The sequence below is a fragment of the Rhinolophus sinicus genome, linkage group LG09 (assembly GCF_036562045.2).
Source record: "Rhinolophus sinicus isolate RSC01 linkage group LG09, ASM3656204v1, whole genome shotgun sequence".
In the NCBI taxonomy this organism is placed as follows: Eukaryota; Metazoa; Chordata; class Mammalia; order Chiroptera; family Rhinolophidae; genus Rhinolophus; species Rhinolophus sinicus.
The window spans coordinates 17,939,170-18,227,527 of NC_133758.1; the positions used below are offsets into that span (position 1 = coordinate 17,939,170).

At 38.5% G+C, this 288,358-nt stretch overlaps 1 long non-coding RNA gene across 2 annotated transcripts; it reads right to left on the reverse strand.

Moving 5' to 3' along the window:
* Positions 1–62,759: 62,759 nt before the first annotated feature.
* LOC109440954 (uncharacterized) lies at positions 62,760–182,852 on the reverse strand. Of its 2 annotated transcripts, none has more exons than XR_012498628.1 (3): positions 182,752–182,852; positions 71,718–71,819; positions 62,760–63,294 (listed from the first exon to the last, which is right to left on the reverse strand). It is a non-coding gene; the product is annotated as an uncharacterized LOC109440954 (long non-coding RNA). The 2 variants fall into 2 exon arrangements; XR_012498629.1 differs by lacking the exon at positions 182,752–182,852 and adding an exon at positions 102,179–102,318.
* Between the last annotated feature and the right edge of the window lie 105,506 nt (positions 182,853–288,358).

Genomic DNA, 288,358 nt, shown 5'->3' on the forward strand with positions numbered 1-288,358 from the left:
ATATGATAACTTCAGAGTGTCTATAGCAATTAAAGTGTAGATAATAAACAAAGTGAACTTGAGACATTTAACCCAATAAAATCCATATAAATTCATGAATGTCACTGGGACTTGGAAAATTGTCAAATAAAACATATCCTGCTTAAAGAAGAGAAACACAACTCAGAGCGGGCAGGGGCAGCTCTACATTTCAAGAATGTCTACACCTAAAAGGAAGCCCAGGAAGCTGGGATGGAATCATACTGTCAAGCATGTGGGTGAAGACGCAGGAAAACTAAATAGACATGGTACTGTAATAGTGACAGCCAGAGATAGAAGCCAGGCATGCCATCGTGGAAAGAAGGCCACCAAGAGGTTGAGAAGATACAACTCTCGACTAACTAGCAACTTATTCTTTCAAAGGTTGAACATGTCACAAGGAGATTTTCCAATCAGGATGAACAGAGGCATGAAGAGAGAGATAAACCTATGATATAAAAGTTTGTAAACTCCTACTTTCAGAGCCTTTATTCACTAACACTTTGACTACATGTAAATCATGTATCAGGGACCAGTCAGAGGGGAGATAAAAGTATCTGCCCTACTTCTCTATTTTGCCTGGGATTAGCCCACAATATCACACAAAAGCAACTTAACCTGATTTTGGCCCCCAACTTGGGAGTAAAATTACCAACAACTCCTCGTGTACCAGGACAAAAAGGAGGGGTAAAGTGCTATGGGCTTTAAAATGACTGTTGTTTCCACTTCCTTATGGTAGGTATGTACATGGAGGTGGGTGGTTGCAGGTGTTGGGGAGACAGAAAGCTGCACCTGTGAAGGACGACTGCCTTTTTCAGAGAGAAGTCACCACAGTAAGCCTGATCCAGGTAGACCAGTAAGCCAACTTTGTTTTCTGGTTCAGGTTGACTACTGAGCAAAGTTTGAGAGCTGGAGACAGGAAGAGGAGAATTTCAACTGTTGAATTTAGGAGTCACTGCTTTCCTTCCTTTGTATGGATTTAGACTGCACAGTCCCTCAGAATTATTATTTGGGGTGTTGTTGGTGTGTGTGTTGTGCTATCCAAAGCCTTCTCTCAGAAGATTAGGACTTGAGTCTGGAAGATGGCAGGAAGCAGAAGCCATATATTGAACTCACACTGGGAGAAGTAGTTACCCAAAAGGGACTGACCCTCGAACTCCAAAACCACTCCCATTACAAGTATCATTGAATGTCTCCCAGCTATGTGATTATATTAGAGCCTAGAAAATGTTCTGCAGTGGATTGCTATACCCAAGGAACGGTGGAAGGAATGACTGAGCAAAGGACCAATCCAAAGTACAAAAGGGCTTTCCTGAAGGGAATGAGATCAATACCGGAAAGCTTAAAGAAGGGGCTCACACTTCAAGGAGAAATGACACTAAGAACTGAGGAAAAATCAATAAGTAAGATTTGTTAGATTTAGAAAAAAACAAAAACAAAAAACCACAGGATACTCAGCCATATTTGAATTTCAGATAAACAATGACTTTTTGTAGTATGAATATATTCCATGCAAATTTGGCACATACTTATACTAAAAATTGTTATTTATCTGAAATTCAAGTGTAACTGGGCATTTTGCATTTTACCTGGCAACCCTACCATGAGGAAACTCCTATTTTTCTTTTATGTTTGACTTTGAAAACAGTCCTACGTGTCACCTATCCTCAATTGCCCACTACCATCTTTAATTTGCTCAAGGTATGGCTACTCTATTGGTGAAGTGCAATGCACACATAGTAGTTTGTTGGTGTTGCTGAGGGTAAGTTAAGGATTAAAGTATGGGGAGAGGAGACCCTCGGGCTGAGGCAGGAGAGGGATGGGGAGCATTTACTGCACCTATCTCTGCGGAAGCCTTTGACTCTTCAACAATAGTAATGACCATGTTCCAGGTAGAGGCCCACAGAAAAGCAATCTGACCTCTAAGATCTCAAGCCACAGCTGGGGACCAGGTGCTATCAGATAAGCAAAAGAAAGCCTCAAAAGGGAGTAAATTCTAGCCTCTGCTATTATGTGGCTGAATTCAGTAGGCTGAAAATAGTCACAGTCATTGTTTAAAGTAATAATTTAGCTCCTTTTCTAATTACACCATGAAAAAAAGTTTCCATTTGTTGTACATTTGTTAAGAAAGTTTTTTTCCATCTAATGGAAGACTTCTAGCTGAATACTATAAACCTGTGTTGTGTAATACAGTAGCTATTGATTGAGTTTATTATGATAATCGAGCACTTGAAAAGTCGCTAGTCAGAACTGAGATATGCTATAAGTGTAAAATATTGGATTTCTAAGATGAGTATGATTAAAAGATTGTGAAATAACTCAATAATTTTAGGTTAGTGAATGTTTAAATAACATTTTGGATATAATAAGTAATGTACATATTATTAAATTCAATTTTACCTGTTTCTCCTTACTCTTTTTACATGCCTACTGAAGAATGTAAAATTATAACTGTGGCTCACAAAATGTCTTTCTGTCACAGACTCTAACCCTCGGTTGTCAGAGTTAGACGGTGACCTAGTTTAGTTCTATGATTTAGCTGGCGAGAAAGTGAGGTCCAGAAGGGTGAAATCCTTAGCATCTCAACTTATTAAAATTATGATAAAATTTCAAAAAAGAATCTAAAGCTTGGAAAGATCTTTCAAAATCAAGGCAATTGTCCTGTGTGTCTAGAAGGCTTCATCTAATAAGAATTCCATTGTGTCCTAGACAAATCAGGACACAATGAAAAGAAGTATCAGTGATAGATATCTTTTATTTTAAAAATCTGTGCTTAAAAATGCATTTATGATACTCATCATTTCATTGTGAATAAAACTACTTTATAACAAAATATAGAAACGCCATCACACGCAGTACTTGAACTATGTGCTAGAATAACTTCTAAATTCGACCTCATATTAAAGGTAAATAGGGCTGGCCCCGCAAAAAACAAAACAAAACAAAACAAAACAAAACAAAACAAAACAAAACAAAACAAAAAACACACACACAAAATCTAGTAAAGTCTTACAGCATCTCTCCTTAACTCATACCCCACACCATGTAATGATGCCCATTTAAAAAGTCCAAAGCTCTCTCACTCTCTCTTGGTTCCTCTCCCCTACCCTTGCTGTACTATAAAAACAAGAAATTATCTGATATCAGTTACTCATACTTGTTGTCAGGTCAATGAAAGCTCATTCATATGTATACATGTCCTAAATCTTTTGTCACCAATTGAGGACTTTTGTGGAATGACCCAGGTAGAAATCAAGCAACAGTGCCCTTTAAGACAGAGTCTGAGCAGTGGAAAAACTAAAGATAATTGTGGAAGTCAAAATAAATAAATAAATGAATAGCCACTTTAAATTACTTATTGTCTATTACTCACTTGGACCCTGCTATGGCCTAAATGTGTTCCCCCAAAATACATATGTTGAACCTAATCCCCAGGGGGATGGTGTTAGGAATTAGGGCCTTTGGGAAGTGATTAGCTCATGACGGCAGAGCCCCTATGAATGGAATTAGTGCCTTATAAAAGGGGACTGAGAGCTCCCTTGCTCCTTCCACCATGTGAGGCTAGAGCAAGAGTTGGCAGTCTGTAATCCGGAAGAGGCCCTTCACCATAGCCTAACGGTGCCAGCACCTGGATCTTGGACTTCTAGCCTCCAGACCTGTGAGAAATACATTTCTGTTGTTTATCAGCCACCCGATCTGGGCTATTTTATCAGAGCAGCCCAAATGGACTAAGACACTCCCCCTACCACTCCCCGTGCCCTGTTTCTTCAATGGGCCCACATCCATACTGCATTAACACATATTTTTGAGGGTTTCAAATGCACAGAGCACTGTTCTAGGTGCCGCGAACAGTAAGCTGAACAAGTCAGGGACAGTCTGTCCCTTCAGGAGCTAACCTTCTATGGCTGCTCCCATGATTCCCTTATTTCCTCAATCAACAATCCTCTAGCTTCCGTCTTTTCTTGTTTTGGCCTCACGCACAGAGACTCATTCCTTCACTGGCCCTGCTGTCTAGGTCTTGCACATGTGCCTTCCAAGTGAATGGATCCTGCTCCACCTGGCCCTTAGGCCCTTCACCATCCTAGGACCTCCTGCGGTCCTTGGCACTCACGAATTATAGCAGGATGAAAGTTTGTCTCCCAAATTCCACAGTAGAAGACCTCTAAGATCTAGGCCTAGCCCTCTCCTTGCGGTTGGGTCACAGGAGCCTCTGTCCATTTTACAAACTAAGCTTTCCAAGACTTCCAGCACAGGATCCAGACACCCCTTCCCAGTACCTCTTCAGCATCCCCTTCCTCCTCCTCTGCATGACCACCCAGACTTCTCTCAACCTTTCTGCCTTTGTCTTAGTGCATTCCTGTCTGTCTTGAGACCACCACACGTATTTCATGCACACTGCTACAGTTGGCATTATTTCATCTAGCACTTAATGATTTCTTCACCCCACATCGTCTTCTTCCTCCGCTGACATGTAAGCACAGATCCCCTGCTGCCTGTGCCAGGGAGTGAGATTTCTGAGAAATCCAAATAGAATCAGAATGCATCATCTCTGATAACAAAGGCAGTACCCAACTACAAACTTACGGCTTTAGGGGTTTCATTTCAGACCAGGATCTGCTCCTTAATTAAAATGATCCCATGAGCATTTTCCCATTTTAAAGAGTACCATGAAATATTAATTACTTGTATTGAAAGTAAACAACTGAAAACTAATAAATTTACAAATTCAATTACCAAAAAAACTATCTAATGTCTTTTTGTTTAATTGCTATGGATTCCCCTTTAGACATCAAAATGGAATTAATAGAGCATTCTGGTAATCAATTGAAATTGATTAATTGATCAATCAGAAGAACATGGTTAGATTCTTTAACCTCCAGACATTATTATTTATGCCTCAGCAGTGCCAGAGCCAGCATCTAGCAAACAGATGAGAGAAAGGCACACAACCAGGAGAGAGGGAGGACATCTGGACATTATCCAAAGTTCAGCGTGGGGTGACGTGGCTTTTGCATATATATGCAGCACGTCACCCTTGAAGGGTACGCATTATGCTACTCGTTAATATATTATCAAGGTCTCTTCATAAGTGAAAGAAACACAGTCATCCTTCATGGATGAGCTATTGCATTTATTCCTGAGGATTTATTAAAAATTAACACTCCATCTCTTTACATTTTTTGTAACTGCCAGCACCTAAAAACACAGAGTGATAAATTTTGGCAAAAAATTTTAAAACAACGCTCTGAATATGTAAACATCTTTAAAATAAATATGACCCTCCCACTCTCCCACCTTAAAGCCTCCCCTTTACTCCCTCCTCCTGGGTTTCCTGCTGTTCTCTGCTTACCAACAGATCATTTTTGTATCACAGGTGGGACTCACAACCCTTAGAAAGCAAGGTCTCCTTTGGAGGCAGGAAAGTATTACTGTCATCATCCCAAACAGTCTACGTTATAAGTTTAAAAATAATGGGGCTGCTCTGTCCTGACACTAAGTCACATCCTCCCATAGACCGGGGATGTGAAGCTGGATCCGATGTTTCAGAACAAGGCCAGAAATCCAGACAAGGAGGGGCAGTGGGTCTCTAGGTCTCTGTCTGACCCGCTGTCCATCTGGCACAGGACCATGGCTCTGGCAGTGGCCCTGAACATGTCTAGTTTAAGACGACATGTGTTTCAAAGGGTAGCAATGCTCCCTGCAGACAGTCTCTCTTTCTTAATAATCTACAATAAATGGTACATTCATTAATCAACGAACCCTCTTAGAAGCAATTTTCAGTTTTATCCTGTAATTCTTAGCAAAGCAAAACCCACAATTCCTATCACACTGTATTAGCTACTATTAACCCACACAAGGTGCCCGTTACTTCACAGGCCCTTTGCATTCGTCTGTGACGTACACTGCTCCTTGCTCACGCTACTCCCGCGGGCTGACTCTCTTCCTCCTTCAATCTTTAGGGACTCCATGCACCCACTGACTCTACCTGGAATGCCCTAGTGCTTTCAGAGCCAATATTTTCCTCTTCTTCAGATCCTAGATTAGCAATCAAATCTGCAGGGAAATCTTCCCAGACAAGTACACTAAATTGGTTGTTAATGCCTATACTCTTGTATCGGTCCTTCTACTCTTCTTTCAAAGCACTTATTATTGAGAAGAAATAATTATGTGAATAATGAATTGTTTAATACAGTCTATTCCCTGGGATAAGCTTCAGGAGGGCAGGGGAACTTATTTACCGGTGTAGCTCCACTGCCCAGTAATGAGCACGTAGGTGCCCAATCAACAGTTATTGTAAGAATATGTCGTTCAGCAAATTCTCTCTAGAACCCTTTGAGGCAGGTAAAGCAGAGGCTCTAACAACCAATCTTCACTTAACCAACTGCATCAGTCATGCTTTCAACTTCAAGTCATAGAAAATCCCAAATCAAAGCAGAGTCAACAATACAAAAACCACTTTTCCCACACATCCAGCAGTTCAAAGGTGTGGTAATCTTCCCGGGCTGACTGACTGCAGTACAGAGATGTCATCCAGCACTCGCATTCTTCAGAACGTCACTCACACTGTCATGCTGTGTGTGTCAGCTTTGCATTGCGCTGGCACCAATCAAGGTCACACAATGCCATCCCACTGGGGAGTAGGGCTTCAACATATACATTGTGAAAGGACATAAACATGCAGTTCATAGCACGACCGAAAGCAGGCCACCTGACATCATGAGAATTCGCAAGACTCAACCCGTTTTGCTACTTCCTATGTTAATAACATAAGGCTTCGGAAACTCAACAGCAGCACTTCACCAGCAAAGGTTGACATACCCCCGATGGAGGAGGGGAATGCAAACTGACTACAGGGCTGTGCCAACCTTGTGACCACGAAGCCCAGGAAGGGCAATAGCACTTCCAGTGAAATCAACAGTGAAAGTGGGCTGATGATTAGAATGGACTGGCAGGAGCCACAATTGCATATTTGCTGGACAAGGAGGGAAAGAGAGAGCGGAAAAGACAGTCTGTACATCAAGTGCGGTGCTTGTCACAGGTCTTTCAAAGCCCTGTGCAAATTAGCAGGGCTCTCAGACATACTTGCATCTTCTCCACTCTCCTCACTGTGCTGGAGAAGTGAATACTGGTCAGCGGAGGAAAGCAGCTGTTAGATATATTGATTCTGTGGAAGAGCCAAAATTATTGGATCTTGCAGAGTTGCTTATATTCCCCTTAAAACTAGGCAAAGCTAGTAAAGTCAGTGGAAGTACAATGTTTCATGGAGTCAAAAGTGACAGTTATGCTCTATTTAAAACAACCGTGAAAATGCTGTGGGTCAAAAGGACAACACCTCTGGTCGAGCCAGAGAAAGCACATTTCTTTTCTGAATGGCAAGAAATTAACATTTTGTGTATCACTGCTATCTGTACTTCTGCCAATGTTGGGAAATGGACAAGCATTTTTCTTCAGGGAACAAATAATGTAAGTATTTATTGGGCACCCATTGACTGCTTTCGCTACAATATGGGCTACAGGAGACACAAAACAGTGACTAGCATACCTCCAGGATCAAGGAAAACAGTTTAAGTTATTAAAAACAATTTTACAATAGCCACTATAAAACAATATAACGCAGTATTAAATTGCAAGGTACTGATCATTAGTATTGTGTCGTTCCAATATAAGCTGGTGTGATCGGGAAAGGCTTCATGTAAGGGGTGGGACTTAAAGAGTGACGGGTTAGAATCAGAGAGGCAGCCAATGTTTTGGCTACTTCTCACAATTGTTCTCTCTCCTTACCCAATGGGAGCCTTCGTGAGCTCAGAGCTGTGTACATTTCTGAAGCAGGAAATACATTTGCCTCTTTCTTCCCTCCCAATCAGAATGTATGAAAATTCCCCAAACAGAAGTACTCTTTTGATGGAAAAGTAAAACAAACAGCAAGTGTTGAAGTAATGGAAACAAGCTTATCTCTAGCTCAAGCCTTTGGAGGAATGAGATGGGCAAGAGGGCAGAAGAGAAACGATGCTCTAAACTTCCTTCAGTTTGCAAAGGCTCAGCAGACTTTGTTGCAAGTTATTTGTTGTGTTTAATAAGTGGACCAAGTACAAATGTGCTAAACACATAAATATAGCAATGTCAGGCACCATATAAATCCACTGATCAAATCAATTTGACGACAGCAAATCTTTTTTTATTAGAAACATTGTCTGAAGGAGAAAACAAAACTTAGGGGACAACTGTACTTTTACTTTTCCCATGTAGGAAATGAAATCTATTATTTCTATTAAGTCCATTAATGGTTTAACTACTTTTCATACAAGGGCCCTTTTAACATCAGAATGCAAGTTATTAGCAGTCAAATAAGAACAAAAAAATCAAAGTGAGGTGGAGAAGCCATGGAAAACTGTTTGGAAGAGATAAAACTTGATCTGAACCTTAAGCAATAAGTAGGATTTTGATAGAGAAGAGACTAAAGCACAGAATAGAAAAAAATGAAAGTCAGATTTGTTTTTGTTGTTGTGATATGGGAACAGATATGGGTACATAATACACGCTCTGTATTATGTCTCTGTTCCTCTTCTCCCACTGTCAGCAGGTCTGTGTTCACATAATCATTTATTGAATGATGTGATTAAAAGTATTTATGAAGAACCTGTTATCTTCCAGGTTCTAGGTAGGCACTATAAGGTTGGCAACACAGGCAAAGTCCATGCCTATTGGAAATTTAGAATACAGCTGACCTTATTCTCTAATAGAATCTCATTTCTACACCTGGATGTTTGGTTCTTACCTTGAAGCACTGTCACTGTAATTACTTTTTTTTAGAAAATAGCTTTCATTGTGTTGTATTTTCTTTTTATAAGGGCAATAAAGACATAGCTTAATGCCGCATGATGAACTTCCCTGATCACCTCTACTATAAACACATAGAAATGCTAATAAAATGTATTTAAAAATTTTCTTCCAGTAAAAGTCATTGCTTCGGATGTGCAGTACTAATAGCTTTACCACATTCATGTAACAACTATCACAGAAAGGATACAGAACACTTCCACCACTCCCAAAATCGCACGTGTGCTATTCCTTTGGAGTCAAACACATCCCCACTCCAACCCCTGGCATCCACTGATCTGTCCCTGTAAGTTTGTCTTTTCAAAAATATTACATAAACAGAATCATACAACAGACAACCTTTTGAGACTAGCTTGTTTCACTCGGCATAATGTATTTGAGACAATCCATGCCATGGTGTCTATCAACACTCCACCCTTCTTTACTGCCGAGGAATATTCCATTAGCGATGAGCCACCATTTCTTTATCCATTCAGTCACTGAAGGACATCCGGTTGTTGCCAGTTTTGGGTGATTTTGAATAAGGCTGCACAAAGCTTTTGTGTGTGTTTCCTGCTTAAACATAGATTTTCATTTCTTGAGGGTAAATACCAAGAATGGGATGGCAGAATCCCAGGGTAAGTACATGTTTAATGATAATAAGACATTGCCAAAACATTTTTCAGAAGAACTATACAATTTTGCATTCCTACCCTCAGCAATGTATGAAAGCTGCAGTTGCTCCACATTTTCGTAAGCACTTGATATTGTCTTTTCTAAGAAAATCCATTCTTATAGATGTATATTGTGGTTTTCATGCCTTTCCCTGATGATTAATGAGGCAAAGCATGCTTTCTTGTATTTGCCATTTGAATATCTTCTTTGGTGAAATGTCTGTTCAGATATTGTCCCAACGTTTTGTTGAGTTGTATGATTTCTTATCACTGAGATTTCAGAGTTCTTTGTATATGATAGATATGCGTTCTTTGTCAGATATGTGATAGCAAATACTTCTCCCACTCGGTAGTTTATTGTTTCATTCTCTTCACATTATCTTCTGCAGAGAAAATTTTGATAAATCCAATTTATTATTATTTTTATCTTATGTATCATATTTTTGATGTTATTCGTAAGAACTATTTGCTTAACTAAAGGTTATGAAGATTTTTTTCCGGTTTTACTCAGAGTTTCAGTTAATTTTACATTTCAGTCTTTGAGTCAATTTTTGTAAAGGTGTGAGTCAATATTTACTTTTTTGCAAATGGCTGTCCAATAGTTTCATCACTACTTTCTAGAAGATGATTTTTATCCACTGAATTAATTTATAACTTTATCAAAAATTGTGATTTCTATTACATTCCATTGACTTATTTTTAATTACTCTCACCATTGCCACATTCTCTTGATTACTGAAACTTTGTAATAAATCTTAAAATCTGGGAATATGTATCTTGCAACTTCATTAGTTTTAAAAATTATTTTGTCTATTCTAGTTTGATTTTGCAAATAAGTTTTATAACCAGCTTTCCATGTCTAAAAAAATAACACAAAATCTGTTGGATTTTGATTTCAATTATGTTATACTTCTATACCAAGTTGGGAAAATTGACATATTTACTATATTAAGACTACCAATGCATAAAAACAGACTATCTCTCCATTTATTTGATTTTTATCAGTATTTACTTGTTTGTATATAAGTCTTGCACATATTTTATTAAATTAATGCTAAAGATTTCACCTTTTTTGAAGCTATTGTAAGTGGTACAACTGTTTTCAGTTTCTAGTTCCTTGTTGCTAAAATATATAAATACAGTTGATTTTTGTATATTGATCTTATGTCTTAAAACATTGCTAAAATCACTTTTTCCATAGCATTTTTCTGGATTCCACAGTATTTTCTTTATATAGGCAATCATGTTGTATGTGATTAAAGACAGTTTTACTTCTTTAATTTCTAACTGTGTGCTTTTTATTTCTTTTCCTTGCTTTATTGCATTGACTAGGACTTCAAATATGATGTTTAATAGGAGTGGGGAGAGCAGACAGCCTTGCCTTGTTTGCAACCTTAAGGGGAAGGCATTCAGTCTTTTTAACATTAAGTGTATTAGCGATAAATTTTTACAAACACTCGTTTTTGGATATTTTTAAGGAAAATTATTATAAACAGAAAAGTAAGGCACAAAGGAATAAAATATTTAAAATGTATATTACCAACAAAGAATCATTATCTGGAATATACGAGGAATTCCTACAATTGTTGGTTAAGTTGCAATAAAAAATTTCACATAGACGATATTCAATATTTGAAAAGATGTCAATCTCATTTGTTTCAAAGGTAAGCAAGTTGTATATGATGGTTAAATTTTGATACTGTTGAAAGTACTTCTTTATTATAATTAAATTTATGTAAAAGAGGTTTTTAAGGCAGTCCTCTCAAAATACAGGGGACACTGTGATGTTTCATCGTTTTGAAAGAAAATATGGTTGAGGTTTGTAATTTTAGTTATATATAAATTATTTAAATAAGCTACAGTCATGAAACATTATTGTATTTCACACCAGTTATGCTTTATGACCTTTCATCATTTTCAGCACATTTCGTGATTCAAACATGGTTTCACAGCATACAGGAGGAATAAAATAACTGAACAATAAGAGAGTCTTTATCTCTTTACACTGGTTGAAAGGAAAAATCACACACAAATAATCTGCCAACTGTAATTGTGCACAGCCGAGTTTTCAGTCTTCGTTTCAATCTTATTAGTTATCAGGCATATTCTTTGTTTACTTCTCTGAGTCACAAATATTCCGTAACCTTGGGTTTTCTTATCAAGAAAAAGAAACAATTTAAAACAGGGCTTTCACCAAAAAAATGTAGGTCTAAACTATTTCAGATTTCACTTTTAATTAAAACTGATTCCCTGCTTAAACAGAGATATATTTTTCTTACTTCACTTAGTGCTTGAAGCAAAAGGGGGCCTAATTTTGTTTTCACATTAGTTATTGAAATTATGTGAACTATAGCAATAAAGTATAACTTTGTTCCTGAAGATGAACAAACAACAAAATTTAAATCTGATACTGTTACATAGTGGCAAGTCCATGGGGAAATGAGTACTTTTACACTCTTCTGTATAAAACTACTAATACATGTGTTAATAATTCCCTATTTATCAACCTGCTTTTATGATCCCAGATAATTTTAGGCAGATAGAACAGAACATGAGCAAGAGCATTAGATGAGCAGACTGGAATTCCTGCTCTAACTCTGTTTCTTGGGATTTTCACGATCGTAGACAAGAAATTAAATGGGACTGAACCTCAGATAACTCACCTCCCAAATAGGATCTCAAGGGTGGGCTGACATGCACAAGCTCACAAGAGCCAATTGCTAATATTCAGAACTATTGTGAGGTTGTTAAAATGCCAGTAGTTTAAAGAGAGCTATAGCGGAAATTTTTACACCATAGAAACTGGTAAATGATCCAAGTCAGGATTCTTTTTGTTTTTCTAGAGAACAAGTTTAACAACATACAATTTGGGGATATCATAAAGAAAGGTGAAAAAGGTGTCCTGCATGTTCTGAAAATGTCATTTAGCCTACCAGAAAAGCCCAATTCAAAATTAAGAAGGTAAATAAAAATACCAATAATTGCACATTATTTACTGTTTAAATTATTTTTATCACTGCTTCTGTGTTAAAAATAATACACATTACTTTTGTAGAGAGTTTACCAAGTGCTAGTCATTGTTCTCCATGTTTTTAATGCTTTTTGAAAAGGTAATTCTCCCCAATATTTTTGAAATCAGTATTATGTTACCCATGTTAATGCTGGGAATTGAGACTCACATAAGAACTACGTCACAGCCACATGTGACAGAGCAAGGACTGCACCTGGGGCAGTCCAATCCCAAAGCCTTTGCTCTCTTCACCCTGTTCCTGTCACTATGACAGCTGAGGTTTACCCTACCCATCCACCAAAGATTCAGTGGCGCTAACGTTTCCTAGTGCAGCAAGGGTGCACACTATAATAGCAAAACAACGTACCAATCTTTCCCTTCCATTTTCTCTTTCACATCTAAGCTGTCATTAGCAACAACAGGTTGTGAAATAAATAAGGTGGAAAAAACTCTCGACTAGCGCCTTCCTTTTCCCCACTTCTTGAAGACTAGACTAACTCCAGCTATGGGAAGCGACTTCTTTGCAGCTTCAGAGATTGGTAATTACGCCTTGACCTCCCACTTCATTTCCACAAGAAAAGCTCCAATCATTTCACTCATGTTTGCAAATGTAATCATCCTTTGCTTAATATACATTCACATTACCCTTTTTCAGGATTATAGCCTTAGAGAAATTTGTAACATTTTCCCAAACAAGAACAAACATTAACATTCAACATACACCACACAACAGCGGCTGCCGCTCTTGACCTGTGTGGAGGCTTTTGAGGCGTTTGGGACCCCAGGGCTGAGAATGATGGCAGCAGATCCTGTGTGGCTCTCCTTAGCCCTCAGCCCAGAGACTAGCCACAGAAAAATCACCGGTTATGGCACAGAAATGCACTTTGGTCAACGCCTGTTTGTTCTCACATGAATTCAAGAGTCAACCCTAAAAACTGAAAATAGCCCCTGGTGGGTTAGGCAGTGAAACAGGGAAGACGCTTTTGCTGCATTTCAGTGTCCAGGTAGATGTGATGTCCAGGGGGCTTAGCACCAATGGCAGCAGGATCTTTTCTTAGGAGATCAATCAGGATTACTAACCTGTGTCGACAGATCTGCCTTAGCTGCCGTAGGCCATTCTGTTGCAGGCAAAAAAAACCCCTTTTATGTAAGATTTTAGGTGTTAATCACAGCCTTAGTGGGAAGTTATAATCAGAGGTCACAGAAGACACCAGGGCTTTTATCTCTCTAAAATACAAGGAATACTTTTGTACTTTAGCTACTTTGAAAATTAAATCATCCTTCAAACAGCAAAATTAAGTCTATGTTAGATGGGTGGGTGGAGGGGGTAAGGAGTAAGGTGTAGTTCTTACAACATTTAAAAAGAACACATACTTAATAGCCAATTGACCTCAACACACTTGACATTTCTAACCCTTCCAGAAATACCATACTTTAAAATAATTCACACTGTGTGGACCTGCTGTGGGCTACCCAAATCCTCACTGGAGGACGAGCAGTCCCCAAAACGACCTTTGGACAAAAGTGTAGTTTCTTCTCTTTTGTCTTTAGGCTTATGAATGCCAGAAAGCCTTCTCTTTGGGAGAGAGGTATTTGTGCCTTACGCACATAAACTTCTTATCATGTGCCATAGTGTTTGTTTGTCATGGAATGTCACACTGGTATAAGTGGCATAAATGGACACCCAGAAAAGAATCAGGTGTCTCTTCCTCCCAATCCCTAGCCCTCATCCTAACACCACCCTAAGGCTGGGGACTGGTTAAAAGACCAAGTGCATAGGCCACAGTGGGCCTTCAATAAATAGTAAATGAATGATAAAATGACAGAATGGCAGAGCTTCTGAATAATTGTTTAAATTCAGAAGAATGGAACTTTTCTTTAAGATATGAATCTATCTTTTCTAGGCATATAACTAGATATTATTTCTCTTGAAAGAGGGGGAACATGTGCTCATTTAGCTTATTGTTAGCAAAATTCTATTTTCAATTATTGATATTTATCAGAACTATGTAATATATTTAATTGATAGTCAATAAGTGTGTGAATGAATGAAGCCCTCACAAAACCTTAAGGAAAGCTATATGAGACAGCTACATCACAGCTACCACCCTCACAGGAATGCACGGAACAAGACATAATTTATACATCTACCAGGTTTAATGTCTCACTCATTATTAAATCAACAAATATCTATTGAGGTCTACTGTTTGCCAGATAATGTTCTAGATGCTTGGGCAGAGTGAATAAAACAGTCCGTGATATCTACTAGCCTGGAGCTTGCATTTTAGCAATGAGGAAATAGATAATAAATGATAACCACAAATAAATAAATTATAAAGCATATTGGACAGTGATATTTGCTATGGAAAAAACACATAGCGCACAATAAAGAGGAATTGGGTAGTTGGAGGGGCGACTGCAATTTTAAAAGGAGTGGTCTAATAGGCTAGATTGAAAGGCAACATTTGAAAAATGACTTAAGTAGATATGGGAGAGATCCAGGCAGTGGGAATAGTCAGTGCAGAGGCCAAAGATGAAAGTGCTCTTGGCATCTTCAAGGAACAGCAAAGAGGCCAAGGTGAATGCAGCAGAGGAAAAGGGGGAGATTTGAGGTCAGGGAGGTAATGGGGAGGGGGTGATACAGGCAGATGCTATAGGGCTTATAAGCCACTGTGAAGACACTGGTTTTTTTGTTTTGTTTTGTTTTGTTGGGTTTTTGTTTTTGTTTTGTTTTGTTTTGTTTCCGATTGGAAAACGAAGTCACTGCAATGGTTTGCACAGAGGGTGATATAATTTAAATTTGTTTTAGAAAGATCACACTTCCATATTGGGAATAGACTACAAGCAAGTGTAGATCACTTAGGTAGCTACAGCAGTAATCCAGATGAGACACGAGGTGTTGAAACCTGAGCAGTCTCAAAGAAGGTGCTGAGAAACGGTCAGATTGTGGATGTTTTGAAGATAGAGCAAACAGTATTTCCTGATAGATTTGATACAGAGAGTGGGAAAGGGGAGAATAAAGGATGAGACAGATGAGTTCTGAGCGGGGCTGGGAGAAGAGTGACGATTGTTGGAACAGGGATCTCTGGTGGCCGCGAGAAGGCACCTCTCACATCTCCAAGTACAGAGAGTGTAACTACCCAATGCACTGAGGCCAACCTTCCCGAGGTCAGCAGCCACCCAATGACTGAGGACAGCAGGGAAAGTAAAGACCCAATTCCTGGAAGATGCAGGCAACTTCGGCTCACAGACTCCCAATCAGCTCTCGGCCAAAACATTCTTTAGAACTGTGTAATCGAAGACTTGTCCTACTCAACCTTCCTACCGTCTCTCCTCCACCGGGGCCTGCATTTCAATCCCTACATCCTTCAGCTTCCTCTTTTTTTTTTTTCTTTACGTTGTTTTTTTGTTTTGTTTTTTTTTTGTTTTTTTTACAAAAGTTTATTGGGGTGACAACTGTTAGTAGAGTTACATAGGTTTCAGGTGTACAATTCTGTAATACATCATCTGTATATCACATTCTGTGTTTACCACTCAGAGTCAGTCTTTTTTTCTTTAGTATTTTTTCCCCAAAGCCTCCCACACTTCTAATCCCATCTTGCTGTAAGCTTCTCAGAAGTAACTCAGGATATTAGAGTGTACGGATCAGAATGATAGGAGGTGGTGATTGGAGAGAACAGGATTCATGAACTTGAGTTCATGGAGGAGCTGCGGGTATTGGTAATTATAATGTCTAGGATATATCCATGGAGAGAGAGGCTGAGGTAGCGTGAAGGCCAAGGTCATCATTGGAGAAGAAATTGAGAAGGGACAGGGTATTGGAAGAGTCATGTTTATGTATTCTGATGTTGCATATAATTACTACAGATAGCCAACAGCTAAAGTAATGAGGAAATGAGGGAAGAATGATGTAAGATCAGTAAATGAAACCACAATGAGGGGTAGAATGTGATGTAATCTAATGACATGACATTTCCACAATAAAATGTTAGGAAGGTGGGGTAACAATGAAGAATGGTCTGACGTGACAACAGGTGACAAAAAGGTTACCTATTCCATCTCAGTCCCCATTACAGGGGTCTAAGGGGGGAAAACAACAAGAACAGCCATACCTTGAGAGGGTTTCAAGGGAAGCAGTGTCTGGGAATGCACCAGTTCCACTAGTGAGAGGTTCTCAATGGGGAATTATTTTATACCTTCAGCAACCCCCCCCTCCCCCCCGTGACATGTGGCAGTCTGGAAACTGGGGCAGAAGTGCTACCTACATCTCCTGGATAAAGGCCATAGATACTGTGAAATGTCCCACAATGCACAGGACAGCCTCTTACAACAAAGAATTATGTGACCCAAAGTGTCAATAGTGTTGATGTTAAGACACACTTCATTAGAAAAGTAAGGTAAAAGAAGTTCAGAGAAGGGGTTGAGAAGACAGAGTGTTTGTCAGTCCCAGATCGTGAATTCCTGAGAGCACAGCGGGAGGGGTTTGAGTTGGGGGAAGATGGAACAAGGAGACAAAACAGGCTACGTGCAGACCCTTACGGGAATTACAATGTGGAGACGAAGGATGACCAGGAGGCCTGGTTTCTTCTGATAACTGATATAAAATGAGGTAACACATGGGTATTGCAGGGAGCTGCAGCGGTGAGTTTCTGTGGCTACTTCTTCACTGCTAATGGTGACAGTAAAAGGCAGGAGAGGTGTGAACTGTGGTTTCAGCTCCAGTGCACTGAATGAATCTGGATTCCTGCCTGGAGAGGACACGCATACACCTAATTATGTGTGGTGTCCTGGCTCATACTGACCCTTCATCTTTTCCCTCCTTTCTGGGTCTTTCTGTAGTAATCTCTACTAGTCACCTCAAGTCCTTATATTTGCTCAGAAGCCCTACCAGAATCTAGCAGCATCCCTGATAAAGACTCACTACGTTTTGTCCTGACTAAACCCCCTTCCCCACCGACCACAACACATACACACACTCATATCCCTACCAAAACATGCCTGCTAGACATTTAATGACCTCAGGGTTCTGATAAATTAAATTCGTGGTTGTGTTAACTACTACTCCTAGATTAATATGTTAAATCTACTAGAAAACAATAACTCTGAACAAAGGATTTCTATATTTTAAGGAACCACTACCACTGGGATGTCAGACACGGAGCCAGAACTACTGTTAGAGACATTTTTTAAATCATACTCCCCCAGCAGCCAAGCCTGTTCAGAAAGAGCTCTTAAAGAAGGCACAAACTGTTATTAACACAATCACCTCTTTGTGGTTAAATGACTCTGCAAAGACAAATCCTAGAAGACATTATTCAGATGCCCAGTGAAAAGAGTTGTATGTCCTACATTACACTCAAGGCGTTTGTTCCTATTTAGCTATTTACCCATTAAAGGCTATTGCTCCTATGACTTGGTTTGAGTGTCCCCTTTACCATCCTCGTCCTAATGTAGTACATGATCTGTTTCCTTACCTGAAAAGACACTCTCCTACCAGTTTCCTGGGCTCCTTCCCTTCCTGCTTCTCCACCAGCTACGATACAGGTCTCTGCTCTGCTCCCAAAGCACCCGGTGCATTTATCACACCACATGCTTCTTCTCGTTGCCATTTCCCCAACTGTATTGTAATTCTTGATTTACTCGGTTCTTCCCTCGAAAAGATTTTGAGCATCACAGAAGAAGGGACCATGGCTTACCCACCTTCATAGGAGCAGACCTGAAACAGTGCTTGGCACATAAATGCTTGTTGAGTTAGTGAATGGATGGATGGATGAGTGGGTGAACAACTAGCTCCTGTAGGCAGCTCATAGGAGTCTAACAGTGTAAATGGCTTGGAACTCCTGGAGTTTTTAATTATCTTTGTATCACGTTTACCTCATATCTTCTACTGTCATGTTATCAATTCTTGCCACTGGCCACCTTGACTCTTTCTATCGGTGCTTCATACAATCTCACTATCCTGTTTATTTCTATTCTGCTATAAGATGGGAAACCTAAGGATGTCAAGACTGTGATAAAGTTAGTAAAGCTAAGTGCAAATAGGTGAGTTTTGAGTTAGGACTTGAAAAACACTTTATGAGAAAAGTATGTGATCTTCAGGGCATGTAATTTTTATGCTATTCTCGTCTCTCAGAAATCCAATTGCTTTTGTGTGATGCGTGATGCTCATCGGTTCTCTTGATGGTTGAGGTCATGAGATAAAGGAAACATTATCAAAATCACATGTGTGTTGGTTATAGACTGAAATGTTATTGTCCCATTCTAGTGATGTGATCTCAAAAGAATGCTGTCTAAACTTCGCTAAATACTCGTAAGTGCCTCATTCATTCCTTTTGCATTCTTTAACAGTTCTACAAAACCCCTTGTCTGTATTTTACAACACAGCTTCTACTTAGTCACAACTTAATGCATAGTAAAAATTCCTGGATGTCCTGTATCTTATTTTTCTTTCTCTTTCTTGTCTTTGTTTTTATTTTATTTTCACCAAAAAGCAAGACAAACGGTTAAGGCACAACTTTTAAGGGAAAGAATCTACTTCCACTGCCAGTTTCACCACTTAAATAGGTGAACAGACATCGGGGGGGAAGAAAATCTCTTAACTTTTGAGATTCAGCTTCCACCTCTACAAAAACAGAGAAAATTTGAATACCCAATTCTCAGGATTTAGATGAGAACCAAATGACCTACTATATTAGAATGCTGTAAGCTATGAATAGCTCTACCCGTTTCTGTTAGAACTGAGGGAGAGGACATAGGGAGTAGGGAGTCACCTGAGTGCAGAGAGAGAAAGAAAAAGCTTAGTGGAGAATACGAAGAAGCAGAAGACGTGTTTCCTAACCTCAAGGACTATACAATCTATTTACGGAAACAAGATTCCTATATAACTATTGCAGGACTTTACAGAAAGGAGACATATGTGAACTGAATAAATTAAGAAGGGCATCTTAGTATTACACTCTTCATTTTTTTTTTTTTTTTTTTTTTTAGTCTTAAAAATATCCTAAGCAATCTCCAGTTCCAACTCCATCATTTCAGAGATGAAGAACCCAAGAGTCCAGTCTCTTCAAGAAGAATACAATTCTCACAAGTTAAATGATTTGGTCTCCAGAAAATAGCTTATACCCTCATTTGGTGTCCCTAACTTACGTGGCTGCTGCCAGGGGACACCTCTGCATCACATGGCTCTGCAGGCCAGCAGGGTTTGTGCTGGCTGGTGCCACAGGACTATAACCAATGGTGAAAGAGTTGTGAAAGATCTATTACCCCCAAGACACAGCAAGAGGTAACAGACCCAGAAACTCAGTCTTTCTGTCAAAGAGGCCTACTAGCTTATCATCATAGCTACAGCCTGAGAGGCAAACTTCTAATTAGGCACACTTCTAAGAGCTGACTGTAAACCTTTCCTGAGCTATCGGAGGGCAGGTACTGTCTTCATGCTCTCCCTCTGGCACACTTCAGAGTGCCAGCATCTATTGGAGATTTTATAAGTGTCTCATGCCCCAGTTTTTACATCTGCCGATGTGATTTTTATGGCTGCTGCTCAGAGGATATCCCTTGATTGCTTGGCTTTGGTGGCTGAGGAGGCTTGGGTTCCTGGGCCCAGAAGACTGTAACCATTGAAAAGAAAGTTCTCAGCAGGCTACCAGCCCAATGGCACTGCACAGAGAGAAGACTAAAATGCACCCCCAGCCTCCCTGTGAAAGAGACCTATTTGCTTGTCCTGGAGCTTAAACCCTAGGGCCAGACTTCAGGTTGAGCACATGTCTAGAAGCTATAAAGGTGCTCTCAGTAAACAAAGGCCAGGAGACACCATCTTTGCACACTCCTTCTGCCTCATTATAGCTTACTTGTATCTCCCAGGAAGGTGGAGCCTCAATCTTTGCAACTGCTTCCCAGGGGAGTCCTCCAGGTCACCTGGCTCTGGTGACAAGTGGGGCTTATGCCTGTGGTCCCACACGACTGTATATATTTGCATTCTTTGAAAGCTGCGGCTGAGGGTCTAGCTTCTCCTCAGCCTAAATCTAGGTGCTGACTGAGATCCTCCTATTTGAGACACTTATTGGCCTTGGCACATCTTCAGCTACTGAGAAATAGCAAAGATAAAATTGGCTGCTTGGATAATCAAAAAGGTTTAAGAGACAACCACGGGCTAGGGCAAGGTTGAACAATTAGGTTCATCTCCAATACAAATCCAGCTCTTCAACACCTGGTGGGGGTTGGAGGGAGGCTGATTCATCTAATGCATACAAACTAACAGATAGAGTCAAGTAAAATGAAGAAACAAAAAAACATATGTTCCAAATCAAAGAATAAGATAAAACTCAGGAATAAAACAGCCTTAATGAAATAGAGATAAATAATTTACCTGGTGAAGAGTTCAAAATAATGGTCATAAATATGCACACCAAGCTATGGAGAATGGATGGACACAGTGAGAACTTCAACAAGGAGACACAACAACAGTCACAGAGCTGAAGACTACAATAATTGAACTGAAAAAAATAGTAGGGGGAGTTCAACAACAGATTAGATAAAGCAGCAGATTCAGAGAACTCAAAGGCAGAGCAGAAGACCTCACCCCATCAGAGACCAAAAGTGAAGACTGTTTAAGAGACTTAGGGAACAACATCAAACTGACTAACATTCTCCTATATTATAGAAGTCCCAGAAAGAGAAAAGGGCAGAACACTTATCTGAAGAAATAATGGCTGAAAACTTCCCTAACCTAAGGAAAGGAACAGACATACAGATCCAGGAAGCTCAAATAAGAGGAAGCCAAAGAGACCCACACGAAGACTTACCATAATTAAAATGTCAAAAGTTAGATACAAGGAGAGAATTTTAAAAGCAGCAACAGATAAACAACTTGTTATGCAAAAGGAAACCTCCATAAGACTATAAGCAGATTTTTCAGTAGAAATTTAATGGACAAAAAGCAAGTGGCACAATATAGTCAAAGAACTGAAAGAAAGAAACATCCAACCAAGAATACTCTACCAGGCAGTTGTCATTCATAACTGAAGGAGAAAGACTTTTCCAAACAATAGAAGCTAAAGTAATTCATCACCACTAAACTAGCCTTACAAGAAATGTTAAAGAAACTTCTTTAAGCTGAAATAAAAGGGCATTAAATAGTAACAAAACACAAAAACATATAAATCTCACTGGTAAAGGAAAATATACAGTAGTGAATCAATCATTTATAAAGCTAGTATAAAAGTTAAAAGACAAAAGTAAGTAAAAATGCCCGTAACTAAAATAATTCATTAAGGGATACATTAGATAAAAAGATCTAAAATGTGACATCAAAACATAAGCTGTGGGGGGATGTAAAAATGTACAGCTTTAAAATGTGTTCAAGCTTATCAAATTAAAAGACTGTTATAAATACAAGTTGTTATATTTAAGCGTCATGGTAACCACAAGCAAAAACCTATAGCAAGATACACACAAAAAAATTACAAATTCGAAAGTACAGAGATGGAAAAAATATTCCATGCAAATGAAAACCAAAAAAAAAAAAGTTGAGATACATGATAGACACACACACACACACACACACACGGATGCCAAAAAAATGTATACACATGACTTGTATTCATCTTTTGTCATTTGTATATATTGAGTATTACAATTTTAATACAGTTTTTTCCTTTCTTAAAATGAGTATACATTTTTTGGGGCACCGTGAGTGTGCATGTGTGTGTATAAAATCAGACACAAAACAGACTTTAAAACAAAGACTGTAATAAGAGACAAAGAATTACAAAATGATAAAGAGGGCAATCCAACAAAAGAACATAACATTTGTAAATATTTATGCACCCAAGATAGGAGCTCTTATATATAAAGCAAATATTAACGCACATAAAGGGAGAAACAGACAGCAACACAATAACAGTAAGGAACTTTAATACGCCACTTACATCAATTAATAGATCACCCAGACAGAATACCAACAACAACAACAAAAAAGAGGCTTTAAATGATGTGTTAGATGAGATGTTGTTAACAAATATATACAGAACATTCCATCAAAAAGCAACAAAACACATTCTTCTCAAGTGAACATGGAACATTCTCTAGAACAAATCATGTTAGCCCACAAAACAAGTCTTAATATTTAAGAAGATTGAAATAATGTCAAGTATCTTCACCAACCACAATAGTATGAAACAAGAAATCAATTACATGATGAAAACTGGAAAATGCATAAATATATGGAGATTAAACAACATGCTACTGAAAAACCGATGGATCAAGGAAGAAATCAAAAGAGAAATAAAAAAACCTTGAGACGAATGAGAAATGGAAATAAAGAACATATAAAAATGTATGATATGCAGTAAAAGCATTTCTAAGAGGGAAGTCCATTGCAATAAATGCCTACATAAAGAAATAAGAATAGCCTCAAACAACCCAACTTTCCACCCCGCAAAAATAGAAAAAGAATAGCAAGCAAAGCCAAAAGTTAGTAGAAAGAATAAAATAACAAACATCAGAGAAGAAATAAATAAAACTAGAGACAAAAAGGACAATAAAATAGATGAATGAACCTAAGAGCAGTTTGGGTGTGTTTTTTTTTAAAAGATAAACAAACCTTTAGCTAGACTCACCTAGAAAAAGACAGAGGACTCAAATAAATAATACCAGAAATGAAAGAAGAGAGATGTTAAAACTGATACCACAGGGAAAAAAAAAAAAGATCAAAAGAGACTACCATGACAACCATACACCAACAAATTCAAGTTCTAGAAAAAAATGGATAAATTTGTAGAAATGAACAACTTTCCAACTGAATCATGAATTGAAAATCTGAACAGACTGATTACTAATAAGATTGAATCAGTAATCAAAAACCTCCCAACAAATAAAAGTCCAGAAAATACAGCTTCACTAGTGAAGTCTATCAAATTATTCCAAGAAGAATGAATACAAACCTTTCTCAAACTCTTTCAAAAATTAGAAGAGGAGGGAACACTTCCTAACTCATTTTACAGGCCATTTTATACTCTCATACCGAACCTGAGGCAATAGAGTGTCATCTCAATCTTCTCTCCTACACAAGGGAAAGACAAGAGACAAAATCTCCTACAGTTCCTTGGTATGTTGAGGACACACCATATGTAGGAGCCCTTCCTCATAAGCAACAGGGAATATCAATCATGAAATCCAGATATTATGTCAAATATTTGAGATACTCACTCAGATGTTAGATAAGCTCTAGGGGCAACTGATTCCAATTCAGAAAACTCTCTCTGATGGCCAAGCACCTGAAAGGTGTGTGAGGAGCTGAGAATACAAATATTAGAAACTTGTCTCTGTCCATAAGGGACTCACTATCTAGCACTGGTTATAAAGAGAAAAAGTAAACGGTTGGTTTTAATACAATGTACTAAGCGCTACAAGAGAGTAAATCACTAGAAGCAAAGGGAATGTCAGATTCAGTTCAACTTTTTAACTCAATCTAGGTTTTAGCCCCGTACCTCAACCTCGTGAGGGATGGGATCCAGAAAACGCTTCATGGGAACGTTATTCCTGAACTATGAAACAAGAGGATGATCTATAAAAATGAACTGTGAGGCGCATAGCAATGTGAGGGGGACACTATATTGATTATCGTTACTTTTTCCCCGTCCTCAGTATTGAGAATTTAGTATACCATTTTTCCCCTCCCAAGTTTGAAATTAATGGAGAAACAAGACACAGGAGACAGGCAGATGAAGCTCAAAATGATATCTACTATCCATACAGCTGATTTTGTATCCGTGGCTTTGTATCTGTGGCTAAACTTGGCTTGCTACTGGAAAAGCCTAGTCTCTTCCTATGGGAAGAATGAACCGAGGTGTGGAAGGAAGGTAGGCGTGCTCCCTTCATTTCTGCCTCCGGAGCAGGTAGGCACAAAGCGTTCTTCGAAAGTGTTTGTTGAGTGAAAGGAATATGTGTCAACATTTTGTCTACTGAGCTTTCTGAGAAGGAAGGATGGCCATATTTTCTAGTGAAAAGCTGCTCAAATGGTGCATGTATTACTGCCATTCCTTGCTGCGATGAATCAAAGGCAAGATGTTGTTCCACAGGAGCTGCCATGGGCCAAAGAAAAATAACTGAATTTTTGCCTACGAGTGGTCATTTTCTGAAGGACCAGGTGTCTGGTTCTTGTTTCCACTTGGCAGTGCCAGCACTTTTTGGCTCAGAATCTAGTTCTCGGTTCCTTTGGTGCTGTAACTTTAAAGGCAGTGGGTCTCTCTCCCTCGCTCCCACCTTCCTTTCTCTCTTCCTTCCTTTCTTTCTAGGTATCTTTCAGGCCACTGTTTTCTTAGCCTGCTCAACACGCCAGACAAGACCTGGCATTCATATAACCATAGGTTTGACATGCCCTTACCCATAAGTTCTACATAACATATAAGTTGAAAGGAAATTATAATGTATTTGAATGCAGAACCAATGCCACTGTCTTACCTAATGAGATATTCCTTTGCACACAATCCCTCAGGCCTCCGGAAAAGGTGATCGTTCTTCATCTCCCTCCACCTAAGTATTCGAGTGCATAATGCTCTACATGGGGCAAGACATTTTTTCCCTGACTTCACGGCAATCACTCTGTGCTCTGAAGCATGAGATTCAATTACCCATATCATTGTCTTGGCCTGCATAGTTACAACCATTATTAATGATCATAAAATTACCTACTTCTTCGATATAAATTCAGTCACAGTTACTCAGTTCCAATCACACATCAACCGGTACATTAAAATATATTTTTTTCAAACTTCTAGGGAATAAATGTCCCCTAACAAAATTTGCATTCTCTTTAAGTTTAAAAAAAAGGGGGAGGGGGAATTTAAGTGACTCTGAATAGTCTAGCAATTACCCAAATTAGAAAAATGCTTCATAGAGGAAATAAGGGGACTTAAAATAATAAGTTTATTTTCTCTATTGTGTATTTGATCTGTGTCTCTATTAGGCGTGCTATGGGTGTATTATTTTTAAAACATTTTTCTGAACTCGCAGTGGATCTTTCCATTAACAGGTGGGAACAGTACCTTGAGACAGAGATCACAGGATGCATCAAAATTGAGCCAGCACAGCTAGAATTGCATTTCACCTACTGGTGTGATAGTTAAATCGCGGGCTAAACCTGAGGAACCCTGTGAAGTCTTTCCTTAAATCCCAGAAAAGAAACACCCCTACTGAAATTTCTTAAAAGTCAATGCCACTTTGCACCCACTCTCCATGACATTCTGGGTCTGCAAAACACGGTTGTAAGGTACATATTTTAAATTTAAAAATCAAACTTTTCATTTTCATTTCATTTTTCAGTATGCGTCTCTAAAAGATAAAGGTTCTTCTTCTTTTTTCTTTTTTTAACATGTCCATAATATCATTGCCACCCAGAACACAATTAAGAATAATTTGTTAACATCAACTATCTTGTAAATGTTCAAATTTCTAATTCAGTCTTAAATATCAATTCTTGGTTAATGTTTGATTGAATCAGGATCTAAATGAGGTCTAATCATGGATTAATATAGTCTCTTTTTTCAAACCAACTTTACAGAGGTATAATTTACATACTACAATATTTACTCATTGTAAATATAGACAAGTTGATGATTTTAGCAACTTTTGTCTAGTAACTATTGTCTCTTTCAATCTACAAGTTTCCCCTCCACCTCTCTGTACTTTTAGTTTATTTGTTGAAGAAACTGGGTTATTTGTTCCATAGTTTCCCAGATTTTTTATTTTACTGAGTTCTTCCCTAATGTATAGTTTTACATGTTTCTCTATTTTTATTATTTGTTTTTATAAATTTCGTTGAGATGTGTGGTCAACAAAATAATGTCCTCCCAAAGATATCCACTTCCTAATCCCCCAAACCTGTGAATATGTTACATTATACGTAACAAAAGGACTTTGCAAATGCTGTTCAGGATCTTGAGATGGGGAGAGCAGCCTGTATTATCCAGGTGGATCCAATCTAATCACAAGGGTTCTTATAAGAGGGAGACAGAGGATTCAAGTGAGAGAAGATGTGATAATGAAAACAAAGATGAGAGAGAGAGAGAGAGAGAGAGAGAGAGAGAGAGAGAGAGAGAGAGAGAGAGACTACATGCAGTGGGCTTTGAAGATGGAGGAGTGGTCCACGAGGCAATGACTGCAGTCAATCTCTTGAAACCGGAAGAGGCTAAAGAAGAGATTCTCCCCCTAGACTCTTCAAAAGGAACAAAGCACAGACAACACCCTGGTTGTAGAACTTCTAACTTCCAGAACATTAATAAACTTGTTTCGAGCCAGTAAGTTTGTGGTAATTTGTTACATCAGCAATGGGAAGCTACTATTAGGTGAAAATTGAATTTTGGGGGGATTTATTTTCTACCCTCTACCTAAATCAGATAACTAGAGAATTATACTTCTTGCTCATCCGATCTACTTATCATGATATAATCAATGTAAGGGAAGGCTCTGATACCCTGGGGACTGGAGAGGAGAGGCCAGTCCTTGTGGACTAGATTATGACAAAGGAGTAGAGAGTGGACACAGCCCTCAGTTAAAACAGTAAAGGTATATTCCTAACCCCTTCCAGCTTAAAGAAAATTATTTCTGGTGGTCTTTATTAATAGTTATGCGGGGGGGGGGAGCATTTTACGTATAAATAGCTGCGTACCAGATGCCGTGAGATGTGTCAATTTGCCATAGCAATGAAACCACATCTGGACCAACAGGTGCAATTGGAGTCATCGTCTAATTAAATTTAAAATATTCTACAGTCATTCTTCAAGAACCATCTGTTTCTTACAGGCCAAAAAGGTTAAAGTGAATGGGGTGGTGTTAGGAATCACCATTCCTGCAACTTTCCAGTCCTTGATGGTGACAATAATTTGCAATTCCCTTAAGAACCTTTTATTATTATTAAACTATTTTTGGTAGGAAAAGGGAATATTGGTGGCCTCCACTTGGCTTTTTCTGCCTGCATTACTTTTCTATTGCTGCATAACCAATTACCACAAACTTACTGGCTTAACACAACACCCATTTATTAGCTTGCAGTTCTGTAAGTCTGGCACAAGGTGGCTGGCTCCTCTGCTCAGGCTGAAACCAAGGTGTTGACCAGCTGCATTCTCACTTTGCGTTCAAGGTCCTCTTCCAAGGTTATTCCTGTTACTGGCAGGAATCCAGAAAAAGCCATTAAAGAACTCTTTTTTTAATGTTTACTTCTTGTTTTTTATTTCTTTTTTTATTTAAATATAGTTGGCATACAATATTAAAGAACTCAAAGACACTCTTCTCACAAATGTGTTATCACAGCCTTGGTGAAGGAATTGTTTTCTGGACCCTCTTAGAGAACATAGATAAGGGTAGATAAGCAGATCTTACTTGAGAAGAGTATTCTAGCATTCAGCTCTCCCTAGGTTTTAGGATATCTTCCACTTCAATATACCAAGGAAGTTTTGGCATCTCTACTTAATTTGGTTTTCATTTTGGCATGTCAACTTCACAGGAGACTTTTGGGTACAGTTTTCAGTCAAACAACCAAGCAGACTTTTAGAGAGCCCCTTCGTTGGTTAAGGTAACATATTGAGTCCAGAATTACTATTTAGTAAGCCACATCAACAAATTCATCCAAACTCAACGTTTTAGTCCTTCCACTCTCCTTCAGCACACTTAGAATCCCTGCCTATACTTTCCCCCAGGTCACTTTCACATAAATTGGCAAAACCTTGCAATTCTTCTATATTGCAGCTCTTCATAGGTCATGCTTTGTGCCTTATCCTCTCAGGCACTGTTTGGACTTGAGTTTGGTTTATGTATTGGGTCTGAGGAGGACAATACCTTTGGGGGCCCATTTCAGGTTCTTCAGACAAGGGTATACTAACCTCTGCAGACAGGAAGTGAAGACAGGCTGCTGCGATGGGCAAAAGAGGCTCAGTAAAATTTGGGGGTCCAACATCCCAGATCCATTGGTATCTGCACATATGAACCCACTTTTCAGGATACCACTCCTTCCAAACAAATGTCTTACCTCTGTGAGATTTGCAATTCAATCATCTTGTAAATTAGCCACAGGCAGATTTAGATTTTGGATTTAATATTGAGAAATCTCAGCCATGAGGCTACAGGAGATAAGGGTTTCCTTCAAAGCAGTTTTAGAGCTTCCTGGTTTCTTCCCAGACATTAAGCTGGGATTTTAAAGGCTTGAACCCATGTTTTTCTTTCTATGTGTGCTCCATCACACTTAAAAGCAACCAACTAACCCCATTGCACCCATTCCTTTCACTTAAATTATTGCATGCTACATGCTTAGTCACTCAAAGCCTTGCTTTTCTAGGCACCTGATTATCATGTGCTGCCCAATGCCAACAAGATGAGCCAGCAGATCAGCAATAATGTGTGCTGTTGTCACAGTTCATGCTTAAAAATGGCTGCTGCTTCCCTACTAGCTTCCAAATTTCACGCAAATGTCTCTGATTCCTCCCCTGGAAAATACAGAGAAGAAAATGCATGGGAACCCAGTTCCCTCTTAGCAAAGCTGACAAAGCTACTTCTTAAAGCACCTTACTGTACCAGCCAGCTCCGGCCAGTGAGCTGCATCTTGAAGATGAAAAGCTGAATGCCCAATTGGCGCTGGAGGAGATGAGCCTGGGTCACATGTGGTTGACAGACATAAAAGATACTTTCTAACATGATGTGTTCTGTGGGAGGACAAAGAAATGTTGGCACTTTCTCCCTCACCCAATCTAACACAAAATGAATCAATGAGAGTATTCATTGATTCCCTGAACCCAAAGAATTCTATGCCGCATTCTAAGTTTTGGAAAATCACTGTGTTCTGGACATTCTCCTCTTGTAATGTATCTTCCACCTGTTTCTCTTGGATTCACATCGCTGCCACTTTAGAAGTACCATCTATTACTTTATTTATGGGCAGCAATAAGGTGTCCACCTGACTGGCTTGCTGTCTTCAGTATCCCATTGTGATCTATCCAACATACCCCAGCAGATCCGTTTGACTTTCATCTTGTCATTTTTCTGCTCAAAATCCATTAATAACCTACTCTCCAACCCCCATTCCCCATTGACAGGAAAATGTCCTTACTCCACTCGGCCCTTTTCAACTTTCATCCCATAACTTCACTATATTAAAAAGTCATCACTTTGATAGGCCGTCGAGAGCCAGATCTAGCTAAGAGTAGCTAGGACTATACAGAAGATAGAATTCTGCTTCTGCAGGAAGAGTCTGACAAGTTCCACTAAGTCTGTGTAGGTCAGATTCTGTAGTTGTTGACATATCCCATATGATCAAGTGGACGGCCTAAGTTCACAGGTCAGAATTTGTGTTCACAGAAGTTCATTAACACCAGAAGAGTGAAAGAAGAAAAACAGCTCTAAGAAGCAAAGTCCAAAAGTCCAGGAGGTCAGATGGTAAAAGATAATTGCACTGAAGTGCAGACGTTGAGCCAAACCCCGAGAAAAGGGCTAAAGCTCATTTTTTTTTCCTTCTATTAGGTTGGTGCAAAAGTAATTGCGATGTTTGCAATTATTTTTAACCTTTTAAACTGCAATTACTTTTGCACCAACCTAATATATCTTGCACAGCCTGACATGGGGGAGTCAGCCCTGATCACGCAATTACCTTAGTCAGAACCAACTCAAAACTATGAGGGTCCCTCTACTGACAGAGTGAGGGGCACAGTCAGGATGAGCATGGTCTCAGTTTGCATGGGGCAATCACAGTTCGTGCCTGTTTATCCATGTATCGCATACAACTAGCCACCCTTTTCCCCTTCCAAAATGGACCCATTTGGAAATTAAATTGTATGTTCATTGTACACTTAGATAAATATACTTAGGCAATATCTCAGCTCCTGCCAGACTGAATTCGTCATGCACATCTTACTTTCAAACTGACTCACGTGGACTTGAACTTCTCTTCCCAATTTTCTTTATCTTTCTGGTGATTAACATCTTTTATGTTCCAGATCACATTATTGCCCCCTCGGTGGTGTGCTATAATGTTGCTAATCCGGGTGCTATTCCAGGTTTCATTGCCATTGTGTGACCTTATGTCAATTACTTACCTGCGTATCAGTTTCCTCGTCTTTTAAATAGAACAGGGACCTACAACATGGGTTTACTGTGAAACTTAAATTGGTTAATACATGTGAAGTGTTCAGAATAGTGTCTGAACATAATATATGCTATAGAAATGTCTGCTAATTTTATTAATAGCAGTATCATTGATGACCTCCCTTTACCTGAACTCACACAGCTTTTCATTTGGGTCTTGAATTGTTATTAGGGGGGTGCAAAAGTAATTACGGTTTTTGCAATTATTCTTAATCTTTTAAACCGCAATTATTTTTGCACCAAGCTAATAGTTAAACCTTTGTGACTATTTTGTTTGTCAATTATATTCTAATCCTAGTGATAAAAACTGTGTCTTATTTTTGTATTCCCCTAGTGCCTACTACAATACCTTGTAAAGAGCAAGAGCTCAGTAAATAAAGATGATTTACGTAAAGATAACCTTCCAAAAATAATTGGCCATACTTACGTAAAGTCCATGGGCAAAATAAGAACTCTATTTCGTGTGTGGGACTGCCTCTCTCTTGAGAATACATTCCTTCTAGACTGGGACGGGGTGCAGATGGGAAGGAGATGGTTGGGCCATGAACTAACTCCTAGAAAACCAAGTGAAAGCAGGTGGTTTTGTTTTTTGAAAAGGAAATGTTTAAAGAAAAGTTGTTTTCTTGATTTTTGTCTATTTCTCTTAAATGTAGTTTCTCTCTTTGGATAATTAAATGTTGTATCTGGTCTCTATGTAGGTTCCATGTAATAAAAATTTAGCCATAAATTTATTAAATGTACAGGAATTGGCACTACTCTTAGTACCGTGCTGGGATGGGGATAGAATAATGCTTAAAAACACAACAATAAATATCACTCTCTTTGAGGGATGCACCATCTAAAGGAAGTCATTTTAAAATACAGCTTATATACATCTAAACTTAAGTAATAAAACCATGGAAACATGGGCATAAAAAAAACTGAGTGGAGGTATATACAATCTTCGTTCCAGAGAGATTACAGATAAATGAAAATATATTACTATTTTCTGCACTATCTAATTTATTCACATATATATTCCACAATTATTTTTACCTTTTCAATTAGAATACCAACCGATCAAGGACAAAAATTGGATATTCTCCTTCCTTCTTTTTCATCTAACACAGAACAAACTGTAATCAAACTGTAACACTGATGCACAGGAGGTTAGTTAAGAAATGACGACATTGGGGATGAAGTCAAAATTCTTCATGGTGATGTAAAATGTTGCTGTTAAGATCAATACTTAGAGTAACTTTCACTGTACTTAAAGGGGGAGAACAAGTGGTGGTTCCTCAGTTCATGAGAATCGGTTTTTGTGGGGTTTTTTTTGTTAAGTTAATAAAAAGTGAAGTTAAAATCACTGATTAAAAATTACGTGTTCGATGTAAACTCAAATTTGATTTCCTATACACACACACAAGTAAACATATTTCCTACAATAGAAAAACAAGCCACCACAATCTCAAAATTAAAGATTATGTAACCATATATCACTGTAGCTAAAAGAATCTAGGGAACTACTGAGAGAAGGAAGCTGCCACAGGATGTTTACTTTCTGAAGAGGATAAAAAGAGGGACTCTGGACAGGGACAGGCTAGGCCCAGGTAAGGGACTGTAATGAAAATGGGGGAGAATAGGGGTAGGTATTTAAGCACATGTATGTATACCTGAATTTCAAAAACTGCATTTAGAATGGGAATCAACATGGATTTTGAAGAAAATGGTATATATTTCAGAATGTTTCCTCCTAAGATTCTGAAAACTGTGCATAAAATTAGCCACCCAGCATCACTGTTAAAAGGCAGACATTAGAGGGTAATTTTCTAAAACTGCAAGTTCAGATATGTGTAACTTCAATGGTAGCAAAAGACTCAATTGCAGCTCTCTTCTGCTGTCTCCAGCAAACTTCTCTGTTCAACAGATACCTACACACACACTTGAATATCAAAGGTGAAAAAGATAGAAACAAGAAAGAGGTGAAAACAAGAAAGTCACTATGATGAAAGAAAAAAAAAATCAATGAATGAAAAAAGTATGCATGAGATGGACAAATGCAGAAATTGCCCAAAATTTAATGAGGTTATAGTTTTCTTAATAGCACAGACTTTGATACTTCTCTTCAGAAAATCTAAATACATAGTTTGGAAGAATATCTCTATACAATTCTTCAAATTACCTTTGTTTAGCATTAAACTTAAAATATGTTCTCAATAAGGAATCTGTTCAAGTTATATAAGAAGGTAGTACCCTTTATTTTGTACTGTTTGGGCCAAAGTGAGTCACTGAAGAGATACTAAAAAGCAGAGGACTTTACTATACAGTCATGGAAATGTACATCTATTCTACAAATTGGGGTTTATTTCATCTGCATGCTTATCACTGATTACTTGGGAAAAGATGGAAGACTCTTTTCCCCAGATTCTACCTTGTCTTTTCAAATACTGAGGTACACGGCAAGTTTTTTGAGAGTGGTAACTATATATTATACTGAATATCTAAACAGCTGGAAGAAAACTTAAAGGTCAACTACTCTGGTTACCCACATAATACTTAATATATAATATATAATAACTACACAGCATTCCTGAAACGCAGCCATAATTTCTGCTTAAAATAATTTGTGTACAGGAAACTTACTACCTCAAAAAGCCATTTAGTCCCTGTTTGGGCATTCCAGTAGCTAGAACAGTCTTTCTGGACTTTCTCAGCATAATATCAAAGGCAATACTTCTAAGAAAAAGGTAGCTAAATGTGACTACCTTAAAAAATAATAAGCCAAACAAAACTATCCTTGCATTGATAGGGATAGGCTCGATTATGCTGCAGTAATAAACAACCCTCAAATCTTAGTAATTCAACACAACAAAGGTCTATTTTGTTTACATGTTTTGTAGATAGGGGGGTGCCACTCATTTTAGTCACTTGGGGGTGTAAAATGACATAGTCTCCATCTCTACATATGCTCCCAGGATTAGCACAGAAAAGGAAATTATGCACTTGCTGTAGAAGCATTTGCCCAAGTGATATAATCACTACTGTTCATGCTATTGGCCGAAGCAAGTCACATGACTGTGTTTAACTTCAAAAGGGGCAGGAAAGTGAAGAGCTGAAAATTTGGGTGAGCAAAACTGACTACTGCTTTTCTATAAAAGTAACATATTATAGATAACATTAAAAGACAGAGGACAAATTAAGTAAAAATACTCAAAATATGTCTCAAAGACTTACTATCTTTTATATATGGTACACTTTTAAAACTCAGAGACAAAAAGGGAACATTACCTCCAATGTATATGAATGAATGAAAGGCGTGGAAAGATAATATTCAAAAGCAGAGATATAATTTTTAATACATAGTCAAATGCTCAACCTCACTGGTAATGAGAGACTAGTACTTGTAAAAATAAAAGCTAATACTTATTGAACAATTACGTTGTGTCAGCCATTGTACTTACAATTTATACGCATTATCTGAATGTTTCCCCTATCTTGCTACAAGATAAGTACTATGTGTTAATCCCACTTCAAAGATGAGGTTTAGTGATATTAAACTTCCTGGGGTCACGCAGTTTACCAATCCAGGTGTGTGATTCCAACACACACACTAACCTCTAGGCCATATTACTTAAATATGAATGAAAACTTTATTATAATTTTCACCCACTTTTTTTTTTTAAGTTATAATGCCAGACATTATAAAAGAATAAAATCTAGTAGAGGTATAAATCCTTAAAATCTTTTTAGAGGATATTTAAATTTTGTCTAACTACAAAAAAAAAAAAATCCAATGTGCATCATCTTTGACTCATCAGTTTTACTTGTAGTAATCTAGGCATTTTAAGGAAATAATAAAAGTTGGGAGCAATGACACATTGTTTGAGGGCCAGTCCTGTAAGCAGGAGTTCCCATTCTCATAGCACTTGCAACCTTGCAATCATCACAATATGGATGTCACTCTCCACATTTAGAAAGGCCCAGGCATGGGAAGCATCCAGTAAACCACATCTGTTATTATCTACTGAATTCAAACTGGATTCCCTCTACTGAAAAATGAATATACTCATTTACTTTTCTTGCATGATCTCCCACTTTTCTGACAACTACAGTATACTATATAAACCTCTCACCATTGCCTTGATTTCATTCACATGTACTGAGTACACTGTGTGAAGTACTGGGGTGGGTGTGGAGGGATGGATAAACTATAGCTCCCCTTTTGAAGGTACTTAGCCTAGTAGAGATAATTTCCACACAAAATGGTAAAATGCTCTGGTATATATATAAGCCAAGGTAAGAGAGAAAGAGAAGGCACCTACCCCATCCTTGAGCCATCCAAGGAAGACTTCTTGTAGGAAGAGGTGAACAATTAATTTGAGATAATTTAATCGAGATAAGGATAAATTAGCCAGGTAAGAAAGGACAATAGTAATCCAGCCCAGGAAGCAACATAAAGCCACAGAGGCATGAAATGGCACCACAGGGGTTCACTGTGCCAAACGTTTTTGGACTTATTTGTGGGCCTGACTTTGAGCCTCTTGGTATAAACTTTAGAGGAGAAGGAAAATAGGAAAACATGTACTTTTTTTTATCTCTAGCCTTCTAGTGAGATTGTCATTCAGTGAAAAATTATAAAATTGTGTCTCATGACAACTTTTCTCTTTTTGCCACTTGCTTCAAATTCAGTACACCACCACGCATACTGATTTGGGATTTGATCTTGCTACATATTTAAAGAAAAGGGAAGGCCAAAAATGCAAGGTGATAAATCAAAAGCTACCAGAACCTCGTGTGTGCACTTAATGGGCAAAAAACATGAGGTCCCTTTTAAATGTGAATGTTGTTTACTAATATGATGAATGGGCTTTAAGTTCCATTCCTCTGAGCTTTCTTTTTATTATTTCTATTAAATGATGGCTTCAAATGAACCTCATTACTTCCCACTGGGATGCACTCCCATGGCATGAAGGTGAAAGATTGCCCAGCCTGTGAGAACTCTGATGGCATTTTCTGTAATATGTGGTATCCCAGGAAAGCATTGGCACACTCATCAAGAGCAAGAAAGATAATATTGACCTTAAGGAACCAGGAGAAACATGAATTTTAAAAATTTACTTAAGACAACTGCAAACTGGGATCCTGAAGAAATTCTATACCTGGAGACTAATGACATAGTGAAAATCCTGCAGTTGCACAGGTGTCTTTGTGGAATCATCTAGTAGCTTACGTAAGAATTGTAAGAGGATACAGCCAGAGAGTTATAATTATTTGTACTTTTAGTTTTGAGATAACTGTATATTCCTATGCAGTTGGAAAAGAACAGTATAGTGAGATCCCATGTCCCCTTTACCCTCATGCTCCCAATGATAACATCTTCCAAACTATAGCACAGCATCAGAACCATGATATTGACAGTGAGGTAGTCAAGACACAGAACATTTCCATCATAGATTCCACATCTTGCCCTTTCATCGCTACAAGCACTTCCCTCACGTCCCCTCTGCATTCTACTCACCTCCACCCTGTCTTTAATCCCAGGCACCCACTGATCTGACCTGTATTTCAATAATTTAGTCATTTCAAGAAACTTATATGCAGGGAATCAAACCTTGTGGGATTGATTTTTTGCTTAAGCATGATTCTCTGGTGATTCATCAAAGTTGCTGTATCAACAGTGTGTTGCTTGTTGTTGCTGAATGGTATTTCATGGTTTGGATGTACCACAGTTTGTATGACAGTTCGCCCACTGAAAGACAACACGTAAGCTTTTCTTTTATCTGGAATTAATGTACAAAAGTGCTATAGGTGGGTCATACATTAACAACATGTTTAGGTTTTTTAAAACTTTCAAATTGTTCTCTGGAGTGGCTGTACCATTTGACATTCCACTCAGAAATGTATGAGTGATACAATTTCTCTATGTCTTTGTTACCATTTAGTGTTATCACTATTTTTTTTATTATAATCATTCTGATAGGTAGGTAGTGGTATCTTAGTATGCTTTTAATTTGCATTTCCTTGATGGACAAAGTATTGTATACATTTCCTGGTGCTTATTTGTCACGTCTACAACCTCTTTAGAGAAATCTCTCTTCAAGTCTATTGCCCATTTTTTAGTTGAATTACTTGGTTTTTTACTATTGAGGTTTTAGAATTCTTTATATAGTCTAGATAGTAATTCTTTATTGGATGGTTGTTTGCAAATACTTTCTCCCAATCTGCAGCATATTTTCATCATCTAATGACATCTTTTACAGAGCAAAAGTTGTTAATTTGATGAAGTCTAATACATCATTTTTTTTTCTTTTTATGGGTGATGCCTTTGATGTAAAGTCTAAAGACTCTTTGCTTCACCCTAAAGTCTGAAGATTTTCTCCTGTTTTTGAAAAAAAAAAACTTTCCTAGTTTTACACTTTTTATTTAAATTAGTGATACATTTTGAGTTAAGTTTTTATAAGGTGTGATGCTTAGGCTTTAATTTTTTTCTTGCTTATGGATATGGATGCCCAACTGCTCTAGTGCCATTTGTCAGAAAGGCTACCCTTCCTCCAATAAATTGCTTTTGCCACTTTGTCATAAATCAGTTGGGCATATTTGTCTGGGTCTGTTTCTGAGTTCTTATTCTGTTTCATTGACTTACTTGTCTATCCCTTCTGTAAGTAGTCTTGATTATTGAGCTGCTACTAATTGAGTAGACTAATTCTTTTCACCTTATTCTTCTTTTTCAAAACTGTTTTAGCCATTCTAGCTCCTTACCTTTCCATTTAAACTTTAGAACATTTTGTTTCTATAGCCCCCAAAAGTCTTGCTGGGATTTTAAAATGAATTGAATTAAATCAATTTGGGGAAAATTGGAATCTTTACTAATGCTGAGCTTTCCAATCTATGAACATGGTATGTCTCCCCATTAATTTAGCTCTTCTTTGTTTTTTGGGGTTTTTTTTCATCAGCAACTTGTAGTTTTCAGTATACAAGTCCTGTATATGTTTGTTAGGTTTACAGCTAGGTACTTTTGTTTTTGTTTTTGTTTTAGTGATTATAAATGGTATATTTATAAATGGTATATTTTTTAAATTTCACTATCTACATGTTCGTTACTATTATAAAGAAATAAAATTAATTTTATATGTTTATCTTTATCCTGTAACTTTGCTAAAGTTACTTATTAGTTCTTGGAGTTGTTTATGATCTTTTTTGTACTGGTTTCTATATAGAACATCATGTCACCTGCCATTAAGCATAGTTTTGTCTATCCTTATTATCTTTATGCTGTTTTGTTTTCCTTTTCTTGCCCCATTGTAATGGCTAGAACTTGCAGTGCTAATTTCAATGAGAATAGTAAGAGCAGACCATCTTGCTTTATTCCTGATTTTAGGGGGGAAACATCCAGTTTTTCACCCTTAAGCACAATATTATCTTTAGGGAATTTGTAGAGGCCCTCTACTAGGTTGAGGAAGTTCCCCACAATTCCTAGCTTAATGAGAGTTTTTATCATATGTGGATGCTGAATTTTGTGAAATGCTTTTTCTGTATCAACTGATGTAATCATGTGTTGACATCTATTAATTATAAATCTCCACTCAAGTTGAAGTTTTCCTGGTTCTTTTCTATAATAATTATTTTTTCATGGAAACCTGGACTTGTGGGGTACCGTAGTCCTCCCTTATCCATGGGGGATACAATGCAAGACCCTCAGTGGCTCCAGGAGATGTTTCTGAGCCCTATATACACTGTTCTTTTTCTATACATGCATACCTATGATAAAGTTTAATTTATAAATTAGGCACAGTAAGAAATTAATAATAACTAATAATATAGAACAATTATAATGACATACTCGAATAAAAGTTATGTGACTGTGGTTTCTCTTTCTCTCAAAATATTTCATTGTACTGTACTTACCGTTGCACTGAATGGAAGCACTTGACAGCTTCTCTTTAGTGTATCTGAATTGCCAGCATCACTACTCTTGCTCTTTGGGGCCATTAACGAGTAAAATAAAGGTGACTTGAACACAAGCACTGTGACACCACGACAGTCAGTCTGGTAACCAAGATGGCGGCTAAGTGACTAAAGAGGCAGGTAGCATGCACAGCATGGATGCAACAGACAAAGGGATGATTCACATGCTGTGCAGGACGGAGCTGGGTGGAGCAAGATTTCATCACACTACTTAGAACGGTGTGTAATCTAACACTTATAAATTGCCTATTTGTTGAAATTTTCATTTGCTATTTTTGGACCACAAATGACCACGGGTCACTGAAACCATGGAAAGCAAAACCATGGACAAGTGGTGGGAGGGAACCACTGTGTTATGTTATGAGACTCTGGTTCTCACTGAAACCTTCTGCTTTAGCTAGCTTGCTGACATCACTCCAGAAGGGAAACCGTGGTGCTTCTGTATTAATGTCCGCTACGGGTAGAAGTCCAGGTTCCCCATTGCATGTCCATCCACAACCAAGGCTGGGTTCTGTACAAGACTCCTTGTACTATTGGACGGGGACTGGAGTTCTGGGTCCTCATCAGGCCTATCTTGCTGGGTGGAGGTGGGTGGGAGTTCAGAGTCACAGCATGGTGTCCCCTAAGACTGCAAAGGAGTGGGTTGCTACCACCCAGGAGGGATGACAGGTCCAGCTCCCTACTCGGGCTTTTCCAACATCACTCTGGCAAGCAAGCAGGTGTCATTAAAGCCTGGTCAGAGTGGAAGTCCAAGATCTCCATTCAGATTTTATTGCTACTTGTAGGGGTGAGGACCAGCTTTCTTGGTGTGGCTATTCTACAGTGATTACTGTCTAAAACTTTTCTCTTACCAGTCTGCCCCTTTCCTGATCCTTTTGACTATGGAGAACAGACTTTGGTTGGGACTTTTTCTTTTTGTTTTTCTGCATTCATTTTGTTTCCAAGTTGCTACCTTCTTCATCTCCAAGAATGAGATATATGAGAAAAAAAGAAAATCCAGTGAACTCACCACCATACCATTCCCTGACTCCCCAAATCCCTAGCTGCCACAAGCCACACAGGATCACACTGGAGAAGAGAGGAAACCAGTGGGAAGCCATGGGAGACAGGCTCTGTAGTTGTCAGACAGTAGGGTGATCCTTGGTTCCTGTGGGAGGGTGTGAATGGCCTGCTTGGATACTTTTGTAGGCTGGCAGGGAAGTGAAATCCATTATGTTGAGGACCCGGTGGAGAGCAGCTGGTCTGACTGACAGAGAATGAGCCGCACTGGGAGCCTTTCCCGCTGGGTGGAAGGCATATCTGGTGAGAGAAGAACTTAGGGTTTTTGAGGCCCTCCTGGTTTCAGATGTTCAGGTAGATTATATCGAGTCTTAATTTCCAGCCTTATACCACAAAAATGTGCCATTTGCCATGTGTGCCCTTCCAGGGTTTTCAGTTGTATTTCACATGACGATAGGGAAAAGAGCATGTACTCCATCTTCCGGGAAGTAGAAGTGGTCTTATAATTTAACCAGACCTTTGCTAATTAAGATTTCTCCTCATGCAGGTATGTCATGAAGCACCTTGACGTAGCCCTACTTCTTTCTCCCACTAAGAAAATGATATTATCATCCATAGGTACCAAATATTTAACACTTGTTTATGGTCTAATCCACTCCTTTGTTCCAGTGCTAAGTCACCACCTACTTGCCCCTCTAATATCTTTCAATGTCTCCCCAAACCATTGGCAATGTTACTATCACAGAGAACCAGAATGGCTTGCCTCCTTTTGCAGCCTGCCCACCTCAGAACTACAAGTACTAGTGGAACAAGAAGCAGATTTAAAGATCAATCTTAAATGAAGGAAAACAACTTCGGAATTTCAATGGGAAAAGAACATTCCATTTACCCACCAACAAACAACAAAATCTACCTACCACCTTACAGAATCCCTCAGTTTTTCATAAAGAAAGGTCTCATTAATAGTACACTGGATCAAAGACTAGTGGTTTAAACAAACAGCATCAAGACAATATATAAAGGTAAAATTTGAGGTTTAAGATAGATGTTAATAAATGCCAAAATTATTTTTAGGTGATATTTTAGAAAGAGTCATTGGAGCTGAATCTGCTGGACGATATGGGTTGTTCCCATTTGTCTATTTCTCTGTGTGTTTACTTAGCAAAATTGATGTTCATAAGGGAACACCTCCATTTTAACATGCAAAGTCACGTGTTCTTCCTTCTAGTGGATGAGGATGATGACATAAAACCCCAAAGAAGAAACAGTTCAAACCTCAACTTCATTAACAACAGAATTATTATTCCTGAAACTTACAAAACCTGGATCTACAAACAATAAGCAGCCACATTTAACACTTACAATTTTGTGAATGTTATGCTGTCCCCTGAGGAAAAACTGGGAGAAATGGGGGCAAAATAGGAAGGGTGGGAAAATACAGAGGAGAAATAAAGGGAGAGTAAAGAGGAAATACTTGGTATAGGAATTATCTAGTTTGAACACAGACTTAAATGCAACTGTCTCTAACTCCTGAGAACCAAGAACTACCCTGGCAGGAAGCCATGTGCTCAATATGTGGTTTTTGACTATGGGCAAATTGAAAAAAAAAAAAAAAAACAAACGTCATTTTGGCTTCTCTTCTCTGAACTGTCTTTCAACTGAGGTTTGATGAATTCTGGGGAAAATAACATTGCCACTTTAAGGCATTTTGAGATTTCATCCAATTCTTGATTTTAGCATTAAATTTTCCTTTCCAAAAAATCCCAATCTTTTCTTACCTATTTTAGTATAATACATATATATAGTACCTTCTCCTCTGTCAAAGCACAAAATGTGCAGCCTTAATTAAGTAGATAATAGCACCCAGAAGAGTGAGTTTATACTTGGAAAGCACATTCTTAGCTATTATTACTGGATGTCACTTTTACTATAACTGAGGAGATAAATATGGCAGGTATAAGCCACTCTTAATTTACAATGGGGAAACAAACATGGAGAGGTTAAAATGCCAAATGCAGTACAAATGACTTAATACAGACAAAATGACAAAACTCTATCCTCTTGACTCCTTGCCTTCAATTTCCTCCTTCTAGATTCTTAGTTCTTTAACTGAAACAAAGATAGAGGACTCCTGGAAAGGTCATAAGGATTTGAAGAGGCATCCTGGAATCCAGAAATATATGTACTAAACACTGTCTGTAGAGCTAATAAGTGTCCTGCACATGTATGTGCAACCATACTCAAATATATATAAAGATGCATTTACAATTAGCTAAATATAAATTCATTTTAAGATGTGACTGAATTCATATTATCCATGTGTATTCCAAAACAATAGGAACTAAAAGGCATCTGAAATCTTGAATGAATACTTTCTTTTTGTGATGTCAAAGAGGATCGCTAAAATGAAAAAGAAAAAAAGAAAAAAAAAAAGCAAGGAAACCACTGCTTTAAATCATAATTTTCTTCAAACAAAGAGTTGCATAAATTAGCTACAAACTTGGGAGAAGCAGCGATAGAATTCTGAGATCAGCTGCTAAGGGGAGATCTCCCCACTGATATCATATGCTAGACCATGTGAAAATGAGGGATGGGCAGGGAAAGGATTGCTGTACAGCTCTTCTCTAAACCAGTTCCCAAAAAGGGCATAGAGCAAGGAGTCCTCCTGGCTTGTATATATTCAGCTTGCTGAATCCTGGAATATGTTGGTGAACTAAGTAACTTTTCATTTACAAATCTGTTTCACAGAAAGTAGAATGAATGGGCTGCAAACTCTACCCAGCAAAAACAGAACATCGGTCGTAAGACCCGCAATAATAAACATAACGCTACATTTAAACAAGGTACCCCAATAAAATTAAGGAAACCCAGGGACAATTCTAAATGACTATTCATATTTTTCACCCTAGCACGTAGCACATTGCTGCTGTGCTGAAAACATACTTGAATATTAACAATGGCTGCATCTTGAATTTAGTAGCATCGTTTAATTTTAGGTGTGGGCATTAGAGGATTCAAGCTCCCCTGTCTCAAGTGAATTACAAAAAGAAAGGAGACAGGGGGCTCCTGCTTGGGCTTTGTCTTCTCAGCAATTAGTTTTAACTGACTGGAAGCCGATTTTAAATAATTTTATAGCTTGTGCTAGCTCTGTGCCATTTCCCATGTGTGCCTGTCCTATTTTTATGGAAACCAAGACCTCATTCTGGAGGCTCCTGCCTGTCAGGGCTCCAGGTGAAGGCCAGCTGGGGCCACAGGCACTTTGTGTGAATATTAGCATCTGAAGAGGCTTTCAGGAGGCCTTGAGTCTTTGGGGACTTCACGCTATAGTCAGATGGCAACAGCCCTGCCTCTAAGTTTCCTTGCCAGGAAATCCAAATCTTTAGGAAATGAGCAGTCTGCACTTGGAGATTATAGTCTGAGCATTCTGAGGGCAAGCAAATAGGGAGAAGACTGAAGAGTGTCTGGTTGAGGTTTGAGGTTAAGGAGGAATGAGAGGGAAAATGAGGGCAAGGCAGGATAGCAGGGGGTGTGTGCTCTGGCAGAGTGACCGAAGCTTATGAACAATTATTTCCAGGTCCCCACGGCTGTGTGTACATGAATTCATGTAACACACATGCTGCCCTTGATTAATGGGTATAAAGGTACCTCCATGATGGGAAATGCTGGCTTGTCAAAAACCATAGAAAAACAGTCTGCCAAAAAGATACGGGCAAAAATGTTTCCTCTGTCAGATAATAAAGTCAACTACACGCAGAGAAATGAAAGACTAATTCCTGCATTGAAGGAGAAAGGAGAGTTGATCCAGTTTCTAGTATCCTGAAAGCTGTAATCCTTAGGAAAGCAAATCTTTCATGGAAAACATCAAAAATTATACACGTGAAGAATCTTCAAATCCAGGAAAAGCTTTTTATAGGAAGAAAAGATTAGCATGATCGTATTTCTACCCACCCACTAAAAATGAAGAGGCATTTCTTAATCTTTATTCCTATCACCTACCTGAAAATCATATGGAATCTAGTTAGATTCTACCTCATTGAAATCTTAGGGTCACAAATAAGTAATTAGAACATAATCAATTGAAACCAAGAAGAAGTCTGCATTTGACAAGTTCAAATATAGTTACAAAATCAAAGCGTTTTATTTCTGTAAGGAACCTTGGTGGTCATGAAAACAGTTTCTCCTTATCGTGCAGAGATAAAACTGAGGGCTGGAGTGTGGCAGCAATTTGAAAGTGCCCTGATGGATTGGTGACTGAGTGCCAGGTGGTACTTGATTAGAAAAGGGAAGAGGGTGACAGAGTATATGTTGAGCACTATACAAGTTTAGCATTTTGCCTTCTTACTGAATATTTAAAAAAATAAAAAATACATATAATGTATAAAGAGTTTAAACAGCTATAAATTGAAGAGCCACGCCTAGTCCACTCACTTAATAAATGGGCATTACTAATGAAACGCTCACTGTGACACTCCCCGATCACATCCTCATCCTCTTCTTATTTGGTCTTGTGGAAGAAGGGGCAAGGAACTATTCTGAATTTTGTTTGCATCATTCCTGTTTTTATTTATAGTTTTACTACTTATGCTTTCTTAAATTTACATGAATTATTCCATAGTGTATGTATTCATTAATGACTTCCTTGTTTCACTGTTTTTGAAATGCATCATTTTTATGTTAATTGACAGTGCTACATTAATTTTCACTGCTGTATAATATTCAAGGACATAAAAATGCCATACTTGATCCATTCTCCTACTCTACAGATATGTTAAACTTAGTATTTGGGCTGAGAGCTGAGCTGTAACATTAACTGTTTGTTCCAACAGAGCCTCTAGCAGAAATATAAGACTTCAGCCTAATAATTTCACTATTAGCTTTTGGAAATTATAGCAATTTTCTTTATCCAGACAAACGGTGCACATTTGAAGGAAAAGAACTCTTACAATGACATGAGAAAACAACATTATGTTAACCCAAAAGAAGACAGGAAAGGAGAGGAAAAGGGACCAAGAACAGATGGGAGAAACACAAAAAACAACTAGTAAGACGGCAGCTTTAAATCCAACCCTATCAATAATAACATTAAATGTAAACTGTCTAAACACTGCAAGTAAAAGAGCGATTGTCAAACAGGATAAAAAGCCAGAATTATTTGTCACCCACAAAATATAAGGACTAAAACGGTGAACAGTAAAAGGATGGGAAAAGATATAGCATGAAAACACCAATCAAAAGAGAGCTGGCTACATGAATGAAGCAAAATTCTCTTTCCTTTCCTGTGCAAGGCACACTGAAGAAGCCACAGAGTAGCCAGGGTGCGCTGTAAGGATGACGTGGCACAGCAAGAACTGCCATCTACACTTACCACGAGGAGGAGGAAAACGATCTCAGGCTGCGGGACCCAGAATATTCGACTGAGCCAGGAGGCTATCAAGGGCTTCGATTGCTGCTGCCTCTCAGCAACCCTGCCACGACCGACATCACCGCAGGTGGCTTCCTATTTGGGCGTCAGGCCATCCTGGAGTACATTTTCCACCAACACAAAAAGGAGACCAGCCTGCGAGAAGCAGCCAGGAGCTTAGCAGGAAGAGCCCAAACAGATGCAGTAGCTGTGGCTCAGGACCAGGCGCGGGGCTTCCTGGAGGAGGAGGCGGCCAGCGTGAGCCGGCCCTTCACGTCCACGGCTGCTTCAGGGAACGGGCCAGATGACGCCTGACCCCCAAGCAAGGACCAGCACGAAGCGCTGCCCAGCGTCTGTGTCCCGCCACTCACCCGCAAAGCCACCACCAAGCTGCAGAAGCAGTCTCGCGACTGACCCGCCTCTCACATCCGGAAAGCCACGGCGCACGTCTTGCGTGCGCTTCCTGCTGCTCCACGCTCAGTGGACCAGGTGGGACTCATCTGCACAACGAGCATCACGTGTGCTAGGCCACCCGCGACTGCCTGAGGGCAGCGCCGAGCCGTGTGCCGTGCTGTGCGCCTCTGGGGCCGTGGTCACCCTCGAGTGCGTGGAAAAGCTGATCTGGAAGGACGTGGTTGACCCTCTGAACAAGGACAAGCTCACGGACTGCAACGACATCGTGCTACCCACGGCGGGCGGCACCAAGAAAGGCAGGCCTGAGTGTGCCGCAGACCAAATCAACGAGCTTGAACACAAAAGAAAAAAAATCTGGAACCAGATTGCCTGAGTCCAAATCCTGGCTCACTGCTAGCCAGTTTGAGTAAATTATCTTAACCTCCTTCTTTGTCTTCTTCGTCCCTTTCTCCACCTTCAAAATAAGGATATCAGTCGTCTCTTTCCTCAGAGGTCCAGTGTGAAGAAAAAATAAATATGTGAAGTGATTGGTACATTTCATGGCAGTAAATAATAAATAGTAGTTATTTGTATTACTGGTAGTTGAAGTGACAGTGGACATGCTTGAATTATCTCGGAATATAATAGGAATGCATCAGATATTTCACTTTCAAGTATGACACACAAAATGTTGGTTTACCACTGGCATATAGGCCAATTAAGAATACTTCCAGGTACAAGATTTCCAAACAGTGGTTTAAGCACAGGCTATCGGCTACTACCTGAAACCTGGGTAGGGATTTGTGCCCTTGGTAAACTCACGAGTGCCTTGAGATTAGTCCCTGATATCATTCATGCTCCATTTTGACTCAACTCTTTGCCCTCTCAGCAAGCAAGCTCTGTCGGTAACAATTCAAGGAGAAAAGCTGGTTCTCATTTTGAGATGCAAAACCTTAACCACTGAGACTGATTTCTGAGCTGCTTTCTTCTCCTCAGGTTCTCTTCATTTCATACCGTGCAAGAGAACTGAAAAGTGGGGAACATCCCATAATGATTTGGCTCACATATTAACAAGGGAGCTAGCTAATACTTCTAGGGCTAAAAAACACCTCACCTGAAGCGGTAGTGAGATTGCACCATAAGGATTCAGAACAGAGCAGTCCTAGATATAGTTTTGGCTTCTCAAAGTAGAACATATGCCATCTATGGGGAAGAATGTTGTACTTACATCTTGATATTTGTAATATTACTAAAAAGATCTGTAAAACAGAGAGACAGAAAAATAGAGAGGGGGAGTGTGAAGAAAACAATGATATCATTTGTCGAATACTCATATCTGGTTCTATGTATGCTTCATATTTTCAGATTGGAAATGGAATCTGGTTTCATTTGAGCAGCTTTGACTCGCGGTTTACAAGGGAACTGAATACTGATCAAAATCTTAGTGTTTTGTTTCTGTGTTGCTCAACTCTCCATTGTTTCAAATGCTCAGTACCTACACTGTCAGGTGATCCACAATGGTCATCCAATAGAAAGAACATAAATACCTAATACTTATAAAAGTAGAAATGGCCACTACCAGAAACTTGATATGTGATCACAACACCACAATCCATGGCATGGATCTGGATTAATCATGTCCCAAGAAGGTAATGCTTTATCTTCCAGCTTAGTCTGGAAAATGACTACGAAGGCAAGGAATGCTGACACTGAGTCTGCCCAATGTAACTGTTGAGAGGACCCAACATGATTATATATGTAACTTAAAAGACCGGATGGTGGCTCAATATAAGTTCACTGTTTGCTTCAGGAACTTCTTATATACCAAGGGATGTGAAAAAAGAGTCTGCTCATCTGGAAAAAATAACTCTCTTATCAGGATAATAGTTTACTCAAAAGGACTTGTCTTGAGACCCTTGCCCTCTCTGTCCAGCAGTTCTAAATTGCTATGTATCAAACCTAGTCCAATCCCAACCACTTTCTTCCTATGAAAGACCTACCTCAACCATTAAGCCCAGACATCAAAGCCCTGCAAAAACCCTTGTCTAACTCCCTCCTTTTGCAATACCTCTAAGACTTTGTAAAGGTGACCTCTCTTTCAGCTTTAAGTTTAGTAATTCAGATTTGCTTAATAAATAGGGTTTTGTTTTGTTTGAGGAATCTAAAATGCCCACTTTTCTATCAGGTTGTTTATCTTTCTCTAATTGATTAGTAATCCCTTATATATTCTGGGTAGCAATATGTGTTTCAAAAATCTTCTAATTTGTAGCTTGCCTTTTATTTTTTAAATGATTTCCTTTGATAAACTGAAGGGTTTCATTTAAAATGGAGATAATGATACTGACAAGGTTGTTGCAAGCATTAAATAAGAAAACATATGTAAATTACTAACACAGTAAACTCTCACAGAGTAAACTCTCAATACTTTCCAGACAGATTTGGCAAGAAGGTAATTTTTTGTTTTTTCCCAGTAGTAAATACTGAGTGATTTTGTGCTGGTTCAAAGGAAAGATCATGTTCTTATCTGTCCTAATAGAAGGACTGAAAAACAACTCTAAGCATGTGAAGCTTCTCTGATGCATACACTATATCCTTCCCAAGACTGATTGATTTTTAGAAATGGTGAATTAAAAGTAGCAGAGAGCTGGGGCATCTTGATAATTCTGTTAAATGCCATACAGTACATACATTGAAATCCATATAGATCACCAACTCAGAGGGGGGCCCAGTAGCACAGTCCTGTTAACTAAATTGAAAGAATTAAGAGCAAAAGGCCACTTCACATTATGCCATTTGATCCTTTTCCAATAATTGTACTTGAGTAACCTTCAGCTCACTTGAGAATTTTCCTAATGTGTACTTTTAATTGTTCAAGGCAGGATAATTAAAAACCAGTAGTTTGATATGAAGCAAACTTTTAAAAAACCTCTTTCAGCTCCATGGCTCAGTGAAATTGTGATATTTATGGAACCAGGGAGTGACCTCTCCGTGTCCCCTGAAAGGTGTCTTTTTCATCTCTAGGCATCTCATCCTATGACCTTCAGGGCAAGAAAATATCAAATGAAAGATTCAATCAACTCTGCGCCTAAGCTTTTCTGACATTCCTACTTTCATCGGGGACCAGAAGACAATTTAGAGCCAGCATGCTTGAATTCAAGTCCTTCCTCTCTCACTTACTTGCTTCAGTGATCTTGCTTCCCTTTCTCCGTAGGTGAAATGGGGGTTATAGAAACTGGATTTCCATCAAAAGACTTCTATGAGGATTAAATGAGTTAATCCAAGTGAAGTGCTTAGATTAGAACCTGGCTCAGAGTCATTGCTATACAGATATTGGCTACTTTTATCCAGGTTCTTATTATCTTCATGACCTCATGGAGACCTGAAAACGTATGATTCCCCACAACTGATCACCCCAACTGCTTTTCATCCCGTTACTCTGTGCACACCTGACAGTTACAGTCTTTACTCCTCAGTGTAATTGATGAGGTTCTCTGTTAGCTCATCCTTGTTTCCCATGAGTTCTGATCTGCTTCTCAGTCTCCAATAAGTAGTAACCTTTCCAGGGCTTGACAGTTTGCTGCCTGGATTATCAAGAAAGGTCCTACTCTTCCCTCCCCTACTCCATTGTCATATTTGAATGCTAATTTCTAATCGACTCTTAGAGCACATACCTTTCTTTTTCTTTCCCTTGCATTTCCTGTTAAAGTGAAATTTTCCCAGAGATAGATATTATGAGAATTACACAATTTTGTTAATTTTTTTTTAATCAAGTTGATAGACAATTTATTTCTTGCTATCTAAGTTCTTTTATTTCTTTTTCTCATCTTATTACTTGGGTTAAGATCTTTAGCAGGTCTTAATGAAATGATAGTGAGCATCCTCACTATGTTACAGATTTTAGTATAGTTACTCTAATGTTTAACTATTAAGCATGGTGTTTCTCATCTTTCCTGGTAGTTATACATTACCAGAGTAAGGAAGTGTCTTTCTATTTTTAATTTACTAAGTTATTTTTTTAAATCTATATACAAGTCAAACTTTGTAATTTGGACCATCTTATCAAAATTTACCACTTAATCTGTTTGTGGCAAATTGATTTTTTCATGTAAGTTATATTTTTATTTATACTCAAGCCTTAATTGATCATAATGCAATTCTCTTTTAATACAGTCCTAGCCTGGATTTGCTACCATTCTATTTTGGGTCATTTCTTTTTTGTGTATAAGTGAGATTTGGTTATGGTTTCTCTGGTCACTATAGATGTATAATCTTATCTGGTTTGGGGAAAATTAAGTCATTTTCTATGCTCTGGAGTAGTGTATAGAACACAAATATTTTTTGTCTTTACGAATGTTTGATAAAACTCATTCACAAAATTATTTGAAGTTAGTGCATTTTTAGGTGAAGGTTTTGACTGCCATTTCATTTTTTTCTATAGTTTCCTCTTTAGTTTTTCCACCTTTTCACAAGTTTATTTAAGTAATTAACATTTTTAAGGCATAGAATAGAAAACATTACTCTCTAATAGTTTAAAATTTCCTCTATCTCTGTATTCATCTGTATAAGTACTTATTTTCATAGCTAATATTGTTTATTGTGTAGTCTTTCCTTTTTTATTTGATCAAATTTACCAGCAGCTTTCTATTTTTTTGATGTGTTAAAAGAACTCGATTTTTTAACAAATCAAATTCAAGACTGATTTAATATTTTCAGTTTCATTACTACTGCTGTAAATATTTTTTAACTGTTTTCCTTTTATAATTTTCTTTCTCATTTTCATAGTGAAGGTTTAATTCATTTAATTTAATTTTAAACTTTCTTATTTCTAATATAGATATTTAAAATTAAGAAATTTAAATATATATATATATATTTGACTATATATATATAGTATTTCTGTCACTTTGGGTGATTTCAAACAGAAGAAAGTGTTGGAGCATGTCTGATATCTTGATACAATCACTTCTCCTATTTTCTCTCTATGGATTCCAACATTAATTAGGCACTAGTTAAGTATGTAGTTCTTGAGCTGATTTAGTCTGTAAATAATTCACTTGCAACAAGTGATTTAGAGGGTGGTATAGTAGTCATTATTTCTGCTCACTAAATATTTCTCCACTACCTGCTTTTTGAGCACTGCCCTTTGAATTTAAGGTTGGCCATATGATTTGTTGGGCTAATAAAATGTATGCAGAAGTATCTTGTGTCACTAGTGCATAAACTTTAAGAGACAGTTCACAATTTACCTTCCCACTATTATGGTGATTGTAGAAGGAGGAATAAAGATACAGCATTCATCCATCTGGGCCTCTAATGACTAAAATGAGCAAAATCACCTGCTCACTTACATGAACATGTTACGTGGACAGAAATACTTTTGTGTTTAGCCCGAGAGCTTAGGGGTTTACTACTACATTATATCCTTTCCACTCCTAATCGATACATGTGCTCAAATAACTCCTTTTCCTAGTCAGAGGTCTTGAATTCCCCCTCACTAGAGATGTTACTCTCACAAAAAAATGAGGAAGCAGTTTTTTACTCCACAAGGTCAAAAAGAATCAAGATGTAGTTATGTTCCCCCAAAATGATTGACTAGTTATATCTCTGGTCTATGAAAGATGAAAGATGAAAGATATATTTTATAAAAAAACATAAGAGCAACAGTGCAGGTAGTTACTTGTGTCTAAGGTGTTCTCAAAGAGCCGCAAGCATGGTAGGTGTATGGTAGATAATTATTGAATTTTAGCTAGTTAGAAGAATGATAGTTAGCAATTTAGAAGAATGATAGTTCATACAACCATTGAAGGTTCAAAGAGGCCACTGCCAAGTTCTCCCTTTATTCACTTCTGAGAACACACTTTCCCTGTGTACAATATTTATTGATCTGGGTAAGGAGGTAATATATTTGCTTTCTACCTTCATGTAGGAAGTCTTGTGTCCTTACATAAGATATTATAAAAGCTACTAATCACCATCTATAAAGTCTACATAATTATTTCCAGAAACTGTCAACTCCCACTCTCCTCCCATGTGAACAACAGCAGGGAGGAAGGATACCCTGACTGAATGGACTCAGAGACACAAACAGCGTTCTTATTCATCCAAAAGCACATTTATACACATAGTAGGTAGGCTCCATCATATTGATCTGCACATAGACACATTTATGAGGTCATCTGTCTCTGTTAATAGCTCACTCTGTCTCCAGAGAATGGGTAAGTACATCTTCATTCAATTGTCATCACACAGGCTACTTCGCTAAAGAAATGTTTTCATAGGTACTAAACTTATGGACCTTGGGTTCAAAGACCATTTTATGAATTTGACTCCAAAGGCAAGGGAAGCAAAAGCTAAAATAAATGAATGGGAATACATCAAATTTAAAAGCTTCTGCACAGCAAAAGAAACCATCAACAAAATGAAGAGAGGGAGATGATTTTTGCAAACAACCCCTCCGATAAGGGGCTAATATCCAAAATATACAAGGAACTCATACAACTCAGCAACAAAAAAACAAACAACCCAATTGAAAAATGGGCAAAGGACCTGAAGAGACATTTCTCCAAAGAGGACATACAAATGGCAAAGAGACATATGAAAAAATGCTCAACATCACTAATCATCAGAGAAATGCAAATAGAAACCACAATGAGATATCACCTCACCCTGGTTAGAATGGCGATCATCAACAAGACAAATAGTAGCAAGTGTTGGAGAGGCTGTGGAGAAAAAGGAACCCTCATACACTGTTGGTGGGAGTGCAAATTGGTGCAGCCGCTATGGAAGCCAGTGTGGAGGTTCCTCAAAAAATTAAGAATAGAATTACCATATGACCCAGCAATCCCTCTCCTGGGTATCGACCCCAAAAAATCTGAAAACATTTATCCATAAAGACACGTGTGCTCCAATGTTCATTGCAGCTTTATTTACAGTGGCCAAGATATGGAAACAACCAAAATGTCCTTTGATAGATGAATGGATAAAGAAGTTGTGTTATATATACACAATGGAATACTATTCGGCAGTAAGAAAAGATGAAATACTACCATTTGTGACAACATGGATGGATCTTGAAATTATGATGCTAAGCGAAATAAGTCAGACAGAAAAGTAGAGAACCATATGATGTCACTCATATGTGGTATATAAAACCGAAAACAACAAAAGGACAAGACAAACAAATGAAGGAAGAAAAACTCATAGACATAGACAACAGTTTAGGGGTTACAAGAGGGTAATGGGGGGGCTCTAGAAGAGGGTAAATGGGGTCTAATATATGGTGATGGAAAGAGAAGTGACTCTGGGTGATGAACACACAATGTGAGATATAGATAATGTATTACAGAATTGTACACCTCAAATCTATGTAACTTTACTAACAATTGTCACTCCAATAAACTTTAATTAAAAAAAAAAAGAAATATGTTTTCAAATTTATGAATTTACAAGCATCAGTGAGGGTGTGGAGTGAAAAAAAATAAAGCAAAATATCTACTAGGTATTTCAACATTATTGTATAGCAGTGCTAAGTGTATCACTTTCTAAAACATGCACTCATTATAGTAGCCATGGAAAACTAAAATAGATGAACCAAGCTTTACCAAATAGTGTCAGAGTAATGAATTTACTACATCACCATTATTTGGAAGCTAAGTATTGGATGTATAAGCATTGTTTCATAACGTAAACTTCTTTATGTCTTATAGACATCAAAGAAGTGTTCTTTTCATTAATTGAAAGAAGCAGAGAGAGAGAAATTCAAAGTGATTTATTACACTCAGCATAATATCAAGCTATGATGACTCCATGTAACATTTTCCATCAAATATGCATTTTAACAACTGATGATACTCAAATATTAGATGAATCAAATACTATTAAATGAGGGAAAATTTCAAATCATACTTTTGAATCAACTTGCTACTATATTATGAACACAAAAATTATCAGAGAAGTGTCACAGGTAACGAAATGGAAATACTCGGGGAATTAACAACTCTCTGGATGGGTAACAGCCAAAAGCGAATGTTTGTAATGAAGTTCTAATCTTCAGTTCTGAAAGTAGCATTAAGTGGAAATTGTCATGGCATGGCTGAAATATATCAAATTTTTGTGTTAGTACCAGGTAAAATATTATTACAAGACAGGTCTCTAGGACTGGACTAAGTCAAGGGGAAACACCAAATATGATTACCTGTAATGATGATCTCAGAGCCCCATTAAAACCTCTACTGAACAGAAGGCCTGCAGTGTGGCCTCTTTTATTATTTAAATGAAAGACACCATAAACAGCTCTTTGATAGTTCCATGCTGGGCTGTTGTTCTGGCCCAATCAGATTTGATTAGGAGTGCACATTCAGCCTTTTATGAACACCTGTGTCTAAAGCCCACAAATAATTAGCTTAGCCATGCCATTTCACTCTAATAATGGTGTAATTTGCCACGCCTTTCAGGCTCTGGACAGCTGGTGCTATTGAAAAGCACCTCAGGATTAAGCCCTGACTCCCAGGCCTGAGTCTTTGGGGGGTGGGGGGTAGGGGGTCTTGGGTATCCATGGCAACATACTTAGACTGCAAATTATCACCTCTAATAATAAATGGGACCGGCTATATTTATTTTATTTGAGTTATCCATAGAAAAAGATGATACACTAGAAACATCTAATATAAAAAATATACACATGTATTATTACCTTGTTGATAAATATGGAAGCTTGAGAAGGGCAAGGAATTTTGTTAAATCACACCTGTTCAAAGTTCATTTGGTTGTTTAATAGAGATCAAAAGATAATTGAGGGAAAATGACGTCCACCGCTGAATGTCAGTGCTAGTTCACGCTGTTACCTACAGCTGTATGGAAATCTAAAGGTGAATTATCATCTTGAAAAGCTCTTCAGCTAAAAGTAACATTGTGAATGCTATACTTTCATCTGAGTCCCTAGAAGGTTGTAAAATGCACAGCCTAGAAATGCCGATGGCCATACTCTGGCTCTCCACAGCTTCTCAGCACTTCAGTTGTTGTGTTTCATTAACACAAACATGGCAGGCAGGTGGGACTAACTCATGACTCACCTCAAATGCTGACCCAGTGACATATCAGTCTATGGAGTTTGCAGGAGACCAGAAAGGAAATTATTCTCATATCAGGCCACACCATACTTGGCTCAAATAAACAAAATAAGGCTTTTCTAAATAATGTGCCTATATAATGTTCAGGATGGGAGGAAAATGGGCATTCCTCTTCTCCTTAACAGAAAATTATTCATTGCATATGGACTACCAAGTTTCAAGGAGCTGCAGTTAAGTACAGAGTAGTTCGCACGGATCCCATTATGGTGAAACACGAGTTTTGGAGTCAGACTGCCTGGTTTGTAATCCAAGCCCCACCATTTACCCTTCTTAGCCTGTTATCTCATCTGCACAATGGGAAGAATAATAACACCTACTTCAGGGGCAGAAGGTGAGAATTAATCAGATGATGTGCATAAAAGGCATTTTGTAATACTCTGGCACATGGTACACAGTAAATATTAGCTACTGTTATTAACTGTGGTAGACCTGGAGATTTCCCACCCATTTCCCCTTCTAGGAAAGCCTTGTCACCCTACCTGATAGCCACCAGCCATCAACTACTGTAGATAGGATTTGCTTCAGCTCCAGAGTCACCTCACCCAAATTCACACCTCTCTGGGATCCGCCCACATCCAAATGACTGACTGAGATGAGGTTATAAAGACCCAGGCATTTCAGCCCAAATGGTGGAATGAAATCTCTCAGGCTACCTAAGGCTCTGAGACTGCATCACAGTTCCACATCCTCTTTCTCCCAAGGTTACTGATCCCTAATAAATATCTTGCATACCAAATTCCGTCTTTTTATTTCTTTCGTATACGAGTACTTCTCTATAAGAAGAGAAATTAACCATTCGCACTAGAGACTGCAGGAGGAAATGAACTTAATCTTGCAATTCTAAAACAGACAAACTTCATGGTAAGGGATTCCTCAGATGTCAAAGTGGGGGAAAAAGAAGAGGGAGAAGTTCATTTGGATAATATTTCTCCAATATGGCCTTTCACAGACATATTCTTGGGGGAGGCAGTTGCAAGTTTTCTATGATATGTTCTAATTTTGTGTTTTACTTTCTTGATAATCTAAATCGTATTAACACACATTTTTTCAGGACGACCGTCTTATATACCAGAGTGTTGCCACATGATCACAGCATCTGCACTTGTACCTCTGACCCCTGTAGTCGCAAGTGCAGACCCCACCAAGCTTAAATTTTTATGCAGAGATTCTCAGGTTGGGTCCTTGGACCCTTTATAGAACGGTTGAACATCTGAATTATCAAGGTTGAGAGGACTGGTTCAGAGCAGTGATTGTCAAGATAGGATGGGGTAGGGTGGGGTGAAGTGTGGTGAGGTGGGGTTGGTGACCAGGGAGATGCATGGACTTTGAAAAAGCACATTCAAAATACCTATTGATATCATAATACAAACTCTATAAAGTCAAACTCAACAAAATAACTTCCGCCAATGGGCAGTAGCAGAAAACTAGCTATAGATTCATCTTAGGGGCCTGGGATAAACTTGGTGGAGAAACACTGGCTTGGAGGTAGAGGAATCTAGCACATGTAAGACCATCAGTAAGAAACTTGTTCCAAAAATACCCTCTCAGCATCTACTTCCAGAGCATACAAATGCCAACATTGATAAACTGCATTGAAAATAATTTTAAGACTTCAGGGAACATTTCTAGATATTGTAAAACAACAAAATCCACATTACTAAATTTAACAAATAATGTTGATATTAGGTCCTAGGGGATGCAAAGAAAAATAAGTCACAGCTTCGCTTTCTTCACGGACTGCTCATAGTCAAGCAGAAAAGCATTTTTCCCAAAGCAGATGTCTGTCACACTACAGGCTAATTACTAATTACTCAGCAGAGTCACATATAAAGTCCCTTCAAAATAAAGCAAAGAACAAATTCCCCATTGGTATCATTGGTAAATGATACAGAGAAACACTGAAATTTTATTTGATCTTGAAAGATGAAGTTGAGTTCTGTGAGGTAGAAAGTGAAGGTGTTCAAAATAGATGGAACAGCCTAACTGTAAAATAATAATAATAATAATAATAATAATAATTAGTGATGCAAACGAGCATAAAATTGCTTCAGAAGTTTAGAAAACAGTAAAAAGGCAAGAAGGAAGGATACTTGTTATAGACATAGATGAAGCCTGAAAGGTTATCTGAGGGTAAGTGATGTCACACATTCAACACAATACAGAGATTCTGTTTTCTCTAACAAACACTAGATACGTGGCCACCACTTTTACATATCATTAATCACGCCCATATTCTAACATATCTTAGATAAATGTGAGGGGCACGGTAGAGTGCACACTAAACAACTACTAGAATGGCTAAAATTGAGAAATAAAAAATACCTGGCAATACAAAGTGCTGACATGGATTCAGAGCAACTGGAACACTCATACAATGTTAATGGGAAAGCATGACATAACTTACCATGCAACCTAGCAATAGAGCTCTGAGATATTTACCCAAGTAAAATGAAAACCAATGTTCACACAAAAGCTCATATATTTATGTTTATAACAACTTTATTTATAACGACCAAAAGCCAGAAATAGACCAACTGCCCTTCAATTGATGAATGGAAAAAAAAACAAAAAAAAAAACTTGTGGTATGTGCATTTTATGGAGTACAACTCAGCAATAAACAGGAACAAACTATTGATACATGCAACAACAGAGACGGATTTAAAAAGTATTATGCTAAATGAAACAAGTCAAACTCAAAAGATAACAAGTCAATTTATATTAAATTCAACAAAGCAAAACCATAGGAACAGAAATCATATCAGTGGTTGTCAGAGACCAGGGAATGTGGAAGGGGATTGACTTGATCACAAATGACCGAGAAGACCAAAAAAAAAAAAGTGTATATATATATATATATACTTTTGTTTTCACCGTTATGTGAAAAACACATATATGTTTTTCACCGTTAAGTGGGATGTTAGCTATAGGTTTTTGTAGATACTCTCTATCAATTTGAGGTCATACTGCCCTAATCCTAGTTTGCTAAGAGGTTTTATCATAAATGGGTATTGGATTTTGAAAATGCTTTTTTTTTAAATCAGTTGAGATACTTCAGTGATTTTTCTTCTTAGCTTGTTGATATGATGCTTTACATTAATTAATTTTGAATGCTGAATCAGCCTTGATATCCTAGAATAAATCCCACTTGGTTATAGTGTATAATCGCTTTTATCCATTGTTGGATTAATTGTGTTATATCTTTTTGAGAATTTTTGCATCTAGTTTCATGAGAGATATTGGTCTATAGTGTGATTGGTTTTTGTTTTTTGTTTTTGTTGTTGTTTGTTTTTTGTTTTTCAATCTGCTTTTCATAGGGTAGCCTGATCTCATAAAATGAGTTGGAACGTGTTCCCTCTCTTATTTCCTGGAGGGGATTGTGTAAAGTTGCTGTTATTTCTTTAAACATTTGTTAGAATTTTCCAATGGAACCATGTGGATTTAGAAATTTCTTTTCTCAGGAATATCTTAATTGTAAATTAAATTTCTTTGATGGTTATAGGCTATTCTGACAGTCTATTTTACCTTGGTTGAGTTTGGTAGTTTGTGGTTTTCAAGGATTGGTCCATTTCTTCTAAATTTTCCAATTTATGAGCATAAACTTGTTTGCAGTATTCCTTTCTTACACCTTAGTGGATACATAATCTCTCGTGAGAGCTCCGGTTTCATTCTTAATATTGGTGATTTGTGTCGTCTCTCTTTTTATTTTATTTTTTTTTCAGTCTTTCTAGAGCTTCATCAATTTTGTTGATTTTTCTCAAGGAAATTTATTTTTTGAGGAAAAAATTGTTTCATGTTTCCTATTTTCAAATTAATGGTTTCTGCTTTTATTTTTATTATCTCCTTCCTCCTGCTTGCTTTGAGTTTGTTATTTTTCTGAGTTGTTGAGGAGGGAGTACAGATTATTGATTGAGACATTATCCCTAATGCATGTATTTTAGGGCTATAAGTTTGCCTCTCAGCATTGCTTTACTCTCATCCCACAAATTTTGTTAAGTAGTGTTTTCATTTTCAATCAGTTCTATGTACTTTTTTTCTTTTCTTTGATACTAATTTTGTAATCCATGGATCATTTAGGAATGTGTTGTTTAATTTATAAATGTTCCATTTTCCGTTTTCCTGTGGTCTTTCTGTTATTGATTTCTAGTTTGATCCCATTATGGTCAGAGTACACATTCTGTATGGTTTCATTTATTTCCAATTTGTTCAGGTTTGTTTTATAGCCCAGAACATCTATCTTAATATATGTTTTGTGGACACATGGAAAAAAAAAAAAGATATACTGATTTTTGGGGTGAAGTGTCCTATAAAATGTTGATTAGGTCCTCATAGTTAATGGTGTTTGTTTGTTTGTTTTTTGTTCTTTATACTTGATGATTTTCTGTTACTAGTTACATCAGCTACTGAGAGGGAGGGGTGCTAAAGTCCCCAACTATAATTGTGGATTCATATATTTCTCCTTTCAGCTTTATTGGTTTTCATTTCCTGTATTTTGAAGCTCTGTTGTTTGTTGTGTGTACATTTAGAATTTGTGCATACAACAGGATTTGTCCTTTTTATTATTATGTAATACCCTCCTTTAACTCTAGTAATTGTCTTTGCTCTGAAGTTGTTTGTATTATTCCCTTGTCTTCTCCACTTTTTCAGATATTTCACCATTCCTGAGTTTTAATCAGTGGTTGCATAATATAAGTTTTTCCATTCTTTATTTTCAACCTATCTATGTTGTTGAATTTAAAGTGAGTTAATTTTTTTCTTAATATATATAAACAGCAAATAGTTGGGTCATTTTTTAAATCTAATTTGACAATCTGTGTTTTCTGATTGGTGCATTTAGACATCTATATTTAAGGTAATTACTGGTATGTTGGCACTTAAGTCTGACATATTCTTATTTGTGTCTATTTACTTCTTTTGCTTTTTATCCTTTTGTTTCTTTTCTCTTGCGTTCCTGTAGAATATTTGTAATCTTTTAAGATTCCATCTTGATTTACTTATAATATTTTAAGTGCATATTTTTGTTCCATGTTTCTAATAGTGCTTTGTGTACTTTAACATACATATCAGAGCTATCATAGTCAGCTGTTACCAACATTTTACCATTTTAGATGAAATGTGGACACCTCACTTCCATTTATGTCCCTTTACCTTCTCCACTTGTAAATATTATTGCTTGGTTATTGGGTGATGTTATAATTTTTGTTTCAATAATTACATTATGATTTGTAAAGCTCATGAAGTAAAAGAGTATATAAGTCAGCTTAGGCTGCCATTTCAAAATACCATAGACTGAGTGCTTAAACAAAAGAATTTTATTTTCTCACACTTCTGGAGGCTGGAAAGTCTCAGATGAAGGTGCCAGCTGATTCAGTTTCTAGGGAGAGCTCCCTTCTTGGTTTGCAGACGATGACTTCTCACTTCTCACATGGTAGAGGGGGAAAGCTCTGATGTCCCTTGTTCTTCTTATAAGGGTACTAGCCCTATCAGATTAGGGCCCCAGGGCACAAACATTCAGTCCATTACAGATAGTCTAATATATATATATATATATGTTCTTTCCTTTGTTTCTCTTTTTCTTTCCTGATGTTCCAATATTCTTTCTTTTATCATATGCTTTCTGTTTGAAGAACTTCCGTAAGGCGATCTTTAAGGGTAGACCTAATAGTGATAAATTCTTATAGTTTTCCTTTATCTGAGCATATTTTTATTTTTCCTTGATTCATGAAAAATATTTTAAGTAGCTATAGAATTCATGGTTCCCAGTTCTTTTCTTTCAGCACTTAAAAAATTTTGTACCATTTCCTTCTGACTTCCTTGATTTTGGATAAGAAATTTTTCATTCTTTAAATTGGTAGGTCCTATACGTAATGTGTCAGTTTTTGGGGGTTGTCTTTAGTTGTTTTTTTATCCTTAGTTTTCAAAAGTTTAATTATGATGTGTCTTGGTATAGATTTCTTTGGACTTATCCTACTTGGGATTTGCTCAGTTTCTTAGAGCTGTAGGTTTGTATCTCTCACCAACTCTGGCAAGTTTTCAGACATTATTTCTTCAAATACCCTTTGCCCCACTCCCTTTCTCCTCTCCTTGGACTTCAGTGATATGAATGTTGGAGCTTTCGTTATTGCTACACAGGTCCTGAGTTTCTGTTCATTTTTTTTTGTTTTCAATCTACTTTCTTTCTGTTGTTCATAGTGGGTGACTTCTATTTCTCTGTCTTCAAATTCATTGATTGTATTCTAATGAGTTTTTTTCTGTTATTATATTTTTCAGTTCAATAATTTCTATTTTTTGCTGAGATTTTCTATTTTTTAATATGTTTCAAGAGAATTTGTAATGAATTGTTGAAGTATTCTTACAACAGCTATCTTAAAATCCTTTTAAGATTTTAGCATATGATTCACCTTGGTGTTGGCCTCAGTTGATTATCTTTTCTCATTCAAGTTGTCATATTCTTGGTTCTTGGTATGACTCATGATTATTGTATCCTGTACATTTTGTCTGTTATATTAGAAGACCCTGGCTTCTACTTAAATCTTTTATTTTGGCAGGGCATCACCCTACTGAGATTTAGCATACAGGTCTTGGCTTACCCTTGTGGGTTACAGTTTCAATGACACTTTAATTTTCAGATCCATTTTAGTATATTTGCTCGGCTTGGTTTATCTGGTGTTCTGGGCTTCCCACTGGTTGCTGCTTATACTGCCTGAGGTGTGAAAGAAATTTCCCCCAGCAAGGTCTCCATGTGTCTCTATGTGTGGAGGGATCTCTCTACCATTAGTCTCTAGTTACCCCAATGTCTCTTAACAGAGGCGGAGAGACTTGGATGCATGGAGATAAAGGGATTTCTTACACTGAGATGCTTGCTGTGACCATGTCACTTTTCCCCATTTCACCTCCTTGCCCTGATGTCTGTGGGTGGGAGGCTAGAACCTCAGACCCATGTAGACAAAACAGTTTCTGATTTGGGGCTCCTTGCTATGACTAAGGCATTCTTTGTTAAATTCCTTTCACTTTATGTTATCAGAGGGACTCCTATTCAATGTGGGGAGGAATGAGCCTACCTGGGCTTCAATCATTGGCTAAGATATGGATTAGGACACACTGGATATCAGTGGCCTTGCTCTGTTGAGTGAGGAAAAAGCAAGATGTCCTGCTGTTGTACTATTCCTTTGGTCATGGGGTCCCAAGCCAGTTTGACTTTTTTAAAACCACCTCTTGTTTGTCTCTTGTGCCATTTGTAGGATTTATACTTGTGTAGAGCAGGGAGGTATGAGTAAAGTAGGTCTGCACCCTCTTGTCAGGGATGAAGTAGTATGGATAAACTTTTGGAGTCCATGGAAATATTCTACATCCTGATTTGTTGTGGTGGTTACAAGACTGAATACATTTGTCAGAATTCATTAATCTTAGAATACTTGAATAATATTTTATATACCTATAAATTATATTCAATAAACCTGATTTAAAAAAAAAAAGTATGGCTAATACTTTTAAGGGCATGCAGCTTGTTAGGGAGAATAAGAACTCCAGCTGGAACTAGAAGATACCATCTGGGTGAAATTAGCAGTATGGCGCTGCCAAAACATATTTGGAGACAGGATGGTCTGCATCCTGGTTTTTGCTCTGCCAGTTTTATTTGTTTGACCTTGGATAGTAAATATTCTTCCTGGGTTTCCATATCCTTATCGTGCTTATGAAGGGCATGGCTCACGGAAATTGTTCCACAATTTTGATTCACCCTTCCTTTCTACCACACCAGGTGGATGACATCTATAGTTATTTTAACTTTGAGATTTTATAATTTGCAAGACAGACACTCTGATTTAATGTTTGTTTACTTATGTTTCTTAGTGGCTTAGAAATAGAGGCTAAATTAATTTTTTCTTCAGAGTACAGTGATAATTACAAGTAAATATTTAGGGAAAAATGTATTTTGTTACGGTTTGGAGTTTCTATAAAACCAATTTTCTGTAGATTAACAAGAAATTGTGCTAACTTAAAGTGGGAGTAATCACAATTGAAAGATGGTAACATTCAGAGGTGTTTTTAATCTGATAACCAGTACATTTTAACAATTTCTCTAAAACTAATTTTACCATCAAAAGAAACTTAGAAACCTCACAAAGCATTTCCCACTTAAGTTTAAATTGTATATATCTTTATATTTTGATAGATAGATAGATGATATATAGATAGATAGATAGATAGATAGATAGATAGATAGATAGAGCAGATGCCAAGAAAAAGTATAGACATTTTAAGAAAAACTGTATTAAAATTGCAATACTCAATATATACTGATAACAAAAGATGAATACAAGCCATTTTTCACTTCTGCAATTACAAGAGGTGCTCAAAGTGGTTACCATCAGCGTCCAAACTCTTCTGCTTATGAAGAACTACTGCTTGAACACATTGATCAAAGTGTCCACTTGTGTACATTTTTTGGCACCCCTGGTAGATAGATGATAGATAGATACATAGATTGATACATGAAAAATAGATACATATATAGATAGATACATAGATAGATTATACATAGATAAATAATATGAGGTGTGACCTAAAAATACAGTGAATACTTAAATTTAAAAAATTATCACAGTTAAAGACACATTGCCATTAATCCTCCTCAAAATACTCCCCCTCACTTCGAACACACTTTTCCCATCATTCTTGCCACTCTCTGAAGCAGTTCTGGAAGTACTCTTTCATGAGTGTCTTTACTTCATCCTCCATCATGACAATGCTCTGTGTCACATATCACTTCTGGTATATGGCGATTTCTGTCAAATAAAAACATTACAGTGTGTCATCAACCTTATTCACTGGATCTGGCACCATGTGACTTCTGGCTCTTCCCCAAAGTCAAAATGACCATGAAAGGTAAACGTTTTGAATCAATGCAGAACATTGAAGCAGCCGTGACAGCACAACCAAAGAGACTCATGAAAGAAGACGTCCAGAACTGCTTCAGAAACTGGCAGGAATGATGGGATAAATGTGTTCAAAGTGAGGAGGGAGTAGTTTGAGGGGGATTAATGGCCATGTGTCTTTAATTTTTAAATATATATTTTTTTAGACTTAAACATTCACCATATTTTTTTATCATACCTCGTAGATAGGTGATAGGTAGGTAGGTAGATAGATGAGAGAGAGAGAGAGAGAGAGAGAGAGAGAGAGATACATACATACATACATACATAGATGCATAGATACATACATACACAGATAGATACATAGATATAGGTACACAAATACACGCGCACATATTGGCGATGGCAGCTCTCGTCAGCAAGTGTTTCACTTTACCAGACACCTGCATGGTGTCCTGAAGGAAGACGAGGACTCCAGATCAGCTGCTTTTATCTATGTTCAGGATAAAACTTGCTGTACCAAGTTCACTGTCACATGGTACCTGTGGATAGCATTTAACTATCCACAATCAGGAATCAACCACCACCGACAAAATGCAGGAATAAGCAGCCAACTACATATTTACAAGCTGTAAATTAAAGTGCACCATTTTTCCCCAACTAGCTTCCTCTACATTGAAATTTGGTTATGATTTTTGGAAAGTCCATATTGTTTTTCTTTCTTCTTTTTTTTTTTTTTTTAAAGTCTTTAAGAGCCCATATGGGAATGCAAATACTACAGCAAAGTTGGCATTTACAGGAATTCCCTGAGGACAGAAATCATACCTTAGGCAAATCTCTGTACTCCTATGTATGGGACATAAAATTATGTCTATTGAAATCAGGAAATTATTCTATTTACAGTTCTCTCTCAATCCTTCTGTAATATCAAAGAGAAAAAAATTTTGGTTTAGTGCTTATTTTTAACCACTTGTCCCACATATGGTGATATCCTTTTCAGTAAACTGAGAATAGACCTCAGGTGGAGAGTCAAGAGCAGGCCACGGTACCCATTTAAAATAATGCTAAAAATTATTTAGTTTTTCACCTGCCTTCCCTTTATGCCAAGTGATACTGGTTTTATATTTATGAGAACAAATACTATTTACTTATTTGCAGATTGCAACAAGAATGCAAAGTGAGTAAAGCTGAATCAGACTAGGGGTAAGTTGTCTATTCGAGGTCTAAGGGATGAGAAATAGTGAGATGATGAAAAGCTTGAAAGGGTAGGTATTCCAAGGAGAGGGGGAAGCATGAGCAAAGGCATCAAAAAGCAGAGAAACATAACCCATTTGAGAAATGGGGCAAAGAGTAAGCCAAAGATTATGCATTTTACCCTAAATCTGTAGGGAGGAAGTTCACAGTTATATGACCCATAAGCAGGAAGGGTCATTATTATATTTACTATTTAAAAAGATCAGTCAAGAAGCAATCTGACAAGTGGACTGGAGGGGGAAGAACTAGTTGCCCAAAAATTGAGCCAGAAAAAGTGTGATGGAAAGAGGGTTACAAAGTACGTGTCCAAGGTACATTTGGTCTTTATTACCATTTCAGTTTTTTGAATGGCTAATGTCCTTTTATGTTTTCCTATATCTTCTAGGATAATGATACTGTTTTTTGTTTTATGTGGGTTTTTTGTTTTGTTTTGTTTTGTTTTTTAGAAATGTATTCTAAAACATTTCTAAAAAACATGTATTCTAAAATACATTTTTAGAAATGTATTTACCTAGGTTTTCCAGTCTGTTAGCATATGAGTATGACAAATTTTCATTATATTTAATGCCTTTCTACAATCTACTATATTTTACATATTTTCACATTTTTCTTTGAATTTGCATGTTGTGTTTCTTCTTTTCATCGTGGTCTGTTTAGCTACAAGTTTATCTGTTATAATTGGTTTTGCAAAGAGCATGCTTTTTAAAAATTACCCTGTTTTCCTGTACTCCATTGATTTCTGGCCTTCTTTTTATGATTTCATTTCTTTTTGTTCCTTTAAATGTGTTCTGTTTCTCTTTTTCTGGCCTATTGAATTGAATCTCATGTATCTCCAGCCTTACTTATTTTCTGGTAATTATAGTGAAAACTATTATTTCCTTCTTGGTACTCTCTAGGAGCGTAACGCACATTTTGAAATGCACTGCTTTCATTTTATTTAGCTGTAGTAGTTTACAATTTCACTTTTGATTTCCTTTTTAACCCAGGGGTTATATAGAGGCATGATTATTATAGATCTGGTTCACACAGGAATGTTAAATATGTCCTTTTGTTAATAATTTCTAATTTTACGGCATGGTGGTCAAAGACCATTACGTGTATGTGTATGGTACTGGTTCTTTGAATTTGTTGAAATTCCTCTGTGACCTGCTACATGACTGGTTTTGAAGAACAGTTCATGGGTGCCGAAGACGAAATATGTTCTCTGTTTACTCAATCAAGCATTGTATTTGTTATCTTCAAATTTTCTAAATGCTTAATTTTGAATATATATAGCAGCATTGTTGAGATAGAATTCCTTCCATAAAATTCAGTCATTAAAGGCCATGATTCTATGGCTTTTCGTTTATTCACAGACTTGTGCAAATATAACCACTCTCTAAATTAGAACATTCTCCTTACCCCCAAAAGAAACCTACACCCATTAGCAGCCACTCGTCCTTCCCTCCCACCTCTAGCTTCTGATAACCACTAATCTACTTTCAGTGTCCATGGATTTTCCTATGCTGGACATTTCATATAAATGGAATCATACAATGTGTGTTCATTTCTGTCTGGTTTCTTTCACTTAGGATAATGTTAAGATTTATGTATGTTGTAGCATGTATCAGTGTAGCATGCATCAATATTTCATGTTTTTATTGCCAAATAATGTTTAATTGTGTGGATATGCCACATTTTGTCCTTCCATTCATCAGTTGGTAGACACTGGTGGTGTTGTTTTCTTCTTTTAGCCCTCATAATTAATGCTGTTATGAACATTAATGTACAAGTCTGTGTGGACATGTGTTTTCATTCCTCTTACGTATGTACATAAAAGTGGAAAAGCTAGACCACAGTATGAAGAACTGACAAACTGAGGAACTTCCAAAGCAGCATATATGGGTTTCCCATTTCTCCACATCCTAGACAACACTTCATTGGAGCCATTCAGTGGATGTGAAGTGGTATCTCACTGCGGTTTTGATTTGCAGTTCCCTAATGACTAATGACACAAATGTTGGCCATTTGTATATTTTCTTTAAAGAAAAGTCTGTTTATATCCTTCACCCATTTTTCAATTGCATTTTCTTTTTATTATTTAGTTGTACGCATGCTTTATATGTTCTGGATATATATCAGACATAGCATTTGCTAATATTTTCTCCATTCAGGGGGGTTGCTGTTTCACTTTCTTGATGTATTGTTTGCACTACAATTTTTTATTTTTTTTAAATTTTGGTGTTGTTGATTTTCTTTTTCCTTTTGTGGCTAATATTTTTGGTGTTATATCTAGAAACTATTGTCTAATCCAAAAACTACTCCTATGTCTTCTTCTAAGAGTTTTATAGACTAAGATCTTACATTAGTACTATGATCAATTAAAATAAAAAAACTAGCTTGTCAGCTAGCCTTTTTAAAATGAACTTTTTAAACAATTTAAAAATCGTTTTAGAGTTACAGAAAACTTGTGGACATAATACAGAGAGTTTCTGCATACCCCACAGCCAGTATCCCTAAATATTAACATCTTACATTGGCAGAGCACATTTCTTACAATTAATAAACCAGTATTGATATGTTGTTATTAACTAAAGTTCATACACTATTCAGATTTCCTTAGTTTTACCCAATATATTTGTTTTCTATTCCCATTCAGAATTTCACAGTACATTTAGCCATCAGGTTCCTTCAGGCTTTTCTGGGCTGTGACCATTTCTCAGATTTTCACTACTTTTTGGTTACTTTGACCAGTTTTGAAAGGTACTAACCAGGTATTTTGTAGAATGCTCCTCAGTTGGGAGTTGCCTCATGTTTTTCTCATGATTAAACTGGATTTATGGATTATGGCAGGAAGACCACAGAGACTGAGTGCCACTTTCACCTGTTGATATTAATCTTGACCAGCTGATTGAGAGAATTTGTATTTGTCTGGTTTCTTCACTGTAAAGTTATATTTTTCCCCCTTCTCCATACTGTATTCTTTGAAAGGAGTCATTATGAGCTTTCCCACTTACAAGGGGAGAGTTATGATGTCTGACAATTAGGTTCGTGAACTCATCCTAGAATAAGTGCTACATACCTCACTGCTGAATATCACTACGGTCACCTTCGAAGTACTCCCCTTGGGAAGCTATGCAGTGATGCCAGCGCCTAGTTCACCCTTCAAAGCAATTTTGGAGTTCTTTTTCTGGAATGGCCATCAGAGCTGTCATTGTATTACCCTTGATGTCCTGAATGTCATCAAAATATCTCCCTTTAATGTTTCCTTTATCTTCGGGTAAAGAAAGAAGCCACTGGGGGCCAGATCAGGTGAGTAGGGAGAGTGTTCCAATACAGTTATTTGTTTACTGGCTAAAAACTCCCTCACAGACAGTGCTGTGTGAGCTGGTGCATTGTCGTGATGCAAGAGCCATGAATTGTTGGTGAAAAGTTCAGGTCGTCCAACTTTTTCACGCAGCCTTTTCAGCACTTCCAAATAGTAAACTTGGTTACTGTTTGTCCAGTTAGTTCAAATCCATAATGAATAATCCCTCTGATATCAGAAAAGGTTAACATCATTGCAACAAGTTCACAGACTTAATTGTCATAACTTGTATGTATTTCATCGCATTTTTCTGATGGTTACAATTCCATTAAAGCACATAGTTCTCTTTTTTAGGTCAATGTCTCAATTTCTTTAATATCCATGTCTCTCGCTCACACACGATAAGAACTTCGGCTGACTTTTATCTCCCCTGTACCCTACTGCAATTCACGTCGCCTGTTTTGATGTGACATTAAATTCTAGATTAGATTTTGTAGATATATAATTCTTTTTTAAAAATGATTTATTGGGGTGACAATGGTTAGTAAACTTACATAGGTTTCAAGTGTACAATTCTGTGCTATATCATCGATATATCACATTGCGTGTTCACCACCCAGGGTCAGTTCTCCACATACGAAACATATAATATTTACCAATTCCCTTATTTATTCCTGCTCTCAATAATTATTCCTGCTCTCCTCCTGACTAATTTATATTCTTGTTAGAGAATATGCTCAACAAAAGCTTTAGATAAGGTCTATGAATGTTAACATGAAAAGATTTTTACTTTACCCTATCATTTCAAATATCTACTTTCTGGATAATTGAAATCAATTCCTTCTCCTGACCCCTAAAAACACATGATCTCATTGTCTTGTTGTTTTTGAGAAATGTGATGTCCAACCTCATGCCTGTGGCTTTATAGATGATTTGTTTTTCACTCTGGAAGCTATTTGCTAAATTTCACTCTGATGTGTCTGGATGTGTGCTTTTATTTCTTTGTTTTTTTTTAATGTGTGCTGCTTCACCCTCTGAAACCATTTTTAATCTAAGGTCATGTGCTTTCCCTTAGTTCTGGAAATTACTCACTTTTTCCTCCAAGATTACCTTCCCACATTATCGTCTTAATATTCCTTTCTGGAATTCCTGTTAAATAAATGTTTGCACTCTGATTTGATCTTCTTTATCTCTGAATTTGTTTCAAATACGTTCTGCCCATTTATTTACGCCATCCCCTTAATCTGGATAATATTCTCAATATGATTTTCCAGCCCATTAATTAAGTCTTTGTACCTATTCTGCTATTTAAATTTTCTATGGAACCCTTATTTAAATAATTACATTGTTTCACATCCAATATCTCTAACTAGTTTTTCTTTAGAAACATCTGTCCCTTTTCCATGTTTAGAATAAATTTCCTTATTTCCCTGAGGATATGTATTATGCTTATTCAAAGTTTGTGTTTTTTTCTGCTCCATTAGCTCTGCTTTCTCTACCATGTATTTTTGTTGTTGTAATTGTGGTCACACTCATCAAATATTTTGTGACTTTAAAATTGTACTGTTATCTTATTGGTAGTCCTTTTGCAGGGTTAGCTCCCTCTATATCTGGGAAGAGTGAAGTCTAATCCTAACTTTGTTCTTCTAGCCGTGATTTGGGGGAAAGGGAGCTCTAAGTGGATTGTCTATTGATATACAGTCTGCCCTCAGTATCTGAGGGTTTTGCATCTGCTAATTCAACAAATCATGGATGGAAAACAGTGTTTGAGCCACAGTTGGGAATCCAAGGACGCGGAGGGCCGACTGTGTGCGTTGTTCTCCGTCATTTTGTACAAGGGACTCGAGTATCTTCAGATTTCGGTATCCTCGGGGAGTCCTGGAACCAATATCCTACAGATCCCGAGGGACAACTGTAATTTGCTTAACTGTTTCCACTCTTTTCCTAGAGTCATGTTGTGCCCCATGACATCAATGATCACATCATCCCGGCTCTCCTTTGTCCAGGGATATTCAACCTGTGTGGCAATTATTTGGCCTATACTGGAGATAGAACATGGGAGAAGGTGCTCATGGTAAATTATCCAATTACTACATGTTTATTGTCCATTTTCTCCCTTTAGAGTGAAAATTCCTTGGGGTAGGAACTTTGTATCATTTACTACTATCTTCAGCACTTATAACAATGTCTAAAATAGAGCAGCCGTGCCATAAGTTATCTGTTGGATGGATACATATAGCTAGTCAGATACCTATCCCATCAGGGCTCTGGGCTGACTTGCTATGACTCATTCATGTCTAGATTTTATCCCAGCTTTCTTAATCACACTACACATGAGGCAAATCTAATAATCTAGAGTAGGCCTTCGAGGTACTGTGTAGTTGTTTATTCCAATCCTTTTCTTTTTAGGACTCTGGGAACTTGGTGGGTGCCAATCACATTTTGCTATATTGGAGGTACCCTAAGCTATAGCCAAGGGCATGTGCTGCCAGGTCATGCCTTCCAGCCTGGGCAATCTGAGAGAGAGAAGGAATGGGTGCCTGGGACCATCTACCTATCCTTCTCATGTTGCTCCAGGCTGCCACGTCTTTCACTTAAAAAGAAATCCGGATGCTTTAAGCCTCCTGAGGCATTTTCACAATTTTATACCACTTGTTATGAGAAGCTCCACATTTGCTCTCATGAACTTTACCTTTTCTAGCATCTGTTAGATTTGATGTGGAAGACAGAGTCAGCACCCAATGCTTAGTTTGCTTCCTGACAAGAAATCTATGTAACTTTACTAACAATTGTCACCCCAATAAACTTTAATTTAAAAAAGCAAGAAATATAAACTCCCAAATCTATTTTTGACATAAATTTAAATAGACAGTAAATTGATTTCAATGCAAAATATTAAGTTGTTTTTGAAATGACCTAGCAAAAAACATGGAGCCTATGACAGAAATTATGAATGTGTTAGGCAAATTACCAATGCCTTGAACACAGTAGGTGTTCGATAAAAAGTTGTTGATGAATGGAAGGAATGAATGAATGAATGATGCTTTACCAACTAATACCTATAAACTCAGACCTCCCTGGAAGTCTTATTCCTGTAGTGATGTGACAGGGGAAAGCCATGAGTGAAGCAAGAGCACAGAAAAGGGAGACACAGGTAAAACCAACTTTTCCAAACTTACAATTTTGTTAAAACCAGCCCTGCCCAGAGCAATTTCGAAAAGACAAATGTTAAAAGACAGGCTGAAGCAAAGCCAAGGAGAATTGGAATATTGGATCAATGTTTTAATTGACCAGGGGCAGCACAAAACAAATATAAAGATCGCAGCACTGACAGCAGCAAGCTACTGAGCACACAGAGCAGTGCACTGGGGAAGAACCACAATCAGTACCGACTCCTGGACCTCAGAGCTATGGCTAGCATGTCAATATCTACAGTGCTGGTACCCCTTCCCTGCAAGAAACATGGATCTGAATGGGGGAGGGGAACTTGAAAATTAGAAGTCACTTAAAATCTATAGATTTCGCATGCATGAGATGTGATAAATGGATGCCAAACAGAAAACAAAGGGACCGTAATCCAACAAAGGGACATCTTGGTGGTACTAGTAAAGTTAGAAATCATGCAGGTCACTGGGTGGACGGAGCAATAGTGTGACTCCACCATACTGTTTTCTCATCTCCAGTTACCATATTATCCATTCAAATAAAAATGTGATCATAAAATTATATTTTAAACCTCCTAAATACTCAATCTAAGTATATTAGAAGTTTAAAAGACAAGGCAGTATCTTACCTCCAGAATACCGCCTCTTACTCTGCACAATCTCTTCTTTTTTGATGAATCCACACCCATCACTGGGGCTCTATGCTTGAGTGTAGTTTCCAGCTTCTGTGACTGTAAGTAAAGAAAACCATACTAAATGGTGGCAGTTACCGACCACAGAAAATGAACAAGTGACCTTGCTTCTGGTGCACAGTTCAATAGGCTGAATACCAAAGACCTGGTTTTCTGACTACCTCAATGATCTTGGGCAACTCATCTGTCTGAATCTCTGCAAAATGATCAATAAATGGCAGTAGGTGGCTTAGGTAATCTTAAATCCCTTTCAGTTTGGACATTTTTGTTTGTCTTTGTCAGTGTTCCCACCACTTGAGCCTCAACACAAGGAATGCTAATATAGAAAGGAAGCAAAACAAAGTCTTGGTTATTTTATGCATTGCCAAGACTGAGAGCTTCATACTGGTTCTAAATCTTACTTTCCTTTGTCTTCTTCATCTCTTCCTTGAGAACTTGTATTGCTGAGGTCCAAGTAGACCTCTTGACCCATTGGGCTGAGGACAAGTAAATAACAAATATGTGGAGAGAGAGAGAGAGAACGAAAATTTTCTGTAGTCTGCTATCTTAAGAAAACACATAATCTGGTAGTTAAGTTCTGCCAGCCAGGATCCAACTCCAGGTGATCTGTTAGGCAGAGCGGAACTAAATTTTAGTCAGACAGATTGAAAGCAACTTGGTCTGAAAGAATAGGTATGGCTGGACAAATTTGGGGGAATTTATTTCTTTTGGGGTAGCAGTTAAGGTAATGCTTTCGTGAGTGGATTCAGGGCAAATGGTTAGTAACATCAACTACACACACACACAAAAAAATGATTGTGATTAACCTGTGAATGGCTAAAATATGATATCCAGAAGTGCTCCCAAAAACAGAGCATCATGGAAAATTTTCACTACATAAGAAATAGTTTACTTTAGAGACATTTTTGTTCTTGCCAATGTAAAAAGGATTAGAGTCCTACTCGGGGAGAACATTCTCTTTCCTCCTGTATTTGAACAACCAGTTAAATTGTCAGCTCCACATTTAGACAGAGGCTTGAAATAGGCTTAATTAGAGTTTTAAGGATTGGGTCATTGAGTAAAATTTCCATCTTATGTTTTGCAAAGTAGTGAATTCTACCATCAAGCTGACATTTTGTTAAATGAGGTGAGAAAGCAGAATTAGGTAGGAGCAGGAGGCTAAGCTGATGGTTTTACGTTGCCACCAAAGCTGAAGAGAGGACCAAAGGTAGCAAGGACACTCTAGCAAAAACAAATTAGAAGCTGGTAATCTCTTCTGATTTAAAGACCTGTAGTTTTCTTAGTGGAGAGACTATAATACCAAATAAGTGACAATTCCTACTGGAGTATGTTTAAACCTATGTGTTTGGAAGTTGTATCATATAGAGACAATCACAGGTACTGGAGTCCAGTTTTTAATTCAGGATTTTTCATAAACTGGATTTGTAAACTAAGACAATTAAACTTCTGATCTTGGTTTAACTGTAAAGCATGGGTGGTAATACCTATGTCACATTACAAGCTGCAAGACTTAGAAATAACATTAGTTAATTGTTCACTGCTACCCCAGCTAAGCAACTCAAATTCCACAGCTAATGTTCACCCATTCCATAAAAAGCACAGGTCAAGATGTTGTAAATTAATATTTTAAAAAATAACCTTGCTGCAAATCACTTTATAGAGTAAATAATTCTGCTGAAATGTGGCCAGTGGCTTATCGTTCCAGTTTAGATTTTTATAAATGAGATTTTCTTAAAGTAGGAGCACACATCAATTTTTTAGGACATGATGTGAACAAATGATGTCCTGAGCCTTTCTGCATCAGAGACAGCTTGACCTAGTGATCTACAGGTTAGGACCCTCTTTCAAGAACATGGCAATAAACACTCCTTCGGAGACAAGAAGTACTTGCTCTAATGCTGAGGGGGCAGGGGAGGAGGATGGTATTATGTCTGTCTTTTCTGCAAAAACAGGACAGAAAAGTGCAAAATTTTCTGTGGTATCTTTTCTGAACACTCCTCTATCCTAATAAATTGCTACTTTCTCTGTATTCCCATAGCTCTTTGTTCATAACACAATCTCTATCTATCTTTGACAAATACCAATAACAGCTCATGGTTATTAAGTGCTTCTTATGAGCCACGCATTGTTCAAAGTGCTTGACATGTAATAAACCATTTAATCATCTATGTGAGCCAAAAGGGGTAGGTGCTATTATTTTCCCCCATCTATAGATGATAAAACTAAGGCAGAGTAACTGAGGCATTTGTCCAGTGTTCTCTAGCAGCGAAGTGGACAGCCGAGGTCAAAACACAGACTTTGTTTCTGTAATCTATGCTTTTATCTGTGTCAAGCGATGTTGTTTCTCTGGGCTAGACATTTGAGAATCGATCCATTGCAATTATTAGAGTTATTTTGTGGGCTCTATGGTTGAGGCAGCATCTGGAAGACATGGTGATCCTGACAATGCAGAAATCATCTTTAAGAGAAACAGAACGTGGCCAGGGAAAAAGTTTTTACCCATCAGTGTTTTTTCTAAAGGCTATACTGGAATGAGAACAGAAGTCCAGAAAGCCGATATGCTGCTAAATTGCTTACCAATGATGAACAAATTTATCAACAATTGCATCCCCATATGTTAGATATGAAAGAAAGCAAGTTCATCTAACATTGCCCATTTATGCTAAAAGGAAGACTGGAAAGAGAGTGCTCTCTCCAGACCCCTACCCACAATCCACTTGTTAAAGACAATGTAAGGCCCCTTGGGAATAGGTCACTGCTTAACTTTTTAAGCCTCACATTTTCCCTCTTTTCTTTTAAATTCTACACTCCAATCATATTGCAATAGACTCATTTATCAGAAAACGCTCCAGTTTTCTTTATTCTGCAAGTCATGGTACCTGTTGCTCCCTTTGCAGCCCCCATTGTCAGGCTAATTCTTACTCCTCATTTAGATGACTTTGCACAGGAGCTCTTCTCTGACCCTCTTGCCCAGGTCTAGGGTTTTGCCTCTGTTCTCAATACATTCTGAGTAGTTCCCACTAATACCTTGGTGTCTAGTCTGCAGAGAGGGTACAGGTTGACAACACAAACTTTGGAGCTGGAATCTTGGTCCCACCACTTACAAGTCACCCAACTTTGAGTGACTTTATTTATATTCTCTGAGTTTCAATTTTTTATTTGTACAGTGGAAATAAGAACAGCATCCATCTCATAAGTTTGTGGCGAGGATCAAACTAGTTTAATGAAAGTAAGAGTTTAAGAACCATCACAGAGTAAACTGCATATGCCTGCTATTATTAGTAACAGTGGGTTTTCCATGAAAGCTACCCACTCATCCCAAACAGTTGGAAACCGAGATCAGAATATATGGTCACCTTGGGTTATTTTATCACTTTAGGGAGATTGTGATTCTTAGATGTCAGTTCTAATTACTGATCTCAGGGTGATACTGGGACATGCTGCCCTTGCTGGCGGACATTTAAAGGGAACCACTGCTACGCCTATTCATTCTTTTTTTGGACCACTTCCTTTCTCCCCTGAATTCGGTTTCAAATATCGCATCAGCATTTTCTCTGCTGACAGCATTACAAGTTCAGGGATAACTGCTCCTTGGGGCATCATTGGCTGCTTCTGGTAAACAGTGCTCCATGTATTTGCTTTAGTTCTACAAAGAAGCCAGGGAAGAACGGGCTTTGAGGCCCTGGGGAGCTTCACAGACAGAGGTGGGGGGTGGCACTTTGCCAACCCCTATTAAAGTTGTAGAAAGGTTACTTTTTCTCCCTCTGCCTTTCTGAATGATACAGAACAAACATCATTGAGAATCACCTGAAGTGTAGCTGACTAGAAGTCCTAAGGATATACAAAAGAAGCCATATCCATACTGGTAGGAGGAGCGGGAGAGACCCAGAACAGGCTAGTGCCACACCTGTGTGTGGCAGCGAAAATTGGGAGGATAATTTTAACTGTGGAGGTGTCCCTGAGGAGCGAGTGGTTTCAGCACCACCCCACACTCCCCAGCCCAGGATTCCAGTGCCAGGAAGAGTAGTCTCCACAACTTCTGGCTGTGAAAAACAGAGCAGATTGTGGCTGAGAGGGACAGAGAGCTGATGGAATCCCAGGCATTCCTCTAAAAGCACAGACTTACTTGCTGATGGATGCACTCACTCTGAGCTCCAGAGATGGGGCAGCAACTGGAAAGGTGCCAGGGACATAAAAGGAGGACTTGAGCTGTCTGGCTTCAGGGAGAGGGTTGGAGGGGCAGCTTTCTTCCAGACAGAAGTGCTGGCAGAAGCCATGGTTTCTTTGCTGAGCCCTCCCCACCACCTGCATGCTGACACAGGCAGCTACCACACCTGAGTCTCCATCAACTTGGCTAAAATCATTTGCCCCATCCTGTTGATTCCCTGAGACCACATCCCACTGAAACTAATATAACATTTTATGTCAAATGCAATTGAAATTTTTTTTTTAATTATTAAAATAAAAAATTAGCAAACCAAATACAGCAATACATTAAAAGAATTATACATCATGGTCAAGTGGGATTTATTTCAGGGATACAAGAATGATTCAGCATCCCCATATCAATTAGTGTGATACACCACATTAACAAAGTGAAAGATGAAAATCATATGTTCATCTCAATAGATGTGGTAAAAGTTTGACAAAATTCTATATCCATTTATGATAAAAATTCTCAACAATGCAGGTATACAGGGAACATACCCCAACATAATAAAAGTTATATATGACAAAGTGACAGCTAACATATTCAATAGTAAAAAGCCGAAAGTTTGTTTTTGTTTTTTCTAAGATCAGGAACGACACCAGGATGTCCTGTCTTGCCACTTTTATTCCAGATAGTACTGGAAGACCTAGCCAGTGAATTTAGGGAAGAAAAAGGAATAAAAGGCACCCAAATTGGAAAAGAATAAGTAAAACTGTCATTATTTGCAGATGATATGATATTATATATACGAAACCCTAAAGGCACCACAAAAAACTGTTAGAACTAATAAAACAATTTAGTAAAGGCACAGGTGACAAAATTAATATACAAAAATCAGCTGCATATCTATACACTAATAACAAATTATCAGAAAGAAACAAAGAAAAAGTCCCATTTATAATTGTATCAAATAATAAAATCCCTAGAAAAAAATTTAACCAAGGAGCTGAGAGACCTATACACTAAAAACTGTGAGACATCAATGAAGGAAATTGAAGTCATGAATAAACCGAAAGATATCCCATACTCATAGATTGGAAAAATTAATACTATTAAAATATTCATGCTACTCCAAACAATCTACAGTTTTAATGTAATCCCTATCAAAATTACATGGCAAATTTTCAAAGAGATAATACAAATAATTTTAAAATGTATATGGGAACCACAAAAGGCCCCGAATAGCCAAAGCACTCTTGACAAAAAAAGAACAAAACTGGAGGCATCACGTTCCCTGATTTTAAACTATATTACAAATTATAATAATAAAAACAGCATGGTATTGGCATAAAACCATATCCGTAAATCAGTGGAACAGACTAAAAGAGTCCAGAAATAAACACATATAGGGTCAATTAATTTATAATAAAAGAGCCAGGAAAATATAATAAGAAAAGGGCTGTTTCTTCAATAAATGTTGCTTGGAAGACTAGAGAGCTTCATGTTAAAAAAATAAAATAAAACTGGACCATCAAGACCATACACAAAAACTAACCCCAAGACTCGAATGTAAGATCTGAAACCATACAATTCCTGGATAAACACATAGACAGCAAGTCCTTAACATCAGTTTTGGCAATGATTTCTTGAATCTGGCACCAAAAGCAAAGGCAATAAATGTGAAAATAAACAAGTGGGGTTACATTAAACTAAAAAGCTTCTTCACAGCAAAGGAAACCATCAACAAAACGAAAGGCAAGCAACGGAATGGAAGAAAATATAGCAAATGACCTACAGGTGTACCTGACTGTATTGTGCTTTGCTTTATTGCTCTTCGCACTAGTTAATGTCGATGTTGCCTTTTCCACAAATTGAAGGTGAGACCCTCCAAGCACAAAAATATTATAATTCACTTCATTGTGATACTCACTTTATTGCAGTAGTCGGGAACTAAACCTGCCATGTCTTCGTGGTAAGCCTGTGTCTGATAAGGGGTTAATGTCTGAAATATATAAAGAAATACAACTCAATAGCACAAAAACCTAAACAATGCTATTAAAAATGGACAGAGGATCTGAATAGATCAACATACCAATAATCCAACAGGAAAATGAGCAAAGCACATGCCAGACTATTCATATGTACAGAAACATAAACTGTGCATACACATAAACAAGGTAATGCTGATAATAATAAGAGTAATGGTAATTACTCTTACCAGTAAGTAGCAATTAATTTCCGAGAGCTTATGCTATGTCAGGCACTGTCCTAAGTGCTTTAGTTGTATTAATTTATTTAAACCTCACAGAAATACTTTGAGTTCAGTGTTATTATCATCCCGATTTGACCAATAAGGAAATTAATGATTATAGATGAAATAAAATTATTAGAGAGGGTAGATATGCAAACTGATTAATTATTTTAAAGCTGAAATACCATTTTCATTAATCATACACGCAAATATAACAAAGCTTTATAATACACAGTGTTGCTGAAAGTATGAGGACCTGATGGTCTCATATATTTTGGGGAGAATATTAATTGCTATAACCGCTTAACAGTGTATAGCAATTTGTTAAATGCATATATGATTTTTAAACTGTGGGAATTTCTAATAGGAATTTCTCAGAAACATAGAGTTGCTACATATATGTAAATATGAAAATACAAGAATTTTTATTGTACTATATTTTTCTAGTTGCAAAAGACTAAAAAAATTTAACTGCCCATCAGTTAAATAAAGTATGTTATATGCAGACAATGAAATACTTGATAGCAATTTTTGAGTATGAGGTTCACCCCTGTGTGCTGATTATGGAAAGGCGTTCAAGATTTTAAAGCGATAACGTCAAGGTACAGAATTGTGGAAATAGTCTTCTCTCATTTATCATGTTAAAATAAGGCAATGCGCTTGCATATACATGTGAAGTGTTTGGAAGGTCTATAAGAAACTCTTAACCGTATTTGTCTCTGGAGAAGGGACTGAAGGTCTGAGGTGAGAGAGACATTTACTTTTCATTATGCAGTCAAGTTTTTGCCATATACAAGTTTTACCATTGAGATTTTAAAAGAAAGTACTGGGAAGAGAGACGTGGTAAGATTTAAAACAAAACCAGCCTTTGGGACAAGAGTCTAGTCTCACACGGTGGCTGTGTTAAAGGGAGCCACACTGTTTGCCATGGTGAAGTTCTGTCCAGGTGTTAAAGTTAGACAGATGATGTATCCTCACACCTTAAATTCAGGGACTCTCTGCTGCCCTCTGATTCTTCAGTTCTCATTGGAGCCTTTCCTAAATTCATGCAGAAGGTGACAAGCATAGCTTATATTTGGTTTTACTTGATAGAGAAATCTGATATTGTGAGGCAAGCTTCAGAGCAGTTCCTGGCAACTGGAGGTACAGGAGTACTGCATATAAATTGGAGAAATGCTTTGAAACTGAGGGTTTCTTTCACAACCCAGGAAGTCTGCTCAGCAGGTAGGATTCCAGTAGCTTTAGGTTCACTTGAAAAAGCTTTCTGCCAAATGCAAAATCACATAATAAGTAGTTTTCAAACTACCTCCCCAGAGACCAAGCTTGTTAAAGTTGTTCTTCCCTAAACAAGAGTATATTTGAAGAACTGGGAAAACACTTATTTCATAGTTATTTTTTGGCCCTAGGGATGACTCAGACAGTCTTCTGTTGAATTGGGACCAACCTGAGGGACACACAAGCTGATGCTGTCAGGGTCATCCTGGGCCCAGAAGTGCTCAGTGATGTCTTGTTCCCTGCAAAGGACAGACTCATCAAGGGTGCAGAGGGTACCAAGCAGTAGGAAAGGAAGCAGCACTTTGGAGACAAGACCAAAATTCAAATTATGTTAGTCAATTGGGAAGGTGAAGAAGAAAAACAGAAGGAGGGAAAATATGAGAAGTACTGAAAATGTGGAAAAGGTAATGGCCAAAATCTAGGTGAAGAATTGCCTACAATTAAACCTAAGGTCAGAGTAGACAACGAGCCGTGGTCAATATTTAGCCAGAAACCCCATTCTGTGAATCACAGACAATGGAAGAAAATCATTCTCTTCTACCAAGAGCTAGTCAGGCATCATTCTGAGATCTCTTTTTATTTCTGGGTTCTAACGTCTGCCTGGAAGGATATTTTTAAAAAATCAGACATGGTGATATGACTGAGAAATGCAACCTAAAAGGAACTACGTGAGCAGGAAATATCATGTACATAGATTTCTAAGAAGTATTATGTGAGTGACTTCTGGAAGGATGCCTTAACCTCACTAAGAAGTCTACAATAAAGGATTATGTCAGGACACCAGTACGTTTTAATGGTGATGAATTAAACCGCCCAGAAGTCATCCATTCTAATTCAAATATCTCTGGGAATGAGTTAAGAAGATAATTGTTCTTGTGCTATAGCATCTCATGGAGCTGTATGCTTTTTATTCATACTACCTATTGAAATTGCAAATAAATAATTAATTCTTTCCACAAATATTTATGAGCACTTACTGTCAAGTACTGTTCTAGGCACTATGTATATATACCCCTTTAAATTCTATTTTCAAACCAGCCAGTTCGTGGTACAGTGTAGCTCTTCCTTAAAGTAATACATTGTACGTAGCTATCAAAAAGCTGACACTCTCATTTTTAACCTGGAGATCTCTTTGTTCAAATCCAAAAAAATCATCAGTTTCCATCTTCCAAGTTACCATAAGATACTGCTTTCCCAACTCTTTCATAATTACATAGAATAGCCCCCATTTTTTCAGTTTCCTCTAACAATTTCCTTGACATTTTTCTAGTCTGTGGCCCATTTTCAGAGATGAAGCCAATGACATATATTTTAGGTTTTAACATCTCACTCCTGGCATCAATTTCTGTGTAAGTCACGAAAATGTTGTGTAACATCAACTACAAAACACACTGGCTGAAGCAAATGCTCATGAACCCGTGAGTCAGCTGGGCAAGTCTTGTGGTCATAGCTGAGCTCATTCATGCCTCTGGGCAGCTGCGGTTGTCTAGGCAGCTTTGCTAATCTGAAAGGACTCAATTTAGGTAACGAAAATGACTTAACTCTGTGATGCGTGTCTTTCGTGCTCTAGCAAGACAACCCAGGCTTGTACTTAAGGCAATCAAAGAGAAGCAAGAGAACAAGTAGAAATAGGTAAGATTTATTTGCTTGCCTCACATTGACCAAAGCAAATCACATGGCTGAACTAAAAGGCAAAGCAAAGGGAACTCTTCTCTCCCTCTAAATCAGAACAGCTACAAATCCATAGGTGGAAGGCATGGGTGCGGGAAGGGGTAAATAATTGGGGCTATTAACACAGTAAATGTACCAAAGAGACTATTGCCATAATCCAGATCAAAAATGATGCCTTGGTGGCTGTGGGAGTGGTGAAAAAGAGTCAAACTCTGGCTCTTTATGGAGGTCAAGATGATACAATATTCTGACAAGATGAAGTGGATGAGAGAAAGGGGGAAAGTGAGGTTGACAAAAGTTTGGCCCAAGTAAGTGGGAGAATAGATTTGATATTAATTAAGGTTGAAAGACTGAACAATAAACAGGTGTGAAGGAGAATATCAGGACCTTCATTCTGGACATTGTTCCAATTAAGATAGCTGCAAAGCAAACCATCTCAAAATTTAGTGGCTTGTAACAACCACGTTGATATTGCTCACAAATCTGTGGTATGGGCAGGACTCATGGGGATTAGCTCATCTTTGCTCCATTTGTCATCAGCTGAAAGGCTTGACGGCAGGGACTAAAATTATCTGAAGCCTTGTTCTCTCATAAGTCTGGTGGTTGATCCCGGGAAGACTCAAACAGCTGGGGGCTAGACGAGCTGGGATTCCTCCTGCGTGTCTATCTTCGTGTAATCTCATCACAGTCTCTATACTATGGTGGCTTTAGAGTAGCCTGTCTTCTTACACATCAACTCAGGACTCCCAAGATGTGTGTCTTACGATAGACACAGCCAGGTAGAAGCCTGTTAACCTTATTAGCTTTTCTAACCCAGTCTCAGAAATCACACAGCATCACTTCCACTGCATTATTTTCATTAGAAGTGAGTCACTAAGATCAGTTCACTTTCAAGAGAAAGGGAATTCATACTCCATCTTGAGGGAAAGGAGTGTCAAAGCATGTGTGGACATATTTTTCAAGCCCCACAAATGTGATAAGCATGTCTGTTAGACTTCCAAGTAGGGAACATAAGGAAAGTTTCATGTTAATTAGCCAGCAATTCAGAGCAGAGATCTAAACTGGTAATATAAATTTGAAAGACAGAAGAGATTCATATATCAAGTTGTAGGAAACTCCAAAACTTAAACTTTGGAGAAAGAAGGCAGAAGTAGCAAACAAGATGAGAATGAATGGGGGGAAAAAGCCATAGGACAAAAACCAGAAAATACGACTTTTCTATAATTATTTTCCAAACAAAATGTAAGCTATGTGTCAGGAATTGTTATCTTTCCCTTTGTGAATTTCCAGCACAGTATCTGTAGAAACAAAAATAAGTAGTTTTTAGATAAATAAAAGTTGAGCTACAGGAAGATTCAGGGTAAGGTCTCACTGACTGGAAGGGGAACAGAAAAGCATGGGGAAGGAGCTAACGGTAAGGAATCTAATTCTTGACATACACATAAAGCAGGTGGAAATACATTTCTGGAATCCTAAAAGCAAGCTTTGGTCAACTAGTATACCACAGGGATGCCATTTGACATATTAGGAGAGGATAAATCCACCAAAGAAGAGGCAGCAGAGAAAAGAAATCAATGACAGAATCTTGAGGAATACAACTTCTTACCACAGCCCCCCACACTCAAAATGATTTGGTCCTAGTTTAGTTTTCCAGGCTCACCTTACATCTTATTTTTCCCCCTTTATTTCTATGTTCTAGCTACAATAATACCTTTTCTTTTCAAAAATAAAAAATACTGTGGCACAACAAGCATTGTAAAAATAATAATAATACTATTTGACATCATTTGTGATGTTTCAGGTATGCTTGGTCAGTGGTCTCATTTGTCCCTGCTACTTGGTGTAGGGGCAGGAGCAAAGGCACAGCAAGGGAGAATGAAGATGGGGTCTGGCATATCAAGACCAATAAGTTAAAGGATAGGCAGGCTGGGAATAGGAAATAGGAAGAGAACATATTGAACATGTGTAACATGCATTATATATATATTTAATATATATTTAATTCTCACAACATCCATGTGAATTTGGTATTAATTCCATTTTACAGAATAAAAACGAGAAGGTAAGTAATTTTTTCCTAGGTCAGACAGCAAGTAGTTGGATCCAATACTCTGAAGAAATGAATATAATAGGTATGGAAATTCAGTCATGGGAAGACTGGAGTTCCAGCTCAGGAAACTCAGCTGTTGGAATCTAGTGTTCAAAGCAGCAATTAGTTGTTGAAATCACAGGTCCACTTCTTGGGGTCTTGGAGGGCAAGCCAGAATCACAAGTCACTGGGAAAGTAACATGCCAGGCACTACAAATTTGAGCAAATGAAATCACAGTTGCTATTTCTAATAGAATTATAGTACCTGTGTGTGTCCTATTGAATAGCATCTAGAGATAGCATTTGCATTTCTTATGTTTGTGATAATTAGCCATTTTGAAAGGTAGCGTTGGTGGAGATAATTACACAACTGTACATATATTTATAGTTCCCTATACAATCATAGGTGAGCAGAACACTTCACTGTTCAATTAATGACTGTTTAAATAATAGCTTGAACCACTGCATCAGCTCTCTTGTTGAGATAATATAGCTTTGCAAAAGAGCTGCAGGAGAGCAGACCAATGCTCTTGGAAACTCCATAATGTCTCATAGTGGGAAACTTGGTCCACAATTATGTGACCTGAGGTTAATACACATAAGCACAGGAGATCTTTTTTTTTTTTTTTTTATTGCAACAGAGGAGTCTAGTAATCAAGCAAGTATTTGTTGAGAATCATAATATGTATTAGGTGTTATTGGGGATAGAAAGATGAAAGGAAATAGTTTTTGTCCTCAAAGACCTTACAACATATAACTGACAATCCCAGGTAACAAACGCAAGTGTACTAGGGTATAAAAAAATAATAATTACCTTTCTCCAGTCTCCTATTAAGGGGAGAAGTCACTATGGGTTGGGGATAATTTGGAAAGGGTTCCCATGGACTGGGAAGAAATATATGAGCAAAGTTCAGAGGAAAAAAGGGCAATGATGTATTCAGGGCCAAGTCTATCTCAAAGAGACTAGCTTATGTCACACTGGACATAACTTGAACTTGAGACTTGATGGGAAGATTAAGACTAGGTTTAGAGTTTGGACTCAATCCATTGAAGAAATTTATGCATAAATATAACATAATAAAATATTTTACAAAGTTTTTTGTAGAATATGCAAAATCCTTCCAATCTATAAAAATAATGTATTAAATTGGTGCAAAAGAATTGCAGTTTAAAACATTAAAAATAATTACAAAAACTACAATTACTTTTGCACCAATCTAATAACTACAATCTATATTCTAATGAAATTATCTATTGTCATTATCTATACATTAACATTCCTCCCCTGCCACAATGACTATTAATAATCCAAGAAAGATATATTTATTAAGTAAACCATAGTTATCACATTATGGAATTCTCAACATCCATGCTCAATTCTAATTTTCTATCAAATTCATTTGTATATATACAAACTGGTCCATCCACAAGCTTTATATTTTATCATCTGAAAACAAAGGAAGATGCCAACACTTTGGAAAATGATTTGCTGTCATAAACAAACAAACAAACAAACAAACAAACACATTTATAGGCCAAGTAACTCAAAACAAAAATATGTTACAACTTTAAGAACTATTTCCAGCCATCTCCTATGGAAATAGCACAAATAGATACAGGAAAAATAAATGAGAAATAGCTGAGGGACTTTTATAGCAATTTGGTCAACAGCAAATAATTTTTTGGTGATGTGCTCTGCTTCCAGGTTTCACAGATCTTATCAAATGTGTGGGACTGAGTCTGAAAAGAAGGTGGGATAGACAGGAGGACCACAGAGTGAAGGTCAAAGCAGAGTGCAGTAAACTTCATTCTCTTTGGACATAGGCGATACTAAGACCTAAAGTCTACTTGGATGTAACGGCTAGGAATGATGTTACTTATACTTCTCATATCTGAAATTAAAAAAGAAAAAGAAGAAAAGAAGAAGCCATAGGCACCTAGGGAAATAAAGACAAGAGTTAACCAGAGAACACAAAGACTTTTTAGCACTAGGGGATTTGATTTTATTTGCCTAAACCATAATGATTTGCCTAAATTCTTTCCAAAGGAAACAGAACAGAAACCACGAGACTGTCATCATCAGTTGCTAGTTCAGAATTGTTTCAGGCCTCAGACTATTAATTCTATCAGCCTTTTAAGACCTCTCTGTCTCAATTCCTTTTTAACCACAACCACCGTTAGGTATCTTTCATATCGCAGGCATTGTACCCAGCACTTTGCATCTATTATATAATTTAATATTTATAATATCCCCATGGTATAACGAATATTATTACTCTTATTTTATAGATGAGGCTTAGAGACATAAAGCTAGTGATCCTCAAATGCATATGTAGGGACATCCCAAATGCATTTTCAAAATGTAAGGCTGGAATAACAGCAGTAGAGATCTAAGATGGAGGAGTAAACACTGTGCCTGTGTGCTTCCATGAACATATTAAAGTTATAATTATAGAACAATCAACCTAGAAGACAATCTGAGGTCTAGCTGAACAGAAGTCCTATGACTAAAAATATAAAGAAGAAGCCACATCAAGACTGAAGAGGGGCACAGATGCAGAATGAACCCCTAACCTCCATGTGGTGGTTGAGAACCAGGAGGGATATCTCAGTGACCAAAGTTCACCCCAGAGGAGCAAAGGACCCCAACCCCTGACATAAGGCTCCCCAGCCCTGAGTACTGGTGCCAGGAAGAGGATCTCCACAACATCTAGCTGTGAAAAACAGTGAAGATTCCAACCTTCTGGGTGGGACAGAAGGCTGTGGGACACCCAGACATCCTCTTAATGGCCTGTGCACAGACACACTCACTCGCAGACACTCACCTTGGGTGTCTGTGAAAGGACAGTGATTTGGGAGGAGTCAGAGACATAAAGGGGGGCAGACTGAGGCATGTGGCTTTGGGGGAAGAACTAGAGGACAGTCAGCATGTTGCATGTGTGAGGTCCTCCTCCCATGCAGCTGACAGGTGGGTGCTCTTTTTCCTGTGTTGAGCCCACCCCCACCACGGCCAAGTCTGAATCTGATTGGTCTGGTGAGCTCTGCTCCTCCACCCTGCTTACTCACTGGGACCCAGACCCACCCAATTCCATGAAGAGCCAGCCCCACCCATATTGCACTCTCTCTTGAGAAACTATCAAAGACTGGCAGGCCTCCACCAGGCAATTACTGATTAGTGTGCTCTGAGACTTTTGCTGAGTAGCTCCAGGCTCAGCACTGGCACCAAACCAGAATTTACATTAACCTGGTGAACACAACTCTTCCCACTCTAGTGACTCCCTCAGACCCTGCCTCAGACCCTGCCTCAACTTGCACAAATTACGAGGCTCTATCAGCAGTTGAAATCTAAGGAAGCCATCAGGTGGCAGCAGGCCTCAGGGTATTCTGGCTTTTTGCAAAGCTACCCCAGGCCTGGTTCTGGTGGCAGATATCCTTGATTCATAATGTGTTCCCTTCCACACACCTCCAGGTTTAGCACAGGCAGCGAACAACTACAAATCACTTTGTAGCTCCTAGCAAGTAGTCTCCAAAAAGTCACAGTGGGTGATCTTGGCCTGCACCAGAGACCCTCCCAGGAGGTCTCAGAACCAACATACTTGGAGGTTGGCTTCAGACCATAACAGAACATTGCCCAATTAGCCCTACGACCTGCACACACAGATTGGTCTAAACAGGCATGAGAGCCTACTGTGGTGAATCCCACTGAGTGAGACAAGTCTCCCACACAGCAGCCCATAAGCTATGGATGTGGCCAAACTCCACAGTCAATCAGTCTGAGGGTCGATTCTACTCATTGATGTGCCAGTGGCAAGCAAGTCTCAACTATAACAGGAGGGCAAATACAACACACACAAGGGACACTCCTGGAGCACCGGGAGCTGGTCACCAGGAAGACTGTGCCACTGGGCCCCACAGGACACCTACTACACAAGGCCACTCATCCAAGACTGGGAAATATAGCAGATCTACCTTAATACATAGAAGCAAACACAGAGCAGCAGCCAAAATGAGGAAACAAAGAAATACTTCCCGAATGAAAGAACGGGAGAAAACTCTAGAAAAATAGCTAAACAAAATGGAGGCAAGCAACCTACGAGAGACTGTTCAAAACAATGGTTATATGGATGCTCAAGGAACTTAGTGAGAACTTTAACAAAGAAATAGCAAGCACAAAAAAGGACAAAGAAACCATAATAAAGAGACAAGTCAGAAGTGAAGAATACAATAACTGAAATGAAGAATGCACTAAAAGGAATCACCAGCAGATTAAATGAAGTAGAGGATCAAATCAGTGATTTGGAAGACAACGTAACAGAAAACACCCAATTGGGACAGAAAAAAAAAAAAAAATCCATAAAAAAAAAAAAAATGAGGGTACTTTAAGAAACCTCTGGGACAACATCAAGAGTAACAACTGTTACATCATAGAGGTACCAGAAGAGAGAAAGCAAGGGCTCGAGAACCTATTTGAAAAAATAATGACTGAAAACTGCCTTAACCTGGCAAAGGAAATAGACTTACAAGTCCCGGAAATGCAGAGTCCCAAACAGGATAAAGCCAAAAAGGCCCACACTTAGGCACATTATAATTAAAATGGCAAAGCTTAAAGACAAAGAGAAAATCCTAAAAGCAGCAAGAGAAGGGCAATTATAATAGTAACTTATAATAGAGCTCCCATAAGACTGTCAGCTGACTTCTCAACAGAAACTTTGCAGGCCAGAAGGGATTGCCACAAAATATTCAACATGATGAAAAGTTAGGATCTACAACTAAGACTACTCTACCCAGCAAGGCTATCATTTAAAATTGAAGGACAGATAAAAAGGTGCCCAGGCAAGAAAAAGCTAAAGGAGTTCATCACCACCAAACCAGTATTACAAGGAATGTTAGAGAGACATCTTTAAGATGGAAAAAAATCAAAATTATGAATAATAAAATGGCAATAGCTATATATCTATCAACAATTACTTTAAATGTAAATGTAAAAGACAAAGGGTAGCTGAATGGATAAAAAAACAAAACCCTTACATATGCTGCCTACAAGAGCCTCACTTCAGATTGAAAGACTCATATAGACAGAAAGTAAAGGGATGGAAAATGATATTTCATGAAAATGGAAAAAAGAAAAAAAAGCTGGGGTAGCAATACTTATAACCAAACAAAATAGACTTTAAAACAAAGGCTAGGGCCAACCCGGTGGCTCAGAGCGGTTGGAGCTCCGTACTCCTAACGCCGAAAGGCTGCTGGTTTGATGCCCACATGGGCCAGTGGACTCTCAACCACAAAGTTGCCGGTTCAACTCCTCGAGTCCTGCAAGGGATGGTGGGCTCTGCTCCCTGCAACTAAGATTGAATATGGCACCTTGAGCTGAGCTGCCACTGAGCTCCTGGATGGCTCAGTCAGTTGGAACGTGTCCTCTCAACCACGAGGTTGCTGGTTCAACTTCCGCAAGGGATGGTGGACTGCACCCCCTGCAATTAACAATAGCAACTGGACCTGGAGCTGAACTGCACCCTCCACAACTACAATTGAAAGGACTACAAGTTGACACTGAAAAAATCCTGGAAGTACATGACTGTTCCCCAATGAAGTCCTGTTCCCCTTCCCCAATAAAATCTTAAAAAAAAAAAAAAAATGCTCTAGGAAGAGACAATGAAGGACCCAGTAATCCCACTTCTGGATAGTTATCCAAAGAAATCTGAAATGCTACTTTGAGGAGATGTTACATCCCAATGTTAATTGCAGCGTGTTTACAATGGCTAAGATGTGGAGGCAGCCTGGGTGTCCACTGATGGAAGAATGGATAAAGAGGAGGCAGTTCATACATACAATGAAATATTGCTCAGCCATGGAAGGGAATGGGTTCTTGCCATCTGTGGTGTCATGGATGGATTTGGACGGTTTTGTGCTGAGCAGAGTATATCAGACAGAGATAGACAGGTGCAATGTGATTTTACTTATATGTGGAATTTAAGAACAAAATTAACAAACAAAACAAAAACAAACTCATAGATGAGAATATTTTGATGGTTGTCAGATGGGAGGGTAGTGGGGGTGTGGTTGATAAAAGGGGACGGGATTAAGAAGTACAAATTGGTTGTTACACAGTAGTCATGGGGATGTAGAGTATGCATAAGGAATATAGTCAATAATATTGTAATAACTATGTATGGTGTCAGATGGGCACTAGATTTGTTGAGGTTATAGATGGGAGGGGGGCCGGGGACAGAGTGAAAAAGATGAAGGGATTAAGAAGTACAACTTTGTAGTTACAAAATAGTTATGATGATGTGAATTGAAACATAGGGAATATAGTCAATGATACATTAATAATTGTATACTGCGAGGTGGGTACTGGACTACTCAGGGGGATCACTTTTTAAATTATATAAATGTCTAACCACTAGGCTGTACACCTAAAATTAATATAAAATAATATTGAATGTCAACTGTAATTGAAAAATTAAAACGAGGGGAAATGGGAATGGGAATAAGAGGTCCAAATTTGCAGGTATAAAACAAATAAATCACGGGGATGTAATGTATAGCATGGGAAACTTAGTCGATAATATTGTGTAGCGTGGTACAATAGCAGATGGTTGCTGGACTTAGCATGGCGATCACTTCTTTAGGTATATAAATGTTGAATAACTATGGTGTACCCCTAGAACTAATATAATATTGTATGTTAGCTATATTTTTAATAAAAAATCCTTTGTAAAATGTAAGGCTGGCTGTTGGAATTACACATAAATTGATTAAATTAAGATTATTTGGCTTTATATTCAGAGCTTATATATTAGAGATTATAAACTTTGGCTCAAAAATCTGTTGTTTGTTTGTTTGTTTGTTTGTTTGTTTGTTTGTTTTTGTGATGATGTTTTCCAGAAAATTCAGATGAGCAGGATTCACAGACACTAAGGTTATTTGCCCATCAGTAGGTCATGAAGTGACTGGATAATCTGACCTCAGGAGAACTATATTGTCAGGATTGCTGCAGACATATTAGTGGCCTACGGATCCACAGGCCCAGGTCCCTAGTATCACTCTACATGATTCCATGTGGATGGTCATATGTGAAGCCCAAATGTCTTCACCTATTCCTTTAAATCACCAGTGATAACATAGGACGAGAAGAAAAGAGAAAATTCCATCACTGAACTATATTTTAAGAATAAAGAAAACATCTGAAGTGGATACAAGCTTAGGGCTCATGATGTTTCTGTTTCTGCTAACATTTTAGATAAGAAATGTTCTGAGAACCAGGGAAAAGCAGGAGCTGGGACAAAAGACAGAAACAGGACAGTCCAGTCACATTATGTACGGGACTCTTCCACACTGAAGAGTCTCTTCAAGCTGGCACCACAAAGCCTCTTAAAGCTGGCACCACGAAGCTCCCTGTTGAGTCTCAAAGGGCACTGTCTCCAAGTGGAAGGAATTTATAAGTCTCTGACAGTGACTCTGAGTCACTTCTTAGAAACTCTAAGAAGACCATCAACAACAGAGGTAATAGTGAAGCCCAAAAAGGGCAAGAACTGCAAAAACTAGTTTGGTTAGAAAGATGGAGGGGAAACAAGGGGATTCCAGAGAGGAAATGGTATCAATTGGTGATGGACAGCAAGCCAGTGAACTTGAATTGTGATGAGAACAAGAAGGCTCGAAAGAACCATGATTCTCTGAAAACACTGCTACATCTTCAGCCAACAAATTCAAATCCTTCATCTTTCATTTTCTTTCTCACCGACATATCTTTTAGCTTCCCTTCTTGTATTTCCAAAGAACATTGGCATTTGTGAATTTTCATAAACAATTTGTAATTTAAAGTTTCAAAATTGTATAGTGGTTAGAGAGAAAAATTCTTGCAAAAGGACTTTCTTTTTCTTATTCTTCTATCGTCAATAGAGAGTAGAAATAAACTGTCTACATAGCGAGACTGTTTTCCCAAATGCTTTAGGAAATTAAGCAGCTAAAAATATATTCCATCTTTTTCAAGCATGTCAAGTGGTTACATGTCAGCTTGTTACTTTGAAAGTGATTGTGATATCAAAAATGAACGATCAGGATTTCAGGTAAGAGAGGCAATGGTAGCTAGGGGGAGATTTTATCTATAAAAGACACTATCTCCATGTTAATAGCCTCAAGAGAGCAAAACAGTGAAGGGACCCATTGGCACAAATAGAAAAAAAAAATCCACTTGCCATGGAAAAGATTCTGATCTGAACTCAAAGGCTTTTCAGAGTTTCAGATGTCAAATCAACATTTCTTTAACCTTGGAAAGGCAGAACCAGAGTATAATCGATTAATTCAACCACATCCAGGGGCACACACCCCTAGAAGAGCTTTTCTAACAAGGCAAAGAGAAACAGGGAACCATGGAGAGCATTATGGGACGTTTCTATATGAATATAATGAAAAAAGGAAAGTGAAAATTAAGGCACAGAACATGCCAACAGTCCGAGTCACAAAATTCTGTCAGCATCTCTCCTCCCAATGGGGAAAAACAAAGATATGATAACGAAAAAATGGAAATGCTGGCAAGTCAAAATATACTCTTTCAAGATTTAAAGGAGATATTCTCTTTGGAGGAAGATAATCGTTCCTCTTAATATGAACTAAAGATATTCCAAGGGGGGGGGGAATCTTTGTGGCTTTTCTTTGACAGATTCTGACTTATTTGAGGCAAAATATTTTTGCTAATGTTGATGAAGGCTTTTTATTTTAATTCTAAGAATAGAAGAAATAAACAGAGATACAGGAACTGTAAATGAGGCACTTTAGAGTCATTCTAATATGTTAGTCAGTATCTTAACATGAGTGAAGATGAACTACAAAGTGGAAATTCATTAGTTCAAGAATGGACAGCTTCGAAATCCAGTATAATTTCTTTTGTTAATTTCTGTTGCATGGTGACCTGCAACAATTCACACAACTCTTCCACCCTTATCACCTAGACTGCAAAGGAGGAATAATTTTCCCATCCTCAACCTTCTAACCATATAACAAGACTTAATAAGATAATGGTTCTTAAGGGATTTCAATAACCTGAAACAGAGAAGCAATAAAACATACCTTACTATCAACATACGCATTTTGGAATAATTATTTTAATGGCTCAATTTTTTCTCATAATAATGAGGACTACAATCTTGACTAATTTAACTGGGGAGTATCTTTCATGCGTGAGCTACTACACACAAGAATCATATAAAAGGCTCTCTCCTTCCTTCTTTCTTTCTCTCCATTGTTGCTGATCCTTTGGATGCTAGATATTTCCTCTGGGGGAAAGTGCATTTTTGCTTCCCAGAACCCTCCACCTACTGAAATAACTTTACACTAAACTTTCCCGTGTCTTAAGTTCTCATGTTTCAGCTCCATGGAGATACCTCTGCTGGGTGTTGTTAGATTCACCCCCAGGTTGTTGTACTGCTGTCTCTTCTCTCATCTTCCTTCCATAGACTATCTATGCTGACGAATGTACATTCAGAATAGCATCTGTGGAGTGTATTTTTATCTGGCTTGGCTTTGCAGAAAGGAAAAAACACCGCCATGGAAACTGGTGGGCGGGTGGGGGTAGTAACTGTGTCATGGAAAGAGCCAGAACTTTGAAGCATTGAAAATGATGTTTCTATGTGTAATTTTCAGAAAAGGGTGAAAAACTCTCTCAAATATTTTGCAATATTCAGGAGACAGTGATAACCAACCTGAAAAGGAAGTCAGTACAAACTTGTGACAGCTGACAGTTTCCTTGAAATGATGGAGTTGATGAAGACATTATGGAAATAACCAGGCCAAAAAGAAATGGATTTGTTGGAGTCAAGATGTCCTGTGGTTGGCAAACTCTTAGCCCCGGGGGTTGAGGGAACTCAAGAATTAGCAGGCAATGAGCTCCAATCTCTTCCTTGCTGCTGACTTTGTGTGTTCTTGGACTTTTAATTCAACAAACGCTTGTTGAACACCTCTTACGTGCTAGACATGTGCAAAGTGCTAGGATTGTAGAGGAGAGTAGAACACATTCCTTTCCTGTGCCAATTACTGGATGTGATTGGTGCCCTTTTTAAAGATAATTTATTTATTAATTCAACCAATGATGATTAGATGCTTATGTAGATCAAGGGGCTATGTTGGACAATCTCAGGGGACAAAGAACTATGAACCTTGTTTGTTTGAATGCAGATCATGAACTCAAATAATTACTGTGTGTGAAAGTATAAAGTAAGTGTTTGGTGAGAGATAAAAATAATAAATAATAATTATTATTGTTATCCTTCAGTGGCAGTCCATAGAATGAATCGATGGCTTCCAGATAAGAAGACTGATGAATGCTTCACGAAGTAGGTATGTTTTGGCTCTGATCTTACTAGAAAGAGATGGGAGAAGGGCAAGGGCCCACAAACAGAAAGGCTTGGCAAAGATATAGATGCGAATATACAAAGCAGAATTCAATAATAGCATGTGGTCTATTTGGATTGGCATATGGGGGGTTATAAAGGGAGCAATGAAAAAATTTTAAAAATAATAACTTTATTTTAGACAAGGAATTTCAACTCAACTCAATAGAAAGAAATTGAGCCACAGATCATAGCAGGGCATTTCTCAACTCTTAGGTCTATCCTTAAATGTCACGACCTTTGGTCCCAGTTATTTTCTTTTATTCTACTGTGTTTTGTCTTGTTTTGTTTTTCATACCACCTACTAAATTAAAATTGTTAATAAACTTACTTATTTTTTTATTTTTAATTATCTGCCCCTTCCCTACACTAAAACTCATGAGAGTAGAGACAATGGCTCTTGTTTATCATTCCATAATGAGCACATAGCACGGTACCTGGTAGCATATTGGGGACACTTAATAAATATCCCTTGAATATTTACTTCAAAAATATCCTCCAAAGTGGCATTTTAGACACTTTTTCAAGACTATCAGGTCAATTAGATAAGAAGAAAGAGCCTAGTATGAAGTGATATGAACCGAAATCAGGGAATGAAAATGGAAAAGGATCAGACTGACAGATTTGGGAAGGAAAGAGTCAATAAAACTAGATTTTGGGAGCCAAGAAAGTGAGAGAATATAAGATGTGAAAAGTTTCAGATCAGAGGGGTTGGAAAGATAGAGACCTCACTGGGCATAAAAATTGGGGAAAGCCAGAAAAAAAGGATGATTTGGGGAGTAAAGAGATGAGTGTGGTTTCAGACACCTCGAGTTTAAGATGCCAAGAGAAAATGCAGGTGGATGTGCTTGGTAAGCAGCTGGAACTCCTGCTTGGGCTGTGTGAATATCCTCAAGACAAGTGGTACAGATTTGGGATCACCTGATCTGTGATATCATCTGACATCTAATATCCTACCCCGATTGCCCTGCAGCCCGCTATTTGCTCCCACTCACCTTATAGCAGATCTGAGTTGCAAGTTCTAATATGTGAAACAGAGCAGCTGAACTAAGAGGCAATTTAGGATCCTTAACCTCCCCCCTCCTCATATTCACCATTGGCCTTCCCAAGCCATTCCTTGACATGCATACAGTCTAAATAAAACCCCATGCTTGCCATGTAAATGCAACTTCCAAAAGAAGTCCTTGGGTGCCAACCTTCCCACCCAATTGCCACTTCTGCTGGCCTAAGAAGGGAAAACAATGGAACAGCCACTGGAGCACACTGTGCTGCACCCTTAGCTAAGTAGGCCCAGGGGCTATGAGAAGGAGGACCAATCCCTCTGTGATAATGATCTTTACAGTTGACAGGCGTAGCATGGCTTTATTAACCATTTAACCATTTTTCCTCAGAAAAATAGCTGAGATCAACTTGCCTGAGCATGCATGCATCTTTCAACTGAACCCCTTTCATTATATAGTCTCTCTTGGACCAGCGTTTAGGACACAGGCCATCTGTGGTCCATTCTTACAACTTCCAGAATAAGTCAGTTCTGTTTGCTCCTCACTTCCTCCATTTAGAGAGAACAATGAACTCTTATGATGGCGGTCATTCAAAAAACGGCTTAAATTAAATCATCCAAGGAAGGCAGCAGAGTTTTCGTGGGGGAGTAGAGGTGGTGATAGATGGAATTCACTGTGTTGTGGTCCTCTCTGAAGGCAGACAGAGAAACTATGAAGACTCCTCAAGGTTACTTCCAGTATGATGGTTTTTCATGAAGAGTGATAAGTCCTTAGAAAACCCTCTTAGTAATTAGTAAGTTAATAAATCACATTGGCTGTATTAATCAATATAGAAAATCATAGCACTTACCTCATATTTGAAACAAAGGGAGCTCAAGCAGCAAATCTTCCGCAGTATTTTGGAGCTCTGGTCCGAACTACAACCATAGTTCACCACCTTGTCAGGCTGCAGTCAATTATTTCATAGATTTAACTGGTATGAATCCCAGGATAACACAATGTCAGCATGTAATCAGGGAGTTTCAATAGCTAATCGGAGGTTATAATTTAAGAAAATCAGGGTAAGGCCTGCTTTTGACAAGGAATGATACTTTGCTTTTAAAGTTTATGGAGGTGATAAAAATAATTTAAAGAAGTTTTTAGCACCTCTTTCAAAAAGAGCTCAAAGCACTTAGCAAATATCAACTTTTTATTCCTAGGAACACTTCCAGTGGAAGTAGAGGAGAAAGCAATTATTGGGTTCTATAGTTTATAGATTCAGCAGAGGAAATGCTATATGCAGAGTTCCTTTCCTTTTTTAAAAATAGAACATTTTATTCAAGTTCATGCAAGCACTTTGGAAATAAATATTAAGCTACAAAACCCACACTGGGAACACTAGAAATAAAAGTATCAGACTTTAGGTTAAGGTATTCCAGCTGCAGTTCTGACTGGCAGTGAGTACCATGCATCAGTCACTTTATCTTTCTGCAAAGTGGCAGGGCGAGTGGGGGGATTGTTCTAGAACAGGTTTCTCAACTTGACATTCACATTGTGAGCTAGATAATTCTTTCTTGTGGGGGCTGCCCTGTGCATTTGAGGATGTTCAGTTGCATTTCTGGCCTCTGCCCAATGGATGCTATTAGCAACTCCACACAGTTATAACAACCAAAAATATCTCCAGGTCTCCAGACATTGCCAAATGTCCCCTCGGGGCAAGGAGGAAAGAAATGGCCCTGGTAAAGACCACTGCTTAAAAGACCTCAAATCCCGCCTTACCTGTTCTACCATCTTATCTTTTTGTCTCAGATGGTTAGATTGCCCAATAAGAGGATGTGATCAGAGGAGCAAACATATGGCCTTCAATGGAACTTACTACCGTGTATTCCCCAAGATAAGACCTAACCAGACCATCAGCTCTAATGTGTCTTTTGGAGCAAAAATTAACGTAAGACCCAGTCTTATTTTACTATAAGACCAGGTATAGTATAATATAATATAATATAATATAAATATAATATAATATAATATAATACCAGTTCTTATATTAATTTTTGCTCCAAAAGACGCATTAGAGCTGATGGTCCAGCTAGGTCTTATTTTCGGAGAAATAGGGTAGAACACTGCATGGCTTCTCTTGGCCAGAGCAACACCCAGCTGCATGGCACCTTTCACTGCCATTGATTTGTACCTTCTTGCTCAATACCCTTATGTTACAAATGTCTGGCTTTCTGTCTTCTTGGCTTTATTGGTGTGGCCCAAGCAAGTGGAACCGAATGATTGGCTTGGTTTCCAGAAGCTTGTACCTCTGGTTGGGAAGCATCTTTCATTCATCCCCTGATTCCTCATTGTGCGTCTCTCTGGGCAATTATCTTCCAATCTTTCCCAGAAATTTCCTGTCTCATCCAATAGGTCAGAAAAAATATAGCATTTATATTAAAAATAAATGTAATTTGTCAACGTTTTGCTTCCTTTTTGTTGGTGGTTTTAGGTAAGGAAAAGCAAAGGGGAAATGTCAGAAGCAATGGGAATTTCGAAAAAATAGAAATAACATGAGACTTTAAAAGGTATTAGGTATCCCTTATTCAATAAATGATTTCCTTCATTTATTTAGTATTGAACTAAGCATTGTGCTACACACTAGTTTAAAAATAAAATGCTACCCAAAGGAATTAAAATCAGGGACTCAAAAAATATTTATACATCAATTTTTATAGCAGCATGATTTACAAGAGCCAAAGGGTGAAACAAACCAAATGCTCATCGATAAATGAATGAATGAACAAAATGCAGTATATCCATACAATGGAAAACTATTCAGCCTTTTAAATAATAAATAAATAAAAGCTAACACATGCTACAACATGGATGAATCTTCAAAACATTATCTAAGCGAAATAAACCAGACACAAAATGGCAAATACTGTATGATTCCATATGAGATACACAGAATAGGCAAATTCAGAGGGACAGAAAGTAGAATAGAGGATACCAGCATTTGGGGGAAGGGGAGCATGAGGAATCGTTGTCTAATGGGTGTGCAGTTTGAGTTTGTGATGATGAAAAAGTACCAAAGATGGATGGTGGTGATGGTTGCACTGTGAATGTAATTAGTGTCACTGAGCTGTACATTTTTAAATGGTCAAAATGGTAAATGCTATATTGTGTACATTTTACAATAGTAAGAAATAGAACAGCAAACTATGAAAACTAAGATATATAAGACAGTCTTTGCTCTGAAAGTGCACAATAAAGAGAGGCTGTTGTGTACACAACCATAAAAGCCTGACAAAAGCATAGACGGGGCTTCTCTTTTCCGGAATAATTTAGGGTTAAGAAGGAATAAAAATCAAGAGACTGCAAGATTGTTTTTACAATCCAACAATATCTTGGGTACAATCATTTCCTAAAGGGCAGGCAGGAGTATAGGTGACCAAAGCCAATTTGGGGAAGTCCGAGAGTCCATACAGACAGTAACTAAACTGCAGCCCTGAGCTAAGTGTCAAAACTCAGGAAGTGCAGGCAACGTAGCAGGAAAGGGGAACATGAGAGCAAACACATGTAAATCCCATAGAGGCAGGGCAGTGCCATCCATGGTCGCGGCCAGGGTAGCGTAGGCACTTAACAAGAATGTGTTGAATGAACTCATTCTGCCAAATTCATTCTTCTTACCTAGAGCTTCTAGTGACAAGTTGTCTACACACAGTCACCAGAGACAGAGCGGTTCGTTTGGTTAAGTGCTCCTAGAGGAGGAAATATTTCATATTAAAGATAAATCAAAGTTTACCGAGTGAGAAAAGAGGTGAAAGGGCATTTCAGGCAAAGGGGACGGCATAATGATAGGAAAGTACACGGAAGGTCAAGAAGTCCACTGCAGCTGGGCCTCTGTGTAGGTGTGCAGGCCTGCGTGTGCATGCATGTGTGTATGTGTGTGTGCATGGATGCATGTGTGCGTGAGTGCGTGCATGTGTGTATGTGTGTGCATGGATGCATGCATGTGTGAGTGCGTGCATGTGTGTATGTGTGTGCATGGATGCATGCATGTGTGTGTGAGTGTGTGCATGTGTGTATGTTTGTGTGTGCATGCATGTGTGTATGTGTGTGTGCATGCATGTGCATGCATGCATGCATGTGTGTATGTTTGTGTGTGTGTGCATGCATGCACCTGTGAGCGTGTGCATATTGGGGTTGGAGGTGGTGATAAAATTGAAAAGCTTAGTTACAGCCAGGTCAGGAGATTGTTACCTTTTGCATCCCACCTTTGTATCTATACAACCACTTTGTTGGTTGAGAACAGAACAATGCAGTACCTATAAGCAGATTCACTCCCATATCAAGTAATAATTATGCACTTGTTGTTCACTGTACCTTGGATGTTTGTAACTTTTTTCTTAGATAGATTTACTAGTCTATAAGGAATCTCATATTTCTCAGTCTGTGCTGGATGTTAGAATGCCAGCTAAACATGAGAACAGAAGACACCACCTGCATTCCTCAGCTCTAAAATGAGAATGTTAATGCTACTTCCAGGGACTCGTGTGTGGAACAGCTAAAATAAATGCTAACACTTGTCATAGTGCCTGGTGTGTGGCTAATGTGCCATACAAGGTAGTTATGAGTAACACTTTTATAAAGCAAAATTAGTTTGCGGTCTCTTTACCTGTCATATTCAAAACTAGTAGTCAACCAATAAAGTCCATTGAAGCAAGAAATCATTAAAATGACACATGCAGGTATCAAATAATTTATTTTAACTGAAACAGGCAAATGTTGATTTTTTTGTAAAACTTTTGATAGAGGAACACTTTTCAGTGTTGGTCCTCTGATAACAATTCTATATCACCTGTATGGTATAAGCCAACCCTCAGTATTTCCAGTACAGTTTTCTTTAAAGTCATAATTTTTAAATCACTAACAAAGCATTCTGTGTGCAGAATCTATCTAGATTTTGATGACACTGACTGACTTGCCTATACATTTCACTGGACCTATTTTGTTCCCCTAGGATAGTTTGTCTTTATTGAAATTTTCAAAAGTTCTCAAGTTATTTTTCAGAGTAACATGGAGAGGGGGGCTATCTTTCTTTTCACAGTAATATTTTATCGATGTTCAAAAATATTTAACTAAATTACAATGAGTTACACCTATTGCACACAGGGTGTTCTGTTGGGGAAGTAACACAGCTGACTCTCAACTGAGAAAAGCAGCAAGGAGCGGGCCTCCACTGTCTTCCAGCATCCACAGTGGAGTGGCCAATAGTCAGTTTGCCTTTGGTCCTGGGATTCAGACTGTAGTCCTCTCACTGGGCATCACTGGGGAGCTTTGTTAGAAATGTGACCTGGGGCCCCATCCCACCTTTTCAAATTGTATCTGCATTTTAGCAGCCTTCCCCAGGTGAGTTTCATGTACATCACAGCTTGAGAAGGTTCTCAAACTTTTACCAGCAAGACTTCAGACTGGTTCTCAACTCTGACTGTATCTCAAAACCCCCCAGGGGCACTTTTAAAATGTGTGGAGACTGTGCTCCAGACAAGTTATTTAGAAATTTATGGGAGACAAAGCACCAGTGAAAAAAAGAAAGAAAGAAAGAAGGAAGGAAGGAAGGAAGGAAGGAAGGAAGGAAGGAAGGAAGGAAGGAAGGAAGGAACTTTAGCTGCACAGGTTATTCCACTGTGCAGCTAAAGTTAATTTATAGTCTTCTCAAACTTGAGGTGCGTCAGAACCCCTGGAGAACTCGTTAAATACAGATGGCTGCCCCCTTCCTCCCACCTCAGAGTTTCTGAGTCTGCAGGTCTAGTGTGGAGCCCAGCTGATACACATGCTGTTGGTCCCAAGAATGGTCCCGAGAACTCACTTTGAGTGAGTCCTTGCGCTCTCGACAAGACTGCACTTTAATCTGATGATTTTGGATTACCACTAGCGACTTGATTCCTGGGGTTATTTAAGGCAGGGTCTGCTGTTGTATGCTTTTGAGGTTAGGGTCTGCTTCAGTCAGACTCATTTAGGTGCACTGATTTTTTACAAAGGGGATACAGTGGAAGGGGAAGAAAAAGGAAATGCACATGTTTAGCACGAATATGTTGAAGGCGTTTCTGTGTGCGTAAAACATAACTTTGACTAATTGGTCTCATTTTCTGGGCTGGCACCACTAACACTACTGAAGCTTAAGTGTTATCACCACAAGTTTCTGAGAAGTTCAACTTTGTCCAGTTTCAGAACCGTCCCCTACATTTTTACGTGGCTGGCATATTTCTGATTGGACCTATTTCTTTCTGCTATAAATAGTGTGAAACTCTGAATGAGGCAAGAAGGGGCTGGAGTGCTAAGTCGGGTTGTTCAAAGGACTTGCAACAAATTGCCTGTAGAACGTGCTGGATCTCAGGCCTCATTTTTGCATCAGTCTAAGAAACCATTTTTTAGGCAATGCCTCTCATTTTATAATTCTGCCAACTTAGCCTATGACAAACCCTGTGACTCTTTCCTTGGATCTGACACTAAGAGATTTACAGTAGCATGAGTTATCTGGGAAACAAAGGTTCTCTGATTTTCAGCAGTGTTTCAAAGACATGTAGCTACACAGTTTATGGACAACCTAATGTCTAAAGGATCCCTTGTTTAGCATGAACTAATCCAATGTTACAGATAGGAAACCTAAGTCACTGTAAGGTTTATCCTGTATTTCACATAGATGTGTAACACGATCACTCAGGAGTTTTGCTAACCAGGTCAACACACTCGGAAATGAAATCTGTTCATTTGCTCCAGAGCAATAAGGTGCAAACCCAACTAAATGGGAGAAATCGGGCGGGGACTGAGTGTCTCCTGATTGATGGTTGGAGAGCTGACTGTTGGTAGCTGTCCGTCATCCAGTGAATCCACACTGGTGACTCTGCCCATGAGTCATGTAGTGTGTCTAAATGCCATGTAATATGGGCTAAAGGAATCCGAAGGACAGAAATGCTTGTGTGGTACCTGCTTATAGCAGCTCCTCTGAGCTGAGGAAGGCCATGACTGAGAGATGCAGATAACATCAGAGAAAAGCAGGCCCTCTTTGCAGCCATTTTTACACCTCACGGCTCTAGGCGAAGCAGGTGAGAGGCTGGGAGGTCAGGATGGAAATGAAAGATTTGCTTGGTCAGACACACAAAAATAACCAGCAGCTGAGAAGCTTGGCAGAAGCAGCGTCTGGAAGTACGGAATGCCTGTGTGGGGCATAAGAGTGTTAGGAAAATAACCCACGGGTGGGCAGGAATCCCTGAGGGACAGTCTGCCACACTGTCATACTTGTTTGGAGCAATAGATATTAGAAACCCTGGAAATGTGGAACAGAATGTTTTCTGGAGGATGAGAGGCAATCCTGAGAATCAGAACATCATAACTAAAAGTGTCCTTCTGTTCTAGAAAAGGACCTACAGAAATCCATATTCTGTCTGTGGTGACTTCCTAAAATGTGAGAGAGAGAGAGAGAGAGAGATTAACTTGAAATACCTACTGGGAAAGCCTCAGTGAAGTAATTAAGTCATTGTCCCGGGATTCTAAATTAATTGTCAGGACCTTGCAATCCCCTACTTCTTCCCATCAAGAACCCAATTACCTCGTCTGTTCTCTGCGATCTGAGCTGCTCTGTCCTGTGATTTCATTCTGTATCAGCAGGCAGTAGCAAGGAGCTTTCCTGGCAGTGAGGATACTTGTTCTTAGAATAAAAACGTCTCTGCAGCAGGAAGTGCAGCCTGCTTTCCAGGCTCCCAGCAAACCCTGGACTGTTCAAGTAGGTGCCGGTCTTCCAAGCCTTTGGCATGAGCGCTGTCTGGCTTGCATGCCTGCATTTGTGCTCTGCCATGCCTGCCCAGCTACTCCCCTCCCTGCCTGCCCTAGCCCTCCCCTGCTGACTGGGCCAGCACCGCACTTTTGAACTATCCTCTACTTGGGTCACCAAATACTCTTTGTATTCCATCCTGGCTCCTGTCGTTATAACCTGGCTCCCTGGGAGCAGAGGAGCAGACTCTGCAGCCTACCTACCAAGGTTCAAACCCTGCTCTGCCACTTCCCTGCAGGTTAGGTAGCCTCTCTGTGTCTCAATTTCTTCATCTCTAACGTGAGGCTAATGTTACAAGCTACTATACAGTGTTTTGATCAAGGGAAGATGGTTAGCAGCAAACGCTATGTAAATGATCCACTCTTCCAAGTGCCTTCCTAGATGTTGACCCCCTACCCTGCTGCTATAGACTGAATGTGTGTCCCATAAAACTCACATGTTGAAACCCATTTCTCAATGTGATGGTGGTAGGAGGTGGGGCCTTCGGGGGGTGATTATGTCACGAGGGTGGAGCCCTCAGGAACAGGATTAGTGCCCTTACAAAAGCAGCCCCAGACCACACCCTCACCCCTTCTGCCATGTGAGGACACGGAGAGAAGATGGTAAGAATGAAGAGGCGGGTTCTGACCAAACACTGAATCTGCAGGCGCCCTGATCTTAGGTTTCCCAGACTCCAGAACTCTGAGAAATACATTTCCACTGTTAAGAAGCTACTCTGTCTGTGGTATTGTTGTTGTAGCAGCCCAAACAGAACATGGCACCTGCTTTTCTCTTATCCAAGGCGTTCGTTCTCATTTTTTATTTTTCTCCTTTCATAATCTTCTACTAGGCATGACAATTATAACTCAAGCACTTTTTCTGAAAATTTTAGTTCAGGGAAACCTTCAATATCCTTATTCAAGCACTTCCCCCTCCCCCCCCCCCCCCCCCGGAATTCTAAGACCTTGATAGAGATCATTCTTTCATAGCACTCTGAGCATACTATAATAAGGTCTTAAAATTACTAGTTTGGGGAAGTTGTTCAGAAACAAACCATTCAGATAAGCCGTTAGGCCAGCCATTGATCATACCAAAAGACTGCATTTGTCCTCTGGTAGCTAAAGGAATTTCTAATCCCAAAACCATGGGCTCCAAAATTACTTTTTTTTTAAACCAGTGCCATGTAACAAAAAAAGGAAGGAAGGAAGGAAGGAAGGAAGGAAGGAAGGAAGGAAGGAAGGAAGGAAGGAAAAGAAAAGAAAAGAAAAGAAAAGAAAAGAAAAGAAAAGAAAAGAAAAGAAGCAAGCAAGCTTGAACTGACTAGAAATTCTCAAAGAGAAAGCAAACTCATTCAGTGGATGGAACCAGGTCAGTTGAATGACCTCTCCATATCCCATAAATAATATAATCTGTACCTATTAAGAAAAGACCAGGTATTGGATGGCTTAGTGGGTTTGAATTACAGAGACCTTCACCTCAAGGTCATTAGTCTGAAGTCAACCCACTTTAAGGGGAAATCTGTAAATCCAGTCTTCCCTGTGAGCCAAAAATGTATTTTTGATAATTAGTACTTCATGTGAGCCTAAAGGATAATGAAATATATCCATTCATTTACTTATTAAACACAAGACTAATTAATACAAATTACCTTGAGTGTCCGTGTTCATCTATTCCAGATATAGACTTTCTGTGAGAAGGAGGGAAAAAAAGAAAGCAAAAGAAAAGGCAAAACTATAGAAACAATAAAAAAAGATCAGGGGAAGGAGGAAGGGAAAGCGGGAGGATGAGCAGAAAGAGCACAGAGGATTTTAGGAAAGTGAAACTACTCTATATAATATTATAAAGGTAGAAACATGCCATTATACATTTATCCAAATGCATAGAATGCACAACACTAAGAGTTGAACCCTCCTGTAAACTATGGGCTTTGGGTGACAATGATGTAGGGGTTCCAGTTGTAACAAATGCACTGCTCTGGTGGAGAATGTTGATAATAAAAGAGTCTGTGCATATTTAGGGGCAGGATGTGTATAGGAAATCTCTGTACGTCCCCCTTAATTTCACTGTGAATCTGAAACTATAAAGGCTATTCATTAAAAAAAATTTAAAAGGAAAGAACAAAATACCAGAACAAAAACAAAAAGCATTGTCTAAAAAGGGAAAGGCACTTTATATTCAGTTCCACCCAGAATAATTACAGATGCCTTTCTTCTGTAAAGTTGAATGGGATAATGGTGATGGTAGAAGATACAGGAGACCCTAGAGTATGACTGGGAGGCAGCCAAGGGACCAGGATTCTGATCTGATAAAATTATAACTCAAGCCCTTGGCTCTGGGACACAGGCCACGTCACTCATCTCTACATTTGTACAATGACAGAACTGCATCAGAGAATCCCTCCTCGCTTTGAAAGACTAAGAGTCTCTGCAGTACCTTAAATGAAGAGCAGGAGAAATGGTGCCAGTATTATAAGATACGTTATCAATAAGTAAAATGAAAAGATGCCATTAATAATTAAATTGGCCTTTCCATATTAGGAGAGCCTATCAATTGTACAGTAAGCAAGTATTTGGCATCTATTATATCTGAAACACTTTCAATAGTTTTCAAACTTAGGTTCAATCATGTGATATCTTTCCTCACATGTAGTCAGGATCCCTTCCAAAATTCTGATAACTGTCTCTATCACTAGCTTGATACTTGCATTATCTTACTCTAGATCTATTTATGTGTTGCTAAGTGTTATGTACAGTTATCTTGTCTTTCTTACTAAATTGTAGGCTGTTGTTAGATTTAGCTAAGCAGAATAAGCAAACCTTTGTTTCTGCCAGCGAGTTGTCACTTCTCTTTGCCTAACAAAATATCAAAGCAGTGTTTACAAACTTAGAATATCTCATGAGTATATTCTAATGGGTTTTTTGTTTTGTCTACTTAGAGATCACAGGTAACCTTGACTTTTGTATTATGAATATCACCTTTCAAAACTGATTTAGAATAGTCCCAAAGAACTTTCCACCTTGGTCAGAGACTTATTATTCTTCCTGACTTTCTAATGGAAAGATTTCTACAACATTTATCATGCAAATAAAGAGACAGATCAGTCATGCAATTGAACACATTAAGATGATGCGATGTACAGCATCAGACAAGCAGATGGTCTTTTCCTCTGGTGGCTTCAAAGGCACCCATCAATTCCCTCTGCTATCAGAAAGAGAAGAATTAAGTTGGAGAGAGTCATGGCTCGTGGCAGTCAGTAAAGATAGGAATGAAATCAAACAAAACCTGATAGATGGAAACTCGGGTAGGCTGGTGAAAATCTGGTCAAATTCCTAGATATGTATGTCCAACTGCAAAGGTTAATAGTTAAACGCACTCATTTCATCACTGCCATAAGAAATCACGCCTTGACAGTAAAACCTCAGAGGGCCAACCCTGAAAAATTCAAACGGCAGCTGTTATTGCCTAAATGACTAAATGCCCTTAATAAAAATATCAGATAATCCAAACCCAATTAATTCAGAGCTCATTTTTCTGGTCCTCTGCATTTCAAATTAACAAAGTTTTTACTCTACCTGACTGGTAAATGTTTCCTATCACATTCTATTTGCATCTAATTATTTCCCAAGGCAGCAGATTTAAGAGGTCTATGGAGCATGGGTTATTGCAGGCTTTCTCTACAGGTGAAGATAACATTGTCAGCCCTCACCTGCATTAGTAGTCCACAGCACCAATGTCACATGGTTATCACATTTCACTACAAAAGACAGATAATTGCCTTCTAATAAGAGGTAATAAGCTTGTGCCACGTGGATATACCAGTCTGTGTGTGTGGAACACCAACTACTCCCATTTGTACTGAGTGTTTGCCAGGCCCTGCAGGCTAAACTATGTTGTGTAGAAGGTTCACAATGATCCCTGCCCTCAAGGGTGTGTATGTGTATGTATGTACTCAAGTTATGGAAAACAACAACACACACACTACTAGAAAGTGCATAGTGAAAATCCTATTGCACAGCTATTGAAGGCAGGAGTTTTCTTATTTATTATCTGCCTGATATCTGTAACAATTCCCTAAACACAATAGCAAAACATAAACATTTGTTAAGGAAATAAAATCATGAATGAAATTCTAAAATGCTAATTAAAGGATCAACATTAAGCAGGCTATGAGGATTTACAGAACAGATATTATGTTGAGGTGGGAATATTCATGGAGGAGGCAAAATTTGAACTGGTCCTTGAGATATAATTGGAGCCTAAGGAATTCAGCTGTAATCCACATAATTCAGCATTAGGTTCCCACTACCTATTAGACACTGTGTTAAACAGTTTTGAATGTGAAAATATGAATTATGCCAGACTCTTGTCCCCTGTGACCTTGTAATTTAGTACAGGACATGCAACATAAATAATAAAACATGTTAGAAAGTGCTGTAATAAAGATAATTATATAATGGAACATCAGAAGAAGGCTGCATGGAGCCTGCATTGGAGGAAGTATTCAGGTGAGATTTAGTGGATTAACAGTAACTAGAAATGCAATGACAAGGAAGGTGGATAGGAAGAAAATGTTGTTCTAGGTGAAAAGAACTGCTTCTCGGTAAAAGCAAGTAATTTCAAATGTTAAAGAGTTTACAGTTGAGTAATATGTGTAGTAGTTTGAATTTTAAATGTGTTTGGCAGCAGAATGTTTGTTACTCACTTAGTCCCCCATGGATATTTATTGACCACTTACTGTATGCCAGGTACTGTTTTAAGCATCAGGAATATAGTAACCAATAAGACCAGATTAAGTTCCTGAGAAAATACAGGTAGTAAAAAAGCAAGACGATTTCAAAGTTGGAAGTGTTTAAAGAAGCTAAGATAAAGTGAATTCTCCTGCACCTTCTTCTCTATACCTTGTCTTGAAACCATGTTAAAAACCCCTGAACTAAAGCCTCAAGTTTGTAAAAGGAAGTCATGAGACATGAAATTTGAATAGAAAGATGTGGCCTGAATGTGAAGGCTCTTAAATTACTGTCAAATTAACAGTGTTGATTAGCTCATGGGGTCCCACTTATGGAAGAAGAACGGGAGAATAACCAAAGCTGTATTTTATTCCAGTGCTACTCAATTCCTGTGGTCTACAGATTGGTTCTGGCCCATGAATGTGTTATGGGTCCACAATGGACACTGCCCTAACCTCCAGACATTCAAGCAATAGACGTGTCTCATAGAACAGATTATAGACCAAGGTGCAGGTCGCCATATTGAAGTGTTGAGCTGCATGTTTTGTGAGCTTCATATAAGTCATGCACAGTAAAACCAAAAATTGGCTCATGATGTATTACAAATCAAAGAAACACACAAAAAATGGTCCTTTACCACAGAAAGTTTGAGGAGTATTGCTTTATAATAATGGTACTATGATTTATAGTTTGTTATGTACCAAAAACTATTTTAAATGCTCACATGGATTATCTCATTCTATCCTTGTGATAAATATGTGAGGTAGGTACTTTCATTATCCCCACTTGCAGGCAAAAAACACTTATGCTACCCAGAGCCATTTGGCTGGGAAGGGTCAGAGCCAAGATTGGAATCAAACCTCTTTGACTACTTTCTTCACCGTTACATTCCACTGTCCCTGTGACTCTGTCTCACTCTAACCTGAGTTCCTTGAGGTGGAGGTCCATACATTTTTTATTTGTTCACTTAGCACCACACATATAGTACACATTTAACAAATGTGGGTTGAATGACTCAGACAGCATAACAGGGAAGAAACATGTAGGATGAAATGGAAGAGAAATGCTGGAAGGGGAAAAAAGAAAACACACTTTAAAAGTCAGTGGTGCTGTCAAGAAACTGAGGATAAGTACCAAGTTGTGCCGATGGAAATGGGAAGAAAAAACGTATGAAAAATACTGCCCAGGAAGACCTCCCAGGACTTGGTGACATATTTGATATGAAAATAAAGGGAAGAGAAATCAATGATGACACCAATGTTAGGAGCTGAGAGACTAGAAAGAGTGAACCAGGAGAAGGGTAGCTGTTAAAAGAGGTATGTGGAACATCTAGGGAAAGATATCCAGGCAGAAGATCTCCAGCTGGAAGTATAAAAGGCCCAATGAGCAGTGCTTTGTTTCATGTGCACTGATCTAAATTGTATAAAGACGTTGTGTAATGGTACCTGAATTTCCTTAAGGGCTTGGCAACATGGAATGAAGGGGAGAACCAGGGAGACAGTCCTGAAGTTACACTTCATAACATTGAGAAAATGTCATCAATCGGTCATGTCACAAAATAGGGCATGGGGTAGACCAGATAGATATTACAAGGGGGGACTACATCTTTCCAATTTGTTATTTAACTCTACCACCACTGTACCTGGGGTGAGCTACTCTGTACTATAACCGATATACTCCAGCATCCACACCTTTTGTTTTTAAATGGAGAAATCTCTTCCCTTTCTGAAGCTCATGATTTCTCTCAGACAGTTAATGCTGACCTGAATTTTCTTGGCTCTTTTCGGTAAGAATGAGTCTGTGTCAGGTTAAGGGCCCAGCGTGGATGATTTCCCAGTACACAGTGTTTATGTCGAAGACATAGTCTTATCTATAAAATGAACAGTTATTTAATTGTGTCATGGCCTATAAAAGGACTATATGGGATTTATCGAGCTTTCCACTCTATTGTACCTATAATTAAGATGACTTCGTTATTTTCTAAAATTAATCTATTATCCTACTTCATAGTATTTAACCTTCTGATCTTTTTATTCATTTAAAGTCTCCTTAAATTTAGCAGAATCTCATTTTCCTTCATAGGACAGTTGACGTTGCTCTTTCTCACTTTGCTGTCTCATAAATCTTGGCAAGGACGCTCAATGAAAAGGAACAGTCCATGAAAGGAACCCTGGCTCAGGGACTCTAGGGAAGATGAAACAAGCTGACAGAAATGTGGCCCTTATCTCCAGGGAAATTTAGCTCAACCCTCTAGGGCTTGGAGAGGTTAAGAAAAATACTGCCTAAGCTAATAGAACTCTTTCTTTGCAAGGTGAGATTGAGGATAAGACAAGTTTTGAAAGCTGGAAGGGTCAGAGTGGAGAAACTAGAGTGGCCACTATATCTAGGCGATCACAGAGAATTTTCCTATTACATTAGTTAGTATTCTGGGGCAAGCTAGCACTGGAGAGTCAATTCCTACAGGTAGATCCTGCCTGGTATAATATTAAATTTCTGTATCTACTTGCTATTCCACTGGGAATCAAGGAACCCAAAATTCTGACTCCTCTGCTAGTTTCTTTTGTGAGCTAAAGGGGTTTACTTCACTCTTGGCCTCCATTTGCTAATCTATAAATCAAGATATTTGCACTAGATTAAATGCTGGGACCCCTTTCACTGATAATGTTCCATAAGCAATCACCCTCACCTCCCTCCACGTAGACCACAACTGCTGCAGGGTAGTTTGGAATGGAGGTGCTGGGGGACAAGGGACAAGAAGCACGGATGGGAGTGTGAGATGGAGAAGGGGTAGGGAGAAGAGCGGGTGAGACAGCATAAAGAAAGAAAAGAAATAGTCTTCATTCCACGACGTGGGTGTCTTCTGTTACCCTCTTTTCTACCACTGACATCTCAGAAACAGTCTGAACCACATCATATTTTTAAGAAGCTTTTCAGATGCCAAATAACGGGTAACACATTTGAGTAAGAAAAAAAAAAAAGGAAAATAAAAGAGAGACTGACGGTGAGTTTCCCTTAAAGTTGAAAATAAAGTAATAAATGAGACTACGTAAAAAAGAAAAATAAATAAATTTGAAATTTATATGAGAGAATGGATTCTGGAAGGTAAGTATAAATATGCAGTATTCTCCAAAATCTTACCCAAAACACACACACAAACACACACACACACACACACACACACACACACATACATACACACAAGGATTCAACAAATATTTATTGAGCACCTATATTTCAGACACAATCATAGACGCTAGATATGCTCATTGATCCCATATGATAACACAAATCAAATGTCTGATTTTCTATTATTCATTTATAAAAACACTCTCATATCTCATGCATTTGAATATGAATGTCCTTAGTATGTGAAAGCTACTGAATTCAGGATAGATAAAATATCTGATGGGTTTCTAACGTAAAACATAAGCCCAAGTATGGGACAGTTGCACTCTTCAAGAAGCTTCTATTATTATGAACTGAATCAAGAATTCATCTACACTTGATTTGGAGAGTTAGTCCCAGCATCTGCCATAATCCCTCACATTACAGAATCAAGTTGCAGAAAAAAATAAAAAGAAGGGCACTCCTTTCAATTTAGTTCTGTAAATATTTTAGCACCTTTTCTGTTTGGGGGGCTGGGGAGAAATACAAAAATAGAAAGACAGTAAGAACTTTACATATTAGCAGGAGAAAGCAAATTCACAAATAATTAACTACTTGGCAGAATACGCTAAACTCTGTAACAAATGTATAAAGTGCTGTGAGCGAAAAATCAAGAGCAATCCTATCTGATTAGGGACGAGCAAAACTTCATGAAGAAAGTAGCATGTGCATGGAGCTTTGAAAGATGTTTAGAATTTCAAAGGCCAAAAAATTGTGATGTTGGAAAACAAAAGATTTGATAACAGGTTGGATCCTATGAACATTTATTGAGAATTTATCCTACTAAGGACCCAAATAGGATTTTCTTTAATTTTCACACTATCGTTGTAAAACAGGTCTGGTATATTATCAACTCTGTATCAATCCAGATCCAGTCAGGGAAACAAACAAATGGCTTTCAATATTTATAACCAAGGACTTGTAAAGCAGGAAACTGGAGGTAGCACAATTATTGGCCGAAGCAGGAAGGCAGTGAGGGGCAAAGAGGAAAGGTAGAAATGACAGGAGCCAGGGACACACTCTCTGGGATAGTGAGAATCACCAAGCAGACTCAGCTCTCTAGAGAATGCACCTGAGAAAGACAGAGGCAAAGTAGACTCCTGCTGGTCCTTTCCATCTCCTGCCAATGTCTGCCTATAGCCAGTGCAGGTGACCTGACCCAAATCACCCAGTAAAACGGCAGAGCTGATATTTGGACCCAATGCTGATTCCTCCAAGTCTAATCTTTTCCGAATGTCACACTTGCTAGTTTCATGAATGCCCAGAGTACTCATCTGTGGCAGACAGGGAGGCCTTGGCAGAATTGCTTTGGTGAAGGAATCAAAGGACCTTCCAAGGAATCTGAATTCATGTGTATTATTGGGAAACTTCATGGAGGAATGGAAGCTATGACTTGATGTACAAGAAAATACACTTGAAACCTCCTAGTACATCTTAGGGGGGAAGTATGCATTCCTCTCCATAACTCCCACATTCTTCCACATTTGATTCTGCTTTTGCTCACTGAGCAGAAAAAGAAAAATTTAGGTAAAAAGCTTCAAAGAAGCAAAATAAGTCAAACAGAAAAAGTTAAGATCATATGATTTCACTGATGTGTGGGAGATAAAACTGAAAGCAACAAAGGAAGAAGAAAAACAAATAAAAAACAAGACTCATAGACACAGACAAGAATTTAGTGGTTACCAGAAGGTAAGGGGGGAAGAGGGGTAGAAGAAGGTAAACAGGGTCAAATACATGGTGATGGAAGGAGAACTGACTCTGGGTGGTAAGCATACAACGTGATATATAAATGGTGTATTATAGAATTGTACACTTGAAACCTATGTAATTTTTTACTAACCATTGTCACCCCAATAAATTTTAATTAAAAAAGAAAGAGGCAGTCAAGGCCACTGGCAGGGGCTAGTAGAAAATTTCAGTAGGACAAAAGTATCATCCATCATCTCTATATCCAGATACCATTAAGACTGGGCTACTGATGCTATTACACAGGTTGGCTGGATCTCCAAGGCCTTTTTGCCCTCCCGGGCAAGTAAGACAACAGTGTTTTATATTTTCACAACACTTGGCTTACTTCCACTTACAGACAACCTGAGCTTGGTTTGTGGATTCTCCAAACATTAACCACGCAGCAGCGCAGCCGCACAGGGAAAAGAGAGGGAGCCTAATTTGCAGGGGACGCCCACCAGGCACTGAGAGGTTAAATGACTTGCCCTGGAGTCCCACAGAGACCCAGCAAGGAGCAGAGAAAGAGAGGGCTCCCAATTTCTCCAGCCCAGGGCTCTATTCTGCCACTTCAAACAACCTCATACCAGGCACAACAGCACTCCGTTGGAGAGGCTCGACCCCTGCAGCCCCCCTCATTACAGCCTGGAGATCAATGCTTATTAGCACTTCTCCCTGAGCACCTGCCCAACATGAAGCAGGAAGGCAGGAGAAATGCCCTGATCCTTACTAGCCCTTTCATTGTTGGGTTTCATTTTACTTTCCCCTCTATAGATAATCGGATGTTAAAGTAAGACAAACCTTAAGTATCACACTTCCTACATATAGGCAAAACCGTAGACCAGCAAGGAAACTGCTGGAAATCACGTGAATAATTAGTGGATTATCGTTTATAGCCCTTCCCAGAACATATCCATGCCAGTAAAGTTTAACAAATAGCTTTGAGCAGGGGTTGGAGGCAAGGGACCCTGAAACCCTGAGTTGTAGTGTTTGCTGATTTTCATAGCAAATTCCCACAAGGATGATTTCAATCACGAATTGGTCAACTGCTTACGAAATTCCTGAACATTTAATAATGAGCTCTTATGAACTAATAAGAGCCATTAACAAAACCCTTGTGATATCAATTGTACTGCACTGGTTTGTATTACAATAGTCATCCAGCACACTACAATGTACTGTAATCCAAAACCTCCAATCCCATTCAATGCCTTTAGGTCTCTTAAGCTTCAGCCTAAATGCCAAGCACAGTGACTGGCATATAGTTGGTACCCACCAAGGATCTTTCCAAGAAATCAAATGCATGGAATGTTAGCCATACAAAGGAGCCTTTCCCAATCTCTCCTGTTCTCCCTGATAGCTAGAACTCAGTTTTGCCTTTTATGACCTGAAATAGTATTTCTTTATATGTCTCCTTTATGGGAATTTTTTGTTTTTTACCCCCTTTGGATCTACATTATTCAATATTTATTCAACAATTACATACTTAGTACATATTTCACCTCCGGAGCTAGATGTTAAACTCATAGAGGATAGGAATCATGCTTTGTTCATCTTTGTATCCCCAAAGGGTCCCTGCCTGTGACTTGCACAAAATCAGCACTCAATAAAAGTTGAATGAATGAACTCGGATGAATCAAGGTTCGCCCTGGGCTGCTTATGGATTGAAAATAACTCAATGCTGCTCTGTCTAAAATGGGAAACTTTGAAATGTTAATGTCTTGAACTATGATGTGCCTACAGGAAAAAGGAACACAAGTTGCCTGTCTTGATGAAATTCCATTCCTTACCAGAGCAAGGTAGCAGAAAGAGCTTTTCTTTAATTAGGGAAATGCAGCCTGGGGGGGTGGGGGTGGCGGTTACTGTATGATGAGAAGAAACTACTCTGCTGTCTCTTAGTAGATGTTTCTATCCTTATCTCTTAGGAGTGTCCCTCCCTTGGCTCCTACTCTCAGTAGCTGACAAGATGGCATGACAGCAAGATTAGGCAGGGTTTAGAGCAGGCATTGGTCACAACACTGGTTCCAATGCTTCTGGCTAGGAAACACAGACCGGGGTTCTTGTTGGAATAGACTGGTGAAAATTCAATTGTTTAAACTAATAGTAAGTGTATTAGTAAGAATACTTTCATACTAACATTTTCAGAACTATTGTGTCCAATGTTAAGTATATTTATTAGTAATTCAGACATTATTTAGACAAAGAGAAGTAAAGGAATGTTGAAGTTGTGTTAAAGAAAGCGTTGAAATATTGAGTGGTTGAAAGTGAAATGTTTGCAGATACAAACCAAAACAGTGTAGTTGATAGCACAGGGTTCAGCTGGTACAGTTTACCTCCAGACATTCAAGTAAATTATTTAATGTTCAAATAGAACTTATTGGGTAAAACTGTATTCTTTCCTCACTGTGTTATTTAAATTCTATCATGATTTTTTTTTCCTTAGCAAATGCTCTTCTTTGAAAATCATCGTACACGATATTTTATTTTTGCTTGTGTCTCTGACATTGTCTCTCTTCCTATTGTAAAGTACAACAGTAGAAAGCCTCCGTTTAATCTTTGTAGTTAGTATTATTTCAAATTCTCTGGAAGAAGCACTTCATGATGTTGCAAATATTCTGCCATAGAATTCCTTCTGTCTACATATTTTCCCAATTAAGAATAATGATATCAAACTGACAGTAGGTCTCCCATTGTTATCCACCATTCTTTATTCCATGAAATCATATCAACCCTGAATACAAGGCTGATATGGAACCAGAAAGCGTTTGAACTTTCGAAGCCTTTGGTGGGATTGATGATGATGCTGACATGAAAGGCTGTACAGGTGACAGCTTATGTAGAGACTTGGTGGTACAAAACTATTTTTTTTTAACTTGTCCAGATGCAGCTCTCAAACCCACAGCATTGGTGAGAGAGCTTGTAAAAAGCAGTACTAGCAAATAATGTTTGGATGCTTCTTGTATTCAAGGGGCATCCACATCTGTTGAAAGACGAAGTGAGTTTGATTTCTAGGTACCTAAACTGGTTAATTGTGTTAAGTGAAATGGTGTTTATATTAGTCCTTGTTAATGCTGTGAATATTGTATAGTAGATATTGTCTTGTTTTTGATACATCAAAGGAGTCCGCAAATTGATGTTGATGGAGGATTATGACAGAGAATATTCATTGGCTTTGTAGTTTACAGTGGCTTTGAAGCATAATTCACCAGTGAGGTCAGCATTTGTCTCAAAGAAAGAAGGGAATTCTAATGACTATAACACCCTCAAGAGATCAAAATGGTGGCGTGAAGTGAGCCTCTGGAAATCTCCCCTGGAATTTACAACAAATTGAACAACTATAACTCCACAAAGGACTCCCTGTGCAGTAGACAGGCAAGACTAAGAGGCACATAAAGAACATAAAGCTGGGCAAATTGCATGAGCAGGGGAGAAGGGAAGGGAGAAGTGCAGAGACGGGGCCATGTGGGCACAGGACGCAGACCTAGCTCAGTGCTCTAAGCTCACTGCATCCCAGAACTGCCGCAGCTGCGGGAGAAGGAAGAACTCGGACTGCTAGGGCTCCGCTTATGGCCCACAGGGCTGAGGGGACAGCATATAACATGGCTGAACCCAACGCTCACGGCAGAGACCTCGGAGAAAAGACTGAGGGAAGAAGGCTGAAAATGGTGGTTTAAGCCCTCACTGCCACAGAAAATGGAAGCCTTAGTCACTGAGACTAGCCGCCCCCTCCCTACCCTCCCAGAGCTCACCCCGCCCCCACCTGCCCGGTGATAGAAGCAGAACAGTAGCAGTGTCAGATCAAACAACAGAATATTTGCAGTTCTGAGAACTGTGGTCCACAGACACAGATTCACAGCCCAACTAGTTCCAGCAAAGGGGAGGGAGCTGTGGAAGCAGGACCAGCTATGGTGGTGGTCGCCGCCATTGCTGGGCCATCTCTCACAACTCACCCCACCCCTGTCCCCGCCTATCTGGGTGGATGCCTGCAGGAGTAAACAGAACTGCTGAAACACACGTGCTCTGAATCTAGTGCAGGTAGAGCTTGGGGACTTCAAAAGCTCTCCGCATCCCTGCACGGACATGGCACTCTATGACCCAGGCGAACTGTTAACAGAGAAGCCTGCCTTCCAGGGAATCCCCTCATTGTGTGAGAAGTTGGAATAATGCAGAGAAAACATAACACTACAGTGTGAGAGAGAAAAAAAGGCTGCAGTCAGAGAGAAAATAAAACATTCTACCAACACGTACTGCAAAACAAAAGAAAGACCTCTGCCTATCAACCTGTTGCAGAACCCACTCCTGTAGATGTCTAGGAAGAGAAACAATAAGTCATTAATTGCCATGCATAGCCAAGGCAACAAGACAGCCCAGAAAGATAGTGAAAAGTCTCCAGAAAATGAACTTAAAGATATAGAAATATGTGACTTAAATGGCAGAGAATTCAAGATTGCAGTTCTGAAAAAACTCAACAAGATGCTAGAAAACACAGAAAGACAGTTCCATTAACTCAGAAACACAATCAAAGAACAACATGAACATTTTACCAAAGAGATCGAAATTTTAAAAAAGAACCAAAGATAATTTCTGGAGATTAACACGTTGTGTACGGCGGGGTTTAAATCCCTCATACCCCTCTGTTCCGGCAGGTTTTTAAAAGAAACTACTTTAAAATGCACTCTTCTCTTTAAAGCGTAAATGCTTCTATGTCATTTATTATTTTTCTATGGAATTTTTTAGGATTTACTCACCTATGATGTTAGTAATCCCTCCTGGTGTGATACTGCAGAAAGCAGCTTCCTTTGTGCAGTGGGATAATATGTATTTCATGAGGTATCACCAAAGAGTTAAAAAAAAAATAATTCGGTGTTTTTCCAAAAATAACATAATTCAAAATCGCCTAAGGGATACTAAGGTTCCAAATGTTATAAACAAATCACTACAGTTCTGGAAAACTCTGTTTATTCGTACATCCACTGTTGTAAATGTAACACATGAAATGACTCATGGGTGAAAAAATATATCCGATTCAAAATCACTCTTTTTTTAGAAAGAAAAAAAAATGAAATCTAAAAAGTGTACATATGATGCAGACTTTATTCATTAACAACATTTGCCCGTTAGATATTAACAAAACACAAATAATTCAATAAAATATGCAAAATAAAAAGAGTCAACAGTAAAAATGAGAATTCTCATTATCCGTCCTTAACGCATGGCTCAAAAAAAAATGAAGATTCTCGTGATCCATACGCAACGTGTTAAGAACTCAACAGAAGAAATGAAGAATGAAATAGCCAGCTTAGGTAGTAGAGTTGACCAGATGGAGGAAAGAATCAGTGACATCGAAGATAGAAACCTGGAAATGACACGGATGGAAGAAGAAAGAGACTTGAGACTTAAAAGAAATGAAAGAACTCTACAAGAACTTTCTGACTCCATCAGAAAGAGCAATATAAGAATAATGGGCATACCAGAAGGAGACGAAAGAGAGAAAGGAACAGAGAGTATATTCAAACAGATAGTCAATGAAAACTTTCCAAACTTGTGGAAAGAACTGGATCCTTGAATCCAAGAGGAAAATAGAACACTTAATCACCTCAACCCCAACAGGACTTCTCTAAGGCACATTGTATTAAAGCTGTCAAAAATCAACGACAAAGAAAGAATCCTCAAGGCAGCCAGGGAAAAGAAGATGGTAACCTATAAAGGAAAGCCCATTAGGTTATCATCAGATTTTTCAGCAGAAACTCTTCAAGCCAGGAGGGAGTGGAACTAAATATTCAAACTATTGAAAGAGAAATTATGAGCCAAGAATAATATACCCAGCAAAGATATCCTTTAGATATGAAGGAGGAATAAAGACCTTTCCAGACATACAGAAGCTGAGGGAATTTTCTAATACATGACCTGCATTACAAGAAATACTAAAGGAGGCTATTTGACCACAATCAACAGGGACAATTTGTGGTAACCAAAACATAAAAAGGGGGAGAGTAAAGGCCTGAACCAGAATATGGGAATGGAGAAAGTAAGTGTGCTGAAGAAAATGGAATACTCTAATATAAAACTTTCTTTTACATAAACTTAATGGTAACCACTCAAAGAAATCCAGAACTAAAATATGTACTGTAATAAAAGAAGAAACAGAGGGAAAAAATCATAGAATATCACCACACAAAAATAACAGACAACAATAAAAAGGCAAAGAAACAATGGAGACACAGTCTTACCAGAAAACTAAAGATAGAATGACAGGAAATCCTCACATATCAATAATCACCCTAAATGTAAATGGACTGAACTCACCAATAAAAAGGCACAGAGTAGCAGATTGGATCAAAAAACTAAACCCAACCATATGCTGTCTCCAAGAGACACATCTCAGCTACAAGGACAAGCATAGACTCAAAGTGAAAGGGTGGAAATTGACACTCCAAGCAAATGGTACCCAGAGAAAATCAGGTGTAGCCATAATGATATCAGATGAAACAGACTTCAGGGTGAAAAAGGTAACAAGAGTCAAAGATGGACATTTCATAATGGTAAAAGGGACTATACAACAAGAAGACATAACAGTCATCAATATTTATGCCCCCAATCAGGGAGCACCAAAATATACCAAGCAACTACAAACAGAACTAAAGGGAGAAATTGACCAAAACACAGTTATACTAGGGGACCTAAATACATCATTGACAGCTATGGATAGATCGTCCAAACAGAAAATAAATAATGAAACAGCAGCCCTAAATGCCACATTAGATGAAATGGACATAATTGACATTTATAGAGCACTTCATCCTAAAACATCAGACTATACATTTTTTTCTAGTGTACATGGAACATTCTCAAGGATAGACCATATATTGGGACATAAAACTAGCCTCAGCAAATTTAAGAAGATTGAAATCATACCAAGCATATTCTCTGATCACAAGGCTTTGAAATTGGATATCAACTGCAAAAAGAAAGCAGGAAAAAACACAAATACATGGAGATTAAACAACATACTTTTAAAGAACGACTGGGTCAAAGATGAAATTACAAGAGAGATCAAAAGATACATAGAAACAAATGAGAATGAAAATACATCCTACCAAAATTTGGGGGATGCAGCAAAAGCAGCTTTTAGAGGGAAATTCATATCATTACAGGCCTATCTCAAGAAACACGAAAAATCCCAAATAAATAACCTCATGTTACACTTTAAAGTACTAGAAAAAGAAGAACAAATGAAAGCCAAGTTCAGCAGAAGAAAGGAAATTATAAAAATCAGAGCAAAACTAAATGAAATAGAGAACAAAAAGACAATAGAAAAAATTAATGTGACAAAGAGCTGGTTCTTTGAAAAGATTAACAAAATTGACAAACCCTTGGCGAGACTCACTAAGATAAAAAGAGTGAAGACACTAAAAAGCAAAATCAGAAATGAAAGAGGGGAAGTTATCACGGATGCCACAGAAATACGAAGGATCATCCAAGAATACTATGAAAGTCTATATGCCACCAAATTCAATAACCTAGAAGAAATGGACAAGTTCTTAGAAACATATAGCCTTCCAAGGCTGAACCATGAAGAACTGGAAAATCTAAACAGACCGATCACCAGTAATGAAACTGAATCAGTCATCCAAAACCTTCCCAAAAGCAAAAGTCCGGGACCAGATGGCTTCACTAGTGAATTCTACCAAACCTTCAAAGAGGATCTAATACCAATCCTGCTCAAACTCTTCCAAAAAATTGAAGAAGAGACAGTACTCCCTAACTCATTTTATGAGGCCAACATTACCCTGATAACAAAACCTGGTAAGGACAACACAAAAAAAGAAAACTACAGACCAATATCTCTGATGAATACAGATGCAAAAATCCTAAACAAAATTCTAGCAAATCAAATGCAACAATACATTAAAAAGATTATTCATCACGACCAAGTGCGGTTCATCACAGGGGCACAAGGATGGTTCAACATACATAAATCTATCAATGTGATACATCACATAAACAAAAGGACAAAAATCACATGATTATATCAATTGATGCAGAAAAAGCGATTGACAAGATACAACATCTACTTATGATTAAAACACTTAATAAAATAGGTATAGAATACCTTAACATAATAAAGGCTATATAAGACAAACCCTCAGCTAATCTCATAATTAATTGTGAAAAACTGAAGCCCTTTGCTCTACATTCAGGAACACGACAGGGCTGTCCCCTACCACCTCTGCTTTTCAACATAGTGTTGGAAGTCTTCACCAGAGCAATCAGGCAAGAGAAAGAAATAAAAGGCATCCAAATTGGGAGTGAAGAAGTTAAATTATCACTCTTTGCAGATGACATGATGCTATATATAGAAAACCCTAAAGACTCCACCAAAAAGCTATTAGAAACAATCAACGAATACAGTAAAGTTGCCGGCTACAAAATCAACGTACAAAAGTCCATTGCATTCCTATATACTAACAAGGAAATCTCAGAAAAAGAAATTAAAAAAACAATTCCTTTTGCAATTACAGCAAAAGGAATAAAATGCCTAGGAATAAACTTAACAAAGGATGTGAAAAACCTATATGCTGAAAACTATAAGATATTTTTGAAAGAAACTGAAAAAGACACAAAGAAATAGAAAGACATTCTGTGCTCATGGATTGGAAGAATCAACATAGTTTAAATGGCCATATTACCCAAAGCAATATACAGATTTAATGCAATCCCCATCAAAATCCCAATGGCATTTTTTAAAGAAATAGAACAAAAAAATCATCAGATTTGTTTGGAACCACAAAAGACCCAAATAGCCAAAGCAATCTTAAGAAAAATGAACAATGCTGGATGTATCACACTCCCTGACTTTAGCTTGTACTACAGGGCAACAATAATCATAATAGCATGATATTTTCAGAAAAACAGACACATAGACCAATGAAATAGAATTGAGAATCCAGAAATAAAACCACATAAATATGGGCAGATAATTTTTGACAAAGAAGCAAAGAACATACAATGAAGAAAAGACAGCCTCTTCAATAAATGGTGCTGGCAGAATTGGAAAGCCACGTGCAAAAGAATGAAACTGGACTGCTATCTGTCACCATGTACCAAAATTAATTCAAAATGGATCAAAGACTTAAGCATAAGACCTGACACAATAAACTGCATAGAAGAAAACATAGGTACTAAACTTATGGACCTTGGGTTCAAAGACCATTTTATGAATTGGCTCCAAAGGCAAGGGAAGCAAAAGCTAAAATAAATGAATGGAACTATATCAAACTTAAAAGCTTCTGCACAGCAAAAGAAACCATCAACAAAATAAAGAGGCCACCAACTGAATGGGAGAAGATTTTTGCAAACAGTGCCTCCGATAAGGGGCTAATATCCAAAATATACAAGGAACTCATACAACTCAGCAACAAAAAAAAAAAAACAAACAACCCAATTGAAAAATCGGCAGAGGACCTGAAGAGTCATTTCTCTAAAGAGAACATACAAATGGCAAATAGACATATGAAAAAATGCTCAATATCACTAATCATCAGAGAAATGCAAATAAAAACCACAATGAGATATCACCTCACACCAGTTAGAATGGCTATCATCAACAAGACAAATAGTAACAAGTGTTGGAGGGGCTGTGGAGAAAAAAGAACACTCATACACTGTTGGTGGGAATGCAGACTGGTGCAGCCGCTATGGAAGGCAGTGTGGAGGTTCCTCAAAAAATTATGAATAGAATTACCATATGACCCAGCAATCCCTCTCCTGGGTATCTACTCCAAAAATCTGAAAACATTTATCCATAAAGACATGTGTGCTCCAATGTTCATTGCAGTTTTATTTACGGTTGAAACAACCAAAATGTCCTTTGATAGACGAATGGATAAAGAAGTTGTGCTATATATAGAACAATGTAATACTATTCGGTGGTAAGAAAAGATGAAATAGGACCATTTGTGACAACATGAATGGATCTTGAGATTATAATGCTAAGTGAAATAAGTCAGACAGAAAAAGCAGAGAACCATATGATTTCACTGATATGTAGTATAAAAACCAAAAACAATAAAAGAACAAGACAAACAAATGAGAAACAAAAACTCATAGACACAGAAAATAGTTTAGTGGTTACCAGAGGGTAAGCGGGGAGGGAGGTGGTAGATGAGGGTAAAGGGGATCAAATATATGGTGATGGAATGAGAACTGACCCTGGGTGGTGAACACACAATGGGATTTATAGGTGATGTAATACAGAATTGTTCACCTGAAATCTATGTAACTTTACTAACAATTGTCACCCCAATACACTTTAATTAAAAAAAAAGGCAACAAAAAAAACACCCTCAAGAACACTGTTTGCAGCAGGCAGTTCTGAGTTTTAAACCTGGATGCTTTTTATGTTAATATTGAAAACTTTTAAGTAAAAGGGTCTCTAAAAAAAAAAATCAGAAGAAGGAAATAGATTGGTCTTGCTTTCATGTTAGATTAGAAGCTGAGATTCAGAGAAATTAGGCAATTTGTCCAACATCCCATCCCACAACTGGTAAGTAACAGATAGACATGGACTCAGGTCACTCAGTGACTCTATATTAGCAATCTCCTGAATACTCTCTTTCCCATACTGTTGGGAAACATGTGTTATGTCTATTTCTGCTCCATCGGCAGTCTCCCCAAATTCTCTTTTTGTACAGCTACCCCTCTGTGGCTCCTGTTGGGTCTATCAATTAGGGAGTCTTGCTTGAGAGGTCACAGCAGAAGTACATGGCACAGGCATACCGCATCACCCTGGGCACAGGAATTAGACCTCTGATAGTCATATGACTCAATCAGACTAATCAGTTATTTTTAAGGAACCGATATTAATCATGGAAGAGAAGTTACCTTTGCTCATGAGAGTGTGACCTATAAATCCCACATAACCTGAAGCTTTTAGATGCCATTTTTGTACCCTGGAGAGATCTTGTGAAAAATGAACCAGTACAAAGGGAAGCAAAACTGAAAAAAGATTCAAGGAAGCTGTAGATATCAATTGAGCCTCTGGATCCAGCTATACCTGACGTTATGAAGGCCTACATTGCTGGGTTATTGGAGCTAAAAGTGTTTCTGCATTGCTCAAGCTAGTGTGCCCCCATCTACCAAATTGCCCTGATTATTACTTCACCTCTGCATTGGAGTCTTATGCTCTGGCTTACATCATCTGCACTTAAGTCTTAATTTTGCTGTAGCCATCAGTTTCTCACGAGTAAAAACTCAAAACATCTGGAAAGCATTACCTCCCTGACACATTGAATCTCTCATTTGTTGCCCTGGGTTTCTCTAGCTCCCTGAGAGGGACCTTCTTGGATTCACCAAGCACAAACCTGGAAGTACAAGGGACTTCCCATCCTGTGGTGTAGACCTTGAGCCGTGGAGGACTAGAGCTGATGGACAAATGCCTCCTTTTTCCATCCCAGTTCAGACGTTTATTCTTCACAACTCCTGAGAAGGCCCAGAGAGGTCCAGCCCCTCTTGTCTAGTGGGGGTCAGCTAGATAGTTCACCTGATATTGGTTTCCTTCTTTCTTTGGTAGTTTCTCAAAGTAAACTACCCAAGTGTCTCAGAATCTCCTTTCTGAGAGGACCCCAGGCCAACACAACTTCTTAACAGACCCCAATATCCCTTTCTTGGAACTCCCTCCTCCTTTCACTTCTGGGATATTGTATTTTTTCTGGTTTTGCTTGTTCCTTTCTGACCCCTCCTTCAGCATGTCCTTTGTAAGCTTTTCTTTCTCTGTTTGCCCCTTAAATGCCAGTGTGCCCAGGACGTGTGCTCAATCCTCTTCTCTTCTGCACTCCAGAGATCGTCCACACCAACAGCTTCACCGACCACTTGCAACCATTCCTAAACCTCACTTCCAGGCCCACATAGATGAGTAAGTAAATGTGTGCCTGCCTCACAAAGGGAAAAATAATAAGGCTATGCCCTATTTGTGTTTTCCTTTATTTTGCACTAATTTGATGCCTAGCATTGAACTAGTAACAGACATGGTGGCCAATTACGTGAGTGCATTTCACTCCTTGTTTACTTGACCCCTATACCTCAAGGGGACCTTATGTTTCACAAATGTACACATTTCCGAAGACCTGTGAGAGTCCATGCTCCTCTCTTCTACAAATGTCATTTTAAATTATTTTTAGAAAGTTAGGAATTAATTTTTATGCCGCCCTTTAGGAATTATAAAAAGGCAAAGATTATCTGAAATCATTCTTCGTGGTGCTCATATTTCCTTGATGAAGGAAGCTGGGAGGTTTGGGGAGGTAGAGGACATATGTTGAAATTCATACTGCTGTACCTGTTGCCTCCCTGAGGCAACACTGGGCAGATGTAGGTTTTGGTTCTTGATTTATTCGCAAAGTTCCTGGATGCTGGGATCCTGGAATTCCTATAAATTGTATACAGTATAATAGATCTTAAGTCCAAGGCTCTGAACACCTAGGAGAAAATTAATTGTAAGTGACTAAGAGAGCATAATTGAGCCCACAACTTAGTTCTCTTCTGAGATCTATAAATACAGAGCCCGGAGAGGGTGGAGCTACCCACCAACTCCATTCTCCAGGAGTTATGTCCCAGGGGAAAAATGAACTGGAGGTCAACTGATCGCTACCCACTGAGATGCTGGAACGGTGTGTGTCTGCACATCTTGCCAATGGCTTTTATTCCTGCTCCCAAGGTGCTAGTTCCTGCACTTGATCACATTATAACCAATTGCTATCTGCATAATGCAAATCCAAACCATGTTCTCCAATTAATCTATTGTGTTCTAACCAATTTGCATTATGAATTGTAAGAACAATGCCTGCAATTGCCTTTCTCTGTGGCTAAGCTTATTAGAGACTTGTTTTAGAAAGGGGCTCTGAGTGAGAAGAAGCTTTGATACCCTTCTAGCACTGTAACCTTGTCTGTCAACAGCCTCTTCTCTGGCTATTTAGAGGTTATCAGATCCCGGGGCTTAAGCTAAACTCTCTCTAGCCAAACTGCTGTCGTCTCAGTACTGAGCAAGTCAGCACAGAGCAGTGGGGAACGGATAGAAACTGACTATACTAGGATGCTCCAACTTCCCTTCCTAAGACCTGGGGTTGGATGTGAAGAGGGGATTTGGTCCTGCCTCATGATAAAGCGTGCATCTGACTCTGAGAGCAGGATGACAGTATGTACATGTGGTGGGGAGACACGAGTTTCTCACTCACATGCTGCTCTACACTTAGCCTCCAGCTATTCATCAAATCGCTGTTTAAGTGTACCCGCCAGTTTACGGCTCCAGCAGCTTTGGCTCTGGCTCTAAGCAGATCCCAACTCTAATTCTTTGCATTCACCTGTCTCTCGATTTCTGAGTGACCGTGTACCCTGAGACCTCAGTTTGCCAATGAGCAAAACCAAGTCTTTGAGTTTTCAGTCTGTCCAGTTTTTTTCTTGTTATAAGGATGGGAACAGCAACTTTTAAGCTCTGAATGTGTCACGCCTGAAACTGGAAGTCTTAATATGCATTTTGATATTTTTTGTCATCTTCCATGCTGCTGATACCGAAGCCCTCAATGCCAAGTGAAACAACATCATAGCAATAGGCTGAGTGTAAAGAATATTGTGTCAACACTGTGCCAGTAGACTTGTCCTCTAAGCTTTTCATTTCATGGTGCCTCTGGGTCTCCATTTTCAAACTGTGAGTAATGATACCCTCAGAAATGGCTGTATGGTACAGAAAATACCAACTATTTGGGCAGGATTGGGTTAGTTCAAAGTTTCATCATATAGTACTAGTGAAAGTTTAAATTGCATTAGTCACTTTTGATAACTGTTTGGTAGCTTATTCTAAATCTAAAAACATGCATGTACCTTATCATAAGTCAGTGATTTTACTGCTAGAGCTATACCCAGGGGAAAAAAATCTAAAATATGTTCCTAGTAACACCATTGTAATAGCTATGAACTAGAAACAACCCAAATGTCACAACAATGGATAAATTATAGCGTCTTGAAATAGAACAATGAGAAATAATGACAAATATAATCTTGAGTGAGAAAAGGAGAAAAAAAAAAACTACATATGGTAAAATGTCAAACTATTGGTAGGATAAGAGGAGACAAAAGTAAGTTATAGTATTAAAAGTCAGGAATGTGGTTACTTGTTAAGACTATCATTGATTAAATGGGTGTAAAGAGAGGCTTGTGGGATGCTGGTAATAATTTGTTCCCTTAGCTGTTTACATATAGTGTTCAATATGGGAAGATCTATAGAGCCACAGACTTACAATCTGTGCATTTCTTATACGTATGTTATACTTCACTAAAAAGTTTAAAGAAACATGGCTAGTGAAGCGTTCTTTAGTAATGTTGCTTCGTTCTTGTTAGGCAATGAATGTGGTGGCCATGTATGTGAAAATCCTTCGACAATCCAAACACTATAGTGATACCGTGAGTTATTATCATCACCACCACCATCATCATCATTATCATCGTCGTCATCACCATCTGTACTTCACGTACTATTTCTGTGCCGTATAACCCCAAGTAGGTGCCATGTTTCTAAATTAGAAAAGACTCTAGCCTACTTAAATTTATCTTAGAAGAAACGAGAAATCTGAATTCAATTTGAACTTTCTCAATGCTCAGACACCTGGATTTTTTCTTTTCTACTGCTATATTTTATGGAACCAAAGGGTAACCTAGCGCCAAAGTAGAAAATGACCATCACAATTAAAAAGCACAAATTTCCTAATCAGATAAGAACTGACTGGGTAAGAAATATAGTCCTCATCTATTCTGCAGGTGAATCCTGCATATGGCTTCTTAATGTCCCTTATGCTAGAGAGTATTTTGTCCCCATATTCCCTTCAGTCTCCTTCTTTGGTTTACCCTATGGAGGCTATTTGGATAACTAGGGGTTCACACTGATCTTTACAAAATTTCTGATCCTTTGTGCAGAGTTTAACTTGTACCACTACTTCCAAATGTTCTCCAATCCATGTAGCTGTTCTTAAAATTGTTCTTTCTGCAGACAGAAACCCAAGCCCTTTAAAAGAAGTGAGAATGTGCTATATTGAAGGTGTAACCAGCAAGAGGCACTTGCACTGGATTAGTAAATGAGCTAACTGAAAGCAAAGGTAAATGAGCTAGATGGTAATTTTCAGCAGTAAAACGGTATCTCAATGATTGATTAAGGTCTTTCCCCCTCTCTAGATTATAAGTGCCAGGAAGGCAGGAACAAGACTGCGTACTGACAACTGCATCCCTGGTAATTAAGGCTGCTACCTAGTAGATGCCCAGGTGAGTGAATGTGATAGCTATTGGGAAGAAGGATGCCATTTATATCATTAAAACTATCATGGCCGAGTAGGCCATTCCTATGAATAAATATCAGTAAGAAGAGAGAAAAAAAAGATGTGATGGCTTAAAGACAACCCACAAAACTTTTGTAAATCATATTATCTGATAAGGGATTTATATCTAGAAAATATAAAAAATGATTACAACTTGATTATAAAAAGACAATATAATTTCAAAACTGGCAAACAAATTTTACTAAGCATTTCCCCAAAGAAGATATGCAAATGGCTAATAAATGTATGAAAAGATGCTCAACATCATCAGCCGTCAGAGAAATGCAAATCAAAATCACAGTGAGATACCACTTTATACTCACTAGGAAGGCTATAATCCGAGACAGATAATAAGTGTTGGGGAGGATGTAGAGAAATTGAAACCCTATACATTACTGGGGGAAAGTATAATGGTGTAGCTGCTTTGGAAAATAGTCTGGAAGTTCATTAAAAAGCTAAAGAGACTTGCCATATGACCCAATAAGTCTACTCCTAGGTATATACCCAAGAGAAATGAAATGAAAACACATGTCCTCATAAAAACTTGTACACAAATATTCACAGCAGAATTATTCATAATAGCCCAAAAGTAGAAAAGCTCCAAGTGTCTATCAACTGATGAATGGATAAATGAAATGTGGTGTGTCTATATAATGGAACACTAGTTGGCAATTTTAAAAACGAAGTACTGATACATGCTACAATGTGGATGAACCTTAAAAACATTATGCTAAGTGAAAAACAGACTCAAAGGACCACCTCTTATGTGATTTCATTTATATGAAATATCCAGAATAGGATAAAAAGGCAGAAAGTAGATTAGTGGTTGCCTAGGGCTGGGTGGTTAGAGGGATTGAAGGTAATGACTAAGGAACATGGGTTTATTTTGGAGGTAATGAAAATGTTCTAAGTTGATTGTGGTGACAAGTGAACAATTCTGTAAATATACTAAAAGTCATTGAATTGTACACTTTAAGTGAGTGAGTTGCATAGTTTGTGAATTACAACGCAATAAGGGTGTTAAAAACAAATTAAAAGTGTAATGACTGCGATGGGGGGGAAGGCACTTCTGAGAATGGTGAAAGTAATAGAGAACAGGTAATACAAAAATCAATGAAAAAACTTCATGTATGTAATTAGCTATTTTGCCTAGAGGACCTCAAATTAATTTTGACTCTAGGGGTAAGACTGATTCCACCTAAAATTTTAGGGTTCATTTCCCTGCACATATGCAACTGTAAATGGGGAAAGAAAGTGTAAATAAACCAGGGCATGTAAAAGTAAATTATGATTAAAAACTCCTTTAGTCCAGATTCTAACTTAATCAACATGCAAAACTAGAACCTCTCAGTCAGAGGAAAACATTAACATCTCAGGAGAAAGCGTCTCTGGGCAGGTCCATAGCAATCACAACATCTCTTTTGCCCGAATGTATTTTCCTTCCCCAGATTGGTCTCTCAAAGAGCTCTCAAGTATCCCATTAAAAACATTTCCTTTATGCATTCCTTTGTAGTTCAGTCATTGTTGCTGATACAATACTAACAGGAGACCTTTTCTTTAAACCAGACTTCTGCATATTATTAGAGTGTGAGACAAAGAACAACATGTCCACAAATCTGACAATTTCTAGTCATCTTTGCAGACATGTCTGTTATTGTTAGTTTTTTTCTTTAATAAATAAAACGTCTGCAGTTATGACAAAGCATATGTTTCCTGTCTCTCAGCTTAAAGAATATGAAACTCCATTTATTAGACAGCTCCAAAAGTTCATCTGATACTTAGTACATTTTTTAAAACATTCCATAGAGATTTATGGGGCTTTCCTGCTCTTATAATGAAAAAAAAAAAAAAAAAACACTTGTGTTCTTGCTATGAAAATCTATGAAACTTAGAGACAAAGGCCCATAATTTTGATTGACATCCAGTAAGAGAGGCTGGTTTTTTTGTTGTTGTTGTTTGTTTTTTATTAAATTTATTGAGGTGACAATTGTTAGTAAAATTATGTCTATTTCATTCTAGTTTGCTCTGCTCTTCTGACCAGGCTGGTACATAAATCTATCCTGACCCCTTCAAATCTACCCCATCTTATGTACACATACATGTAAATTCTTCATGATGAAAATAAAGTCATTGTGCTATTTACTGATATTGTCCAAATAGGACCTGAAGATTGGAAAGGACTTAAAATGTCCTATAGTCCACCACATACTGATGCTATTGGAATACGCTTATAGTCAAATTCCTCAACCAAAGAGAAGCAATCAATTCCATTTCTATATAGCTCCCACTGATTTAAAGTACTTTACAGGTAATTAAAATTATTCTACATCTATTATCTAAGAGTTATCTAAAACTATCCTATATATTCTTTTACTTAATATTATCTCACTGAATCCTTACAAAAGTATAATAAGTTAGATAACTTTATCTCCATTGAACACATATTGAAAATGAGATTCAAGCAGCTTAGTTAATTTTCCCAGGCCCATGCTGCCAAGGAGTGGCTGAGCCAAGATTCCAAAGATGGAGGTTTGCACAAAAGTCCATGCTTTCCCATTTTGTTTCTTGGGACCCCTGAATCTCTTTACTTCAAGGCTACTACTCACCTAGGAATAATCCCCCATTCTTTCAAATATTTTGCACCTAAGAATTTTGGAATTCTTCTCAACACTGTCCTCTGAATGTGCCCCTAGTAGGTCTATTTCTGTCTGTCTTGATGTATAATATTCAGAACTCAAAACTCCTGAAATGGTCTAAGTAGGACACCATAGAACAAAATCACCACCTCTCTTTTGGTAATTATATCCATGGAACATAGAATACACTTACTGATTTTTATTGCTGATAGTTTTCGTTGTCTTGTTGTTTTATGATTAATAGTTGAATCTATATTTTGGTAATATTCAAAGTGCATTTTAATAGATCACAACATTCACTTTCATTCCTATGGTTTGAAAATCAACTACATAAAGTAGGTGGGGGCAGTTATTAACTCTACTTCACAGAGAAGGAAACCACAGCTGAGAGAAGTTGTCATAGAAAGACTGCAGAGATAGATGTATCATTTGAGTCTATGTAGATCTACACAATACTGCAAGCAGAGTTGAGTGTCCTGCCCTGCAAAGCCCTGCCTCATTTTCACGTGTTATTGTAAAGCACATTTCCGCTAACTTCTTTGTGAGCGATTTTCTTTTTTCTTTAATTCAGTGATTCAGCCTATGCTTGACACTGATTAACTTTACCTTCTCAGGTTTAATTATCAAGATCTGTGGGGTTGGCTTCCATGTACTCCACAACAAAAAATTTGATAACTGACAATGAATGCCAATGCAGAACTGAAAGTCTCAGGTTAACAGTTCTCTTTGTTTCTTCAGCATTTTAAACGTGTTGCCCCACTGACTTCTAGCCTCCATGATTTTTATGAGAAATCTGTTTGCATTCTTAATATTGCTTCCCTAAACATACTCATATTGCTTCTTCTTTCCCTAGATCAGGGGTTGGCAACCTTTTATTGTAAATGGCCAGACAGTAAATAATTTATACTTCTGTGGTTCTGCTTCTAGATTATATGTCATATTTTCCTGCTTCTTTAATTCCTGATTATTTTTATGTTTTGTAAGCCAGACATTGTGTATAAAAATGCCCATAGTGGAGACTGAATATACAATGTTTATTCCCAGATAAGATCACACAAATTCCTTTCTCAGACCATCATTTTGGGGAGGCTGACTATCTAATCTATAATTGAGCTGGGTGTGGGTTTTGTCATAGCTTTGAAAAGATTCAGTCTACCACTGGCTTCAAATGTTTTTATGGCAGGAGCTGAATATTCCTTTAGCAGAGCTTAGGACCTGCACACCACCCGGACTCCAGAGATCTTTTTAGGCTTTACAATCAGTCAGCAGACTTTAAGCGACAGTACCTGTAACTGACCTCTCAGTTTTGTAGCTCAGCGACCACCTTTTTGGAGCCACTGGAGAATGTTGGTCGCTTTCTGTCCCTACCCCTGGCTTCCAGGACCTCTCTCCACCCTGCAGCCCACCCCTATCTTTCAGTGGAGACCTGGTTGGGCGTAACTTGGTTCTCTCTTAATTCTTCTGCCTTATCTCAATCCTAATTAGGCTATTGCTGTTCATTTGGTGAGGCCCCATGCATCTTTGGGGGGTGGAGTGGGGGTGGGGATCTTTCCTAGCACTTCTGCCTGTTCTCATCCTTTGAAGTGGCAATTTCTTATCATCCTAAAAGCTCCATGTACCTCAGGATGGAGGCGGGGGTCTTGCTCAGTTCTCCTGATGCTTTGGCTAATCACTGACTTGCATTCAGGGAAGTTCTGTTTTGCCTCAGAAATATCCTCTCTCAGCTCTCAGTCTCTGCCCCTAACCTTTGCTATGCTGTCTCCGTGCACTCATGGGAAATATGTGGAGACTGGATGCATATTTGCTTTATGACTGAATCCTTGGGATTTTCATTCATCGTGTCTGTCCACAAGTGGGCATTCAAAGGTTGTCAAAAGTCAGACTGATTTCCCCTTAGCCACATCTATGAAGAGGTTTCATCCTCTTTCTGGCATGTCCCTAGGGAGGAAAACAGCCATGAGACTCTTCTTTCCTACGAAGAGCCTATTCCTTTCAAAAGCTTATTTGATTTGTATCCTTGGGTAGTTTACGGGTTTTAAAAATTACGACTTTTTAACTTATCTAATTTGCTCTTGTTAGGCTATAAATGATGGTTTCTTTTTCTTGCATACTTTCTATTAGGTTGGTGCGAAAGCAATTGTGGTTTTTACAATTGTGTTTAACCTTTTAAACCGCAATTACTTTTGCAGCAACCTAACACATTCTAACCAGGGTTAAAAATTCTTCTCAACCATTCCTTAGCTGTATAACTTTGAACAAGTTACTTAAATTCCATTACCTCAGTTTTCTCCTCCATCAAATGAAATTGACAATGGGATCAATCTCATTTTTTAATGAGGATAACAAGAAAAATACATCTAAAAGCATTTGGTGTATAGCAGATGCCAAGCACTCAATCATGAAAGATTGTATCAGACATTATACTGGACATTTTATTTAATTTACATGCTGCTTCCTTAATATTCTCTCTCTCTCTCTCTCTCTCTCTCACCGTAAACACACTTGCAAAGAAATATTATTGCCATTTTATAAATGAGGAAACTGAATGTCAATGACATAAGTACCTTTCTGAGAACACATAGGTAGTAACCCATTAGGGAATTGAACCCAGATTTTCCTTGTTCCTACATATTTTTTACTATATCACTGTCTCCTCCTCAATGAATGGACCAACTAGGAATCAATGAGAGTAGCTAGCAAATCTAAGCCATAAGCACCCAAAGAACATGGCGAACTTAGAAATATGAGCAAACAATTTTTTGGCATCGAAAATTCTAATCTGGTAGCAGTATACAGTCACACCTAAATCAAAGCTTAACATGAGAATAAATTGGGCATTGGGAGATTTGATGAAAAATGGCAGAATGACAAGTAGGATGTGTCCTACCCATTCTCTTCCCATGCCTTATATAGTCCAGTTCCCTACTAAGTTGCTTGATACGAAGATCAGACAACTTTTTAAAGAAAACCTCCTCTAGCCAGGAACCTTAAGGCTAAGGCCTGTATTAATCAGTGATTGCCACGACCAATAATGCTGCCTAACAACTCACTCCAAACTCAGTGTCTTAAAACAACAAGCAGTTATTTCTCAAACTCATGGGTCTACAGATTGGAAATGACAGCTCTGCTTCAGTAGGTTTGGTCTACATGCCTCATTCTTGAGACTGGGATGCATATTGGAGCAGCAGCTACCTGATGAATGTACTCTTCATGCTGAGGTCAACAGTTCCCAGAGAGTGGAGGAGAAACATGTAAAGTCTCTTAAAGCTTTGGGCTCAAAACTGACTGTCATTTTTACCTCTGTTCTGCTGGTCAAAGCAAGTCACGTGGTCAAACTCCACATCAATGGGGTGAGTATATACCTCCCCTACAGGCCCAGTGAAGGGAATAAATATTTGTAATAACTTAATTTGCTGTATCTAAAGACCAGCATTGTCTTTTTGAGTCATCTTTCTACATGTTTGGAATGATACAATTCTCCACATCTATCAATAATTGAAGGACAAAAGACTGGCTAATGAAAACATGGCTAACTTGAGACCATAATCCAGAACAAGAGAAGATTCCATTATAATCACCCCACTTAGTTCTTTTGACATTTCCAAATGTATATATTACAGTGCTTACAGAATTTCCATTAGGAGATACTTGAGGAGAGATACCCTCCCGTATAGTCTGATGACAGCCTGGGTGGTTTTTCCATTCCATTCCATGTGAGCTGAAACCTTTGGAGTAAGAGGTCTTGGCTTGTAGAAATAGCAGTGTAAGTGTCCTGGCCAGGAGGCTTTCATAAAGATTTAACTGCTGGATTCCATGTTTTCCAACTTATATTTTTTATGTCTTTTCTAGGACTTTGTTAAATGATCAAAGAGAGAGGTCTTCTCTTTACACAGAAACAGGAAAACTCTAGTGACACCTGGACCTATTCACTACCCACCATTTTAAATTTATTGATTTAATAAAAGGAGGAGGAGGAGGAAGAGGAGGAGGAAGGTAAGGAGCAGAAGGAGAATTCTGAAATTTCAGCAGAAAAACAATTTTCTTTTCATCTTTGACTCTGCTTAATGAGGGGCAGCGCTAAAATTTGATTTTCTCCCCTGTGAACTTACTTGAGAAAATATCATCTCTAAAAATTTAGTATTTAAAGCTGTAGATTATAAGGGCATATTTAAGAGATATTTGAAGTCATATATCATAGAAGATTTTCTCTAGAGGATTACTAAAAAAGGTAGTTTAGCTCCTTACTGACTGCCCAGATATCCCTGGGGTATTATAGTTGAATATTATAACACAAATGGTTCCCATAACTTGGAAAGAATTATTGTGAATATTTAAAGGAAACTCCTTACTGCAGATACTTTATGGCATCCTGAGACCTTAACGCTACCGGACTAAATGCACCGGTAAATCAATATTATTGAAAAGCACTAGAGACAATTGTCACCCCAATAAATTAAAAAAAAAAAAAAAAAAAAAAAAAGGAAAAGCACTAGAGCAACATGAATTATTTTCGAAATTGTCCCAATGATAAAAATGTCTCTTTGACTATTGCTGGGTGGGGGGGGACAGGGGGGAAGAACACATGATAGGTTAGCAAGATCTAACATGAGACTGTACTGTCTTGGGACAAATCTGTGAGGTGATGGAGAAAAGTCATTGTGGGACACCATCATACACAACTGCAGAAAACAGTGACTCACAGTGTTCATTATCTTGGACTTTTACAGATGAAAGAAACATGCAGAGCAGCACACAACCCAGAAAAACAAAGACTGTGGGCATGGTTTGTACTACATTACATTGTATTCTTTTCTTAGTTTCTCTGTGCGTTTGTCTTGAGTTCACAACTGTATTTCAAGGACATTGAGGGCCATATCATAGGAGGATAACATTTATACTAGCACTTACCTTATAGTGGGCATAGCTCTGCATGCTTTATGAAAATTAAGTCAGCTACATTTTACAATTACCTCATAAAGTAGATTCTCTTATTTTCTCATTTTACTGAGCGAGAAAGCTGAGAAATAAGGGAATAAGTAAAACCTGCCCAAGAATACTCTCAGGTAAGCAGCAGAACTGGAATTTGGATCCAGACGTTCTGATTCCAGAGTCCATGACCCTAAACCCTCTGCTAGACTGCTGTCTGCTCTCCCATAGCCCCCATCCCTAGCTATATGCTGGGCAGAGGATTTCTTCAATATGTTCCTCCTGAATGAAATTCTTGCTGACAAAATAAATATAATCTCATGTTTCTCTCATTTTTTCGTAATTCCCTTCATCTCTACCTCAGTCTTCTATTAGACTGAGATACTCATATATCCATGTATTCATGTTTGTCAGAAATGTCAATTATGTTTCATATATTATGCCTGGAGAGTTGTGTTCTTAAGAATTCTGTGGCTGCATCCTGGCTCAGCAAGAAAGTAGTGCTTTAATCAATTACCAACATGTGTCATGGGTATAGCACAGGATCAGGAATAGTAGCACATACACCAGGGTCCCATAGTAAAATACTGTGTAACTTTCCCTCAGAATGTTCTGAGCCCAAATGTTACCACTAGTGATCTCCTGCCTATCCTACTGTTTGTACCTGTTCAATGTGTAGCAGGTCATGGTAAATACTACAGGAAATTACAGTGCAGTTTAGCAGAATGAACACAGGCTTTAGAATTACCAGATCTATAATTAAATCCTGTCTTCACATTTGTATGTAAAATTTTAAAAATTTAAAAATCTCAGCATCTCTATTTGAATAATGTGTATGTCTCTCTCATAGTATAATTATAATAAGTTAATGATAATAAGGCAGAGGGCAGAAAGCTTTTTCTGTAAAGGGCCAGACGGCATACATTTTAGGCTCTGTGGGTCATAGCCAATACCTGAAACACGGGAAGGATAAAGCATATATCTTAAGGAGGCAAGAATGTTCATGTTCTTCAATGCTTAGAGACATTATTTTTTTATTATAAGACATTAAAACAGTCAAATTGTATCATTTAAAACGTCAAACATAGCTTGGTGATGTATAATCATTATTATTGCTAATTAATGCCTTAATATGAATATGTCAATCATCCTTAAAGATAACAATTTCACTGCAGATAGGTCAAATTGTTTTGATTATGTAACTCATCAGTAGCTATTTTTCCTTACACCCCAATATGTATAGATATACACTCATAAATTATATATACTACAACTCCCTAATTATATTTATACCTGATAAAACGTACACAAAATTCAAATTATTTAAGAATAAATGAAGATTGAAAGAAGCGCTAATGTAGCCTTCCCACCTGCTCTGGTGGACCAGCGACCACTGTTCTACAGAGTGGAGATGACAAGAAGCACTTCCGCTTAGATGGGCAGGCGTTTTAAGTCTGCGGTCCTCTCAATCAGCCTGTGTGAAATAGGTATTATTAATTACCTTATTTTACCGGTAAGAACATCAAAGAGTGAATAGTTTCTCCTAAGTCTAGAGGTAGTAAGTACAATGCACAAATCCCTAAATCCTGTGTTTCTTCTACAACATAATAAGAGGAACAAATATTGACACATCACCTAAAGAGAGAGACCATGTTTGGAGGGAACATCAAAGGAATGGCCTTCGACGGGCAGGTTCTGTACACAGGGACAGTCTCAGTACTGTAAAGCATAGGCTAGGAATGACTTGGGCAGTGCTGTGTAGGTAAATGTTTAGCTACCAGCTTTCTAGGGGGAGCATGGGAACCCCTAATTGTAGCGTCTGCCGATTAGTTAGATGTGCGCAATGAGCCTCCATGAGCCCTTAGGGGCTGGCTCCACCACCACTGAACTTAGGACAGGCCATCTGGGTGCAAGAATGAAAGGGGGCCAGATCTGAGGGAGATCTTCAAACAATGAGGCCATCTTAGTTTTGACTCCCAAGTAACAAAGCTGTCACTCAGACATCGGGCTTCTTCTATCCCTGAGGATGAGTCACCAAATCCACAAATTGGGGCATGGGAGTGGAAATAGGGTGTCAGGCATTCCTTAACTCTATTTATTTGAGATGAGAAAAAGCTGTTTGAATGCCCCTATTTCATGGCATTGGAACACTGGGTCCACTGGGCCTTACAGAAGTAATAATGTTGGTACCTCCTTTCTGGTTATTAATTGATCATTATACATGAAAAAGGACAAGAAAAAGAAAGGGAGAAATTATTTGCCATCATAGGAATCACAATGGAGTTCTTAAATGCCATTGCTTGTACAAAGATATACACAAGGTATTACATGCCAGTTTTACATCTTGGAATCATTGTATTCACCACAGCACAATACCATTAACACCAACTTGTAAAAAAGTAGGCCGCTCAAATAATCTCAACATCTAGGAAATGTGGCAAGTTCCTTGTAGAAAAGCTACAAATCAATTTAAGGTAAAAATTGTTTTTATTGCTGCATGATTCTGTGACGCCTTAACTCTCCCCGCTACCAGTTCCAGGCCCTTGGGAGAGAAAACAACATGCTCCCAGTTTTTCTAAATCTTTTGCAAGAAGCAAATGAAGCAGAAAATCACAGAGTTATATCTGGAGCCCCTACGTGCCTACTGGTATCACACTTCCCTGCTCTTAATAATCCATTACATTTATAAAGGGATTTATGCTTTTCAAAGTCTTCTTGAAATGCATCTATAATATAGAATCTCAGGGTTAGAAGTTGTCTCAAAAGTCATCCCACCCAAACAGCTTCCAAGCTTTGAGTACCCTTGACATTACCTTGGTGAATCACAGTAACCCTGTGGGGTGGGAAGGATACATGCTGGTGTCCCCATTTCACAGGAGAAGAAACAAGACCTCATGGAAAGCCAGTGGCAGTGCCTGGGTGGGAGATCAGGTTTCTGGTACCCTGAGGCAGTAAAGGCCCTCCTTTCAAATCTCCATGTAAGTAGAAGAGCCTGCATCCTCTCTCCATCCATAGGGATATGTCTGGGGCCCTTACATCCTCTGACAGCAGGGAGAGGAATCCCAAAACAGTACAAAGACTCAGATAGACATTCCTTGTCCTTACTGCCCTGTGGCCTCATCCCCTTACCAACATCACATTCTACTGCAAAACAGGAGGCTTTGGAGCCTAGCCATAGTCATCCTGGGATTGAATTCCAGCTCCACCCCCTTATGACCAGCCCTGTGACTTTAGCTAAGTTACTTTGCCTCCTGTCACTCAGTTCTCTCCTCTATGAAATGTGGTCAATGACACCTACTTCACGGGTGATTGTGAGAACCAAGGGAAATGAGGAATGTAAGCACTTCCCTCTGGGCCATGCACACATAGGAAGCACTCAATAAATGCAAGCCACCTCCACAAGAAAAAAAAAAGAAAAGAAAAGAACCTCCAGAGGGCTAGATTCATCATCTCTATCCTCAACGTCAGAGAAAATCCTTATACAGGAGTGTGGGCAGGAAATCATGCAGCTTAAATTTTCTTTTAAACGATTGGCAAATGCGTGTTTTCTAACACCATTATTAATATGATTGCAATAGAACTTGTCACATGAATGTGTTACATTGAGCAAAGACAGAACTGCTGGCCTCAAGGAGGAAAAGGGGAAGCAGGCAACAGATGATAAACAGGAACGCCGGGCTGAAATTTAGTAGCTTTTTTTCCCCTTTGCCAATAAATAAAAGCTATTTGTGTGGTTCCTCAATTCTAATCTTCTATTTCTTACCATTCTCATTGCGTTCCCAGAGGGGAGCCATCCTACTGTTGACATTTAATAATGCCAAACAATAATTGAGGGCTCATTAGGCCAGAGAAGGCCAGGAAAGTGTTCATTGTCTGCCGCCTCTGGGTAGGGTCCCATTTAAACCACTTTAGAGAGAGGAGGCTCTGTGCCATTTTTAAAGCTGTCATGAGACAGAAAAGCCAGTCTCTAATTATTAAAAACAGATGATGAAGACAATGGTAATACTGCTTTGTGTACAGACTAGGAAGGCTGAGGATGGGGGGAACTCTGAACTTGAGCTTAACCTTGAAGGAAGGATAAGATTCAGAGAAGCTGAGATGCATTCTGCATCTGCATTGGCATTGAGTGAGGAAACATACAAGGTGTGATCCAACAAGAGGGTGTATATGTAAATGTTTAAAAAATTATTAGAGTAAAAGACACATTGCCATTAATACCCCTCAGAAGACTCCCCTTTGCTTTGAACATACTTATCCCATCATTCTTGCCACTTTCTGAAGCAGTTCTGGAAGTCCTCTTTTGTGAGTGTCTTTGGTTGCACTGTCGTGGCTGCCTCAATGTTCTGAATCGATTCAAAACATTTACCTTTTATGGTTTTTTGACTTTGTGGAAGAGCCAGAATTTTCACAGTGCCAGATCCAGTGAATAAGTTAGATGAGAACACACTGCAATGTTTTTATTAATATTTGACAGAAATTGCCACATACCAGAAGCGACGTGTGACACTGAGCATTGTCATGATGAAGGATGATTTATGGCACACATTAAAACACATCTTCTCTCAACTGTAGCTCGCACCTGACTAACTGCACCGAACAAGACGCACCACTTTCAGGATTTAAAATCACTGCCTTTTTGTTGGATGACACTCAGCAGCAACATTCACCATATTTTGTGATCACAACAGAAAGGCTCCATGTCACATATTGCTTCTGGTATATGGCAATTTCTGTCAAATAAAAACATACGGTGTATCCTCATCTACCTTATTCACCAGATCTGGCACTGGCAACTTTTGGCTCTTCCCCAAAGTCAAAATGACCATCAAAGGTAAACATTCTGAATAAATTCAGGATATTGAGGCAGCCACAGCAGCGCAACTAAAGACACCCATGACAGAGGACTTCCAGAGCTGCTTCAGAAAGTGGCAAGAATGATGGGATCAGTGTGTTCGAAGTGAGGAGGAGTAGTTTGAGGGGGATTAATGGCAATGTGTCTTTTACTGTAATAATTTTTTTCAATTTAAATATTCACTGTATGTTTTTTTTAATCACACCTCGTACATTTTGCTCTGGGCACAGAGATTAAGCAAGTTACCACTTGGGTGTCTTTTTTCCATATTAAAATATTTCTTTTAGTACGGAGGACAAAGGTTGAAATAAGATTTTTCCCACTTGCAGAAATATAAACATGTCCCCCAAGGAAGTCCTTTGTCTTCCCTCCATTTGATGCTTTACTAAGTGGTATCCATGTGCCCTAAACTACACTGTCTGTAATATCCCCTCTGTACCCTTCGCCATTGCAGGGAGAATTGGGCATTACCAGCCACTCAGCTATCTATTATCTGCACATCCTACATCTCCAATAGTAGGAAATCACATTGGGCCAAAACTCTTAGGGAACTGGTACTCTGTGTTGCTGTTTAGGAAGGAGGCTGCTGATAAACTGAATTTTCCACTCAACTCAGAATTAATGAGTTCACCGCTTGACGCAGAAAATCTTTCAAGTAATGATTAAGTCCACTCTTCTATCTCAATGAACAGGCTAGTGAAGGGAATTGAACCCTTTGTTGGTGGTCTAGTAAGCCATCGGTCCTTAGCTGTATCATTTACTTGAACATCAAGTCTCATTGCCTCACACTGGAGATGGAGAAAGAAATTTCAGGAAACTGGACAGATTGAGATCTGGGACCATGACAATTATGAGAAATCAAGAGGGACTATTGCTTTTCCTTTTCCCCTTCTTTTTAAAACTAATTTATTTTCATGTGACATGTTGGTCTTCCTTGAAAGTCAGTAAAAGAGAAAAAAGTAGTTAATTATGACTTTCAGAAGCTGGAGAGTGGTTAAACAAGGCTTTAGTATATTTTATTATCGCCTCAAAAGTGAAGACCTCAACATACGGCAGGCACAGTAGCTAGGAAGAGATGTTATTTATAATAGTAATACTTTGTTTATTTGATATATAATAGATTGAGGTTTTTTTTAGATAAGTGAAACACCAAGTTTTATTGCAATTTATTGCAATAAATTTTTATTAAAATTGTTTTAAATGTGTCCCTTAATTCCCTGTCTTATAGAACAAAAACTTCACAAGCTATAAAGGAATGATACATTTAAGAGGCTTCTTGGTAAGTAGGGTAAGTTTCTCTACCCTCTTTGGCCATTTAAAATATGCTAATATACTACAAAATGAAACAAAAGGGCGGGGGGGGACAGCCAAAATTGTCTGAATTAAATACAAGAGTAAATAGTTCTTAATAAAGGAGCTGAAAAGATTGCATATGAATATGATAACCACATATATCATGTCCAACATATTTGAAAGTGAATGGAAGTGCTATCAATTAATATACCAAAGGTAAAAACCACTACTGCTCTGGGGTAACAGGGTTTGTTGTATATACAGACAGTGTGTATATATCTGTGCCCTAAAGTTTCTTCTTTTAATTGCATTCTGGCTCTTGACGGTATTCTAGACACCTTATTTGTTCATCTACCTATCCATTCTAAGCTAAAGGAGCATTTGTGCTAGGCACTGAAATATATGTGAAAAAGGAAAACACATGTGCGTGCACATGCTTGCACTGAAAGAGATCATACGTAGTAGTTCAGGCTGCCAGAGATACACATGTAAATAAGTAAGGTGTTTCTGTAGCTGGTTTTTAACTTATAAACAGATTCTTGGTTTCTGAACTGGTCTTAGATTTCTAACTTTTTAGATTTATGTGAAGGCTTTCATTCACCCTCCCAAACAAGTAAGTTAACTAAAACTTTGGAATTGACTATGGACTATAGCAAGGATTCAACGGAAAGAATATTAGCTGAAGGAAATGTAACAGCAGTGCTAGAGTTTAGAGACAAAATATTCAGGGGCAGGGCACGGTCACCAAAATTCTACCAGAATTCATTCTTAGGGCTTTACACTCTCTTGTCAGGCGACGAACATCAAAGTCTTTGAAACAGAGGTCAGGAAATTGAGTGTTTCAGCCTCATTAAAGAGTGTGACAATTATAAGAGAGAAATGTAATGAAAATAGGCCAGGATGCTTATCCCCAGAGACAAATGACTATGTAGTTACTTCAATCTGTTAGAAAGTAATTACCATCTGGGGAAAAGACACTGTCACAGAGAGACTTAGAGTGCACAGTGAACCCAGCCGATTTTTGCAGAGTGGGCAGGATAAGGAAGGAAGCTTAAAAGAGGGCTTGATAGAGTGCCAGTATTCAATCTGCTAAGGGCTCTCTGGCATGGACCTGGGGGTCTTATTATCATTTCTTCTGAGAGGGAATCTTGCCAGGCCTTCCTTCAGAAGCTCATCCTCTGCCATGCTGCTTTGGGCAGCGCTGAACTCAGTCACAACCAGACGCCACAAGAACCATGGGATTAAGAGACAATTAAGGAGCTCTCTGATGGTACCTTGAAAATGCAACCTAGGCTCATTAGCTGCATTGTGGTTACTTTGAATGGATTCCTGGAAAATTTTCCTGGAAAAAAGATGCTAGGCTACATGGTTTCAAATATCCCTCATGTTGCAACCAAGGGAGTTTCTTTGCCTGTCCCACCATGCTAAGGAAATGATAAGATGACAGATGAGGAGTCTGATGGCCACGGCACCTTCTAATTCTCATCTTCTGTGATTCCTTTCTCAACCCCAGTTCTGGAGCTGGTGTGGTTGCTTCTGCTACCATCACTCATAGATCCTGTGAGTTTCTATTTCCCTCTATATACACATGGACCACTGCATGGAGAACCCCCTTCCCTCTGTTCAGCTGAGCTACTCCTGCAGATTTGAAAGGGAAGAAAACAAACCTAAAAGAATAAAACACTCACAGAAGCTGAGAAACAAGTAAATTCTATAACATCAATCCCAATCATGCTGCCCGTCAGAATAAGCTGTGGAAATGTAAATACATATTCTCAGACCCCTACACCCAACCTATAAATTAAACTTTCAAGGGGTAAGACCTATGAATCAGTATATTCACTAAAATTCTCAGATGATGCTTCTGTGTCAGCCAGCGCTATCCTTGGAGCAATCTTGGGAACCACTGCTCTAGTTTCCTGATCTTATCCAATTTAGTCTAGTTAAATCATCATTGATGCAATTTTGTTTTATGGCAGCTGGCAGCATCCACACCCTCATCACAAAGGGATGCGTGAAATTGAAGATAAGTTATTACAAGCCAAATCTCCTTCTGGGCAAATAATAATATCTATCCTATCTTAAAACACATATACTAATAGTCTACCCATTATTGGTGTAAAAAATGATATAATCTTAATACAGGGAGGATGTCACAGACTAAAATTTTATGTAGTGAAGCAATTTGTCACACAGCATTCCTAATTCTTGGGCATCTGTACTCAGCATGACTATTTTAACCATTCTTAACTTTGCAATTTCAAATCTCTATCCACTTATAAATAGCTCACATTGATAAAATATTCTTTGTTTTATTGTGTCTCTCTATACCGCATAATTTTCTAATATTGGTTTTGTTTCTGCCCTTTATGGAATGATTAACTGCTATCTGGCTAATATAATTTATTCATCATTTTATTACCCCTATATCCCTTAGCACAATAAGGACTTAAACTGTGCAAAATAAACAAGAAAAAAATTGTGCAAGAGTCTGAGCAGACGTATTACAGTTTTAGCCACAGCTCACAAGCTAATTTTTCAGGGCTATTTTCACTCCCAATTTGGTAGCCATCATGTGCCCTGGAGAAAGCTTCTGACCCTTTCAGGTCTGGACAGTGCAATTATCAGTGGTTTTGTCAATTCTGTCCCTCTGCCAAACAAGAGAAAAATATCTTGAGTATACCCAAGATCTAACTAGTCCATCTCACTAAGTAAAGTCTCACTCAGTGGGATGGCTTTTGGAGTATTAGTGCTATAAAACATCATAAAATGTAGACTGCACACCTTCTAAATACTTCTAATGATCTCGTCTTTAGTGGTTGGAGATGACATTTTTACTGCCCCTATGCTCAACCAGAAATCCCTAGAGAGTGAGGGTTTCTATAAAATAAATATCCCTTGGTCAGCCTTCACTTTGAGAACTCAGCTGTAAGTATCAATAAGGACTATTACTAGCCTGTATTCGATTATTAATCCCTCTCATATTTCATACTCTCAGAACCAAATCAGACATATCCTCTTGTAAAACCAAGAAACATACATGTATAGAAATAATTGAAAACATCTGCATAGCACTCCACAGGTTCTCCCCGATTTAGTGAGGTATGAGTGCTAGAGAGTTTTACCAAACCAGCTTTCCAACCAGCTTATCACTTCCAAGATGAGAAGCAAGATTCAGACTTAATAGGTCAACTATCCAGTTAGCCCTACTCTGCATGTAATATATTCTTAAAGAAGGCAGAAATGTAAACCTTCTTCCAAGTTAAATTTCCCAAGAGTATTTTAATAGAAATAGTTCATGTGTACCTACTCTTTTTTGTCACCAGAGTTTATAGTATTTGTAGTATGTATATGCACTAACGGTTTTCATTTGTGCTTACCTATCTGTTTTCTGTTTGTTTGCTTTTTTGAACACGTTTATTTTCAAGGTACAATAGAGGTCAATATCGAGATTTCTAAGCCTAAAAACCTATTTTATATCATAGCGTTTTGAGGATTAAGTATAATATGATATCCTAATTAGTGTTATTCATTTTCTGGCATCTAGGTTATAGAAAATTACGAAGACCTGTGATGAGGGGGTATTTTAAAACAAAACTAGAGCAATGGAAACATTTAGAGAATGAGGCATGACATTCAGATAAATACCTTTCCAAATATAAAGACTGTTTACCTTACTGCCGCTAAACAGTTTATGACTCAAAACTGAGACATCTAAGAAAGACATGATGGCAATAAAAAATCAAACTGGTATTCAGAAAGCCTTTATAGTTTCTGGGGGTTTCAAAAGCCGGAAATTGTTAACTGACCTCCAGGCTATGGCTGTTTCCTTGAGGGGCTTAAAATCTACTACGCTGTTTCCCCGAAAAGAAGACCTAACTGGAAAACAAGCCCTAGCAGATTTTCAGGATGACATCCCCCTGAACATAAGCCCTAATGCATCTTTGGGAGCACAACTTAATATAAGACCCGGTCTTATTTTCAGGGAATCATGGTAGGCAAAGAAAGATGCGTTCTCAAATTTGTGTAAATGGAGACGGATATGCAAAGTAAATGACAGCATGAAACGCTCAGTTGTTTTTAGGGAATAGTTAGCCCTTCAATATGGCTGGACCACAGAGTAAGAAGGAAAACATGAGAGGAAATGAGGGTGCAGAATCTGATGAGGGTTTCATCATGGAGGGTAAAGGGCATTTGGCTGCCATATGAAACACCTAGACTTTATCTTTAAAATGATAAGAAACCCATAGAAGAGTTTTAAGGGGGAGAGGGAATAATATTATTGGATTTCCGTTTTTAAAAGATAACTCTTCCCTATACTATTCTAAATTGTTAAATTGTAGGTATAGTATAATACAATTGTTATAAACACATCTATGTATGTTTGTATTTGGCTTATATACATAGGAAAATGAACATATTCAAAATAAACTCAGCAGTTACCACCAGGGGGTGGTTTTGGGGTGATGAGAGAGGACTTTCAACTTTATAATAATCACATGATTTGCATTTTCCCAACAAGATTCTACTTACTTTTTAAATTAAGAAAAGAAAGCTCACACTAGCAGCAGTGTTGATGTGTAAGACCAGAGTTGAAGAAACCAATTAAGAAACTGTTGCACTTTAATTGTCCAAGTGATAAACAATGAGATCCCAACCAGAAGCAGTAGCATCAGGGAGAGAGAGGAGGAGGTGGGGTTGAGCAATATTAAAATGTAGACTAAGGATGTAGACATTGTGAGGCAATGAAGGAGCAAAAGGAGCTTAAAATGACTTCCAGGTTTCTAGCTGGAGTCACTCCGTCAACCAGCATAGGATATGTAGGGTGAAAAACAGAATTTGTGGAAACATATACCATCAGGTTTGGAAATGTTTGAGACATCTGTGGGATATCCAGGCAATAATGATCTACTTATAAAATTAGATTTATATACCCGAAGCTGTAAGAAAAAGCTGGGCTTGTTAGTGGCAGAGCTGAGTGTGGAATCAAGTGTGCTAAGTCTATCTGGTCGTATCCCAGCAGGAGACAGAATGAATTCCAGATGGTTCGATTGCAGATGGGATTAACAACAGGAGGGTGGAAAAGGGAACAATCCAGGGGAATGAGGCACCCGGAAACTAACAACAATGGGGAGTTGCTACTGCTTGTAAGGCCAAGGGAACAAGGGGAAGAAATGAAGTACTAGGGACCACTGAGTACTTAAACTGTGGAAGAGGGACACCAGCTCAAAATTTGAGTAATGGAGGGATGCAGTGATTAAGAAAGTTGGCTCAAAGCAAAGATGAAGCACAGAAGAAATACCCTGGCCTCTCTCTCCTCCACTCTCCTACTTCCATTTTCCCGACCCTCATTGGCCACACCCAACCAGAAGAAAGAGGTCAAGAAAATTCTGGATAACACAGTTCACAGAAGCTAGTTTTCTGGGACACAGAGGTGGGCAGAGAAATACAGAAAATGAATCTGTACGAGAGCAGTCATCACTGATATTCTCTCTCTCTCTCTCTCTCTCTTCCTATTCAACGATCTTCTCTGAAGAGTCTACAGTGACCTTGGGGGGCAGAGAACAAACTGACACATATGAAATAATTACCAAAAAGCTAAAGGTAAACAGTATCCTGTCCTGGACTTGGGAATTATTGAGTAGGGGTCCAAAACCTACTCTGCCACTTACTGGTTGTGTGACTATGGACAATTTATCAAATTTCTCTAAACATCTGTAAAAAGAAGACAAAAATACTACTGAATTTATGGAATTATCATGAGAATTAAATTAGATATTTTGTGTAAATGTTTAACCCAAAGCTTGTTATAAAACAAGTGTTAAGAGGTGATGATTACAAGGGTCACTAATACGTTTTAGGAAAAGATTAGTATGAGCTGGAATAGCCAGTTTTCATGGTGCACCTTGAATGAGAGGGAAGATTTAGGGAAGTGTATAGGGGACCATAAGCACGCTTGACTGAGGACATGGAGTTGAGAACAGTGTAGTGTGTGCAGAGGACCATAGGAGGACCAGTGGATTTGGAAGGCTTCTTACTCTCATGCCATCTCTGAGAGCCACCAGTACAGGCAAGAGACCCTTCCCACACACACATCACCTCATTGCCCCCTGTCAGCTGTATATTGTAGCCATCAGCTCTCACTTCTCTCTATGAGTATCTTAATAATAGGCTTTTCCCTGGGGGAACAAAATGCAATTTTGCAAGCTATAAGTAACATATTAAAAGAACAAACCTGTGGAATCCAAATTCTCCCGACTTGAGTCAGAGCAAAGAATGTAGCTCAGAGAGGCTAGACCAAGACCTAATTTTCAGAAGGCCTTCCTTGACAAAACGTGGCTTCCTGGTTTCCAACACCTTTGATTTCCAACAGCAAAATTCTAATCTACTCCTCATATTCTCACATCTCTTAACATCGGCCTCATCTTATGTTCTAGTTGTTGCAAAAGTGTGTTCATGTTAACTTCCCTGACACAGTGTAAAGTCATGATGAGAGGGAGGTGTCCCCCTACTTCCCTCTGATCTATTGCAGCTGTGGGTCCCAAAAGCACACTTGTCCCAGAATCACCCAGGATACTTCTTAAAATTGCAGGCTCAAAGACCAGGTGCTTGAATTCTGTCAGTCTAAGGTGAGACATAGAGGCCTAATTTTTTAAAAAGTTTTCCAAGGGTTTCAAACATGCCTTCATTTTGAGAAATCTCTGATACTCAGCTACTAGGATGTCTTCTTACTCACCTACACTCAATACTTTTTAGGAAAAACACTTTTTCCACTCAATGCCTGGTACAGAGAGGAGAAGAAGTGGCTCATTTAGAAGAATAGATGTTCTTTTATCCCACGCTAAGATGTTTCTTTTATTGTCAAGACACAGACATGCTGAAAATATTTACAAAGGGAAGTGACATAATAAGAGAAGTGTTTTATCTAAATCATCCTGACTACCATAGGGAAGGTGCCCTTCTAGAACTAGAGATGATTTCTGAGTCTGGGCAGTAATTTTGGCAAACTATGAGGTGAGTTTGAATGAAGGGCAGCGGAAGTGAAGAGGATGGGAGATGTGAACGTCTGCAGCAAGAAGAGACAGAAATTAATGATTAAGTGGATGGGGGGAGCAAAGGCAGGCAGAAGTGACAAATGGCCTTGGTGTTTCTGATATGAGTGCATGGGTGGGCAGGGATGCAAAGCGGGGATCACAGCAAGACTAACAGGTGTGGAGTTGGGGGAGTTGCTTGTGGGAAGGATGTTGGCCAAATGATTGAACTATTTCATGATCCAACATCATACCTAGGCGATTCTATATTGTTTGGTACATGAATCTCAGAAAAGCAATCTGGTCCCCAGGTGTAAATGTGGGAACTATTGGTGCGCAGGTGTTAGGTGAAGCCATGCGTGGAGCACGATACTCCAGGGAGTTTATGTTGTTGATTCCAAGAAGTACTATGGAAGGAAGACATTTATGGAACAGGTGGAAGATAAAGGGCCACCAAAGGAGATTGGGAGGAGCAACCAGAGAAGCAAAATAAAAATCAGTGCAAAGAAAAAGTTATAAAATCATAGGTAATGGGCTTCCCTTCATAGGAAGCATTCATGCAGAAGAAAAATGTCATGTTTGGATAGTTGTTGCATGGGGCACAGAGCTGAGTCTGGTGGGGGGAATACCAATACAGAGATATAAGAGAAAAAAAATGAAACCAAAGGATCTATTTCTCACCACTTACTATTTAAGTGACTTTGGATGAATCACATGATCTCTTGAAGCCTCAGTTTTTTCACTTTCTGCTGTACAGTATCCATTTCACTAGATTGTTGTAAAAATTAAAGTCACTTCAAATGTCCTTTTTCTCTCCTACTTTTAATCCATAAATAAAAATTTCTAGATGGTGTAACAAAACCTCCCTTTCATTAGGTAAATTTCCAAGTCTTCCCATTTTACAAGGCCCTAACGACTTCACACACCTCAAAATAAATTTTATTTGTTGTCTTTTTTTTTTTCCTATATGGATAATGGGTATATTTGGATATTATAGAGGAGGTTATTGTATTGGGACAGGATTTGAGAATACTTCCAAATTGAAAATGCTTATCATTAATGTATTCAAGAAGATGGGAGGGAATTGAAATGAAGTTTCTCCCCCAGTAATGTGTGAAAAACATTCTTTTTCTCTTTTTGACTTTTGGGAACTTTGCCCATCTTTTTTCTGGCATCTATCCCATTCTCCACGACTTCTGAAAGATTACCAGCAGGGTATGCACAAACCATCATGATTTTTATAGCAGGAAATATCTTTCCCTCCTAGGTAAAAAAAACAAGCTTTAATTTTCCTTTACTTAAATGCCACTGAAGGAAAGAAGCCATTTAATTATTTGTCTTTTAAAACATGTTTTTCATTGCATTTGCAAAGGTTTACAAGGAATACATCTAGTGCTTAATTGCTTGTAGCTAGGGAATACAATTATTCTTCTGGAATTTCCAAATATTTATTGTGATTGCCTCAGCCAAGGTTTCAGGCTCACGCCACAAAGATTGAAACTAATTGAGCCCAAACCCCAAAGCTATTAAATGATGGCAGACTCATGTTGAAAAAACAGGGGTAATGTCAAGCTTTTGACACTGGGGGGGAGGAGGTTGTTATTGTAGTTTTCTGTGCTGTTAGAAAAAAAACTGATTGACAGAATTCTTTCTTTGCCACATAATTATCTAATTCTTTGTTGACCCATCTGGTCCCCTTAATAGTGTGCTAATACCATCATAAAACAATCAGACTAAATTGGTCTTCTGGTGATCAATTGTTAATATGGCTTCATACAAATTATTCTTAGACTGCGAAGCCTTTCCTAGTAAAACTATAAACAGAACATTACATATTGACAGGGCTTTTCTCAATACTTGGGTGTGTAGACTAGAAATCACCAAGTCTTTCGGCATCTTTTTGACAGACAGCATTTTTTACCAGCACTATTTAAGCTCAAAGGCTCCTGGGTAACCTCTTGCTTATACCTAACAGTCATTACAGATATAAAATTGTCCTTCCTTAGCTGTTTTTCTCCACCTGATCACGACCACACAGAAGCTCTTATTATTAGAATCAAAATCTTACTAAGAGGAAATAAATTAAGGCATTCTAAAAGAAGTCAATAGCCATGGTTGTTAAAGAGAGAAAAAAAAGAGGGGAAAGGTAGAACAAACCCAGAACTCAATACAGATAGCACTTACCCATAAGAACATCAGCTATTGTATAGCCTCGATGGCTCTCGATTTCCATTCTCAATATTTTGATTCAGAGTCTCATATTTGGCCTTACCCTGCAGAGAGTTTATATTGATTCGTCTTCCTAAAGCACAGTTGGTTATGTCACTCCCTTATCTCAGATTCTTTGATGATTTCCCATCACTTAGGAAGTTCCAGTTTCCAGGAAAGGTATTACTAAGGTCTTCTGTGTTCTTGTTCCTACCTACACTTGACTTATCTATTAGTGCATCCTTCATGTACTCGAAACTCCAGCCACCCCGAAACACTCCTTGGTCCAGGAGCACGACCTCCTCCTCCATGTCTCTTGTCTCTTCACCATGATTTTTTTTCTGTCTCTAATTCTCTTCCCCACAGCATCTTTTGTGAAATCCTATTCCACAACCACTTTGGCAAATACTTTGATATTACCAAGTAAAGTTAATCATATGCATACCCTTTGACCCAACAATTTCATTCTCAGATATGTACTCAAGAAAAATTCATATACCTGTGCACCAGAAAGCATGTAAAAATGTTCATAACATCATTATTCATAAGAGCCAAATGCTGGTGAAAACAATCAAATTTGTGTCAACAGTAGAATGGATAAATTGCAGTATATATATATCAAAAGGAATACCACAGAGTAATGAAAATTAATGAAAAGCTAAAGTATGCAACTGACCACACTTAGTAACAAAATGTTTAACAAAAGAACCCAACATGAGAGAATACACATTGTATAATTCCATTTATATAACGTTCAAGTTCAGGTAAAACAACTCTGTGGTGTTCAAGGTCAGAAAAATGGTTACATTTAGGGAAGAAGGAAAGTCAGGGAAGGGGCATAACAAGTTTTGGGAACTAGAAAGATTTTACTTCTACTTCAAAATACTCGGCCACCTGTACTTTAAGGAATACACATGTTTTTATATGTATGTTATATATTGTAAAAGGTTTTTTAGTTCCTATTTGTTTTTCAAAGTCAAGATCAATTACTATCATTTCCATAAAATCTCAACCTGATTTTTCTCCTTCAAGGCATTTAGTTAACATGCCTTGAATTTTTATCATGATGGTAGCATATGACATGGGTTAGGTAATTAAAAAGAAAGACCCTTTTTAAATGAAGCAAAGAAATTAAAAAAAAATTAAAAAGATGTGATGACTTCCTCAGGTCAGCTTTGTTTAAATCTGGGTTTCTTCTGACCCCTCAGCCTAACAATGATACCTAATTATTCTGACCAGTTCCTTCTGCTGAAGTCAAATTCCTCTCCCTCCCACTTTCCCCTTTTCAAACTGTGCAATGGTGTTTTGTATTTTCTTTCTCTCTCTCTCTCTCTCTCTCTCTCTCTCTCTCTCTCTTTTTCTTGTTTTCTTTCTTCTTTCTTTAATGCAATATGGTATACGTTTCCAAATATTGGAAAGGAATGAGCAAAGACATCTAGAAAATGAAGCATGTGGCCTATTGACCCAGGTTGTACCTTCAGCTAAGCTGTCTCCCAGAGATTGGCAGTGACATTCAGTCCTGAAGTCAAGTTTTCCAGTGGCATGGAGTGAAGCTGTCATCTATACCTAACAAACCCAGATCTGCAGAAACTCTTTCTGTGGCTGATATTATCCGAATCTGCCATACTTCTGCAGGAAAATTGGTTTCACTGCCTCTAGCAATCCCACATGGCCAAGATACCAGCTTCCCAGGGGCACTTGTAAACTGCCTTGAAGCCATTCTTTCCCAGAGCAAACAGTCCTCCTAAGACTGCGTTTTTCATAAGTTCACAGAGCCGTCCGAGACAGCTACATCATGGCTCTCTGTTCGGCCTGTCTCCCCATCTACCCGCACAATCCCCACTCCGCCCAATACACACATTGTGAGCTGACTGAGGACAAACTCTGTTATTCCCTGCAGCACTTTGCCCATTGTAGACAGTTGTTTCTTGACCAAATGGATGAAATATGAAACAGTGTGGAAATCATTTTCATTCCCTTGGTTCAGTTTTTCAAAGTGTGTGGAATGGACCATTATTCATCTGAGCCAGAAAGATGCTTTCAGCTTTTAAATGTCCCTACTGCAATGTTTTCCTTTACTCAATTCCAACTTTAAATGAAGGAAGGAGACTTTCAAAGTTGCTCTTAGCCATGCTCCCGAAAGCCTGGAAGCTTGTGTTCAGTAACCGAGGTGTGACCTTCAGAGTAGTTAATCAATACATAAGAAATATTCATTCAGGCTTTCAACAATAATGTCTTGTCTGCATCCCTTGCTCCCTAATTCTGTGCTGCAAATTCCTCACCTACTCTTACTGCCTACTTCCTTTAAACAGATTAAAAGGCTATCTTGATGTTTCTTCTTTTGATTATTTTCCCTCAGAAACACGACCGTTTGGATTCCCACTTATTAGACTAGGCTAGTTGTTTTGCTGTATGGTTTTCTTGTTTGTTTGTTTTTTTACTACAATCTACTCTTGATAGAGCCTCTTGGTTGAAATGTTACATTTCGAATCTACTAAATCACTGGGAACTTGGCTACACCAATACTCTCATGTTTTTATTTTTGTTGCTGAGTTTTTTGCTTTTGTTTTTAAACAAAAAACAAAAAAATCAGACATGCATCTACTCTTCTCTTAGGCAGTAAAAGCACTGGGCTTTTGTGGTTAGGCTAGCGGCTATAACAAACCAACCCCCAATTTTCACTGGCTTAAGGTAATAAAAGTTTATCTGATGGATATGTCAGTGTGCATTATATGTGAGGTGGCACGACAGCAAGCAGTTTTCCTACAAGTAATGATTCAGAGACCTGGGCTCTTTCCGTCTTGAGAACATGCCATTCCTTGGGGCCTTAGCGACCTCTGCATCCAGTCAGTGGAAGGGGAAAGAGAAGACGCAATGACTTCATTAAACCAAAAACAGGCCCAGAAATTTGAGGCATCCCCCTGTGTACATCCCTATTGACATGTAACTGGGAAAACGTCATCCAAGGAGGAGTCACTGCTGCCTCCTAAAAACTCCAAATTATAGCAGGGTGAGCATGAACTTTTGATTCTACCATGGTACCCAAAAGGTTCTCCTCAATGGCATAAATGAGTCATAGCATTCTCCTCTCACAACTTCATTCATCACTGAATGAAACACTTTTTGGAAATTGTTACATGCTAAGCACAGTACCAGGCCCTGTGAATATAAAGATGTAGTCGTTGCCCTCAGGATCTCAGCTTTGGTCCTAAATAAGACATAGAGATTTTATCAGTAAAGTAGTACGTTTGAATGCCTGTGCCTGGTGCTCCATTTAATGAGGAAGAGAAATATTAAATAATTATTAAATATATAATTAAGAGTGATCAAAGTGCTGAGAAGGAGAAATATTGGGAGCTATAAAAGGAAAACAGAATATCTATCTTAGTTTAGAGGGAGGACTGAGAAAGCAAAGGGTAGTGGACAGAAAGGACTGTTATGAGGAAATAATTCTCTATAGGAGAATTTGACTGGTTTTCAACATCTTGTTCCCTTTTCCTGAAAAATAATTTTGGATCATTGTGCCCTCAATGTCAGATATTGATATCTGACATTTTTTCATTATGTTAATATGAATGAGCTTTAACAGTTAGAAATGTTTTCCTTTTTTTTCTTCCAAATGCACATTTTTTATTCAGCTTCTACCTTAGAATTTTAGGTGTTTTATGCTTGAAAGTAGTTTTGAATAACTCACCTTATGACATGTCTCTGAAGACAATGGATTTATCAACAGTCAAATTTTATTTTTAAAATCTTTTCTTTACGTATTAGACTAAGAGTTAATGTTTGTTTTGTGGATTATGATACTATCAGTATATAACTGATAGGGGTGGAGGACAGAGCAGCAGTTGCCAAGGGTCAGATTGTGGGAAATGCTTTACTATGAAAGGGAAGCAGGAGGAAATCTGTTTTTGTAGCTTGATTGTGGAGCAGTTACAGAAGACTTTTTTTTTTCAGTATAATCTCTATTTTACTCAAATTACTGCTATCATCTTATTTGGATTTGGCATATTTTGAAAAGTATTGTCTTTGAAGCTGCCCAAATGAGAAGCTTCCTTTCCACCTGTTTAATAGACTAGCGTTTGAAAAAAAGACTAAATAGTGTAAGTGACAGAGCAAAACAATATTATGCCATAAGGAGAAAAAAAATCAAAGTATGCATAGATATTATTTTCATCGATTTTTAGTAAATTACTCTTTGAAACATTTTTAAAATCCTAAGCATTAGAGTTAGAACCCCAGATAATTTCGCCCAAGACACAGATATAAGCCTATTTTACCTCAATTGCCCAACTTTTCTTTCCATTTCCTTTCATATATTTTGGCCTCAGAATTTTTGTAAATAAGTAAGAATTCCTTTCTATGAGTTGATGGGCAGAGGTATGTTTGTATTGGAAAAACATAGTATACATATGGTTTGGTACAATCCGCTGTCTCAGGCATCTCTGGGGGTCTTGAAACATACCCCTATGGATAAGTGCGGTTACTGTATTGTATAACTCAGCCTGATCAATCAACTGCTTCATTTGAGAGCCAATGCCAGGCGCTATATCAGTCAGCTGGCACTCCGTGATCAAACTACTATGCAACGGATTTATCAGTCACTGCCCAATTTTATTAGCCCCAAACTTTGACCTGACTGTAAAATGTCAACATGGTGGCCTGGGTTCAAGTCTAGCACACTTGACTGCCCAGCTGCACAGAAGAGTGAAAGCTGATTGGCCGGTGTCCCATTTCCAGGCGTCCTAGTCCACAGCTCTGCAGGTCTGCACAGTGTGAGGAATTAGCTACTAACTCTATGAAGTGATTCTATGTGGTCAGAAGAGCTTTGCTGACTACCAGAGCAGTCTGATTTACTGTTTGACACTTGCGAGTCAAGCACTAGAGCTTAATTCCTTTACCTTAATGACATCTCACTTTTGAATTTGTGGCTGTTGTTTGAGATTTAGGTAGTTCTTTGCAGCAGGTTCCCAGCCAGAAGAGTCAGCCCCTAAGGGGGGGAATGCCCAAGGTCTCAGATGGAGGGGGAGAGTCAGACAAGAATGCTCAATAAGTATTAGTCAAATAAATAAATGGGAATAAAAGGGAAAAGCAAGTGGACATTGGGATCTGAGATGGGGCAGGAGAAGATGGGAGCAGTGCAGGAGCAGGGGGAGGCGTGGACATAATGAAAAGCCTAAATAGGAAGAACAAGGCTTGAAGATAAACTTGGCATAGTCTATAGTTTATTGTTGACTCACCTTAAGGCACTGTCAAAGCTTGATTTTTTTAGGGGAGATTAGATATTCTTTAGTCCCTATTTTTTGCATCAAATGCATTTTCTGTTTCCAATTAGAAACTCAGATATGGAAAATAATGTCACTCTCAATTAAGTATAATATTGGAGCTGTGAGTATCGAGAGCCTAGTCTAATGGACTATTCTATATTAAACCTTCACTGAAAGCTTTCTCTGATAAAATGGTGTGCCTCACAATAGCCAATTACTCATATTTCTTCTCTTTTCTCTCCTCTCCTATGTACCACTGTTTTCCACACAAACGATTCTACAAGAAAAGTCCCCTAAGAATTTCTTTCCCTTTAGAAGCCTAAAAAAATCAAACAATGAGCATCTCTTTTCTGCATTCTCACTCGCATATCAAGAGCAGCTATGTATCCTCTTCTTAAACTTATCTTTTAGAGTTCATTCATCTTGGCTGAATTTCTAACATGGACATTAGAAGATTACCACGTAATATTGGTTTGTCAACTATTGCCTTCCAAATATATTGCATTGAAGTATATACCCCCACATCTTTATTCTGTAAGTTTACGTGTTTTGCTGAACATATTATAGACCCAGCAGAAATAGTAAATCCTACTAAAGCTAGATTTGGTGTCAATAAAGCTAGTTTAGACAAACCAGAAACTTAATATATGAGTTTCATAGAGCATGCTAGGGCATGTTAGGGGTGGAGATCGGAAGCTGGGAATGGGCAGAACCAGACATAGGGGAGAACATTGGCTGGCTTTAGAATTGCCTTCTCCCCAGGAACAGAAGACAATTTGCATTATAGTCCAAAGGGCTGGTGTTGATTCCAGCTTTCCCTGATGTTAATGAGGATCCCATCTGCTGGACACCAGGAGTCACCAGGCAAAGGCACTACACAAAGTCAGGTGGGTGGCAGCCTCGGAGTTTTGGGTGGTCCATTTAATTTGGAACAAGGCCCCTGTCAGTGGCCGGAACTAAGGGAGACAGCACCCAGCTGCCAAATTACATGGAATGTCAAGTGCTAGGCATGTTGACAAGATCCTAGTTGATTGGGCTGTAGTTCAAGGCAAGCTTCCAAATCCAGCAGGGGAACTGGAGTACTAGGCAGAAATAAAGAGATGAAACCCATCCTAAAGACTGTCCCACACAGTTTGACACAGCAGGCTAAGACTATATGGACAAACTCCGGGGAAGCCAGACTTATGGATGCAAGTCTAATTCCAGGCTGAGGTAAGGTCCCTTCAGATCTCACATCTGACTTTGTCAAAACTGGCAAAGCAACTTGGTAGAACAGAGCCCAGGGGCAGAAGGCATGGGCTGTGCCAATGAAGGGAGCTGTGACAGCAGAAGTGAACCCTTAATGAGGAAGGGTTGGATTTTGTCTCAGCTGTAAAATGTAACTCTTATTCTTAGACACAGAGTCACTTGGGACTCGGAGTTAACCAGTTTTCGGGTTTACCCTGTTAATTATGAAACTGCCAGTTACTTATCCTTTGTCCCCTGTGGACTCAAACCGGACAAAAGGCTCAAATCAGTTACTCAAATATCCTGTGCTTCCACAGGTATGCAAAGAAAGTGGCAGAGTCCAGATCATGAGCCCCTTTCTGAAAGGTGATAATAACCAAGTAGCAGTAATTTGACATTCAGTGTGGATATATTTAAGGGGAACGTTGGTCTACCCCCAAATAGGTCTCTCAACTTAGCTGCCCACCATTAGGGTTTAGTCCCTTCAGAGTTCTTTTCCTGGGATCTGATCCCAAAGGCAATTCCTGAAATACAGATTAACTTGGATGTTGTTGAATTATCATAGGTTTCCCTCCCCATATCAGGGACCTGGCAACAGGAGATAATAGGAATTTGGGGTTTTAAGAAAGCAGCAGTGAAAGGGAGTAAAAGCTGTCAGGAGGTAATGAGAAAGGTGCTAAGGTTTATTTGGAAAATTGAAACCATTCCAAACGCGATGATGAAGAAAGAAGAGGGGAAAAATGAAGAGAAATACAGGAGGCCTAAAAGCAATCCTCAGCTGCTCCTTGATGTTTAAAAGCAGGCATCACACCTGAGAGTTTCATGAGAATTTAAAGGATATTACGAATAAATGCTCTGATAATGCTTAAACTCTTACTGATCTGGGCTTATGGCATGTCTCCTCAAACAAAATTCTCAAATTACAGTAACAAAGTGACATTGCAAAAGGATTTGTTTGTACTTGCTCCTCGCCCTATCTATTATTTTCAAAGCTTCCCTTGCTTGTGCATGTGCCCCCTACCCCACTGGCCTTGTGACAGCCCTCATCTTCTATCTCCTGACCTATGGCCACAGCCTCCCGACGGGCTTCTCTTCTCCCCTCCAATTCTATTGAATTGAGCTGAAAAATAAGAAACTCATTTTGCCAATCCTCTGCTTTAAAGCCCCTCAATGGCTCCCAATAGGCTACAAAGTAAATTCTGGTGTCTTAACAGGTTGCATGAGGACTTTCTCTTCCGGCTGCTGCTAAACCCCCTGGCTTCTTCTCCCATTATTGTGTGACTCACACTTTATCATGTGGCAACACCCAACTCTTTGTAGTTTCCTGCACACATCATGCCAAGTCGTGTATTCTTGAATCTACCAGAACACCTAAACTCATGGTAATTAAGTACCACCAGATTATCAAGGATGGACAAAGGACCTGTATAATCAGGGCCTAGCCTCTCAGCTTGAGACCACCTGTCTACTCCCCTTCTTGCTCAGAGATCAGTTTCACTGGAAAGAATTGAAAATGCAGAGACCAGGGGTTCATGGATATTATCAAGCATTTATGACACATCCAGAGAATACCAAGTCAAATATGTAATGTGAGCATATTCATACAATTATGAGTACATAATTGTATTCCACATTTGACATCTTGTAGTATTCTTAAACACTATGAACAAAATAGAAAAAAACTAATAATAAACTATAAAAATTATTTCTGGATTAATAGGGTGAATCTTCGTTGATACTCAAAAAGGCTCTCTTAGTACAAGAAGCTGCGATGAGCTGTCTCAAAGAAGAACCCAGAGAAGGGATGTTGGAGTCCTGAGCCTGATCTTCATGTTTTCAGAGAGATGTGTGTGTATGTGAGAGAGAGAGAAACAGAGACAGACAGAGACAGAGACAGAGAGAGGCTGTGAGTGAATCTATCGGGGCTGGACTCATATTTACCAAGCTCATGAGGCTGACGGATAAAATCAGAAGAGCAATTTTTTTCCATTAATAATAAATATAACTGCAGAAGGAGCTAGTCAATTTTAAATGCCACCTAACACATTCTTGCCCAGGATGCCAAGTATAATCAAGGTGCTGGTTTATTAATTTGTAATGAAAATCAAAACTGCCAAGACATCAAACCATCAAGCCCTCTGCCTAGCACATGTTCTCCCTATAGGCATATAGGGAGCAAATGAAGGAGTTTCTTGGGGAGAATGAAATCAAATCAGTAATGGTTAGCGGCGTGATTTGAATGTTTAATAACATTGACCTAAAATAACGTGTTGATAGGACTAAGTCTGCTCTCGAGACCGCAGTGTTGACTGGGCCACCTAACACTGGACACTTGAACTTACATTTTATTTCACTCCCATAGGTTATCTAACAATGAACTGATCTTTTTTCAGCTATGGTAATAAATTCATTTATTCAATCAATTTTTGATAGCCAGGTAGCCATTTTCTCTTAAAGCTAAGTTTTCATATTTCTGTTCCACTCCGTTATGTGTTAATTCCTAAATTGACCTCTCAGAAAATAATTTTATTTTAGCCATTTCCATACCCTTAGAAAATGGAAAACAAATCTTAACATTTCAAGAGCTCTTAAGAACCAATAAAGAAAATTTAAAACATCCTGATAGAAAAAAATGATAAAAAAGAAATGTGAGGCGGCAACTTAGATAAAAAGATGCCAAAAATTTATACAAAAATATTCATTCTCTCTAGGACCAAGAGAAATGCAAATTTAACTACGTCAAGACATCTTTATATGCCCTGCAATCTACATACATATATTCCAGGATCAGCAAAGGTGAAGTAAGAGACACTGTGTGGTACCCGCTCCAGGACCAAGAGCTGTAATTTCAAACCTCGTTGTGCAACTAAATGAATGCCCTGTGGAGCTTCTTAAAACTGCAGCCTTGCAGGCCCTACTCCTAACCAAGAGCATCAGAATCTCTGAGAATGGATCTGGGATGCAATCGTTAAAAAAAAAAAAAAAAAAAAAACTCCCCAGGTAATTCTGAGGCCACTAGCGCACAGACCTTCATTGGGAAACCATCCCTTACTGTCCATTATGAAATATCCCATTTGCATCCTTTTTGCAGTTAATAGATTTTTAAAAATCCAAAGCTCTGATAAAGTGATAATGAAGAGTTATATTAATAATGGTAATCATGCTCAGATAGCTTTTGGTTGGCACCAGGTGACAAGGCTACAGCGAACTGAACCAATCCCTGTTTGTTTGTTTTTTCTCTTCAGTCCTGTTGGACTCTGAGAACTGTGCCAGTTGCAGAAACACAGCCTTTGCAGGCAGGAATAAGCCTGTGGTGTTACACCGATTTCCTTTTTTTTTTTCCATTAGAAGTTATTTCCTTAACATAAACACAGTGTAGTAATAATCTTTACAAAGAGTCATACATATATCTTTCACTATCTCTGTTATGTGCTTGTTATGTATATGAACCAAAAAGTACTCCTACTTTAGGATAAACTTCAATTGGAAGGCTTGCTGTTACTAAGCTTGAGTTAGAAACTGAAATTTTGGCATGGGGTTTGGCAGCCAGGTGTGTGTATGTGTGTGTGTGTGTGGGGGGAGGGGATGTCTTGAGTGACGTTGATTGGCACACAGATTGTGCCAACCTTCTTTGCATCTTAGGGAAGCTGCTTCAGTTCTTAGGGAACATTTTTCTTTAGAAAAGCAAAGAAGCAGGAATTGCAAGGAAGCGTACTTCTCCCTCATTTATCGGTTATATTTTGCATCACTGGTAAATGGTTCAGCATACATTCCCAAAAGATGTGAGCTCCAGACTCATGCAGGGGGTCTTCCCTGCCCACTCCAGCTCACCCTGATCTGCCCTTTTCTTTTAATCACATATTCTCTGCACCACTCAACTTCGTCACCTTAATAGTATCATTAGTCATCAATCTTCATAGAAAGCAATTTTATAGTGACATGTATCAAGTTTAAAATGATTCATATACTTTGGTAAATAGTTCTATTTTTAAGGATTTAGCATTAAAAATACTCAGTATTTTTATGAGGAAATGACAATGACTGCTGCCTTTTTAACGTAACCTCTGATTATGTAAAATGGTATGTAATGTTTATGTAAAAGGATTTTTATCGCAACATTATTTATAATACTCCTGAATTTAGAAACACTTTAAATATTCAACCATGGGTTAATGGTTAAAATCTCAATAGTCAGATACATGCTAGAAAACTGTGAAGACGCTAAAATGTATGTTTTTGATTTATTAGATAGAAAGGGGAAATGTTCATAATAAAATTTTAGGCGTAAAAAATTGCAATGCAATATACTTTTAATTTTGTTTTTCAAAGCTGTGTATACGGGTTTTATAAATGACCAAACACTGAACAGTCTGGTGGTAGAATTAGGGTAATTTTTATTTTATCTTTTTGCTCATATTTCCTATAACTAGCACATTGCTTTCCCACTTAAAAATATTTTAATTTAATTTTTATCTCAAAGTAATAATTAAACATAAAAAATAAATGAAAAATAACTGTCCTCTGAATTAACTCACGTTTGCTGCTTCCCAGAGGCAATCATTATGCATTCTTTAGGTTTTTTCCTTCTCATAGTCACCTCTATATTGCTAAATAATATTCATATAGCATTTATTGTTTACTAATTTTAAATATCATCTTTGCCTTACTAGATATCAATTTAGATCTCTTATGCAATATACCTCCTCTTGTTCCAGCATCATAATGGAGTTTATGTCATTTTCAGTTAACATTTTAAAAGTGTTTCTATTGTTATGTCACTTTTATTCACAGCAGTCAAATAATACATTAATATATTAATCCCCTTTCTTATTTCATGTTTTCTTTTGTAACTGCAAGTTCCTTGTTGTCTGTTGTTCTTCTTCTAGTATCTTTGATATAATATTTTGAGCTCCCTGACACTTATTTTATCACGGCATTCTCTCAGTCCCCACTTCACCGGGAGATGTCAGTCCCAGAGCCAGTGTCCTTCTGCTCTAATCTGGGTGGTTGATCTCCAGGCCTGCTCATGGCTGTCATCATTAGGTGCTTCTTCCTAGATCCCAGGCCATCTTCTTGCTTGGGGAACTCCCTCGTCTTGTTTAGTACATACTATCTTCCAAAGCAAGGGTTTATAAGAGATAAACGTTCTGAATTCTTATGGTTTAAAATGTCCTTATTCTACCTTCACCATTGGCAGTTCATTGAGTTTCTTGTTTTGTTTTAGATTTTTGAGTTAGTAGGTGCATACAAATTTAATATTCTTATGTTTTCCTGCTGTATCAAGCACTTCATTATGAAATGTCAATCTTTATACCTAGTAATGCTGCTTAAAATGTACTTTTCCCAGCACAAGTACAGCTATGCTCAGCTTTTTATTTAGTCAGTGTTTATAAATTACATTGTTTTTGTCATCCTTTTACTATTGACTGTTTTGTTTCTTTGGTTTAAGTACCTTTTAAGTTTTTTTAATCTAGTCTGATATTTTTCTCTTACATGAAGTATCATATTTACATTTAATGAAATTACTGATATATTTGGGTTTAAATCTACTATATATCTATTTTTCAAAATTTGTTTCATTTCCTCTTTGTTCTCTTTTCCTTTTTTGTTTCCTTTTAAATGAACGAGTACTTTCATTATTATAATTTCCCTCTGTTTTCTACTTAAACATTCCTAATTATTCTTTTACTGATTACACTAAAAATCATAATATACCTCCTTGACTTATTGGAGTCTGCTAACTTATAGTAACTTCTAATAAGTTATAATGGTACATAGGGCACATTGTTTGGGTTGTAACTAAACACACAATGCAAGATCTTTAAAATACTTGAACACCATTGACCACATTCCAGGGTTAGCTTTTTGTTTTTGGTTTTTGGGTTTTTTTAGAGTTTTAAATACATAATTACCCTTACAAGTGCTCTTCATTCTATCTTCTGTTAAACAAAACTTCCATATGCAATCATTTGCTTTAGCTAGGAAATAACTTCTAGTATTTCTTTTAATGAGTCCACTGGCCACAAATTCATTTTTGATTGTCTGGGAAAATATCTTTCTATATTTTTATTTTTAAATGATATTTTAAGTGGATATAGAATTCTAAGTTATTGATCATTTTCCTTCAGCACTTTAAAAATTACTTTAAATGTGTCGTTATTTAGTCATCATTTCTATTGAAAATACAGTTGTCAATCTTGTTCCTGTTCACTTGAAATTTGTGACTTTTTTCCCTTGGGCTGTTTTTAGGATTTTTGTTTCATTTTGGCTATTAGCAATTAATTAACAATATGTCTAAGGGTATTTTAAAATTTTATCCGGCTTGGGGTTCACAGAGATTCTGAAATACGTGGCTTGATTTTTCTTTAGGTGTGGATTTTCTCAAATAGTATTTCTTCAAATGTTGCTTTTCCCCATTCTCTTCCTCCTTTCCCTCTGGAAATTTAATTCTCCGTATATTTTCATCACATTCTGTGTCTCTTTTACTTTTCTGTCTATAATTTTCACCCTTTCTTCCCTCTGGGTATGTTTTATGGACCTATCTTCCAATTTACTAATCTCTTAATTGTGTCCGTTCTGCTGTTAAACCAATCTATTGGAATCCTAATGTCAGTTATAAAAATTTTCTCTTCTAGCACTTCAATTCTGATTTTTTTTTTATCATTTAAGTTGGGTGAAATCAAGATCTTTTTATCTATTTAATTGACTATGTTACTACAGGTATTTTAAAACCTGTGTCTGATGACTCTAATATTGAGGTCACTTGTGAGTCTGTTTCTATTACCTATGTCTTCTCTTATAGCTTTTTGCTATGTATGATGATTACTGATTGAATTCTGTTTAAGTGAAAATTTATAGAAGCTGTAGAAAAGTTTGTCTTCCTCCAAATAGAACCCATTCTATCTTCTGGCAGCAGTAGGAGGGCAGATCATCTCAGCCTAATTTGGTATTGAGATAACTTCAGACTGATCTGTACCTCGTAAGTATAGGTTTACTTCTGGAATGTCCCTAAGTGAAGTCTATATCCATGTGAGAGTCTGGATATTTTCCTAGATCTCCTCATTTATGATGGGTTCTAAACTCCAACTTTTTTCTCCCAAGCACCGTGAAAATGCTAAAACCTCCTAATTATTTTGGGCCTTTTGCTCCCTGGCTATTGAGACCGATGCCCTGTTAGAACAAGTGTATTCTATCTCCCACAGAGCAATGGATATATACGTAAGTGGAATCGGAAAAACTATATGAGATTTATATAAGATAACTTGATTAGAAGGGGGTGGATAGTCTAAGTGGTAGAGAACAATATAAGCTAAAGATACGGAGACCAGAGACCAGGATGCCAGCAGAGGTCTCTGAGGATGGTAATTAACCAGTTTAATGAAAACAAAGTGTGTGTCCTGAGGAATACTGGCAACAAAATTCTAGGAAGATGAATTGGAACCAGTCTGTATAAGATTTTGAAATCCAGAGTGGCACATTTGGATTCTATTTGGAAGGCGATGGAAAACTGAGAATTTTATAATAGGTGAATGAGATTATAGAAGCAATATTTTGGCAAGATTATTTCACTAAACCTAAAAAAAGTGGTATGCATTAAGCAGATGATTTTTTTTAAGCAGGAAGAAAAATTATAATATTTTGGATGGGCAAATAAAAGCCAAAGTTTTGGAAATGTTACATCAACCAGAATTAGATAATATTTGAAGAGAATAAGGAAGTCATAGGACATAAACAAAGAAAACAATTTAATTTATGCCTACAGTTGAAGACAGTAATTGTTTCCTAGGACTCCCCTAGAACAGAATCTCAGCCTAAGGTAAGATTCTTCAGAAGTCTAGCTCTGTTTCCCCCATGTTATCTGGCACTGTATGAGCATATAGGGATTTATTCATGTGCTATCAAGAAGGTGCTAATGATACTTAGACCCTCTTTTGGGGGGAAAAATAGCCAACTGTACATAAAATTCAGCTATTTCCTATGAATCAATCTATAGCAAAAGAAGACATTACAATGTTGTTCTATCATTTGCAAATTACCTTTTCTAAACTTATCATAGTCCACAGTGCTATAGTCACGTATTTCAACATTAGCTCATAAGGGTTATCTGCCCAGGATAGGAACGTATGCTAATGGCATTTGTTAATAGTTCTGTGTTTAAGTGCTACCAGCAGGGTGGAAGCAGGCATCACACAGGGCCTGCTACAGAACAAGGGGACCTGAAGAGCTATTCCAACCACAGCATGGTACTGCTGACAATCATATGGTGACTTGCAATCAAAATCTCTTATTGCCTAGGAATACTTGTGAGGAGAGAAATGATTTAATATGAAAATGGAGGCCTACCCTTTCCCCAACCCTTTCTTCCTCCTATCAAGCCCCTCAAATCCACAAATATTCCATTTTAAAATATAGAAACATAGACAATGGTTCTAATATTAGTTTCAACTCTATATTTGAAGCTCCGGCTACCTGGTGACATCAACCTCTTTCTGTGATCAACAAATGGAGCATGTCATTTACTCTCTTGGTAGCAATCCAATAGGCACATATGGAGCCAGTTACATCATCCAGTTCTATCTTCTTTGGTGAATTCTTCCCTTTCAGCTGGTTATGCCATTCTCTTTCTACTGACTGGAAATAGTGAAGAGGGTTGCTCCATCTCTCACTGGTGGAGCATCAGTGCTCATAGTTTGTCAGTTATAGTACTTTGGGATGCAAGATGCCTTGTTTTGTACATTCAAGCTATTCCTACTAATTGTTCAATTCATTTACTGTTGTCGATGAATAAGAGTAATGGGTTTGCCTTATTAGTCAAAATGCCCCCTGAAGCACAATTACATTGAATATCTGTGCAGAGGCAGTCCACACGCATTATCAGGTAATTGTCACTGGAGAAGGCTCCATATGCTAATGAGTTGTATCCCTGAGAGACAAACATCCCTGCAAGACTTATCTGAGGCACATTGATATATCAAATGAGTGACAGGCTCTGCCTCATCACAAGAAGAACTGGAAATCTCCAAGTGCTACGCCATCATTTTCAGCTCATTTGAGGCGTTCCTTCAGGGTGCCTCCCATCCACAGACTTCAGGGTCTCCAACACTGAACCACGGAATGAAGGTACAGATTACAGGTGTGACCAGAGAGGACAAGGCATACATCTGTATTGAGCTCCCACTCTGTGTGAGACACTGTCCTAGGCACTCAGACTAGAAAACATTTCTATCCAAAAGACTGCAAGCCTAGCCACCCTTTCACTCTGCCATGCTGCAGACAAGGCTGAAGGTCCCTCATTAACCATCTTTTGAATGTGATATCTCAGAAACGAATTGGTCACCTATTGCTCAAGGATCTGCCCCTAGAATGTGGTACCTTCCTGCCTCCGTCCCCCAAACATTCTCAGTAGTGTCAAGTATGGTCCCTATAATGCATTGCTTCAGAGTGTTGCCAATCGCTCTATATGTTTGGAAAATGTTCCTTCTACTAGCTTGTGGACTTCTAGACCGCAAAGACTAGCCTACCAGTATTCCAGTTCTTTCGGTGCATAGTATAGTGTGTGTGCACATCTTGTGCACATATTTTGACCAACGTTTTCCCAATATGGCTAGGAAACCAAATCACTAGGTGAACTGGATAACAGATACAGATTGCCAGGATACATTCCATATATTCTGAATAAGACTCTGGGGATGAGAGCCTAGAATTTGTATTGTTTTTAAAACCCAGGTGATTTTTGAGGCACTGGGCAATGGCTGGAGAACCACTAATATCTGGATAAATGTTTTCTATCTCTAACTTTCCATCGTAAAATTCTTGAACTGTGTTGCATTTGGTGCTAATAATTTATTTAATCAAAGGTTTCATAGTGTGAAAATGTATAATTATATTAATTTTAATCATCACCACAATCTTTTGCATATATGTATAGATGCATATTCATTGAGTTAATCTGTTCCCTTGTCCTGGAACCAGATGACAAGGCCTTGGAAAATTGAACTAATTAACTTCTTTCAGTCCTTTTGGACTCTGCCCCAGTTGTATAAACACAGCTTTTGCAAGCAAGAGAAAACATCAGTTAGTGATACTGAAATCTTGTGTGGTATTATTGCACTCAGAAATTATGGCAACAGTTAGCATCTTAATTAACCTGTTTCATTTCTCTGGGAATAGTCCACACACAAAAAATAAGCAGCAGAAATTATACAAACAGAGTTTCCTCAATTTCTTGGTTTTAACTGGCATTACTGGTGAATGGTACCGAGTGAAAGCCAAGATGAACTTCTCCATGAATCCTGGCCTGGCCACTGGAAGCCCCATTATCTGCTTCCCTCTGTATTCTGTAAAAATCAATTTCCGGTACCATCCAGTAGAGCCCCCATAATGCCTTGCTGCTTGTTGATGCTTTTTGCTCCCTATGTTTGGAGATTTTGGGCTTCGAGGTGATAAGGACTAGCCTATGTCATAGGGGCTAAGTCTTTTAAGTCCCCTCAGTGCATCCTAGTGCTGTATGCACAGACAAATACTTTGTCATGATTGAAGCCTGATTTCACTGCCTGTCCTTACTAGTGCTCATTGATTTCACTAAAAGTAAACTCCTCTTTACCAGTAACTTGCATTGTCCAAAAGACTTCATTTGAAATGTACTTTGTGTTCAGTCAACAGTCATTTCTGGTTGTAAAGCAACAGTTTGGGAGTGTAATTACTGAAAGATTCTACTGCCTGATATTCAAACTACTGGGGTACAGATATTACATAGTCCATACCTCTCAGTCGATATCTAAATGTAATCCCAGCTCTGTTGGCTCTTGCCTGAAAATAATTGTTATGACCTATATCTGTTTGATATGTTCAATTCAACTAACATAGCTTAATTATTTTCTTTTATTTTTATTTGGCGCAATACTCTTCAAAGTGAGATCTCTGCACCAGCAACATTAGCATTATCTGGGAACTTGCTAGAAATGTAAATTCTGCAGCCCCTCCCAGCAATGTGCTTTAACAAGCCTTACAGGTGAGTCTGATACACCCAGAGTTTGAGAACCACTGCTCTAGATAATAACTTTTATATCCTTTTCTAGACTGGGCACTATATTAAATATTTTAAGTCAATTCAATTTATAAATTGTCATATTGACTGATGCCAAGTAGTAATTTCTATTTGGCCTGATCATTTACTGTCTAATCAATCTGGTCATCAGATCTACAATTGAGTCGTCATCTAATTCCTGAGAATAAACCAGACCACCAACCTATGGTCAATACGACTGACCATAGAGCCTTCATATATAAATCTTTTACATCGTGAAACAGGAAACTGAACTGTAAGCAAAATCCTTCATTCCCAAATAATGCATAGAACGGATTTTAAAAGGTAATCCCAGCTGCATAACACATACCTTGAAAAAAGCTCAACTCAACAATATTCACAAATATTTTCTTTAGGGCCCCAGAGTTGTGCAGAGCTTTGCAGTGATTCACTCATTCACTCTAAATTCACATCTCTTTTCATTTGGTCTTCTTAGAGACACAGTGTAAGGTGTAATGATAACACGACCGACCTCCTAACAAACATTCTAGAAGTTGCATATCCAAAGGAGTGTTCTCACCTTCAATCTTTCCAATGTCTCCTTTGGAAGGCTGCACCCTCATTCCCACATTCCCACAGTTTTTAAACTCCAGTTGTCTGAGATCTAGTCTAGAAGAGGTCCTTCACTGCCCAACACACACAGGTGTAAATAACTCATCAGTAGACCAATTTTTGTATTTGAGGGCAATTTACTTTTTAAAAAAAAAAATCCATTTAATTTTAACAATCCAAGTGTGATAAATAAGATTAATGATAGCAATTGGGCCTTACAGCTTTTCTGATGTAAATGTGACTTGTTCTGTCTCATGTTTTGAAATCTGGGCCTGAAGGTCATTGAGGGGGGGTCTGTGGGGACATGTGTAGCTTCTATTAAAGACGACTCTTGGGTTTCTAAGTTCCGGTACACTGGTTAAAATACACACGTAGTCACCCTTCTAACATATCTTTATTGAGATTCTACACTGAATGTGACACTGAGCTGGGGGCTGGCTACAACAATCAGGATAGGCACAATGCCTTCTGATAGAGCTTTTATTTTTTACTAATAATAAAAGTGTCATTCCAAGTTTCAGGTAGCCTGAGACAGAGAACATATTTTCATGATTAATGGTGAAATTGTAATTGTACAATTGTACTCATCCCTCTTTAACTTAAAAAACATACGTATGTTTATACTTCAGTCCCCTTTGTAGCCAGTCACTACACACAGGTAGACTCAAGCAAATTGTCAGCCTGGACATCAAGGTAGTTAGCAAGGATAGCAAGGTCCACACATACTCAGATAGCATGCTAACCAATGTTATGCAAAGCTTCCTAAACTGCAACATAACCAAAAGGGATTAACACAAATAATAGAAATATTATCTAAATGCTTTAGCTATTTTAATTAATTTAATCCTCGTTACAGCCCTAGGAGATGTGTGCCATTATGATCCTACTTTAGATGGAGAAACTGAGGCACTGAGAGATGGAGTCATTTGCCAGGGTCACATAGCGAGAGAGGGGCAGAGCCAGGCCTCTAATCTAGGCAGTCTGACTCCAGAGTTAGCATTCTTCATTGTTAAATAAACCACTCTCTATTTCATTCATGAAGTGACAATGTAATACGAACATAAATAAAATATTCATGAGTGCAAGAGCTTGTATTATTCTATCTACAATTCAACTTGGCAAAATCCCTCCTCACTTAGGGAACTGACTCAGCAATTGACAATCCCCAGGCCACACGGGGCTAGGTCTGGCTATGCCTTTGATTTTCTTGTCCTCATCCCACTAATCTCTTCTCTTCAACTACTCTAACGTATAATAAGTCCTATACCTTGAGTCTTTATTTCCCTCACACATTAACCATCACACTTTTGAGCCCCTTGTCTCTGTATCTTTCTGTTTTCTTCTTTTGGGGCTTCAAAGCAAAACTTCTGCTTACTTCATTTTTCCAATATGACATTACCCACCTCATACACTATCCAACCAGGACTGTGTCCTTTTCTTTCATTCTACTACTTTTTCCAGTTGAATTCAGTGTAGCAGGAACTATCTTTTTTATCTCCGGGTAACCCCATCCTTCAGAAAGAAAAGGTTTGCTCAACTGGGAGTTATATTAATAAGATTAGCCTCCTAAGAAGAAAATTCTCCATATCTATTGTCCTTGGTTTCTGGAAATAAGAAAAGTGTGTTTCTTCATCACAAATTATCACGAATCCCTAATCAAGAGCAAAGAGAGATAGCACAGTAACCTCAACCTTTCTAACCATTAATATTCATGACTTCAATATAATGAAATACTTTATCATATAGTATACGTGCATTTGTACAATATTACCATGGGAACTATCTTGCAGAGATCTTTATGGCTTGCTACTTTATTTCCACCAGCTCTGTTCAAATGTCACTTATTCACAGAAGCCGCCTTGTATAAAATAAAACACAGCCCTCTGCAGTCATGGTCTAGGGCCCTCACCCTATTTTATTTTTCTTCATAGAACATATCTCCATTGCAATGTTTTTGTTTGTTTGTCATGTGTCTTAGGCTCCTTGAGGACAGGGAATTTGCCTATTTTATTTAGTTCCCCAGTGTCTAGAAAAATGCTTGGAATATAGCCATTGGTCAATAGATATTTATTTTAAAATGAAATAAAGAAGATATTGTTCTTATCTTGAAGGAGGTTAAAAAATCTCAACAAAAAATAAGCTTAATTACAGGAAGCGGAGTACAGCATTAGGAATAGAGACAGTGGAAATGTAATGGCTGTGTGCGATGCCAGAGGGATAGTGGATGGGGGGAGGGGCATTCACACAGTGTGAGGGATATAAACAATAAACGTCTAAGTATTGCTTTGTCTTGTGCACCTGAAACTAATAAAATTATATTTTTAAAAAAGAAAATAACTTTTTTCAACCTAAATTTTAACATACCCTTCATATACATTTTAATTCCTAATACCAAACATAATAAATATATATTTAAAAATCCTTTGGAAAAAAAAAGCTTAAAAAATGTGTTTACTGAGTACTTCTTATGTTCCTACGATTCATTTGCTGAGGATATAAAAGGTAGAAATATGAAAATTCCTTCAATCAATTTATGCTAATTTATCAAATTAAATCATTTGAAAAATATATAAATATTACAGGACTTCAGAAATTGGACTAAAATTCGTCAAGAAAGCTATCTTATAATAGGTAAGATTTGAATTATATCTTGAAGGATGGGTAAATTTTGGATAGATTGAGAGGAAGGTCGGAATGAATTTTCATTTCAGAATCAATATCATGGTTTTTGCTTACACAACACACGCACACACAAACACACACACACACTATGTAGCTAGTGAGATGACCTCTCTTATTCAGTACCATTGGATAAAAGAAGGGAGTATATGTCTAAGGTTTATATTCTTTGAAATGTGATTCCAAACAGGGAGTTAGTTTTTGTGCTGAATTTCCTACCTTACAATAAAGATATCTTTAAAAAACACGTACATTAACCTTTAAAAAATTCTTGAGCCAGAAAAGCCTCTGATTCTTTAAGACAACCGAGAGGTGAGAATAGCAACTCCCATGCAGGAACCATGACCCAGTAAAAGGACACTGGTATCAAAGGTGAGAGACCTCAGATCTTATTCCATCCCTTTAGGTATATATATATATATATGTCTCTCTCACGCATACAATGATTAATAAAATAATTTCAGTTGCACACTCAGTATCATGTGACTTATCCAGCATGTTTAAGGGTAACTGAATTAGACCTTCTTCAAGAAACAGAAACAATGTAATTTTGGATTAGAATTCTGTATGCTGAAAACATAGCACCTACTTCCTGTTTTGGTCTAACCCCACTTTCTCTCAACAACAATCTCAAGCTCCACAATTCAGTACTCTGCTGAATTCAATGCCAGAGTACACAATATTGGCTTCTCCTTGCATTGCTTCTTCGTTAAATGATAATAATAATAATAATAATAATAATAATAATACCTGTAGTACAACTAGGTGAATAAAAGGTTACTACAGCATCATCGACCTTATAGTAGATTGTGGACCACAGAAATCAATAGCTCAGTATCCTAATTTTATAGAGAGGAAGTTGAGAACCAGAAGACCAGAGACTTGGTCAGAGATCACTAAGCGAGAAAGTGGCAGAGACAGGATCACGACCTAAGTCTTTAGACATTGAAGAAAGAGTTGTTTGTTTGTTTGTTTTTCCCATCACATGAAAATAATCAAATGTGGTTAGAAATAACTTGACAAAGTAATTTCACATAAGTTCATAATCATAGTTCAGTTTCATGTTATAAACGCATTATTGCAATGAAGCCTTAGAAAATGACCTCATTCCCAACCAGTGTTGTCCAAAGTATGGAAAGCAGAACACAGTCCTCATGGAGAGCAGGTGTCATTCAAAAACCCCAACTTCTGACTAGGACAGAAACAGTTAGCAAGAATATTCTTCCTACCGTAACAAAAAGAAAGAGTCACTTAATCTATAAAATCATAAATTTTCTTGAGCCCATTAGAGAACTCGGGTTGCAGGGCAACTGATCAGCCTCCATACCAGGAGAGTCGGGCACTTGCTTATCTGTGGCAGAGCATATGAGGAAGACAAAGTCACCACACGAGTGGATACAAATCATTTGACTAAAATGTCTAATGACTGCATAGATGCTGAATATGCAATAGTGTGAGGGTACAGAAACATTGGCTTGGGGGAGCTGTACACACCAAGTCACTCCCTCTCAGTTTTTCCTCACAGACCTCCATTGGTGGCTCATGAAAATGATTATGGGCAAAGCAGGACCCCCAGGAAAATCCAGGCAGTGTGAGCCTCAGGGAAGGGAGCAACCATGTTATAGGAAAGGCGGAAGAGTCCTACTTTCAGCCTTTTCCCCTCAGAAACAAAAAGTTTCAGCTGCTGGGGGAAGGGCATCAAACACTGTGGCCCCAAGACACAGTTACTCACCCCTTGCAGCTGCAGTTAAGAATAGAAGGAATGGGAGACAGGTAAGACATCATCCTGGGCCATGACCATTGGTATCCCACTTCGTGGGGAGAAGCAATGTCACTGAGACAAGGCTACTCCTGATATCCAGACACAGGGCCTGACTGAGTCTGAGGCTGGCCCAGGATCACCAAGAAGGCCTTGACCACCAGGCTAAGCAAGTACAAAATAACAATCACTAGCAGTCTCCTGCCAGAAGAATGTCAGGAGCAGAGAGACCTTCTGTAAGAGAAGAGTACACGGGAGGCCTAATGCTGAAGGTTAATCGGGACCACTGAGGAAAAACTTCCAGCAAACAAGACTCCACCCTAAGTACAAAGTAAAGATTGAGAAATCTGAAGTCAGTGGTGCGTGGAACGTAAGCATGGCAACAACAGATTCCAAATCCAGATCAACTAATGACTAAATTTAGTCAATATCACACCCTAAGAGCCAAGCAGAAGAGATGTGCCAGAAGGCATACATAGTCTTACCTCAGTCTCTATTGTTATACACAAAATATCTAACGTTTGCCCCAAAATACCAAGACATGCAACACACACACACACACACACACACACACACACACACACTGTGCAGCCAGCCAGTATGAGGAGAAAAGAAAATCAATGGAGTCTCTCACAGATGATTCAGATAGTGGCACTGTCAGACATGGAATTTAGAAGAACAATTATTAATATAATTAACTATTATTAATATGTTAGTGGACAAGATGGATGGCAGGCATAAATAAATCAGAAATTTTTCACAGAGATAGAAACTATAATAAAGAGGAAAAGGAAACTCTCAGGATAAAAACAAATATTAAGAATGCTTGCCATAGGTTCATCGGCAGACTCAACACAACTAAGGAAAGAATAAGTGAACTTATTACAAACTGAAAAAGAAAGAGGAAACCTTATGGGGGGGGGGGGGAAGAGAATACAGGATCTAAGTGCTGAGGGGCAATGCCAAACACATGTATCCTTGGAATTCCTAGAGAAGAAGAGAAAGAAAATAAAGAAGAAATATCGAAAGGAATTGTGGCTAAACATTTTCTAGACTCTCAGAGAACCACAAGCCAGATAAATAACAAACAAAAACTTAAAATACTTCATATTCAAACTACTAAAGATCAAAGATTAAAAAAAAATTTGAAGGCAGCTAAAGAATTAGATGCAAAAGAAGAAATAAATACAAGAAATACAACAGACTTATGTCAAAATCTATGCAAGCTGTCAGACAACACTATGACTTTTTTAAAGTGCTGAAAGAATTTCAAACCCAGTGAAAATATCTTTCAAACATGAATGAACTTTCTTTAGACAAATAAAAATTTAGATAATTTACTGCCAGGAGATCTACACTACAGAGACAGTGATCTCTTAAAAATAAAACGAAATCATAGCAAATATTTCAAAAGCAGGTAAATATGAAACATGTGTTTTTCTTTTCTTTTTCCTCACTAAGAAATAGTTAACTAAGGCAAACAAAATAATAGCAATGTATTTTGGGTATATAGAATACGTAAAAATGAGCTGTAAGACAAAAAGCAAAATTTAAGAAAGTGGCCAATTGGAAGTAAAATAATTTAGGTTATTAGATTAAATGTGAAGTGGTATAACATTATTTGAAGATAGGCTGTAAATAATTAAAGATATATGTTATGTACCCCAGAAAACCACTAAAACTTTTTTGGAACTGGTTTAAATAATGGACTACTATTGAAGATAAGAGAATTATAAAATATTATCAATTAACCCAAAAGCAGGCAGAAAAAGAGAAAAGGGGAACTATAAAAAGCAGATGAATCAAATAGAAAACAATTAGCAAGATAATCTATCATGCATGTCAATAACTTTAAATGTTGAAACACAGTTAAAAGACAGATTTTCGGAATGAATAAAAAGGCAGCAGACAACTATATGCTATCTACAAGAAACCAACTTAAAATATAAAGATATACATAGTTTGTAAATAAAGACATTGAAATACATATATAATATGAATATACATAAACACATATTAGAGTTTATATATATACGAAGTAAGGTAAGATAATTAAGTACGTGAACTTGTTGCAACGATGTTGCTAACATTTTTTTTGATATCAGAGGGATTATTCATTATGAATTTGCATCAACTGGACAAACAGTTATCTAAGTTTACTATTTGGAAGTGCTGAAAAGCCTGCGTGTAAAAGTTAGACGACCCAAACTTTCTGCCAACAATTCATGGCTCTTGCATCATGACAATGCACCAGGTCACATGGCACTGTCTGTGAGGGAGTTTTTACCCAGTAAACAAATAACTGTATTGGAACACCCTCCCTACTCACCTGATCTGACACCCACTGACTTCTTCCTTTACCCAAAGATAAAGGAAATATTGAAAGGAAGACATTTAGGACATAAAGGGTAATATGACAACAGCTCTGATGGCCATGCCAGAAAAAGAGTTCCAAAATTGCTTTGAAGGGTTGACAAGGCGCTGGTATCAGTGCACAGCTTCCCAACGGATGTACTTGGAAGGTGACCATAGTGACATTCAGCAATGAGGTACTGTGTTTCCCTGAAAATAAGACCTAGCCGGACCATCAGCTCTAATGCATCTTTTGGGGCAAAAATTAATATAAGACCCGGTCTTATATTATATTATACATATTATAATATATATATATAAATATATATAATATATATTATATATATTTAAATATAACATATATAAATATATATTATATATATAATATATAAATATATAAAATATGTAATTTATATTATATTATATTACATTACATTATTTTTTTTTTTTTGCTCCAAAAGACGCATTAGAGCTGATGGTCCAGCGAGGTCTTATTTTCGGGGAAACACAGTATGCATCACTTTTTCTAGGATGAATTCGTGAACTTCATCTGACATCATATATTAGAGTTAATATGGTACACATATACATATATACACACATACACATATATACCATGTTAACTCTAATTGAAACACATATACTAATTAAATTCTATTGTAAAATACCTATACTTGGAAACCCAGAACAAATGTAACCTCCGTGAGTCTTTCCCTAAACTCTAATTAGATTTTATGTTGCCCTGCTCTTTTCTCTCACGACACCTAATTAGAATCTTCATCATAGCTCATATGACTCCTTTGTGGTAAGGTGGGATCTATGAGTAATTCTAGCCAATGGATTGTGAGCTGAAATAATATGTGTTCCTTCTGATTTGAGCACTTAATTGCTAAGGCAAGTTAAAATCCCTTTCCTTCCCTCTGACACAGCAACAACCAATATTCAAGGCTCTATCCACCTGGGTTTCAGAAAGAAATATGGGGAAGAAACCATAGTGACCCAAAATGGATAGGTGGCATGAAAAGAAAGTAGGTTTGTTGTTTAAACCAGGGGTTAGCAAACTATGACCCTATTATGTCAGTTGCCTATTTTCGTAAATAAAATTTTATTGAAACGGGGCCATGTCCATTAATTTCTATATTGTCTATGGGCACTTTGATGCTATATTGGCAGAGTTGAATAGTTGCGGCAAAACTGTATGGCCTGCAAAGCAGGATATATTTACCAGCTTGCCCTTTGAAGCAGGGCTAGGAGTAGGGTGAGGAGAGTAAAACACCAGGGGTGCAAAATTTAAGGAAGCACTCACTCTCAGCCGTGCAAGTACTAACTCGGCATTTGTACTTGGTGACTGGAATTGCCCATTTCAAAACAATATGTAGACTCAGAAATGAATGTACATACCATGTTTAGAATTGTATGGGTCACAGGGATAAATCATCATATAGCAAAAATGTTCTATTTTAATTTCAATATACAATTCACTATGACTTATGCCATGATTGTCGTTATCATTTAAAGCAATATCTAAGCTCAGAGTAAAGAATCAGTATCATGCTTTATGCACATTATGTTTAAAACAACTTTAAAATATAAATTGTTCAATATTGTAAAGTGTTCTTTCTCCTTCATGGGTAACTGTCGAAGATATTGTGTTGATACTTGAGTACTTCTCGATATATAAATCTGAACTGAACATGAAGAGAAGAAAATGGACATGGTACTCCTGGGAAATGATGGTTCATTATGCAAGAATTTATTGTATTCATGCTGTCTGAGAGGAAGGCTTGACAACTTAATTAGTCTTTTCTCTTACCTAAGCACCTCTGCTCAAATCCTTCCTGTAGGCCAAAATGGAATCTGTCTATGACACCAGCCAGATCACAACTGAAAAACCTTCAAATAATCCTTCACAATCACCTTTTGGTTTGAAGTTGCAAAAAAATGTGGAGAAACTTTTCTCCTGGGGCTTGAACTGTAATAGTCAAATAATAGATACTTAGAATTACAGGTCATGCTGGATCTTGAATGATAGATGTAATAAAGTATCTTTAATTTTTTTTTTTAATTTTTTATGTGGTGCTCTCTTATGTGCAGGACCCAAGGCAGGGGCTTCTCTTGCCTGAGTTCAAGTACTAGAAGAAGATATTGGTGTGAATAAAGAACAGATGGCCTAACCAGCCTTCCACAAAGTCATCAAAAGGAGGTTGATCCCTAGACAAGTGCTCAAGGTCAGACAAAATGCCTAGCTCACTGTTCACTAAACCTTGTCCCAGAAGGCTCTGGGAATGGCCCTTTTGTTGCCAGATGGGCAGCGCTAAGTCACCTTTCCAGATCTAGATCTCTCTCCTGGGTTCATTATCCTTCAAGCTCAGGAGCAGCAGGGTTATCAGCCCTCCTGTAGCTCTGCTTTCTACCTATGTGCCTAAGCTGACCACATTTCTTTGTTTGTCCTGCCTCTGAAGAAGGGAGATAGACTTTAATTTACTCATTCATCAATGTACTCATTTGTTTTAATCAACAAGGACTTTTTTACTCCCTTCCTTTTGTGTGCAAGGGAAGGCACTGAAAGGGAAGTCAAATGGGGCAAATGTCATCCCTCTCTCTAGGAGGACAAAGAGGAAGGGATGGAGAAGAAACATTTCCTGAGCACCTGTTTTGCTGCTGTGTTATGCTGTGTTAGTCTAATCTTCAGAACAGCCCCTATCTTATACTTAAGGGAAATGATAATCAAAGAGGTCAAGGTCACACAGCTAACAAATACTGAGTCTATAGCATGACGAGATTTCTCTGACTCCAAATCTCATTTTTATTACATCAGATTTACTGTTTTAAAATATCAAAACAAGACACATGTGCAAATACTATAATAAAAACCCATGTAAGTGCAATGGCGTTTGGGTGGTGTAGGCCGTTAATGGAAGCAATTTTTCCTGATCTTCCAAATATCTACCAACAGCACCAAAAGGCAAGAGATATGTCTGCCTCCCGTCAAATGAAGTGAACAATCTGAGACCAGGCACTGTCTTAGATCACCTTCCTAAGGGCTGAGTAAATAATAGATATTCCACCTGTACTGTAGAAATAAATTAAATGCCAAAGGGCCCAAGGAAAAAGGAAAAGGTCAGGACAAAACACTAAAAACAGAAAGAGCTCTGAGGTTGACCTCTCGGGGCTCAGCAAGCAGAGAATGGACATATGTACAGAAGAAAACACCCCAGCTGGGCCCCAAGGGACACATTATGCAGGTTAATGAGTGTCTTCACACTCTCATTTTGTGGTTTCAGTGATTGAAATCCTGCAAAAGGCCCTTTTCCCTCCTTGCTTTTGGGAGGAAGAAATCGCCTTCAGGGACATATCAGCGTTTATAAATAAGACCTCCTGCACTGAAAGGGAGTGGAGCCAGAGGACATCCTATTGAGCTGCTGTTGATGAAGCCTCTTGCCAGGCAGAGGACCTGGGGAGCCACCAGCAGGGTGAATTATAGAGCAGCCAACTGCATGCTTCAGCCAATCGTCTGCATCAGTTTGAAGAGCAGTTGTCTGAGGTGCAGGCAGGCGGCACACCCCCTGTGAGCAGCACTCCTGGGCCAGGCAGAAAGCAGGCTTTGATCTAAAACTCCAGACAGGAAAACCTGCCTTCCCCACCCAGCCACCCTTTGGGGTCAACCAGACAGAAACCACAATGCAGCTGGATTCAAACTCAGCTTTTGAATCCCCCACAGGGCGTGATCGCTCTTCCTCCCTTTCCTTTCTTTTTTTCTTTTTTCTTTTTATTTTTTGCCTTGTATTTTAGTCAAGTGCACACAGGTCATGAGTCCCCACAACCTGTTGAATTTTGTAGAGAGGGAGAGGACCCAATGTGTCTCCTCTTCCCTGTTTCCACCTATATGAAGCCTAGCACATTGCACATGGCAGGTGTTGAAGAGATGGTTCTTGAACGAACAGACTGCAACGGAGCAGTCATATTTTTCATAAAACTGAAACCCTGTGGTGTCTTCAAGGGTTACATTTTGGGGACTGTTGATACTTCATTATTTCAAAATGAAGATTAGTGGATAGAAACCCCCACTAATCGATACTGTGCTCAAACATACAGACTAATTTTCCCAAAACGAATTCAACAGCTTCCTTTTCTCTCTTCCTTTAAGAACAAGCTCCTTTATCTAACCATCTATTACACGGGCCTGTCTTTGTATCCCATTATTCTCGGCCCCACTCAGGAGGCCAGGGATATCCAGGTAAAGACACTCTCCAGGAGCGGTGCCCACAATGAGTGGACTCAAGATTCCTGGTGTAGATGGCGGGAACAGAGCAGAGGGAAACAAAGTTCCAGCTGGAAGAAATGGTGAGTCTAATCCAAAGGCAACATGTAGACATAGAAAAGAGAAGAGCAGACTCGGCATAGGAGAGTGTCAAATGCAAGCAGGGCTATATGCTAAGAACAAGTCACATGGAGCAGATCTAGAATTTTGCCATGGCCAAGCAGGGTGAGCCAGGCCAGCCCGTGTTCAGAGCACACCTGGCAGATTGGAGTATGCTGATTAGGAATTTAGGCCCAGATGAGGAGCATCTTCCAAGCCACCTGTGCTAGAGGCCCATCTGCCCACTAACCCACTCTGCTCTTTCGCACGTCCAGGCTGTGCTGGAAGCTCTGAATCGCCTTCATGCCCTGTGCTTACAACCTTCACTGAGCACTGGCTAATTCTGATACTATCCCACACTGAGGCCACAGCAGTGACCACAGCAGACATAGTCTGTGCTCTCTCAGATTCCTTGGGATCCACTGAACCCTTTGTGTTCTTCTCACAGGCATGAAGCATCAGCCCAGCACTACATTCCTCCATAAAGCTGCCTGTATCCATCTTTTTCCCTGAGTTTCCCATCCAACAATAGGATAGGAATCTGACTCCTCACCCACCTCCCCCATGAACTCAGCCTCTTTGCTCTTTAAGATTTTAAAGCCAGGCAATCCGTAAAAGGCTACTGTTGTTATTCTTGGCCTATTAGTTTCAAACACCCTTCTTTGGATGACATTTGGTTGGAGTTTTACCTTTATATAATATGGCTGTTTTGGCCTTTATCATATGCCCTTCACTCCATCAGACAGCTGCTGCCTCCTCTGTTTTAATTCAGTTTGGGAAGGTCACATTTTCCCATTCAAGGAGGGCAGGTACAAGGAGCTCCATGTAGCCACCTGTTCTTGCCAGCCCTCCTTACCTATGCCTCCCCCACCTCTCCTTTCAGCTCTGCTGGGTATACCAGCTGAGCTCACTTAATCTCCTTTCTTCCTGACTCCACCCAGCTCTTGGCTAAATGGACAAAATCAAAGAAGGTCGTCTCTCAGTGGTTTATAAGCCAAGTCACTGAAAGCTTCCAAAATGCTCAGCGGCTCTGCTATTTTCTACTCCTTAGGTGAATATATAAGGCCCTCCATTTCTGGAAATACATCTGGTATTCCCTTTGCTCCTTTTCTGTTGGGCCTGAAGGACATAACCACTCAACAAAAGCTATTCAGGACATAGCAACCCTTTGCTCTGGCAGTGACCTCTGCCCAGAATCCCTTCCTTGCCATTCTCATTCTCCAACATACTGATTAAACTTTACATTAAGGATTATTATTTAAATTCCCATCTCTCAGATTAGACTAAGAATTGTGTTTTCAGATCTGTAGGGGATTGGATAGCATCCCCCAAAAATTCATGTCCACCTAGAACCTCAGAATGCGTCCTTGTTGGGAAACAAGGTCTTTACAGGCATGATTCGTTAAGATGGGGCCCTGGATTGGGGTGGGCCCTAAATCTAATGACTCCTGTTTTTAGAAGAGAGAGAGGAAAAGATGAGTCAGAACCAGAGACACAGAAGACGCGCACACAGGGAAGAACGCCATGTGACGTCCGAAGCAGAGGTTGGAATGATACGGCTACAAGACAAGGGACACCAGGATTGCCAGCCACCGTAAGAAACCAGGAGAAAGACCTGGACCAGATTCTTCCACAGAGCCTCCAGGAGGAGTCAACCCTGCCACCACCTTCAGCTTAGACCTCTAGCCTCCAAGAAATGTGAGAATAAATTTCTGTGGTTTTAAGGTACCTGCTTTATAGTAATTTATTACTGTAGCCCTAGGAAACTAATACAATATCTATTTCCCAATATCTAATGATGCGGGTGGGATCCACCACTTATGAGCAGTGTGACATTGGGCAGATCACATTATCTCCAATACTAAAATGGACATAATAATAATAATAGCTCTCTCCAGGACTGCTGTGGGGATCAAATGCGGTAAAATCATGAAAAATGCTTTATAATCTAAAATGAGCACCATAGGGCCAGCCCGGTGGCTCAGGCAGTTAGACCTCCATGCCTTCCTAAAGCTGAAGGCTGCCAGTTCGATTCCCACATGGGCCAGTGGGCTCTGCACCATAAGGTTGCCGGTTTGATTCCTTGACTCCCGCAAGGGATGGTGGTCAGCACCCCCTGCAACTAAGATTGAACATGGCACCTTGAGCTCCTGGATGGCTCAGTTTGTTGGAGTGCATCCTCTCAACCACAAGTTTGCCAGTTGGACGAGGCCCCTGGTGGGCTGCACCCCCTGCAACTACGAGTGAACACGGCACCTTGAGCTGAGCTGCCGCTGAGCTCCTGGATGGCTCAGTTGGTTGGGGCACGTCCTCTCAACTACAAGGTTGCCAGTTCAACTCCCGCAAGGGATGGTGGGCTGTGCCCCCTGCAACTAGCAATGGCAACTGGACCTGGAGCTGAGCTGCGCCCTCCACAACTAAGATTGAAAGAAAAACAACTTGACTTGGAAAAAGTCCTGGAAGTACACACTGTTCCCCAATAAAGTCCTGTTCCCCTTCCCCAATAAAATCTTTAAAAAAATAAAAAATAAAAATAGAAAATAAATAAAACGAGCACCATAAATATTAGCTGTTGGAATTATAGTTATATTATTATTTCATCTATGAGGAAAGAAGGAAGGGAAGGAGGGAGGGAGGGAGGGAAGAAAATGAACGAGGGCAAGGAAAAGGAAGGGAAAAGAGAAAGCAAATTAATTTGTAAGTTCTGAGTTAAAACTGTTAACCCTTTGAATATTTTTTATTTTAGAAATGTAGTGCTTTATTAACTCAAGACAATTAATTTTAGTTTAAAGACACTTATAAAGCAAGAAAAACAAACAAACAAAAAAACCACAAACAGTAGATTTGACTCTCTAGTGCCAAGGAGTTAAAAATTAAATGTCTACTTAATATTTTCCAGGTGCTAGAATCCTACTAAGCATTTTGTCTGCATCATCTCATTTAATTCTCACAGTCCTGCGAGTTTTGGACTATATACTCCATCATATCCGAGGAAACAAAAGCTCCCAAGAGGCTTCACAATCCGCCCAAAGTCACGCGGTCAACCCAATCCTGTCTGACTTCCAAGTCTGTGTGCTTAACTACTACACAATAGTACTTTTCTCTTACAGCCAGAAAAGCCAGAAAACACACCTGCCCCCTGCCAGGGTCCCCCCCAGCTGTGGCACTTACACAACCATTCCTTGGCCTCCCCAGGAGAACTCACTCCTTTCCCCAACTCCCAAGTTCAACGGCAGGTGCAGCACTGTCCCCTCACTAATGTGCACTTCAAGGCTGTTATTAACCGGCTGGAATCTGAGTTGCCGCCTCCTAGTTGGGCAATTTTCCAACCATTTAGTGGCATAATCATCAGAGACAAGCATGTAAACATTTCTTCCCCGCAGCCTGGGCAAAGGGCCAGAGGACACAACCTTGGTGTATTCCCTGTGGGAAGCGGTACTTTGGGCAACTCTGTAGAAGCAGGCTTATCAGGTGACACATTTGGAGAGGCTGAAACCTTTTCTTGTCCCCACTACCACTTCTCTGTTACATAAATAGAACCTGTATTGAAAGTCAACACAGATTCCGCAGTAAAGAGAAGCAAAACACTGTCCATGCTACAACAGGAAAGACCTCAAAAATATGCTACTGAAAGAAGCCTGACACAAAAGGCCACATATTATATAAATGTATTTACATGAAATGCCCAGAAAAGCAAAACTACAGAGACAGAAAGTCTCTATAGAGGTGATTGCCTGGGACTCGGGTTAAGAAATATAAACCATAAACAGGTACAAGGGATCTTAATGGGTTGACAAAAATGTCCTAAAACTGGATTGTGATGACCGACTTAATATGTTTACTGAAAAATCAATTAACTATGTTTGAAAGAGGTGCATTTTATGATATGTAAATTATACCTCAATAAACTTGTTGTTTTTTGTTTTGTTTTGTTTTTTTTTTAAAGCCAACTCAGGCTTTCTAAAATTCCTATGTTGATTACTAACTGGAAATTCTAGAAACGGAGCTCAGATATCAAGTAGTAAATATACGTATACTCCAAAACCCAAAACAAAAGGAGATGCCTGATGTGGGAAGCTTTGCTAATACTACAGAATTTTCTTCCAACTCAGGAAATGTAAAGAGAAATGCTTTCCATTTTGCACTATTGCGTGATTCGTCTGCTCCTAGACAATAAGACGTTGACTTCTTTCCCTTGGAATTTCATGAAAATCTAGTTACCTGGCCAGTTTCAACACTATCACTCGTTAGGTAAAAACTCTGGGTAAGTTATTTCATCTCTCTGTGCCTCAGACTCTTCATATGCAAAATGAAAAAGTTGGTCTACATCATTAACTCTGAGATTCCTTGCAGCTCAGACATTTTTTAATTAGAATATTTATTAGAATATTTTCTATATTCCAGATACCATATGAGGCAATATTGATACTCATTAAGTCTTCTCAATCACCTAAAGAGGAAGAATTATTAACCCATCTTACTGATGAAGAGGTTGAGCCACATGGTTGCCTTTTTTACCCAAGGTTATGTAACTAGTACACAGCAGAGCCAAGATTTAAGCCGGGATGGCTTGACTATAAACTACAATGCTTCCCAATTCCTTTCTAATCTCAAAATAGACAGTGACATTGTCATGAGATTCCCAGAAATGGGGGGGGAGAGGGGAAATCAGAGACTACGAATGTTCTCTTTAGAATTCTATATATACCTGTCATATAGGCATAAAACAGAAATAATACCTCCTAGAAGATGCACTCACTACACTATGTGTAGATATGATACAATGTTTCACAGGCAAATTAGAATGTAAATGCAATGGTACCCTACACCAAGAATCCAGAATCTGGGTGTAAAGTTGAAGTCCTATGGCTAAATATAAATATGTCAATATGAATATAAATATATATGCATGTGTATATTATAGTATATGTATACACATGCATAGCTAAAAATAGAAAATAGAAAGCAATGAAGAGTTTTAGTGTCTCTTATAATGAACAAAAGATAGGTTAGAAGATACCGATTGACTGGCAAAGTGCAAGCATTTTCAAGCTGTTCAGCTGATTTATTATGAACCGACAGCAGGACTTTTTTTCTACTCATAACTGTCCTAGAAAGAAGTTTGGCCTCATACCTGTACAACTGAAATCCACAGAGAAGAGATATTTCTACTAGTAAATGCTGAGTCACTCTGATGCCATTATTTAAAAAAAAGTTTTTCCCGGGACTTTCTAAGAGCTTCATAGTCATCACACAGGATAAGACTTCTCACACATGCTCCCCAGATGCCACCACTGCCCCTGCCATGACCACCAACACAATTGAAACTGCTGCTACCATCACCACAACCACCCCTCAATGCTTACCCCACAAATTATTCCAGTCCATCTAGTGCAATTGTATACCTGTGGCCAGAGCACCTGTGTTTCTTTAATAAGAAATAGTGGTTGCTGCCTTCTGCCAGCCCCTGGCTTTTTCGGGCCCAATCCCAGTGGGCCACTGGGCTTTAAGTCACATGCAAGGTCCATCCTGGAGCCCTGAGGCAATCAGTGTGAGCCAGACCAATCAACCCAATAGCAATTTGGGTCCAGAAATAGTCAATGGGATGGTTAGTTACTATGAGCCTCTGTGTGCTGGGAAGGTCCACATGGTACTGGTAAGGACATGATTCAATGGCTGGCTCATTTAACAAGAGGATGTGTCCAGTCCACCTACCTGGCCTTTTATCCTGAGCCTTGATTTGGCTTCTCTTCATCTTTTAGGGAGTCCAGTGACAAGAGGGGCATCCAGTGCTCCAGGCATGGATCCACTCTAGTCTTGGCAATTTAAGGAAAATTGACTCAGTTTTTCTGCCAGTATCTTCTGGGAAGTTTCCTCATTGCTAAAGTCAGAATCTTTTGAATTGGAATCAAATCCTCAGATACGCATTTTTTCCTTTGTCCTGGGTCTTCTAGCTCTTGAGATCTTGGCTTCTTCCTCAAATCCTGACCCAGGCCTGGTATGAACTAGACTTTTCCTTTTCTACCTGCATGACCTCGGGCAAGTTAATTAAACCCTTTGAGATTCTATTTCTTGTCAAATGGAGATCATGCCTATCCAATAGAACTGTTGAGAGTAAATAAGAGAATGTGGGTAATTCCCCCAAATGCATATAATGCATGTTCCATAAATACTGGTATCTTTTTTTTCTCTGCTCTTTGGAGGATACCCAGTCTGAGGGCAAGTAGTGAGTATTCTCCCTTTATGTTTCTCCCACAATTACTTATGACAATCGAAAGAAGAAACAGATGGGAACTAGCAAATACCTATTTGTTGAATGAGTGTAAATAGCACAGTGTCATGAAAGGTAGCAAACTTTGCCTTCATGAACCAAAAAGGTGGCAATCTTATACTCCCAAAACAAAAGGCAACCATGTTGAAAGCTTTTTCTAAAGACAACATTTAGCATCTTTGTCTGTTACCCATTTTTCATAGTACAACAGTCACTCATAATACATAAAATATATGTAGTATATATTTTACATTTTTAAGAGCTTGCTGTACGTCCAGACACTGTGTTAAGTGTTCTAATGTAATATTTCTGAATAAATCTCTGGACCACCTCCTACTTTGAAAGATGAAAATGCTAAATATTCATTTTCTATTTTCCTATAGCTAGAGGATGGGCAGAGAAGCCAGGCTTTATCAACCATATGCACCCATGTCCACCTTTAATGGGAAGCCAGTGACAGACAAAGCACTGAATGCTGCCAGGGCAGTGGAGACAGCAGGACCCACTTTCCCAAGACTGTAGTGACAGTGGCTATAGAAACAGTGTTCTATGTCAGTGGGGCAAGTGGCATGTCAAGGTCAATAATACAGTTTTTACCTTGTTCGTAACTGTAGCAGCTAAGCCTGGCTCCCTGAACTTTCTAGAAATCCTATGGATTGTCTAGTATATTTTAGTTAATTCTTTGGGAGATTAAGTTAACTTATATTGATTTATGGTACTCGCAGTTAAGAAATCAGATTAATACAAGTAATAAGGCATCAGGTATAAAGGAAAATAGGGCCTCAGGGAAAAGATGATTTGTAAATCTAACAGCCTATGGCATGGAGCGTAGACATAGAAATTATCTCCTATGGTCACTTGGAATGATGTACCCATTGAAGACAAGGGTTGAGAGAACCACATGGCTTCTGTTTTGTTTTTAAATGAAGAACTTGAGAAATTCAAGGACTGTGGAATTGTGGGTATGCTTCTAATGGTAATAGACAACTTAAAGGAATAGTATGACAAGCTCAAAATACTAAATTATTGGCTCAAGGCACAGGTAAAAAAAATCAGGAATTCTCTATGGCTGTACTAAAATAATCTCTTACTTCTTACAGCTGCAGGGTTAAGATAGTTGAAAAATCAAACTCAGTGTTTGATCCAGCAAGTTGCTGAAATGTCAGATGAATTCATCAGGTATCTTTATGGAAGTTAAAGTATTGATAAAAAGAACAGAATATAGGAAATTGGACTGGGGGGATATTGGAGGATATAAATGAGCCACACAATAATGTCTGGATACTCCACATCTACCATGACTCCTCTGGCAGGAGACCATTTTTTTCCTGCCATTACAGCACTTTCTTCTATGCTTGAAGACCCTGTAGTGATCCAGGTTGTGGCCTCTAACTTTTAAAAGGTACTCAATTCTCATCATGGTCTACCCAAATGCCCCAGAAATAGCTTCAAACACATAATTAGGATGACACAAGGATAAAACAAAAATCAGGCCCTGGGTGCTGGCCTAGTGGCTCAGGCGGTTGGAGCTCCGTGCTCCTAACGCTGAAGGCTGTTGATTCGATTCCCACATGGGCCAGTGGGATTTCAACCACAAGGTTGCTGGTTTGATTCCTCAACTCCCGGAAGAGAGGATGGGCTGCGTCCCCTGCAACTAACAATGGCAACTGGATCTGGAGCTGAGCTGCACCCTCCACAACTAAGATTGAAAGGACAACAACTTGACTTAGAAAAAGTCCTAGAAGTACACACTGTTCCCCAATAAAGTCCTGTTCCCCTTCCCCAATAAAATCTTTTTTTTTTTTTTATAAAAAGTCAGGTCCTGGAGGAAAGGCTTAGGCAAAAGTTGTAGAATATTCATAATTTAAACATCTGGAGAACATGTATGGGAATGGATTCTGAGGACATGAGACAAAGAAGTAGGAAGTTGTTTGAAATTAGGGTGAATACATCAATACTGGTGCACATAGATGCTGGATGCATTGTGTTGGCATAAACAACTAAGAGTCATTCCAATTACTAGTATTTGCTCAGTTGCTTGGCCAAAACCTGGATTTGATACTGGCCTAGGGTACCTAAAGTTGAGATGCCATAAATTCCTTAATACACATCATGCAAAAAGGAATTCAGAATTCAGACAGATAAGAATGTTGGAGTGAATTTATCTTGTGTAAGACATGCATCCTTCTCTTAATCTTCCTCAAGAAGCCTCAGAAGACATTTTCTTTTCAACAATGCACTGAAAATACACTACTGTGGAAAACATCAGGATTCTGGAAATTATTATTTCCTGTATCCCAGTGATGCTGGAAATAGTCATCACAATTAACGTTGGCTTCCTTACTTCAGAGAACATGCAAGAATCCCTGTGTGGCCAAGGCCGGCTACCATCACTTATCTTCTAGAGATAAGATAAACTGGATAATATCATCAGTGACAGGACCTGAGAAGTAACCATAGGTGATTTCCCATAGAAAAGACTGAAGGGAGTACTACCCTTCACCATCTTTCAGGGTTATGTCAGCTATCAGATTCTTCACTACACGTTAGTTTGCAGGTATCCTGACCATCTTATGAGCCAAACAAGACATCTCGGTTGTCCAATAAGGTGATAGTTTGTTGGTACACTACACTAAGTTTGCCAAGGTACATGACATAAACAGGAACTAACAGTCCCCTAAGTGCCTTGGTACGATACAGACCTGGCAGCAGGGAGGAGATGATCCCATGAAAATACAAGGGACTGACATTTTAGCAGATGCTTTGGGGGAAAGATCTGCTCATTGTCAAGAAATATGCTCTGAAGAGAAGGACAGGTAGCTATACCTAGCACACTCCACAATCTTAACACATCTCTTTGAATTATGGTGACAAAATATACCATACCTGGACACATTCTTTTCTGACCCATTTACCAGATGATACAAAAAGCTGACAACTTTGAGTGTGCTCTAGACCAGTGATTTTCAAACTTTAACACCTGAAGAATTTGTTTAAACAGATTTCTGGGTTGAAAGAGTTTCTGATTCAGTAAGTCTGGAGTGGGGCTTAATGATATGCATTTCTAACAGGTTTTCATGTGCTATTGATGCCGCTGGTCCAGGAATCTCAGTTTGGGAACCACGGTCCCCAAATAAGAAAGAGTTCTTCCGCTTGTTGAGGCTCTAATGTAAGAGCCTCGATGTAAGAGCTTCGCTACTTATGATCTAGCAGATCCAATGATGCTAAAAAAATATTTGTGGCAACTTAGAATGTTGTATAGGACCTGTGGCAAGCCACAATTGAGGAATCGAAGAGCCGGTCCCAAGAGTTTTGAAGAGACAATCATGCCATCTTCAGCATTTAATAATTATTCCATTGCAAGAAAACTCTTGGGCCCTGGTAATAACTGTACACTTGACAAAAAAAAGAACCAAGGCCAGACAAGTAAAGTCACTTCATTTAACTTAATAAGGAGTAGACCCAGGGCTGGATCCCAAACCTGTGCCCTCATCAGGACCATCTCCTGCCTGCTAGGATTTTCATGCTGATCTTGGCTAATCTCACGGTTGTAGTAAGATACCTGGTGGATACAGAATATTTGCCTATGAAATCTTCTATATTTTGGATAATTGCAAGAGGTTTACAATCTTGACGCCTTATAAGAGTTATAGCGTTGGCTCATGTGGGCTTCACTTTCCTCACCCATAAAACAAGAAGTTAAATGTAAAATTGCACCTTTGTTCTAGCACTGAATTTTTATGAGTATACTTCTGCGTCCTTCATATATATATGATATACACCCCACCAAAAAATAAAAAAAAATTCTTAGGTCCCCCATCAATATTTACAATGCTTCTAAATGTTATGGAATCACTTTACGTTTAATTCTTGCTGTGCTGGATTCAGTAACAATGACAAACTACAGAATTTTAAAAAAGGACTATTTTCCCTGTAGTTTTCAATTGCATTGTTTGCCTTTCTCTAAAAGCTCCACTGAGTTTTTTTCTGAATTTAAAATAATTTATACTTTTTCTTTTCCCATAGACTTCATATTTTAGGGCACTAAATCCATTACATTCTCTAGACAGCAACAAAAGACCGTTCCCACAAAAATGAGCTAAACTTAACAACGACACATTCTTTTCTATGAGCTGTAAATAGTTGCTAAGTATTAACAAGCGTCTCAGATGTCTTGACTCAAAAAGACTCAAGACAAATTCAGATGGTGACATTTTCCTCTGTAATTCTTTTGTTTCTGTACCCATTTAAGTGATTTCCAGAGCCTGCTAAATGTCATCGAAGTTACCTAAAGCTTGAGAAACTATTTTGAAGGGATTTTTTTTTTTTTAATGCAATTTTGCCTCTATTTGACAACACCATCTGCTGCTAGCATCTCACTTCGTCAGCTTCCGGTTCAGTTAACTCCTCCATCATTGCAATTATCTGAATGCTGAGAGCTATTTTCAACACGGACCAAAGGTATTACCAAATAACAGAGACATATATACCCTACAGGAGTCAAGATTACCATGGAGTTCTATTATACCAACTAATAGGAAGCCCGACATTTTTGTTTTTAGTATAAGAAGATACTAATTTCAATATCCATTATTTAGTCATTATGGCATGATTTTACATCTGCATTGTCTTGGGAGCTTGATATATTGGTTTAAGAAGGCTTAAATGAAATACTATTTATTTTTGCAATTATTTTTATTAATAACAATTCCTCTCACTTGTGTGTGAAATATTGGGAAGTATAGCAGGCTACTCACAAAGACAGTAAATACTCACTTCACAAAGTAGACAGAATCCCCAAAGTCCTATTTATTCAAAAGCACCTCTTCAGACAAAGGGGTTTCTGAATCTTCATCTAATCACAGGGGAGTTTCCAGGACTTAAAAATCAGTGTTAAATATCACAAGCCACTGGTGAAGGTATTATCCCTTAAGCAGTCCTAATAAGTTTACCTTCACTAAGTGTAAATAATAGTGAAATACCATAATTTCTCATGGACAGTTTCAGGAATCAGGTTGTCTTTTAGAGAGATTTTGAGGGTCTACTGAGAGATAAGTATTGAGACACAGCTGTGGGGCTTGGTAGCAGGCTTATTTCCAGAAGAATTAACTCACATGCTTTGAAAAGCTGTAGGCAGAAGCATGGCTTCAACAGGAGAGTTTGAGCTGCTCTAAGGTTGCTGTCAAATTCCAGGGCACCTTTGACTTGTGGTGTATAACCAAGAACTGCCTTGGGACAAATAATGGATAAATTCTACTGAGAAGATCACATACCTCTCATTTAAACAAAAGAAACACAACAAGAATATCCTAAGAGATGAGAGGACTCTGTGAAATAGCTTATTTGTTAGGATTTGAAAAGTATTCCTAAGGGCTCTCCACTTATGGAGAAACAGACATCAACAACTAGAACCCTGTGACATTAGAAAAATTCTTCACCACAAAGCTGATGAAAGCCCCAAATTATCCAGTGGGACCCCATTGGCAAATTAGGCATAAACCAGGGTCTTGCAGGTAGAAAACACTAAAACCTCCTTCTCCAAGATTATATGGCACTAAAACTAGCCATTTAAGGTCTAAAAGGGGCCCCCCTTCTAGAAACAGAACCAAAAAACTCCTGAAGTACTTAAAGCAAATGCTTGCGTTTTCTTCAAGTCTCCAAAACCTTAAGTAAACTGGGAATTCTCATTTGTGCACTTTCTTTTTTTACCTTCTTTTTGTCTTGCTTCAATATGGCTAAACCTTTAGCCTATATTCTACCTGAGGCAATGGAGGATCATGCCCATCTAATTCTTTCTTGCCCAAAGCTTACCCAAAATATAATCCACTAAGGTGTGCTCTCCAGGTATAGTTGACCACTCTCTGTCTTGTAAGCATTGGGAATCTTCTGCAATACCATTAAGTGAACAAAGGACTTGGAGCCAATCATCCCTGATTTAAATCCAAAACACAACATATCACTGATTGTGTGACCTTAACTTTTTTTAACCTGTTTTCTCAACTGTAATATAAAACAAGGGCACACAATCTGCGAGTTTTAATTAGATTTTTTTAAAAATCTTGAAAGACTCTCAAGGGGTGGGAGACGAGGGAAATTTGAATATGGACTTGATATTAGATAATGGTGAGATATTATTTTTAATTTTCTTAAGGTGTAATAATGGTACTATAGTTAGTCAGGGTAACGTCCCTATTTTTAGCACAGGTATCAGACATATTTAGGAATAAAGTATCACAATGTTTGCAATATATGTGTTAATGGTTCAACAGAAGAATAAATGGTAGGTGGGTGGAAGATGGGGGAGATGGAGGAAATGGGGGAGGGGTATAGAGAAACAGAGTAACAAAATGTTAACAATTGTTGATGTTAACAATTTTTTAAACCTCTATAGTGGAGTACACAAGAAACAATTATATAAAAGTGCACAAAATCTTTCCCAAAAAATATCATGACTTTAAGATTATGTTTAGCCACATTTAGGCTATAAACCTACAACCCACAGCCTGTGCACTGCAGGTAAGAAGAGGGACTTTATATCCCAAAATGTGAATTGTAAAGAAATATATGCATTCACTGCTAAGATTCAAGATCAGAGCATGTTGAGACTTCATAGGCAAAATGTTAAATATAGGTTCAATCAATAATTCCTCTTCATAGACATCTACATTTATTTGTTAAAGTTGTAGAGCTCCATCCTTTCTAACAACTTCTGGATATTCAAACTACTCAACAGGCTAGTAGTACCTAACTTATTAGGGGGGAAAATTATTTTAAAACCAGCTATCATTTTCACCTAACTAGATTTCTTAAAAATGTATATAATCTGCTTCAGAAATGGGAGAGAACTTAGAAGAAGATTGAAATTTATATACATTATAGTCCCTTAAAATATACCACAGTGCATTCAGTTTCAATAATACAATACAGGTATTTCAGCATTTCATGAATGATACATTCTTTGATCTTTTAGACTACTAGGTAAGTGTGAATCTAGAAGACGTTTTGATGTATCCTGAGACCCTGAACAAAATATTGCTCATGTACAGTTGGTATTGGCCTACCCCCAAGAATGCTAACTCTATGCCAAACTTGAGAAATGTTTATTTGATCTAAGCCAGATAGAATACTGAGACACTTCGTCTTCTTTCAGGGTGTCTAAATGGATTCACAAAATGCCAACATCATCTTGTGTTGATATCCGTCTATGCCCCACTAGGAACATTCAATCTTTTCTGATATTTTCCAGGGCATAATTATTTCTTCATTGTATATTTTCCAACTTACTCACAGCTGTAACTAACTTGTATATGAAAACCCAAGCATATCATTGATCCAAAAAATATAACAATATCTCAAACACCTTAAAAACCAATTATGATTGTTCCATTTGTAGTTTTCCTATATATACAATTGTACTTTATCATTTGTATTTATACTTCTATAGAGGGTGGTAGTCATGTCACCCCAGTGAAGCAAATAATCTTACCACAATGGTTCAGTGGTATTCTGGTAAACTAACACCAAAACAAACAAACAAAAATGAGCTTGTACTTGTAGTATTTATGAAGGTTTGTGGTGTATATACTTCCCATGTAAAGTTACCAATAGTTTCACTACCAGATCACAAAATTCCTAAATATTTAACAATTGTCTTTTCCAAGCTGACACAGACATCTCTAGAACACAACTGGTCCTGACTCGACTTCTCATATGACCTTATCAGTATAAATTAAACCATAAAATTTAGAAACTGTTGTCATTAAACATTAAAAGCAATATTTTATATAGGTCTACAAAAGCTGGAAAGACCCAGGCACCTCAATTCATATTAATTCACTCATTCATTCATTCTCTCACTCAACAAATATTTACTGAGAATCCCTGTGAACCATTTGAACAATTTGTCATAGATATAAGACTTTTTTCCTCTTCTCTGTCAAATTCCATATATGAAAGTTAAATATTTAAGTAACCTCAGCCTCAGTTTTATTGTACATAAAATGAAATGTATTAGGTCCTATTACAGAAAGATAAAATGAACTAGAAGAGTACACATATTCAAAATATGGCCATAATATATTCCATGCTACATGCTCGTCTACAAAGTGATCTTTCCACTCAATATCACACCATCAATATGTAAAGTCTTTGTCCCCGCTTGATTTTGAGCAGAATTGTGAGCTTCTTGGACAAATAGAATATGGTGAAAGTGACACTGTACAGTAGCCTCTGACTGGGTTTGTATTACTTCGCGTTTCCTCATATTCACCACCATAGCTGTTTGAAGGTATGAGAGACTCAATGGTTATATTTTGGATAAGTGGCCAAAAGATACAGAAACCCTCTCTACAAGATTTCAAATGAATAGGTGTTAAGTATTGAAGTGATTTCACAGTTAAGGGACTATTTGACACTTGACCCTAAAAGATTATGAACAAATTTGAGAATCCTGGTTCTTTGAGTTCTAAAGCTTCATAGGACAAGATGGTACATGCCATGTTCTCCATCATATCCCTACGGTTTAGCATTATAACTGGCAGTTAGTAGGCACTAAGGAAATATTTTAGTGAATAAATGAGTAAGTACATTGACCCAGGAAGCTGATTCCAATAGGATAGACCTACAATGCCCAAGATAAGAACAATACTTTGCTTCACTGCAGCGCACTCACTGGGAGCTCTCCTTAGTGCTGAAATCTATATCTTGCCTGCAGTACTGATAATTATCATTATCATTAGGAACTTAGGGATACATGGAAGAGATGGGAACACACACACACACACACACACACACACACACACACACACACTTCACATGAGTGGAAGTCTGGAAGTCTGCAGGAAGGTTTTTGCACTGTTGTCAATCCACCCACCCCATGCAACTGGGGATATGTAAGAGAGGGAGGAAGACTAACTGAACAATGTGACTTTTTTTTCCTTTCACCCCGAGACAAAGAGACCGCACACTGGATGAAGGCAGGATAATCTTCAAACAAGAAAGACCAGGACACAGAATATGTCATTTCTGGGATACACACTATTTTGAGCACAAGAACATTATGTGTGCCAAAACATGCATTTTATTGTTAAGTTCCCCTTTCGTTTCTCCAGGAAAAGTCCTATGCTACCATACTCAGGGCCTTGAGTAACATGACTGTAGCATTAAGACATTTTCCTTATATCATTGGTAATACGCCTTCAATCATAAAATGAAAGCAATTCTTGACACCCCTCACCAAAGAGTCATGACCTTATTTAGGCAACGCAGTTCCTCTGCCTGAAATACAAAGGAAGTCCATGTTGCTGTTATTTAATTAAAAGGCATTCAAACAAAAAAGGGATAATATCATATCTTTTATGAGGACACTATTTTTTTATTTTTTTTATACCATTCAAACCATCCTCAGCCCTAAGCTCATGAATCTACCAACTGTACCGTAAGTTTTCTAAGATTGCAAATCAAGTATTGACCTTTCTCCTATTCTGTAAGTGTCTTAGAACTTGCAGGCATCGAGATAGACAATGTGTGAAAAACTAGAAACACTAGTAGAGGAGAACAAATACGAAAGGATATACAACATAGACTCTGTAAGACATGAAAGAATTAAGGACATACTACATACCAGGCTCTTTGTCCAGGACTCTGTATGCATTATTTCACTTATCCTCACACCAAATATACAAAATAGTCTTATCATACCCATTTTCAAATAAAGAAACTGAGAAATAGTGAGTAAATGACATACACTTTTAAAAAAATCTAGTGAAAAAGGGGCTAAGTTTCAGAAACAGGCAATCTGATTCTAAATTCTATTCCCTTTACCAGTACGCCTTGCCATAAAGAAGCAATGCAAAATTCAAGTTTCCAATATAAATAACTACTTTTCCCTATTTTGACTAGTCAAATAATTCCAAGGTTAATGAGTTTACTGTTTTACACATGTGTTATCTATTTCTCTATGAAAACTAATTAGTTTGAAAGCAGATCCAGGATTGTTCTGAATTCTCATTGGTATCCAAAACCATTTATGGCTCCTGAGCTCAATAAATATTTGTTCAATTAAATTCTTAACCAACTTAGAGTCTAAGTATTTTTTTCTAATTCTAATTTTTATAACTAGAACTCACTCATTTAGAGTCAACATTTCAGATCTGTGAAATACCTAAAAGAATAGCTAATCACAAAAAGAAGACATGACTTGCTCAAAGTCACAAAGCCAGTTAGTGGCAAAACCATGAATATTAAGGGGGGTTCAGGCCACTTTAGCAGGAGGTGAACAACAATTTCTCTTCCTTCAGATAATGAAAGGAGAGTTGGGAGAGCATTAGGGAAAAGAAGCAAGAAAATAACTGGTTATAACTGGGAACATTTGAGGAAAGACAAAATGGAGACCTGAAGGAAATGGTTGATAGCTGGCAAGTCCCTGTCATGGAATGTATAAAGTAGCACAAAGAAATGACAAGTTAATAGGAACTCTAGTGGGAAGCAGCTGGCACATATTTACCCTGAACTATAGCTTAGATGATCATTGATTGCCATTCCTGTCAGAATGGCCCAGTGTATTCAGACAGCAACAGTCCCTAGATTTCTAGTGTCCTGGGTGGGGCACGTCCTAAGCAAGATTGAACCAAAAAAAGATGGCTGAGAAACCTTGAAGGGTCAGAATAGAAAATTTCAACATGGATTCTGGACTTGGGGGTGGTGGGGAGGGAACCACCCATATGGATGTTAAGAAGTTCTAGCAACTAAAATATCCATCATCAGAAGGGATTGTCTAAAAGAAGAGCTGAATGATTCCCTAGCCACTTGAAGCATCCAAGCAGAGGCTGGATGGCAGGAATGTGCTGAAACAAATTTTAATATAAAACAAGTTGTTAGATTATATAACTTTTAGATTATTTTCAAATCCACCGATTCTAATATTGTAAATCAGCTCATACTACAAAGTGTATCCCAAAGTTATCCAGGGAATGCCACCTGCTCTCTTGAGTCCAAGGCCGAGTTGTACTCTAGAGGCCATAGGCTAGAGGGAATTATACCTCTCACATTTGTCTACAGTACTTTAAAATTTGTGCAGCACTTTTACTTCTAGGACCTCATGTGACCCCCCACAGAACCCTAAGGGAAGGCAGAAGCATTACAATTATTTCCCTTTAGATACAAGGAAATGGCGGTCATTCAACTAGCTAAGGGGTTATTAAATCCCTATTCCATTGTAGGCACTTTTCAAGGCACTGGAGATAGAGAGGTGGAAAAACAGTCTTAGACCCTCCCTCTTGAAGCTTACATTCTTGTGGAGAGAAACAGACAATGAAAAAAAAATACATATTATGTCCTGAGGACATAAATGCTATAGATAAAAATGATTCAGGGTAAGGGGGAGGGGGACTAAATGCATGAGGGATGATATGACATATTTTATAAAGATGGCAAGGGAAGACCTGAGACCTTTAGGAAATGGTGGAGCAAGACTTGATGCTGTCTAAAAGAAGAGCATTATAGGCAAAGGGAATGGTAAGGGCAAAGGCCCTGACAAGAGGCCATTTTGGCATTTTCAAAGAATGGAAAGGAGGCGAGTATGGCTGGACTGGAGTAAACAGGGCAGAGACAGGCAGAAGAGTAGATCAGATGGTATAGGGCATTGCAGACCACTTAACCGACTTTGGCTTTTGCTCTGGGGGAGGTGAAAAGCCACTGAAGTCTTAGCAACCTAACAGTTTAAAAGATTAACTCAGATTGGTAGGTAGATTATCAGCTGGAGGATGAACAAGGGTAGAAAAGTGAGAACTGCTAGAAGGCAATAGCAAAAAGGCTAAGGAGAAGAACGATGTCTTGGAACAGACCACTAGTGGTGGAGAAGGTGGGAAGTGATTGGATCTTGGATTTACCGTGAAGATAGAACAGTATAGTGAATGCTACATGAATCACTGTTATAACATAAGTCATTCTGTCCTAACCTAAGTTGCATAATGCAATCATTGACCTTGAGCAAGTCATTTAACTCAGGGCATCATCTTCATCAACTCAAAATTGAGATGCTTATAACATTTGCAAACATAGTGCAGTACTTTTTCCAGTTTAACCTATTTAAGTGCTAGCTCTGGAAGATCTTCTTATGTTGTGTAGGGATAAGGGCACTGGGACTATTTTGGTACACAAATCCTACTTCTTAGAGATTTATAAATCCCTGTTTATTTACAAAGAAGGTAGCACCTCCCACCACGGCACACATATGCACTTAGAGGCACACAACTACACACACACCTCTCTACAGGTTCATGGCATTGAGATGGCCTGCTTTTGTCTAAATGTGTGTCTATAAGACTCAGAGGATCCCTGGGAGGTAAATTGGCTCATGGAGAGACGGAGGCAATGAGACATGAAAGACTGGTCTAGGATCACTGAGATCTCGGTGGGAAGGGTTTCATTTATATGTTCAGTACCACGCTTTCTTAGTCATTCAGCAGCGCTTCTCCTAAAATGCCCCCCCCCAAAAAAAAAAAAACAGTCACGAGGAGAGCCAGATGGATTCTGCAAGGTTGACATTTTTGGGTTTTAAAGTAACGGAGAGACAATTTACATGTTCCATAAAATGAGGGGGCATTGTACTTAACGATTGTAAAACGCTTTGCTGGTGGCAGTTTGCTTTCTGTGTAATTAGAAATTGTTTATATTGTCACAAGTGAGATTTACAATCTGTAGCTTTGAATACCATTTCAAAAAAATGATGCAGGCCCCACTGCAATTAAAGTTCATGTTAGTGAACTGGTAGGTGGGGTTTTTCACTGGGTGGTGGACTGCTTCTTCTGTGAAATAGAACTTCTATTTCATAGAAGTTCTGTGAAAGCTTCTCAGGAGAACATACTCTCAGTGAAACCTTTATCCAAACTACAAATTAATTGAAATTTGTGTTCAATTCCCATCTGTGTCTTATCTTCCCTCCTATCCGTGTCTTATCTTCACTTCCTGCCTTTTCCAGGATTCCTGGGTTGCCATAGTCCCAGCATAAACAACCCAAAACACATCCACAGTCTTTCCTAGGAGAATTTGATTATTATTCAAAAAGAATAAATCTTAAATGGTGAGTGTAGTGTCCTGTGACCTTATTTGGAAATAGTGTCTTTGCAGATGCAATTAGTTAAAGATCTTGAGACAAAATCATCATAAATACAGGGTTGGCCCTAAATCCAACATATTGTGTCCTTATAAGAAGAGGAGAGGCCACAGAGAAAAAGGTCATGTGAAGATGGGAGCAGAGATTGAGTTATGCTGCTATAAGTCAAAGAGCACCAGGGGCCATCCAGAAGGTAGAGGAAGTATGGCTCTCCTGACTTCTTGATTTTGGATGTCTATCTTCCTAAATGTGTTGTTTTAAGCCACACAGGTTGTGGTAATTTGGTATGGGAGCCCTAGGAAACCAATACAATGGGATATGAGTCATCAGGAAACTTGCAGAAGGGATGAAAGTGATAGGCAGGTGACATTCACTGAGCCCATCAAATCCCACCATTGTGTAGGGAACTACCCCTATGCCTACACTGAGACCCACTGAAATCTCTAGTTAATAGGCTAGTGTCGGTTGGCGTAGTGTCTGCATTGAATCTCAACCCACCACTTCCTAAATGTGGGGCTTTGGGAAAGTAAAGCTTTACTTTGGGAAAGTAAAGCTTCCTAAAAGTGGGGCTTTGTCATCTGTAAAATGAGGTTACTACTCTGCCTCTCTTAAAAATACATTTTTAAGAATTAAATGAGAGATTTCAAGTTAAACTCTTAGAACAGTGACTAGCACATACTAAGCACTCAATAAGTATCAGCTAATTTTTTATTCACAGGGTGAGGCACTGACCTTTCAACTACTTGTTCGTTCTCTAGAACCACATTATTTGAAGTGAAACATTACAAAAATGTATTTTTTCCTTTAAGAAGTAGAACCCTCCTCTTCGTTCCTCTCAAAGCAAGGCCATTAAAGGATGCAAATAAGGGAGAAACTGAGAGCAAGAACAAGAATCTCCAGGTTGCTAAATAAGGCCCTCTGCCCTCTTATCCAGGAGGCAAAGGGCTACTCTGCTATTCCTCTGTAAATTATATGTCAGTTTTCAAGGCAAGCAGTAGTTCAAAATTTAGGTGGATGCAGAGAGGTTCAACCCTGCAATATTTAAATCTCTTCTTTAAAATAACAGAAGCAAAGATAGTAAACATTAATATTTGATAGCATAGGTGTCCATCCTATAGACACCTTTATTATTTGAAATAATGATCTAAGTACATTTTTTATTAGTTTCAAGTGTATCAAACAACATAATGATTAGACATTTCTACCCCTTACAAAGTGATAACCTCACCAAGTCTACTACCCCTCTAACATCGTACAGCTATCTATTACAGTGCCGTTGACTATATTGCCTATTCTGTACTTTATATCCCGTGATGAGATTATATATATATATATAGTTATATAATTATATATAGTTATATATAGTTATATAGTTATACATATATATAGTTATAGCTGACATTCAATATTATTTTATATTAGTTTCAGGTGTACAGCACAGTGGTCAGGCATTTATATAATCTATGATGTGATCCCCCAATAAGTCAGGTCTAAGTAAAATTTTAAGAACAGCAATGGAAACAAGTACACCCATATGAATTGGGATATAAGTATTAAGAGTCAAGGCAAAGTTTGTGGTTAGAATTCCAGTTGGGCAGGAAAAAAAAGTCACAGAAACTGGTTGGGCAGAAAATATAGACAAGAGAAGAAAGAACCTATATGAGCGTTGAAACAACCATGACCGCCCAGTGAGGAAATCATCAGGAACATCTTTCTAGGATAGATACCACCCTCAGAATATGGTCTTTTTAAGTAGAAGCAGGGTGTATGCTCTGTTCATCACACCAGCACAGTTCTTAGGACATCGCTGGTCCTAAATAACTGTTTCTTAAATTGAAATGAGTACCTATGAGAGTGGACAGAAAGTGAGACATGAGACAAGGCACCCACCAATGTTGACTCTAACCAATGCCTGACCACTTGGCTCAGAAAGAGCATCTCATCTGCCCTTGTGCTGGAGTGAGGCTAGGCCAGCTGCCGTGGGCGTTTGCAGCAGGATGGCATATAGTCACATTGCTTATTCATAGGTCTTTAAACGATCTGCTTCTGGTCCCTACACTTGGGATCACACTGAGCAGCTGTTTGGGTTCCTGCTGTTCCTTCTCAGAGCTACAGCTCTGCAGCATCGTGTGCAGTGAAAGGCATGGCCTTAGGGCGCGGCGCCTTACTGCAGCCAGGGCTCTAACTAGCAGAAATCCTTCCTTGCCATATCCTATTAAGCATAACTACTAAGCAATGCTCTTGAAATTGCTCCAGAGACCAGATGGGCTGTCTGTAGCCAGCAAAAGCCTCCATCCCCAGGACTCAGCCAACTGGGGGATTGCCCTGGGCCTGGCAGCATGAATAGTTCTTTACTCAGTGAGCTCAACCATGAGAAGCCCATGCATACACTGATAATCAGCTTCTCTCCGCTTTCCAAAGCAGAAAGAGAAATGTATCTCCTCAGCTCCATAGACTGCAACGATTTTTCTGTGTAAAGATGGTCTGATCATCCCTTAAGTCGGATTTCACTGTATAAGCACTGGGCAAAGAAATACATGGTAAGAAGCCTTGCATCCTACCCAACATGCTGCTGTCAGAGGCAAGGGCAGCAGTCCAGATGTGAGAATCTATAGGCAGTTGGCCACCATCCAGACCTCACACACCTCAGTCTAATACAGACACGTGGGGACATGGCACCCCAGTGGGCAATGCAGAGGACGGGGCTGCTACTCCCAGGGCTAGAACATGGGCAAGAGGAAGATGACAAAAATCTCTTATGTGGTAGGGAGGGGCTGGTGACCACTTCCCCGGGCGTCAGTAACTTCTTTGTCGTAGCTCACCCTCTCTGGTCTAAAGCTCCTAACAGAGCTTGATTTACCCCCAGACCGCTGCAGCCCTTAGATTTTAGGGAAATGTATGTGACCAGACCTATGCACGAGGCAGATGATGAGCAAAGTTTTCCTGAGTGATAAATAATTCACGGGCACTCCTGCCCAGACCCCAGTACTGAGGCTGGGGAAACCAAAGCTGCAGGAGCCATCCTCGGAAGCACAGAGGTTTACTCAGGTCTGCAAGCTGCTCAGAGCCTCATTGGACAGGACCCCTCAGGGCCTCTGCATTTTGCTTGATGGGCAAACCCAGATATACACGTTTGCCTCGTGCTTTACTATAGCTGGGGCCAAATGCCACACTTCTCCCCCTTTCACAGAGATCTTCAGCTGAAAACAGCCCCCAGACATTCAAACTCTAACCTTTCGGTTCAAAGGAAAATGAGTGTGCTTTGTCAAGGCCCCAGGACTTTCATTCCTGTAACGTACACTATACCTCGATGAACTAGTTACAATTGTTTTATCCATTTATTAAAGTGCATTCAGAGATCCTCCTTCCCGGGGTAAAAACTTTTAGCCATAAGATTTGAGTGTAAAACACAATACTTCAAATGTGCTTCCTGTCTGATCTCTGCCCCCAAATCAGAGACTTTTCCCAAGATGTTGAGGGGTAGAGTCTCATTTAGTCATCCACTGCGCTATGTATGAGCTTCCCGAGATCAGGGAAGAAAGGTATTGGCTTATGAGTATCTAGCACACATTAGCACTCAAAGATGTGATAAAGAATAAATGCATTAACAAATAAAGAATAGCCTGGTAACTCCAGGTTGAAATGCAAAGTTAGACTTTGGCTGTCTGTTGTCTGTCTGTTTTGTTTTTGTTTGGGGGTTTCTTTTGGTTTGCAGAGGTGATCCCAGGGCAAAACTGGACTGTAATGGAAGTTCTTCAAGTTTGGGAGAGAAGAAGGCTGTAGAACTGGGGCCCACCTAACGACAGCCAGAGTTCACCTGCCAGAGCAGAGATCAACGATATGCTCATATTCTCCTATGCTTCCCTCCACCTGAAGATACACCTAAAAGCAGGTACTCTGCAAGGGGCCTGCAGAGCCCCAGATGCCCCTGTAGCTGTTTTCACCCAAATACCACGACTAGCCACGATGCTCCTCCTAGGAAGGATTGTTTCTGTGTCCCTTCTTTAAATGCCAGGGGACCATATTCCTCTAACTTTAACTTCAGTGGTTCTGTGCCACCATTTATACAGCCTGAGGCCAGGGTTCACTGGCAAAGTCCTCAAAATAGCCATTTTAGACTTTGGCATTTTTTGATAGCTTTGGTCAGAAGATGCTCTGGCCAGAAAAACCATGCATGGGTCAGGCTCTCCATGGGAAAAGGCAGTCCAGACTCACGGTCACTGTCACAGGATCACAGCACACACAGGCAGGCTTGGCCAGCTGTTCCTTCAAATGCACAGCTGGCTCATGGCCCCAGTTCATCTGCTGGGATCAGAGGCGGACAGTGTGTACGAGAAACAGAGGGGATTCGACTCCTGAGCACCAGGTGGCAGGTTAATTACATTCTGCCTCCCGCCCAGTCGCGTGCAACTCCCTCCTGGCAAGTGTGCAGGAGAGAAATGTACACTCACCTGAGGTTTCCTTTCCAGCCCTGCTGGGCAGCTTCACACTGGCAATCACTGACATTGATGGGAGAAACTAACAGCCTCACACGGAAGAAAGAAGAGGGAAAATGTGAGAGAGAAGTTGGGGTGAGTAGCAGAGGGGAAGTAAGAGATGAGGAATCGAGAGACAAAAAAGAGGAGTTCTCAACACTCATCAACCTTCTCGTCTCGTTCTCCCCCCCCCATCCGCACTTGAGGCTCTAGGGCCACATGCCCCACCTAAAAATTGGCCTGGGGAAAATAACTACCGAGTCATAATAAGGCTTACTCTTTAATTCTCCCATTCAGCATCTGCATTTTAACGCCTGGGTGAGCCTTGCCTCTCTCACTAACATTCATGAGAATAGACACTAGAGATGTGTTATTCTTTATGGTTATAGCTTTCACATCCATTATTTCATTACATCCCCTTAACAACCTTTTAGGTAACACAGTAAGAAAAACTTATCTCCCTCTTCAAAGAAGAGGAACCTGGAAGTCTGAGATAAGTTCTCACCCAAGGTCACACGGCTTTGGCAGAGTGAGGAATCAAACCCAGGTCTCCTGATTCCAGGCTGGGCCAGTCTGGACAATGTTTATATTCAGACAGGGGAGCTCACTGGGTCTCTGCAGGAGTCCACAAAAGATTATCAAAGTGCTCAGGACATAGATCCCAGATACTGTCATGTGCGTCATTTTTTTACTTAGACCATGAAGGTACCGGCCGAATCACTGTCACCTTGGAAAAGGGTAAACAAAGCAGAGCAACCATCTCCTCTGTGGCCCTCTCCTTCCAAGCTGACCGCTCTGTTAAGAGTATTACACTGTCACCATAGATAGCTCCAAGAGTGACAGAAACATACTTCTTTATCAAGGTCTTGGGTAAAGTCAGAATGGGGCTACATTCCAAGGGAATACATTGGGGCTCCATCGAAAATAAAAGCCCCCAAAGATGGGCAGTCAGGGAAGGATCCTATTTGGAGGGAGAGGAAGCAGGAGGAGCATGGCTCATCTGGGAGCAGCCATGTTGGGAAAAGGATCAGAGCACAACCTCGTCCTTCCCTCTCCGCTACTCCTGGGGCTGGAGCATGGCTTCTCTAAATAGTAAGTTTCATATTTAATTGTATTGTTTGCTACCACATTTGCATGTGTTTAACATCTTAGAAGAGTCGTACCAAAGTAACAGAGAGCTTAAGTCCTCGTAACTTGTGCAGGTGCATTCAGCACATTCAGTGGTGTTTCAGATAAGGACTTTGATGCTTATAAACATTATTGATGTTACATTGTCTATATTACTCTGCTGTCTCCCCAGTGTTACTACAGGGCTTTTAACACCAGGTTCTACATCATATATGTCTGTCCCATGTTGCCTTGGGAGTTATAGGACAAAGAAGAGCTCAGTGGAATTGGAATAACTGGACTCCAATTAGTTATGTCTCTACAAGCCAATACATCCACCTGTGGACCTCAGCTTCATCATCTCTAAACTCACTAGACTCAGTCTGTAGTACCCCTTCCAGGTCCAACATTCAATGATCCCATTATACCTTGTACCTCTAGTCCTACCCGTCTGCAGAGTACAGCAAGAAATAAGCCTCCTTTCCCCCTAACCACTCAGCCCCTTTGCCACGGGCAGCCCCACCCACAGCACTTCAATAGACCAGGAGGAGATTGATTCTGGGAGATGGTAACCCCCACCTCGCCCTCCCTGTTTCCTCTTCCCCTCCACACCTGTCTCCTGGGCCTCCGCTTCCTGGGGCACAGTAGGAAACTCCCACCCACCAGCTGGGTTAGTTTTATTTTTGAGAAAAGAGAACAGCTGGGTGATTTTAAAGATGGAACTTAAGACCCATTTAACTAGTCAATTCCAGTTGTTAGGCCCCGAAGCTGCATTTAAGGACAGGAGTTGTGGATGTGACAGGAAAGCAAAAAGGCCCAGATGCTTTGTTCCCCCCAGCACGACAGACTGCATACTTTATGAGATTTCTCCAACAACCTTCTGCTACATTACTTTGGTTTTATTCTTCTCTTCATAAAAGGTGTTCACTAGTGTCTGGTCTTTTGAACCTTTTGGCTTAGGGAGGAAACAGGGTCAACAAGTTCACAAATTAGACGTGTTCCCCCAGCCAGGCCATTAAAAGCTGATTTTACCTGGTCTCCACCTGACCCATCTCCAGATCCTGATTTGTATCTAAATGATGGAAAGCTTTGTTCAAGTTGATAAAATATTTTACAGAGGACTAAGAGAGATCTTACAGACCCATTTCTCATTAAAAAGGTCAATGCCAGGAACATGTGATGCTAAATAACTGTCTGAGTCAATTTAGCAGATCAATCCTGGCTAATCCTATCTTCTGATTGGGGTGAATTCATTTCTCCTGAACGTAATTCCCACAAGTCACTGGATTATGTACTCTAAACATACTTTTTATAAGACATTACTAGGATGTTGATCAAACCTAACTCAACCATTAAACAAAATGGAGGAAAATATCTACACCATATATCAACACTTAGAAGTGACAAACAATGAATTCTAAATCCTATTAGAAATAAATAGTGTCTTTAGCCAAAGAGCAGAGTCAGAAAGAACAGTTGGAAGCAAATCTGTTCAAAGTTCACATATTCTGAGTCCACAGCTGTTATAGTTGGAAAAGAGGAGAATCTACTTTTCCAAACTTCCCTTGAATCAATAAATTAAGACAAATAATACTACACAACAAAGACCACTGGACCAGATTCAGAACTGGATTTTGTTTTTGGCTCTGCCTCTTACTCACTGTGTGATACTGGGGGGGGGGGGGAAACTCTTCCAATCTGTGGGCCCCAATTACTTCATCTATTGCATGAGAGTTTCAAAGTTGTCTTTTTTACTACACCCAGCAGTACTATTCTTTGGTTCTAAATTTAAGTGTTAATTATGTAGACAGACTTCTAATGTGGGCCCTCAGCATTTAGATTTCTATCCCCAAGGTCACATGAACACTCACCTAACTCACCTAGTTAACCTTACGGTCATCTTTGGGGATGCTTAGTCTCTCATTTTAGAGTATTGCTTTCAGAAATGCGTATCGTTCTCCTTTTAGCTGTGTGTGTGTGTGTGTGTGTGTGTGTGTGTGTGTGTGTAACCCTCAGTGTTCTTCTGGGTGAACTGTTATCATAATACCCAAAACAGGATTTCGTATGTTCCCCAGATATCCCCATTTCTCCTTCTGGGCAGAGATAACATTACATGTTTCGGCACACTTGAATCAGGCATGACCTTACAACATGCTTTAGCCAAAGAAATGTGACAAGTGATGACAGAGCTGGCCCATAATTTTCTACATTATTGTCCCCTATACCACAGCTACTGACAATACTGTAGACAGTGGCCACTCCATTTTCCTGGGTCCAGGAGCAGATAAAGCAGAGCAGAGCCCCCAGCCAACCAGCAATCGACATGGACCATGAGTGTGAAGGGAACCTTTGTTTCGTTAAGCCATTGAGATTTGACTGACAGAACTCTACTTCAAAGGGATTATCATTTGGAGGGGTTGTTAGAAGGAGCAGAGTAAGGAGTATGCAAGAAGTGTATAGTCTAATTATTTGGAACAAATACTGTGTTGTTAAGTGATCCTGTTATGATATTTCTTTGCAAGTGTTTGCCCAATAGCAACAAAAATGGAGGCTTTGATGTTGCAAAATCAAGTACCTGAAAGAGACCAGGGTGGAATCAAGAAAGGCCAACAGTTAGACAGAGACCAAATAGTCAAATCATAGTAGCTGAGTCACAAGAGTAGGTTTAGGTACAAAGGAACTGATTCTAAGATGCTCAAGATTCAAATTACAAAGGGAGGTCCAGAATGAATGCTGAGAACAAAGAAATCCCACCATCAGTTTGTCTCACTGTTACATTCTGCCAAGTTTGCAGCTTTGCCATGCCTCAATACAGTGGTCATAATTTTTGGTTCCTTTCTGTCAGCTGTAACCCACTGGGCTGTCTTGGGAAGCAGCCATGCATAAAACTAGCGAAAAGAGGCACATCAAACTCATCAGAAGATATGTTCTTGATTACTGACCTAAATGTTTCTTATCCTTGCTTTGTGTTTCACAACAATGCAACAGCATTAATTTTCTCCACCAGTGTAAACACCATTAATTGCTGTAAGTTCAGCAAAGAAGCACCATTAATTCCTGAAGTCAAAAGAGAGGAAGCCACAAGATGGAGAGGCACTGCTTTCCTTCCCAAAGTCAGCACCAAGGACAGCGCAATGAAGCCGCTGCAGGCTGTTCCATCAGTAATTTCGCAGTTGCCATCCTGTAGCATCTGTGGCCCACTTCATATTTACCCACGTACGGATCTGTGAGAACTATAACCAGGGTTATGATACAGTTCAGGAGAGGAAAAACCTGGGGCAGGTGTATAACTGATATTTTTGCATCAGACAAATGTAATTAGTACCAAGTTCCAAGGCCTGCAAAATACGGTCATATTATCTGAATTGCAGATTTCCCCACCTGCTTCTCATGCAGTGTTGAAGGTATGGATTTTTCAGTTCCTAAGTACTTGTTCTGTGAACCAGAGAATGAGGCCACCACCAGGGCTGTGGGTCTCACACGTGGCTGCATCACCAGGGGAGCTTTTAAGAATCCTTGCCATCCTGCCACACCCATGACTTCAGCATTTATGAGAATGTGACCCAGGCATCAGTATTGTTTATATTGTTTAAGCATCATCATACCAGGTGATTTGTTGTTTTGTTTTTTAAGAATATCTAATTTTGGGTCCTTTCCCCAGAGATTCTGATTTAATTGGTGTAAGCCTAAGTATCAGGATTTTCTAAAAGCTCCCCCAGGTGATTCTAAGGTGCAACCACATTTGAGAAACACTCCTAGAGAGGACAGAGACAAATGTTGGAGGTGTTACCTCTCTAACCCTTTCCTTCTGAAGATGAAGGACATAAAAGACCCTTGAGGTGGTTATAAAATCAAAGTGTTTGGGTTAAGTCACTGGATTAATTTATTCATTCCAAATATTTACCAGCAAATAAGCATGGGTCAAACATAGTCCCAAGGAATGCAATATACGAAAGACCAAAATCCTGGAGCTCAGAATCTAGCTCAAGTACTATAACAATGTAAGTGTGATGGAAGGGGTATACAGTAGGTATTGTGATACATTGCCTCTACCTGAGAAGGGTGTCAGCATTAGTTTAACCCAAACAGAAAATGCCTAGATGGCTATAAGAATCAGTAGTAGCGAACCGGTTAGAGTATGGCATTCCAAGCCATTGCAACAGAATGTGCATGGGCATTAATGCATATCTTGCCCAAGGCAGTTTGGTTACCAATACAAAAATTGACTCAAACGTACCTTAACAAAAAAGGAAATATATGGGTGATGGGGGAGAAATATAAGAATAAATCATTAAACTCAAAGAAAAGAACTATGAACTTCAATAGTGTCCTCTGTATCTCTGTCTTTCTTGCCAGAATATTTTCTCTTATTCTTACAGTGGCTGAACTTGGTTCCCCAAGCAAACTGCTCCAGAATTGTCACGTTCTCACTCCTAGCAATCAGCATACATTAAATTGGTATCAAGCCCAAATTCCTGGGAAAGAGGAGATGATTGGTCGAGCTTAGGTCAGGTGCTCGCTCCTAGTCCAATTGGCTATAGCCAGAGTCACATAATATAAACATATTTGTAAGGACCTTAACCCTCAAGAGTTATATATATAAATATATAACTCTTAATGAATAAGGGCTAAGCAGACATCCCAGAAGTTGTCTGGCATAGATGTGACTTTAGGGACCAAAACCATGGCAGAAAGACCGAGCAGAGATTGCAGATTGGAAAATGAAATTAAAGAGGAGTTGACCTCAACAAATTATTATGAAATCAAAGCCAGGACTATATAAAAGGATAATACATCATGACCATGGGAGGTTATCTTGAGAATGTAAGATTGGTTTCAAATTAAGAAAATAATTATAAAGTTAATGTAGTTTATCATATTATCAGACTAAAAAGAAAATCATGTGATCATTGTCATAGATGGAGAAAGTGTTTTGACAAATTTCAGTATCCATTCATGATTTTTTAAAAATCTCAGTAAACTAGGGATTAAAGGAAAATTAATCAACATTTTAAAAGTAATCTACACTCTTATTCAGTAACATACTGGTGGTCCTAGTCAGTGCAATAAGATATAAGAAAAAGAAAAGGCACACAGAAGAGAAAAGATGAAATAAAATCATTTCCATTAATAGATGACAAAATTATCTATACAGAAAATCACAAGGAATCCCAAAAAAAAAACTACTAGAATTCCAAATGAATTTAGTAAAGTTGCAGGAAATCAATACATAAAATTTAATTGTATTTCAAAATTATTATAAACATGTATCTGTCGATTAATAGAAGTATTTTATGCAAAGAAAACAAAAAATATGAAAAACTGAAATTTTAAAAAAGTACCATTTACAAAATTATCAAACAACATAAAATGCTTATGGATAAACCTAACAAAAATGTACAAGGTTTATGTTCTGAAAACTCTAAAACATTGATGACAGAGATCAAAGAAAATCTAAATAAATGAATAGATATACCATGATCATGGATTAGAATGCTTAGTATCATTAATAATGTCAATGATTTCCAAATTTTCTATCTCAGTCAAAGCAATCTCATTCAAAATTCCAGCAGGTATTGCTGTAAAAATTGACAAAACTCCAAAGTTTATATGGAAAAGCAAAGGAACTAGAATAGCCAAAATTATTTTGAAAAAGAAGAAAGTTGAAAAACATCTACCACCTGATTTTGAAGCCTTATTTAAAACTACCATAATCAAGACAGTGTATTATTGGTGGAAGGATAAATACCTAGATCAATGGAACAGATCTATTTCAATACCCAAAAATAGAACTGTGTGTGTGTGTGTGTGTGTGTGTGTGTGTGTGAGAGAGAGAGAGAGAGAGAGAGAGAGAGAAATTGATTGCTGACAAAGGTAAAAGATGATTCAATGGAAAAGACTAGTTTCTTCAACAAATGTTGCTGGAATAATTGAAATTTGTATGCAAAAAAATCAGTATATGCATTGTGCCTTGTACAAATGTTAACTTAAAATGGTTTGTAGACCTAAAAGTAAACTGAAAACTATAAAACTTCTAAAAAAACAAAACAAAACAATAAAAAACAGAAGATATTTGTGTCCTTGGATTAGACAAAGACTTCCTAGATATAACACCAAAAACACGATCCATAAAAGAATATTAGTAAGCTCAATTTCAAAGCTAAAAATGGATGTTATTTGAAAGACAATTCTAAGAAAATAAAGTCAACCTACAGAGTGGGAGACAGTATTTATAAAACATATCTGTTAAAAGATTATATGCATTATATATAAAGAACTCTCACAACTCAATAAGGTGAAAACAAACAATATTTTTTAAATAAGTGAAAAATTTGAATGACATAGCGATGTCAAAGAAGAGATAATGGATGGAAAAATAAGCACATAAAAAATGCTCAACATCATTTAGTCATCAGAGAAGTGCAAATGAAAACCATGAGATGCCATTACAGACCTGTCAAGATAGCTAAAAGTTTAAATATCAGATAATTCCAACTCCTGATATGGATGTGGAACAACTAAAACTTTCCTACATTGCTGATAGGGATGTAAAATAGTATAGCTATTCTAGAAAACAATTCTGCAGTTCCTTAAATAGCTCAACAAAAACTTATCATGTGACTCTGCAATCCCTCTCTTAGGTATTTTCCCAAGAGAAATAAATATATAAGTCAATACCCATACTTGCATGTGAATGTTGATAGCAGCTTTATTTGCAATCAACAAACACTGGAAACAACTAGAATATATTAGATTTCTGTTGCTGTGTAACAAATATAACAAATCAACACAAGTTTAATGACAAAATATTTTTTGTCTTATAGTTTGTGGGTCAGGAAGCTAGGCCTGGTTTAGGGGCTTAGGTTCTCGCAAGACTGCATACAAGTGTTAACTGGGCTGTGATCTCACTTGGAGGACTGACTGGGGAAGAATTAGCTGCCCTGCTCACTTCAATTGTTGACAGAATTAATTTCCTTGTTTCAGTATGACTGACAGCCCCGGCTTTTTGCTGCCTGTAGATAGAGACTGTCTTCAGCTCTGAGAGACCATCCTTAGCCTGGACTTCCACAATATGTTTACTTTCTCAAGCCAGCCACGAGTCTCAAAAATGAGTCTTCTATTAAGACAGAGTCTTTATATAAGTAACACAATCCTGAGTGTGATATTGCATTACCTTTGCCATATTCTATCAGTTAGAAACAAGTCACAGGTCCCACCCACACTTACAAGGAGGAGATAAATCAAAGGCATAAACACAGATGGCAGGGATCAGAGAGGCCACCTTAGAGTCTGTCTACCATCCCGTACGTCCATCAACGAGGGAATGGATAAGTACCCTGTGGTATTGCCACATAGCTATCAATGAAGTATGAAATGTACAGTCCAATACTACTAAGCAATAAAAGAACGAACTGCACAACATGAATAGTTCCAAACGCTAAATGAAAACTGCCAAAATCAAAAGGTTACATGCTGAATTGTCCCATTTATAGGATTCTAAAGGAAAAGGAATACTATTAGGGCAGACAAAAAGATGGTTGTTGCCAAGGGTTCAAGGTGTGAGGAGGAGACTGACTATAAAAAGGCAGGAGGGAAATGTCCTAGCAATGAACATGTTCTTACCTTGATTATGGTGGGTAAACAAATATATGCATTTCTCCGAACTCATGGGCTGTATACCTAAAGGGTACACTTCACTGCATGTAAATTATACCTCAATAAACCTGACTTTAAAAAATAAAGGGGCACAGTGACAGAGAAGCTGGGAGCATTTAGGGAAGGTCCCTTTGATCTGGCTCCCAATGCATGCCCTAGTGGGCGGCTCTGGAGGAACTTCAGGAAGGCCAATGTAAATCATATATTAGTAGTATTCTAAGTAAATTTACTAATAAGAGAATTGCTTGCTTTAGGTGAATTTTGATTGTTGGCAGGTTTTTCCCTTGATTTTTTTTTCCTTTTTTTGCTTTAAGAAAACAGAAGCACTAAGGAAAAATGGAGACTATATGATAGAAAATGCTGTTCATATCCAAGTGGAGATGGAAATTACTCCAACTTGGATAAGGTAGAACACTCCAACGAGACAAGATGACAAAAGTTCCTCAAAGGAGAGTCACAGCACAGGTCAGAGAGGATGGTGTGCAGGAGGCAGAGGCAGGCCCTGGCCTGGTGGCTGCAAGGACGCTGGGGCAATATTCAAGTAATTAAAACCTGGAAGTAATCTAGATATTTCTATGTTGATTAAAGTTTGCCATTTCTATTTATCTTTTAACCCGGTGTTGCATGCTTGCAAGAGAAGCCACTACTCATTTACTAGTGAGCAGGAAAAATGGTTTCTCAGATTTTTCAGCTGGTCTCAGCACAATGAGCTAGAAAGGGACTTGCTTTGTCTTCTAGGGGAAACAACGCTGCTACTAAGGCATGTGCAACCCAAGTCAGTGGTCTGAAGACCTGGCTGCCATATGTTACCTGGTGGGCAAAGCCCTGATCTGATGCCCTTGAGGAGCCTGGGGTGGTCACCACAAGTCTTCCACTTGCTCGATGAGCTTGAACAAGCCACTGACCTTTTCTGGGCTTAGATTCCATCTATAAAGAGGCTTGGCTGGTTTTGATCATTACTAGGGCTCTTTCTGGATCTAAAATTTAAACACTTGAATTATTTCTTAGTTGCTTACCTTCTACGTGCTTCTGATGATTGAAAGAGAGGAAATTTAAGTTCCCATTGTATATATAATGCCAAAATAGCTTAGGAATGTGGGTAGGGAAACTTTCATGGTATCTAAGCTAATAAACAGCGTAGAATAAAAAAGTAGGAAATAGTGGTCCACGCAAATTTTACAATGAGAACAGACAACAGAACTTTGCATTATCACTGATTCATTAGGAAAAACTGGTTCTTAGCCAGGCCTATTTGGGGATACTCTTATTTGTTTATTGTGCACGTTATGTTATATCTACTTAACCATAATGTTGCAGGTATGGGTCACTCTGAGTATTTCTATTAATTAACAGTATGTATTAGCAGTTCTCTATAAATAAGAATAAAAGTAACACTAGACCAAACATAGACATGAGAATCAAAGGGGAGATTAGGATTCTGATAAAAGCCTTCAAATATAGAAAAAATAATATTGATTTACTAATAACCACTTGAGTGATTGTTACACGCCACTCTTTGTGATAGGTATTAGACTTCAATTTTCTAATCTGTTTGAACTCGAAAAGACATTTTAATACATTTTGACTTTTTAAATTGGACTGTTCCTGTGCCTGCTATGCAACTTATATTTTGCTCCCTCATCAGGAAGTACCATGAGCAGAAAGCTTCCCCTTATCTTTAGGTTACTCTTTGCTAATATATGAGACATTTTCATCCAAAATAGTAACCCCTGCTTCAAAAGAAGTCTTCGTTTTTTAAAAAATGTTCTTTATAAACAAAACAAAATAAAAACACCTACCATTCAAATTTTCCCTTGGGTGCCTTCTCCTTCAGCAGTTTGTGCTTGTGCTTCCCTTTGGGTCAGCTTCATTCCTCCCCGCTGTGCTGACATTTGCTTTTCATGCAGTGGGAAAGCCTCACTCACTCACTCACTGTCAGGTCCCCCTTCCTCCCATCCAAGCCCTGATGCCCATGAAAGTTACAACTGCAGTTAAGTAAGCAGACAGATGCCACTTCCCAGGGTCCCCGTACAACCCTAGGGATAGGGTACTTAGCAGCTGCCTGAACTTTCTCCTCTGCATGGCCTTGCGGGTGACTTGCCTTCACTCCAAAGGTAGTGACCCTAATCCCTGGGAGGCCACCCGCTCACCCCAAGCAGACTCAGCCCCCCTGCCCACCCAGCCTCATTGTCTAAGGCTGCCCACAGCTTTCAGCAGCCTCTGCTACACCAAGGCTGTACCTCCTTCCCACCAGGAGGTCATGTAGTGCTTGGAAAAGTATTTGGGGAGTAGGGGATGGGAGTTTCTCTAAAGAGCTACACAAAACGCTCAACTGCTCTTTTTAAGGTTTGAATCCTTGGCAGCTATTTGGACAAACACCAGCATGGTTGCTTTTAAAAGGGGGGGGGGGGAAATCCTTGCCTTCAAAGGGACACTCTTTTCCATATACAACTTGAAACTCTCATTAATAAAATTTTATGGTCTTTAAACCCCCGTTTCTTGGGATTTAAATGATTACAGACCTATTTTGGGGAGAAGCATAAATGTTAAGACTTTTCTAGAATTAGTTCTAATAAATGATGTCGTAGAAGCAGCATGAGACTTGGATTTGAAAGATCCCGGTTTGATTCTCATCCCTATTTCTTGCCACGTGTACATATTGGGGAGTTTCATTTTACCTCTCTGGGATTTGGTTTGCACAACTGTAAAATAGGAACAGGGCTGTTGTGAAAATTAAATAAGATAATGCCAGAAATATAGTACAACTTGATAGATGTGCCAAGTCAGAGACCACCTTTCCTGATCAGCCTGGTTCCGAGGCAGCTCCCTAGCCCTGCCCAGCCCCATTGGCCTCATTCAATGAGCCATCATTCCATGTGTGTATATTTCTCTTCTTTCACTATACTGTAATCAGGTTTTTCTTTTTTGTTGTTATTTCCCACAGCACTAAGTGTGATCCTTGCACCCAGCAGGCATTCAATAAATACTAATTGGTTGATTGATTACACTTGAATGTTAACACCATCTCAGCAACTTCCAGAATCAGAGAAACTCTTACGTAAACAGTAAAACCATTTACCAAGCAAGCATAAGTTTTTAAGAGATCTTTGCTTCTGGTGAAAGAGCATTGACCTTGGAAAGAAAAACAGTTGGGACTCATATTCTGGTTTTGTGACATAATGAGTGACCACTGGAAAGTTACTCAAAGGGAGCCTTAGTTCCCTCATCTTAAGTGAAGGCAATGCCACCTATCTCACAAACTATTGGAAAGTGTCTGTACCTCACTGATGTTAAGAACCGTAAGATTCTATGAAAAAAACAAATAAATAAAATATATAAATGCTAATAGAAATTGCTTCCAATCTCTCATTGGTAGGACAATTTTAATTAAAGGAAAACATTTTATTGATATCCACATATTCCTGCTGCCCCTCCCCCCACCTTTAAACAGGGTATGCCATGTAATCTGGCCAGAAGCTTTAGAGAGGAAACCTAGAGTTATGGGATATCCTGAAACTGCTGGTATTTATAAGCAACAAGTCATCAAAAGTGCCTAGAGCTCTCAATAAATATTGGATTGAAGGGAAGTCATCAGACTTCACTGGACCATGACAATCACGCGAGTTAGCAAGAACACTAACTGGCTGTCAATGAATGTTTCATTCTGGAGGTAACCACAGGAACCTGAAGAATAATGTGGGGATCAAGACTCAGTGTCTACAATGCAGCCTTTAACATGGGAGAATTCCAAAGAACAGAACCCTTGAGATGAAAAGGCAAGAAAATGGAGCATGTGTTGGATACCTGCTCTCCGATCATTACACTATACACATAAAAGTGTTTCTTTAATTGATTCCTTGTGTCACAGGCAGCAGAACTGAGGTACAGACAATTATTGAGACTTGCCTGACATCACAGTAAAGGTTAATACTAGGGCTGGGATTAGAACCCAGGGACCAGTAAGGAAGTCTTGAGCCCTTATCTTTTGCTCAGTAATCTCCCACTCACCAAGCAGAAAAAGCCCCCAATGGGCTAACTCTGGCTGCACCAGTGTGGAAAGGAACTGGTTCCTCCCTCCTTCAACATCATGAAAGAATCCTGAAAACACGGCAACTTGCACTCAAACCCCTACCTCCACAGTTCTGTAAAAGACACTCCCCAGTACCTGATGCCATTTAAAAACATAGAGGGCCATGAACAAAGCCATAAAGAACAAAGAGAAGAGCTCACCCCTTACCTTCATTTTACACTGGAAGAAACTGAGGCCCAGCAAAGCTAAGTAATCTTACCCAAAGTCACACACAAAAAAAAACAATAGGAGAAACATGATCCCCATTCTGGGGCCAATATTCCAGTGTCTTTGGGGCAAGAGACCAAGAGCTCGATTTTTTTCTGTGATTTTTGTGTTCCGGAAACTCTACAGACTAGGGCTTCTCAAACCTAAGCAAGCATCAGAATCATCTGGAGGCTTCTTAAAGGATAGAAGAATGGGGGATTCTTCTATCAGACATCTGCCCCAGAGTGTCTGATTCGGAGATCTCGATTGGGGCCTGAGGTTTTGCCTTTCTAGCCAGTCTCCGGTGCTGCTGATTCTGCCGGAGACCACATCTAAAAGACCTCCTTTGTAGAACTAATGCTGATTTCAGTGCTTTAACTCTTTACTTTAGTACCTCCTTCTAGTCTTTTTGGAAGAGGAGTATAAGTTTTGATCAGACTTACCTGGGATTGCAAATGTGGAAAGACCTATTCCTGGACAAGTGCAGTAATGGTATGACTCTTGCTGGGAACCTTTTGGACATTCTCTGTGCAATCAGTAGCAAGATCTTGGAGACGATGGGGTCCTTAATTTTGTCTATTCTCTATTCTTTCAAAGCAGCCACCAGCAACCTGTCTGTTAAAGCAGTGCTTCCCAAACTTTTTCACGTCAGGACATACCTAGAAAAGGATACTGTTTGTACAACACGAGAGTGAAAATATAGGCTCCATGGGCCAAAGTAGCCTGTCAAGGGTAGCCTGTCAAAGTAACCTGAAAAGACATTCCTCCACTCCCCCGCCCCGACTCTGTAGCGAAAAGGATGAATACTTTCTTCTACCTGAACTGATTCATGGCCTGGTTGGGAAGCAGTGTGTTACAGAGCCACGGCAAGCAGGGGAGTGGAGGCTTCAGTATTAAGATTATACCTTTTAAACATAGAAGGGCCAGCAATATTACCAATTCCTTTTCTAGTGATAGCAATGGGATCACAATTACCAAAAGTAGTAATTAAAATACAGAAATCTTAAGCAAGGACAAAAGAAAAACAAAGTCATTCAAAGGGTGAACATCTTTGCTAAATAGTATCTAAGAATACTAGAGCTCGGATCCCTTCCAAATTATTAAATTCTCTGCCTGAATCTTAAGGTACTGTCTTTTTTATTGTATGAGAATAATGTTTTTTGTCTCATCTCTTCATGTCATCAAAGCCCCCTTGACGCTGATTTCACTGAATCTAAGACTGCATAGTATGTTAGATATACCACTACAGGATATATCGCTAAGAAATAATTCTGCCAATAAAAAATATGGCCCAATGCTTTATCATCTAAAAGCAGAATTTTAAATTTATAGAAGGAGCTCTTTTAAACTCACTTAGACTTAGCCAGTTTCCATATATTACTTTGTGCATTCCGTCAAAAGGAAAAATAAGCTAATTCCATTACTGCTTCATATTTTGCACCTGACGCTTATCATTTCGTGAGTCCTCCACAATATAGGTCCTCTTTCACTCCATGCTATGCCTCGGCTCATCACTAATGACACAAATTAAAACAAACAAACTGATGAACTATTATCACCAGGATTTTCTTCCAGCCCCCATTCATTCATTCTGCAAGTTGTGATGTCCATGCCCCCAAAATGACCACTGGCCTCCTATGATTGCAAGAGGCATGTACTCTGAATTCATAGATGTTAACATATTTCTTAAATATGTCTTAGTGGTGATGAAATACAAACATTTCATTTCATATTGCTGAGAGCTCAAACAGAAGCATTGCCCTTGAGTTTAAGAACAACCACACTTCATGGAAGAGTGCCCTTTCTCAACATAACAAAGCCCCCTTATGGATTAAAACCCCTGTTTTGGGGAGTCTTATTTTGAAGGAAACTCTCCTTTTGAGTTTCTGAGCTGAAGCAAACCACACCTTGAAATCCTAAGCTACTCTTACCAACTGCTGTCTCTGCACTAGTCCCTGCCACAGATAACTAATCAACTGCTTTGGACGCACAGAGGGCTCAGCATACCAAGCCTTTTAAAGGTATCAGACATATTTTTTATGTGCCATATAATATTTATGTCAATTTTTTCCACCGTGAAGACTTAGTACATCCCAGATTGTCATAGAAGCACTCCATCCCAGCTTGGTTCCAACAGGACTCCCGGCTGAGAGCCATGCTGGCCACCACCCTGGGAAGCAGCCTTTTCTGGGTGAAATGAATATCCAGGCTGTGCCTGCTAAGACATTCTTCATTCAGGGAAATGTGACAAGTACGATGCCTATGGGGTAACTTCCCTGTGCCCAGGAATCTTTTAAATGAGAATTGCTTGGGAGTGAGGTTTACAGGTTATTATAGTAAAGACAAGAAGTCCTTCCCTCAAGGAGCAGATGCTTTGGCTGATGACACGAGGCTGGGACATATAAAATAATTAAAGGAAAATACAAGGTACAGATCAGTAGCAAATCTCCAAGCAAATGTCAAGCAGCAGTACAAATGCCACGCAATAAACATTGTGTGTGTAGTACTGACTGGAGTTATCAGAAAACATTTTCGGTGAACGTGGACATAGCCAGCTCCTGAAGGATACATGGAATTCAGTTGCACAGAAGGTCAGTTCAAAGGAAACATGGACAAATCGCAGAGATTGCGATGCTGAATAGACACGTACAGATGGAGTTTGGCGGACACATGTAGATAATCAAGCTCACACACACACACATTTTACCATAAGCAAGAGAAGTACAGAGGTGTAAACATTTGACATGGAGATTATTCCACAGCCAGAAGAATCTTTATCATCCTGGCAAGAAGGAGTTCGCAAGGCTTTGGAGTAAACTAAAAAACAGTTGTCATAAAAACATGGTAGTATTTGGATATTATCTCCTATGTCCAGGCATGTATGAGGCCCAGACAACAAGCGGCCAAGTAAGAAAACACCTGGATGGACATGTTCTATGTAACCAAATACAGTTACTTTTAGTTGTGTATACCCAAACACAACCCACTAATTTATACCCGTATGTGACTGCCTTGTGGCATTCATAACTCCAGAAACATTCTCCACATACCCCAACTTTGGTCCCTCACTAAGAAACTGAAGGATTCGACGTTGTATTCTCCAGACAGATACAATCTGGATGTTTTGATCTCAGGCATCTCTTATTAGAAAATAAATTCACGTTTCTGTTAAATATCCCCAATATTAGAACATTAGCCTGACAGTTCTCCAACTGGAAAGAATTTTGCTCCCCAGGGGACGTTTGGAAATGTCTGGAGACATTTTTGGTCATCACAACTGGGCTAGAATCTAATGGGTAGAGGCCAAGGGTGTTGCCAAACATTGTACAATGCACACAACAGCCCCCCACACACACACACAAAGAATGATCTGGCCTCAAATATCAACAGTGCCAAGGTTGAGAAACTCGGCTTATCCCTTAGTAGTTCACATGCTAAAAATCTGCATGCCCCTCAAACATGCAACCCTCTTTCCTTGCTCTGCCCTAAATATTTTCAGAAATCTCTAAGAAGTGGTCACACGTGGTTTTTTCCAGTCAAGTACTTGTAAGTCCAAGTAACAAGATACCAGATAAAATATGGCTTTAAAAAATAAGTATACATTATCTCACATAAAAGGAAGCCTACAGAGGGCTTGAGCCTGGTGTGGACGACACCCATGTGGGCCCCAGGCCCCAGTTGCCACGTGCCACCAGGGAGAACAGGGAGGGGACCGTGGGCCACTGTGCAGACTCACCCCTACCTGCAGCCACACTGACTGCCCTCCCAAAATTGTACCTGAGTCATAGGACTTCAGAAATACATGACAGTGTGACCATTCTCCTGTTCAGTGTTTCTCAGAGGTGCCTGGTGTTAGTGAAACAGTCCCGGCCAACTGTGTATGCAGGCGAGGTGGGGCTGTACTACCAAGTGTCCCTGGCAGCCAAGGACCAGGACAGATCCCAGAGCTGCAGGCGGCAGGGGGTAACAGTCAAGCTGTGCACCATCCTTGTGGACCAGGTCGGGCTTATGCTGGAGGAAGTGGCCTGCAAGAGGCTTGGGAAGAGTGTGGCTGTCATCTGGCCCCTCTGATTGGCATTCAGTTTTTACATGCAAGTCTGGTGTTGCACTTACCTACTCTCCAGCCAGACCATGTTCCATGCAGAGAGGACAGACAATCGGCCTTGCCTTATCTTTAGCATCTCATGGTTCCTCAACCACATGACCCCTGAAGTCTACAGATACATGTACCCAAGGTTCCTTAACTCAGGAGCTCGGTGGCATTATGGTTACAGATAGGCTTCTAAGTTATTTTTTTTCTTTTTGCTCTCCTCTCAGTCACTGTGGTAAACGGAAACAAACCCCCCCAAAAGATATTCACATCCTAATCCTTGGAACCTGTGAATATTAACTTATATGGTACAAAAGTACAAAAGGGTCTTTGTAGATATGATTAAGTATCTTGACATGGGGAGTTTATCACTGGACTATCCAAGTTCCAGGTGGGCCCTGAATGGAATTGCATGTATCCGTATGAGAGAAAGGAAGAGGAAGGTTTTATGACACACAGGGGAGAAGAAGATGCTGGAGTTATACAGAGGTAAGATTGGCGTTAAACAGAGGTAAGCTCAGGAATACGCATAGCCACCAGAAACTGGAAGAGGCAAGGCTTCTCCCCTGAAACCTCCAGGGACTTAATTTTAGTCTAGTGATACTAATCTTGGCTTTCTGGTCACCAGAATTGCAAAAGAATAAATCAGTTGTTTTAAGCCCCCAAGTTTGTGGTAATGTGTTACAGCAGCCACAGGAAACTTAAACAGTTACAAAATGGCTGCCTCAGATCCAGGAACTGCCTCCCACAACTAATTTCTGAAAGAAGAGAGAAAACCTCTTTTCACACATCACTAACCCTCTTCCTCAAACATCTAGAAAGGGATCGCTTCCCCAGGAATCTCCAGTGAATTTCTCCTTCAGGTCTCCATGGTTAGAATTATGTCACATGCCTACAGCCAACTCAATCACAAGGAAAGGAAAACAAGATAACCTTGATTAGCTTAGCTCAATTATAGTGCATCCTCTGGAACCCAGAGCAGGCCAAGTTTGCTAAGTGCATTGTTGTCTGGTCAAAATAAGACCATGGACAAGGGAGCAGGGTCTGACAACTGTTAGGTAAGCAGCCGACAGAATCTGTCCCCTCGGAGCTCAGCACCTCCCCTGGCCTCGTCACTCTGCCCTGAGTGGTCACGCCTATTGTTGCAATACTGGGGCTTTGACTACTCATGGGAGCCCAGCTGTTCTCACAGAGGCTCCCCACACCCTGTGGGGCTCTACGAGACGTCACTGCTCTGACTTCAGCATCTCCACCCAATCACAGGAGAGGCCCGTCCCTTCCACACAACGGACGAGATCACAGTGTTAGACGTCATAGTCAAGAAATATGTTGGACACCTGAAACTAATATAATATTGTATGTCAACTATACTTTAATTAAAAAATAAATAAAGTTCTCATCATGAAGGAGCTGTGATTTGAGATGAGGTTGATTTTTCACCAGAAGAGGGGTGAGTAGAAAATAAGATCAATACCGTATTTGGATTCACTTTTGCTTTTATTTCTTTTCTACAGGTCTGGGTTTTCACTGAAATTATTTTAGCAGCAGCAGCGGCCCAATCTATACCAAACCGACTTGGACTCTTTCCAAAGTTCTTCATGTCTAGGAGAGTTTTAGATTACATCTCTCTCTCCATTTAAGCTGCTTCATCATTCTCCTTCCAGCTCTGACCCACAGCAAGAGCACAGCATTAATAAAAGCCTAATGTATCATGTTCTCTTTTCTAGGCTTGGGTCCTCAACCAGGGGCTAGAGGCCAGTGCAGGGTAACTCTGCTCCGCACACCGTCCTCCCCTCTTACACTATGAGGGCATCTGGGCTGGAGGGCACTGGCAGAAGACAGCACGGCCAAAGGCAAGATGCCCATCAAACTGCAAAAAGGATCTGCATTTCTAAGGGTACCATGACTTGGCCACTGTGATGCCATAAAAGGAGAAAAGAGACTTATTTAGAAGGTGATGGATTATAGGCAAGGGACTAAGACCCTGTCAACATCTGTAGCATACCCATTTATTAAAGTCCATCGTAATAGTTTAGGACCTTGACCTGTATCAAAAATAGTCTTGAAAACAGACCTGCTGTGCTTAGGAATCTCCTTCTAGCAGCACTAGAATAATTAATGCCTTTACACAGATTTATCATTCACTCCTTCTCTGAACATAGTCTGAGCACCTTCTAGTATGTTCAAGGTACTGCGGCAGGCACTCGGATATGGAGTTTACAGGCAGGACCTGGAGAATCTTCTAAGAGTTCACAATCCACTTCAGCGCTTCCTGTTTTTTAAACACATGCTCGCCCCATGCTTTCATAATACTGTTTGCATATCCCCAAGAATATTTTGCCAGGGGATGATTTCAGCAATTTCTTTTAGAAACACAATAAGAACACTGTTTTTTTAAAAATGTGTTGACAAGCTTCACCCTGCTGACCCCTGCAGTGATTCTGCTGAGCAGTCTCTGGGGGAGCTGGGCATGCTCCTGGGGAATCTGTGGCCGGCATGAGTATGTTAAAGTGATGGTGCCATGAAGCAGTTCTCCCCAGGCCACCATGTCCACTGGTCTCCACAGCACAGAGAATCTAGCAGGCACTCCCTCGGAGGCTGTGAGGAATACATTGTGCTCCGGGAGACCTGTCATGCTTATTGCCAAACACTGGCCCTTCTGATCCCTTTGTGCTCAGTCAGACATCCAGGAAGTCAAAACCCAGCCAGGCACGTGCAGAACAGCTCAACAGAAGCAGGTGTAACAGGTGCCACTATCAGGGTCTTAGGGAACCTTCCATTCCTCCCATCCTGGAGAAGCACGTGCTACTATGGCAGAAAGAGCACAGCTTCTGGCAACAAACAGTCTTGGGGTCCTATCCTGGTTCTGTCACTTGACTGGCTGGGTTTATTTGGATAAATTAATGTCTGAGATTCATTGCCATTTTCTGATTACTTCATCAAATGGGAATTCCACATCATAATATCCACAGTTGAAACCACTGGTCAAAGGCCATTTGCAGTACACTGCTAATCTCAAGTAGAAAGGCTGAAAAATCAATGAAGATGGTTTACATACAAAAATCTTTGCTCAAACCATTTCCCCGGTGATCAACTTCTCTCTGCCCCTCCCCCTACAATCTAGAACCCAGGAACCTAGTTCTGTGTGCTTGTAGGACATTTCTTTTATTTGCTTGGATACCACAAAGGAATAAGAATTTTATCCCAACTATGTCTTTCTTCCTTCTTCATCATCAAAGTTGCTTCAACACGGAACAGAATTATAACCTTTTATTTGTCTAACTCCTTAAAGTTTACCAAACCTCCTTCTACATATATCTGTGGTTCTCAAATGTTAGCATTCTTCAGAATCACCTAGAAGAGTTGTTAAAACACAGATTTGGGTCTCACCCCCAGAGATTCTGATTTAGTCGGTTTGGGGTGGGGCCTGAGAATTTGCATTTCCAACAGGATTCCAGGAGATCCTAATGGCTGGAGACCACACTTTGAGAACCCCTGACATATCGTCTCTAGACAACTACCTACCAGGAATTGCAGGATGCCATGAAAGCACAACCACTCCCCATATATTGTCTGTGTTCTTTGGCTGAAGTCACTCCTTTGGGTTTAAACAGCAAGAGTCCTTCCTACTAGAGTGAAAATAAGCTATCTGTGATAAATAGCTACAGTAGCCATAATTCCCCATTGTCATTTTAGCTCAGATACTTTCCTTAGATTATCTCAGGGATCAGCAAACTTTTTCTTAAAGACCCAGATAATAAATGATTGGGACTCTATGGGATATATAGTCTCTGTTTCAGCCACTCCACTGTGCCTTTGCAGAACAAAAACAGCCTTAAGCATTGGGCAAAGGAATTGATTCAGCTGTATTCCAATAAAACTTTAGTTTGCCAACCCCTGGATTAACCGTCACAATCAGGGGTCTTAAAGAAGACACAGAGAAGAAGGCCAGAATCCTTTTTTTCAGATAAGAGGGACTTAAAGGGGTCCCTAAAAATGGAGGTGGTCCTTGGACAACCAATGAGCTTTTAAGATAAGAACAGAATCCCTGGCGGAGTGGGGAGGCAGGTTGTGGAGAAGGGTGGGTGGATGAGTCTGAAAAAAAGCATCCTTCTTTGACTGACTTTCCTTCCAGTCACCCTCAGGCTCACATCTTCAATAGGAAGCTGGGTGGCTCTGTTTCAGTTCTGTTTAGATACAAGTCAAAAGGGAAAGGAAGCCATAGGCCCAGATGCAGTATACGTCTCCAGGAGTTGGAAAGGAGGGGTCATGGTGGATAAGAGAACTCAGTCACTCAATCGTGTGGCCACCAGGCCAGAAGAAGAAAGATGAACATGAAACAAAACAATTTGCAATACTCGGGTATCACTCCATTCCAACAGACACTTACAAGCAAACAACAGATAAGAAAATGAGCAGAACCAATGCCTCTTTGAAATACTAAAGGGCCCTAAAAGATGTCTTAATTGGATAAAGAAATGAACAAAGGAAAGGAATTATTTGAGAACAGAAATCTGCTCAGAGAATCATCTCAGCCTTTTTTTTTTTTTTTTTTTTTTTTGAGAAATATTCCAGCCCCCAAAATGGTACAGAGCAGCAGAGTCCACTAAAGGGGCTGGGCCTTCAGCACCTTGAGGGGGTGGTCTTCCTGTGGTTTCCCCAAGGAAATCCATGCAGCTCCAGAGCCCACTACATTTCAATCTGGACTTGCAAAGGTCAGATCAGAGCCTTCATTTGGTTGAGGGTCCAGAGACCTGATAGATTTTAGGTGAAAAAAAAACAAAAAACTGACATGCAAAGAATATCATCAAATAGGGCCACTTAGCTCCGTGTGTCAGAGGCTAGATTCTCGCTGGAGTTTGTCCTCCCCCCCAAAGCCTGCAGCCCTCCCACCATCCCATGTAGCCGAGGAATGGAGGCGCACGTTATAGTACTTAATACAGTGTTTAAGCTTCATTTAAACTTCCATTTTTCACCCCGTTAACTGACCTGAAGAGAATTATAATATTTCTAATATAATCTAAAGTGTCATTTGTTGAGTGTGCCACAGAAAGAATTTCAATTTTCTTTCAGATTAGTATTTGCCCACTGAATATTTAATGGAAAAGAGAAATTATTTTCTCCTTTCTTGATTACAAAAAGTTCAGAATGGTGCTGTGAGAAATTCAGAAAGGCATTTGTATTGTCAAAATGCCCTGACCCTGCCAAAATACTCAGCTGGCTATTAACCCAAAACTAAAAAATGAATTATTGACACCCTAATATTTGTATTAGAATGGGAAAGTACATATCTGAGGTATGGTGTTCTAAACTGGGGTTTGGGGGTGAGTCTTAGGTAAAGAAGTTCAGAGACCTGGATGGTGAATTTGAGGAAAAGACACTTAGTCACTCTCACTCTCACTTTCATATCTCAGAGGGACCCTCACTTTAGAGGAGCTTAAATTTGTTGTCATTTTAGATGCTTAATTTATAGTGAATTATCTCATTCTAAGCACAGCTGAAATTCGTTGAGGCCATTGGTGTCATAGTTAAACTTAAAGCAGGCATAACTGACATAAGTCAAATTTTTACACATACATATCTATACATTAGATATAGATATAGAGAGAAAAATCAATATGAGATAGACATAAAGACATAAACATAGGAAAAGGCAGATATATACATACATGCTATATGTTACATATATAAGCTATATATAGGATATACAATTTATATATAGTTACATATAGGATGTATATATATTGTATATATGTGCAATATATATACTATATATTATATATTATATAGTATATATATTATATAGTATATATTGTATATATAGTATATATTGTATATATAGTATATATACACAGTATATATTATATATATAATATATATATAGCATATATATATATGCTATATATGTATTGTACATATATACTATATATATACATATATATATCTGGACCATATATATACAAAAAAATATATATATATGTATATATACAATATATTGTATATATATTGTATATATACAATATATATAGTATATATATTGTTACAAATAGTATGTAACAATTTATATACAGTTACAAATGGGGAATTTTGAATTATTATTTAACTTCAAGCCATCAGCTACTATTTGAAATAATAACAACACTAATGAAATGACATTTGCACCCCACACTGTATACATAACAAGGCACTTGGAACTTAGTGTTGAGGAAGAAAACACCAGTTTTGTTTAAACTACCATAAAATAAAAATGTGAAAAAACCTTACGTTGAGCTGACATGAGAAAGGTGGGAACTGGAGGAAAAAATGACCTAACTGTTCCCTAGCTTGTTAGGGTTCAAATATTTCAGAAAATTAAGAGAAAGAATTTCCATATACCAGATCAATTTGATTTTATCTTTTGGAAAACAAAAAACAATTCATTTTATTTTTGAGATGAGGTACCTAGGGGAGGTGTTGCACCTGAGCAGTCAAAAGTCTGGGGGCTCTGAGCGCTGGTGTGGATTTAATCATCTCATCTGATGGAGGTTTCCACAGAGCGACAGGTACTCCCCGTCTCTCTTCTGAACAGATTGACTCTAAAAGGCCTGGGAAGAAGGCACGCACTCAGCCAGCACAACTCGGCTGGTCTGTAAACACATTCGTAAGCAAGCTGGCTCTCGATTACTGAGCTATAATTGACAAACAAAATTGTATCTGTTTAAAGTGTACAATGTGATGATTTGATACATGAGGACATACTCGTATATGTTGTGAAATGGTTACCACCATCAGGTGAACACATCCATCATCTAACACAGCTGCCATTTTGTATGTCTGTGTGCCAAAAGACCAATTTTAAAGGGGCCCTATATCACAGGTTAGCAAATTTCAAAATATTGTATGGACTAACAGTTATTCTGCCTAGGTCACATCAAGAAATCTGTTGCTGGGGAAGGAATGAGTGGGCTAAAGGATGCCTTACTGGCAAAATGAATCCATTCTTTCATTTACGTGACTTAATGTAGGTTCAGGAAAACAAATACACAAGTCAGATATAAGAGAACTGGCTTGACAGAAATTCATAGAAAAAAATAATAATAATAATCTGTGAGTTTTTTGTTTACCACTGACTTTGAAGGAGGAAAATAAAAAGCCACTATTTTTTCCTTAAGGTAAATACCATTTTATACAAAGTCAATAGAAGTATGGTCTCCAGTTTGAGGGGGCAATGGCTGTAATCTGACCCCATTCCCTACCTCCACATATACCATCCTCAAAACCCAGCCCCTAGTTTTCCCCAGTAGTGAGACTAGTGTATCTAGATTATTGTGTTGAATTAAATGCATGTTTAAATTATTAAAACAAGTCTACAAGATTAACCCGGGGGTGAAAACCTGGAAGCCGTGTTGTAGAATAACTAAAGCAACTAGCAAATTCATCTTGGAAAAGAAAAGCCTTAGTGGGATGTGATGGGGGTCTTTAAATATCCGAAAGGCCATTTTGCAGACAAAGCAGATTTGCTCTCCTAGTATAGAAAGTAGAATGAGGGTCAGTGTGGAGACAACTTTGGTTTAACATAGTGAATAACTAGAATTATCTAATAATAAAATAAGATTATTTTGCAATGTAGTAGGCATCATCTCACCAGAAACATTCCAACAGAGTGTGGATAACCATCAATCATTGATGTTATAGAAAAGATTAAAACAGATCTCAGCACTCAACAAAAAAGTTTCTTGTAGTTCAGCTTCACTTATCTTTGAATCTGCTCCTTAAATCCCCTGCCAGGTGGTCAGTCATCTGATGAGAGTACATGTCCATTGACAGAAAAGCCAACCCCACCTTTAAAAAAGAAAGAAAGAAAGAAAGAAAGAAAGAAAGAAAGAAAGAAAGAAAGAAAGAAAGAAAGAAAGAAAGAAAGAAAGAAAGAAAGAAAGAAAGAAAGAAAGAAAGAAAAGCCAACCCTTTGGGAGGAAGATGGAGGCAGGCTTGTATTTCCTCCAGCATGGTTGCAAGCTGTCTGCCTCAGATTATGTGATTTGATTGTCAAAAAAAAATGCAGATTCCTTATTCCTCTCCACCACCAACCTCCTGGACCAGAATGTCTGGAATGGCTTCAGGAATCAACAATTTCAATGGATTCCTTAGATTATTCTGATGCACATTAAAGTTTGGGAAGCATTGAACTAGATGAACATGAAGGTCTTTCTGATGCTAAAAGGCTCTGAGAGAGAATAGTAGGATATATTCTCAGTTTCCCCACAAGAATGAATTCGATTCAGTGCTATAAAGATATTTTAAGTGATAGCCATCTGTAAGCTTCAGGAGCACAATAATTCCAAATAAAGTTTAATATTCAACGAAGGATTTGCTTCTTTATACAGAACAGCCCACTTTCTCCAATGCCAGTTCCTTTGACATGATTTCCAGGGGTAACTATGACAAGCTGGGACGCTCTCACCTTACACAGACACATGCTCAGCCCTATTCAAAACAAAAATCATCAAGTATCACCACTGTTGGCAGGTGCCTATTTGCTTTCTTGGACCTTGAAACAGAAATTTAAAACTGGAAAATATCAAATTTGACTATGTTATAGACCTGTGGAGAAGCCCTCAGTTAAAGCCCTGGGAGGATCTGGCACATCCTGACCAAGTCAAGGGGTCTTTTCAGTCAAGACATTGTAAGTCCCTGCAAAATATGAGCCTGGCATCCCCTTCATCCATTTGCTCCTGTCACAAATCTTATACACAGAATGAGTTGACAGACCCGAGACACCACAGGTCATACCCCATGAATGTTGAATCCATCTGTATTATGATCTGTGGGACTAGAGAGTTCAGATGCTAAGGGCTAGAAGTGAAGTTCACAACGGTTTACTGAGTACGCACTTTGCACCTGGTGTTGTAATTTTAGAATTCAAAGGAAAAGAGACAGTTGAATCAACCCTCAGGGAAACAAATGAAATTACTTGATACTCATCCCTAGAATTCTCACTCTCAGGAGACTTCCTCACCAAGCAGCAAGAAGTAATACTCGTGCCTTACGAATTCTACCTCAAAGATTTTCCTCAATAGTCTGCTCCTTATCCTTCAAAAGAAAAATAGACACTAATATTCAGTCTGCTCAGAACAACAGCTCTAATTTTCTGGGAACAGTCCCTCCCCTGTCTTAAACATGGGGTTCAAATGTTTAGGTGTCCTCGGGGTTTGCTGACAGTGTCGTGGTGTGACCACCGATGCATCCAGGCCTGTTTCCTCATCCCAGAGGAGTCAGCTTAAGGTATTGCTCAATGGTTTCTAAGTTTGGATCAAGAAATTGACATTCTCTGCAGAAGCAAAGGTGAGAGATATAGGGCGACAGAGCTGCTGATGGTCAGGCTTCCAGCCTTGTAGAAAAGGTAATTTGCATCAATGAAACCATGCAGAGAAAGCAGAGGAAGACGAGCTGGTAGTAAGTGGACCCGGTATTCAGTTGCAGTGAGGCATAACTATACTTTTGTCCTAACACTGGTTAGGTACAGAAAATCCAGTAGGTTCCTTTTTGTGTCTTCCTTTAAGCTGATTTTTCTTTCCTTCAGTCAAAAAGAGTTACACTAACCAACAGAGCATATAAAATACCTAGTAGTTGAAGTCGTGTAGTACAATACCCAACGCCCCATCGTTTGGTCATCCTTTTCCGAAGGTTCATGGAAAACCCTGTCAATATGTAGATCCAATCATAATGTAAACTCAGAAACTAAGTCCTGTAGCTAAAGGAATATTCTTGGTAGAAATTGTAAGAACTTGAAAAATACTTTTTATTGGTTTTTAAATGTAGATCAGAATAAAGGAGTTTTAGAAATAGTTTGAAAATAAAGACTGATACTTCAGTCAATGTTTTCTGTTGTAACTCACATGTATATTCAAAGCCTGTGATGTAGTGAAATCATATGAAATCCCAATTCTCTCCTATTTTCTAGCCCACGTTAAAATCCATATCCTATTTAGATGTTTTTCTTACTAAGGGAGTCGTATCTTTAATCTTAATAACAACAATAACAACGACAAAAGAAAAAAGAAAAACCCTAAGGAAATTCACAAAAGAAATGGAACACAATACCAGCATTTGTCCATAAACAAACTAACAGAGTTTGTATTTGTATATGCAGTAGGCAAGAAGGGATGGCCAAGGTTGTTAAAGATGACACCAGGATAGGAAGGATAAGAAAGGGAGAAAGGAGAAAGAGAAATTGGAAAACTTTTGGAATGCAAATTAATGCTTACATATACTTTATAGCTACCTGATGTTTACTGACACCCTGGAGGCTTATTTAATGCAAGATCTTTCTGATCTGGATTTAAATAAGCACCAAACTAAATTAGCAAAAGAAAAAGTATGGATGGCTTGAAGGTATATAGCAATGAAATCAAATGCAGACCTAAAAAAGTAATATTAACCATATAGATGAAGTGAGTTGATCACAAGACAATATAAATACCAAATAGGATTCAGGTTTCTTTCTTTTAGTTATCCATTCATCCACCTCTCATTTTCTGTACTGACCACGTATTATGCTTCAGACGTGGGACTGAAGGCTGAAGAGCATACGGCCATGGATCGGACAGCCCCATGTCTATAACAAGTACCCCCTAGAAGGAAAAAGATGTGAACAAAAGTAACTCAAACCCATGACAGCGTGAGTGTCATGAGTGACCTAAGTGTTCTTGGGAGCAAGGAGAAACCATTTCCTGCTCAGAACTTCACAGTGAATGTAGCATGGAAACGGGACCTTATGGGATGAGTTCACTTTTAAAGCCACTCATCCAAAAATAGGGGCCCCCAGAGCAGGAAATAAAAGCTGTTGGTGCATTCTTGATGGCTCCTAATACTCTGAAAGTGTCATCATTGACTTGTTTCTCTTCCATTTCCAGCTATGAGGTCACATCGGTTTCAAAAGGTTTTCACCTGATTTCTTTCCCACCCTCTCTAGTTTCTTCAGAAGATGGGATTATTACAAAATGTGGTTTTCAAAAGTGCTTTTACAGACAGGAAGAAGAGCTGATCTCAGAGAAAAGGGATCTCACCTGCATTTAAGTGTGTGTACACCAATGAGTCTCAGACACTAGACCCAGAATCGGAAATTCCTGAATAATTTCTTCAGGTGTCACATTCTCATGAAAACACTATCCAGGTGACATTCTGACCCAGAAGAGGCTCCAGACTACAAGCAGAGCTCCTCATACTCTTCAGAACTGTCAGAGTATGGGTGACAGAAAGACACCCCACCTCCTACACCCTCCTCATACTCATTTCCTATGGGAAGGGACTCAGAGTAGCTGAAATGCACAGTGGAAGCTGAGAGCCCCCAGAAAAATGCTAAACGGAATTTTGTTAATAAAAAAATAACAAATTCCTTAAAGTCAGACAAAATATTTGTTGATAAATATATACTTAGATTTAGATTAAAGAAGGTGAAAGTCAGTACTTTCCATCCCCTAATACTCTGTCTCTCCAACATCACAAGACTAAGTCTTTGGTCCTAGTAGGAAAGAGATAATAGACATTGCTCTTTTAAAAAATAAAACAAGAACAAGAGAAAAATCACATAAGCACAAACCTAAAAGAATCAAATTGGCATCAGTCTGCTCATATGCAATCCTAGAACCTTGAAGACTATGTGGGAAAAAAACTCATGGGAAAAAGAACTGAAATGCAAGAACTCTATACCTAGTGAAGTTACCATTCACCTCTGAGGGTCAAATAAAGTTACTCAAGAATAAGCAAAACCGGAAAGCACACATATTTTACCCAAGTATCCTACCTGAGGAAAATAGCTGGGTGGGGAGGGGTGGGAGACTAATGAAACAACCAATAATCCAAAAGGGATTTCAAGATTAATGAAAGATTAATAAGAGTAGAGGAAATGTAAATAAAACTCTCTTTAAATTATTATGGAAGAATAATGCTAAGTGAAAAAAAGCAGAATGCAAAATTGAATCTACACTGTAATTGCAACTATATAAAATTGGTTATGCATGCAAACAAGATTAAGGGGGATGGAAAATATAAGTGACTGATCTGTTTGATTGGAGATCAAAGAAGTAGATTGGAGAGTGTTTTGGTTTTTTAATCCTATGTTTTTCATAAAGTCATTTGTACAATTTTAAAATTATTTGAGGGAAGAAAAAAGAATAGAGAAAATGATGGTAAAGAACAAATATTTTAATATATAGATATGACTACATCTAAAAGGATACAGGACAGACCTTATAACTGTCTAGGAGCTTATTAGTATGCATATGACTCCCAGAAACACATGTGTAAAGATTTTTAATATCAATTCACAACTCTTGAGTTCAGAATATACTTGGAGCAAGGATGCACTGATTGGGGAACCTGAAAGTGAAAAATGAGAACTGTGCTAGTGGATGAATGGACCGTACTGTACTGTTCTCTCTGGACAAATCTATATTGTACAACAATAGAATTGAAGAGTTGCATCCAGGGTGACCAATGCATCCCAGTTTTCCCAAAACTTTCCTGATTTTAGTACTGAAAGTCTGACGTCCCAGGAATTCATTCAGTCCAAAGAAACCAGACTGTTGGTCACCCTAAGTGCATGTAATCCACATGAAGTTGCCCTCAACAAATTTCAAAAACAACTTATGTGTAGAAATCCAAGGCCTGGAATGAAACAACTGAGGTTCTTCAGAGGTCGAAAGCATATCTGAGCTGGGGTTAGTGGGGGAATTCCCTCCCCACACATATCCCAAGGACATTTATTGAAGTTTGGAGACATTTTTGGTTGTCACAGCTGTAGGGGAGATGTGACACGTTTAGTGGGTAGAAGCCAGGTATACTGCTAAACATCCTACAACACACACGACAAAGTTTCATCTGGCCCAAAATATCAGTAGTGACCAAGTTGAGAAAGCTTGGTCTAAAAAACCAAAATCAAGCATAAACGTTATAACATTAAATGGAAATGTAGTCAATTATCCCATTAGACAGAAACTGTCAGACTAGATTAAAAGTAAATCCTAACTATAGGCTATTTGGAGGAAACATCCAAAAAATAAAGTGATAAAGAAGTTTGATGTGAATAAATGGACTAAGAGACAGCAGTCCAGTACAATCAATATGAAAGCAAAAAAGGCAAAATTAATAACATATAACTTGGTTCTAAAAATCAAAAACCCTAAGATAAAGATAGCTGATTTGAAGAGTAAAAAAAAAAAAATTTAAGACACAATGGTCCTAAAATTCAGCTGAGTAAAACACATAGTACATCAGTTAAATATATAAACCAAAAATTATTAGAAAAGCAGGAAGAATTTGATAAGCCATATAATTCAAGTGAGAAAATTAAATAAAACTCTCTCCAGATTAGTCAGTTCTACTAGTTCATAAATCAAAAAAACAAACAAAAGTAAAAATATGGAGGAATTAAACTTTACAATAGAGCTTTAAATCTTTTAGAGGACATATTTTTGTAAATTCTTGTAATGTATACAAAAATAAATATTTGACCACAAAGAAAACCTTAAAATTCACAGTAGATATTTATAGGCCATAGTCTCTGATCATAAAGCAATTAAGTTAGAAAAAAAAAATTTCAAGTGACAAATTATTTTAGCTGCTTTAAAATTTTTTTTCAAAAACTACCCACATAGCTCTGACTAAAATTAAAATGGTCTATTTATAAAACAATTAATTTAAAAGAAAATATATCATAGCAAAACTTACAGAATATAGAAAACAGTATCTAGGAAAAAATATATTACCTTAAAAAATCTTCGTAGTTAAAGAAGAAAAACAAAACTAGAACTAAGAATCTATCTAAGAAATTTGGGGAGGGAGAAGTTGACTCAAAACACAGGGAAATAAGAAAGTAAAAGCAGAAATTTCTAACATATGAAACAAAAAATTAGAAAAAAATAAATAGATGCAAACCTAGATCTTTGAATACCTAACACAATATGAAAAGCTTCTTCCATTCCTGATCATGAATAAAAAACTTAGACATAAGGCAGAGGTCACAAAACAGAGATACAAAGGAAAGGAATTCTACTTGCAATTCTGGGGCAGCAAGTTTTGGGGGTCTAGAGAAAATGAATTATTTCTTGGTCAAATACAAACTACCAAAATTTATTAAGAGTAATAAAAAGTGAGAATATATCAATAATCATAGAAAGCATTACAAAGTCATGAGATATCTGTCAACTTTAGAAAGTAGAAAACAAACTGTTCTAAGTAATAGAAAAAATGGAAGTCTCTATAATTCAGTTTTGAAATCAGAGTAACTTTATCATCAAAAGTTGAAAAGATAAAAAATAAAACTATGGACCAGTTTCACTTATTAATATAATAATAAAAATTCTAAATACAACTTCATAAAACAGAGTCTGACAATATAGGAAAGACAGTACATTATGAAGAAGCTGAATTTATTCCAGGGATGCAACAGTGTTTCAATATCAGGAAATGTATTACTATAAACCATCACATCAAAAGATAAAAGTGGAAAAATGATTATACCTATGGGTACTGGAAAAACAGTTCATAAAACTTATCAGACATGCCTAATAAAAAATTAAGTATAATATTATAAACAAATGACTTATATTTAATTAAGTTTACTTATCAAAAACTAACCACATTATATGAAACAGAAACAAAAATTATTTCAATTAAAATTGAGAACTAGAAAAAGAAATCCACAATCACTATTACTATTTTAAAAATTAACTTGGCACTTTTGGTAAATGCAATAAAAGGAAAAAAATTAGATAACTTTTATAAACATTAAATAAGATAAAATTTGTATAACTTTATGCTAGAAAACAGGTGAGATGCTAGTAAAAAGATTTTAAACCTCATCAGACTAAGAGAGTTTGATAGAATGGATTAATGCAGGACAAACATAAAAAATCAATAGCTTTTTTCTATTCTAGCAATAAGTAACCACAAATGGAAAAAAAATTATATTTACAATATAAGAAAAATCAATAAATACTTAGGAGCAGATTTTAAATGAAAGGCATAGGAGTTAGGACATGAATAAAACTAAAGAATAAAACTAAAGAATAAAAAATATTGTTAAAATAAATAAGACAAAACATAACATAGCATGTTTATATATGGAAGTTTCAATATAATGGAAATATAATTTCTCCCAAAATTAGTAGGCAGTGAATTCAATTCAAATTAGGAAAAATGTTAACCTGAAAGAACAAATGCCTGTGAATAGACAAGTAAGCTATGAAAAATGGGAGAAGCAGGAAGGGTAATTTGCCTTTGCAGATAGAAAAGAAAAATTAAACAATTAGATTTTCAAACAGAACATAGAATCCAGAATCAGGTTCCAGTATAATATGTATGTGGCAAAATCAGTAGTTCTACAATTAGTGATGATGGTGCAGCTGGTCATCTGTTCAAAAGAAAACAAAAATGAGCTCCAATCTTAAATTTAAAATTTTATGTGCATTAAAGACTTAAATTTTAAAACTAAATTTATAATAAGCAATGTGAAAGAAAATAAAGAAGGCTATCAGTGTATAACATAGGGGTGAGGGAAACTTTCCTAGGGCTGAAAATTCAGACACAGAGAATTAAAAATACTGGAAAATTTGGGGAAAATTAAAAATTAAAAAAGTGTGTATAAAGAAAGATACCATAAATACAGTCAATACTATATATTTGAGGGGGGAAAAGTAACAGATATAAAATAGAGGGACGGTTCACTTAATATACCCAGAATTCTTACAAATTTCTAAGAAAAAAGATAATTCAGGAAGAAAAGCTATGGATAAAGGATGTAAATGGACAGTTTATGAACAAAAATAAAAATGGCCAACAAATATGTGAGAAGATTCTTATACTGATGAAACTTTATTTTGCATTTAACCAAAATAATTAATAAGGTATTATTTTGCATCAGACTGATTACATGATTCAAAGTAAAAGGTGGAATATGGGGAAAAGGGACTCAGAAAATGTTGGTACGATATAAAGTGCTATGGCCCTTTGGGAAAACAATCCAACAACAGTTGTTAAAAGGTAATAAAGTTTTTAACTCAGAAATTCCAAAATATTTCTGGGAAGCTCCTGCGAAACTGTTAGGAATGGACAGTAACTGGAAATAAATTATTTGCCTGTTAGTTAGAGGAATGGCTAAATAATATAACAGTACAGTCACACCATGAACTATTAGGCAGTCATTTAAAAAATGAATTAAAGCCACCAAATGAGAGATCTTGTGAACTACTGAAAAAGAAGATATAAAAAAAAAAATTTTATATTGTTTAATTCCAAACAAAGATTAAAGAAAAGAAAAAGCCAGTATGTGTATGTGTATAGGCTCCTTATGGCGATAGAGGGAAAACATGAAAGGACATATATCAGATTGGTTTGGGGGGTTACTGGGAAATGAAGAGGACAGTGATATTAGCGGATCAGAGAAAGGAACAAACTTTAAAAATAAAGGTGAAAATAAAAACCATAAATATGATTACATTTATAAATTGATTACATTTACAAATTTAGTTTATATATGTGAATAAAATTAAATTGAAAGCTAAATTTAAACTGGAAGTAAGAAAAAAACTGAAATCCTGGTACCTTTCCCCACCCTGACAGCATAGCAGTTACCAGAAATACAGATAGAATGGCTCTACTTAAATGATGAGGCAGGTTACCTCAGATCAGATGGAATTCCATTTTGTCACTATGAATCTTGATAGTGACAATCTTGATAGCCTTGGATGGGCTTTTTCTAATGTCAATCTCAAAAACTGGGTCTACCCCTCATAACAGATAACCTTGGCCTAGACAATATCCGGTCCAGGCTTCTCATTTATCAGATGAGGAAATGAAGGTCTAAGCAGGTTTTAAGTAATTTTCCCTAGTTAGAGAACTCAACAGTGCAGAAATAGTCCCGGAAGCTACTCCCTTCTCCAGGATTTCCTGCAACACTCAGCCCTGTTCCCTATTATTCTACAAGGTCCCTGCCGTCCAGGATTTGGAAGAGTTCTTTCAGGACCATACCAGCATGCAGGGAAGAAACGAAAGCAAGGGAGTAGAAACGCCTTGCCTTCCTAGATGGAGGCATTTTCTTGTTGAAGAAAGAATTATGTCATCTTACTATGAATTCTTGCACCAGACCAGACGTGGATCACAGCGTCTCCCAGAACTCTGCCCATTGACATACACGAGGCATGCCCCAGCCGAAGCTTTACGTACCTACCTGGTACCCTTACACATAAACTTTTGTGCAAATGCTCATGTTCCAAAACTCAAAGCCAATTAATTTTCTAACTCAGAATCAGTATTTTTCACACATCCAACAATTGTTTACTATTCCTACATGAATAATGAAAGCTGAAATCAAAATATTTAAAGTCATTCTCTCACCCCTTGATAAAAGAACAGACTCAGTTGACGTGAGTTAGCTGGTTTACACAACATTATTGTTGAAGCCCCGTCACAAATTCAAGCTCTTTAAATAAGGAACAGATCCTTTTTTTTTTTTTTTCCTGCAAGAAACTAAAATTTCAAGTTTGGTTATCTGACTGTGGGCCTTCTTCACCAAAACCATCAGGCAGGAAGGAGACTATGGATCTCTTATTGCCAGTCCAGTACCTCGCCTAGAGAAACAAAGTGATGGAAAGTAAAACTATGCCAAAGATCTCACATTTCTACTTTCAGTTACAAAACAGAGACATATGTGTACAGACCATGCAAGCTGAGCAACTCCCTCTAATGTCATCATCACGTCCAGACTCATTATCCCAAGGAGAGGGTCTAGGTGAGCACTAACCTTGGCCCCTGTACCACTTTGCCAAAGTTATTTAACTTCTCTATGACTTTGTTTCCTCATCTCTAATGAAACAAAGTTTGTAAAGTGGTTAGCATAGTGCCTAGCACATGCAGGCCCTTTAAAATAATGATTCTTTAGATGGAAAGTCTTTAGGCTGTGTGTTCAACCATATCTGTCAGCATTGTGGAGTTCAAATAAAAATAAACAAAAATCACAGAGGAAAGTAGAGACTTAATTGTGGAACTTATGTGCAATCTGAGTTCTTTTGAACATCAGAAGGGCAGGAGGTAAATGAAGAACTGGTGTGATCTAAATGTAATAAATCCATGGGGGAAACAATCTCGTTTCTTGGAGAGATCCTGTGAGCAGGAGGTGGGCTGTGATGATCTGAATCTTTTATGTGTGGGTGGGAAATGTGGAGAAAGAACCATGGAAACTATTTTTTTTTCCAGAAATTTCAAGAAAATTGTTTTCATAGCTGAATTGTCCAGTGTTTCTCCGATGAAATCAGAGTCACCTAGGTGGCTTGTTAAAACACAGATTGCTTAGCCCCTCTCCCAAAGTTTCAGATTCAGTACGTCTGGGATGGAGTCCGAGGCCTTGAATGTCTAACAAGCTCCTCGGTGCTGTTGCTGCTGCTCCTAGTCTGGTGACTATTGCTGCTCTCGGTTATCTGCCTCAGTTTCCCAATTTGATTTGAATAAGGGAGAAGGGCCACTGAGCAGAGAGCGTCTTAAGCACAGAGCATGTTCCAGGCCTTTTCAAATCTTTCCATCATCATTTACTGTGCTCTGTGGCCCTCGAAGTTGAGTCAACAAGCAGCTTTTGAAACTAAAAACAACACTCTTGTAAAAGTAGTAAGGGAGACAAATGTGATTAATCTCCTTTTATTTGGGGGTCTGGAGAAAAATGACTCTGGCGTTTTCCTATAGATTTTGACATGTCGCCAGAGTTTGGCTGTGAAACTGAGAGCAGCGTCCGTGCTCCCGGAGACATCGGAAGCAACAATTAACATTCAGACAGACCCCCTCATTCTCCACCATCAGCCCAGGCTCTTGTGCCCCTGGGAATATTGATCTGAAGAATCAATTCTGCTTATAAATTGAAGGGGGTGAAAAGATCTAATCATTACAGCACACAAGATGTGGTTGAAGTACAGAACAATTATGCTATGTGAACAGATTATGATAGCTCGAAGATCAGTCATTTGGAAGATGTTTATCTGGGCTATTTTGGGAGAGACCTTCACCAAAAGAAGAGGTGACACATCCCAAGGGATTATGCAAGTTTTTCCTAATATGGGCTTGCATGTTTCTTCTATGGATGTACATCAAAGAAATGATCCGATAGTGTGTTCTTTGTAATACTTGTGTGATCCAAATGTCCATGGGTTTAAGAGCCAATACCCAAGTGAGAGTAGGCTATCATTCCACATACACAACTGTCAGATGTTTCTGGAGTCCCACAAGGCATGTACCTAGCCCTTCATTAATGTCTTGCTTCGTTTTCCCACTCTATCTGTGTCTCCCACTTGTCCACAATGGTGCCTCCTCCAAAGCCCCTTGAGATAATGAGCTATGGACACAGACCATAATAAGAAAAATCTCAGTGTTCACATACGTCATGCTGCCTCTGGAAGCCCCCAAAGCCCAATCTTTGGGGCTCCAGGTGCTGTGGGCATCAGGAATTAGGGTTGTTTTCTCCACTGTGTGCCCGATTCTGCATCTACTTTGATTAGCCTAGAGCATCACAGCAGTTCTCTTGAACAATAGCATATGAGTTTGCTAGGGCTTCCATAACAAAATACCACAGACCGGGTGGCATAGGCAACAGAGATTGACTGTCTCACAGTTCGAGAGGCTAGAAGTCCAAGATGAAAGTGTTGGCACGTTTGGTTTCTTCTAAGGCTCCTCCTTTTTTTCTTGCAGATGGCTGCTTTCCTGCTTTGTGCTCACACGGTCTTTTCTTTGTGTATGGGCACCCCTGGGTCTCTTCTTTAAGGACACCAGTCGTACTGAATTAGGGCCTTACACGAATGGCCTCATTTTAACTTAATTTGTCTTTAAAGATTTTATCTCCAAACGCAGTTTCATTCTGAGATACTGGGGATTGGAACTTGAACATATGAATTAGGGTTGGGGGCTGGGGAGGACACAATTCAGTCCATGATAAATAGAAACATCTTATTTCCTTAATTTTTCATTCCATAGGAGTGCAAAGCTCATCTGAGGGGCCTGGGTGGGGGACAAAGTCCCACACCTTTACCTTCCCTTCTTTCCACCAAAATTCTTACCCTATTACAAAAGGAAACTCCCAAGAAAGTGAATGCAGAAGAGAAACATATGTTGGTTGGTGCAGAGAGGGCTATTGTCTATATCTGCCAAAAATAAACTATTATGCCGAATTAAGTTAGTGACAAGCATTTGAAGGTACAAGCCTCCTGCCAGACCAACTAACACAGACCTCCTCTTCTACAGATAATACATAAAGGTCCAGATTTATTAGGTAACTTTCTCAAGATCACACAGCTAAACACTGATAAGTCTGACTCTCCCAATTCCTAATGCTCTGCTTTCCTCCACCAGACGCAGTTCCTTTCTCTAACATCCCTGCAGTACTTGCTCACGGGACAGCGCCAGGGTCCTATATGCTCTGCTTACAGGCCTCAGCATTATCTCAGGTAGAATTTGGGGTTCAGTGTTTCTAGGAGACCTCCATCAACACAACCCTCCCATTCTCCCCCTAGGAAATACCTCAACAAGGCCAGGGCTTCAGGAAAACAAAGGGAACTCCTAACCACACACCCAGAAGTTCCGGGTATCTGGGTTCATACAGACAAGAATTACAGAGTACATCCTAAAACAAAATCAGTGGCTCAAAAGGTTTCCACTTAGAACTCAGTTCATTCTGCATCTTGTGGGCAACAACCTTTGCCTATTAATTAGCTGTACCCAATTAGAAAAAAAATCTTGTTTTTATCTGAAATGTCTAGAAACTTGAGGCAGGGAAGTTATTTTTAACCCAAATCCCAGCTAATTGCCTCAGTTGTCCAATTACGTCAATCTGTTTTAGAGACCTTAAAATCCTAGATACCCCAAACAGGCAGCCCATTAGCAATGGCGGACTCACACAGCCTTTTCCCATCTGCAGCAGCAGCCTACACGCCTGTAAATCAGCCGCCATTTTCTATGCTCAGATTGACACTAGGTATAAACAACCCAGGGATTTGAGCTACTCAGCCAAGAATTAGAAGACCCAGATAATGACAACGAAATTGCTAGATTAATATTATTGCTGCTAACACCATAATCCTCAGATGGAGAGCTTATCTAACACAAAGTGTATGTATGTGTGTCTGTATAGATGTATAGATGTAATGTATATATGTATATGTATGTTTATGTATATAGTAGGCCATATCATTTTCTAAATTAAGGGCATCAGGGAGGACAAAATTAAATCTTATATGGGCTTCTATTCAGAAGCAATCAAAATGCTCTATCAACGAATCAGAATCACTGGAAAGACACCTACTCTCACAAGACTATGTAAAATTGGTAGCTTTGAAATCCTTCTGATTAAAGACTTAGATATGTGAGTTCACTTACGGTTACCCCCCTCTCACTACCAATTAGCAAAGCCTCTCCTCTCCCTTCCCTTCAGCCAAGTCCTATTATTCTTCAGTGTTAATTAATTTATTCATCAAATATGTATTGAATGTGCACCAGGTACCAGGCATATTTCTAATCAGTTGAGCTATGGCGCCCTTAATTAGCTTAAAACACCTCCTTCTGACATGTCTTAGGGTCCTTGCCATGCCCCTAGCCTCATGCTGAAGAACGTCTTATGTAAGGGTGGTTGTGGCTTATGTATTAGAAACTCATCACCTTGACTTCAGCTAATTGAACCAGAGAGAACCCTGCAATTAGCTGGCACGAGACAGTGAGACTCAATATTGGAGAGCAATGTGTAACGCCAAGAAAAGGGACTTTTAATGTAAGAGACACAGATATGTATACAAAAATTAAAAACAAAATTAGAGAGACACACCAAGAGAAGATACTAATCAGAAGCCATAAGACATTAGAAGCCATAACCTAACAGAAGCTTTGCCTAAGCAAAAGCCATGATATAGAGTTGTTAGCAGAGTAAAGAGGCAGGGAAGAAAGAGAAGCAAAGATTGGGCTGCTGCTGAGTCACAAGCAAGGCAGTGTAGAAATTTATTATTAATTCACAAGAGCAGCTACTGAACATCCAGAGCTATTGTAACCTAAATGATGATAAATGGCATTCGGGTTCTCCAGCAGGACTGTGTACACAACCACTGAAGTATTTTTCTGTCCTTCATTATTCCCTCGGTGTTCTTATGATCCTAAGGAAATCTGAGTGTGTCTCTTCTACTCTTAACCAGGAGAGAGAACCTATATAGCAGTCAATGGGGGGAAACACAAATATAGCAATAATTATAGTACAGGTCATAAGTGGGTGTTACAGGAGCACAGAGGACCTTAAAACAAACCAGAGATAAATTCTTTCTTGGGCCAAGTCTTGAAGGTCAAATAGGAGCTAGAGACATGGAGAAAGGACATTTGAGGCAAAAATTATTGGGTGTGAAGGTGCTGTAGCACATAACAGTCTGTTGGGATCAAGAAACTACAAGTTTTTTAATCTGGCTGGAGTGAATGCTGGACTTGTGGGCAAACCCAGAGATGAGGTTAGGGGCTGAAAAACAGCCTGGTGACTAAGGTAAGGTGTTTTGGTTGTTTGTTTGTTTTTGATCCCAAAACCTATTGGGAACTATTGAAGGACTTTCAATAAAGGACACAGTCAAATTTATATTTCAGAAAGTTCCTTCTGTCTGGATTGTGAGAATGGACTAAAGTATGGCCAGAATGGAAGAAGTTAAAAAATAAATGCTGTCCTCCACGTTGAAACTAGTGAGTACTTTAGAATAGAAAGCAGCAGGTAAATAAGGAGAAATATATTAAAGAGGAAGTAAAATTTTCAGAATTTGGTGACATATTGAAATACGTGCAAGGGAGAACCCTAGAATGAATCCAGTAGTTCCAACTTGACCTCTGGAAGGATGGTTGTACAAATCACTCAGACTAATATAGAACAGAATAAGTAGGTGTGAGTGAGGAAGATGGTTCAGGTCTACAGATGATAACTTCCATATATCTGTGGGACAATTAGGCAAAAATATAAGGTAGACATATATGGGCTGGGATCTCAGTGAAAAGATGTAGGCTGGCGGAACCATCGCATAGACAGTAATCGATGCTGGGCATTTGGGCATAACGATCATGGGATTGCATACAGAATAGAAGGAGACAGGATGGACGATGGTTGCCCTGGGCAATATCATGTTTTAGAGGACACATAGCAGAACCTATGACAGAGCAGGCGAGGTCAATTGAACTACTCTGTAATTCTGTCTTTATTATTTAAAACCACATAGACTCCTTTCTACAATGCCATGGTAGTGACTACCTTACTTCATAAAAACAATTATATAATTCTCCTATTGTTTCATGCATGAAAATCTCACTTCTGCCCTATGTAGACACTCTATGTCATGCTTCCTTTAGATGGTCTTTTATACATAGCACAGTGAGTGGTCGTGTGGCAAAATACACAGAGCCTAGAGCCCCAAATGCCTTTTCCAATTCAGCCCCAACAAGATATGCCACCTTGAAAAAAATGTCAAAGTAGGTTATCATTTAATGGAACCTGGTCTATGGGTCAGGCATAAGGCAAAGCATTTTCTGTACCTCTTGTTTCATCTTTTTGACAATTCTAGAAGGCAGGGATAAGTCCTCCTGCTACAGAGATTAGTAAAGTGAGGTCCAAAGAGGTTAAGTAATTTGCTCCAAACTAGCAATGGAAGTCAATTTTAAACCCAAATTTGTTTTAAACACAAAGTCCTAATCCTTCTGTTGTTCATTCTTCTAGGGCAGAGCACTGACCCTGTTTTAACCTCAGCCTCCTCATCTATAAGGTAGATATAAGAATGCCTGCTTTGTCTGCTTGAAAGGGTTATAAAGGTTGACTAAGCTATTGTATATGAAGATACAATGAATATTGTGAACAGCGATAGCAGAGAAATTAGTGCACACCACATAGCCCCCTTGTTTCTCGACATTTCCCAGCCCCTATTCAGTTAGGTGACAAAAAGGAAGTAGTGTGAACAATAAATGTGAGAAGTGACATAGATCACTGCTGGGCAGAGGCAGTGAAAATTTCGAATGAGATTTTCAGTCTCTCTTACAGTGCTACAAAGACTGAGGAGGCTGTGTGTTCCAGAAGGTGTAGATACAAGATGTTAGACACTCCATCAGCCTAACTCCTGAGGAATAATAGCAGAATTTTCTACCATATGAAGTACTGCATGATTATAGAAGTAAACTTTTGTTGTGTTAAGCCATAAAGACTTGGGAGTGATTTGTTATTGCAACATCCATCTGGCTTATCTTGACTGACATAAACGCCATAAATTTAAGGAAAATTGTTGGTACACGGCAACATTCAATATGTGGTGAGTGAGATAAGAGGGCATTGTAATTAAGAGTGTGGGATGTGGAGCTAGAATACATGGATTCCAATCCAAGTCCTGCCATTCCTAAGCTTTATGACCTTGGCAAGTAATTTAATATCGTTGTGCCTCAGGTTCCTTGTCTGTCAAATGGGAATAACATTACTTCATTGGGCTTGAAGGGAACTAAACGTGTTAACACATGTATAGTATTTAGAACAAGACATATAGAAGCATTTAATGAATATTAGCTGTCATTATTTTTACTCCATACTGAATTGACTTTAATTCCATGTAGCACAGAAGGTCAACCAAAACCAGTCTACAGAAAAAATTCTTACATGTCTACGCTCCAACAAAAATCACTAAGGAATCCTCAGTTTTTCCTCTGTGTCTCTGAGACTGTTTCTGATTAGTTCCTTCATTTATTCTTTTCTTTAGATTCCACATATAAGTGAGGATTGCTAGATGGGAGGGGGGTGGGGATAAAAGGGAAGGTGAGGCGATTAGAAAGCACAGTCAGTAACCACAGGATTGCCACGGGGAAAGGAAAGTCAATTTGGGGAATGTAATCAATAATGTAGTAAAGATTTTGTAGGGTATCTGATGGACACTTGTCTCATTAGGGAGACCACCTCAGGGATGATGTAGACGCCTGATCACTGTACTGTACACCTGAAGCTGAAGTTGAACAATAATGAATGTCAACTATAATTTTATATATGTATATATAGTTACAAGAAGCGGAGTACAGCATTAGGAATAGAGACAGTGGAAATGTAATGGCTGTGTGCGATGTCAGAGGGGTAGTGGGTGGGGCAGAGTGGTTGTCACTGTGTGAGGGATATAAATGATAAATGTCTAACTATTTTAAAAATAATATAAAAATAAAGGGAGTGAAAAAAATCACTAAGGAGCTCTTCATATCTCTGTAGGAAAAGGAAAGAGAATGAACAGTTCACAGAGCAAAGGAAGAGTCTTCTTTCTCTCTTGACAACTGTTTGTTTGCTTGCTTGTTTGTTTTTCTCTCCTTTCTCAGAGTTGTAGAGTGTTGCAAATGAAGAGCCTTTCTCTACTCCAAAGAAAACAATGAAGATGATATAGTCCCTAATGGACGCATGTGGCCTGTTTTTTTTGCACAGTCCACAAGCAAAAACAAAAAAACAAACAGACAAAAAATTATGTTTCTGAAGCTCTGTAAAAAAGCAAAAACTGGCAACATAGAGAAGATTGCACGAGAGAGACTATGTGTCCCACAAAACCGCAAATATTTATCATATGGTCCTTTATAGAAAGTTTGCTGATTCCACTGTATTGTGAACATCCTAATCCCAACCCCCAGCTCAGCTCATCCTAAAGGAACTAAGGGAGGGCTTGGGATTCCATATCACCTCTCCACTTCCCAATCATCTACTCTCCCCATTGTCAGTCTACCAAGCTAATGAAATCCACAAATACGAAAAAACACAAAAGCAAAAAACAACTTTCCTAAGCAAAGAGTGAAGCAGAAGAGAAGGCGGTCCCATCTTCTTATTTATAGGGAGAATAACCGAAGATTTTCACTAAACTTTTTCTACGTAAAGACTGGAATCTTTTTTAGTACTAATTAGCTAATCCATCTCTTTCTTCCCTTCTGCTTATAAACTCAGGACCCCCTGAAGGCAAGTATCTAAATTAGCAGAACCTAGGAATAGCTCTGCATCCATTTTTTTTAATGTTTTTCGATTTATTCTTTACTAAACTGGGGGTGAAAACTGCTGAAATTAGTGTCCTTTCTTTTCCTTCAGAATGCATTTCCTTTATTTCCCCAGGAACAGATTGTCAAAAGCAGTGAACAAGGAACAGGTTCCAAGGACTGTCTGGTTGACAGTGATGACAGGAAAGAGAACTAACGCAAGCTTCCCCTCCTTTTCTCACCATCTTAACATTTAAGTAAGAAACATAATGAATGACAACCGTATTAAAAAATAAATAGCAAGGCATCAAGACTGTAACACAGGTAATAATTAGGCTGCATTAACCCTTGGGTTAAACTTTGCCTGATAGCAAATGGCCATCTGAAAAGACAGAGGATACAAGACAAGACCAAAGTTATTAAGCTAACCCAGTTGGCGCCACCCCACCCCATTTCTTTCCCACCATGGAAATCTGTTTCCATGTCTCCTGATCTCTTCCCAGCCATTCTCCCCTTGCTCATACCCTTACCTCTGCTAGAAATAGCCTATTTCCTGCGTTCTGTTGAACTCTTCTTTTCTTCACTGCCTTATTAATTCTCAACTAAGACTTTTAAGCTGGGTCTGAATGACAGAAATGAATGATAGTTTCCAATTAAGTATTCTGACTCTATGACAGACACAACATTGGTTGTCATTGACACTGACATCGCTCTAGAAAGCATCCAATAACCCTTAGCAACTTTAGCAACCCTTAGCAAAGAATGAGATTCTTGAATTGCCTATCTAGCAATGTTTTGAAACTATCATTTCTGAGATTACATCACTTCTTGGATTCGTATGGTGCCCTTACTCTGAGTTGTCCTCTAGCCCAAACTGTCATTTCTTCTCATAAACTTTGTTCCAGACTCAGCTTGAAAGTGACTGTTTCCAGCGAGCCTTGCTTGACAACTTCAGAAGGAAGGCTCTGTCCTTCCTTAGGTCCTAAATCTTTGTTGGCTCATTTATAAGTCATATACCAATATTTAGCCATGTCTCTTATATTATTTAACTTGCATTATGTTTTAGTGTTTTGTTTGTCTCCCAGGTCAATAAGAAACTCCAAGAGCTGTGTCTTATGTTCTCCATATTCCCTACAGCCACGTAGAATGCTTCATACGTAACAGGTGCTAAGTAAATGTTTGCAAACTTGATTGATTGCTTAACGAGATCATAAGCTAGGAATGCCTCATGTGCAAAGTTGTGTTCCTTTTAATTGTATTAACACAGTGATTCCCAAAAGTCATTGAACATTAACATCTCTTGAGAAACTTTTAAAAATTCAGTTGAAAAGTTAGCATCCAACACGAATTAAATCTGCAAGTCTGCGAATGAGAGCCAGACATAAGTATTTTTCAAAGATCCCATGGGACTTCGAGGTGCACTAAAGTTTGGGAACAAGTATTTTAACTTCAACAACTAGAGGTAGACCTTCCATTTCATTGTGCCCCAACTTTCATTTCAACAAATTCGGGGAGACCCCAACAAAGTGCTAGACAGTGCATTAGGTGGTGGGTGTATGGTGGGAAACAAAGCAGACATAGCTCCTGCATTCATGGGACACACATCCTGGTGAGTCACACCCACATGCAGCCTTATCTGTCACGAGCTCTCTGTTAGTGTGTTCATGTCCTAGGTGATGGTTTTCGAGTGTGCATTTGCATTTACTGACAGTTTTATTAGTGGAATAATGTACTTTCCCCTTTTGTTACAAACACTATCTGGGCAAGCATGGACTCTGACGTTCTTAGCAACATCTTCAAAGAACACAGAATAGCATTACGCGCGCGTGTGCACACACACACACACACACACACACACACACACACACAGTAGAAAATAATGATAATTACCATGATGATAAAAATGATGATGATGTGGATTATGACTGTGGTGGTAGTAGAAGTGGTAATTTAAAAAAATAACAATAAAAGTTACCAAGTCGAAAAATTATTTAAATGTTGGCATCTAATTGGATCTGGATTAAAAAGGGAAAAGACCCAGACAACTTCGTTTTGAAGTCCCTTTGTAAATACAGATTCTCCAGATTTACGTTAAACTTTGAATTAAAGCAGTAAGTATAATTTTTTAAGCTTTATTTACTGCCCTTAATGGAGAATGAATTAGATGGATAAATGCTGAATTGATATGTTCAAATGTTTTCTGCCTTATTGATGCTGTGATGCAAGCATATTAATTGGAAAGCTGCTCTACAGTGCAGCTATTGGAAAGACAAAAACTAAATTATATTAGCTCAAAGTATCAAAGTTCTCTGATCTTAGCCTCTGAATCACTCATGATTCTTTGATTAACTTGCCCTCTTCCAGCTCATTTTTATACTTCTGATTATTTTCCACTGTAATGCTCTTGAAGCCCATTTTAGACGCTCTCCGCTCCAGAAGGAGGCTGCGAGAACCGGAGGAAGAATCTAGTGCCAGATCACTTCGCTAATGGAAGGTAATTATTGTGATTATCTCATCCTTGCTTAAAAGCTCTAATGGTAGCAAAGCAGCCTCTCTGACAGGGTGAAGTTTTAACCAAAATATGTTGACTCTCTTTGTGGAAAAACTTGTCATATGCCTCTTATTCCTCTGAGTGAGGAAAGACGATTGCTAACTCTTAGGGGAAGACTCCTAGGAGAAGACTACACAGAGTCACAGAAAGTGGACTTGCCTGAATCGTTACCATTCTTGGTTTCTAGCGCTGGTCTGATTCCCAGGGTGCTATATGAACTTTGATCAAGTTCTGAAACCTCTATGGGTTTTAGTTTGCTGCCTGTATTAGAAACTGTATTAGGAAGAAAAAAAAATGTCTTGATGGGCATAAGCATTATTTGAAAAACATGATGTGATTTTATATATGTATTGTGATTATTCATATAAGTAATAAAGTTACACATGATGCAAATTTTATAAATTTAAATAATGATTATTAATATCTAGTGTCTTATTCCAGAGCAAATGTTCCAGTCTCTACTTATCTAATCAGGATAAGTATTTCTATGTTCAGTGGGCAAAAATCTCAGCTCTGTTCTTTAAGAGATATATCACCTGGGACAAGTTACTTAACTTCTTGTAGTTTCAGTTAGATCATCTTTAAAGCAGGAATTAATTATTCCTACTTTGGGAAAAGTTGAAATTCAAACTGTGAAGACAGCATAAGATTGATACCCAAACCGGACAATTTCAAAGAAACCAAAAAACAAAACAAAAAAACCTTACCTACTATTTTTACACAGAAATTAAAAACTTGAGTTCTATAGCACATCAGAAGTATAACACACAAGACCACATTCATTTGATACAGTAAAGGTGATACAAACCAGAAAATGGTGAGAAAACAATATGAATGAGTTGGACTAATTTTATTATTTTTAATCTTTTAAAAGTTAAATTAAAAAGAATTTAATGCTGACTTAGAAAGACAGATAAATTGAACAGAATTTCATTGAATATTTGCTTATAAATAATCCAGAAATTATCCAAAATGTATGCAGGAATTTATCATAAAGGTGGCTTTGAAATCAGAGAGAAAAAGACACTAAATGCATGATGTTAAAACACTAACATTAAGGAGAAATGGGATTAGGAAAACTGCAGTTGGATCCCAATATCATTCCTTATATGAAAACACCTAAATTTAAAAAAATATTTCAGAGCTGCAAACATACGCAAAGTAACAATAAAAGTATATGAAACCTTGATTGAAATTCTGCCATTTTGGTGAAGGGAAGATTTTTAAAAATAATTCAAACAGATGCCATAAGAAGTGTTTAAAGTACTGGAAAAAACACACAAAACATATATATGACATTTGAGAGACATTTCTAATGCATGACAGAAAAAGGCCTAAAGTATTAATGCATAAAGAGCTTTCATAAATCAAGAAAACAAAGACGCATAACTCAATAGAAACAAAACAAAGTATACAGCGATGCATCTCACAAAAAGAAATGCAATTGGCCAATAAATCTAAGAAAAACATGTTCACCAAATTTTTTTAAAATGAAATGACATACATTTTCTAACTATTAACTTGCTATAGATTTAAAGGTTAAAAGATGTCTAGTATTGCCTAGATTGTAAGTCATAAGCCATAGAGGGAAAGTGGGTTGTTAGAAAATATGTTTTGCATATTGGTGGAAATATAAATTAGTACAACCTTTTAAGAGCATACTTTGATCCTATTTATCAACATTGAAATGTGTTTATTCTTCATCCTATCAATTCAACATCTAGACATTTACTCCCCCAGTATTGGGAGGGACAGATAGGAAATTTTGAGCTCTTATATGTTGGTCTAGGGATGGATAGTATTTACTTTTGGACAATTTACCTTTCAAACTTATAATGCTCTGTATCATTTGGTTGGGTTGTTTTTGTTTTTAATTGAAGTTTATTGGGGTGACAATTGTTAGTAAAGTGACATAGATTTCAGGTATACAATTCTGTAATACGTCATCTATATATCACATTGTATATTCACCATGGCTGGGTTGTTTTCTTCTTTTGTTTGTGTATGTGCATTTCTGTCATTTGTAAACATAAATGTGCTGCTACTTTTAAAAATGGTTAATGAAAAAGTAGGTGACAATTGCACCTACTTTAAAGAGATGTTATGAAAATTAATAATGATATGTGTAATATGCCCAGAACATTGATTAGCACATAGTAAAACTTCAAAAAAAATATGATTTTTAATACATATTTTACTTTGGGAAAAGAAAAAAAAAATGTCTAACTCTTTCCCAACCCCCCAGTTCCTTCTTTACTATCATCTTTCTTAAGTGACCATTTAGCAAAAACATACTATGTCCTCATTTCCATTATCTAAGCAATGCAACCCTATCAAAACTAAGAGGTGAATGGAATTAAGAAATAGACACCAGTTCTAGAAGAATCTTAGAGGATCAGTTCAACTCTTTTGTTCTTTCTAAAAGTAAATACAATGGTTATCCCAGTTTCCAGGGATGGGAAGTGATTTGCTAAATGAAGGACCTGGCTTTCTAAGGTTAGGTAGAACCAGAATATACACCAATGAAATATTGTTAGTGATTCTGGGTGGGGGAGATGTTTAGAAGAAGATTCTGGAAAATAGAGATAACTTATTTGTGGGGAAGCTGGGACCCATGAAATACATGTCCCCAATAAGTACTGTATAGTTCTGAAATGATAATGGTTACCAAGTATGAACAAATTGACCTTGGTAGCCCAAAGGAAGTGCTCCTTGTGAGGTGGGAATGAGTAAAGACGATGGGACTGATTCCACAAAGGCGGGTCTCTGTGTCTTCTGCTTGTCTTCTTTAGAACCCCCATGAAAACGGGGAAAGGGCACTGGAATGAGACTCAAATTCCAGGACCTCACTCTTTCTCAATTCTCAGCTTCAGAATTTTCTTAGCCACTTACCTGGAAAAGAGCTGACCTTTCTACTCCACAGTCCTGTTTTGAAGGTCAAATAAAACAGCGTAAAAGTACTTTACAAAAGTGAAAAATTATATTCAAATGTAAGATACTGTCCATGGTTAGGTTTCTCTTCCAGTTGCATGTTGCCTTTCCTAAGCAGCCTTGTATACCACACAAAGAGGCACCAAAAGGTTTCCGTAAAAAGTAGATACACAGAATACAAACCAAGGGAAGACTGTTCGGTTGCCTACGGTACTGAGGATAATACCCCAAAGGCAGCAGGCTGGAAAGTGAGCTCAGTAAATGCTTTGACGTTGTCAAACAACTCTGGATGCTCTCAGTTGACTGCCTGGCTATGTGACTTCCCCGATTGACACAGCCTATAGTCTTCAGCCCTTAGTTGTTAGTGTCCCTCTGAGAAGGGTATGAAGAGAACTCTCCCACATACAACATGGTGCTCTCTTGAAACCCCAAAAAGATAATTTTAGAATTAGTCAAAAGCCCTATTGCAATTAACTCAACAGGCACCTCTACAAGTCTTTGCTTGCACCTGAGAAAACAACCTAAATTCATTGGCCTAGAATTAACGAGATCTGGCTTGGGTTTCACTCATTTATTGTGCACTTATTCTATTTCATACTATATTTTATTCTGGGCTTACTGTGTATATCATCGGAATTAATCATACAAGTATCGTCCTAATTAGAATATGATAGACAATGTTTGAAGACCTCACATGTTTGAAAAATGTCTCTTTCTACCCTCTTACTTGAGGATTTGAGGATATAGAAGTCTAGGTCTTCTGGCCTCAATGGTTGTGATGGAGAAGTTCAATTTGATTCTAATTGCTGACCTTTTGTAGATAATTGCTTTTGCTGAGTTGTTGTATTTGTAGTTAGTCTTTAATGTCTTGAAAATGTTAAGATTTTAGCATAAACCTCCATGTTCAGAAATTATACTATGATGTGCCTCATTATCTATTTATTTTCACATAATTTTGCTGGACACGTGGCAAGCTTTTTAAATACAGAAACTTATGTTCCTTGGATCTGGAAATTTTAATTATTTGTTTGATAATTTGCTCCCTCTACCCTCTTCTCCCTGTCTGAGATCTGTTAGCCAGTTGGTGGACCTGTTTGAATGAGCCTCTTTTTCTCACCATTTCTCTCCTTTTTAGGTACCTCTGTTAGTGTCATTGTTGTGCTTCCTGAGAGATATTTAACTTTATCTTCTTATGCTTCAATTGATTTTTTTTCACTCCTGCTATTTTTAATTTTCAAAATCATATTTTTTCCTCTGAAAGAATCTAATAACATCTTGTTTGGGGTCATAGAAAATGTGTCTTCTAACTCTTTGAGAATGCTAATAAAATTGTGTTTTTCTGTGTGTTTGCTTGTTGTGTGTGTGTGTTTGCCATCTGCCATATGTGAGGTTGGCTTTGCTAGAAACGTGACTGATGACCCACAGCAATCGTTTCATATGAAAGAGTGGGTCACTGGGAAACTAAATAATTGAATCTTCCATTAATTATTCTCTCTTGTATTAGTCAAAAACCCAAGAAGAATATTTTAATTTCTGCATGAAGGGAATTCACCTAACTGCAGTGAGGGAGCCTAGAAAAGGAAGGGATTTGGGAATTTCAAGGTTCCTAACAAATTCCACATCATCTATTGATCAACATGTTACCCCTGTCCTCAGAAGTGATACATTCCCATAAGAGTCAAGGTGTCCACTCTCCTGAGGATAAACCTCCACCCTTTCACCTGGGGTTAGGAGGAAAGTCTTCCACATGGAAAGAGTAATGATGGGATTCTAGACATAAACTTCTTCCTCAGACTTTCCATGACACTCCTGTTTCCAACCTTCCTTTCAGATGTACCAGATCCTGCTGTATATGATCAGGTACCATATACAATGGCTGTATATTTTATGGTTTGCTATACAAATCAAACTCTTCTCAGCTTTTCTCCTCGCTGGCTTACATTACTCCAAGACTTGCTAAGTCATTTACCACATGTCCATAAACCACTCTGCTTCCAGTATTTCGATGCCTGTCGTTTTCATCTTCTCTTTGTCTTTTCAGGGTTTCAATTATTTTTAATTTTTTTATCCTTTAATTGTTTTTAGTAAGATTCTCAGAAGGCATAGCGATAAATGCTTGCATTCGATCATATTTAATCAGAACTGGGGAAGTTTTCAAGGCAGTAAAAGGGTGAGGGGAAGATCAAGCCTCCAGTAAATCATGATCTCTAAACTTCTTATAGAATATTCGTTAAGCGATCAATTTCTCTTTAAAATACAGCAATATACATATCGCTATCTATTTTACCATATCCATGCAAAACAGCCAAATTCTAGGTTTATAGAAACAGAAACTTGACGAGATCATATTCAAATAAAGGTGATAAAAAATGACTTGTTGAGTTTTCCCGATCCCTGAACAGGAAGTTAAGGAAAACTGCCAATAAATATTTAAAGGTATTGTTAAAATGACTAAGTTTAAAATGCCATAAGAATTTACATCAAGATATAAATAATTTCTCCCTGGTGGCTGGACAATGTGCTTCAAGTAATCTACTTTGGGTTTTAAAATTAAGGGATGACAAAAATGTAAAAAAGTGCAGCTAAATATTTGCAAATGGGTCTTTCATATTTTTACCTTCGCACCTTTAACAACAACAGCAGCTTTGGAACTTTTCATTTTTGTGGAGGAACTAGACTCTCTTCCCTATTCACACTGAGATTGAAATGTCAGAGGCATACGGCTGTGCTGAAAGCCATTCTCATAAGAGACCTCAAATTTATGAGCTACCCCGTCCAATATGGCACACTCTGGGTCCTATGGGACATTTCAATAAGTTAAATTAAAGTCATTGACTTCAGGAAATGAAAGTTAAGTAAACAACAACATTAAACAGCCTTGACAGACACAGGGGAATTCTTACTGCTGTTGTGTTTTCCCTAGTTTGTTTCTCTCTTTGGCATGTTCCCTCTACATTAGTAAGAGATGAGAAAACATGGCGTGTACAGACAGATTCTGATATTATTAAATTGCAAGGGTATTATTCATTTAGCCAAAGATTCAGGTCCTAAATCCTGAGGCTGTCCAAAGACCTAAGAACAGCCCCTACCAACGGATGTCCATACACAGTCCGTCTTTCAGCTCCCGTACAACATGCTAAACCATAAATGATGCCACATCCTCAAACACTGCATCCAGAACTCTAATAAACAGCCCCTGTCAACAAAAGTAGCTCTCAAAGGGCCACCACATCCTCTGACTACCCATCATCAAGGCTGGAAGGAGCGGAGGCTCATCTAACCAGGCTCCAGAACATTACTCTACAAAGTTCGCTCCCTGCTACGGTTCTGGGATCTCTCAACATTCGTATGAGGGAGTTGCAAAGAGAAAAATCTGTTTTGACGTGACAGTGCTAAATGTTCCAAAAGTAAAATATTTTTTATTATGATAGCTAATTTAAAGAACTTCTGACTACATCCTAGAATAGACAGCTAAAAAGCAGTACAAGTCTGACAATTAAGTTCACGAACTCATCCTAGAAAAAGTCCTACATAACTTATTGCTGAATATCACTGTGGTCACCTTCAAAGTACTCCCCTTGGGAAGCTATACACCAATGGCAGAGCCTACTCCACCCTTCAAAGCAATTTTGGAACTCTTTTTCTGGAATGGCCATCAGAGCTGTCATCGTATTACCCTTGATGTCCTGAATGTCATCAAAATGTCTTCCTTTCAGTATTTCCTTTATCTTCGGGGAAAGGAGAAGTCATCAGGGGCCAGATTAGGTGAGTAGGGAGGACGTTCCAATACAGTTATTTGTTTATTGGCTAAAAACTGTCTCACAGACAGTGCCGTGTGAGCTGGTGCATTGTCGTGATGCAAGAGCCATGAATTATTGGAGAGAAGTTCAGGTCGTCTAATTTTTTCATGCAGCCTTTTCAGCACTTCCAAATAGTAAACTTGGTTAACTGTTTGTCCAGTTGGTACAAATGCATAATGAATAATCCCTCTGATATCAAAAAAAGGTTAGCAACATCATTGCAACAAGTTCTCAAACTTAATTGTCAGAACTTGTATGTGATAATTCGTGACAACTTTATTGAATAAATGTGACTTCCTTATCTTCTTTTCTCTTTGTTTATGCAACCTCAGTGCCAATATGACATGAACTTATGTCACTGTGAGTCCTAGAACTCTCTTTAATGTAGAACTAACCTCCAGAAATGTCTCCATAAGGCCTCGCCCTCTTATGACTCCATCTGCAAGGTTTTCCTTGTAATGCCTCTTATTCTTAACATGTGTATTCTTACATTTGTATCTAGAACTCATTTAAGACAGACTAGCAACTCATCAAAACTTCCCAAATATTAATTAACATAATACTTTATACTCTTGAGACCCTCACAGCCTAGCTTTTGATATACAGAAGTCGGGCTGTTGTCATTAAAAACCTTGGTTCCACATCTCTTGTCTTTATAGCACATTTAAGGAATCCATTTTGACACACTGAAACTGAGCATTGATACCTTTGTTCCTTTCTCAGATATACTTGCCCTAAAGCTATGAGAAGTCTCCAGCGGCTTCACGTTTGCTGAAAGGGAGTTGTGATGGGGGAACACATTAGTTGATTTTAATATGTATCCTTCAGCTCTCACAACAAACCAGAGTCTGGGATTTTTCCTGAAGTTAATGGAGAACTAACTTGGTGAGAACAGATTGGAGTACCTTGTTTAAATCCTAGGTCACCATTCCTTTTCCATGCAATACTGGGAGAGGATGAATAACCAGAGAAAGGCCTGCTTTTGATACACCTGTTTTGTAAATTTTGGACCCTGCCCCCACTCCCTCCAAAAAAGGGGAGTTAAAATAAGTTGTCATCTTGGGTACAGGCTGTAGTAATTATTTATTTATTTACTTATTTGCCTCAGGAAAACTAAGGACCCTTTCTGGTGACATTGTCCAGTATTCACACACACACTACAGAAAACTGCTTCTGTCATTAGTACAGCTCCTCACTCCCAGTAAACAAAAAAATATTCCTGGCTGAGGAGAGAAGAGTGGGAGTGGGGGAAGGGCTTAGCACCACTAGAACAACTGAAGATTTATACTCCCTGTGGAAAGACAGAAGCAGTGTAGATGGCTTCTCGACATTGTTTCACATGACAATGGATACAGAGTAAGGCGATCTGGAACCCTTCTGACCAGTCTTTGCCTTGGTTTCCTGAGATTTATGCTCATTGCAGTTCAAATAATTGAAATAAAATCTGATCCTGGAAAGGAGGCTTCCCTATTTTGGGCAGATTTGAAAACAGCAACTATGAGGGAAACGTTTTGATGAGGGAATGACATAATCAATATTTTATATTCATCTCCCTTAGGTAAGAAAAAGCCAAAAGTGTTAACATTCCTAGTAAATTATGAGATTTTGAAATGTGTCGGTGTCAGGAAGTCATCTTTTGTATGCAATACAATTCCAATGCATTTAAAACACATCTTTTAAGCATTTGAATTAATTTAAAGTATATGTCTCCTGGGTGGAATTTTTCTCATTTCTTCAATGACATTGGTCTTCCTAGTGGATTTTGGAGTACACGTCAGCAGATAGCTCTTTGATTCCACATTTCCAGTTGCCTACTGGTGCTTTTGGCTTCTTTCCCTCAACCTATATAAAGCTAACTTTGCCATTTCTCATGAAGAACAGCCTCTTGCCCTCTCAATGTCTCTGAAGAGAGCTATCCAACCAACTCACAGTGATCTTTGAGTCTGCTTTCCATTCTCTAGCTCCCTCTCTCCAACAAGTCCATCTTACTTCCAAGATGTCTCACACATCACTCCCTGCCTCTCCATTCCCAATGCTCATTGAGTCTTTGGTGGCTGTCAAGTATGCTGCTACTCCTTTCCCCTTATAACTGGTTGTATGTATCACTGATAAATCTCAGGTACAGCCTTGAAAATGTCACTCCATTTTCAAAACTCTTTAGTTTCATGTTACTTACAAAGTTGGTAACATAAAGGGATTACTAGATGTGTGTGTGTGTGTGTGTGTGTGTGTGTGTGTGTGTGTGATAACAGTGACTTATTTTATAAAAATGAAGTTATATATAAATTAGATTATAAAGAACAGAGAGTTCATAACAAAGCCAGGAGGAGTAGCATGAACTCTTCCTAACTAGACTTCCACTGGGGGCCTCCAGCCCCACAAACCTTTCAAGGAAAACATGAGTCATGTCTATAGAATACATTTTGGAAAGGTCTGGGTTTTTATATTCTATGATTTTCTTCTGGTTTTCATAATCTATGATTTTATTAATACATATAATCTCTAATATACAAGAATCTACATAACTACTATACTTTCAAGACTCAAATACAATATCCCAGCACTGAATCTTCTAATGTGCTATAATCTCCTTTCTCTTTATTTAACTCCCCAGACTACCTAGAAGTTACTAATTACATGGTAGTTTTCACTTTCTATCCTGGGACAAACTGAGAAGCTCCTTGAAGCCGGGGACTTTGTTAATCCATCTGGTAGAAAAGAACCTTCAACATAATAACTGATTTAACTAAATTGAATATACTACAACTTTGGGGCAATCCCAGAATGCATCAGAGATCAAGGAGGGCCTTCCTTACTCTTCCACAATTTGGGAAACTTTAAGTAAATTGCTATGAGGTGACTCCAGAATAAGCAAATGAGCCCCTAAATAAAAATGAGACTTTCTTTGGCCAAAAACATAATGATGCAAAGTTAGAAGAGTCCACAAAACCTTTACTTCTGACACCAATTGCAAGCTCAAGGGTCCCAGGACCACCATGAGATTCAATAATTTGCTAGAAAGACAGATAGAACTCACTAAAAGCTTTTATACTTGCAGTTATGTTTTTTTACAATGAAAAGATATAGATTATATCAGCCAAAGGAAGAGATGCATAGGGCAGAGTCCAGGAAAGCTCTAAGCACAAAGCTACCAGTTGTCCACTCTTGGTGGAGTCATAGACAGCATTACTTTTCCCAGCAATGATGAGTGACATCAGAGAAGCTTGGTTTCCAGAGTTTTTATTGAGGCTCCATCACATAGGCATAGTTGACTGCCCATATACCCAATCTCAGTTTCCAGACCCTCTAGAAGTCACGCTGATACTACATGACCCAAGATCCCCACCCTAAATCACATTTTTAGATTATTTAGTGTGACCCAAGGTTCTCAGACAACTAAAGACATTACAGTGTTTAGAGATTATCTTTCAGAAGCAGAAGACAAAGGGCCAGGCAAGGTTAAATTCTTTACGATACAAATGGATATTGCATAACTGGAAAATATAAAGGGGAAAAAATTCTTCACCCGAGGCAACCAGTTTCACAACTCTGAGATTCAACTACTTAGAAAGGGGAACAAGGCGAGTGTCAGCATCCTGACTACACCTTCTGGTTAAGAGGAGACAAATGTAAAATAATGCCCCATCTCCCCAAAAGTGGCCATTTGGTTTCTTCCTTAATGAATCTAAAACATTCTTTCTAGTTCCAGCCCCTTAAGGAAGTTGGGATCACAAAGGATTACAGGGAAGTTAGAATAGCTGATTCCAACCCAAAGATGCCCCATATTAAAAGGTAAAATAGCCTTCCCGAGGCATGCTGCCTTGGCAGAAGCTTCATAACCAAAGAGCAAAGTAGTAGATAAGACATTAGGATGTTTTGCAGGAAACAAATTTCCACCCTAGGATACATTTCTAAAAGGCTCCCCATATTCCCTTTAGCTACTAGCTGAGCTACTGTCTGATGGAAAGATAGGGAACCATATTACAAGGGGAAGTAGATCAAACAATACAGTGAATGCTTAACTTAAAAAAAAAATATTACAGTCAAAGGCATATTGCCATTAATCCCCCTCAAAATACTTACTCCCCCTCACTTTGAATACACTTACCCCACTGTTCTTGCCACTTTCTGAGGCAGTTCTGGAAGTCCTCTTTTGTGAGTGTCTTTAGTTGCACTGACATGGCAGCCTCGGTGTCCTGAATCATTTTGACTTTGGGGAAGAGTCAGAAGCCACACGGTGCCAGATCCAGTAAATAATGTGGATGAGGACACACCATAATGTTATTATTTGACAGAAATTGCCATATACTAGAAGCGATGTGTGACACGGAGCATGGTCATGATGGAGAATGATTTACAGTACCTTTAAGGGACTCGGTGTCCCAGCCCTAAGAGGACAACTCAACGTCAGGGTCCCTCCTTCTCACTTGAATCTCCCTCAACTCTTGGGTATTATTCTTTTCAGTTAACAGGTGTTTTGTCCCAAAATTTTCCAATGAAAGATCCAATTTCCCAAGGAAATAGGTACGGTATTATCTATGTTTAAAATCAATGATGACAAAACATTAGTCAAAGTAGTAGTAACTAACATTGAATTAAAACATTATAATTTAAAAAGCACCAGCAGAGATTTCAGCTCAGTGGGTTCAGGGCAACAGCCCTCCAAGCCATCTGACACAGGCTTCGCTGGTTTATACACTAGTGTGAATTAACAATGGGCATACTAAAAAGAACAAATCACAATTAAGAGCTCTGCTAGATGAGAATATTTCATCAGTTCTGCTTAGGCAACTCCATGCTAAAGACGTGACTGAGACGTCTAAAGTTCTCCTCTGAGAGAAACAACTGCAAGTGTAATATCTCACTGACTTTGCATGTATCAATAACTAGTCATCTGGAGACGGACTTGGGTAAGAACCACTGGCATTAGAATAGCTAAAATTTGAAATAAAACTGAGGAGAAACTGACAGAATCATGTGATGGCCAGCACATGGAACAAGTGGGATTCTCACATACCCTTTGGGGACGAATATATTGTTACATCCACTTTGGGAAACTTGCAGATTCTACTGAGACTGAACTTATGCCTGCCCTGTGACTCAGCAATGACATTTCTAACCTATACCCAACAGGAATGCAAACACATGTTCATCAAAATATATGCACAAGGATGATCAGAGAAGCATCACCCATAGTCGCCCCAAACTGGGATCTGCAGCAGAACTTACAAATTGTGCGCCATTCATACAATCTGTTGAGGCAGCAATGAAATGAGGAAAGTACCACTAGATGTGACAACACAAAGGAATGTGATTATGAACCACAGACGTTAGACACCAGAGCAAACGGACTATTCCATTCCGTTGTTATAACATTCAAAAGCATGTTACACAAATCTATATGGGTTACCAGGCCACCAGCAAGTGACACAATGTGAAGAAACTATGCACCACTTCTTTCCCCTTTTGGAGGCAGCATAATGCAGTAGCTGAAAATACAGAATCTGAAGCCAGGCGGTCTTGCCTGGGTTAATTCCCCTTCCTCTTGTTTTCTGTGGCAAGGTATGGGATCCCTCTTTGCAGCTTCTTTTTATGTGAAAGATGGTAATAATACCTATTTCATGGGATTTGTCAGGAGAATTAAAGGCGTCCCCTTTCCTGACATTAGGTTTCTCTCCAGAACAAGTTCCCAGCATGCTACTGCCCCAATCAGACACATGTTGAACCTCGAAAGGAGACTTCTGACCCAGTCTCTTTCTCCCAGAAGCCTCTCCTGGGATACTTAGGTCAATTTGTGACTCCAAATAGACATGGAGAGAAGGGCACGCACTTACACAGCCCATGTGCTCACCTGGCAGCAGTGCCCACATTCTAAATGCCAGGGGGACTGGTAAGAGGAAGCCGCCTGCCTGCAGAGACTGAGCCCCTGACCTGTGTCCAGCTAAGTGTTTACTGAGAGGTCGCCATGCACCTCAAGTTGTGGTGTACTATGCTATATACCAAAGTTGCGTAATAGTTACAGAAATCCTCAACTGCAAAACCAACAAGTACATGTGAAATCAATCCACAATGATTTCTTGAACACTGTGTGATGGCTGCTCTTAAAACAAAACAAAAAAACGTATGAAATAAAAGTGGAGAACATCCAATTCTTCTAAATGACACACTGTGTGGTAAGATGGCCTGAATTACTTTTTGGGTGGCAACATGACTCCCCCCGCCCCCTCGTATTCCTGCATGTAGTGACCTCCCTTCGAGGAGCACTTCTGGCCTCTCAGTGACCCTTCACGTGGTGACTATGCTGATTGCTTGGCAGGAACGGCAGAACTCAGCGAAACCTCCCCTATCTTTGATGGAAATCTGCCTTCCTTAGGGACCTGGGTCTGTGCTGGCCTGCAGTAAGCTCAGCATTAAAGGCCCGGTCCCTGGAAATCAGGCCTGTACATTTCCCCTCCTCCTGAGACCAGCTAGATAAATTTCCTTCTGGGACTCCCTATAAGCCGGCCCTCTGTCATCTGGGTGAGGCAAATTATCCAAAGAGATTTACCTGGATTAAAGATAAAATGTGTATCTGCTGACTCCTGTTCTCTTTCTCAATTGGTTCTAAACCCCAGTGGGGAAAACAGGATTGTTCCTCTGAGAGCCCCCTTGAAACTCCAACACCACTCCACTGCCTTCAAAGCCTCAGCAGATACAAGGATGGGTCACTTTTCTGTGGTAGGTTTAGCACTGGATCAGCAGCCCGTGAATCTCCTCCTGTTATTACTTTTCAAAGGTAGTTTTTGCTGCTGAGGTTACATTTATGATTTTACCATTCCGAGTTGCCTCCGTCTCCGCTCAAAAGACCATAGCTCCTTCAATGAGTGCAGTTCAACACTGGCTGCCTCTCCAAGGCAGCCACTTAAACAGACTCTCTCCCAAATAGCTCTTCATTTTGATTGGAACAGGAAAATAAACACCAACAGATTATCACAGCTGTATCTGGCACTACCATCAGAAAAGTGATCCAGGGTTGTTCTGTTTTAATTTTTCCAGATTCCCCAAGATATTTTTCTTCTGCTTTATATCACCCAAGCCCTGCTTTCATCAGGCAGCTTACTTTGAATGAGCCAACAATATATCCCCTCCTTATACTCTATCACTGAGGAAGCATTAAAAATTCAACTGCCTCTTCTTAGTGAACAATTATCTCACTCATTGGCTTGATTCACTGATCTCTTAATGACAGCTTTCCTGCTGTTTCCTTTGAATGTTTAAAATATGAAACAACCTCGTCTTGTCAAGCTGAAAACTGTGGCAGAGGTTTTAGTAGCTGTTTCCAATAAATAATTTCAAGGGGTTTCAAATTATCCATCATCTGACAGCTCTCAGGAAGATTTTCTCATCTCCTTCAGGCATAAAAAGCCATTTCGAACCAGGGCTCTGTCCCACTGATTACCCTCAGTAATTTTCAAAATCGGTTCCATTGTTTTGAAAGAACCTCTCTCCATCAATATTGATGGGTGCTTAGAATGACTACATGCCCTGCAGGAAGGGCTCTACATGACTGTTCTTCACTGGCCAAGATGAATTAATAAATGGATTACACAGATTAGAAGGGGATACTCATCACATTTATATAGAACCTTATGAAAAGATGCACAAGCGAGGAAGAGAAGATCTAGAATGGGGGGAACCGAAACCAATTTCTGAGAGGAGGAGGCAAAAGTAGTATCTTCTCAAAAGGAAGAAGAGACTAGTAACTAAGAGACACTCTGATTGGAAAAGATCCCCACAGGTACCTGTGCTGTACCTACCTCTCACCATAACTTCCTTCCTCCTTTCTGCCCCACGGAAGGATGAGAAGCACAACTCAGAAAGGAGAAGTAGAAAGGAAGGCAGTCTTCTGTGCGTTCAGAGCTGGTAGAGAAAGGCTGATACAGCAGACTGAGTAGTATGGAAAGCATTGTAAATATGAGAACTTTACCAAGCAGAGAAGTTGCAAGACTAGAAAATGCGATCTTTAGATATCTTCATGCCCAGAGTACCCGAGATCAAAAGCCAAAAGCTGAAAGGGGTGGAGGAAGGATGATGAAAAACTCTAACCCTAGAAATTAGTTCTGATTCTAGAGTAGGGATTCTGAATATATTTTTATTTATTTTTATTAAGTTGAAAAATAAGATCAAGGTTAGATTAAGCTTTGATGGTCCAAACTAGCAATACAAGATACAAATGATGCCTCTGTGTATATTTCTATGAATCTTGTACTCTGTCTTATTAATATTTAAAGGTCTTTTAATATTGCTGTGCTTAACTGTAAGTTTGTTTGTTTGTTTAATTTAAGGAAAACCATGCTATCTGACAAACAAACAAAACTATGAGCTAAGCTCTGCGGTGACAAGTAAAAATAAAAAGACTTTCTTTGACCCAAAGAGCTCACAAGCTAATTGCAGAAATACCCATTATTACCTACCTTAATGGACACTGTGGGTAAACTAATGAGATTTTTTCCCCTTTGTACATCATCACCACCTCTAAAACAATTAAAATAAAAGGGTCCTCCTAATGTTCCCTATGTCACCATCTACCTAATTATGCAAACCAGAGACCGAATGGTTATTAACCACCCCCCTAGGTCCAATCTCTCAGTGTTGATTGATGTACCATCTTGCCATATTTTAAGCCTCTGCATTTGTCTGGCGCAGCCACCATCACCACCACCCAGCTCTCTAACACACATGATTGCCCAGGTGACTAGAAAAATCTTCTAACTGCCCTGCCCATGCAGACTCTGACACTCCCTATGAACTGGAGCGATAGTGATTTTTCCAAAATACAAATCTGGCTGTGTCATTTTCCTCTAGTCTAACCAGAAACCAAGAGGTCCCTTCTCTTCATTGTGTAATCCCTTGACGGGCCATGCTCCCTTGCCACAGGGCTTTTCAAATAAACATGCCAGTCCTTCTGCCCTCACCCACTGCTCTTCATTTTCCTAAGTCTGACTCATTCTTTACAGCCTGATCAATTATTACATTTTTTAAAACCTCTGCCTCATAGCAGGTGAAATTTTGTATCAGTTTATGTGATTATTTGATGAACAGCTGCCTCTGACCAGACCAGCAAAGTGCTTGATATATAATGAGCAATAAAATATGCATTGGGTGGATTAACAAGTCAATAATAAATTAAAATGGGATTGCAAAATGATTCATGAGTAAAAGTGGTCAAAGACAGATTTACAGACAGCTTTGTGTTGGGTCTTCAAAGGTGAGTATGAGTTTATTAGGAGAAGAAATAATGAAGAGTATTTGGGGCAGAAGGAGAGACCTGAGAAAAAGGTGTGAAAATGTTCAGTGTATTTCAGAACTGTAAATCCCTTACCGTAGCTGGCAGGGGGAGGGAGTGGAATGAGTTGAGATGTGAGTACAGGATTAGGCTTGAGCAAAGTAGTAAGAAGCATCAAGAGATACAGAGGAAGTTTAGACTTTATCCTGTGGGTGATGGAGACTTTCTGAGGGTTAACCAAGGAGTGGAATTATCCAGAACACAGATAGGTGAAAGAGTAGAAAGAGTAGATCCTGCAAGAAAGAGACCCATCTGGTGGCTTAGAAAGGCTTAAACTAATGCGATAGATAAGGGAGTATAGAGAAAGGGTTCAATATGAGAGCATTTTAGAAAGTCAGGGGTTGAAGGAAGGGAAAAGAGCACAAATTACTGTTTTCTTTTTAAGCAACTGGATAGATGGTGTTTTCATCAACGGAGACAGAGACCTTAAAAAGGGGGTTTAGGCACAGCAGAGTCAGAGAGCAAACAAATATTAATAATTTCATGTTTGTATCTGTCGGATATCTAAGTAGAGACATCCAATAGGCCATTGGATACCTGGCTATGGTTCTTGGGGGAGAAGTCATGGCTGTGAAGTCTGAAGATTGAAGGTGCTATGTCAAGTACCCCACAACTTACACCCAATCCAGAGGTCACAAATGGGCTTCAACTTGTGTGGCTGTTCCAACAGATATGCAGTTAATGCTGTGACACTCTATTAAGTCTGATTTTGCAGCCACATGTGAACTTAGTGGGAAAGAAATTTATGAAGAGTTATCAATGTCAGCTGTGAGTATGAATCAAAGGGACACCTTCATGATTTATGACTGCATTCAGATCATCTAGCTTGAATCAAACTGAACAGAAATAGTTATATTATGGTAGTTAAGAGGACAGACCTCTAGTAGATTACCTAGTCCAATCCACATTTAGAAGCTTTGGACTTTGAAAAAGGTACTGAACTTTTCTCTGACCCAATTTCCTCATTTTTAAGACATAGACAATAGTTCCTATCTCATGGCACTGAATGAGGTATAGTATGTTAATACCTAGCACTATCCCTGCCATATAGTAAGTTCTTTTTAAATGACAGCTCATTTTATTACCCACTTGTCATTAAAGTGAAAGTTTAATTCAACAAACATACATATATTTAGATGCTGTTATGTCCTGGTACTGAGTAAATTTATTTGTGTAAAAATAAATTTACACAAAGGTGGTCACTATTTGGTGCAAACGGGGGCGGGGGGCGGGGAGGAGCAAGAAAAATATTGAAGGACAAACTTCTAAATAGGCAAATAAAATGACAACTACAAATATCCCACAGATACTAAGTAGTGCCTACATCCCAGCTTAACCTCAGTCAGTACTTCTGTAAAGCTTACACATGACTCCACTCACCCATGCGATCTGGAGACAAATCTGGTCCTTTGGGTGCTGTCATCCATGTGGAGAAGTTGCTAGGGTTCAAACTCTAGGCACTGTCCTAATCCAGGTATGTCTTCTTACCATTTAACAGGTAAACAACATTTCATGTTTTATGCTATATTTGGTAACATAGAAGGTATTAAAGAGGTTAAGTCAATTTGTCTACAGACACGAAGCCACTAAAGATTTGAATAAAGATGGTGTAACTTGGGTTTTCAGGACAGCATTCAGTGTACCTTGGATAACTTTATTAACACAGAGGTCGTGGGGACCTTAACGGGACAATTACCTAAGGATGATCTAAGCAGGGATGGAGAGATGGAATTCTGAAATATTTATAAGCTTTGAACGGAACAGTTTTATACACATGGAGAAGTGGATGATGTCAATGTCTTTAAGTAGCTATTGTCTGTGAGAATCTACAGAATCCATTTAGTCATGGAATTTGGAAATTGAAAGGACGTTAGAGGTCATGTGGTTTCACCTCCTACACCACACAGAATCTTCTTTTTGTAGCAATTGTCAAAGAATTTAGGAGGGTAAAGTTCCTCCAAAAACACTACAATCTCACAATGGGAAGGCATCCTAGAAGAAATCTAAGGCCCAAACTGAACAAGTGACACATTCAGGGCAACCTACCATTTGTCTCCAGAGCGAGGCCTGGAAAGTAGACCATTCAAATTCAAACTACTCTGCCTCAACTTAAAATCTTAAAAGCAAAACCAGCAACTTAGAGATGACCCTTGTAGTACCTGTTTCACAAGTAATTTGGAAAATGCTATTTGAGACTGGCAGAATATAAGAAAAAAATATGGAATTCCAGCTTAAAATTTCATATAAATAGTTTGGTAACCAGATATCCTGGTCCTAGGAAAATATTTCTGGCTTCGGACAGGTTCAGAGATATACCAATGGTAGGAAAAGTCTACCTGAAAGCCTTGAGTGTGTTGACAATACTATCATAACTGTAGACAAAAAATATGCAACAGATATCTTAGTTAGGCCATATAAGTGCCAAATAGAGAACACACCTATGCCTCATTTAACCGCCTTTGGGGTGTGACGGAGCCATAGAGATAGAGAGAAAGTTTATCGTGTGAGAACATGCCATCTCATCCTCATAAGGAGGGTATTATTCTGTCCATTCTAGAGTTTTAGAAATTGAAGCTGAGAGATTAACTCTAACTTGCCCATCATCCCAAATGAGTGGCAGAGCCTAAGTTTTTACAGAGATTACCGGTTAGTCCACAACTTCGTGGTCTAGAGTCAAGCCTCCTATAAAGACTTTTAAAGTAGGATACATTTGGAAGAAAAGGAAATGGAGACCTATAAACTGGATTTCAAAGTATACCACTCACATCCTCTCTATTTAGGGGATTCACTGAAATTAGAGTTCTACCTGTAAGTAGTCATGTCTCTTCCCCATTAATATGTGCATTCAGTCAACACTTTTCCTAATTATTATCTGGACAGAAATCTCTACAACAATTTTTTTAGAGATTTTATTAAAATATAGTTAACATACAATATTATATTAGTTCCAGGGGTACACTACAGTTATCCAACATTTATATACCTAAAGAAGTGATCACCATGATAAGTCCACCAACCATCTGACACTGTACCCCCCATTACAATATTATTGACTATATTCCCTACACTGTACATTACATCCCCATGACTTATTTGTTTAATACCTGAAAATTTGAACCTCTTATTCCTCTTTACCTTCCCCTCCCTTTAAAAATGTTTCAATTACAGTTGACATTCAATATTCTTTTATATTAATTTCAGGTGTACAGCATCATGATTAGACATTTATATAATTTAAGAGATGATCCCCCCTGACTAGTCTAGTGCCCACCTGGCACTATACATAGTTATTATCATATTTTTGACTATATTTCTTATGCTTTACTTTACATCCTCATGACTATTTTGTAACTACCAGTTTGTACTTTGTAAACCCTTCACCTTTTTCACCCTGCCCCACAACTCCCCATCTATCACCCTGATAAATTTAGTACCCATTAGACACATACATAGTTATTACAATATCATTGACTATATTCCTTATGCTATATCCTACATCCCCATTACTACTTTGTAACAACCAATTTGTACTTCTTAATCCCTTCCTCGTTTTCACCCACCTCCCAAAGCCCACTCCCCTCTGGCAACCACCAAAATATTCTCTATATCTATGAATTTGTTTCTGTTGTTTATTTTTTTCTTTAGATTCCACATATAAGTAAAATCACATTGCATCTGTCCAACCTACTCCACTCAGCACAATACCCTCCAGGTCCATCCATTATGCCACAGGTGGCAAGAACCCATTCCCTTCCATGGCCAAGCAATATTCTATTGTCTATATGTACCAACTACTCTTTACCCATTCATCCATCAACGAACACCAAAGCTATCTCCACATCTTGGCTTTTGTAAACAATGCTGCAATGAACATATGGATGCACATGTTCTCTCAAAGTAGCATTTTGGGTTTCTTCAGATAAATACCCAGATGTGGGATTACTGGGTCCTTTTTTGTCTCTTGTTATAGTCTTTGTTTTAAAGTCTATTTTGTCTGGTGTAAGTACTGCTACACCAACTTTTTGTTTGTTTCCATTTTCATGAAATACTTTTTTCCATCCCTTTATTTTCAGTTTGTGTGTGTCCTTCAACCTAAAGTGAGTCTCTTGTAGACAGTATATGTAAGGGTCTTATTTTTTTATTCATTCAGCCACCCTATCTTTTTTTTTTTTTAACTTTTATTTATTTAAGTGTGTTTTTCCAGGACCTATCAGCTCCAAGGCAAGTAGTTGTTTCAATCTAGTTGTGGAGGGCGCAGCTCACAGTGGCCCATGTGGGGATTGAACAGGCAACCTTGTTGTTGAGAGCACCACGCTCTAACCAACTGAGCTAACCGGCCACCCCAGCCACCCTATCTTTTCATTGGTGTATTTAATCTATTTACATTTAAAGTAATTGTTGATAGATATGTAGTTAATGACATTTTACTATTCATTCATATTTTTTATCTTTTTTCTTCTTAAAGAAGTCTCTCAAACATGCCTTGTAATACTGGTTTGGTGGTGATGAATTCCTTCAGCTTTTTCTTTTCTGGGAAACTCTTTATCTGCCCTTCAATTCTAAATGATAGCTTTACTGGGTGGAGTAACCTTCATTGTAGGTCCTTGCTTTTCATCACATTGAATATTTTGTGACAATCCCTTCAGCCTGCAAAGTTTCTGTTGAGAAATCAGCTGACAGTCTTATGGGAACTCCCTTGTAGGTAACTAACTGCTTTTGTCTTGCTGCTTTTAAGATTCTTTCTTTGTCTTTAAACTTTGCATTTTAATTATGATGTGTCTTGGTGTGGGCCTCTTTGGGTTCATCTTGTTTGGGACTCTCTGAGATTCCTGGACTTGTATGTTTATTTTCTTTGCCAAGTTGGGAAAGTTTTCCATCATTATTTCTTCGAATACATTTTCAATCCCTTGCCCTCTCTCTTCTCTGTCTGGTACCCTTATGATGTGAATGTTTTTTGGCTTGATGTTGTCCCAGAGGCTCCTTAAACTATCCCATTTTTTGGATGTTTTTCTTTTTGCTGTTTTGATTGAGTGTTTTCTGCTACCTTATCTTCTACTGTTGATTTTGTCTAATGTATTCTTCATTTCAGTTGTTGTATTCTTTATTTCTGATTGGTTCTTTTTTATGCTCTCTATCTCCATTTTTATGTTTCCTATCTGTTTGTTGAAACTCTCCCTGAGATCATTGAGCATCCTTATAATTAGTGTTTTGAACTCTATGTCTGGTAGATTGTTTGTTTCCATTTCATTTAGTTCTTTTTCTGGAGCTCTGTTCTCTTCTTCTATTTGGGACATGTTTCTTTGTCTCCTGATTTTGGCTGCCTCCCTATGTTTCTTTCTATGTATTATGTAGGGCTGCTATGTCTCCCAGTCTTAATAGAATGGCCTTATGTAGTAAGTGTCCTGTGGGGCCCAGTGGCACAGTTTCCCTGGTCACCTGAGCTTTCCTTGGTCACCTGTCCCTTGTGTGGTTTGTGTGTGCCCTTCTGTTGTAGTTCAGCCTTGATTGCTGTTTGCCCATCAGTGGGAGGAATTGACACTCAGGCTGATTAGTTGTGAGGACTGGCCATGACTACAATGGAGGAGCTGTGGTGCAGGGGCTGACCCCATGGCGTAGGATTTGCTTTACCAGGGCGCTAGTGCTTCTCCAGTCTAACTTTTGAGTGTGTTGTTTCGGAGGTGGGGGGTGATGCTTCAGCTCAGTCTGAAGCTGGCATTGGGTGAGCCAGTCCTGGGACCCCTAGGAGAGACCCGCTGCAGGCCAAGTTTAGCTGTAGCCTGTGCCCTGCCTGGGGCCACCTGGCATGAGCCACAAAGCAATCTGCAGATGGCTTCCACCCACACAGGGCTTGGAGTTGCCTCAAGAGGCCAAGCCATGAACTTAGGGCAGATGCCTGTAGTGCCAAACTTGAGGCTGCTCAGCAAGAGGTACTGGACATGCCAAAGCCAGGTGCTGCTTGTTTGGGTTTGTGAACTTTTGAGAGATTTCAGGAAAGCCCACAGCATGAGGCAAATCAGGCTGTTTGTATGGAAAAGCCACTGGCAGTGGACTGGATGGGCCTGAACGTTGGGTGGGGCAGGTTCTCAGGGAATCACAAAGGTGGGGCAAACTAATGGTATTAGCCAGGGTGATGGAGACTCAGATGTGGCAGCGATCTATTTCTGCACACCAGAAGCATGGAGGGCTCAACAAAGAAACAATGGTTTCTGCTATCTCTTCCATCCAGGAGAAAGCTGCCCCTCCTGCCCTCACCAGACACCTCAGTTCATCCCTGTATGTCCTTGGCATCTTTAAAGCTGATGCCCCAGAGCTGGAGCTAAGAGCAAGTAAATCCATCAGACAGTAAGTTCATGCATGGGTGCTTTAAAAGGAATGCCTCGGGCTCTAGCCATCCTTCATCTCACCCAGCTGCAATTTCCACTAGTTTTCACAACCGGAAGTTACAGGGACTTCTCTCCCAGGCACTGTAACCCTGGGCTGAGTTTCATGATGTGGGGCTGGGACCCCTCACTCCTCCAGGGTGACCCTCCACAGCTGAAATAGCCCTCCTGATTTTTAATGGTCACATGCAGATGTGGGACCAGCCTATTCTATGCCTCTGTCCCTCCTACCAGTCTGGAGGTGGCTTCTGTATGTCCTTAGTTGTAGGGCTTCAGTTCAACTAGACTTCAGCCAATTCTCAATGATGGTTGTTCTGTAGTATAGTTGTAATTTTGATGTGGTCATGAGAGGAGGCAAGCACAGGGTTTACCTACTCTGCCATTTTGACCAGAAATCTCTCCAACAATTCTTAACCAACCAAGAGTTGTAATTTGTTCAGTTCTCAGTGCCAAGGGATGTGTCAGTTTGCTTGTTCTAATTTATAATTTCCATCAAACTTTAGTGACTCCCTGTTGACCACATATAGGATAAAGTACAAATTGCCTTGTGATATGCTTATGCTGGCATTCAAAATCTCCTAGATTCTGGCTTGAATTTCCTATTTCATGGCCTGTCCAGCCATTACATTTTCCAATCCTTCTTCTCAAGCTTCTTTATTTGTCTTCCAGACATATCTTATACTATTCCACCTCCACATTTTTGCTGAGGCCATTGTTTCCCCATCCCCAGGTGCCTCTTTCTCTCTTTTATCATTTATCTAGATTCTAACCATCCTGCAAGATCCAATTCTTATCATTTCATTCATTTGTTGAATAAATAATTGCTATTTTTATGCCAAGTCCTATATTATGTGCTAGCCATAACTAGGTATATAAAGGTGCTTTAATCCCATATGCTAACTGATGGTGGGAGAAAGACAAAGAACAAATTAACATGACATAGCCAACTATAAAAACTGCCATGAAGGAGATCATCTACGATAGAAAACAATTGATTACAATGGAGTGATGGCTCATTACAGTGGTGGTCAGAGATCCCCTGTAGAGTAGCTATTTAAGATAAAACTGAAGGTATGAAAAGGAACCAGATGTCCCAAGAGTGCTCCAGGTCAGGAATAACAGGGTGTGCAAAATCTTTGGATGGTGAAAGACCCAGAACCAGGATATGAGCGGCAGGAAGTAATGTTGGAAATCCCACAAGCTTTCTAGTTGGCAAAAAATCTGCCTTTTCTCTGAACTTCTCTTTTACCATCTGTACCATCCATTAGGCTCTTTGGCATAAACTGTCTAGAGTTGTCACTTGTTTTTAATCTTATCTCCTTACATAGAAAATTCCATAAGAGCAAGCACCCTGGCTGCCATGTATCCCAGTGCTTACCAGCAATAAAAATCCATGAAAGGTGCTCAACAAATAATTGTTGAGTGAAAGACTCCAATTCTGTAAGGACTTTCAATGGTTCAATGTCACAGGACAGAGTCAAGCACACGGTAGATATGAAAAGTTTGCTGACTGAGTGAGTCCCCCCTTTACTCTGGAAAAACTGATTTATTTGTAGTCATTCTACTCCAAATGGGAATCTTACTCCCTTCTGTCCTGTCGCATCCCTCTGTCAAGTCTTCACTGGTAACCACATCTAAGCTGACTTCTCCCTTCTCCAAGCACCTGGCCTCTTACCTGAAGGTGAGCCCTTGTCAGTAAAAGAATGTTTAACAATCCTAAATCATGTATATACATAACTGTTTGAATACATTTCATTTACTTAGAAAAGATTAAAAAATAAATGGAAAGAATTACATTTAAAATATTAATATTATAGTTAAGCCATTTTACTCCAGGGAGAAATCCATGTGATTGAATATTCTTGTTATATTTTTAAGATCTCAGTTAAATACATTGTAATGCAATGACTTAAAAATCCGGGTCTAAGTTCATTTTATTTTAATACCTGCTTTATTGGCTCTATAGCTAAAAATGATACCTCAAAATTTTATTAGGTTGGTACAAAAGTAATTGCAGTTTTTGCAATTATTTTTAACCTTTTAAACCGCAATTACGTTTGTACCAACCTAATATAAGTTGCTCTTACAACTTAATTGGTAAGTTCTGCCAAAAAAAAAATCAGAACAATAAAAACACTTTGACACAGCTTTTTTTTTTTTTCTTTTCAGGTCCCTCATATATGGATTGGTGGATTTATGACACCAGTAGTGGTGATTTTTCTGGTTTCATTATTTTTGTTTATTTGTGTGTAGCAGGGAGATCTATTCCTTATTATTCATTGTTTTAAAAAAAGATTACCTTACCTGGCAGAAAAGTTTTTCACTTTAATTTTTATTTATCTGCTTACTACCGTGTTTCCCCAAAAATAAGACCTAACCAGAAAATAAGCCCTAGCATAATTTTTCAGGATGCCATCCGCTGAACATAAGCCCTAATGCATCTTTTGGAGCAAAAACTAATATAAGACCCAGTCTTATTTCCGGGGAAACATGGCAGCACATCATTCAATACCATGAAAACAGCCATTCGTCACCATAGAAAACAACAGCCAATCTAGAACACGTATCTTTCTAAGAATATACATACATACATGATATTTATAAGTGGGATAAATCTAAGTACTTTGCCATCAAGTAACCCATGAATCACTGTATAATACAACAGATTTTCATGGTAACCACACATCTCATTACATAATATTACAAACAACTACAATTTAAAAGGACTTGATATCTAAAATTAACTATATTGATGACATCCTACAACTGTGTGTACCTCAGACTTCAACGTGTTTGCTGCAATGTTTTGTCTATAAGTTGTGCAGTTAATAAGTTTCACATGTGGGGTCCTCTGTAAACCTAGCCTAGAACTTGAAATCCATTTTTTTTATTCCAATCAAAGTAGCTGTTCTATCAGTGGTTCTACTTGGTTCTCTGATAAAATACTGCTTAATATTAAACATATTCTTACTGTGGAGATTATGTCTTCTCTAGCATAGCTTTCCTTTTTTGAATCCCAAATTAGTCCTTTATCTATCTCAATATTTAAACCTAATCTAGCAAATACCATCAACACTGAAGCTTATTAAAAATATATGCACTTTCCTTCAAATATTCAGCAAATCTCCTATACTCTATATTGAAAAATTTGTCTCTTCAAACTACCAGCAGCGTTTTCTAATGTGTTGTCCAAATATTCGGTGATAGATAAGTTTAGTTTGTGATTATTTTCTTTGGATGAAATCAGCCATTCTTGCCATAACAGGAAGACTGAGTGTTTCCCCCCTGGCATGTGGCTTTTTGCCTTTGTTACTCAGTAAGTAGTCTCAAATGGGGCTCCCAATGTGTGTTTCAGTTTGGTAAAATTTTATAAAATGCCAGATGGAGTCTATGACTTTAAAATTTGCTGAACAAAATTATAGAAGTGTGCCTTTTGTTTTCTGGGTATTTAATGCTCAAATGACTTCTTAACTGTTATAGCTAAATACTCTAATTAAGCAATATCTCTTCTCTGGTTGCTTCTAAGATCTTCTATTTGTTTTTGATGCTCTGCAATTTCTCTGTGATATGTATAGATTGGATTTATGTCTTTCATTAATTCTGGAACTTCACTGGCATTATCTTCTTGAATACTGCCTCTCTCACACTCTCTCCTTTGGGAACTCTTATTAATAGATGTTGGGCCTTCTTTTATGCATGCCTCTTAATCTTTCTTTCACGTTATCGTCTTACCTTCTTAAGAGACATAATATAGAAATTCAGATATACCTTTCAGTTTGTTAATCCATCTCATCTGCATTTTAAAAGTCAATGGACGAATGTAAAAGCAGATTAATTTCAATATTTTTTTTATTTCTAAATTTCAATCTTTTTTTTTTTTTTTTTTTTTTGCAAATCTTGTTCCTTTTAAACAATACGCCATCCTGTCCTTTCCTGATATTTTTGATGCCCTATTTTATGTCTAATAACTTTCAACAAATTTCATAACAAGATAGTCTGATAACTCTATTAAATGTTTTATTTGGGGGAGGTGACAGTCACAGTAACATCTGTTTGTTGCTTTTGCTGACTTTACCTCAAGAAGGGCTATTTCCTTACAGGCCTCATAATTCTGGATTGTGAACTCATGTTCAGTAAAGATTTATCTGTGAGAATATTATGAAGTCTGGATTGGGATTTTCATCCCCCCAGAGAGATTTTGTACTTTATCTGCCAGTTAGTCAAGCAGATTTCCAGAAGGAACTTTTTAATATAAATATCTTGGTTAATATATACATTTGAGGGTTCCTAGACCACATAGAATAAACAAACTTTAACCTCAAATCTGAATGATGGCATTTATATATCCAGAAATTCTTAAGGGACATTTATTTTTATCAGGACCCTAAGAGACAGTCACAATTACTTGATATCTCCCTTTGATAGAGAACTTTTTCTCCCTAGTCTGCTATAATTTTTGTATGAAAAGTAACCAAGGCTCCTTGGAAAAAGGATTTATTCCAGGGCTGATGCGGGGTAGTTATAAGATAAGCCTGGAACGTCTGATTGTACAAGAAAGTACAAAGTGTTTGAAGAATAATGTGATTAGCTAAAAAAGACAAGAACCAGTTATAAGGGCCACATATCAGCCAAGTATAAAACAATATGAGCTTCCACATGATAGTAATGGTTTATAATCCATAAAATAAAAACCCATGAGTTCATAGTATTTTAAATAAGTGAAAGAAGAGTTCTCTCTTTCTTATAGTAGATTGCCAACTAATAAGCATTGAAGGAATTACTCAATTAGAAAATCATCAGTGCTCAATCCAGTTGGTGCAAGTTTGAGGACCAGGATATTTACTCAGTCTCAAAATACCTCTCCAAAAATTAACTACTTAAAAACAAAGGGCAAAAAAGTAGCTTTATAGTGGGGAAAAACTAGACAGACACCATCTTAACCAAGGGATCAGAGTTAACATCACCAGTAATAGGAGAAAGCAGCATCAAATGTCTCTGGACAAAGTGCATGGGGATGTTCATATGATCACTTCCGTGGTGCTCCTGCCCCACATGCATTTCGGAATCCCATCATGAGAATAGATAAATCAACACTGAAGTCTACTCTACAAAACCATAGGCCTGTGCTCATTAAAAATGTCAAGATCAAGAAAAACCAAGTAAAGCTGGAGAACTATTTCAGATGAAAGGAGACTAAAGAGACATGAAAAGTAAATATAATGCGTGATCCTGGATTGCTACCTAGAGCAGGGAACACTGATCCTATCAATGTTCAGTTTGCCTGGTTGTGATTGTTGGCAACGTGGCTGTTTAAGAGAATGTCCTTGTTCTACTGTAATACACACTAACAGATACAAGGATCGGAACCTCTTCAGGGGTAACGCGGCACAATTTCACCAAGTTATTTCGAAGAGTTCAGGAAAAAATGCATACATATATACGTAGAATGATAAAGCAAATTGAGAGTAAATGTAAACAACTGGTAAACCTGGGTAAAGGGCATACAGTAAATATTTGTACTAATACTATTCTTGAAACTCTTCTTTCAGTTTGTAATATAATAAAAAGTTACAAAATAAAAGAATTCAAAAACTAAATAATCTCGTAATCAACTTAACTTTTCCAAGTATATGTCACATGCAATACATTTCAATATACTGAAAGCAAACAAATGAACAAAGACCTACTTCCATCCCTCTGAGCTCCTCCCTTAGTCTTGTGACCCACGACAGCTGCCATACTATTGAATGAGGGCATCTGTTTCAAACTTCTGTGCAGCTTAATTTATTTTGAGGTTAAAAATCTAAACAGAAGTCTGAATATTTTCGTCCTAGACCCCAATATTTTGTATAAGCTCAGCATAAAATCCACTTTGGACATCACTATTTTAAACTCCTATGGGAATAAGTACAGGGAACTCTTGTTGCTTACTAGGTGTTGTGTACTGATCCAAGTGCTTTACATACAACTCTTAAAATGACAGTTCTAGGAAGAAGGTGACAGTAGGATTCCAACGGGAAAGCTGAGGCACAGAGATATTAAGTAACTTACTCTGATTCATGAACTAGTAAGTGCTAGAAACAGAAGTTGAACTCAGGCAGCTCTGCTTTGGAGTCAATACGTTCAGTCATCGTATTACCTGGTTTCTTCAAATATTCTGTTCTATGAGTTCAGACACTTACGCTGTCATCTTTGTATCCTTAGCTCTTAGCATGCTGTGACACAACGTATGTCTCAACAGATTTTTGTTGAGCCTAACTGACTACCAGTCATTTTAGGTTCTATTATCTTACATTGTTATTTACAATAATGGTATGTGGTATACCTACCATTGCATATATAAATCTCATTCCCTCAGCTGGGTCTCAGTTTCCTCAAATGAGAGTCCTTGAATGAGGTAAATATTCCTGAGATTGTTTCAAAGAATAACCTTCTGTCATTCTACAACCTTCAGATTTGACCTTTGCATCCATTTTGCTCCATGAATCCTAGTCGCCTATGAACTATTGCCACAACACAGTTCCTCACTTCCCCTTTGCCTTGGCGCTCCGAGGCATGGCTTTCTACCCACCAGCAGACTGACAAGCATATTCAAAGCATATATACTCTCCCATTGAGGACATACTTGTACATAGATATTATTTGTCAGGTTGTTTTTATCATAGAAACAACCTGACAAATAATATCTATGTACAAGTATGTCCTCAATGGGAGAGTTCACATTGTTATGTCCACTTTAAATACCTGAAAGTCCTGAATTGATTTCAAATGTATTTCATTGAACAACACTGTAGCAATATCTCCTTAATACAAAATATCATCTCAACATCTGGCTGTTAAAAAAAAGATTGATAACTATCTAGACAAAAAGCTGCTTATTATCCTTAATATTCAAATGTACTATCTAAGAAAATCTATTATCTCTAACAAGTACTGAATTTTTATTTATGGTACTGATGATCATCAATATGAATGAGGAAACCGGTGAGTTTCCTTCAAAATTGAAATCTCAGTTCAGCACGTCAATGCAAGACAAAAAAAAAAAAAAAAAATCATATGTGGAAGTAAGCAAAGAGCCTTCATCCTTCTCAGGTAACTTTTAAGGGTATTTTCTTTTTTTTCCCCCCAAATATATACACATGTTTTCAAACTAGAAAAGCTAAAACAAGAATTATATTGTTAAGAATCAGATTCAGTTAGGGAAATACAGTCATTCCTGTATTTCAGAAGTCTTTGCTGTTGCAGTGCATTTTCTGAAGCATATTGTCCCTGGAGATGCTTAAAATGAAACAAAATAAACAGACGCTAGTCATCCTGTCCAAAGTAGAAGAGATTAAGTCCTGCCCTGAGGAACTCTACAATTGAAAATGACAAGCTGGACATCTACTCATACATATACATTTCTTTCATAAAATGATTTGAAGTATCATTTGCAGAATTAGGGCCTCAAGAGGTGGATAGACAGTCCCACGCAGAAAACAGTACACCCAAAGCAATGTGTAGATCTAGTAATGACTGACAAAAAATGGACCTCATGCTAAAGGTTAAAATTTCAGCTACACGAAGAAACAAAATTATTCGAAGGCCTAGAAGTCCATCCGGAAGAAACAGTAGACTAGAAGGATTTGCAGAGTGACTCTACCAAGTTAGTGATGGAGGGTGTCCCCCCAAATTGGGAAGGAGCATGAGATGAAATGTGGGCAGAGGGCCAAGTTTCAGGCAGATCTGTGGTTCTTACAAGGAAGAGTCAACAGCAGGTACTGGCGGCCTGTTCCTAGAGTCTAACCTATGTGGAGGAAATGCTATTCAGGAGAAATAGACACTCAAGGCAGGGAAGCCTTTGCTGGGAATAAGGTATGACCCAGTCACTGAAGAACCTCACGAAGGATAGAGGCTGGAGCCCTGCCCTGTTCCCAGAGAACTACAATGTCACCAGCATGGCATGATGAGTGGCAAGGCTGGGCCTAGTGCATTACAGACAGGACTGGGGTGGACCTAACTGGGTCAACGTAACCTCAGCTAGGAGTGTTCAGGGACTACGGGGCAGGGAGACTAGCCCAGCAACTGAATGTAAAGCCATGTCTGAGGGACATCAGTGACCCAAACTGCAGGGCAGTAGCATCCTTCCTTTTTCTACCTCTCACTTCCCTTTCCAGTCTGGGATTTGTTTTTACTGCAACCCTCATTACTCTATATTAAAATATACATTTCATGTCACTCTTATGCTGCAGACTATAAGCTTTGTAAGAGTTAGGCCAAAGTCCATTGTGCCAAGTGTTGAATCTCAAATGTCAGTGGAATGAATGAATAGATGAGTGAATCTCCTCCTGGCTGGACACACAGGAAGACTGTCTCCTGCACTAATAAGGAAGATACAAAATCCCCTGGTTGAGACCAACCAGCTCAGAAAGACAACCTTGCCTGGTGTTGGTACTCTGAACAAATGTCTGGTTTCTTTATGTGGATCCTGACCCCACGACCCTATTTAGCTGTGTGGATCCCTGGCCTTTGAACCCTAGCAGGCCATTCAAAGCTTGTTGGAAGCCCCAGACTCTGCTCCTATGGATTGCTCCAACTTTCCATTCGCCGCTGCTGTGCCCCTGCCAGACAGATGTGCACCTACTGATTTACTGTGATCTATACATGACCCTGCTTCAGACACCTCAGGTCCTTCCAGGGCAGCAGCAGCAGCTCAACCACTGTCTTGGGGCAATAGCGCAAGCCCACGCTATGGTCCATCCGGTCTTTATCTACCATCCGGTCCCAGCAGCCACCAGTAGGTCAACACAGCAGGTTGGTAGTCAATAGATGTGACCAAGGCTGCTGTTCTGAACTTCCTCGCTGCTGTTAGAACACTGTTCTTCTAGGTACCAAAATTAAAAAGCAAGCACCGGAACACTTAGAATTAATATAATGTAAATGGAGAATATATGTGTACATATAGACATATACACTCCATATAATATAAATTAACCAAAACGTAAAGTGTAATTATTTCCATACAATGTCTTATAACTGCATTTGAGTTACTCAGCCAAATGACTATTGTGACGTTGTCCAATGTTTAGCTGCCATTTCCAGCAATTTGATGGTCAGAAATTCTATGCTGCCCGACTTTAGGAGAACTCTATGCTTACACCCAGGGGCTATTCAAGGTGACGTAACCATACATTCCTTTGATACCCGTTTACCCATCGTGATGGAGATGCTCTGGGTAGTTTCATGGGGCACTGGCATGTTCAGTGTGCATGAGACCTTATCCACTGCCAGGGAGAACAGGCTATAGGAGACCTGCAAACATTGTCACAATGCTGTAGAAAGATTGTGACGACAGGAAATAGAAATTGTTCAAGGTAGATGTGTATCACGTACATGTATAACAGAGTTCTTCCAACTGCACGACCCCTCATCATTCTCAACCATTTTAAAGCATCTCCTGAAACTGAGGTCATCCCAACATGAACAAGACTAACTATATTGCTCATAGTACCTAGATACATGGAAATTTGGAGCTTTCACAAGAGGACACAATCACAGAGCAGAGAGATCAGTGCACTAGGTATGAACTGCTTTACCATATACTTACAGGGTCATAATGTACATGCCTTCATTTGGTAAATTCAAATTATATCCCGCTCATCTCTCAGCCTGTCTAATGTCACTTTCAAGTCTCAGCATTGTTAACCCAATTCTCCAAAAGAAATCTTTCAGCCCACAACTGAGGTGGCAGCTATAGTTGCTGCAGCCCCAAGATGCACCATTGGCACCAGGTTTTACCATCTGTCCATTACTGTTGTTCCATGTAAAACAGAATCTCATTTTCCCAGCTCACTGCCAAAACCACTACTGTCCATTTGGAGCTAGCGAGCCTTGCAGATGGCTTGACTTTCTTCATGGAGAGTCCCTTGCTCTGGCTCTCAAGCCAATTGTACTTAAGGTATGGTTCTTTAATTTACCCAATTATAACTCCAACAACACAGAGACCACCTAGAGAATCCCTTCCAGACAGTACTTTATGTATTAGAATCTGATGCATAGAACAAAATTTCAAGTATAACAGGTCCTCAACATAATTTTGTTCAATGTCATTTTCTTATAATAGTGATGAGATGCCCTAGGAACTTAACTCTTGTTTATATCAATTAGCCTGTGATGAAATTGGTTTCACTGTACATCGTTTTGCTTAAAGTCTCAGAACCTATCAATGATGCTAAGTGAGAAATGTAATTTTGAAGGAATGGAACAATATACACGGAAGTGATCTCAAATTCAGAACTCTTCCTCCCAACACAGTAGTCGATTGCTATTTCTCAGCATGAAGTTCTCATTTTCCCAACATTTCTCCTTTTGGCTTTATGATTACAAAAGAGACAGGGAGACAGATTGTGGTTCACCACTAGTGTAAATCGGCCACTTCTATTATTCTGTGATTCTCTAGGATACCAGATTGTCAAAAAACTATCATTCATTTACTCAACACTGATTTAATACCTTGGAGTTGGTGCTGAACTCATCCCGGTTTGCTGAGACTTTCCTGGTTTTCCACTGCAAGTCCAGTGTCATGGGAAAACTCTCAGTCAAACTAGGATGGTTGGTCACGCTATAAAAATTACTCTTAAGATTTGAGCCTGATCAACAGAGTAAATGTTAGTCATTTACCAAGATAGAAACAACCTGAGGAGGAATAGTTAGGAGGATGGTATTAAGATTTCTTTTTTTTTTTAAATGCTGACCTAGGCATCCAAGTGTTAGTTAAATGAGTCCAAACTTAAGCGATCAGAGTTGTAAGTTTAAGTCCCATCGTCTTATTGACAGCATTTTAGAGTCATAAAATTGACTGAGAATACCTAAGGAGTGAGCATGATAAAGTATCTATAGACATCTCTTTTAAGGAGTTTTGCTATAAAAGAAGCTCCCCAAAAATTAGCTGCCACAGCACACTCATTGAACACCTGTGACGTATGAAGACCTGAACTAGGCCTCAGGTGGTGAGGAAAAGTCATTTTATAAAACGTGGTTTTTTTCTCTTAAGGACTGTGATATCCAAAGACAGCAGCCCCAATTCTAGTTTTTTATCCAATCAAGCCACACAATGTTCTAAACAAAATCAACAGTTTCTGGTTCAAAATCGTCACTGACTAGAAGATTCAATACAGCCTCTATCAACCTACCACTAAGATATCCATAAAGATCATTTTTAAAACAGATTCACCACAACTTTGGAAACTAAGACTGTCAGAAAACATAAAAACAGAATGTGAGAGGAACTGACACTGATTATTAAGTAGATAGAACTAGAGTAGGGCAAATTCACATAGCACAGCTCAACTTTGCTTCAGAAAAAAGGTAACTTGATAAAAGACAATTCTTCCAACTTCTGGATAAACATGGCAGAGTGAAAACAAGGATTTATTTTTGCTCCCTTCTGAATTCTTACTGAAACTACAGGATGAATTTTTATTTCAGACTTAAAACCAAAAGGAAGCAAAGAAGATGAAAAAATAAACCAGTAGCACAATTTTAAAAACTGAAATGTAAATAGGAAAGAGCCAATTTACTTACCAGATCAGCAGCGTGTTAGATCCCAGCAATGTTGGGGAAAGCTCAGAAACAGTTTGATTTATTCCCAAGACGTTAACACATCAAAATCCTAAGTATTGATAGCACCTGGTGCCACTGAGATAGAGGTGGAGGTGGGGCTACAAAGATCATTCATTAAGTTCCTTCAAAAAGCTGTTAGTGCCCCAATCCCACCCCCTGGTTCATGCAGCCAGATAGCTTTCCCTCTCCAGTCCTGGCAGAAGAGGAAAGATTTTACTAAAGATAGTAAAATAGACATTCTTCAGACCAGGGAAAGTCAGGCACAGTTAAGAGTAGGAATACCATACAGTCTACAGGTGAATTAAATGAATATTTACATCCAGAATGCTGAGCCCACTTGAAAGGCATATGTACCCCTCTCTAAATGTAACAACTAAAACTATAAAACTCTTAGATGAAAATATGGGTGTAGATCTTCATAACTTTAGATTAGACAATAATTTCTTAGATATGACACCAAATGCACACATAATCAAATAAAAAATAGATAAATTGGACTTAAAATTAGAAACTTTAGGCTTCAAAGGACACCATCAATAAAGTGGTAGATGAAGGTAAAAGGGATCAAATATCTGGTGATAGAAGAAGAACTGACTCTGGGTGGTGAGCACACAATGTGATATATAGATGATGTAATACAGAATAGTACACCTGAAACCTATGTAACTTTACTAACAATTGTCACCCCCATAAACTTTAATTAAAAAATGAAACAAAAAGTAAAAAGACAACACACCAAGTGAGAGATCATATATCTGATAATGGTCCAGTACGAAGAACATATAAAGAACTATTAGAATTCAACAAAAAGAAGACAAATAACCCAATTTTAAAATGGACAAAGGATTTAAGTAGACACTTTTTCAAAGAAGATATACAAATGGTAAATAAGCATGTGAAAAGCTGCTCAGCATCATTAATCACTATAAAAATGCAAATCAAAACCGCAATGAGATGCCCAAGAGGATGGCTAAAATCAAAAAGAAACAAGTTTTGGTGGGAATGTGGAGAAATCGGAACCCTCAAACATTGCTGGTGGGAACGTAAAATGGTGCATCTGCTTTGGAAAATATTTTGACATGTATTCAAAATGTTAAACATAAAGTTACCATATAACCCAGTTATTGTATTTCACTCCTCGGTAGATAGCCAAGAGAAATGGACACGTGTGTCGACCCAAAAACTTGTCCTCAAATGTTCATAGCAGTATTATGCGTAACAGCCAAAAAATGGAAATAACTCTACAAACTGATGAATGGATAAACATTATGTACATATTCATAAATGGAATATTTCTCAACTATAAAAAGGAATGATGTTCTGATACACACTACAACATGGATGAACCTTGAAAACATGCTAAGTAAAAGGAGCCACAAAAGACAATATATTGTATGATTCCATTAATATGAAATGTCCAGAACAAGAGAATCTATAGGGACAGAAAGTAGATTAGTGGTTCTCAAGGGCTGAGGAAAAGGGGGCACCTGGTGAGACTCTAATGTGTATGGAGTTTTTTGGGAGGATGATAAAAATGTTCTGGATTTTGCTAGCAGTGATCAATACGCAGCTTTGTTAATATACTGAAAACCACTCGATTGTATACTTCAAAAGAGTAAACGATGTGAATTATGTCTCTATAAAGCTGTTATTTTAAAAAAGAAGACAAAGTTATAAAAATAATTTTGATCAAAAAATCCCCCAAAAGAATAACATATTTGGTGTGGGTAGATGAAGTCAATTTGTGTTAAGCTTCTCACATACATATTAGTATTTCCCTTTTGTTTTTGACATTTAGAAAAATAAAGAGAGCTTTTGTAAAACATAAAGATAAGAAGAGATAAGTCAAAGGAAAAAAATAACAGTATAGAAAAATACAAACTTATTCTAAAAGCACAAAAAAATAAATTAATTTTAAAAAAAGAAGACTATAAAAATATAGCACTGATCCCACTATATCTAAATTGGTTCAATTCCCACACTAAAGACAAAAATTCTCAAATTGAGCTAAATCAAAACCCAACCATACGCTGTTTAGCATTATAGAAATCTAATATTCAAGTAGGAATGAAGTCAGTAAACTTCACTGAAGAGCAGGAAATTTTTAAAAGATTTTTATTAAAAATATAGCTAACATACAATATTATATTAGTTCTAGGGGTACATTACAGTTATCCAACATTTATATACCTAAAGAAGTGATCACCATGATAAGTCCACCAACCATCTGACACTGTACCCCCCTATCACAATATTATTGACTATATTCCCTACACTGTACATTACATCCCATGACTTATTTGTTTTATACCTGAAAATTTGAACCTCTTATTCCTCCTTACCTTCCCCTCCCTTTTTTAAAATTTTCAATTACAGTTGATATAGAATATTATTGTGTATTAATTTCAGGTGTACAACATCGTGGTTAGACATTTAAAAAGTGATCCCCATGACTAGTCCCACCTGACACTATACATAGTTATTACCATATCATTGACTATATTCCCTGTGCTTCACTTTATATAAACATGACTATTTTGAAACTACCAGTTTGTATTTATTAATCCCTTCACCTTTTTCACTTTGTGCCCCAACCCCCATCTATCACCCTGATAAATCTAGTATCCATCTGACTCCATACATAGTTATAATATAATTGACTATTTTCCTTATGCTATACCCTACATCCCCGTGACTACTTTGTAACAACCAATTTGTACATCTTAATTCCTTCCCCTTTCTCACCCATGTCCCCAATCCCCCTCCCAGCTGGCAACCAACAAAATGTTCTCAGTATCTATGAATTTGTTTCTGTTTTGTTTGTTTATTTTGTTCTTTAGAGTCCACATATAAACAAAATCACATTGCATTTGTCTGACATACTCTACACGTATAGGACACTACCCTCCAGGTCCATGCATGCCACCACAGATGGCAAAAACCCATTCCCTTCCTTGGCCCAGCAATATTCCATTGTATATACCACTTCTTATTTATCCATTCACCCATCAACGAACACCCACACTGCCTCCTTATCTTGACCATTGTAAACAATGCTGAAGTAAACATATGGATGCACACATCCCCTCAAAGTAGCATTTTGGGTTTCTTCAAATAAATTCCCAGCTGTGGGATTACTGGGTCCTTCTTTGTCTCTTGTTATAGCATTTGTTTTAAAGTCTATTTTGTCTGGTATAAGTATTGCTACCCCAGATTTTTGTTTGTTTGTTTCCATTTTCATGAAATATCTTTTTCTACCTCTTTACTTTCAGTCTGTGTGTGTCTTTCGATCTGAAGTGAGTCTCTTGTTGGCAGCATGGGTTTTGTTTTCTTATCCATTGAGCCCTTCTATGTCTCTTGATTGGAGCATTTAATCCATTTACATTGAAAGTACTTGTTGATAGATACATAGTTATTGCTATTTGATTATTCTTATTTTTATCTTTTTTATTTTTATCCTTCCCCCCCCCCCCTTTTTTTTCTTAAAGAACTCCCTTCAAGATTCCTTGTAATACTGGTTTGGTGGTGATGAACTCCTTCAGCTTTTCCTTGTCTGGGAAGCTCTTTATCTGTCCTTCGATTCTAAATGATAGCTTTGCTGGGTAGAGTGAACTTGGTTGTAGGACCTTGCTTTTCATCTCTTTCAATCTCTTCTGGCCAAGAGCGGAGGTTGGGGGGGGTGAAAATCTATTTCATCTCCCTCTTTTTCTTTGTCTTATTGATAAATTTCATTCCCAAAGTCATCCCAGCTTAAGAACATTATCTATTCTTTACCTATTGTTATTCTAGATCTCCTGATGGGAAATTATTGTTCCTCAGGGCAGACACTATTGGCTGTTTAAACAACCATTCTCCCTCTTTCCTTGATTACCCTCCCCTGATTTTGTTAAATTATCAACCACCCCATTGCTGAAAGGAGGCCAAGCCCCTTCTCCTCACCTAAGGAGACTGGAATCTTGATTATTCTAAGCCAGTAAACATAATCTATTCCCTTCAGCAGTGACTGTTTTAGGAAAGGACAAATGACACCATTCTGGACAAAGAGACATGAGGGGAAATCTTCTAGGGACATCCTGGGAAAGGTTTACTTTCTGCCCTTTGAATAATATCATATAAGATATGATACACCTGGAGCTGCTGGAACACTTGCACATATAATGGGGTGGGGGATGTAGGTGACATGTGAAGATTAGGTAGAACAGGAAAATAAGGAAAATCTGAGTTGTTGATGATTTTGGAGAATAAAATTAACCCCAAGAACAGTCATATTTTTTTTATTTAAAAGATAACACACTTTTGTTATTAATTAATGACATTGTTTTAAGCTTCCAGACAAAATCATCTTAACCAACTCACTCTTTAATATCAAGTAAAGAATGAGTTGGTTAAAATGATTTTGTCTGGAAGCTTAAAAAATGTCATTAAATAACAACAAAAAATCCACCACCCAAACATAAAACTATCCTAAGTTACACGTATGCATAAAACTATCCTAAGTTATAGGTATTTACTAGTAAAAACTTAGGATAGTTTTATGCTTGGGTGGTGGATTTTTGGAGGATACAAATGGAGTTCAACTATTTGAGGGCTCATAAATGTTTGAATGATTGAAATAATCTCTCCGATTCATAGATGGGCAACCAAAATAATAATGCAAACTCTCCAAAAGCACACCTCAGAAGTCTACCATAGGTCTCTATTCATTAGTGACTCGAGTTGCTTATTGTGAATTTTAGGTATTTATGATACTAAGATGAAAGTTGGGGATGGATATGAGGAGAAGATTAGGGGGGGAAATGGGAATATTGGGCAGGTGGATTCATCTATAAAACCTAATGAAAAAAAATTTTTTTTTGCTAAGTGTTGAAATCAGGTAGAGTCAGCTCCCATATTTTTCCAAACACCTTGAATCCAGTAAAATCCACTGATATTATGTAACCAGATTCTTCTACAATTTCATTTTGCATATTGGTCCCAATATGTAGCTAAATAATATGATAATAAAAAAAGGTTAACAAAAAAAATTCAATGACATGGAAATAAATGAGAGAGAGAGAGAAAGAGTACTAATGCATGTTCTTAATAAATTACTTCTGGTTCATAGAAAGAATCTGAACTACAAATGCTGACTATTTAGAAAGTAATGGTATTGAGAACGCAAAATATCAAAATTTAAGTGATATGGCAAAATCTGTATTCAGCAAAAATTTCA